The sequence below is a fragment of the Engystomops pustulosus genome, chromosome 2, assembly GCF_040894005.1.
Source record: "Engystomops pustulosus chromosome 2, aEngPut4.maternal, whole genome shotgun sequence".
Lineage (NCBI taxonomy): Eukaryota > Metazoa > Chordata > Amphibia > Anura > Leptodactylidae > Engystomops > Engystomops pustulosus.
Window position 1 is genome coordinate 118600011 of NC_092412.1, and position 265019 is coordinate 118865029.

The 265019-nt window shown below is 41.4% G+C and overlaps 4 protein-coding genes and 1 long non-coding RNA gene across 10 annotated transcripts; 3 read left to right on the top strand and 2 right to left on the bottom strand.

The window, feature by feature from the left end:
- Positions 1–4995: 4995 nt before the first annotated feature.
- Positions 4996–84247, bottom strand: CLIP2 (CAP-Gly domain containing linker protein 2). 4 transcript variants are annotated; one of them, XM_072136167.1, is made up of 17 exons: positions 83784–84247; positions 63346–63561; positions 57255–57793; positions 40883–41007; positions 33009–33222; positions 30529–30726; positions 28863–28966; positions 28561–28621; positions 25776–25880; positions 18156–19097; positions 16141–16198; positions 14244–14327; positions 13086–13242; positions 11810–11969; positions 11496–11681; positions 7695–7757; positions 4996–5894 (listed from the first exon to the last, which is right to left on the bottom strand). In XM_072136167.1, the coding sequence occupies exons 2-17, from the start codon at positions 63455–63457 to the stop codon at positions 5883–5885; spliced, it is 3120 nt and encodes a 1039-aa protein (XP_071992268.1). In that variant the 5' UTR covers positions 63458–63561; positions 83784–84247; the 3' UTR covers positions 4996–5882. The 4 variants fall into 4 exon arrangements, with proteins under 4 accessions (XP_071992268.1, XP_071992267.1, XP_071992266.1 ...); XM_072136166.1 differs by having other exon boundaries at positions 4997–5894; positions 18156–19100; positions 83985–84246; XM_072136165.1 differs by having other exon boundaries at positions 4997–5894; positions 18156–19100; positions 83784–84246.
- Positions 84248–89163: 4916 nt separating this feature from the next.
- Positions 89164–113783, top strand: RFC2 (replication factor C subunit 2). Of its 2 annotated transcripts, none has more exons than XM_072136170.1 (11): positions 89164–89394; positions 93653–93722; positions 96897–96938; positions 97020–97126; positions 97324–97425; positions 100727–100827; positions 100916–101073; positions 101357–101422; positions 111077–111157; positions 111475–111588; positions 113564–113783. In XM_072136170.1, exons 1-11 carry the CDS (start codon positions 89300–89302, stop codon positions 113672–113674), a joined length of 1047 nt encoding a protein of 348 aa, XP_071992271.1. In that variant the 5' UTR covers positions 89164–89299; the 3' UTR covers positions 113675–113783. The 2 variants fall into 2 exon arrangements, with proteins under 2 accessions (XP_071992271.1, XP_071992272.1); XM_072136171.1 differs by lacking the exon at positions 89164–89394 and adding an exon at positions 89513–89638.
- A 62580-nt stretch (positions 113784–176363) lies between these two features.
- LOC140118351 (uncharacterized) lies at positions 176364–198597 on the bottom strand. The gene is made up of 4 exons (XR_011853180.1): positions 198516–198597; positions 184630–184673; positions 177239–177345; positions 176364–176586 (listed from the first exon to the last, which is right to left on the bottom strand). It is a non-coding gene; the product is annotated as an uncharacterized lncRNA (long non-coding RNA).
- On the top strand, positions 181226–209837 carry NCF1 (neutrophil cytosolic factor 1). Its single transcript, XM_072136172.1, has 11 exons — positions 181226–181374; positions 182807–182887; positions 186384–186459; positions 187346–187511; positions 198570–198628; positions 200166–200288; positions 201222–201329; positions 204764–204881; positions 205263–205364; positions 207535–207671; positions 209309–209837. Exons 1-11 carry the CDS (start codon positions 181303–181305, stop codon positions 209425–209427), a joined length of 1161 nt encoding a protein of 386 aa, XP_071992273.1. The 5' UTR covers positions 181226–181302; the 3' UTR covers positions 209428–209837.
- An 8483-nt stretch (positions 209838–218320) lies between these two features.
- Positions 218321–240217, top strand: RCC1L (RCC1 like). Of its 2 annotated transcripts, XM_072136173.1 has the most exons (12): positions 218321–218731; positions 219577–219870; positions 221684–221813; positions 223552–223680; positions 224751–224817; positions 228711–228762; positions 231296–231380; positions 233349–233530; positions 233905–233992; positions 238320–238493; positions 238761–238846; positions 239949–240217. In XM_072136173.1, the coding sequence occupies exons 1-12, from the start codon at positions 218705–218707 to the stop codon at positions 240024–240026; spliced, it is 1392 nt and encodes a 463-aa protein (XP_071992274.1). In that variant the 5' UTR covers positions 218321–218704; the 3' UTR covers positions 240027–240217. The 2 variants fall into 2 exon arrangements, with proteins under 2 accessions (XP_071992274.1, XP_071992275.1); XM_072136174.1 differs by lacking the exon at positions 219577–219870 and having other exon boundaries at positions 218324–218731.
- Positions 240218–265019: the final 24802 nt, after the last annotated feature.

Consider the following 265019-nt stretch of genomic DNA (forward strand, 5'->3'; position numbering starts at 1 on the left):
CCACCCTAGGTCAGATCCTACTTGACAAAGGTCGTGATGACCGAAACGTCGTACTAAATATTTATGATCTGTGAAAAATTACTCTTTAAATTGCTTTATACTATGGTGAAGGCTCTGCTATGTGATAGAATCACTGAAATAAAAATCATTTGAAAAATTCAGAATTGGTGTGTGCCATGTTCTCCATATAAGATTGAACGTGGATTGAGAATCCTACATTGAGCACCACCCTCCTCAAGTGTGCGGTCACTATTGTTCTACCCGGTTCTGTTTCTGACTTCGTTCCTTTGCGGTCTGCCCTGACCTGTTGCTACTTGTCCGACTTTGATCCTGAGCTGCCTGTTCTGACCTCCTCCCTGTCCCTGACCTCGAGATTGCCTGCCGTTCCTGTACCTTGGCTGCCACTGTGGACAAGTTACGTCTGTGGAATGACCTGGTGGTACCATGCCACAGCAAGTCCAACCCGCTTTGCGGCGGGCTCTGGTGAAAACCAGTTGCCACTTAGGCTCCAGTCCCAGGTAGTGGCTTGTGTCATCATCCGCAGTGGTTCAGAGGATCCACTGCCATTCATCCTTTTTAATTACTCACTTACTTACTCACCTTCTCCACCACTCTGACCCCAACAACCCCAGCAATTCACAAGCCTATACACCCATGTAGGAATCTCAAATATCTATAAATCTGCAAACTCTCCTATGTCTCTCTTCCATGCAAAAAGGTAGAAACTGCTGCCCTTCATGTCAGCCCTGGACTCGATAGCTCCCCTTATTCTCACTACAACTAAATAACCGGGCAACCCTGGTACATGGGCAACATTGGTACACCAACCTCACAAAACATCTGAGGCAAAGTACTGCTTAATGTAGCTGTAATAAATCATTCTCTAAGGAAGACCTACTGTTATACAAGCAGACAGTCTTCACCTACAAATCTGCACTTATGTCCGCTAAACAGGACCACTTCTTAAATCTTATATCTTCTCTATCTCACAACCCCAATTATTTTCTACCATTATTTCCCTTCAGCGCCCTACAGCACCTCTACCAACCTCTCTCATCTCTGCTGAGTAGTTTGCCTCATACTTCAAAAACCAAACAGACAGTATCAGGGAAAGTTTCAGTCTTCAATCCCTGCAACCCACCAGGAATATCCAATCCCCCCAACTTAACCAACTTTTCTACCCTCACTGACGAGAAAGTTTCCTCCATGCTTTCAAGCTTTCATCTCACTATTTGTACGCTTAACCCAATTCTGTTGCATGTTATCCCCAACCTCACCACTGTGCTTATCCCAGCTCTAACTCATCTCTTTAACCGTTCACTATCTACTTGTATTGTTCCATCTTTCTTTTAACATGCAACTGTCACACCCATCCTAAAGAGACCATCTCCCTGCCCATCTTCTCTGCTGAACTATTGCCCTATGCTACTACTTCCATTTGCTTCAAAACTTCTGGAACATCTTGTCCATCTGCAACTATCCTCCTACCTTTCCTCCAACCCGTTCTTTGACAAACTACCATAAACAAACTGTCGTAACCAAAGTAAAACACCACTACTCTCTTCTCCTCCTTCTTGATTTGTTCTCTGCCATTGACCATTGATACTGTTGACTATTCTCTCCTGCTGCAAATGCTTTCTTCCCTCTGTATCACTGACCTGGCCCTTTCATGGATCTCCTCATATATCTCCCACCAGATATTCAGTGTTTACCATATATTTACCCCATGCCTTCTTTGTTGGCATCCATCAATGCTTTGCCCTGGGACTACTACTCTTCTCCATTTACACCTCTGGCCTAGGACAGCTCATAAGTCCCACAGCTTTCAATATCACTCCTATCCCATGCAGGTCAACATCTGCAAAGAGTTTGTACGTTCTCTCCGTGTTTGCGTGGGTTTCCTCCAGGTCCTCCGGTTTCCCCACACTCCAAAACATAGTGGTAGGTTGTTTAGATTGTGAGCCTCATTGGGGACAGGGACTGATTTGGCAAGCTCTGTGCAGCGCTGCAGAATCTGTGTGCTATATAAATAAAGGAATTGTTATTATTTATGCACATGACACGCGGATCTATATTTCTGGCCCAGATATCTCCTTATCTCCTCTCTTCTAACCAGAAGATACCAGTGTGTATCAGCCATAACTTCCTTCTTCTCTTTCCATTCTCTAATACTCAATATGGACAAAACAGAATAATATTTTCTCCAACGCATCTCTCCCACCAAACCTTACAGTCATAATCACTCTCTCCAGTTCACAAAGTCCGCTGCCTTGGAGCCATCTTTTACTCTGCATTATCATTTAAGCCACATCCAGTCCCTTACTACAACATGATGCCTCCATCTCAAGAACAGCTCTCATATCCAATCTTTCTACATCCCAGAGTCTACAGTATTGCTAAACCATTCATCACCCGCTAGTACTATAATATTCTTCTCTGTGATCTCCCAGCTAACTCTCTAACGTTCCTCCAGTGTATCCTTAACTCTGCTGCCCGGCTAATCCATCTGTCTCCTCGATTCTCTTCTCCTCTCTTCCGCTCTTTGCACTGCTTACAACAGATTCAGTTTAAAATATTAATAATGACTTAAAAGTTGTTCACAATCTGTGCCCTCCACATATCTCTGAATTAATCAGCCAATACTGTCCTACGCATAGGGGGATATTTATCATAGGCTGGCCCTCATGCTTGATGTATCGGGGTGGGAGGCTGCAAAGCATTTATCCTACGGCGTAGGAAAAAATACAGCCGGCGACTTTTCATCCCACTGGCGTGAAGTTGGCGGATCGGGGCAAATAATCACAAAAGCTAGCAATAAGCTTTCCAGGTACTAATAAGTATGCCCCATAATCTCCGTTCCTCACAGAACCTTCACTCTATCACTCTATTACCATCTCCTCTTCTCACAACCATCTCTTCTGCTTCTTCTGTGCATCACCCATCAGACACAAGTAGAAGTGGCATAAAGTAAATTACAGGTGACATGCTCCTTTGGGTACGGAACTTCATGGTGACTTTTCCTAGCTATGACTTATTGTGGCTGTATTCAACTCAAGATATTCTTCAGCTCTGTGCAGCACATCCCCCACACTGCCACTCTAAAGATACCACAGTCACTTGCAGTGTATAGTCACCTGGTTAACAATACTAAGCCTCTAAATAATGCAACTAAACCACAACTGACCAAACTGTGCCCCCTTGCAAATAAATTTCGATACACCCAAATTAATTATATATTGAACCTCATAACTTTTATTTTGACCTGATCCGCCATAGCAAGAGAAATTGTTAATTCCAAGTCTGTGATTTCTAGAATATTGAATCATTACAACATCACAAACTCATTCAAGTCGTTGCTTGCCATTTCAGCGCTGAACAGGGCAAGGATCTGTCTAGTCATACAGTATCTCAACATTTGTATTGAAAGCCCACTTGGCAGTGATGAAACCTCTCACTACTCTCACAGAATCAAAAGGTCAGACTTACCTTTGCTGAGGAGCATGTTGTGTGGACAGAGGAGAAGTGGTACCCAGTTAATTTTATTGATGAAAACAAGTTTCATTTAGGTCTGCTGAGAAACATTGGGTTCAGTCTTTCCCAAGTTTCTGGATAACATAAAGTGAGTAAAAAGTCAGCGAAAGGTGGTGGAGGAAGTGGTTTGGAGAATGTTTTCTGCAGCAGGAGTTGGACCACTCAAACAGCCACAAGGGCAGAATGATGGAAGTGTTGAACCTTCTTCAACAACATGCGGTTCCTTACTCAACCAGCCAGTAATTTTCATGCAGGACAATGCCCCATGTCGCACGACAGTTCCTTGAAACAGAAAACATTGAAACATGGAAATGGCCAGCCAAGAGTCCTGGAAAACCTTGGTGACTGTTGTAACCTTCAGAAAATGTATGTGTTGTAGGTAGATGGTTAGCATTTCTTGATGTCGAGTGTGCCACAGTCTCAGGCTCCAACTCCTCAGACTAGTGGACAATAGTACAATAAACTCTATACTGCATTTGAAAACAAGTTGTGCACAGTCTTTAATTTTCACTTCAGAAAATGTAGATATAATCTTTCTCTATGTTACAGTCATTGCTGTTGCCCTTAGGACTCATTCAGACCGACGTATCCATCGCACATCCACAAAAAATGTGGACGTATGATGTCTGTGTTCTGTATTGATCTGCATCTGGTTTTTTTTCCCACCTATTTGTCTGCCCTTTTGTTTCATATTCTCAAAAAAAACCTGATGGGTTTCTAATCTACTTTTTGCCCTGCCCAGTTAGTTGCCTAGCAACATTTGAGAAAAATGTATGTGCAGTTTTTTTTGGGATCTTTTGACTTCTATTGAGGTCTGTGGTCCACATGTGACAAAAAAATATGCTGCAAATTTTTTCTCACTGTTTGCATATCCCTAAAAAAATGGGGGCATGTGAAAAGACTCATAGGAATCAATGGGTCAGTATGCCATCCAAAAAAAAAGATACATCAAAAACACCCATCTGAATGAGCCCTTACAAAAAATACATCAAATGTTGATCGATGTAGATTACATTATTTCTGAAAAAAAAAGTTATAATACATTGTTCTCGAATTTTGATCTCTAGTGTATGTAAAGAATTGTGGAAGAGGGCATTGGTGAATCTATTGATGGAATCTATGATGAAATAAAACCTGAGGTGAGGTGTAAATTGAGGAAAGACTCCAAAAAGGTGGATCTAAACCCTATGTTATCCATCATAGCAGGCAACCGTATACAGCGCTTAGTATCAACAGTTTTCTAAGGGTCTATCTATTGTTAATATGGCTGTCTAGTTGTTTCCTGTGGTTTTATGTCGGGTTGGAAAGTAGTTGGGGACAGAGGGAGGTTGTGGGACTTCTGTCCTGTATTGACAGGGGCATTAGTATCTTTCTAAAGGACTTAATTTAGCTTTCTTAGTTTTGTAATGGCCCAATATCCCATGTACAAAGTAAGGTAATACAGTCAATTCCTGTGTTAAGATAAATAAGGAATTACATTTATTTAAAAAGGCATATCTTACATTTTCATGTATTGACTCTGGCATTTATCTAACATAAAATAATCTTGGTCAAAATTCTATATGTAACATAAAATCAGTAAGACTTAAACTTAAAGACATAATTTAACACAAAGTACCTTTAAACTGTCTATGATTAATCAGCAATATATTCCATAACAATTGGCATAAATCCATATCCATTAGACTAGAACCAAGTTCACTAATTGTATTTGTCTAGTTATTTATGAATAGGCTTGATTATAACATACATAGGGGATGCATTCTGTAGAATATGGTTAGGCAGTGGTCATTATAACAATAAAATAGGATATTTACAATAAAAAAGAAATATATGTACCTCTTTGATTAAACATTGGTCTGCTCTAATAAACCATATGCATGATGAATTAAAGCCCAGGGTCCTGGAGGTCCTGGAATTAAGAGTGGGCACAGTAGTGTGTTCCTGGATTTAATAAGTATATCTTATTGTTTTATGACATTTATCGTTTGCAATCCTTTATTTGTCATAAATAAACCAGTGAATATGTATGGTTGCCCCACTCCAGAAATTAGAAAATAATTGTGGTGGGGACATCTAGAAGTTTCCAGTCCGCTTTACTGTCCAGCTTGTAGCAGTCATAGTAGTGCTTATCTAGGTAAGGATATAATGGTTCTTGGTCTTCCAGCCTACAGCGCTTTCAGAACACAGCAGTGACCATCAGATGATTGTCCAGAGAGAATCTATTAATACAAATCAACACTGTTCACACATGAATACTGCACAAAACTTCCCGATATGTCAGTCCCACTACAGAAAAGATTCTTGAAAAAATTGAAAAAGTATATAGTCAATATTCTTTCTTGTGGACATCAATGGTTTTCCTAAAATAAATAAAACATACAATAATATTAGATATATTGCATACTTTATAATACATCTGTCATATGGTACAATACCTATTTAATATTTAGACCCAAATCCAAGTTAATACTACTGTCCAAATCCATGTTACTAATAATAATTTCACAGGCAGCAATGCTCCATTACATATCTACTTTTCCACATTCAATGCCCTATGTATATTAAAACTGGTGCACTGTCCAATAGTTTTTCTTTACTTTGTTATGGCACAATATTTAATAATTTTTAATAAAATAATAATATTTTAATTAAACAGGTCAGTTTTCATGATGTGCACATAGTTGCACCTTGCACCTATTTTATTTTGGTGCACAAGGCTTAATGTTTGTTGTGAAAGAATTGTGTGAGTTATAATTGTGTCGCAGTCAATAAACTAACACTACATTTAGGTGCTTTGCATTCCGAAGTGTTGGACAAAGTGCAATTGTGTCGCATGCATTTAATAAAAAGATGTGAAAGCACCAAAGACCCTTTTTATATGCAATCCAGGACAAAAAACTGGCACAAATGCAATAATATATCTGCCTTAATAAATTTATACTATCCAGCTCCCTCATTGGCACAGGTCCTGATTCTACCCTGTTTCCCCTAAAATAAGACATCCCCCAAAAGTAAGACCTAGTACAATTTTGCTCCGGCTTAAAAATATAAGGCCTCTCCCGAAAATAAGACCTAGCAGCAGTCATTGCAGCAGCTCCCCCCACGCCATACATTAGTATTAGTAAATGTTTTAGATGCCGCCGAAGATTGTGACATGGGGAAGAATTCATGGAATCACCGGCTGTTGTGCTGCAAATGTGATACCAGCAGCTACCAGGATAAGAAGGGACATTTATGGAAAGTGCTTTTTATGGTTTCCAATGATTCTAATAGGAATGGAGTCACAAGAAATACAGCATGAAATTCAGAGTTTGGAGGGTCATAAGAGGATGTTGGAGAAGTAGATTTTTTGTTCAACGATAAATGTAAATTCTTGTTCATGGAAAAATAAGACATCCCCTGAAAATAAGACCTAGTGCCTCTTTAGGAGCAAAAATTAATATAAGACACTGCCTTATTTTCGGGGAAACAGGGTAGAAGTTAACTTGTATCATTATCTTGTTGCTAGCGACCTTCAATATACAATGGGAGTTTCCAAATCCCAAATAAATCTTGGACTGTATACATATTGGGTCAGATCTATTATTCTGGCTGCGCCAGTTTTCTTTCATTCTTTGCACTGAAAAGAACGTCTTTGGAGCTTGCACGTGTATTTATGAAGTGTCTGTGCCAGTTTTGTGTAGCGGCTGCACTGTGTCGACAGAAATATGTGCACCTAAAGGAGCGTGTTAGTGTTTAGTCTGAGTTTGCGACACATATAATACACAACTCAACAGAATTGAGTAGCATTCTGTATAGTAAAGGTGCACCTTGCAGAGCAGTGCAGGGTGCGCCAGATATTTGAGACTGTGTCCCTGTAAATTATGGCAGCTATAGGCAGACTCCTATACTCCTATGTACCAGGAGTCTAAATGTGATTGGCTAATTCTTATCATAACAACATCCTCTATTAACAATGAGTATTCACCCACTGATTTTATTTTTTTTATTTTTTTCAGTTGGTAATCATTTCAGTTTGTTCACAGATTGGAGGGTCTCAAATTATTGCTGGAAATAAATCTGAAATATTTTCTATTAGAAAAGATTCTAATACATTACAAAAACTTTTATGACCGGGTGTGAGGACCTATATTGTATCGTTATCTTAAAATTTTAAATACCTCTTGTTTATGTGCTTTTTCTTGCTGATGGATTCCATTAGCAGAACCCGAGTTTCCAGTTACCTATCAGATATAAAAGAAATACGATAATACAGTCAACAAAACGATCAGTATAATAATATGCTTGAACCATTACTCATTAGAAAGAACTCTAAGGCATCAACAACTTCTTTTGACTAAGAACAGCAAAAAAATGTTTCTTTCAGAATGCACATTATGCAAGTTGCCTGCTAATATATAAGAATGGGGACAAGACTGGTCACAAACTAGGATCCTGATACACCCCAGTAAATTGTCAATTTACAGTTATTGCAGGAAGGAACAGGAGTGATTATTCTTATTGATTAATGCATGTTTTGGGGGATAAAATATTGTTTACTTATCCATAGGATCAATTTTCAATACTCAATGTCAGGATCAGAGGTAGTGGATCCTCTGTATCACAGCGGACGATGACATGAGCCGACACCTGGGACTAAGTATCACCTGGTTTTCACCAGAGCCCGCCGTAAAGTGACTTTGTCTGCGGTGGCAGCCAAGGCGTAGTACAGAATCTTCAGGTAAACTCGTGGCCGGGGACAGACAGGAGGTTGAGACAGGCAGCACAGGATCAGAGTCGGGGACGTAGCGGTAGGTCAGGACAGGAAGCACGGAATCGGAGTCAAGAACAGAATCGAGGTCAAAACAGGAAATCAGGATAATCACAAAGGGCATGGAACAAAGCTTTCTCTTAGGCATAGAAGCACAAAGATCCAGCAGGGGACACAGGAAGGGGCTAGGAATTTATCTGGGAAGGAGGCAGGCCAACGCCAATTGCTGGACCGCGGAAGCCGCAGAAACCAACGCTGGAGCCAGGAGAGGTGAGTTCCTTCCTGGGGTACACGGAGGTACACGGGTGCGCCTGCGACCCGGTATATGGGTCGCAGGGGAACCCATGACACTTAATAAGTTTCGGTCTGGAAGAAATCTGCATAGTTGGTCAAGTTGGTCAATTAGACTTCCTGGGCTTGTGACATCAAGGTCATTGGCTACATGTCCTGATGGCTGCTCTGTCCCATTTAAGTTAATTGGGCTCTGCCTCAATATCAGGGTGTTATCAGCAGTGGTAATAGGAAACATCAATGCCCCTTAAGCAGAGATTTCAAATACACAAATGCAACTCTTATGGCGTCCGGAGCCACCCAAGCAATACTCATTTTTAACCCTTTGATGCCACAGCCCTTTTACATTTACCTAGAGGTTTAAGGACTAATTTTAATTTTTTCTTTAATCTTTACATATTTTTAGGTCTCTTATGGTGTTTCACTTCTGGATGTCTGTATTACAGTATATTGTAACTTTGCATGTTACCCTCAGGGAGGATGTAAAAGATTCTGTTGACTGTGTGGGGTTTGTTATTTTTACATATTAGTCTAAAAAGCAGGCAGTGTGTGGTAAACACTGAGGAAGGAGCTGGAAGCCCTAAAACCCATATAGCTAATTTTATCCAAGTGGGTGCACAAGTATAGTTAGACACAGACATCTACAGAGTTACATATATTTAGAATATACAGATATTCAAGTTCACCTAATTTTTTTTGGTGTATAATTGAGACTTATTGGTAGGTCTTTTTCGTGCCTTATGTATGATCATGTCTTTTTTCTTTGCAATACATGTTTAGTTTTTCTTGTCCTGGCAGGTCCAATTTTTTTTACACTTTTTGATGCTCATGTGTCAACTCCACATGAACACAAGCCACACCCCAGGGAGATGACGACATATGAGGGTGCAGTCACACGTGGCGTTTGTGATGCTTTTCTAAAAGCATCGCAAAACACTTGTGTTTTACATTTTACCATGCGTTGAGTTCATTTGAAAGCGTTTATGTGTTAAGTGTTTCTGGATGCTTTTAAAAATGCATCTCAAACACCACATGTGCCTACCAATACATTTCAATAAACTGTGAATGGAAAAATTTATAAATTTAAAAAAAAATCTCATATTTTAACATAAACTATTTTTCATATGAAATTAAATATGATTAATATAATATGATTATTCTGATATACAGCTAGAGACAGAAACAACATTTTTCTAATGGAAGGGGGGGTTCTGTCAAGGAAAAGAAATCTTCTGGAAAAGCATTTAAAAATATTAATTACTAATAAAACAATACAGGTGGTCCCTTACTTAAGAACACCTGACTTACAGAGGACCCCTAGTTACAAATGGACCTCTGGATGTTGGTAATTTACTGTACTTTAGCCTTTGGCTACAATAAAAAGCTGTAACAATTATCAAATGTGTCTGCAATTAAGCTTTATTGTTAATCCTGGTTCTTATGACAATGCAACATTTCTAAAATCCAATTGTCACAGAGACAGAGCTGCGGTTACAATTATAGAATATACAGTTCCGAGTTTCATACAAATTCAACTTAAGAACAAACCTACAGAACCTTGTACATAACCCGGGGACTGCCATGTATTTTCCATGATAAAGTTTTTCTTCACTTGCTGTGCTCTTTTTGTAATTAGAGCCAGCAGTATTATACACTCACCGGCCACTTTATTAGGTACACCATGCTAGTAACGGGTTGGACCGCCTTTTGCCTTCAGAACTGCCTCAATTCTTCGTGGCATAGATTCAACAAGGTGCTGGAAGCATTCCTCAGAGATTTTGGTCCATATTGACATGATGGCATCACACAGTTGCCGCAGATTTGTCGGCTGCACATCCATGATGCGAATCTTCCGTTCCACCACATCCCAAAGATGCTCTATTGGATTGAGATCTGGTGACTGTGGAGGCCATTTGAGTACAGTGACCTCATTGTCATGTTCAAGAAACCAGTCTGAGATGATTCCAGCTTTATGACATGGCGCATTATCCTGCTGAAAGTAGCCATCAGATGTTGGGTACATTGTGGTCATAAAGGGATGGACATGGTCAGCAACTATACTCAGGTAGGCTGTGGTGTTGCAACGATGCTCAATTGGTACCAAGGGGCCCAAAGAGTGCCAAGAAAATATTCCCCACACCATGACACCACCACCACCAGCCTGAACCGTTGATACAAGGCAGGATGGATCCATGCTTTCATGTTGTTGACGCCAAATTCTGACCCTACCATCCGAATGTCGCAGCAGAAATCGAGACTCATCAGACCAGGCAACGTTTTTCCAATCTTCTACTGTCCAATTTCGATGAGCTTATGCAAATTGTAGCCTCAGTTTCCTGTTCTTAGCTGAAAGGAGTGGCACCCGGTGTGGTCTTCTGCTGCTGTAGCCCATCTGCCTCAAAGTTCGACGCACTGTGGGTTCAGAGATGCTCTTCTGTCTACCTTGGTTGTAACGGGTGGCGATTTGAGTTACTGTTGCCTTTCTATCAGCTTGAACCAGTCTGCCCATTATCCTCTGACCTCTGGCATCAACAAGGCATTTCCGCCCACAGAACTGCCGCTCACTGGATGTTTTTTCTTTTTCTCTGTAAACCCTAGAGATGGTTGTGCATGAAAATCCCAGTAGATCAGCAGTTTCTGAAATACTCAGACCAGCCCTTCTGGCACCAACAACCATGCCACGTTCAAAGGCACTCAAATCACCTTTCTTCCCCATACTGATGCTCGGTTTGAACTGCAGGAGATTGTCTTGACCATGTCTACATGCCTAAATGCACTGAGTTGCCGCCATTTGATTTTTAACGAGCAGTAGGACAGGTGTACCTAATAAAGTGGCCGGTGAGTGTATAATGGCATCCATTGGAATAACCACCATGTTTCTCAAAATGTAAACTTCTTGGGAAGTGTGTAAAGATTTTACCTGAAACTTTTCTGTACTGCTTCTCATGGCCTCCATTAGCTTCTCCATTTGTTGACCTTGCTCCAGTGCTATTCGAAGAGCGTCTTCAGTGCTGACTAAGCGTTGCTGTAACCTCAGCACCTCTGATTCTGTAGCTGGATCTATTAATGAATATCTCCTCTGATCTACTCCTGATTTCTCTTTATCCTGGAGTATAGAATAAAAACATGATGACATGCAACTGAAATATGTAGATGTAGTTTTATATATTCAGTCATAATATTCCAAATTTCTTTGAAAACAACAACAAAAAAAAATAATTCGTTTTTAGTTACCAAAATTATTAATTTTTCTCGAAGTGCTATGATTTCTTCTTTTAATTTCTGTTCTTTTGATCTCCAGTCTGCCTTATGGACCTCTCTGCTCAGGTCTTTCTCTGGTCCTGGTGAATGCCTATTGGCTTCAAGTAGTAAAGCTCTTAGTTCATTTAGACTCCTGGAAAATCAGTGGCAAACATAAAATACAACATAGTGAAAATAATGAAATTTGGTGCATATTACATATGTTTCATGTGAAAAACAAAAGAATATTTTGTATGCTTCTTAGCCTTAGCCTTCATTGTGCAAGTCAGTATTGGAAAACCCAGATAATTTAAAGGGAACCTGTCACCAGGGACCTCATTTTCACAAAAGACAGGTTGCAGAAGCCCATTACAGCCCTGCATTGCTAATATACCTTTCTTCTCTAAGCATTTGCATTACAACATAATTGTGTGTTATAACTTACCTTGTACCCTGACAGAATCCCCTGTGTAGTCCTAGGGGTTGGGCTTTGGTTTGGATGCATTTCAAAAAACATGCAACTTGTCTGTGCTGCAAACTGCTTGCCTCTTGGCCCCCACCTTTTCACCTTTGTGCTTATGTAAAGCTCCTCCCCCTGGCTCCTTCACAAAGCTCACAGGCTGTGAGATGAAATCATTGGGAGATAGAGGAGCTGTAAGAAGCTCAGAAGCTCAAAGGTGGGGGCCAAGAGTTGAGCAGTCTGCAGCACAGACAATCACATGCTTTTTGAAATGCATCCAACCAAAGCCCAACCCCTAGGACTACACAGATGATTCTGTCAGTGTACAAGGTAAGTTATAACACGCAATTATACAGTTATGCAAATGCTTAAAGAAGGCAGAATTGGACCTGCTCTATAATTCATGGTGTGGTTGCTCGGCACAGTCAGAGTGCGGTAATACACAGTGAATGCACTATACAATACCGCGCCCTGACAGTGCACAATAGAAGTCTATTGGGGCTGTGACCTGGCAGATGTTTGTGCTTATGGACAAAAAATACAGTTGTATGCATGAGGCCTAAGACTGTAAAATCACTGTCCCAGGCCCTTCCAGTTGCTACTTCTAGTTCCCTTTGAAAAGAACATACCTCAGCCGATTACTGACAGAGTTGGCTGTGACTGGTCAAATTGCAATTTCCTGTAGGTCAGAGGGAACCATGACTCTTGGGGAGAGGATCTTAAAACTGTTACATTTTAAACATGTTTTGAGCCTAAATAATTAGTTATATAATCCTTTACATAGTCATAGGCTTTAGTAATACCACTCACCTTTCTTTCTTGAGTAATTCTTGACTAATTATGACCAGTTGACCCGATGCATCGTGGGATTTCCTGGAAAAGGCCTCTAGTTCCACTTCCAATTTTTTATTATCTTTTACTAATAAATCCACCTTTTTATCTCCTGATTTACATTTGCTCTCAAGTGCTGTGGGTCACATAAAAACATTTTGTTAAATTATGATTCAGTGTTTACAGACAGGTAATGTATTTTAACGCTAACTACAGTCCACTGTAAAATGTTATCTATAATTACGATTTTTACAATTAAGGGCTCATTCAGGTGGCTGTTATGGGGATGTGATCTGGTTGCATGATATATGACCAGATCATGGCCATCATAGACTTCTACGACCCCTTGCTCAGGGTGTGGTGAGCCATGTCGGCAGATTTGTGGTGCGGCTGCTCGTCTGCCTTTGGCACCCGACCCAGGATCTGGTCCAGACCTGCACACGGCCGTCTGAATGAGCTCTAACTTGAATAATTTTAAGAGACATTTCACAAATGTCCTTCCCAGTAAGATAGTGCAGAAGTTGGTAGTACAAGGAAAGCTCTGCAAACTTGCAAGCCTAACCAGTTTTACAAAGCTTATACGGACTGAGGCTTTATTTTCTCTAGATTGTACAGGCCACTAATAATTCAGTAAGGCCTGAATGCACACGACCGTATGGTTTCCATGATATGGTCACACAATTACACACAATTACAAGCTACACCGCAAAATATAGGACACATATATATATCATATACAGAGAAAAAAAATCCTCAGCAGCACAGTGTTGTAATGCCCCTGACAAGGCGGGGGGTGGGGGTGGGGGTGCAAAGACTCAAGAGTGAAGACAGGAAGGGTTTAATCCACTCTCTTTTGGAGTGCTGCCTCATTTTTTTGTAGATATCTCATATATAGGACATACGCTTCTAGAGAAGAGCATGTGTGCTATGCCCGATTGCGTTCAAGGTGAGCACACTGTCGTGTACATGAGACCTAATAAGTAAGCAGATGTTATTCTTCTTCTGTTATTTAAATGTGGAGAGGCCCACTTACTAATACAAGATGACAATCATCTCAATTTGAAGGATAGAAAGAATTACCTTTTGCTTAGATGCAGTGAAATTGATTACTAAAATAATAAAATGACAGAAACTTACCATTTATCTGAGCCCTTAAAGATTCAATATGAGCAGACATGGATGAAACCTCTTTGTCTCTTTTACCAAGTTTGAGCTGTAAATCTAAACACAGAAAAATAAAACCACATGTTGTCGTAAATACTTATTAGTACAACTTGACACTTAAAACTGTTACCCTCTGCCAATATTAACTACCTACAAAATATGCCTCTAAAATAAAAGAATTGATATTGTTTGGCTAAATTAATATATCAGACAATACCCACTGACTTCACATCTCCATCAGGCTACCCATCTGCAAGCTCTACCACTTTCTGCCAAGTCTGTCCGGTCCCCGGCTATGTGTCTAGATACAGGTCCAGTGTCACTGAATTCGCTCGTTGCTTTTTGTATGCACTTTTAATTCTACTCAATAACCAATTACTTAATACTCAATAACCAAAAAGGGACTTAACTGTAGCATTCACTTTCCTTATACAATAAAATGATAATTCTGAAAACAAGTGTTCTTTATTTGTAAGCTTCTTTATAATTATATTAGAGAACAAACAACAAAATAATTACTCACAAAGTAGTAAACAAGGAGTGGATCACAGTTTACTGCTAGTATAGAGCTATTATAGGATACCAAGATAAATAGATGATCAGAGTAGACCTAATGGCCCACAGAACTAGTGCAGTCTGTACTATGTGCAGTTTGCAGAGTGTGCCAGATTGCCAGATTCATCAAATTTGGCGTACGGTCGTCATTACTTTGGCATCCCCTGCACTGCTCTGGAATTATTATTTTTTTGGTGCACTTTGTTTATGCTGCAGAATTGTGGCGCAGACAGCAATAGATGTGATGCAAACTCAGACTAAACACTAACATGGCCTTTACGTGCATATTTTTTTCTGTCTTGCCGCGACACAAAACTGGAGCAGACACTTTACAAATACATGTGCAATTAGTTTGCACGTTCTTTTCAGTGTCAAGTCAAACAGAAAACTGGTACAAATGCTTTGATAAATGTGGGCCAATGCCTTTCTACTGGGTATCCATTGCCTGTTTCTGATTTCTGTTGTTATTCTTTCTATGTTGTTTACAGAAACCTGACAGACTCATTATAAAAAGATCAAATTTGTCAATATTAGTTGTGATCTTTTTAAAAATGGATCTGTTGTACTGCACCTGTCATGAATTTTAAAGTCATAGTGGCATTGTGAGTCTTCAGCTATGATTATTTGGGACAGCATGGCTAAGCACTGCATAAGAATACAGAAATATCCAGTACAAAAACGACACACCGTATACAACGTATAAGCCGAGATTTTCAGCACAAAAAAATGTGCTGAAAAACCCTAACTTGGCTTATACTCGAGTCAAGAAAAAAAAATGTACTCACCTACCAACAACCCCCTGGCAGCTCCTCTTCCATACATCGCTGCCCCGGCTTTGACTCCATGTCCCGCCCGTGGGGACAGGCATTATATTGGGGCCAGGGACTGGCAGGGCTATACTACAGGGGCTGGCAGGCTATATACTACAGGGTGCTGGCAAGCTATATACTAGAGGGGGCTGGCAGGCTGTATATTACAGGGGCTGGTAGGATATATACTACAGGGGGCTGGTAGGATATAGACTACAGGGTCTGGCAGGCTATATACTACAGGGGCTGGGTGGCTATATATTACAGAGGCTGGCAGGTTTTATACTACAGGGGCTGGGTGGCTGTATACTACCGTGGCTGGCAAGCTATATACTACAGGGGGCTGGCTGGCTATATACTGGGGCTGTAACCAATGCATTTCCCACCCTCGGCTTATACTTGAGTCAATATGTTTTTCCAGTTTTTTGTGTTAAAATTAGGGGTCTCAGCTTATACTCGGGTGTACACGGTAACATGAAAAGAGAAAATCTGATTAAAAATCATACCTTCCACTGCCTTCTTCATTTTACATTTTTCTTCTAAAATATCATTTGTTTCAATCATCTGCAAAACACAAAAAAACTCTTACTGACAATATAAAATATTATTATTAGTCTTTTTTTTTTCTAAATCCCCTGCTTTCCTTCACACAGTCATAGGGTTAAAGGGGTATTCCAATCTGTAAAATGTATAGCACATCCCCAGATTTAATCAACAGTCCTGGCAGCCCCTACATCCTGCCATCCTGCAAAGCTGTCTTAAAGGGGTATTCTCACCTGGGTTCAATTTAACATATACACATTTCTTCAGTTGGATGTTATTAAAAAAATGTACTTGTGTGAAGATAATTTCTCATAAATGTAGTCATGTTATCTCTTAGGCCACATTAACATGACAGTATGGGGGACATATGTACATACGTCCCCCATAGAAAGCAATGGCCACAAGGGCGATATTCCACTCCGTGCACGGGGAAAAGGTAGGACATGTCCTATCATTCCCCGTGTTACGGGTCGCGTGCAATGGATCGCTATGGAGAGGGGAGGGGTCACCCCTTTTCCTTTCCATCGCAACTGATGTATACCCGCCCGGCCGTAGCCGTGCGAGAATACGTCACTGTAAATGTAGCCTTATACTGGCTTCACATCTCATTTTTTGCATACTACTTTACAGACACTTTTTCACTGAAAAAATTTATCAAAACATGTGCTACAGCGTATCCATTCATTTCCATGGACATGTTGTATGAACAAACATTGTACGTTTGGTGCCCTGCGTCTGCATCCTATTTTTTCTTTTGGTTGAGAAAAATGTGCTGCATTTTTGATGTTCTTTTGGAAAATGTACATGCAAAATGTATACTTTTTTAACATTGGTATGCATCAATCCGTCACATCTGTTAATATGGCAAAATATAAATCTCAAAATTCTTCCAAAAAAATTGTATACACTTTTAAGTGTAAAAATGGATGCAAACGTATGCTAAGGATACAATGGGGCATATTTATCAGGACCTCTGCGCACCGCCAGCGGCGCAGAGGCCCTGAAATAATCGCAAATGCTAGCTTATTGCTAGCTTTTGCGATTATTTGCCCCCATTTGCCACCTTCACGCCAGTAGGGCATGAAGGGGCGTGAAGGGGGGGGCGCTTCCGGCCAAGCGCGGGGCGCGGCCAGACGGGAGTGGGCCGGCGCGGGGCGTTACTGTCCCCGCGCCTGCGCACTCGCTGCTGCCGGCGACTTTTCATACGTGAAAAGTCGCCGGCTGCAGCTTTTTCTACGCCAGGCCCTGTCTGGCGTAGGATAAACGCTGCGCTACTGGCAGCCCGATACATCAAGAGGGAGAAGCCTCTTGATGTATCGGGCTGCGAATTCGCAGCGGCGGGGCGATCATACACTGGCGCACGAGCGCCAGCGTATGATAAATATCCCCCAATGTATGCATCAAAAAAAGTAGACCTATGACAAAAAATACATCTGTTTTTGTCAATTTTAAAACGTATAACAGATGGAAAAAAATGAGACATGAACCCAGCCTTAGAATAAAGTTAGCTGTCCTTATATATTGCCACCACTGCTGGACTGATTGTAACAAATAATTTTAGCATATGAAATGGTTGTGAGTTACTGCATGTCCCAACAGTTGTAATGACCATTGAATCCAGATGGTCAGTCAGCGCGCAATAGAGCATGACTGCCATCGCTGCCAGGGTGATGGAGTGGTCGTATCCAAAGACAGCTATCTCCTTTATAAAGAAAACAGAACTACATTTATTATAAATTATTTTCACACAGGTAAATCTTTTTAATAACATGCAACTGAAGTAATGTACCGTGCGGATATAGCAGTTGAATTAAATAAAATGTGAATGCCCAATTGGGAATAACCCTTTAAGTAATTTGATTATGTCCTATAACCCCAGCTACTTCTGATACACATAGAAGTTTAAATTTGACATACTAATAAAATCACTTAGTTTTACTTATGAATAAAAACTGGAAAAGAATTCATGATATCCTACATTAGGATTTTGTGATGAATTAACCGCTTCCATTGACTGCAATTTGTTTTCCAAAACCAAAATTCTCTCCTGTTGTCTCTGGATCTCCTGTTTGTTTCTTGTGTCTGCTTTCTGGAGCATGTCATAATCCTGCATTTTCTTCTCGGCTGATGAAATCTGTTCTTTTAAGAAGGTTATAGATTGTGTCTGGTCATTGTATTCAGCTTGCAGCTTCTGCAAGTCACACACTCGCTGCTCTGCCTCTCGATACTTGTCTTTAATATCCTGGAGCTCTTTGAGGTGTTGATTAGTTTTTGATTCTAGTTGCGTCTTCCAGTTGTTATTTCCTTCCTCTAGTTCATCCCGAATTTCCTGAAGTTTAGCTTTGAGAGTTTCCCTCTCTTTGATATGAACTGCTATTTCAATCTCATTTTTAGCTTTCAGGTTCTCAATTTCCAATTGATGCTCCATTCTTAGGCTTTCCACACTAGCTTTAAGCTCTACTATTTCTTTGTGTTGAGAGTCAGGGCTGGTAACTAAGGAACCTTTCAAGTCTTCTAGAGATTTCTGGTGGTCAGAAACTAAACTGTCCAGTTTAGACTTCCAACTGTCCATCATTCCTATATTCTCTTTTGTAGCCTGCTCTAGCCTTTTCTTTAGATCTGCAATCTCCTGTACATGTTTCTCGTTTACAGTCTTAAGTTTTTCAATGTCTTGCTGATATCTTTTCATCTGTTCCTCATACTTATCTCTTTGCTGACTGCTCTCTTTCTGATGCTCCTTGCTAGCGGATAGAAGCTGGTCTCGTAAACGCAAGGCCTCAGTTTGAAGCCCAATTTTCTGTTCTGGTAAATCTGACTGACTAGAGTTCATTAAACAATGATGAAGGTCTTCAATTTCATTGCGCCGGAGATTAAGCTCCTCTTCAAGCTGCTGAATCCTTGTCTGTTCTGCTACTGTTGTCTGCTGCAGAAAAACATAGTATTAATTGTTTTGATTTATTTGAAGTATTATAAGAAGTAAAATGTCGATATACAATCTAAACCAGTGGTTAATATTTTACACCAAGGTTTAATGTTTAACAGTGTTTAGTATTACAAAATTTATTGCCATTAAATTTACTTATAATTGTTACGTTAAAAGAGCAGATGATAACAAATTTATGTATTAAAAGAAGAAAACCCCGGTGTAAAAAGAGTTCAAAATGACATTGAGTTTTAGAAAGTGTTTGTTAAAAATTAAGAGTAAAATAAGTGAAGTGAAATGTCTATAACTATTTAGATATACACTATGGGGACATGTATCATAGTTTTGTCTTTTTGTGGTGAATATTTGAGACATTTGGAAGGTCATTTCTGCGCCTTATGTATGATCATGTATTTTTACTTGTGATACATGTTCAGGTTTTCCTATCCTGGCAGGCGCAAATTTTTGATTCTTTTTGAGACGTTTTGTTGCAAATGTCTCAAATCCACATCAACACAAGCCAAGAGAGGGGGTTATATACAGGAGAGGATACAAGCCATGTGAGGGGGCTATATACAGGAGTGGACACTACTGTTAATTTGGGATTTGAGGCTTTGTCCTGCATTTTTAAACACTCTAGTCACACCCCAGGGAGATGACGACAGATAAGACTGCAGTCACACGTGGTGTTAAGGGTGCGGTCACATGTTGTGTTTTGATTGTAACATTGAGAACATTTATCAGTGAATATTCACAGGCTTTAGCGTGTGCGGAGGCAATAGGGAGGAATGCCCTGCACTGGCCCACTCTGTCGGCAGTGGCCAGCCCACTTAAGGCCTCATTCATGGCATGGAGGTGGCGTATTCGCAACAATAATTGCAATTTTTTGCAGTGTGCAATAAATTATGATTATTTCAATACTTCTACACTAGAAAACTGGTGTAGAAGCACTGAGAAATTTCCCCCTATATTTTGAAAGAAAGTGGAAAAATGCAGCACCTGAGGTGCCTTGGGGCTAAGGAAAACTGGGCAATAGCAGAATGTAGAATTAAATAAAGAAATGGCCTATACTCACCTTTAATTACCATATACCTCACTGCCTCCAGTATAATATAATGTATAATATACAATAAAATGACCATTATAGTGGTATAATGGATGCATTATTCAAGTGAAGAATGTATGTGATGATGCTACATGACTGAAGGGGATCACCAAAATAGCCACAAAAACAAAGTAGAATTTGTAAGTCAGTCAATGTCCCCCAATATCAATCATGACTCTTATTAGAATGCTTTGTGATATTAGCCATTAGGAAAGGCCTTTGAGTATACTCATGAATATACTGTATGTTTGTGTTTATCTGTGTAACAGGGCAACTAAAACATAGGATACTGTAAGATCAGTTTTTTTAGGGAAGAGATGGGCAAGAGTTGCCATGGGAGAAGTCAATTGGTGATCTCCAGAGGAATAGTTAAGTGCCTTTATATGACCTATTAGTGCATATGGAAAAGAACTGTCCAAACTAAAAGTTACAATTGTGGAAGTACAACATAGTGAAAAAACAAGGTCAATGACAATAAACCATAGGGAAAATTTAAAATGATAATGCAATTAGTTGGTATGTTTAGTTCCTTGTAAAATATATTCTTAGTATAGACATATCTAATTGTCTAATTGTCTTTAAGGAAATCAACCACTTGCCTTTTGTAGTGTTTAGCCAAAGTCGGGACACATGTAGAATTTTCTTTTCTTTAGGCACAAAACTTTATTATTCCCAATTCCCCTTCCAAGAACTGGCTCTCAGAAAGTCTCACGCAGCACAGACGGCTGCTCACCGTCTTCTGTGAAAGAAGTCGCTTTCTGGGGGGAGGTGATAAGCAGAGGAAGTGGGTGCGAATGCCTTCCTTTAGTGAGCCTGGAGCGCCAGATGCTAATTAGCATAATTTTAAAACTAAGTTTTCTTAAGAAAAATAAAGTTATGTGCTTAAAGAAAAGAAGATTATGCAGATGCATTAAAAGGCCGACATGCCCATGGCTTTGGCTAAACACTACAAAAGGCAAGTGGTTGATTTCCTTTAACCACAAGGCATAGCATTTGGGGCTATCAATAAATAGTACATAATTCCAAACTTCAGATAGTTATACCGTATTTTAGAAACAAAGTCAGGTCACACGAAGGTATACAAAAATATGAAATAAGGTACATTTTTTTAAAGTACATCTACCATCAGGATGAAGGATTGTAAACCAAGCACACTGATATACTGCTGTGTGCCCTTTCTGACAGGATCTGCTTTTCTTTAAGCTTCTTATTCCCTGTTTTTTACAAAAAAAAAAGCTCAAAGAAAAGTGAATCCTTCAATCTGACAGTGGATGCCTTTTAATGATACTATATTTGTATTATTTAATTAAAATTATGGGCCAGCAAACACAAAATGTAATTTGTACCTGAATCTTTACCCAAAGCTAGCTGCTAATTATGGTTAAATTGCTTCCCTAAAAAACTTACGGTAACTGAAATGTTTGTAAAAGATAGCACATTAGGAAATGTTAAACAGGGTTATGCCAATACACATTTTAGTATCTTATTATCTTCAAATGATCTAATATACTTAGAGCTCTTTCACATGGCAGTTTTTCATGTATCAAAGTTTGTGATGGATGGGACTGCCATGTCACATTAACACATTGTAGTCAGTATATTTTTTCTCATGTATTTTATTAGTTTTGTGGTCTGCAGGTCTCTAGTATTAGTAGTTTTATGCTCTATTGCTCTCCAGGATTATTGTCTGCTCTAGGGGTCTCCAGTATTAGTATTTGTCTGTTCTGGAGACCTCCAGTATTGTCAGTCTGCTGTGGGGGTCTCCAGTATCAGTAGTTTTATGCTCTATGATTCTTTAGTATTTTTAGTCTGCTATGGGGTCCCTAGTATTATTATCTGCTATGGGATTTTCAGTATTGTTATCTGCTATTGGGTCTCCAGTATTAGTATCTTTATGCTCTGGGGTTCTGCAGTATTGTTAGTCTGCTATGCATCTTCAGTATTATTTGGCTGCTCTGGGGGACACCAGTATTTAAGTCTGCTCTGAATGTAGTGTTTGGATGATAGGGTGGTATTTATTACTGTATTGTGGTATACTGTTTATAATTACGGTAATCTTTATATCAATAATTGAGACCATCCAAAAAATATTTGAAAAAAAAGTTCATTTGTCTTCATATATACAATAGTAAATGCAATAAAATATGAGTACATCTTCATTTAGTAGAAATGATAGTCCATTGTCCATAGCCACGCTGCATTATCGGCATTACCGAGACCTCGAACACTCAAGTTGAGGAACGGTGTGACATTTCGGAGGTAACTCCTCCTTCAGAGAGCTTGAGCGTTCAAGGAGGATTGGTGATGTACCGATACTTTATTGCATTTACTACATCAGTAAGGGAAAGACAGGGAGGAGAGGGGTGTGTGTCTCACATGTACATTCTCACTCTGTATTCAGCCCAGTGTGGACGGGAAGTCAACACTGATCACTGATAGAGGCTGATAACAGGGAGAAGGGTTCTGAACAGCAGAGAAAGGAGCAAGATTCGGGTAACTAATCCAAATGCAAAAGGGCTTAAAATTGAATGCCCTACAACATATCAAAAGTTTTTTTATATGACGGTTACTCTTTAAAGACCAGTTTTGAAAAAGATCACTCAGTCAGAAACTTTTTTTGCTCTATAGGCATGTTCCCCACAGGTATTGTTCTATTTAAGTAAACTTATTATAATATTTATTAAGGTTTACTATGCTAACCATAGAAGAATAGTGGTTTAATGTAAAGCATATACATTTGTTACAGGTTTCAGACACTTTTTTGTGTGGGTTGGAAATGAACCATGATTATACTTATAGGAGTTGGTAACTTAAAGCACACTTTAACAGTTTAAGTATATGATTTAACAGAGTCGCCTACCGTATGTACCCGAGTATAAGCTAAGGTACCGATTTTTACCACAAAAAAACTGGAAAAACATATTGACTCTAGTATAAGCCTAGGGTGGGAAATGCAGCCTCTATTGTTTAATAAAATGTAATGTAGTCTCCCCTCATGAATGAAATGTCCACAGCAGCCCCTCCAATTAATAAAATGTCCAGCTGAGTGCCCCCCATTGATATAATGTCCAGCAGATTGCCCCGCTTTCATATAATGTCCAGCAGAGTGCCCCTAAAGTTAGTATTCTACACCCCGCTGCACGTCTTCTGTCAGGTGACACTGTTGTGTTTCTGTTCCAGCAGATTGTATAGAAGTGCATCTGCTGGCCTGGCTGGGAACCTGAAGATGTGCTGTGGTGAGAAGAGGATGCCGGGGGTCAACACCGGAGGGTAAGTACTAACTATTTTTATATACTTGAGTATAAGCCAAGTGGGGCTTTTTCAGCACAAAAATTGTGCAGAAAAACTCAACTTCTACTCGAGTATATATGGTATGTTATAATTACCCTGTTAAAGTTTTCTGTTTGCTGCAGAGTGCCGCAGGGTCACATAACACACCAGCAGCAGGACTCAGGACTTCCTGTGTGCTGGATTCCAGCAGATAGAGTGGGTCATGCAGACAGTAATGCAGACAGGGATGTACAGAAGCCAGCCAAGCACAGAGCATTACATGAAGTTCCAAGTTCTGCTGCCAGCGGGTCACATTACCCATGACTCCCAGCTGTGAATACCAACATTTAACATGGTAAATATAGGTTAGCCTTTCAGTGTCTTATACTTGATTCATCACGACCCCAAAATACAGTTGTGTGCATGTAGCCTTAGGGATAATTTACTCTAATGTATGCCCACCAGGCCGTAGCCAGGCGGGTATACATCCGGAGTGATGGAAAGGTGGAGACCCCTCCCCTCTCCATAGAAACGCACAGCGTACTGGCTCTGCACACGTGGAAATATAAGACATTTTTCCCGTGTACAGCACGTATAACTCTGTGCGGCCATTGCCGTCTATGGGAAACGTATGTACGGCCGCAAGCTTGTTGTGTTAATGCGGCCTTACTCTGTTAAAGTTTGCTATAAGAAGCCCTAAGATCCATCAGTATGTACCAAAATGCATAGACATTTGGAGCTAACTTTAGGCACAAAGTACATGATTGGCAGGGTATAAAATTGTCTATAGATTAATTTACTATTTTATTACATATTTTCCAATAAAGAAAATTCATGGTAAAAAATTGTCTACAAATATCTCATCAAGTAAGCAACCCTGGCACACATGTAAACTGCCTTGTATAAGTTCACACTTGGGCCTCATGCACATAAAGATTTTCCATCTCCAAAATGTCTCAAAATTTATCAACTAATTATTTTCTGATGTATGGTACAACATAAAAATTATCGATCAGTATGCATCATCCATAGTAGGCAGCTTACATTATTCATATTTCAGGTTGCTAATTTTTTTCTGGAAGTAGAGCTGAAAGGGTTTTTTATTGCACAATATTGATAGTCTTTTCTTATGATTAACCAATACTTGTCATCTCCAATGACCAAATGTTAGGTGCTATGGTATACAGGTGAGCATAGAATAAATTTCATTGTTTATGTGGGTCTCTCTACTCTACTGTCATATCGTCAACTTAAAAGTTCATATGAATGATGTAAAGCTGCTCCAAAGGAATGCTCCAAATAGCCAAACTGCTCTACCCATGCATAGAGCCCTACACATGTTTTATTAATTGGGGCAGACCATCAGTATTACCTCTTCCATATGTTACAATATTCTATCAAATAAAGAAATGGAAACCTGACCTATAATAAGTTTATGTTTACAATGGCTTTTATTTAAAAATCAGTTGCAAAAATGGTGTCCAAATCCAAGGACAGAAATATTCCCTATATTCAGTGCATTGTCTGCCCTGAATATAGGGCATGTTGTTTCTTTTTTCTTTTTTAGGCAGACACAGAAAGAAGGCACAACGCTCTAGCATTAATCTCAATTGGAGAGCAATTTTGAAAAAGGAGATTCCCAATGGAAAGTGTGTGGTAAAAGATGCTTTGTAAACTAAGCTCCAAGGGCCCAAAAATTCCCACGTTACACCTCATACCATGATGTGAAAATATTTCATTTTGGACTATGCTGGGTTAGATGAAAATATGTTACTGTTGTTACTGTAAATTATGATGCAAATTTCTTACAGATACCAATGTAATTTAATAGTTATCAATGCAGTAATGAAAGACATGTAAAAATGCTGATGCGAAACTCCAATGACTCTATGTGCTTTGCAACAAACTAAAAGCAGTAGTACTATATATAATAGCCTGACAAATATCCTATCTATATAATAGTACCCTTACTGAAACAATATGCAATATTATAGTTTTCATTAAATAGACATATTTGTTCCATTTTGTACTATTTGCTGTAAAATTTCAGAAGTTAAAAATTGAAAAAAAGCACCTAGATAGAAATGTGCAAACTGAAATACTACTGCTTTCAGTCTGAAAAACATTGGCAAATAATAATCTAGTAAGGGTGCTAAAGAGTGGATGCAAAAATAAAATGTTTCAAAGCCAAATGTGGTCAGAAACTATGTGAAGCAAAAAAATCAGGCCAAAGGGGTGTAAATGAAGCTAACAAGCACACAGGACTTCAGGCAGAGTTCACTGATTCCATTTTACTGTACCCTCTTGTCCTCTAATTCTTTGAGAAGCTTTGCAGTTTTTGCCTTCTCAAACAGTAGATTCTGCTCGAGCTCCCGAATTCGGGCATGCTCCAACCGCGTCTGTGTCTGTGCACACGGATAGGAAAGAGAGAGAGCAGGAATGAAAAGTTGAAGCATCATCCAACATCTATAAGGAAAGGATACTGTTGACAAACTGCTGATTTTGACGAATCCCATATGATAAATGATAGTAACCGACAATGGCAGAAGAAGTAGATTATTACTGTTCATTTCCCCGTAAACGGTACCATTTTGTGAAGAGGTTTTGGAAGTCAATTACTCTCCTACTTTGTTTCCTATGCCTCAAGAAGAAGATAGCAATAACTACTTGTGCATGAGCTATTGATAATCCTTGAAGTGATTTTCTGGAATATAAGCCACTGAAGAAAATGGTATGCACAGTTCATTACTTAATTGTAAGTTACTGTGGAACCCCGACAGAACATACAGTGATTGCCTATCACTTGAGAATAGGCCATCAATGTATCTCATAAAACCTGTACTGATACCAGTATACAGGGAGGTAAAAGAAAGCAGGTGGAAAAGGGGCCTACAATAACTATTATAACATTTTCTAATAATAAATAAATGTTGCTGACAACACCAGTTGAGAGTTTTTGTGTCATTTATGTTGTAAACGGTCCATTGGATGTTATGTATTCTTATATTTGCAATAGATGTAAGACTTTGCCACCTGATGATAATGAAGAATACTAATACACGCATGTTTTAAGGTATTGGTGGTGCAGTGTTAGTTGAGAATAAACAGGGTCAGACACAAAAAGGCTTGCTCTACACAACTTCTGCACCAATACCTGGCATGGGGGTAATAGCTTCACTCACTGGAAGTGAGGACAGTGTCCTACACCGTAGATATACGTCCTAATTAGGAAGGCTGAGTCAGTTTGTCCTCAGTTGTCTGCTGTGTATGCTAACTTCAGACCAAGGAGCAGCAGTCCAGGTGCCTGGAATGGGGTTGTTTACAGCCTGGATGTAGAAAACCTACCATCTTTATCATCATCTTAAGTGATAATAGTGAGCTATATAATTTAAAGCTCACAGCTTTGAACCAAACATTAAAGGAGGTATTTCCAGCTTGGGTTTTTATCATATATCCTCAGGATATGTCATACATACATTATTGGTGTAGCTATCTTGAGAATGGGGTTTGCTGCGCATGTGCTGCCACTCTCCATTCAGGTCCTAGGGAATGTCTATATGCTTGGCTATTTAGGCACTCCCATAGACATGAATGGAGAGTGGCCATACATATGAGGCAAGTTCTCCATTTGGTAGGGCTGCAGAAAGGGGTGAGTAAATAAATACCCAAGGTAGTCAAATGCTTTAATGTTTGATTCAGCTTAATATACAGTAATAGTGAGTGACATAAGCCATATTCTTATTGACAATTATAGACCATAGTATAATTTGTGACTACAATATTTATATGCTGGTATCACTATTCTTAATTATGATAACATAATATCGTCTTCCATCTATTGTAAACAAAGATTGCATACCATGCCACATGTTTACAACAAGTAGTGTACACTTGGTTACATTATGTGCAATATTTCATGAAGCATTTTTTTTTGTAATGTACATGATCAAATAAATATGTATAAATATTAAAATATAAAAAATAGTACCTGTTTTGGTTGTCACTTTGAGAAATAAATCAAATAATTTTTTTTTTTAGTGTTTCCTTAACGGTGGGGAATTATTAATAGCTATATATACGTTTTACTGCTGAGTAACCTTTTAATGATCTCCCTTACAGCCCTTAGTCCTAGAATTGTCTTTCTGTTCATCTAAAGCTTTCTCTTCCTACAGAGTTACGTCATGATGGCAAAGTGCAAGAATAACACATTCTCACTGGCATACTATCATCGATCTCTACAAAGGACAGCAGATCAGTGTTGTCACCTTCAAACTCTGCAATGACTATTTTATTTTTGGGTTATCATAAAATAAATATTTGCTTATCTGTCATGCAATGTGGCTGTGATTTATTAATTAACTCTGTAATTGCCAGAATTTTTTTTTATTAAGTATCTTACTACCTCAATTAGAAATATGAGCATACAGCCCGGAAGCTTTCCCCAGAAAGACTCTTGAATGTCATTCCACAATGTGTTTCTATTCAAGTGAATGTCAATGGAAGGGGCCATCGGGGAGGATGAACTACAAAGAATGGAGACATTGTGACTAAGAGCCAATGTGCAGGAATTTTATGGCTGAAAGTACATGGTTTTAATTCCATAAAATCTACAAGATAGAATAGTTACCAAGTACAAGATTGTCTTTGGCTTCAAAATGTCAGTATAGTGGACTTCTTAATGTAGTAATACATTTAAAACATCAACAGAAATAATTCAGTGAAATTATACATTGTGATTTACAGAGTTACAATGTAGAACAAAAATAAACTGTCCAAAATTATATAAAATATTATCACATCCATTTAATATTTAGTGAGTCAATGTAACCTAATAGAATGGGAAAATGATCTCCCAAGCATGATGTTTATATTTTAAAAGAAATACTGTTATCTGACACCTCAAGCACTGAAAAGAGCACAGAATAGTCAATCATCTTTGTACTTACTTTAACTAATATTTTGCCATACATTTCAAAGAATAACCATAAACATTCTTAAATCTGATATTAGCCTTGTAACATATCACTGGCATTATTCTTTCAATACCTCAACCACAGAAACTAAAATAAAAGATACAAACAGTACCTCGAGATCTCCTTTTGTGATAGACTCCTCCTCCACTCTGAACTGAAGATCTTCAACTTTCCTAAATTGTTAAAAATATACTGTTATCTCACCTTATAAGAAATAAACACAGGCAACATCAAATTCAAGTTGATTTTTGTATTTAACTTGATTAACCATTGTTTATTTACTATTGTTTTTTCTCTTAATGTCATGCAACAATGTATGAAACATTGTAGAAGTTCAAATTATTAAGATGAGATGCAAATAGTTTCCATCATAAACAACTATTGAACTCCTGTCCTACCATAAATTTGTATTACCTTTTTTCCTCTTCTAGCTGGTTCAGTAGCTCAACTTTTTCTTTCTGTGTACTTTCCACCATAGTACGAGCCCTCTGAAGATTGCCCTCTGCCTCTGCAACATACTAGAAAATAATATGAGCATTAAACATAAAGCTTCTTATATTAGAAAAATATCAGCTGAACAGAAATATGTAATAACTATAGAGATCATTGTACTGTTCAATGTGTATGGCTAGCTTTAAAGCTTTATTCTTTACAAAACGGCTATACTCTTAACATGTAACTTGCTAATTTTTAGCACAACAGGCTAACCAACCTATGTATAGAGACTTTATGGCAGAAGATGACAGAATATAAGAGCTAAGTAGTCTAACTTGGGTATGAACACATTTGAGGGGTTTGAGAGAAATAGATGACAGCTAAACAGTCATTCTTATTTGTATGGTCAGCTTTCAGTTCAAAAAACTATTACACTCATAAAAAGAACACACAAGACAAGTGAACAATTAAAAAAATAAAGTGCACAAATGTATCTCTGATTTACTGATTCAACACTTAAAGACCTAATAAACTACAAGAGTAATATTTTCTGGTGACATGGACTAAATTGATCTAAAACAGCTGTCGCCATGGCCTTAAAAATAAGTCACCAAGATTTACAAAAAGAACATCTGGCGTGGGATATATATATCACAAGCTTATAAGATGTTATGGGGTCATTTATAGCAGCTTTTGCATTGCAAAAACTTAGCAGATGTAGCTGATCTACAAAATGCGTCCTTGTAGTGAATGCATTTCATAAAATTGTTAGAGCTTTCATGTGTTAAAGTGTCGTCAAGTGTTTCCTTTTTTTTGGACAAATCTCTTTTTATTGAACTTGGTAAATACAGTTGCATATAATAAAGTCATGTGTTTTCCTGAGTGATGAGGGTGTGCAGGCCCCATTGTGCAGAGATAATAAAAATTAAGCAAAATATTGGATAGCATAATTATACATGACATAAAACATTAGAACTTCATACTTATACCTTATATGTACATATATATACTTATACTTTACTATATGCTGTGCAAAAAGATGGTAAGAGGATAATCTGTAGTGATCATTTAGGCCCAAACTGTCAGCAAAGTTGACTGGTGGGGGAAGGGTTTATACGGATTGTGGAATTATGCAGATAACTCTGGAATAGGGCCGCTTTAGTGCCATAGAACTTGTTGGTATCTGGAATCCCATCCAGGAGGCCAATTTTTTAGCAAGTAAGGAGTGTGAATGAAGTTCCCAACTGAGGAGCTCCTCCATGTGGAATATTGTATATAAGTTGGCTGACAAAGTGTTTCCTTTTTTTGACATACGGTATATTACCTCTGTGGTTTTCTTGAAGACATTGCAAGAGATCCTTCTCAGTCCACCAAAAAAACTGTAAAATGTGGAGGATGGGCAGAGAAAATGATGTGTCTGATTCTTAACTAAACTTGGCAACCTATTTCTATTTTGGGAAATGTCACCATAAAAATAGCACCAGAAATATTTCCACTGCTACAAATATATTATACTTATTCAAGTAGATCTAGTTTCTATCCTGCATTAAGAGCTGTGGTATTATACTGTTAGTACTGCTTCTAACTACCTGTATGCATTGTCACAGTAGAGTGATTGACATGATGACAAGAGATTTTGACATACCTTCTCATGCTGGGTTTTCAAGTGTGTCAGTTCTTTTTCCACTTCGCAGATATGACTGGTGGCTTTTGCCACCTCGGCTCGCTCCAGATCTCTCTCAGCCAACAGCTGCTCGATATGTTGCTGCTTCTCTTTTAGAGCTTCTTGCAGGGCAGTTGTACCGGAGATTTTCCGTGCGTAACGTGATGATGTTTCTGTAAGCTAAAGCAAAGCATAAAAATATATATTTTTTTTTTGTACTTTAAGGTAAAGACCAACCTGCTTCCATCGTACAATAAAATAAGGCTAATTCTGCATTTCCCCAAACCACAATTTTAAAGAAAGCAGAAAAATTACAATTGATATTTAAAAAGAAAATTACAACTATTTTTAGTTATAAAAGTACTAGTACCACTTCTACTACTACAACTGCTACTTCTAGATCTATCAGCAGCAGTTAGCCTGTTTACTTACTACTACCTGATAAAGTTATGAGAACCAGTCATCAGGATTTGCCATTTTCACCTAATGACATGTTCTCATAGGCTTTTAGACAGAACCTGTCACCACATTTTAACAAATACAGCTAGTGACAGGTTCCCAGAAAGCCCAGTTACCTGGCATCAGAGGGGGCGTGACCTGCTTGGCCCACAACTCCCATCTACTCCTCCCTATGTCCCATGTGACCATGGTGATGTCATCTAAGGTCCTGTTACATTTGCAATATCTACTCCATATATGTATCTGATCACATGAAATCACAGCCTATCTCCATGCATTTATTCTCCTCCTCATCCTTCATGGCTGCTGTGATTTCTTGTGATCAGATATCATATATAAACATGGGGTAGACATTTCAGATGTGGAAAGACCCTGGATGACATCAGTCTGGCCACATGAAATGCCCAATGATGTAACAGAGCTCTCTCTCAATGTGCCACATATCAGTGAGACCTGTCAATCAGGAACAAGGAGGCAGGGCAATGCAAGTAACCACTGAATATGCAGGGCCTTATTGGATTCACCCACCTGTATCATTGGACTAAATTCAAGTTGCGCATTAGTTTACAAACGGATTTTTTAATATTGCAGCCATGGACAGGAACCATTTAGGGATAAGGGCAATGATTTATATTCATAGTTTTTAATGAAGTATTTATTTTGGCTGGGTTAATTTGCATGACAGATTCTCTTTAAATACTAATTACCATATATACTTGAGTATAAGCTGAGTTTTTCAGCACAAAAAATGTGCTAAATAAAACCAAACTCAGCCTATAATCGAGTCTATGTTAAAAAACCTCTGCCCTCACCTTTCCGAAGACCCCCGCCTCCCTCTTCTGCTCTTTTGAAGCTCCAGCTTCATCTTCGTGTCTTTGCGTGCTGCATCGTATACACGATGATGTCAGCTGCTTGCCGACATCATAGTGTGTTTGCCGCCATCGGCACACACTGTAATTTCAGCAAAAGGCTGATGTCATGGTATTTGCGATGTTACAGCATGAGGACCCGAAGACGGAGCCGGGGCTGAAGAAAGAAGAGGACCATTTTTTTATGCTGGTCATGGGGCTGCTGGGCAAGGGAATGGCTATAGACTAGGGGGCTGCTGGCTGTATACTGGGGGAAGGGGGCTACTGGCTATATACTAGGGGCAGGAGGCTGGCTATATACTAGGGGGCTGGCTATGTACTAGAGGGCAGGCACTGACTATATACTAGGTGGCAGGGGGCTGGTGATGTACTAGGGGGCTGCTGGCTATATACTGTGGGCAGGGGGTAGTGGCTTTATACTAGGGGGCATGCGCTGGCTATATACTAGGGGTCAGGGGTTGACTATTTAATGTGGAGCTGCTGGATATATACTAGGGGGCATGTGCTTAAAGGCTATATATTGGGGAGTCTGTGACCAATGCATTTCTTACCCTAGGCTTATACTCGAGTCAATAGGTTTTCCCAGTTTTTTGTGTTAAAATCAGGTACCTCATTATAATTAACATTCTTATTTCCATTCAGTTTTTCATAGGTATATAAAAAGGTGTATTATAGGTATATAAAAGTATACCTGGCTCCCTGCCACCAAAAAGGATTAAGTCATGGAGGTGTTATAATCCTGCGTCATCACAGCTCTGACAGCTCTCCTCCTCCTCCCTCTCCCTCATTCAGAAATGAGATTACACAGTGCTGGTAGCAGTCAAGTCAGCTTGGGTCTGTTTGAAGGAGGAGAACTGGCAGAGCTGTGGCGACACAGGATTATAACAGACACCACCATGACTTTATCCTCTTTGGTGGCAGCAATATACTTTTAAAACTGAATGGAACTAAGAATGTAATGTATCTAATTATAAAATAGAATTGGTAATCAGTATTAAAAAGCCCATGGGAACCTATCCTAAGGTCAAAATATGAATTCCAGATGACAGGTTCCTTTAAAAAATATATACTGAAAGCAGGGTAGATAAATTAAAAGGAAATAACATTCTAGGACCTTAGAGCCCACGTTCTTACCAAGCCGCTCCTGCTGGGTCTTCCTCCCACAGAAGATGCAACTGAGCTCACAGAACTGATAGAAGAGCTGCTAGGGCTGTGAGTTAGTGCTGACACTCCCATGGCCATTCTTTTACTTTTTTTAGCTTTGGCAGGACTGGTAGATGGAAAACCAATGCGGATCACCTTATGAATTGGAGCAAAAAGACCAAATTTCGGTGGGCACTGGAAATATCTAAAAATGAATGTAGACACAAGTTATACGTTTGATAATCTTACAAGGTGGCCTTAATTGGCAGCCTACTTAATGACTCTTACTTTCCGACCCTTGTCAAAAGCCTCTTACTCAGCCAAACTAGTTCCTTATGCTGTCCTGAAGACACCCAACCAGCTGGAAACAGTGCTATCTACGGTTGGGAATATGTTCCTTCTGGAATAGATATACTATTTGGTCTTAATCCTGCATCAGGTCATTAGGCTTCCTGAAGGTCATGCTTGATGTCAAAGGAGCTGCCTTACAAGGTAGCTAAAAGACACGTGGCTTTCCTTATCCCATCCTGGAAAACCTATTTGCATTTTTTCCCTTAATCCATAAAATACATTCATGTTGTATGTAAAAGTCAGGGAAATTACTTACAGTATACATTACTCAAGTAGTACCATAACATTTTATAGTATTAGGCTGCATTTACACAAACATATGCCCACCCGGCACACATCCGGCGCCATGGAGAAGAGGATGAGTGACCCCTCCCCCCTCCATAGAAATGCATTGTGTACGGGCCACAACACGGGGAAAGATGGGACATGTCCTATTTTTTCCCTGTGTACAGAGCTGTACACATCCGGCGCCATATCATTCATTGCAGCCATTGCAGTCTATACAGTACTGTGAACACAGCCTTACAAGAAGAAAGCTTTAACTATAGCAAATAAATACAGGAACAGTTCCAAGAAATGGTCACCCAAATATCCATCAATTGTGAACTCTACTGTAACAAAACGTAGCTGCACGGGTAAGTCTGCTGGTCATCGGGAATTAACATTCTTACTTCCATTCAGTTTTAAAGGTATATAAAAGTATACCGGGCTCCCTGCCACCAAAAAGGATTGAGTCATGGAGGTGTCTGTTATAATCCTGTATCATAGCAGCTCTGCCAGTGCTCCCTCTCCCATGTAGACATGATTTTACACAGTGCTGCAAGCAAATCTCAGTCAGCTCAAGTCTGCTTTGCTCAGGTCTGCAAAGTCAAAAAGTGACATACACTATGGGGCAGATTTACTCGGTCCATTCGCGATCCAGCGTCGTGTTCTCTGCGGAGGATTCGGGTTCTGCCGGGATGCACTAAGGCAGTTCCTCCGAGGTCCACCAGGTGTCGCTGCTGCACTGAAGTTCCTCGGAATGCACTGAACTTCACCAAGCCGGGCCGAGTGCAGGTAAGCGCGTGTCCAGTGACACTTTTTTTTTTAAATGCAGCGTTTTTTCCGAATCCGTCGGGTTTTCGTACGGCCATGCCCCCCGACTTCCGTCGTGTGCAATCCAATGGCGTGTTGCAAAATCCTGGTGCAATCCAATGGCGTGTGGCAAAATCCTGGGGCAAAACAGGGAAAATCGGCACAAAGCAGAAAAATTTGCGTAACCTGTCGGAAAACGGCCCTTAGTAAATGATGATGTCTTGATAATGCTTATTGGCACATGTGGAAGTACAGTCATATGGCCAAAAGTTTTTAGACACAAATATTATATTTTCACATGATCTGTTGCCCTCTGGTCTTTATGTGTGTTTGTCAGATGTTTTTATCACATACAGAAATACAAGTTCAATCATATTATGAGTAACAAAAGCTTTTATTGACAGTAAAAATGAGTTAATGTAGAAAGTCAATATTTGCAGTGTTGACCCTTCTTCTTCAGGACCTCTGCAATTCTCCCTGGCAGCTCTCAATGAACTTCTGGACCAAATCCTGACTGCTAGCAGTCCATTCTTGCACAGTCAATGCTTGCATTTTGTCACAATTGGTTTATGTTTGTCCACCCATCTCTTGACCACAAGTTCTCAATGGCATTAAGATCTGGGGAGTTTCCAGGCCATGGACCCAAAATCTCTGGTTCCCTGAGCCATTTAGTTATCACCTTTGCTTTATGCATCATGCTGGAGAAGGCATTGCTGATCACGAACTGTTTTGGACGGTTGGGAGAAGTTGCTCTCGGAGGATATTCTGGTACCATTCTTTATTCATGGATGTGTTTTTAGGCAAGACTGAGAGAGCCAATTCCCTTGGCTGAGAAGCAAACCCACACATGAGTGGTTGCAGGATACTTTACAGTTGGCATGAGACAAGACTGGTGGTATCGCTCACCTTGTCTTCTCCCAACAAGCTGTTTTCCAGATGTTCCAAACAATCGGAAAGGGGATTCATCAGAGAAAATGACTTTACCACAGTCCTCAGCAGTCCACTCCCTTTTGCAGAATATCAGTCTGTCCCTGATGTTTTTTTTGGAGAGAAGTGGCTTCTTTGCTGCCTTGACACCAGGCCTTGCTCCAAGAGTCTCCACCTCACAGTGCGTGGAGATGCACTCACACCTGCCTACTGCCACTCCTGAGCAAGCTCTACACTGCTGGTAGCCCGATCCCGAAGCTGAAAAACTTTTATGAGACGGTCCTGGCGCTTGCTGGTCCTTCTTGGGTGCCCTGGAGCCTTTTTGGCAACAATGGAAGCTCTCTCCTTGATGATGCGATAGATTGTTGACTGAGGTGCAATCTTTCTAGCTGCGATACTCTTCCCTGTTAGGCAAGTTTTGTGCAGTGCAATGATGACTGCACGTGTTTCTTTAGAGATAACCATGGTTAACAGAAGAGAATCAATGATGTCAAACACCAGTCTCCTTTTAAAGTGTCCAGTGGTGTGATTTTTACTTACTCATGACAGATTGATCTCCAGCCCTGTCCTCATCAACACCCACACCTGTGTTAATGGAGTAATGACTGAAATGATGTTAGCTGCTCTTTTTAAGGCAGGCCTGCAATGAAGTTGAAATGTGCTTTGGGGGAAAAAGTTCATTTTCTAGGCAAATATTGACTTTGCAATTAATTGCTATTAAGCTGATTACTCTTTATAACATTCTGGAGTATATGCAAATTGCCATTATAAAACCTGATGCACTAGACTTTGTAAAAATTAGCAGTTGCTAATAATTTAGTGATTGATATGGTAATCAAGGGGGTGATACTAACAGAGTTATTCCCTGAATTATAGTTATCTATTAGACGCCCATTTGAAAAAGTCCCCTTAGACAGCAAAACCTAAACGGGAGAGTGATCTGGGTACTATTTCAGATGGCCAGTGGTCAGCGTTACTGCCTAAAGTTTTTGTGAGTGAAGCACAATGGGGTACATTTACTAAGCACTTTTGTCAGACTTTGCACATTCTTATAGGGGATACCGCTTGCACAGGTATTTAAGAAGTGTCTGCGCTGCTATAGTGTCGCATGACACCCTTTTGTGGCAAAGCTGCACTAGCACGGTCCAACTGAGCACCGTATTTAACATGCAAACATGCCCTATGCTAAAGGTGCACCACAAACAAGTTGGTGAACTCTGTCGGGCCAGTATGGGGAAGTGACAGATTCATGATTTCTGGCACACGTACTTTTAGTGAAGTTTCCGATTTTCTAAGTAAATGTGCTAAGTAATATGTTTCTAACTTATATTTCCTCCACAGATTGTATATTACCCCATATAGGTTGTTTAATATGGCATATAGAACTGATTATACACTCACCGGCCACTTTATTAGGTACACCATGCTTGGACCCCCTTTTGCCTTCAGAACTGCCTCAGTTCTTCGTGGCATAGATTCAACAAGGTGCTGGAAGCATTCCTCAGAGATTTTGGTCCATATTGACATGATGGCATCACACAGTTGCCGCAGATTTGTTGGCTGCACATCCATGATGCGAATCTCCCGTTCCACCACATCCCAAAGATGCTCTATTGGATTGAGATCTGGTGACTGTGGAGGCCATTTGAGTACAGTGAAATCATTGTCATGTTCAAGAAACCAGTCTGAGATGATTCCAGCTTTATGACATGGCGCATTATACTGCTGAAAGTAGCCATCAGATGTTGGGTACATTGTGGTCATAAAGGGATGGACATGGTCAGCAACAATACTCAGGTAGGCTGTGGCGTTGCAACGATGCTCAATTGGTACCAAGGGGCCCAAAGAGTGCCAAGAAAATATTCCCCACACCATGACACCACCACTAGCAGCCTAAACCGTTGATACAAGGCAGGATGGATCCATGCTTTCATGTTGTTGATGCCAAATTCTGACCCTACCATCCGAATGTCACAGCAGAAATAGAGACTCATCAGACCAGGCAACGTTTTTCCAATCTTCTACTGTCCAATTTCGATGAGCTTGTGCAAATTGTAGCCTTAGTTTCCTGTTCTTAGCTGAAAGGAGTGGCACCCGGTGTGGTCTTCTGCTGCTGTAGCCCATCTGTCTCAACGTTCGACGTAATGTGCGTTCAGAGATGCTCTTCTGCCTACCTTGGTTGTAACGGGTGGCGATTTGAGTCACTGTTGCCTTTCTATCAGCTCGAACCAGTCTGCCCATTCTCCTCTGACTTCTGGCATCAACAAGGCATTTCCGCCCACAGAACTGCCGCTCACTGGATGTTTTTTCTTTTTCGGCCCATTCTCTGTAAACCCTAGAGATGGTTATGCGTGAAAATCCCAGTAGATCAGCAGTTTCTGAAATACTCAGACCAGCCCTTCTGGCACCAACAACCATGCCACGTTCAAAGGAACTCAAAACACCTTTCTTCCCTATACTGATGCTCGGTTTGAACTGCAGGAGATTGTCTTGACCATGTCTACATGCCTAAATGCACTGAGTTGCTGCCATGTGATTGGCTGAATAGAAATTAAGTGTTAACCAGCAGTTGGACAGGTGTACCTAATAAAGTGGCCGGTGAGTATATATATATATATATATATATATATATATATATATATATATATATATATAATTCTCAAATTGCATGTTATTAAAAAATGTACCTGTGGGAAAATTATTTATTTAGCCATGTTGTCTCTTAGAAACAAGATTGTTGGATACGACCACCGCTATGGTGGTCATGCATATACCATTGAGGTGCCACGCAACCGGTATTTAGAGGTCATTACATGAGACATGCAGTGACTTCCGGCCATTTTATGTGCAAAAACAATTTTTTTCTTTGCATCACTCCAACAGGGGTGGTTGTATCCAAGGACGAATATCTAGTTTATAATGGACCATGTAACTACATTTAGGTGAATTTATGTTCTTTCAGGTACAATGAAATGAAGAAATCTATGCGTATGTCAGATGAATTAAATGAAATGTGAATATCAAGATGGGAATACCCCTTAAACGTTGACTTTAACCATTTACACTAGATTCTTTTACCGTACCTCTTCCGGAGCACATAGGATCCGAAATACAACCTGATTTATCACTGCTGTTAATTTTGATAAGTGCCCACATTCTGTTTATTAATGCAGACCTGGGACTCTTGATATGTATGTTCAATTTGGTTATAATATACATGTACACTTTGTAAATATTACTGATATTATATTTTTCTGGCACAATGTTTAATAAAGACTTTACAAGTAAAAATGTAACACTTTGTCAAAGACTGCTATAAACGTGTTCACGTTTGATTAAGCAGAAAAAAATGAGTTTTTGGATTTAATTCTGTGCTATTATAAGGGCTTGGATCTGTTCCATGACACCCGAAAGATAACAGCACATACTTTTTATGCATTCAGTCATTATTACATTACCTTTTAAAGACCTTCAACAGATTGGCCCAGATTTACTAAAAACAGTGCAAACTGGACTATGTGCAATTTGCATGTGTAGTGTGTAGCGCCAGATTCATAAATTGTAGTGTTTGTTCTTCATGAATCTGGCACTCCCTGTACAATGCTGATTTCAATCTACGAACTGGCCAGAATAAACTTCATCACATGCGGAAATCTCAGCCAAGTCTTCTAGGCAGCTGTATCACCCAACATCTGAACATTACAGCCTTCACTTTCCAGTCACCCTGACCATGCTTGTCCTGCCAAATCTATGAGAAGGATTGTATATGTTTTGGTAAAAGAACATAATGTTTAACAACAAAAGCACAATTCTATTAATCAGTATTTAGTTTAGTTGCATCTGCATTGGCTTTTCCCCAGATGCAACTATATTTGGTCTTTTTATACTAGCTTTATCTAATACTACGAGGATGAGCCAAATACTGTAGCTTAGCAAAAATGTTCCATTCCTTGTTCTGTTTCCAGATTTCAGGGAAGGAATGTAAGCTGGACAAGTGGAATAAGTCAGGAAAGTCTTGGATGAGTGCACCATAGGAAGCAGGTGTCTGACCACAAAATCTTATACGCTGCATCCAGAAAATATATACATAGAAATCATAATATTTAAAGGAAAGCAACCACAGCAGAAACTCACCCCCACTCCTCTTCATCCCAAGACTTTGGCAACCAGGAGCGAGGGGACAAGATGTCCGATGCTCCAGGCTGCAAACTATGCACCCCCCCCCCTCTCCCATGCTGAGAGCTTGAGAGAGGAGGCATCTGTCATGTAGGAGGCATGAATTCACGCCTCTTGCCTGACATCACCTCCCTCTCCCAGCATGGGAACGATCCTAGCTGTTAATTATAAGCCTTTTTTTCTAGGTGATTCCTGAGTGTCAACATTAAAAAAGACCATATCAAGCACCTAATCTAAGGGGTGCTGCCATGCTTCCTGTCATCTTAAAATCAAATAAAACAATTTACTACTCCTCCGAAATAAGGGCCACATTTTTCTAATTTTTTTCACATTTTTTACTTTTTTATTTTTTAATTAAAAAAAATCTTTAATATACATTTAAGTTTGTGACTGTAACACTTACTAGTATTACGATTTACAATTGGCTATATGTAAAGATATACAAAGAAAATGTAAAGGACAATTTAAATGATGTATGACCTATAAATATGAAGAAAGCAGGAAGCATACTGTAACAATATCATTTTTGTCCACATTTGACATTCATGATTATTTTATGAGATTAGATTCATTTTTGATGAAGGTTGCCTCTTACATTTTAAGTTATTTCAGCTACAAATCCATATCCTTATTAAGATGGATACACACTCTCTGTAACATCATATCTGTGTATGTTTATGTGTGCCAAAAAACCCTACTTTTTAGGAAACTCTGTACAAATCTATAGTGCAGTGTGTGTACAGAGGGCATAAGAGCAGAGAATTTATCATTTACAAAAATACAGCATTTCACAGATATAATTCCAACCTGTCTTTATCATTTCTGGTGTTTACAATTTTTGTTGCCCCTGGATTTGACTGTAAATCTTCTGACTATAGTTGAATTCTTCTCATGAATAGCTTCTCTTATCTGCACACTGCAGTGCTCTCTGCCTCCAGCCCTTCCCTTGCATTTCAAGACCAGCTCAGACACAGGCACTTCCTGCCAGCAAGCAGCAGTGTGCAGAGACTTACTCTACCAGCTACAGGCAAGATACGATCTTTATATGGGGGAGGCATATGGATAGTGCAATGTATGGCTATGGAGAGGGGAGGGGTCACCCCTCCTCCTCTCCATCACGGCTGACGTATGCCCGCCCGGCTGTAGCCGTGTGGGCATAGGTCAGTGTAAATGTGGTCTTAAAGGCGATGTCTTCATGAGTCTTTCAATTGTATAATAGACAATTGTTTATGATAACCTGGATGGCTGCTACTTCCTAGCACTGAAATCTACATATCTCATTGTCATGCAGTTCTTATAATTCTACTGGTTTATATAAGTATGTAAGTTATTCAAACCTGGTACCAGCCACAGCTCCATCATTTTTCCCCAGTGGTTCATCCAGTTCCACTCCACACCACTCTCCTTTAGCAAAATCTGTCTCTCCAACATAACGAACTACACCTGTTTTTGTGCCACCCACCTAGAAGGCAACACACAGAAAATATCAGTATTGCTAGAAGGAAATAGATAATATCACAGAAAACCGACCACTATGGTTTAGAACAAAGCTAAAATGCAACATGTTCGAAAATGTAAGTTTCTTCTCTTTAATGACATGAAAAGAATGGTGCTAGGTACAAAAGAAACCAAAGATAAGGGTGTCCGAGGTGACCGTTCCCATTCAGCTTCTAAACCTGAATCTCAGGCAAATTATGACTCTTCTCTGCTCATTTTCACATTGGAAGCTATTTTTTTTATAGGTAAACAGACAACATTTCACATAAAATAGGGAATTTGATACCACATCTGAGAGTGTTAGTAGCTTAATGGGGCAAATCTGGTGACCCTCGAGCCCTTTAACTAGCTTTACATCTAAAATGAGTCACAATTTTACATAAATTTCACAAAATTATAGCGTGCAGACCTAATGATTTATTTTGCTTACATTGTTCTCATATCTTTATGAGAATCCACATTCTACTTCACGGCATATGAATGTCTAGTTATGCAACACACTGAATACTGCTGATAGTGTTAACACAAACATCACATAAGCGCAAGCATCATATCTGTAGTTTTATCTACTGTGAAATATGTCTGAGGATAAAATGCTAGGTGCTTCATTGAAGCTATCCAGGGCCAAGATGATAGGTATTCAGTAAGCGATGGCCTAGGGCGCCACCTCTACTCTGGTTGTGGGGGAGGGGGTGGGTTCAAGTATGATCTCCACTGCTTGGCTGGTAGCTAGAACTATGGATTCTCCTCTGCTCAATCCTGTGTTGCAAGTACTGCCCCTCTCTTCATGTGGCAGCCTCTTGGTATAGCGCTAGAGAAGTGACCAGCTACAAGAGACCCTGTTCTCACAGCATGTGCTGCTTACCTGGAGAAACATGTAATATTCCTCCCCTAAAAATTGGCTCAATTATAGGCACCCATAGACTCAAAAATTTATCTGGATCAAGATATGGTAGAACTTGTGGAAGAGCATCCACAGATCACTTACAGGAGTGGACTAAATCTCTGTGATAAGTTGGACCTAAACCCCCCCAAGGTACCAACAAATGTGGGGGATGTAAGGCATGCACCTCAATTACCCCAAGCAGATCGGTGACAAGTACGGTCACCAAACAGACTTTTAAGACCAGGCAATTTATTAACTGTAAACGCAAAGAGGTAATTTATCTGGTGACATGCCAATGTTGCTATATGACACTGGTACAAATGATCACTTTCCGGCTTTTGTAGTTTTCTGTCTCTATGCTGCAATCGTCGGGAGCGCAGCATAGAGGCAGAATCCAAAACTCACCTGTCCTGGTTCCCCCGAAGCGCCGCTCCACATGGTATACGATGGCTCTGAAGCCGGCACACATGGTGACGTCATCAGATCACCAGGGCCAGCACGTACGGGAAGCCCAGGCTGAAGAAAGATGGAGGCTGTTAGTGCACTGCTCCGGGGGAACCAGGAAAGGTGAGATATTTTTTCTTTCCCAGAGGGGGAGGGGGGGTCAGTGTATTCCACAGGGGGTCAGTGTGTCCACAGGGGGAGGGGGGTCAGTGTATTCCGCAGGGTGAGGGTGGGGTCAGTCTGTCCGCAGGGGGAGGGGGGGGTCAGTCTGTCCGCAGGGGGAGGGGGGGTCAGTGTATTCCACAAGGGGAGGGGGGTTCAATGTATTCTGCAGGGGGGATCAGTGTATTCCGCAGGGGGCGGGGGAGGTCAGTGTGTCCGCAGAGGGGGGGGGGCAGCGTGTCTGCAGGGGGAAGGGGGACAGTGTGGCCTGGAGCCAGCCCTGGATGGAGTAACTAATTCGGACATTACAGTAAGAAAAGGTCCAAGCAGCACTATCAAAACAGAAAATGGGTAAACAAAAATAGAAAGCGGGTGCACGCCTAAGAGGGCCGGGCATCAGGTCCTTCAATTATAAAGACAAAGGAAAAAAAAGGCAGCACACCAGATTGTGGTGAAAAAATACCTTAGTGGATTTATTCCATGTGAAAGAGCAACGTTTCGGCTCCAAACAGTGAGCCTTTCTCAAGCCATTCGGACATTATCCGGACAATATATGCTTTTAGCTCTTCTCTCCAAAAGGGTATGATAAAGGAACTCTGACTCTTGAGTTGATTAGAACCTACTTATGTGATGAACAACCTTACGAATTCCATGTTCGGGTGCTAAATAAATGATAGCCGTGATACAATCCCTGTAATATTATCTATATGTCATATAGACACCCTCCTTAGGGAGATGGTACCTGTTGGGGCTGTTCAGTGAGCCTTGATTGGCATAGGCTGCTTGCAGGAGTTTGGAGGAGTTTCTCTGAGTCTTGGCTCTCCATGATTGGAGATGGAGGCAGCTGTATCATTGGCTGGCGCTGGGAAAGCCTCTGGACCAGAGCCTCCCCTGATGTTTCCTTATTGGTCCTCCCGGTTCGGAACCATACCCCAGTGGGTGGGATCTTTGTTTTAAATACTGAGCATGTGCACGCCACGTGTGCAGCAGATGCACCTTAGAAATGTGACTGAATTTCTGGTGCATCTGCACTATCTATCCCTGTTCATGACGCACTGTTGATGTTATGCAGCATAGAAACGCGTCAGGCAGGGACCTAGTGGATAGAGCGGTGTATGACAGAGAACCTATACCAACACCCAAGATGCAATGTGGTAATATGCTGTATGTGTGGAACTAATTGAACTTAAGGTCCCACAGATGAGTGATGAGATGTATGTCTGAGGGGTGCAGAGCAAATGTGAATATCACACCGGCATGCTCGGTACCTACAGTGCACACAATATATGCACCTTATCTAGGTGAAAAAAGACCTCACATGTAGAAATTAGAGTTCCCTGAGAGAAATATATATTTTTCCAGTAACACCACAATATAATAAAAAGAAGGAGTGAGTGTGACAAAACAATATTTATACCCACCCCTGAGTGTTTCTACTGGAAGCCTGAACTTTTTAGTCTATAGGTGCCTATGAGTGTCCCAATTTTTAAGGAAGAAATAATAAATTATATTTTAAGCGTTTTTATTTCAGGCACAATCATGTGAACACATGAATGTAAATCTTACTACAGTTTTTAGAGTTTAATAGAATTACCTGGAGAAATAGCATGGAGAGGAACAGGAAACAGTAAGTAAGCATAAGGAAGGGGGATATGAGGGTCAGCTTTTTCAGTGAGGGGAAGTTTGGATGTTGCCAGTGGTGGAGGGGTGTGTGTTGCCCATGAGCGGGAGCTTCTGTGGTATCAATGGGAGAGGGTGTGTGTGTTGTCGGTGAGGGAGAGGTTGCTTATGTGTTGTCATTGGGGATAGTTTTGTCTGTTGTCATTGAGGAGGAGCTTGGATGTTGTCAGTGGGGGAGGGGTGTGTGTTAGTGATTAGTGAGGGAGATCTTGTGTGTTGTCAGTGGAGGAGGGAGAGCTTGGATATTGTCAGTGCAGGGGTGTGTGTGTTGTCAGAAGATAATGTAGTTAAAATGTATTTTTTCCCTACAAACTTTGTCATATTTCTTAACCCCTTAACAACATAACCCCTTTTTTGTGTTTACATTTTTCCCTTCCCACTTGGAGCTTAATATTATTTTCTTTTGACAAAAATTATGGATGTTTCTTAAAATATGTATTATGCTTGTTTCACCTCAGTGATGTAGCTTCATATGCTGTTACAATGAGCAGAGCAGGTCTCCCCCTCCCACTTCCTGCTGCTGCTTGATTACACATTCATGGGCAGAGGGTAAAGATCAGGGGATTGTGTGAGACATGTTCTACTCATGTAACAGGCTGTGAAGCTACATCTCTGAGGGTCTATTAGCTAATTAGCATAATTTTAAACGTTGATTTTAGAAAGAACGAGCCCATGGATAACTAATATAATAACAATGCCACAGTCAAAGTGCCTGGATCTATGTGTAAGTTTCCCTGGTTTATCATGGTTGATATTGATGGTAGATCTTCTTTAACCCCTTAACGCTCTGCGCCGTAGCTCTACGGCGCAGAGGTATAAGGGATGTATGAAGAGGGCTCACGGGCTGAGTCCTCTTCATACAAAGGTGGGGGTTTTTGCATTTTGCACAAAACCCCCACCGCTAATAACCGCGGTCGGTGCTTGCACCGATCGCGGCTATTAACCCCCTAAACGCCGCCGGCAAAGTCGCCGGCGGCGTTTAAAAGACGGCGGCGCGTGGGCGCCGCCATCTTTTTTTCGATCGCCACGCCCCCGAACGTCATCGGGGGGCGGCGATCAGTTGCTATGGTAGCCTCGTGTCTTCTTTTGACACGAGGCTATCTGGCAGCTGCATATTCGTTACAATGAGCCAGTGGCTCATTGTAATGAATGTGCTGCAAAAATGCCATATATTGCAATACAGAAGTATTGCAGTATATGGTAGCAGCGATCTGACTATCTAGGGTTAATGTACCCTAGATGGTCTAAAAGATAGTGAAAAAAAAAAGAAAAAAAAAAGTTTAAAAAATAAAAAAAATTAATAAAATATTAAAAGTTCAAATCACCCCCCTTTCCCTAGAACGGATATAAAACATAACAAACAGTAAAAATCACAGACATATTAGGTATCGCCGCGTCCCAAAATGCCCGATCTATCAAAATATAAAAACGGTTACGGCCGGCGGTGACCTCCGAGGCGGGAAATGGCGCCCAAATGTCCGAAATGCGACTTTTACACCTTTTTACATAACATAAAAAATGAAATAAAAAATGATCAAAATGTCGCACAGACCTCAAAATGGTAGCAATGAAAACGTCGCCTCATTTCGCAAAAAATGACCCCTCACACATCTCCGTGCGCCAAAGTATGAAAAAGTTATTAGCGTCAGAAGATGGCAAAAAAATTTTTTTCTTTTTTGTACACATTCGTTTAATTTTTGAAAATGTATTAAAACACAATAAAACCTGTATAAATTTGGTATCACCGCGATCGCACCGAACCAAAGAATAAAGTAGGCGTGTTATTTGGAGCGAAGAGTGAAAGTCGTAAAAACTGAGCCCACAAGAACGTGACGCACGTGCGGTTTTTTTTCAATTTTTCCACATTTGGAATTTTTTTTCAGCTTTGCAGTACATGGCATGTTAAAATAAATATCATTACGGGAAAGTAAAATTTGTTACGCACAAAATAAGCCCTCACACAGGTCTGTACACGGAAAAATGAAAAAGTTATGGATTTTTGAAGTTGGAGAGCGAGAAATGAGGCGAAAAACCCTCCGTCCTTAAGGGGTTAAACCCCTTCACGCTCTGTGACGGATATATCCGCCACAGAGCTATGAAGGGTGTATGAAGAGGGCTCACAGGCTGAGCCCTCTCCATACAGAAATGGGCTCTTCTGCATATCACAGCAAAGACCCATCGCTAACACCCGCGGTCTCTGCTTGCACCGTTCTTGGGTGTTAACCTTTTCTTTGCCGCCGGGCGCCGCCATCTAACCGAGGCTGAATGGCTTCTGCCTATTCATTGCAATAAGCCTGCGAAACAGCAGTATTTCAGTATATGGTAGGAACGATCTGACCACCTAGGGTTAATGTACCCTAGAGGGTCTAAGAAATAGTGAAAAAAAAAAAGAAAAAAAAAGTTTAAAAAATTTTAAAAATTTCCCTCCGAGACGGGAAATGGCGCCCAAATGTCTGAAATGCGACTTTTACACCTTTTTACATGACATAAAAAATGTAATGAAAAGTGATCAAAATGAAAAACGTCGGCTAATTTCGTAAAAAATTACACCTCCCCCAGCTCCGTACACCAGAGTATGAAAAAGTTATTAGCGTCAGACGATGGCGAAATTTCTTTTTTCCTTTTTCGCACACATTCGTTTAATTTATGAAAATGTATTAAAACAATAAAACCTGTATAAATTTGGTATCACTGCGATCGTACCGAACCAAAGAATAAAGTAGAGGTGTTATTTGGAGCTCAGAGTGAAAGTCGTAAAAACTGAGCCCACAAGAACGTGACGCACATTTTTTCCACATTTGGAATTTGTTTCCTGCTTCCCAGTATATGGCATAAATAACATCATGCTCTGTACACGGAAAAATGAAAAAGTTATGGATTTTTGAAGGTGGAGAGCGAGAAATGAGCGAAAAAACCCTGCGTCCTTAATGGGTTAAGGATTTTGCATCAAATTCAAAATTTAAAAGTTAAGTAAGGGCAGCTTTGTGACATGTTAAACATTGCATATGTACTAGAAGTGTGTAATGTTTAATAGAAAAAAGCATTTGTTCTTTTAAATCAGATAATATATTGTTAAAAATACCATAAATCTAGCAGCTGCAGGAATTAGGTAGCACTGGCAGGTGAGGGGCAGCTGTTATCCCACATTGTAAACCCAACCAGCTCTGAAGACAAAGAACACAATAAAGCTGAAGCTATAAGAGAATACAGTGTAAAGTACACAAATCAGAGCCATTTACAGGTTTAAAGTAAGACCCTGCTATGACTTACTTAAGACTTATATTCTTCGAAGAAAAGACTGTCTATGAGAAGATAGCAGCTTTTAGCGTTAAATCTCATATACTCAGTCTAGTACTGTAGATTCTAAATGCTTATTTTATCCATTTAATAAGGCTACACAAAGAACATTTATACAATGTTAGAAATAGGATGTATTGGATATACATTGCTCATGGCATATTACTTAAATTACAGGGACAATTAACCTTGAAAGGAACAACATTACAGCAAGAAAGTAAATATGTAAATACTAAGATGCCAGAGCCACATAGTAGATCCGGGTAGTGGAGCATCAGCAGGGGGAATTTTAAGATGCCGATCTTAATTAGTTCCCCCCTGTTGTGTTACATCATGGTATATGTATATACTAGGGATTCGCTGAACATATAGTCATGAAAAAAAGAAAATATCCCCTCTTTGAATTAAGGGATAACTATAAAATACCTTGTCCTTAAAAGTAGCTTACACTACCAGCACATGATTTGACATCAGATGTGAAGTGGTTTTATAAAGTCAAGGAAGTAGAGAGTGCAGCACTGAAGTCCAGTTCTCCTTACTTAAAGAGAACCTACCACCACGAATCTACCTATAAAGGTAGATCGGGTGGTAGGTGGATGTAAGGGACGTGAGGAGAGCTCTTTTTACTAGGGATTCGCTGAACATATAGTCATGAAAAAAAGAAAATATCCCCTCTTTGAATTAAGGGATAACTATAAAATACCTTGTCCTTAAAAGTAGCTTACACTACCAGCACATGATTTGACATCAGATGTGAAGTGGTTTTATAAAGTCAAGGAAGTAGAGAGTGCAGCACTGAAGTCCAGTTCTCCTTACTTAAAGAGAACCTACCACCACGAATCTACCTATAAAGGTAGATCGGGTGGTAGGTGGATGTAAGGGACGTGAGGAGGGTAGGAGGAGGGTAGGAGGAGTAATGTGGCTACCGGGGCGTGGAGTAGCCGCGCTGTGTAGCCTCGTGCCGGCTACTCCACGCCCCAGTAGCCGCATAACTAAATTTACATATTAGGTTAATAAAGTTTCCCAAAAGTTAGCGGGGACATGAGGATTAGCTCTAAAAAGAGCTCTCCTCACATCCCTTACATCCACCTACCACCCGATCTACCTTTATAGGTAGATTCGTGGTGGTAGGTTCCCTTTAAGAGTGCAGACTTTGCTGTCATTGATGATTTTGCACCCAGGGACGTCAATAACCATACCTCATGATGTTAAAGGGGTTTTCCCACAAAAAGAAAATTCTTAAATTTCAATCCCCTGGTGATGTTTACACAATAAAGATCATTTTTAACCCTTTACTTTACAATTTTACTAAGTGTTTTTTCTGTTTTAGCTCCTATCACTCAGTGCTGGACAGTGTAAGATTCCAGTGTGTGGGTGGGGACTCTCTATGCAGATACATTATTATCCATCTAGTTCTGTGGGGTTACATTATCAGGGTACAAGGTGTATATACACTTTCATTTGGCTTCTGACATTTTACTAACACACTGACACATACAGAGAGAGGGAGGAGACAGTTAAGAGATGATGAGATGCCTATAACACAGAGGCATGACAGACAGAGGTTGACACACTTTTACACTGTCAGCTCTGCTACAAATATGTTCTCACAGATATGTGCCTGCCTCCCCCTTCCCCCGGATCAATTAACTGAATGGAGTTTGTAGCTGGAAGCTTCTCTTTCCTCATGTTATGTTTGCTGGTAGGAAGTGAATGAGTGAGTGTCTTTTAACTCTGTTCTAGACTTCAGGGAGGCATGGCTACAGGCACAGAGCAGAGAGAGAGAAACTCAGCAGCAGGGAATCACACAGGAATCCCAGATAACTAAGTCAGAAGATACAGGGTCGTGTCTAGGGGCAACTGAAATTGTGTACATCAGGACTGATAGAGACAGGTTGGACTTATATCTATGAAATGCTGCATTTTTGTTAATAACAGTGAATTAGAGAATGTATTATGTATCCTGAGTATATATAAGGAATACCACTTTAAGGGAATGAGATTTATCACAACGGGGGGGGGGGGGGGGGTTCTAAGATGGGGAAAGTTTCACTTCACTTTCTAAACTGTCCGCCTCTGTGACTTTATATAACCAATTTACAACTCACTTCAAAGTACATTTTCCGACAGCACCCTTTGATAGCACTGCTGGGCAGGTAAGTAACGTATTTAGTTATGCATTGTAACTCATTAAGATGCCATGGTTACTATAATCCCAGCATCTATGATATTAAAGGGAACCTGTCACCAGGAGACCCATTTTTAGCACTCCCCCAGTCCCCACAGAGCATGGCAGTTCCCCCCACCCTTGGGGAACAGCTACTCCATGTGACCTTTTCAAATATATGAAAACATCCATCACTTGGCTTAGCGACGCCCCCTGCTCCTCTACAGCCAATCCCAAGTGTGGGGAGTTATTCATATATTTGAAAAGGTCACATGTTTCCCAAGGGTGGGGGGGAACTGTTCCTTTCCAGCCCCTCCTATTGGGCAACTGCCTAGTCACACAGCAGATGCTAATGAAAGGTACAATATAACATATCTTTTTTTCTGTAAAACCAATTTTTTATACAAAAACACTTTGGCAGTGTATGTACTATGCTCTGTGGGGACTGGGGGAGTGCTAAAAATGGGTCTCCTGGTTCCCTTTAATATAATATTAGCAGGAGGTAGAAGAGGGTTTACCCAGGATTGTGCGCTTTTCTCACGTTCTAATAGGTTTTCGGCAATCGAATTAAGACATGCATAGACAGAAGCAGAGGTTGTAAGTAGTAAGGCGAGACCTTCAGAGCTAGGTGTCACATGATAGGCAACAAACCTCAATGAAATGAAGATATGTTTTTTTAAAAAAAGGGAGGACTCAAATTCTTTATGAACAATGTGAAAATAATAAAGACAAACTTCAAGTTAGTACTGCTTAAGAAGTTTCTACAAGTTTTTAATTTATGGGGTCACGTAGGTTAAATAAGTAAAACTTGTGTTGTATTTATAAGACAGTGGGAAAGTATTCAGATCCTTTTAAAACTTTCACTCTGTTTCATTGCAGCCATTTTGTAAGATAAAAAAGGTTTTTGCACACCAGCTTGACACACAAAACAGAAATGTAGATATTTTTACTAATTTATTAAACAGGAAAAACTGAAATATCACATAAGACACCTTGTGTCTTATGCGTTAGGGCAGATATCAGAGGTTCAGTCTTATCTTGGTTTCTGTAGATGGGGTCTGCTGCCTCTTCCTGGGATCCGGTACTGGTTTGTGCCAGATAAGGAAATCACAAACGAAAAAAAAATGGGTTGTTGTAAGACGTGCTGCCCGATATATAGTTGATTCGACACAAATTTCTTTTAGTTAGAAATTTTATTTGTATGGAAAGTGAACTACGCATTTCGGGGGTGGCCTATCCCCTTCGGAGAGCTGTCTTTAGATCTCCCAAAAAGATTGGTCCGGAGTGGAGTGGCGTGCTGTGTGTGGTACCAGGAAGCTACTCCACTCCGGACCAATCTTTTTGGGAGATCTAAAGACAGCTCTCTGATGGCACTTTGCTGACTCTGAACCATCACGCCTCCGGAGTACTTTTTTCGAACCTGATGAAGGGGGTAGATCACCCCCGAAACGCGTAGTCCACTATCCATACGAATAAAATTTCTAACTAAAAGAAATTTGTGTCGAATCAACTATATATCGGGCAGTGCATTTTACAACAACCCGTTTTTCGTTACCATGTTTATATGCATTTGAATAGGAAAGACACCTGTCTTTATAAGACCTTACAGCTCATAGTGCATGTTAGAGCACATAAGAATGAGGAGTTATAAGGAACTGCCCAAGGAAGTAAGAAATTGTGTCAAGGCACAGATGTGGCTTCCAATTACAAAACTATTTCTACAGCAATCGATATTACTAATAGCACAGTGGCCTTTATAATCCTTAAATGGGAGAAGTTTGGGAAGAACACAACTGTTCCTTGGACTGGTAATCCGGCCAAACAAAGCACATGTGGGAGAAGAACCTTGGTGAGAAAGGTAAAAAAGAACTCCAAGATCACTGTGGCTGAGCTCCATAGATACAGTTAAAGGAGAAAGTTTCACAAAGTCAACTATCACTGCAGCCCTTCACCAGTCGGGGCTTTATGGCAGACCGTGCCGATGGAAGCCTCTTCTCAGTGAAAGACGTATGAAAGCCTGCATACAGTTTGCAAAAAAAACACACAAAGGACTCCAAGACTATGAGAAATAAGATTCTCTGGTCTGATGAGACAAAAATTTTACTTAATGGTCTTAATTATAAGCGGTATGTGTGGAGGAAACCAGGCAGTTAAACATGGTGGTGGCAGCATCAAGCTATGGGGTTTTTCAGCCAATGACCCTAAGCCTACAGCTAAACTAACAAAGCAGTGAACATTCTTGACTGGCCCAGCCATAGCCTTGACCTAAACCCAATAGAGCTTCTCTAGAGATACTTGAAAATGTCTGTCCACCAACGTTCACCATGCAACTGGGAACTGCATGACGGTCTTCAAGGAAGAATGGCAGAGCATCCCTAAATTCGGGTGTGAAAAACTTGTTGCATAATTCCCAAGAAGACTCATGGCTGTACTAACCCAAAAGGTTCTTCTACTAAATACTGAGCAAAGGGTTCTGAAAATGTGACAGTTTTTCTTCTTTAATAAATTAGCAAAATATCTATCTTTCTGGGGGGGGGGGGGGGTTGTCATGATGGGATGTAGAGTGTACATTAATTAAAAAAAAAAAACTATTTTGATCTTACCAATTGGCAGCAATGAAACAAAGAGTGAAAAATTTAAGGGAGTCTGAATACTTTCCATACCCATTGGGGCAGATTTACTTACCCGGTCCATTCGCGATCCAGCGGGGCGTTCTCTGTGCTGGATTCGGGTCCGGCCGGGATTTATTAAGGTAGTTCCTCTGCCGTCCACCAGGTGGCGCTGCTGCGCTGAAAAGCATCGGAACGCGCTGGAGTTCACCGTCTCGGACTGAGTGAAGGTAAGTGCAAGCTCCGCAACAGATTTTTTGTTTTAAATGCGGCGGTTTTTCCGAATCCGTCAGGTTTTCGTTCGGCCACGCCCCCGATTTCCGTCGCGTACATGCCAGCGCCGATGCGCCACAATCCGATCGCGTGCGCCAAAATCCCGGGGCAATTCAGGGGAAATCGGTGCAAATCGGAAATATTCGGGTAACACGTCGGGAAAACGCGAATCGGGCCCTTAGTAAATGACCCCCATTATGTGTGTCGGTATATAACCTGGCTTATCATTTTTCTTTATTGGAAAATGTATACTTATAGTTATAAGCCTCTTATGTAGTAAATGGTGTATTACCAAGTTGTCAACTACTTCCTTTAGCATCCAACATCGCTTTTTCTACTAAGCTGTTTGTTAGAGGATTTTGGTGACTACCATAGAATTGTTACTGAAACTGCAATAAATGAGAGTGAAGAAGTGAAGTAGGGAACCAGCTTTATTTTTATCATGACTTTTTATACATAGACTATTTATATTTTTTTTCACCATACTGTTCAGATGTTACAATATATAACAATTAAAATACATGAAAACTGTAACAAATGATGTAGCCATCAAAAGACTGTTTGGTATTTCCTTAGACAAACTATTCAGCACAGTTTAGTTCGGAACAGGAAGCATTCAATAAATTCTATTCTAAGTAAACAGCTCAGTTCCGACAAAGTAAGGATGCACTTCCCTTCCTGTATTATAGAAAATGTCTAAATGGAATATATAGAGCTTATGGTTATCATTTACTGAAAAAATGTAAAATCAGTTTACAAATATTCAAAGAAATTTATCCCTAAACTTAACTGATGTGGAATTTTATCAAGCTATTTTTTAGATTATTGGATGATCTGCATCATTTCCTCTCAATGACTGTTCTCCCCCATTTCAGTATTCGATTGCCACATTGCAGTACAGTACGGAGTAGAAACATCTGCAGTCCACGACAACATCTCAAGAGTTTTAAGGCTGCAAATACTTCCCAAATCATCTAGAAGCAACCTATGTACAACTAATTAAAAGAGTTCAATGATATTTTTTTATTTCACCACAAATTTACCTTATATTCATGGAAAAAAATTAACTCCTTGTGCCTTCTAAAGTTAAAGGTACATTTACATCATATATGAATTTAACCGAGAAATAAGAACAAGGAGTCATGGCGATTATGACATTGGCACAGATTTATCAATAGGTAGGATCTTGCTTTTTTTGAACTTAAGATTTATGACAGTGAATCAGACAGCTAAGTTATGCCACATGAGGTGTTAATTAGAAAATGGATTCGAACCTTCAGTTTGGGTCAAGAGTACAGGTGCGTCCCATGCAATCTGTATGCACTGCTGGATTGGCAGGCATGCAGCCAATCCAGAAAATTGATGCTGCAGACTTCAAGCCATAAATGTGATTGGCCGGGGGAGCATGGGAGAGGGAGGTGGCCAGGGCATACATAATTAGCAGCCAGGAATGTCGGAGATCTCGTCAATGCGCTTCGTGCTGTTAAATATAAGTTTGCTTTCTAGGTGATCCCATGATTCCGACTAGTGACGGACAGCACTGGGATCAAAATGAAGAGGAGGGGAAGTGAGTATTTGTAGATTTTTTTCATGTTTTCAGCCTGGTTGATTTCCTTTAATAGTCGGCCCTGCATACACCTATTCAAATAGTGTATCCCCCTCTGTTCCCATCTCTAGCTATCCTCCAACATATATATACCAACCCCAGGAAAGGGTAACCCCATATCGGAGTGAATTTGGTCCAGAGTCCCAGTATTTGCTTGTACGTCCTTCACACTGTCTGCATCAGGGACGGATACCGCTTCCCCCCAAGCCGCTACCTTCCAGCCTCCAGTGTCATGACCAAATTCAATGCCTCCCCAAAGTGCCTAATGGACACCACATCTCCTCTCCTTCCAGAGCCCAACCCCCAAAATACTGACATTGTACAGCTATATAACAAGCCCATGCATCTGGGATGGCCAACCCCCTTCCTATGCCCCCCCCCAATTTGTACTTAAAACCAACTATACCAGTATGCTGTCTGACCATGCAAGCCAAAGGCTCAATGGCCAGTGCGAGCAGAAGGGGTGACATAGGGCAACCCTGCCTTGTTCCCCGCTGAAGGTGGAACTGTTCCGATATGTCCCCATTCTCCCTTACACTAGCCATCGTCGCCCAATACAGGATATGGACCCACCTAATGAAGTTAGGTACAAATCACAGTTTACAATAATCCCATTCAATGCTACTGAAAGCTTTGGCAGCATCTACAGGAAGGCTTTATTTGCCTATAGATTTCAAAAAAAGTTGGTGAAGATTTAGAAGGTATAAAACCAGATTGGTCCCTGTGTACCACTGACCCCACAACAGTTCCCAACCAATTAGCCATAACTTTAGCCAATACTTTAATATCACTAGTCTATAAGATTCAGTCAACTAAACATCTTTGAAGACACTGATACTACTGAAAAAAGGATTAATTTTTTTACAGTCCCAGTAACCCAGAATGTCTGACTTTAAAATTACGCTAAGCACGTCCTGAACTGCAGGAGGATGCCTTCAGCCTTGAATGGCAAACTCTGCAGTGAGCAAATCAAATAGCATTTTCCTTCATGCCAAGAGATACCATACAGCTGATCTACCAAAGGTGTGACATCTTATCCGCTCCATCTTAAGCAGTAGTTTAACAGAATATACAATGCAGCATCACATCATCATGTGGCTATTAAGTGAAAAGACAGGTAAGGTAAAGGTGCCTCTCGAAATATTTAAAGGTACATTTTTTTACAATGCTCCTTACAGACAGAAAAAGATTGGTATTACAGACACTGAGACCATTTGCAGTGAGCTTTACAAATGACTTTTACAGAAATTATTCTCACAAGAAAATGATCTTAAACGCCCATTAAACAGATGCATTCCAGAAGACCGCATGCTACACTTTTCATAATGTGTTTTTAGCATATAACGCTCCCACCATTAAGGGAAGTCAACTAATTCCCCCACAAGTAAAATACGTATTTTGTATAGCAACTTATTAGCTTTACAGACATAACTTTTCTGTTTGCCAGTGATCATCTTAGAGAAAATGCTGTTAATTTCCTTACACAAATGAGCTTCTAAATCAACCAGGAACACACCATATCTAAGCACACATGTCAGCTAAACTTATGATTCCAACTCAACTTCCCTAACTTTGACTCCGACTCCAGTGCCACCACAATGACCTCTGACTCGGACTTCCCAGTCCTATTTTCCTGGTCATGGTACAGTGCTGAGATGAATACTTGCATTCTTTACGAGTGACTTAATCCTCTGATCTGTAGCGGAGGAGCTTCACTACTGAGCATGTACTTAAAGTGCAGCAAACATTCATCTCAACTAGAAGCCTGCTACAAGGCTCCTCAACCCGTGGCCAACAGCCTACATGCCGCCTGTGAAATCTCAAGTTGGATCCACATGAGTCCAATGAGCACTTCCATAACTGAAGGAAGCATTCATTGGTGCAGTACGCAAGGTAGTGGAAAGAGCAGCTAGAAGTGTTGACTGCTCCCAGGATTCTCTCCTGTCACTCCACTCTTTGTCCTGACTCCTTATGCTAGCTGTCAAGGACCCAGAGCAGAGAGGCCCCAGGAGCAGGAGAGGATCCAGGACTGGTAAGTACTTGTAATCTGTACTGTACTGTTCCATGGTCCTCTACCTTTCCTGGGGCAGCTCTGCTCTTTTAGCTGGGAGTGGATTTTTTTGTCTGTTCTAGGGTCTCCAGTATTATTGTATGCTCTGGGGTCTCCAATATTATTATCTGCTCTGGGGTCTCCAATATTATTATCTGCTCTGGGGTCCCCAGTATATTATCTGCTCTGGGGGTCTCCAGTATTGGTAGTTTTATGCTCTGGGGGTCTCCAGTATTATTATCTGCTACTGGGTTACCAGTATTTGTCTTCTCTGAGGTTTTCTGGTGTTAATAATAATAATAAATAATTAATAATAATGGTGTTAGTAGTTTTAAGCTATGGGGGTCTGTAGTATTAGAAGTTGTATGCTATGGGGGTCTCCAGTATTATTATCTGCTTTGGGGTCTCCAATATTAGTAGTTTTATGCTCTGGGGAATCCCAGTATTGTTAGTGTGCTATGAAGTCTCTAGTATTAATACCTGCTCTGGGGGGTCTTAAATATTATTATTGTCTACTCTTGGGATCTCTACATATATCTCTACATTATTATCGTTGTCTGCTTTAGGGTCTTCAGTACTTTTATTATCTTTTGGGGGTTTTTTTGCCATCTTTCCAGTATGATGCACAGAAAATTAAATGGAATTTTCCATGAAAGTAAAATTTCTTCTGCGGATTTAAAGAACTCATACAGACTCAGTCTTATATTGAAATATTAAAAAATACCCTTAACCTTTTTGGCTACCTAAAGTGGGGCACTGCTTATTATTAGAATTATTTTTATTTATTTAAACATTTTTTTTACCAAAAAAAGAAAAAAAGAAGAAGAAATGTATGCCTTTTGGAATGTAGGAATAAAATTGACTGATCCTAAAGGGTCTAAAATCCTATAATCTTATAATCTACCAATGCCAAGGATAGTTATGTTATGCCATATTAATATGTAGATACTTAATGCACCTGTGATACACAGTCAGTTATTTTTAAATTGCAAGTGTAACTTAAACTTTATACATAAAATAATTCAGAAAGTAACTAACCAGAACACGGTCTCCAAGGCGTAGATCCTTGTCTCCTTTCTTCACTGACCCACTGTCTGAAAGGTTAGATCCCGATTCATTTCCTGTTTTTTTTGTGCTATTTAAAACACTCTCTCGCAGTGGCACAATTCGAGTGGTCAGAGGTGGTGTGGCAGTTCCAGAATGCAAAGACAAGTTCTGAGTTGTCAACGACTCCACTGAATGTGAATCACTTCCTGTACCATCTGCCACAGGTTGTCGGGTTAGTTTAGAAGGCCTTGTAAATATTCCCTGTAGTGGTTGACATTCAAAATAACGGACTCCACCTACAGATCCATCGTTTTTTCCAACAGGATCGTCCAAAACAACACCTGCCCATTGACCTGGAGCAAATTGGGTTTCTCCAAGATACTGCACCACACCAGATTTTACTCCATTGACCCACACATGTTCACCAACTACAAAGTCTCCCAGAAATTCATCCCCCACTTCAATGATCTTGGAACTTGACTTTTCAGCATTAACTGATGATGTTGAACCCTGCTTGTGCAAAGGTGAGCCTGAAAAAAAGACAGTAACAGGTGAAAATTGAAATTACATAGTATTTTGTACAAAGCAAATTTAGCAAATAGTTAAATTGGAATTAGCAAGAGCTTCACACAAAATATATTATTGTTTTATATACCAATTGTAAGGCCCCTTCCATCTCTATGCATAAAATATTACATGGTTGTAAGAAGAAATATAGAGAAAGGTGAACAGTCAGCTGACTAACCCGTATCAATGCTCATTCTAACAGAGAAAGCAATTATTGTAGTTGGGCTGGGTCTCTGTTAAGATGATGGCTTGTCATCATGTGACACATGGAACGCAACACAAAACGAAAATGTCAATGCTATGTCCCAGAGGCGTTTTCAAACAAAGGAACCCCCCCCCCCCCCAATCTACAATTGGCAAATTTACTATTTTTATTGTGCCAGAATTCGGCACAAAAGAAAAAAACTAGATGTTTCTGCCTTGCTAAAAACTTCAAAAGTGAGTGCAACTGAATCAATGTGGCAAACCAATCAAACAGCCTGCACTACTGTATAAAACATGACACTGTTTATTATCTCTAAATGTTATTCAATGTGGTAATACATCTGCCCTAATGTGTCTTTAAATTATCTATTAACATGCTAGGTGACCAACTGAGGTGCCAGTAATAGCTCTTATTGTAATTTAACACGTCAGAAGGGTCACAGCATGGCGTCCACACACTGATCAAAACGTCAATCTTTATGACTGACTTCTAATTAATTGAAAAACTTCTATACAAAATTCGATGCCCTAACAAAAAGTATGATTTATTTGGTTTGTTAAAAGGTCTAGATTTTCGGATGCATTTTATTATTAATTGTATTAGTTCTTTTTACTGAAGCTGAATCACTGATCATTTGGTTACAACCTAAGAGGCTAAACGGGAAGTAAAATCTGCTGATAAAATCCAATGAAAATGCACAGAATCTGAGCTACATTAATACTAAAGATTGACTGGCTTCCCTACGACGTGTGTTATTAATAGTTCTGTCTAGCCAAACAGAAGTGGATCCTTAACATAGTACAAATCTTTTCATTTTACTTTTTGTCTACGAATTTTAAAGTTTTAAAGTGGATAGCAACTCGATGACCCCTCTTAGAGAAGTTCATACATCCCAACAGGAGGTCAATAAATGTAGAGATATCTGGTAAATTATAACTCTTTCCTATAATACTTAAAGCATAACTGTAAAGTAACTGACAGAAAATTTGTTCTAGCCCAGCTGGAGAGAGCTATACAATTCCAACTATAACTGTATCATACTGCTGGCTTCTTCCATGCCTTACATACAGCCTGGCATATTTCATCCATTCTTATAAAATCATATTCATCTATTCCTACAGTGGGCGGAACTTCCTAGTTATGACATCGGATAAGGACACTGAGGCCAGAGCACTGAGGGCATTCATTTGCATCAGGACAGCATGTTTGTCATTGGCCAACCTGAAGCATGTGATGAGTCACATGCTTGGGACATCACTGAAGTTTTTTTCTAGAATAAGCACAGCATGTTTGTAATTGGATGACTTGAAGAATGTGATGAGTCACATGCTTGTGCCATCACTCAAGGATGATAACAAAAATTAAATGGGAAACAGTGGGAGGAATTTTTTTGGAACTTTCATTAAGTTTAATGGTGAAAACCTGATGACAGGTTCCCTTTAACAACCACTTACAAATTAGCATTACTATGACTACAATAATTGATATTAGCTTACATAGTTCAGTATACTACAAGGACATCTATTGTAACATCTAAGGACATCTAAGCGTTTCTGTAAATGGTACCATGACAACTAAAAGAATTTAATCCAAGATCTAAAGCAAAAAAGGTAAACAACACTTCCCTTGTCAAAGACTAGAGAATATGAAAGGGTTCACTGTGTAGGAATTGGATAAATTTCAATAAAAATGTGTATGCTAATAAGGCTTGAATTTGAAAGAATATCATGTCATCTGACACAGATGAATTCTTCTTCAAATTAGCAATAATAAAATGCATCAGCTGTTTTATTTCTTATTTATATGCAACACAATGGTGAATACTACTTTAACACAACTTTACATGATATTGAATAAAAATAGTACATCTATAACACAGTCCTTAGTTGTCAAGGAAACTGCTCCTGCCTGGGACTCCCATGATGAAACATGAAATAACTCACATCATGAAAAACTAGCAAAAGCCAGAAAAAAGCTGGTTTACATTTTAATTTCTTTCTTTACATTATTGTGCGAAGATTGAAAAGAGGCAGGAAATACCCATCCCTTACCAAAGGACAGGGTTGTCTACTATGATTTTAAATAGGAATTTCAAATACTAGCACATAATCGAATATAAAATACTTCCTCTTTTACTGAAGCTTTATAAGGATCAGTAATAATAAAGCCAAACAAAGAAGGTAGTTGGTAAACTGTAAAATACAATAAAGAACCACTTTACCTGCTGTCCTGTTCCTAAAGAGAATCACCCAAGAGTAGTCAAATGTTGCAAGTATCCCAGTGACTCTCTACATTTACTCTCTTGTTCAAATACCCTGACCTAATAATTTAATAATAATAATGATAATTCCTTTATTTATATAGCGCACACAGATTATTCAGCGCTGCACAGAGCTTGCCAAATTGGTCCCTGTCCCCAATGGGGCTCACAATCTAATTAACCTACCAGTGTGTTTTTTGGAGTGTGGGAGGAAACCAGAGTACCCAGAGGAAACCCACGCAAACACGGAGTGAATATACAAACTCTTTGCAGATGTTGACCTTTTCTGGACGACAATTCACAACCGATCTTTGGTTGTACCTTAAGACAACAAGCTCCATTTACAGTTTAAGGGTGCATTCACACACCAGTCTGTGGGGATGTATATGAGGCCGTATACGTCCCCATAGACAGCAATGGCGGCCTGGCGGAGGTACAGTGCCACACATGTGTGGCACCAATCCGCCGTACACCGGGAAAAGATCTTTTCCCTTGTGTGGGGCCGTGACCGGCTGTTTTCTATGGAGGGGGGAGTGGTCACCTCCTCCTCCTCTCCAGCACATGGTGGTATGCCCGCCCAGCGGGAATGCTGTCGTGTGAATGTGCCCTAATGCTAAAACTGACGGACAGGTACTGGAACCTTATTCTGAATTTGGACTTTACTAAGTTTACAGTTGCCAGGGGACCGTAACCTGCAACTACGAGTTTCTGTGTCTTTAATAGATAAAACAACCTCAGAGGTGCCCCCAACCAAATGGTCTAATGGTCTGTATGGGTCTTGGAAATGAGAATACAGATATAATAATAAGGATACACATGGGATGCAGGCAAACTGTTAGTTTTTATTTGCCTGTGCTTTTTAGGTAAATTGTCACTTTAGCATTTACTTTCTAAAGAAAATAGCAGTAACTGTGTAATGAACTACTTTCATTATAGTTGCTGTACAGACCTAATGTCTTATTCTATTTTGTCTCATTTAGCAACATAAAGTATTTCTAAAGCAAAACCAGTATGAAGCAAGGAAAGGGCTGCACCTGCCATGGGACGGGTTGAAAATTCTGCCTCAGGCGGCAGATTGTGGAGCCTCAATGGGGGTGGCGGAACGCCAATAGTATGGACTATCCAAACGCTGGCAATTCTGTACTAACAAACAAATCAATTAAATTGAGAATTATATATGTATACAATTGACAGGCTGAGTGGCACAGCACAACCCTTTGTGTCAGCACCAAACTGTATGACACAGGCTGGTGTGACATCATCACATACACCAGTTGGGAGAGGATGCTATAAAGCAGTATGCTTTGAAGCAGAGTACATCAGGATTATGTTGTATCTTACGTCAATAAAATGTAGCATTTGATCCTCTCTTTAGTCAAAACTTCAATGCCAAATTGTTCAAGCTTTTTTAACTCCTTGTTGCCACAGCTTTTTTTTCATGTATCTATTTCAGTTTTTTGCTGTCCTCTACCCATAAAACATGAACTTTTTATTTTTCAGTTTACAGAGCGATTACTTTCTGCTAAGAAAATAGCACTTCCTAGTGGCAGCATGCAAAAAATAAATAAAATATTAATACCATGGACTATACAAACTTTTGATCACTATATGGGATAATCATTATTATACTTTGATAGAGGCATTTTGGGATGCCCTTGTACAGACCAACTACATCTTGACCTGGGGATTCCATCTGAGAAAGTTCTCAGCCCTTGCTGCAGTATGTCTGCATTCACACAAATGTGTGATATTCTCCAGTCCCGTATTTCCATGCAGCACGAGCCCATATATACGTGACATTTTTCCTCCGTATGCAGCACGGATATAATCTGTACTTATATAATCCGTCCCCATAGACTTCTAAGGCATACGGATCTGAAATACGGGGGAAATAGGACAGACTCTATATTTTCATATGGCTAGTATATGGTACGGTTGGACGTATTGGGGCAGATTTATCGAGTTGTCTAAAAGTCAGAATATTCTTAGTTGCCCATGGCAACCAATCACAGCTCCCCTTTAAAATATTCATGAGCACTGGTAGGAAAATGAAAGCTGAGCTGTAATTGGTTGCAATGGGCAACTATGAATATTCTGACAGCTTGATAATTCTTCCCCATTGACCATTGAAATGAATGTGGCTGTATGTAACTCGTAAAAATACAGTATGGTACGGGTGGCATACAGCCATTTTCATACTGTCGTGTGAATGTAGCCTAAGGCTGCGTTCACATGCTGCATTGGATTTGCCTTTTGAAACGGACCACACTGAGCCAGCAAGTCTGATTTACTCATTTTGGATGTTTAATTTCATTTTAAAGGCAGGTTTAGTTTGCCGTGCTATTGCAACTTTTTGTGCAACTTTTCGAAAATGTCTCAAAACATAAATTACACTTAAGGCAGCACAGCACTCAGACCTGGGCAACAAAACACATAAAAATGAAAAAAATAACGCCAAATTCGCAGAGTTTTCAGAAAGGCGCAGAACAAACAGAAATATCATACACCAAAAAGCTGGGGCGTAACTATTAGAGGCAGTGCCCACTAGGAGACTTCTAAATGGGGACCCCCAATACCCTCAGAAAATATATATATTTGTACACTTATGTGCCAACATTTATGTACTGATATATTCTATACATTTACACAGATCTGTCCAAGTAGCTGCTAACCACATGGGGGAAGTACAAGACAGGAATCATACACCACCAGATTAGATAAGAATATACATAGTCATGTTCTGCTGTCCCCTCTCTCCCTCAGACATTTCATGCTGTGTACTGTGGAAGATACTGTTCAGTGTTATATACATATTATGCCGTATAATGTGCAGTATAACATGTATATAATGGTGCACATCCTCCATACCTAGGTTGGATGACAGGGTCCCCTGACATTGCAGGCCCCATTGCAGCCCCTACGGCTGCTACTGCTGTAGATACGCCCCTGCCAGAATTGAAATCTCAAAAAAAAAATCAATAAAACATACCAGAAACTTTAGAAAGTAATGGAAAAGTTCATGTAATGAATCCACAAATAGATATATGTACCTTCTTTAGAGCTGGTGCTGCCAGTAACACCAGATCCAGCTGATGATCTTCCCACGGGGCTGGAGTGTTTTGCTCCCCTGCCTGGGATTTTTAGTCCACTTGGTTTCAGCATATTTGTAGCAATAATTTCAAAATCTTCTTTTCTTCTGTCAGAATCCTTTCATGCGGAATTGTTACGCTTTGGTGTAAGGGATACTGCTTTCCATGTTTATTTACCTAAAATGTAGAAGGGGAAAATTCTCAGGTCAGGCATAAACAATAACTCATATAATTTGACACTTTGTTTTCATACTCAAAAATTTGAGCCATATACTGAACAGCATTCAGACCAGGTGTTCCAGCCAGCACATCGTGTGAGTGTGGTGCGAGTTGGATGCATGAAACTCACTAGTGAGTAAGGCACCTAATAAAATTTGAAGGGGTTTTATTCACCCTAGTGGCCCTCTGCAAAGTGATTGCAGAGTGCCAATGGCTTGATAGCCAGAGGCCTTTTAGGTTGCTCTTTTATAGTTGAACAGTTTTAAAGACTCCATATCTGTGTATAATATACTTTCAAAGTAAAAGTATCGAAGTGAACTAATGATTGCATAAGAAAGACCCATAGTGGAAATACAAGTGTAGCAGATATATTTCAATATACCAATATTTTATACTTGCCATGAAGGAAAATGCTTTTAGGCTAAAAATATTTTGTGACACACTATGCTGAGACACATTATACAAATTGCCTATATATAGGCATCTAGAAGCAGTGTGAGTGCTAATAGAAGACTGTCCCTATAGTCAGAATGATTTGTCAGTCAACAAAGAGGCTGAAACAGACTTTTTTAAATTACAATTTATGAAAATGCTTTTTATTTGGCATTAAGCAATGATTTGCAAAATACTTTGGTGGCCGAACAGCCTCTTTCAGGCCCAAAAAAGTGAGGTCATTAAAGGAATAAGATGTAGCATTGCCCGTACAAAATCCAAGAGTATGCTCATGAGTGGAAGATTTATTGCAGAAATCTATGTCTTTGCTGCCCAAAGAGCCCTATTCTCATACAACACTGTATACAAAAATTGGGGCTTTGAAAACCACATTCACATAAGATTTGCAGCAGCTATAAATAGTCACTCTGATTGAAAACTACATGCGGCACTGCTTGAACTGCTGTTATTTGCTACATTATAAAATATAAGGCAACCAGCCCAGTGTGTAGTAAAATAACACTTTTGGTAATAATGTATGTATGTATATATATATATATATATATATATATATATATATATATATACACTCACCGGCCACTTTATTAGGTACACCTGTCCAACTGCTCGTTAACACTTAATTTCTAATCAGCCAATCACATGGCGGCAACTCAGTGCATTTAGGCATGTAGACATGGTCAAGACAATCTCCTGCAGTTCAAACCGAGCATCAGTATGGGGAAGAAAGGTGATTTGAGTGCCTTTGAATGTGGCGTGGTTGTTGGTGCCAGAAGGGCTGGTCTGAGTATTTCAGAAACTGCTGATCTACTGGGATTTTCACGCACAACCATCTGTAGGGTTTACAGAGAATGGTCCGAAAAAAGAAAAAACATCCAGTGAGCGACAGTTCTGTGGGCGGAAATGCCTTGTTGATGCCAGAGGTCAGAGGAGAATGGGCAGACTGGTTCGAGCTTATAGAAAGGCAATAGTGACTCAAATCGCCACCCGTTACAACAAAGGTAGGCAGAAGAGCATCTCTGAATGCACAGTACGTCGAACTTTGAGGCAGATGGGCTACAGCAGCAGAAGACCACACCGGGTACCACTCCTTTCAGCTAAGAACAGGAAACTGAGGCTACAATTTGCATAAGCTCATCGAAATTGGACAGTAGAAGATTGGAAAAACGTTGCCTGGTCTGATGAGTCTCGATTTCTGCTGCGACATTCGTGTTAAGGAGGTCGCACTGGTTCCGGACGCCATCTTGACTACTGTCCGCCATCTTAGATACAGCGGCCACCTTGGGGGGGGGGGTATGCTTCCCTCTTAGAAGCTATAGGGTTAAATGTTTTAATTCAGCTATTTTTCTCATTTAAACTGTTGTTTGACTTTTCACAATATCCTTGGCATTTCTTACTGTCCTTCGGGCCTCTGTATTCTTGTTATTTATTTTGGTTATGAAGAAGCTTCTAGGAGCCATTGTGTAGATAAGCATGGCTGTAAACAAGGCCTAGTCATTTTTCTCAGAATGTGCTGGTACAAAAGCATAATGGCCAATAGGATCTAGGTATCTTATCAACACCCCAAATGCTGATCTTCATGTGTTAAAATATAGCTGTATCTGTTTGAAATAAACAGTTTGATTTGAGTGCATTGGAAGACCGACTGTGTTTTTCATTTTACTCTGTCAGCTCGCTGCCGGCAGCTATCTCATCCTCCCACAAAGGGTTAATTAGGACTCACCTTACAAAAGTCAAGAGGGCTGTTGGTGCCCGGCATAAAAATCCCTAACATTCGGATGGTAGGGTCAAAATTTGGCGTCAACAACATGAAAGCATGGATCCATCCTGCCTTGTATCAACGGTTCAGGCTGGTGGTGGTGGTGTCATGGTGTGGGGAATATTTTCTTGGCACTCTTTGGGCCCCTTGGTACCAATTGAGCATCGTTGCAACGCCACAGTCTACCTGAGTATTGTTGCTGACCATGTCCATCCCTTTATGACCACAATGTACCCAACATCTGATGGCTACTTTCAGCAGGATAATGCGCCATGTCATAAAGATGGAATCATCTCAGACTGGTTTCTTGAACATGACAATGAGTTCACTGTACTCAAATGGCCTCCACAGTCACCAGATCTCAATCCAATAGAGCATCTTTGGGATGTGGCGGAACGGGAGATTCGCAACATGGATGTGCAGCCGACAAATCTGCGGCAACTGTGTGATGCCATCATGTCAATATGGACCAAAATCACCTTGTTGAATCTATGCCACAAAGAATTGAGGCAGTTCTGAAGGCAAAAGGGGGTCCAACCCGTTACTAGCATGGTGTACCTAATAAAGCGTTGATTTATCTCCCCCAGAGTGTGAATAGAGTCTTATTTCTTCATTCCATTGTCTAATTCCCTTGTGAGAAAAGTGTAGCATGTAAATGTGTTCTAAGTAACCTCTAAAATGTTCTGGCATCTATAGCAAACTTCCTCAGCTCGGTCAACCTCCCTTCATCGGCAACAGAAATCCTGAAGACCCCAACTACCGATGAAGAAATCACAGAGAAAGTCAAAGCCCTCGAATTAGGAAAGTCCACATGGTCCTGACGGCCTATCCTCCCTTGTTATAAAAAGTTTCTCTCTATTCTCCTCCCACATGCTTATTGTAAAGCCCTTCTACAGCGAGGGCAAATGCCACACAATTTTTACTTGTAACGGTTATACCTAAGCCAAACCAAGATGGTCTTTACCCAGGTATCTATAGACCCATTTCCCTACTAAATTTGGACTTAAAACCATTTAACTCTATATTAGCACAATGCATCAACTCTTTTCTTCCAGCATTGATTCATAGAGACCAAGTTGGTTTTATCCTATCCCGCCAAGCACCAGATAATATCTGTAAAAACCTAAACATTATACATTCAGCATATCATTCCCATACCCCCCCCCCCCCTACTAATATTTTCTCTTAATATAGAAAAAGCTTTCGATAATGTCTTCTGGCCTTATTTGTTTGCAGTGTTAGAGCGATTCGGCTTCCCACCAAATTTTCTTGCCACCTTTAAACTACTTTACGATCAGCGAGTACCTTACCTTAAACTCCCCACACTCAATCCCGCCCCTATTAAGATTGCCAGGGGAACACGTCAGATGTTGTTTCGCTGGAATTATACCCCATTAATACAACTATTCTAAACAGACTTAAATAATTGGTCCAAACCTTCCCTTCGGACCAATTGGTAACCCTACCAAGGTATTTATACCTTTTCAGATCATTGCCCATTCCTATTCCAGTAAAAACTCATCATTCTCACATCTCCAAATTTGTATGGAACAACAAATGCCCAAGCATAGCACTCTCTTCCTTGTTTAGGCACAAAAACGACTAGGTGGCCTGTTCCTAATTTTGCCCTATACTACAAAGCAGCTCAAATTGCTAAATTCGCCACTACAGCTACTCTTAAAAAATGCCCCCAGGTGGATTTGCCTTGAATCCCAGCTGCTCCATCCCGTATCATTGCCAAGTCAGTTCTGGATGACAGGTCCTCTGCCTAACTCTTTGCAGGCCACATCACTTTTCTCATTACTCTCTTTAAAACTCTGGCGCTCCATGCGATTCCAGTAAAAGCTCAAATTCAATTCTCCTCCACGTTAGGCACCTGATGTCTGGGGGAAAACTTTTATCTGGTAAAGAAATAATCACTAAATTTGAAGTCCCCCCCTCAGAACACTTTACGGTTAATCAATTACTATACTTTGTGCGATCCATACCCCAAGGTACCACTGCAGACTCCCGAACAGCATTTGAAAACGTTTGTCTAAATGATCACCTCCCTCTTATATTTCATTTTCAATGCCACTCCACCGGAAATCAAGTCACAATTTATGGATCAGTGGGAATCAGATTTAGGCTATGAACTTTCCCTGGTGAGATGGGGACACTGCTGTACAACACTGGCAAAGGGTAGCCAGCAGGTTTCACTGACGGAGACATCTCCTAGGTTATTACAAAGTGTTTATTACATCCCTACCCGTCTAGCTAATATGTACCCCCCACCTACCCAACAGCTGTTTCAGAGGCTGTAATACCCCAGGTGTTATGGTCCACATATGGTGACACTGCTCCCTGGATGCCTCTCTCTGGAACAACGTTAAGGTAGTTAGGTAATGCATGCAATCCCCGTAATCCAGCCGTACTCCTTCTAGGGGATAAACCAGCGAGGGTCAAGAATAAAGCTCATCTCTTTGTTCAGTTTATAGCTTTGGCAACAGAATCAATTTACTGATACTGTATGAAAGTATAGAGTCAACCAGGACAGACACCTTACCTCTATTTGAAGGCATTTGGAACCCATGGATCACAGCACAAGTTTCACCAACCCTTGAGAGGACCCTAGCTCTATCTCCATAATAATCTTTAGCAATATCATATGGCATATCTGTACATGTAACCATTCCTGCTATCTATACCGACACATATACAGCAATACCGGTCTTGTACAAATCCCAGACAGTGAAATAGTACTCATCCAGCAGGGGATAGGTGTGAACATGTAACACAAAATTAAGATAATCACTTGGTTTTGCCACTGGCAAAAGGACAATTTCTTGAGACCTTGAACTAAAGATCAAGTCCACATACCGGTAGTTGCAGATAAACTATGCCACCACTAGTTTAACTTTCAACACCAGTAATAAAGGAAGTTTGGGGATTTTTTATGCTGTTTTCCATGTTCAGATGTTTGTAGCAGTTTTGGAAGGCAAAAAGCAGAAATGTATTTAAAAAAGAAGTAGCACCTTTCCTTTATATGTTCCCTCCCTTTTATAATCAAAGCCTACAAAACCCTCAATACTGTACCCTTCTATATATCCAATTGCTTACGTAAAATTTTTAAATAAAAACATGACACGTCAAAATGAACTATAAAAAGTCCTGCTTGCTCACACACTGATGATTTTCACATGCTGAACATAACTTGACTTTACACAGCTGTAGTGTTATTTCATGCTTGCAAAAATATGAAAATGGCATTTTATGGGAAGATCCATCTAACCTAATCGGTTCTAAATTTTGTATTGCATATGGCAGACAGTTGACAGTCACATAATGAAAGACTTAGCGGAAGCAGACAGCATGGGAATCAAGCTTCCAGGAAACAAATATCACAACTTGTTAAAAAAAAGAAAAAGTATGGCCAGTAGCAGAATGCCATATACACTAAGAAACTTACATACTTATATAAGTATACAGGAAGTCCCCGGGTTACATACAAGATCTGTAGGTTTGTTCTTAAGTTGAGTTTGTATGTAAGTCGGAACTGTATATTTTATCATTGTAATTCCAGCCAGAACTATTTCGGTCTCTGTGACAATTGGATTTTAAAAATGTTGGGTTGTCATAAGAATCAGATTAACACTACATTAACACTACACTACATTCACACTAACGTATGGGGGACGTATATACGGCCGACGTATATACGGCCGATATACATCCCCCATACACTCCTATGGGCGCACGGCACCCTACGGGAGCGGTACGGTGCAGCACACGTGCGGCACCGTACCGTTCCGTACCCGGGAAAAAGATAGGACCTGTCCTATCTTTTCCCGTAATACGGGGCCGTGCGCCATTAATTCCTATGGAGAGGGGTGGGGGTGAGCTGCGCTCACCTCCTCCTCCTCTCGCCGTACACTGCCGTTGCCCGCTACGGTACGGGCGGGCAACGGCAGTGTGAATATAGCCTAAAGCTTCATTACAGACACATTTGATAACTGTTTCAGCTGTTTATTGTAGCCTACGACTAAAGTACAAGAAATTACCAATATCCAGAGGTCCGTTTGTAACTATGGGTCGTATGTCGAGTGTTCTTAAGTAGGGGACCACCTGTACATCCTCTTACATCATTATAAACTAATCTAATTAACCAGATAAATAGCAAAAAAGTGTTACTAACAAGCTACAACTATTAATCATACTGTTACATTCTACTAGATAAGTCGTCCAAGAAGTTGTGAAAAACTACAACTCCGTCTACAACTGTCAACTATCTAACTGCTTCAGATATACTACCAGCATCCTCAACTTTTTTGATTTACTGTATTGTATTGGTGATGACCTTTGGAACTACATGACCCCTGTGGCCAATCACTGGTCTCGGTGGTCTCAGGTACAAGTGATTGGCTGAAAGGTGTGCTACAGACCGGCAGGGGCCCCCACAACTATCTACTGGTTATTTATTTTGACACATTTGCTTAATTATTTTGTTTTAATTCTTGACAACCTTACTAATTATATTATTAATGTTATCCAATAAAATGGTTTTCATAAATTGAATATATAACAGCCGCAATTTTATTATTTTAACAGTAATGGGAACTAGAAATTAAGAGTGTGTCTTATATTTCTAGCCTGTTGCTGCCACATGTGTTCCATCAATATAGCATGGTAATAAAATGAACATATGGTATGTATTAACAAGCCTCAAGCACCATGTGTATAAAGGTCTTCAATGCGTTTGCTGAGTTTGGAATATGCTGAATAACAAGATGTTCATTCAAGTTACCTTCCAGAGTAAAACATGCACAAGGTCATTTTATCTCTGAAGGATGCAGCTAACTGGTATCTTTAATAAATGGAATATTTGTGTACATTACGTATCCCAAAGTTTTGTTAAAACACAATTTGGCAGTGTAGACTCTCCAAACTTTTCAGAACCTAAGTTTTTCATTCTTAACCAGTCTCAAGGCGGTCCCCTATTTAAGAACACCTGACTTACATACAACCCCTAGTTACAAACGGACTTCTGGATGTTGGTAATTCACTGTACTTTAGCCTTAGGCTACAATAAACAGTTGTAAGAGTTATAAAAGGTGTCTGTAATTAAGATTTATTGTCAATCCTGGTTCTTTTGACAATCCAACATTTTTAAAATCCAATTGTCACAGAGACCAAAAATTTTGACTGGGGTTACAATAATAAAGTATACAGTTCCGACTTACATACAAATTCAACTTAAGAACAAACCTGCAGAATCTTGTACGTAACCCAGGGACTGCCTGTACTTGATAACAGATCAATTTACACATCAATTTTTTTAATGCACCATGGGGGGGATTTATTGTGCCCCAATGTTTGATAGCGGCCACATCCCTCCATGTTCCGGCGGATACATCAAGAGGCATAGACAGTGATAAATTACCCCCCATGTGTCTGGTCCTTTAAAAAAAGAGCTTATCCTAGTCTGGGCTGGTTGCACTGGCTCGTATCTACAATTGAAGTCAATGGGTCAGTGAAAACTGATAAAATGCACTCTTGAGAGACAGGAAATTCACAGCTAAATTTTTCTTGCTTTTTAAACAGTGATGAAAAAAAGGATGCAACTCATCTGTTAAAAATGGACCAACAGCTCCAAAATGGGTGCCAAACAAATGGAAATCAACCATGAAAAACAGGCGTTACATGTTGAACACCACTGTGATAAATTATTAGAATTTTACATAATTGTACAGGACCTTTAGCATTCATGTCCTTCAGTTTAAAGGACAACTACAACCAGGATCAATGATTGTAAACCAAGCACACTTACATACTGCTGTGTCCCCTCTAGCAGGACCCACTCTTCTTTAAGCTTCCTAAGCCCTGGTTTTTAAGAAAAAACGGCTTTACAAATTATACAGATGAGCCTGATGGGCTCCAGGCTCCATTAACATCTACAGAGTCTGGAGCTCATTTACATAATTTTAAACGCTTTAAAAAAAACAGGGCATAAAAAGCTAAAAGCTAAAAGGCACAAACCAGTATGTCATCGGTATGTCCTTGGTTTACAATCATTGATCCTGGTGGTAGATGTCCATTAAGAAGATATGACATGCTGTCCTCAACTCAAATGGCTTTGCCGTTATCCTGTGCTATATATTATAACTATCACAATGAAAATACAGGCGGTCCCCTACTTAAGAACACTCGACTTACATACGACCCATAGTTACAAACGGACCTCTGCATATTGGTAATTTATTTTACTTTAGTCCTAAGCTACAATAAACAGCTATAACAGTTATCAAATGTGTCTGTAATGAAGCTTTAGTGTTAATATTGATTCTTATGACAACCCAACATTTTTAAAATCCAATTGTCACAGAGACCAAAAAAGTTCTGTCTGGGATTACAATGATAAAATATACAGTTCCGACTTACATACAAACTCAACTTAAGAACAAACCTACAGACCCTATCTTGTATGTAACCCGGGGACTGCCTGTAATACCGCTACAGGCGGTCCCCTACTTAAGAACACCTGACTTACAAACAAGGTATATAATGTATACATATTTTTGCTGAAGATTCTGTAAAAGATTTTCAGGTTTTCATACTAATTTATCAAAGATGCTTTGATGTCATAGATAAGTGAAGGAGAACAAGTGTGGGCTCTACAAAAGGGAATGTCATATTTGATTTATTATAATAGTAGTACTGAATGCAGAGCTCAAAGCTATACCAGGTTTTTCACTGTATGAGTCATTTTATCAAGGTAACCCTTCATAGCCACTGGAGTGTACTAATGTTTCTTAAGATAGTTATTGAGTTTGAATATGAACAAAAATAATGGCATATATTGTGCCAGTTTCCTGGCGTACAAGGCATGTTTGCCTGATGCACTACTAGGAAATTGCAATTTATCCCACCTTTTACTACCCCCACACCACTTTTTTTTTTTAAAGTTGTTATGGAGGGAAGCAAGGTGAGCTAAGGGTTCCCTGGCTTATAGCTGAATCCTGCACTGTGTACCTGGTGTAGTGTTCATTCGGACATACCAAGAAGCTGAAACCTCTGATTATACCCAGCACATCATGCGCTAACACTGGTGCCCAATGCGTCAGAGTCTTACTAAATTTCCCCATTAACTTTTTGCAGTAAAACATAATACAGTAATGTGATGAGAAGCAGGCAGTTCATCTGCTGTTTGTGGATACCACTATGTGCTGATCGATTTTATATGATAATTCAATAAAGAAGCAAGAATTTTTTCATAAAAAAAGTGCTGGATCGTTTGAATCTTTTTCACAGTTTATCTGTAAAACTGAACACATAGGGTCACATAATATTATGATCATTCCCTTTATAGGTAGGAGTGATCCAATACAGAGCCAAACTAATGTACGGTAATTCAATTTCCCTAGTCTTCCCTGCCCTGTCGTGAAAACAGATGTTTTCTTCAGTTTTTTTTACAATGTGCAAAAGAGAATTTGCATGGCATCAAAGGGGTATTTCGACTGTAGAGACTTTTTCTCTTCTTTCATTGGAGACAGAAAAAATAGTGTGGTGGCTTTTCCACTCCAATCACTGAAGGAAGTGGTACCAATGGGCACTAATTAAAGTCATTAAAGGGGGTTGCCCATGAAAGAAAACTCTCAAACTTCAATCCCCTAGTAATTTTTACACAATAAAAATCATTTTAACCCCTTAAACACATGACCGTTCTTCTCTATGGAGCTGATGGAGATCACCAGACATGCACGGCCGTCTGCTCCATTAGTCTCAGGAGCGGCAAGGGGTCAGTCATACCCCTCGTTCTTGCGGTCTGTAGGAGTCCCAGCACTGAGAACCCCACTGATCAGCAAGTTAGGAACTATCCCGTAGATAGGGCCTAACTTGCCTTTGTGGGAAAACCCCTTTAACAGTCGGAACTCAGGGCAACCGAAATTGTGTACAGCAGGACTGATAGAGACAGGTTGGAATTCTATGTGTGAAATGCTGTATTTTTGTTAATAACAGTGAATTAGAGAATCTATTATTTTGTTATCCTGAGTATATTTAAGAATCTTGTCTTTGTGGGAATACTCCTTTAAAACCCATAGAAATCTATGGATAGATGCATTGGACTCCCACTATCATTGTTCTAGTAAAGGAAGATCACGATGGAGGTCTAAATGCAAGTGTGAACAAACTCAACTTAAGAACAAACCTACAGACCCTATCTTGTATGTAACCCGGGGACTGCCTGTAGTGCAATACAACCATTACAGATTCTGCAGAATTACATGTCTGGGAGTCTTGGAGAGACAACTGGCTGTCATCACAAAGGATCATTACCCCACGATAATGCCAATGGGATGGGCTGCAAGGATCCAGGCCATGATGGCGTCAAGAATGCGCTACTGCCTTTTAGATGGCTTACACCTGGTGACATTACAGTATACAAACTCTTCACTCACACAGATTGAGAGAAGTGATAGTTAACACAGGAAGAGGAATCACAAACAAAGAATGACTTTCAGCTGTAGTTATTGAACAATGCAACTCTTATAATAAGTCATCATACAATTGTGGTTCAAAGAAAACAAGCTTAAACAAGTCCATATATTGTAAACTATTACATATACATTCAGTATCCAAGTGATGGGAAGTCATAAAAGAGGATGTTTCCTATAGGGCGGTCAACAGAGATGATGAACGCCAGTTTCAGAAACTGTTTACCTCGAACTGCAGTCATGACACAACAAATCGGATCTATCATACATTTATATCATGTCCAATACAGCCAATTCTTAGGGTGTTTCCCTGAAAAGCGCAACATGTTGTCCAAATTGCTGATGACAATTCCCAAAGCAACTATGAAGTATATTCTATAAAGGTGGGGTTAATAAAATGTCAACATTTTTGACTGAATACATACAGTAGGTTCCATATAACAATTAAAGCATGCCTACCACTAATTATTCAGTGTGCCACTGTATATTAACCCTTTCAATTTTTGCATTTCCAATTTTCACTTCCCACATTCTAAAAGCAATACTTTTTATTTTTCCATTTACAAAGCCATATGAGGGCTTGTCATTTGTAGTACCAACTGCACATCCTAGTGTCACCATTTAACATTCCTTCAGGCTCATCAACATAATTTGATTGTAGAAGGAAAGCGGCAATAGATAACAAATATAAGTAGATTACCAGAGTCACAATGTTTGCATCTATGAGAAAGTGGCTCTAGTTTATTGTGGTTGGTTTTGATGATAGATTTCCTTCGATTTTTTTTTTTTACTGTTATTGAATCCCCCTATGTGGTATTTTGCTCATGATCTTTTACAATGTGCCACCAGCACACTAACAGATCTTGGAGACGCAAGCAATTTCCCCTTAAGCTTTTAACTTTACTTTGCAAGTTTCAAAACTTTGGCATAGAATAGTCATTAACAAATTAACATGCAAGTTACATTTCCATGTGTAGTGAGCAGAGAGCGGCAGATTGTGCCTTATGGACTGTGTTTCCCTCTCCTGAGATATATCTGCATGTGAGGGGAATAGCTGTAGGCTTAACAGGTGATTGGTAGTCATGTAATGTGTATGGCTAATGTTAAAGGGAACCTGTCAGCAGAAATTGACGGAATAAACCACTTATGGTATGTTTATCAAACAGGTGATCAAACTCCTGCACTGGAAATAAGTACATGGAGTAACCATTATTTTTTAATGCAGTACTATAAAGTGGATACAAAGACCTTACAGTGCAGTTGTCTGGTTTTGCAAACTAAATTTAGAATAAGTTAAGCCTTCCAGGAAAACATGGCTTTTTTCAACCGGAAATAATAGTTTACATTGCTTCTTGCAATCTCTGCCCTTATGCACAATTATACTCGCCACGTACCATAGACTGTCATGTGGAAAAGGCAGATTAGAAATGAGTGGGAATGTCACCTCTCACTAGGATAAATAGTAAGACACATGCATGTAATTAAAGTAGATGTAACACTAACAGGAAGCTAGAAAACCCAAACTCTACTCAGTTATGGGAATCGTGAGTCACAAATCTGGTGCAATCCTGTGAAAATGCCAGCAGGATGCCACATGTAGTAATTTTCTTTGGCTCTGGATACAAACTCTGAACGAATCTAAGCTATTGAAAGAACATGTTTAGAAGGAAAAGTAGAAAGTGTAGAATGGTTAGTTAGCCTTAAAATATGCATTTTCATAGAAATACACATACAGTTAATTCCATTTATTACAGAAAAGACTCATTCAGTTGAGTTAAACAATAAAACAAGTAACAAACACTAACAATTCAATCATTACTGAGAATGTGGGGCGACTGAGCAACCAAATAGGAGAGGTCTACAGAGAGTATCTGGCAGCTGCAACTATGTAGTGCAGACTGTAGCCACACTGAATACAAATGAGCCCTTACAGAACTGCACTAGTTTTTTATCAAAGCTCATTCACAGGAAAACACATTCTCTCATGGACAAACATCAATGCACGCTGTCTATCAGGGTGGACTCCAGTGAACTATCAGCGGCAGTAACAAAGAGATGTATGTCACATTGCCAGGTGACTACAGAAGACCAATGGCCAACATTTCCTGTAAAATAAGGACGTGTAGCTTTCACGATACTTCACAAAGTCGAAAAAATAAAAAGTACTTAACTGGGCTAGAACTTGGACTTGTTTATAACTGGTGAAGCATGGATAATATGTTTTTCAAAAACCGCACTCCTTCTGTCTATTGGTTGTATGTGAACAGGGCTGAGCTTGTCAATGTCATGTCAATTTTAATTTGTCCTTCATACTACTTTTGGACCCAACACCAAGGGTTTTTCCCATTTTGATTCCTTTTTTTAACTGAATCAAAGTGCACTGGGGCGTCCTGCGTATGATCACATAAGCGTTTGTATGCAAACGCACGCAATCGGCAATCTGCGACCGGTGCCTTGTATTGTGTAAATGCAAGCCACAGGGCGCTGATTGCCGATCGCATGCGTTTGCATACAAACTTGTATGCAATCGTCTGGGGTCGCCCCACCACGCTTTGATTCCATTACAAAATGGAATCAAAGTGCTAACTTGTGACACCGCCCACAGAGTGCATGCACCCTTTTTGTGGGAGCCTAAGGATGATGCCGCACATGGCTTTTTTGGTCCGTTTTTAAGCATGCGTTTTCAATCCTGTAAGAAAGTGAGAGGTGTCATTTGGGAAAACCGCTATCTGTCCTACAGGCAGATGAAGGGTGTGTGGTAAAAGCCCTGGGTTTGTCTGCAGTAACCCAAGGGTTAATGCAGACATGATAAGCAGGAATAGTCTGTTTTGTCTGTGTTGGCCTAGCTAACACAGACACATTTGTAATGTCCGTACTGGGCCTGCTTATTATGGAGTAGGGGTAGGCTGGTAGTGGGACTCCTACTCCACCCGGGCTTCGGTCCTGGGTTTGTGAATTGCCCACAGGTGCGGGTCACAGGCCTCGTTAGGGCCTGATTTAGTCTGCAGGCCAGAAGCAGTAGGAGTGGCACTACCTGGAGAGCTAAAGCGAGATTGCATCCTCACAGCAAAGGTAACTGAGGGTCTCCTGTCTTGCTGCTGGCCAAGAGCGGGTGCCAGGCAGCCTGGTACCCGGATAGCTAGGGACCGTCAAATGTGTTAGACAGCGCCTAGCCAGGCAGGAATTACTTTTGTAGTGTTTTTCTTGCATGTGCCTAAGCCAAGGCTGAAGTTGTGTTCTGTTTTGCAAGTGTGAATAAACACTTAAGATGGATTTTAAACCTGCTTGTGTCCCTGCTTTCTGCACTGCTACCAGTCAACTACCAGAGCAATTCCCCACAATCCTTATAAAAACGCATCCGTTTTTGTCCGTGTTTCCCAATTATCTTTATAGATAAACAGGTTGTAAGCAGCCAAACGTTTGAAAAGCGTTGGCCGATGACATGCATGGATTTTAACGATATGCCTCAATAAAGTTCAAGTTGCCTTTGACATGGCTGGATTTGGAATGCTTTTTTTCCTGCACAGTTTACCAAGCCCACACAGAAGGGTTATCCGCGCCTTGTCGGGCAATCTACACGGGCAGCGGGTGAGCTGGACTTTCAAAACGCATCCATTTTTAAACAGACTGAACACACATGGTTAAAAACGGACTAAAAAACCCATGCATGCCCTCACCCTGAGGCATTGTTTGCATGCAGGGTAACAAGGCAAAACACATGTTGCTAGTTCCCATGTAGACTTTTGTTGTGGGCCAGAAGCATTTTCTTTTACTTTGCCAAGCACATGCGTAGATGATAATTCCTGCTGCAGATAAGAGAAAAAACATTAAAGGAAATGAAGCATGGTAAACCAGGGACACATGGTAGACCCAGGCACTGTGACTGTGGTAACCTTCTTATGTGTGTTATTCATAGCCTCCTTCCGTTTAAAATCAACTTTTAAAATTATGTTAATGAGCCAGAAAAGTTATGGGGGGTGGGGTGTTACCAAAACTACCTCATGCTGCAGTTTCACAGGCTGTTACACTGTGCTGAGCACTTCCCCCTCCCACTGTATGAGATTATATCAGATAGATGGAATGGGGAAGTGTTAATGAAGATGGAGCGAAGGAGAGACATTTTCTGGCACAGTGTAACAGCTTGTAATTCTACTCTTGTAGCTTTACTTTAAAGAATACATTAGGTAGGTAGGAAACTGACCCTGGCATTTTGTGTCTGTGGTAAGTAATTTGCTGGTGATAGACTAAAATTAGATTGTGAGAAGTTTAGAGGTAGGGAGTGTTGTGATTACACAGGATGGCATGTTCAATATTACGGATGCAGTCTCGGTTTCTAAATCCACAGGTAGATCACAACTGTTTGGATATAGACACCGTGGCCCAACATCTGTCATTAGTCAAGCCTTTCAAAGGATAAAAATGACCTGAACTAAAGTGGCCTTAGTTAGAAAACTGTCTTTTTTTTTTTAGAAATCATATACATCTGCTGCTAAGAATACAGTAATTGAATAAAACTTACTGTATGTAAATAAATGGCCGAGCACAGCTGACATCTGCCGTGGTGTGACCATGAATGCCTTTCTTACACACTGACAACAAGATTAAGTGCAAGACTGATAATATCTACTAAAACTATTTTATCAACCAGTAGCTTTAGGTGAAATCAACAACTTACTATGCTGAAAAGACACCTGCCTATGTACATTTATTAATGAAGATGTCAGTAATTTCTACATAGCTAGAGATATAGAAAAAAAGCACAGCTGGCACTATCCGCTTGGGAACAATACTTCCAAGGTAGGCACGGTCAAACAGTCAGGCATCCAACACACGGTAGGCACTTCCAGTGTTGCTCAGTAAGCAATCAAAGCATAGTCCATACACAAACATTAAGGAAAAGTGGCGGCACTCATCAGTAGATGTGCAAAAGTTACTGTTTATTCAGCGTGGTACATGCAGGGAGGGTACAGACTGCGGCACTGGTGCCGTTTTATGGTCACTGGCACTTTCTCAAGCCGATGACCGGCTGCATGTACCACGCTGAATAAACAGTAACTTTGCACATCTACTGGTGAGTGCCGCCACTTTTCCTTCATGTTTGTTTATGGACTAATTTATACATATGGTAATACCAAACATTACACATAAAAGCAAAGTATTTCCCTAAATTATGTATAATAGAGTTTACTTTCCGTTTGTAATTTAAGTTTTACGTAAAACAAAGTCAGGTTGTCAGGATTTTAACAAGGTATTGTTTACTGTAAAGACACATCCATCAGAAAGGTGACATAAATTAAGTTATTTTCGGGTACCATTGTGACTATAGGTTGCCAAGAACTGTTTTCTTTTTCATTGACTGAACTGTACATTGTACACAGCCTAGAGTACTTACTGTCAGAAACAGGTGAGTGACTATGCATGGCCAGGTGTGTTGAAAAGGCAAAAGGTATTTCTACACTGTTTTTTGACTTATGGAAACATGGTTTCATATATGCAAGTATCCACTCCTATTGTCTGCACATTTAAAATCTAGTGTTCTATTCCTGATGACCTAGATGTTCAATATACTGGAGAGTATTATATATTGTCTACATGTATCACTTACACAAATTGATGCTCCCTTTGAATATATGTCAGACAACAATTGTCTCAACCTGTGCATCATAAACACACACACTTGGCTCAGTCAAGGTTAAACTACTACCAAAACCCTGCGTTGTACATTGGTGGCACTCCTGAGGATGTGAGGAATCCTTCCACCAGTAGTATGAGAAATAAATCCTTGCACTCCAAGAGCTAATTGCTTAATCGAGTTCACCGAAAGTGAATTGTCCGATGATAATGCACTGTGCCGCGATTCACTAAGATTGTGTGCCTGATATCCTGTGTCGCTTCCCCGCTCAGGCCCAACAGAGTTCACCATCTTTTCAGTGGTGCATGTAAGTGATTGGGCTTGTAACACAATTTGAAAGTTAAATCCCGCGCTCAGTCCGATGGCACAGCCCCTAATTTGTGTCGCATGGAATCCAGCGCAGCAGCGCCACAAAAGGATTGCTTGCGCCAAAATCCCAGCGCAGACACTTATTAAATACCTGTGCAAGCTGTGTAATCCCTGTAAAAGGTGCACAGTCTGACAAAAGTGAGCAGCACAACCTTAGCAAACGAGCCCCAGTGTGAATAGATTTGCAACAGATATTCTGTTGATATGGATAAAATTTTACCTATTACTTGGATTTCAAAACTTCAGATCTACCATGATGCCTTGTGACATGATCCTATGCATATAAATATAAAAACATGTTCAGATACGGTTTAATATATGTTGACGTTTACCTATTGTAAATATAATTTTTTCTGTTTATTACAGTGTTTGACAAAGACCTAATACAGGTCGCAACGTTACACTTTGTAATAAGCTGCAGAAATAAAAAGCAAGTTGATTAAGCAATTAGCTCTTGGAGTGCCAGGATTTATTTCTCATACTACCAGAACCCATTAGAAAATAATTCTCCAAAAGGGATATCTAACATTCCCAATCCATATCTTCCTTATGTGAAGTTGACAACTACCTTTAGGAAACCAGAGAAAAAAAATTCCTGCATTCACACGTGGCTTTTTGGATGCGTTGAAACACATGTCTCAGGACAAGTGCGTCAGAATGCACGCGTTTTAAAATGTTACAATGCATTTGGCTACTCCGGAAGTGTTTTTCTTCATTGCGGTAAGTGTAAACAACTGTGAAAATGTTTATACAGCTCCGTAACTTACAGCAATGAAGAAAAACACATCCAAAACGCTACATGTAAAGAAGACTCAGGTACTCTTCCAGGTGACTTGGGTCTGTGCATTAAGAGTAAACACAATTTTTGAAGACTCAATAGCTTTTCTCAAAGCAAAGCGCTTTAATGCCAGATTGCATCATCAGGCATCGTTGTTATCAGGCCATCAAAAACTTAGGGGATTGGTGCTATACCGGCAGCATCTGATACAGCCTGATAGCCTTTAGTATTAGGCTGTTTAGAGACAGGAACCTAACAGGTAACACCCAGTTGGCAAAGAAACAGCACAACGTAAATAACATAAGAAAAGATTTTATGTGGAATGCCAGTATTGAAACAGTTTTAGGAGAGATGACAGATCCTCTTTAAAGGAAATCAAACACCTAGAAATACTCATCTCTGCTCTACTCACCTCACCATCTTGATCCCTACATTGTTCTCAGCTATTCTTGACAGGCCAGGACCACCTAGAAAAAAAACTTATAATCAGCAGGCCGGACATCTTGTCCCTGCCTTCCTGGCTGCAAATTATGCATGACAATGCACCTCCATGTCCCATGCTGGAAGAGGGAGGTGATGTCACGAAAGGGCATGAATGGCACACGTGAGGGCCTCTTACGTGTGCCATCACCTCGCTCTGCAATGCCCCCAGATCGGGAAAGGGAGGTGGAGGAGGCGTGCATAATTAGCAGCCCGGAACACCGGACATCTTTTCCCTGAACTACGGGCTGATAATTATAAGTTTCTTTTCTAGGTGGTCCTTGCATGTCAAGACTAGTGAGGACAGTGCTGGGATCAATATAAAGAGGAGCAGAGCTGAGTATTTCTAGGTGTTTTTGTGTTTTTCAACTGGTTGATTTCTTTTAAGCAGAAACTATTTAAAGAACAACAGCAAAACTGAAACATAACAATGATAACATAGGCAGCTATAAGCCTTAATCCTCAGGATCATAAAACACAAAGCCTTCAGTCTTCTCCCCACATGAACTTTTTGGGTCAGCTTTTTATCTCAGCTTATGTGACACAGTATAATAACTCTGTTTAGACTGATTTTACTGAAACATGTTATGGTAATACACCAGATGCTAATAAACGAAAGAATGCAGCATTATGCTAAACAAAAGTTGAATTTCCTTGATTGGATTTGGCACTCCAGAAGCGTAGAGAGACAGGAAGTAATTATACCATTTACTGCAGATTGTGGAGTGTGGCCTGTATTCCAAATTTATGGAATTAGCTGTTTACAAACCTTTACCCTCCTCCACCAGAACTTAATAATAATGAGACCACATTTATATGGTCATTTCCATATTTCTACAACTGTTAACTTTAACCCAGAACCATTCTGACTAACAAAAGTTTGTCTCCATCATAGAAATAGTGGTTAGGGCAAACTGTAAATGTATCAATTCTAGTGCCCTGTCATGCAAAAAATGTTCTATTGTAACCAGAGAAGAATCAAGAAACAGATCAATTCAAATGCATAACCATTGCAGACTATAATTTATGGTATACTCCTATAAAATATACAAAATATTAACTCTTTAAGTGACTCTATTTTTTCAAATGTTACGTTAGGATGTAAAAGCAATACTGCAGTATCATCCTGACATTAGGTCTAGTAAGCCAAGTAATTGGTCCTCCCTAAAGGGATGGCCCGCAGCTTTCAGTCTAGAAGGCTTTCTCATCTAAGTGGCCCAGAATTTTGGCATTCATATTGTATATCCGCTTACTCATGGGACCCCATGTATATAAAATAAACAGGCCAGTGTAGCTATTCCTCCTCCTTATATGTTTGGATAAAAAGTTCAATGTGCTTGGATATACTGTTCAATGTTTTGGATATTAAAAATATTTTGTTGGGTGATTCACAAGTAACATATTGAAATGACTGCATATAGAATAATGAAAATAAAAAGGAAATGATTTCAAAGGGAAACACATGAACTGCTGCAATAAAATTCATGAGAAGTAATGGGCCCCATTTTCCCACTGAGCTTTTAGTAGAAAGATTTATACGGGTCAAATGCCTTTGAGGAAGTGAACAAACACATTTACAATATGTACATTGCAGGCTTTATTTTATATTGCCTAAAATATTATAGAGATGTACCATTCTCATCTAGGATTTCTGGATAAGGCTATATAATACAACTCACTCTGAAAGATAAGATCCCCACATGTGCCATGTTATATATTCTAACAAGGGTAAAGACTTATGTTCTACACAGTTCAACAATGTATACACAACCAATTCTGCATTCCATTGTCCTTTGCATATGGGAGCTGTACTATAAGGACCTTATTGGGCCAGAACTTATTACAAATCTCCCAATCTATACATTTGGACACACAGTCTGTCTAGCAGCTATATTATCTCCTCCCAATCCTGCATGTACATTATCTATTGAACTCCACACTCGCAAATGGCAGTGAAACAGATGCATTGTCTTGGCATCACACAGCACATGTCACATTGTTTCTTCCATAGACAAATGACTACTTATCAGCTGCAGCTCATCTTACAATGTGACTGGATGTCATCATGAACCACTGGGCCGGCCAGCAGTGTGCCCAGTAAATATGCCAGGCAGCATGGAGAGATGCCACGCCGGCTGCATTCTGCCTCCTTTGTTGCAGATCTCTGAGGATGGCTGGTAACTCCCCTACACACCCTTGCCATGCCCACCCTGCTGCCAGAGCGATGCCCGTAGATCTTACCTCCTGACATGTCAGCATCCACTGATGCCGCCTGGGTATCAGATGTTGTGAGTCCCAGCCCAGCCCTGCAGTCAGCCTCTTGCTCTCCCAGCCCAGCCACTCCCTGCAGGCAGAGCACACACCATGGGGGAGGAAGCAGTGGCCAGTGCGGGCACAGCAGTGACAGCAGTGCTCCCTATGGGCACAGGGTGCAGATCGTACCTTGTCCTTCCTGGCACTGATGAAGGGCACATGTAGCAGTCAGGGCTTGTGAGTAGCAGTGCTGTATGGCATCCCATGCATTCTAGTGCTGTGCCTTGTGTCTAGTCACTTGTCCTTACAGCGAATGAGCTGTGCTGGGGATGCACTCCGGCTGCATTACTGAATGGATGAAACAAAAGAGGAAGCAGAGGAGAGATCGCCAGTCACAGGCAGAAGGAGGAGGAGGAGGAGGGGATCCAGCTGTTTTTATGAGGCTGCACAGAATGGAGACTTCTGTTTCCCAGACCGGCGATTTTTTTTTTAAAGGCAGGAGGGAGGGCAGATTTCTGTGAGGCTCAGATTTCCTAGCTACAAGGGAATATCACAGCTCCTCTTATGTGTCATGGATAAGATGCTATGAGAATTCCTAAACACCCTGGCCACAATATTAAGCTTTGCTTTGGTTACAATATTCAGCATCATATCAATATAAACAATCTAACAATATTGTAAAAATACTCCAAGCTGTGGATAATATTAGTAAGAGCTTATTCACACTTGTGTTGTTCATTTTTTTTCATAGACAATGCTACAATAAATATAATATTCTTTTTAATCCCTTCAGTGCTCAGCCCCTTTTCTCTGTGCTTTCACTGTGCAGTCCAAATAACTCCTCTCCTTTATTCTTCGGGTCAGATATACCAAATTTATTTATATAGGTAATATTATGTTTTAGTAGATCTTAAAAAAAATGTAAGTCTTTCTTTCATACTTAGGTGTACAGTGCTGTGAAAGGTGTAATTTTTTGAGGAACACACTGATGTCTTCATTTATATTGATTTGGGACCTGTATGACCGTTTGATCATTTTTGATTTAAATATTAATGGATATTTATGAACATTTGGGCATTCTATTGCATTGTTTACGGCCAGGAAAAATCTTCTTTGTTGACGGAATGGGAATTTTGAGACATGGAGATACCTAACATGTTTAGGTACCACATAGTGGTATAGTAGGCCAATTGCTGATAAAAGGGCCTGATCACTCAATATAGTATACTATATCATACATATATATACTACAATGCTACTGTATTCTTTTATTTTTATATTGCAATTTTATTGCTGACCTCTAAAACCATGCCATTGGCCATCAGTATCCATGTCAGGCCTACATGTCCCTACTAGTGTAGGCTGTCACGGCGACCGATCGTTGACCTCCCATAATATCACGGGGGGGGGGGGGGGGGGATAGCGATTGGCCAACCAAGGTGCCGTGGTCATGTTTGACTGAGGTCGGTTTACCCGTTTACCACACAGCTGTATGCATGTACCCTAAGTTTGTGACTTATTCCGTTCAACTGCTACTAAAATGAGTAGCAAACCACACTAAACAAGTGCACAAGGGGAAGCCAAAGGGAGAAGTGTCCCCCCAGGACCATCACCCACCAGCTTAGTGTCCACCAGGAGTCAAAGTCCTTGTCATATCCCCAGAATAAGAAGCCTGAGTTTACAGGGCTTGGTTGCAAAAAATTAGGACCCACCCTCCAAATTTACCTCCAGATGGGACTTCCAACTGGGACAAACAATGTTACATGTAAATATAGGCAGTCCCCAACTTCCAAACACCTGACTTACAGACAACCCCTAGTTACAAAGGGACCTCTCTGCCTTCTGTGCCCTCTGGTGAAGCTTTCTGAATGCTGTTAATTTAATGAACTTTATATCAAGGCTGCACTGCTCGTCTGCAAGTTTATTTATAATCCTTGTTCCCTTGAGTAAAAATAAATATAGAAATTATACCAGTTTAGGCAAATTCAACTTAAGAACAAACCTACAGAATATAACTTTTATTTAACCCCTGGACTGTCTGTACACAGTGACATGTAAAGGAAAAAGATGTGTGCTGTGTCCAGGTCTTGAAGAGGTATTCCAGGAATCATCATAATTCTTATTCAAATAGGCCATTAACTATAAGTGAATATGTAATTAGTTAAAATTTTGCTTCCTTTAGCAGAAAAAATGTTGTGGACATACACTATAATGGAGAATGTATCAATTATCAATTGGCCCTTTAATCAGTCCTGTGACTTTGTCCCTGTTGAGGGGACACAGGGCAGAAAATGGCCGCTGGTCACATGTCCAAATCGCATGTCCTGCACCTGCCTAGGCAAGTCATGTGACCCTCACTATGGCTGTAGTTGGTTGGTTCCAGTGCATCCAGTATGGTAAGTGTTGTGGTGAGACGTCATCTCAGTGAGGCAATGTGCAGTGATGGCAGTTACACATCATTACTATGGTAGCAGAGCAAGACAGTCTGTTACATAATCACTGGGAGCAGAGCATTAGCATCAGAGCATGTACAAACAATACCACCGCAAAACATCAGAATATATTATCTGGGGGCAAATATACAAAGGGGAATTAAAACTGGGGTAACAATTCCCTGTGCGCATGTGGAAACTGTGTCTTAGACTCCTTGGGGCATATTTATCATAGGCTGGCGCTCGTGCGCTGGCGTATGATAGGCCCACAGCTGATAGCTTTCGCCTCTTGATGTATCCGGGTAGGTGCTGCGCAGCTTTTATTCTATGCCAGGCAGGCCGTGGCAACTTCACGAAATTATGTCTATTTCTCTGCAGGAACGGTTCCAGGGCTTGAAAAAGTTTACATGGTAAACTTGAAATGGCCTCATTCTACCAGTTTGGTGCACTTTATAGTTTACAGGCCCTTTCATATGGGCCTTGCCACTTTGCTATTGTGGGCACCACAATAAGGACTTGAATTCTCTGAGTCTAACATTTTGCAGATGTTCTTTTATAACCAGCATGACTGTCTTATAATACGGTCTTGCATTTGAGCTATATGCTCTACAATACTTATGTATGATTCCCATGTTTCTTTAGTTATAAAAATATTAATAATAATAATCTTTATATTGCGCCATCAAATTCTGTAGCGGTTTGCAAATCAAGCTATATCAAGCTACACCCCTTGGGTGTCTACAAGACCAATTCAAAAGGGGAAAAACTGTATATGCTTGTGGAACTTCTCTAATAGAGAATATCAGATAAGGCAGCAGACAATGGCAATCATGACCATCTTTGTCCACCACTTTTTTAAGCATATGTTTGACAGTATTGTTAAAGCACCCCACTAACCCTTCTGTCCAGGAATGATGCACAGATGTCCGTATGTGGGAAATCTTAAACAGCTTGCACAGCTCTTTCATCACCTCTGACATGAAATGTGTACCCTGGTCACAATAACTTACAGATAATACTCTTTGATGCAGTATTACGCAATGGTATGCGCCAAGATAGTGAATAGCATAATCTAAGACAACCAGGATATATTGGTGACCTCTAATGAAATCATGTCCCATAAATATTTTATTCTTGAAATTTGTCACAATACCCACTTCATAAGAAGCAGATCCTAACATAGTCTCTATTTCAACACTGGCCATGGGGTAGTCCTTGGTATCTCCATGGATCTAAAGTACACTCATCTGCTTGTCCGGTATAAAATCCCCTGCTATGAAGCTGGCATGCACTAAAGTCTCCAGGCTACCAGAATCACCCAAAGCCTGGACACAGTCTCTAGTCCTGAATTTCCATCATCTCATCCATCTGAGCAATCGGGGTGAGATGTACATCCCCTCCAGTACCTTACCAGTCATTGGCTTACAGAAGTCACTTGTGGGCAACCAGCTTAATTTATTATGAAGCATCTACTGCCCCACTGTCAGCTGTCCCAGAGTTATTCGATTGCGGCACTGCCACTACTGTTGTATAGAGTTGCATGTAAGTACAACAACCCCAGCCGGGAACTGCAAGTAGTCTATGCATTTTCTTCTCAATACGAGTTTAATAAATACAGGCGGTCCCCTACTTAAGAACACTCGACTTACGTACGACCCCTAGTTACAAACGGACCACTGGATATTGGTAATTTATTGTACTTTAGTCCTAGGCTACAATAAACAGCTATAACAGTTATCAGAGGAGTCTGTAATGAAGCTTTATTATTAATCCTGATTCTAATGACAACCCAACATTTTTAAAAGCCAATGGTCACAGAGACCAAAAAAGTTCTGGCTGGGATTACAATGATAAAATATACAGTTTCGACTCACATACAAATTCAACTTAAGAACAAACCTACAGACCCTATCTTGTATGTAACCCGGGGACTGCCTGTATTGGTTTGTTCATTATACTATACAGTAATGTTACAAATAATATAAATGTTTGATTAATCAAGTTGGCCTTATCGATACTGCAGGTCAACTAGGTCAGGTGCTGTCAGTAAATATCTGATGCTGAGCATTGTACTAGCCGTTTGACTAAGCAAATTACTATATTGGAAATTAACTATAATGAACATTAGATTGTGCTTACGACTTAAATATCTACCATTACATAGGTTTATGAATACTTATTGAAGATATTTTTACTGTACGAACAAGGACCTCACTCCTTTTGTTCCATATGAATGTTTTGTGCTCTGTCATGTTTTAGTAAATTTGTATTTGTCCCCTATGATTTGTAAAGTTAAAAAGTGAAAATGCAAAAATGAAAAATAATAATAATTCTTTATTTACATAGCACACACAGATTACGCAGCGCTGCACAAAGCATGTCAACTTGGTCCCTGTCCCCATGGGGCTCACAATCTAAACAACCAGTATGTTTTGGAGTTTGGGAAGAAACCAGAGGACCCGGAGGAAACCCATGCAAACATGGAGAGAACATACTAACTCTTTGCCTGGGTGGGAATCAAACCCAAGACCCCAGCGCTGCAAGGCAGAAGCCCACCGGGTCTGGTCATTAAGGGGTTAATGTAGGAGAGTTGTGTCCTGGCTGACCACAGCTGAGATTTTCAGTGGTTGGAAGCCATAATTTGTTACATAAATCCTACTATTGCCTCCAAAACATGAAGGTGTAAAGAGCTCTGAGATGTATCTGTCCATGTCCTGCTTTCACAAGCGCTTTTCCGCGAGCGTCTACAATTTGTGAGGAAAATAAAGGGTCCTGCATCCCGCCTCATGTAATAGGGACTGTACAGCTAGAGGGCGTCCTACACATGCGTGCCTTTACCGGGCGGCATTCACCAAGGCACCGTACTCACAGAATATTATTTATTCACATTTGCATAATTTTGTCACATATTAATATACGAAAACTGGGACCGCGCTGATCCCTCTATGCAGCCCGCGATGATTCACTCCCCACGGTCCCCCCTTCATGACCCCAGTGCGCAGACTCCAAGTAGAAGGCGCGCTCTGTTGACGTACTGATGACAGCACAGGACTTGTGTGGCGGGAAATAAACATGGATATGGAAATGGAGGACGTGCAGCCAAGAAAAGATCCACAGCAGTCTGCATCGAGCAGTAAAGGTCCGGCGGTCACGTATGAGCTGCCCTGGTAAGTGTGGAGGGAGCGGCAATAGATAATCGTGTCCTGCTCAGGGTCTCGGCACGCGGTCTGTAAGTAGTTATCACTCGACTTGGTGCTGAGGAAAGCAATGGACGTCTCCCTGTGAGGCTGTCACCTGCCAGGATGCGCCTACACACGACCCGATCTCATCCTCGTGCTGTGCGATGTGTCCACCCTGTAACTTATGTTGTGGCTGTTTGTGGCTACTCTACACAGATATGCGAAACTGCAGGTACATAAATAGATATTACTGCAGAACTTCCACACATGCATGTTAGATGTATCTGCCTTGTGCGGATAGTTATAGCACCTAATTATCTAGTTAGAGTCGCTAGTACACTTGTATCTGCTGGGACTGTATAGAGTCTCTAAAACAATTCTCCCTGCTATGAGCCACCATTTAGTTTGATGCTAAGCAGGTTTCTGGACCATATTATGTGATCATTATGTTATGACTTGTAATGCTGAAGTCATAATAATATCTTTATTATCTAGTAAACATATTGGGCAGCATCCAGACAATCATATTGGGGACATTGCGGCCTTCTATGTGGCAATGGCCGCTCAGAGCGTTACGGTGCCACACACGTGCGTTACTGTACTGCTCTGTACACGAGAAAAAGATAGGACATGTGCTGTTTTTCCCCGTGTGCATAGCCCATACACCGCGCATTTCTCTAGAGAGGGGAGGGGTCACCCATCCTCCTCTCAATCACGAGGGACGGATGCCTGGCTGGCTACAGTCCTGTGGGCATAGGTTAATTTAAATTTCGCCTTAGGCTACATTCACACAATGTATGCCCGCCGTACCGAATGGCGCCGGGGAGAGGAGTACTGCTCACCCCCGCCCCTCTCCATAAGAAAACACAGCGTGCGGCGCCGTATTCCGTAAAAAGATAGGACATATCCTATCTTTCTACGGGCTACAGAGCTGTACAGTTCTGCAAGTGTGATGCACCATACTTCTCCCGTACGGCGCCATGAGGCCATAGAAGTATATGGGGGATGTATGTATGTCGGCCTTGTATATACGTCCCCCATACGTTCGGCTGAATGTAGCCTTACTCTGCAATGACTTATTTTATTTGTATAACAGTCATATGAAACCATAGGAATGAGGACCCTGCTCGCAAGAACTTACAGTCCACAGTCAGTAGTCACTGCAACGTTATAGAGTCACCACATCTGTATGGAGAGCTTTTTGTGATCTAGATACTATATGGTCTCCTGCATCCTACCTCTTAATTCTGTCAGTATAAGGCCCCATGCACACGATCGTCTAATGCAGTGTTCCCCAACCTTTTTGGATGTAGGGACCGGCTGCACCTAAAAATATTTTTCCTGGGCCAGGTAACCCTCTTACCAAGGTCATTGGAAAAAAATAGTGTGCCCCACAAATACTAGATATCTAACCCTATCCCATATAGTGCCCCTTTTCTGTATCCCTCTTTTAATGTCTTGATAAAAAAAATGGCTACAGAAAAGGGGACTTTATAACAGCCCTTTTTATATAGCAACCGCCATATTGTCTCTTTTTGTCTTGGACTTTTCACTGAAATGTCCCCAGCAGACCCCCCCCCCCCAATTCAATGTCCCCAGCAGAGCCCCCTTGCCCAATGAAATGGACATATTTTAGATACTGCAAGAGTAGACATCGTGATAACGCCTCTACAAGCGTCTATGACGCATGTAGAGGCTGATATACTCCCCCCAAAAAACACCATGCATATAAATACGCTTGGTGATTCTCTTGTTTAACAGTGGGTTACAGGCGCTTGCTGCCATCCCGCAACAGAGAAAAATATCCTTTGCAGGAGTTACAGTGAGTAGCTCTGCCCATCCCCATGGCTGTGTGCAATCATGCACACATAGCCATCAACAAGATTGAGCTGTCAATGAGGCAGCTCAATCCTGTACAGTGATGGGGGCTGATATTATAAGCCCCTGTTATTTACACCTGGCCCTGTATACAGTAAGAGGCATACAGAGAAGATGCTTTATGCATCCTCTCTGCATGTCTCTGTATACAGATCACTGGTAACAGTCATCCAATGGACTGTTACCATTAGATCACTCTTATATGTGAACTATATACAAGATTTGCACGGAACACATGTGTTCATGTAAAAAAAAAAAAAAAAAAAGTAAGTAATTTAAAATAAAAAATGTAAGTGTTATGCCTTCAATCCCCCAAAAATAAATAAAATTTACGCGTGTCAGCCCCGGTCCCAGATTTTACTACAAGTGGCTACTTAAGCACAAACAACGGGGGCTGTAACAAATCTGGTGTAAATAGAAGTCAATAATAATTATAATCTTTATTTATACAATGCTATTATATCCTGTAGCGCTTTACAAATCATAGGGGGCATATACAAGTATATAATATGACATTACAGAATACCAACATGTGCAACAATAGTCTATAAACATTATATACGACTAGAATTACTGAAAATTTCATACACCTCCTCGGTTGAAATTGCTCCTCAAAAATGTTGAGAGGAGTATTATTACCCTTCTGGACAAATGTTAGTGCGACCTCTGTGCAAGAGGTTGTAATGTGGGTGAAGAATTAATGGGATAAAATCACTAACTCTTGCATTGCAAATGCGCTATGAGCAATTACCCAAACAAGAAGGGATCATTAAAGGAAAGTGCTAAACATGAGAGATTGGGGCCAATGATTCTAATAGAAATCAAGTCACAAGAAATTCTGTATGAGTTTGGAGAACTACCGCATATTCCGGCGTATAAGACGACCTGGTGTATAAGAGGACCCCCCTACTTTCCTGTTAAAATATAGAGTTTAAGATATATTCGCCGTATAAGACTACCCCTTTTCCATACATACAGCACATACTGTAAGCAAATACACACATATAGCATACATTCATTAACTATACATACATATATAGGGACTTGCCGCGGGACCGGAGAGCGTGCCGGGAGGCCGCGGGACCGGAGAGCGTGCCGGGAGGCCGCGGGACCGGAGAGCGTGCCGGGAGGCCGCGGGACCGGAGAGCGTGCCGGGAGGCCGCGGGACCGGAGAGCGTGCCGGGAGGCCGCGGGACCGGAGAGCGTGCCGGGAGGCCGCGGGACCGGAGAGCGTGCCGGGAGGCCGCGGGACCAGCTTGGGGGGGGGTCCAAGGTAACGGCCAGGCGGCCACGTTGTATTACAACAGCTTCTCACCTTTCCCGCGATCCACTGAAGCTCCGCTGCTACACTCCGGCCGTCTGTGACAGCTCATTGAGTGCTGGCGGCTCACAGAATATGACGTCATATTCTCTGCGACGCCGGCAGCCGGAGTGTAGCAGCGGAGCTTCGGTAGATCGCGGGAAAGGTTAGAAGAAACATTACCGGCGTATAAGACGACCCCAGACCAGACAGAAGATTTTTCAGTCTTCAAAAGTCGTCTTATACGCCGGTATATACGGTATATAAGATTTTTGTATATAGAAATAGTCTTCAGACCTTCTAATTCAGGGGGTTATGCTGATGTGTGTAATAGAAGGATTACAGTATATTGTTGATTCTCCCCACTCCCACACTCCTAAATTCTTGTTCATGGGGAAATAAGGCATCCCCTGAAAATAAGACCACCTGCATCTTTAGGAGCAAAAATTAATATAAAACTCAGTACTATATGCTGTATCTGTGTATATGCTATATGTATGTGTATATAAGTACATCAATGTGTGTGTTTCTGACTTGCAATTATTTGTAGAGGGGGGTGGCATTTTGAAGTTTGTGCATCAACATGCCTATTCCTAGGGGTGCATTCACACATGGCATTTTAGAATGCATCCCTGAAGTACATGCATTTTTACATGCATTTGGCTGGTTTGAAAACGGTTTTCTTTATTACTTGAAGTGTAATGTTATCACAGCTGCTTACATTTACAGCTATAATGAAAAGCGCCACGTGTGAACAAACCCTCTCTGCCTTTGCATGCTCCGAATGGTTCTTGTCCAACCCATGGATATTATGTCCATGGCATGTCTGGCCCAAGTATATAGAAGAAAGGGGAAGCTGACCCCTGTCTAAATAGGGAGCCAAGGAGCAAGGAAATACTTTTTATCAAAGTCTACCCAGAAAACCATGAACGTGATTGAACTCAAAGCCAGGTGCACCCACTGGTCATATGATTGGTTTGTGATGCTTAATTCTCCTGACATATTAGAAATTTCATACAAGAGGAATTTGCACCCATGTGACATTCCGTTTGTGTTTCCTTTACCTAGGGTTGAGAAATACCGACCATTAAAACTGAATGAAATTGTGGGTAACGAAGAAACAGTTAGCCGACTTGAGGTAAGTCGCTTTTATTTATGTATCTTGCAGGCTTTCTGGGCATAAGTATACCATGTGGTAGTTTTTTTTTCCCTTTAAGCTCTGTAATACACTCAAAAACAAAGTAATAAAAGTAAAAAAAATTACATCTATGCGAGCTAAGCCTTTAGTTGCTGAAATCGCATTCAGCCGTAGCATCTAATGGGTTAATAGCAGATATTGGATGTGAGCGATGGGTGACTTGTATAGTATAATTTTTTTTAATAGCAAACATCTGATCTCTATGGAAAGTAGTTTTCTCTGAAGCTTTCTCTATACCCTAACTTACACTATGACATGATAGCCGGAAAGCAGTCTATCAAAACTGTATAACATATGCCCAGGCAAGGGACCTTATAGCTATTTCGTACCATATTATTCACTACTTGATTCTGCATTTTACAGGGGTTGCGGAGGATTAGAAAAAAATACTTTGCTCCTCTGCTTCTTTTGTGACATCCACAGGAATACAATACAATGGTGAAATTGATGAAAAACCGCAATTTGCAACATTTTCTTGTGCGCTTGGATTTTATGGCTTTCACTGTGCACCACAAATGTCTACTTTATTCTTTGGGTCGTTGTGATTACGGGGATACCAAATTTGTATAGGCTTTATGTTTTCATATGTTTACAAAAATTAAAATCTCCTTTACATATTTTTTTTCTGATTTTGCCATTTTCTGGCACTAATAACTTTTTCATGGAGCTGTGGGTGGTGTCGTTTATTGTGACTTCTGATGAAGTTTTCAATGCTGGCATTTTTAGGGCTCTACGACCACCTGATCACTTTTTATTGAATTTTTTTTATATTTTTCAAAATGGCAAAAAGGTGCCATTTTCAAATTCGGGCGCTATTTTCCGTTACAGGGTTAAACACAGTGAAAAAACGTTATACTTTGATCGGGCATTTTCGGACGCAGCAATACCTGATGTGTTTATGATTTTTACTGTTAAGATTTATATCAGTTCTAGGGAAAGGGGGGAGATTTTAATTTTTAGGGTTTTTTTATTATAATTTTTTTTTTTTTTTTTACTATTTTTGAGACTCCCTAGGGTAATTTAACCCTAGGTTGTCTGACTGATCCTATCATATACTGCCATACTATAGCAATTAGCACATGGTAATGAATGGGTTAAACCCGGGCAGCCCGAGGCTGTCATGGCAACCGATTGACGCTCCCCGATGACTTCACGGGGAGCGACAATCTCAAGCCCGTGAGCCCTCTCCATGCACCCGCAGCCGACTCGTGACATGCTATTACATCACTGATCGTGAAAGGGTTAATCAGCACATTTGTTTGTCTCTCCTTGTTTTTTTTTTTTTTTTTTAACTTTTGGACATGATTGGTTTATCTTGGGGGTTGCTATATCCAGCAGCTGAGCCAAAGGGGGTTTTGCGAGTTTTTGGTTTCGTCTGGTCAGGACTGGAGTTTATTTGCAACTTTTTAACCACGATTTGCGCCAAAATTGCCACTTTTTCATACATTCACATCTGGATTTTAAAGATCGATCAGGTGCAATTCTGAAGAATTCTTGCACAACTTACTTATTTGCAAATTCTGGCGCAAATATATAAATTTTGACAAAAAAAAAAATCTGAAAAAGAGAAGTGATGACTCTCAATGTATGAAGTATATTTCTTATTTTCTGATGCATAACATGTCCATCTCATGTGGAAATACTGTGGACATTGTGAAATCTTCCCCTTGATATGGTGTGAATCTGCTGTTAGTCCACTTGTGTTTAAAAGTGAATTTGGCTGCAGAATTACAGGTTTGTATTGATATACATGGTAGAATTTTTCACACTGATAATCCACAATACCCTTGCAGAATTGTGACTTTCTTGGGCTTTTTTCAAAGAATATGAATGATAACCCTTTCCCGCTCATGATTAGTGGTTGGGTAATGCCATGTATTAACAAACCATTGCTTCTAAACCACCAAACATACCTTCTACAGGCAGTTAACTGTTTTACAGCCATGTCTTTATAAACTGCCAGCGCTGCCTTCATAAGCAAAAATGTTTTATTCTTGTACAGCTACCAATCTGGGTGGGGTGTGGGGAGCTGCAGACAGCCACCCTCAAGGTGCCTAGTTCAGTAACCACCACCTCCTTCCCTCCCATGTAGATGATTTGGGCCCTGTCCCTGATATGCGGCGCCTCCACATCCTCCCGTGGTTACTTTTCAAATATTGCGTGCTAGCGGTATCGGCTACACATACCTGCTAGCCGTCCGCTCTGGTGCCATAACCTGCAAGCGGTGCACGCGTTTTCCATCCAGGTACACGCAATGCTGGAGGAGAGATGAAAAGTGACTGCAGGAGGATGGGGATTCGCCGAATATCAGTGGCAGGGTCCAATACAGGTGGTCTTGAGGCTTTCTACCTGCTTGACTGCAGCTCCCCACACCCCACCCCCCTGAAGAGTAGCTGTACAAGAATAAAACATTATTTTTCCAGATGAAGGCAGCGCTGGCAGTTTATAAAGACATGGCTGTAAAACAGTTAACAGGCCATATAAGGTACTTTTGGTTGTTTAGAAGTAATGGAGCTGGTGACAGGTTCCCTTTAAATCACAATGATAACCAAAACCATCCAAATGACCCTTAAAAAAAGGGCATGAAAGCCAAAATTCTGCAGGGTTGTGTAAACTTAAGACCACAACTGTATATGGTGTTTGGAGCAGATTTTTATCCCGTCTATATACTTTTCTGTCTCTGAGTGAGTGGAAAAAAGTGGGGGGAAAAAGTCGCTACTAAACTGTCTGTGATGTCTATTATTGAAGTTAAGGAAGATCTTTCCCACTAAGACACTACTGCACAACACAGCTGTTTTTTTTGTTTGATGTGAAGTTAATATCCAAATGTTTATCCAAATCCCATCCACATGCATGGCATGGAAATGCATAACCTGCAGCTTTCGTTGCCGAATCCAACCTCTGAATGCAAAAATGTGGTGTAACGTCGCAACAGAGACCCACAAATTTAATCCGGATTTTGTAATTTAAGCAGAATGGCTGTTGTGTAAATCCTGCAACGCATGCAGTTAGACTAAAGGTCTAGCATATTCATTTATAATGCATGTTTATGTGAATGGGCTTTTTATAGAGCTATATTTCTGAGCCATTTTCATATAACATTTTATTTGCTAGGTGTTTGCAAGAGAGGGAAATGTTCCAAATATCATCATCGCTGTAAGTATCAGTTTTCTTTCCCTGTTTTTAATGCTATAGAAACATCTTGGCTTGTGAAGTAATATTCTTTAATTCCTACAGGGTCCTCCAGGAACTGGTAAAACAACAAGCATTTTATGTTTAGCTCGTGCATTATTGGGTCCTGCACTCAAAGATGCTGTTCTTGAGCTGAATGCCTCAAATGATCGGTAAGTCTAAGCAATATTAATTTCAACAGAACTTTATAAACCAATTTAATAGTTTGCTAAAGATTTCAGCTCCATATGTTATGTGATGCTGAAGGAGCTGTGCTCTACATATTTCTTTACTTTGTTTCTTTGTGATATTGCTAGAAAGGCCTGTTCTAGAATAAATGCCAATCACATTGCTATTTTTTTTCTTATAGAGGCATCGATGTGGTGAGAAACAAAATTAAAATGTTTGCACAGCAAAAAGTTACGCTTCCGAAAGGTCGGCATAAAATTATCATACTGGATGAGGCTGACAGGTGTTTGTCTTGCTTTTCTTTCTTTCTTACTAATTTATACATAAGGCTTTGACATAAATAGCAAATAGTTCCCATTTAATATGAAACACTAAATTACTTCTAACTAAACAGAAGAGAACAGTTGATATTATGGAACACAATGTTCCCCCCCCCACAATCTGATATTGAGGAGATATTTTTAGTAAAGGAGTTTTCTAGAGCTAAAACTTCTTTAATCTTTAAGTAAAATAACACATGGCATTCTAGACAAAGGTCTAAAAAAACAAACAAAAAAACAACACATCGACTCAGCACAAAGTTCACCAGACTGGTCTCAAAGAATCTTCATGCGGTCCCAGACAACTCAAGATATGCTGCGCTGATCATTGGCTGCTTGGGACTGCAGAAAGAGTGAGACAAACAAATTCTTTGGCAGTCCTCCTGCTGGTTCCATTTTTTTTTCCTATATTGGGGGACCCTGGAGAGAAGATACAATGATAGTCCAGATTTGCCCTTCTTTCAACTGTATTGGTGTCCCCAAGAGGACGATACAATTGAAAGTTTTGGAAGAACAGGTAGCATTAACTTGCTGCTTAAAATGCTATGTTGTCACTTTGTGATAATTCAGTATTGGTTGTAGTTTATTGCACTCTGTTCACCCTACCTTCAGTGTCTGTAGAATGAAGACGAGACACATATGAAACAGCAATGGAATTAGAGGGGACAACAACTCAAACTTCCACTGGTGTGAAATAGCATGCACGCTGCAACGCCATTCATTCTATGGCATCAACTGGAGATGGCTGAACACTGTGCTTGACTATTTTCATTCCAATACGATTTGAGTGGCGCAGCAGGGCACGCGCTTATCCTGATGCTCCACCCCTTAGCGAGAACATGATCCCTGTTCTCTGTAGAGCTAGGGGTCCCAGTCTTGTGATTGGTGAAGTCCCAACAGGGATTTTAAGGCTTTCTTATGCTGTGCAAGAATAGTAATATTTGTAGTCAATACTTAAAGGAACCTTATAACCTTAACCCCTTACCGACGCGTAACATAATAGTACATCACGTGTTGGCTGCAAGTGATTGGAGAGGGCTGGCAGGCTGCATATATCAGCAAATGCTTACTGGTAACACCCGCGATTGGTGCTAGCCCATTGATTATTTAAGAGCTAGCAGCGTATCGGCGCCGCCGCTTTGGTTTGGGTCATCACTCCCCTTGATGTCATCGAAGAGCGGTTGCGATCCGTTGCTATGACAGCCTTTGGTCACACAAAGACTCTCGAGACAGCCTAAAACAAGACAATCACACATTGCAATAGATGTGCAAAATCCCCATATACTGCCATATTGTAGTATGGTACGATCAATCGGACAACCTAGGGTTAAAGTACCGCAGGGGGTCTGAAAAATTGTAAAGAAAAATAAAGGAAACCTACCAGGATTTCATCATGCGAGCACACCACCCTGTAAGCTATTTAATCCTGATGGTGGCACATACTTTGGTTAGGCACAGCGATCCTTAATTTAGGTTAAAAAAAAAAAATTAACTACCCCCTACGTCATCAGCTGTCTGTCGATGCCTTCGGATTGTTGATTACTGTCTTTCTGTCCGCCCTCCTCCAGGTACTGAGAGCCGTGACTTTGCCAAGCTCTCGGTACTTATTGCCGGCTGTGTGAGAGTTGATGTCCGCGCATGCGCAATAAGTGCTGAAGGGTAGAAGGACGGAGGCATGAATACTTAAAAATCCGAAGGCAATAATAGACTGCTGATGACCTAGGGGTCGCACCAGAGGGCTAATTTACATATGTGAGTTAATAGTGTTTTTTTTTTTTTTTTTCTTTCTTTAAGCTAAACTAAAGATCTTCGTGCCTAACCAAAGTATGTGCCGGCATCAGGATTAAATAGCCTACAGGGTGGTGTGCTCGTATGATTTCATCATGCGAGCAGTGGTAGGTTTCCTTTAAGTTTAAAAAAAAAAAAAAATTGCCTAAAAATTCAAATCGCCTCACTTGGCCTGGAATAAATAGTAAAAATGATAGATGTTGGGTATCTTTGCAACACACACACACACACCTCTCTACACCAAAGTATGAAAGTTATTAGTGCCAGAAGATGGCAAAAATGAAGTTTTTTTTTTTTATTGTACATTTGCTATACCTGTGTTCCCACCAACCCAAAGAATAAAGAAGACATGTCAGTTGGGGCGCACGGTGAAAGTCGTGAAATCTAAGCCCACAAGAAAATGCTGCAAATGCATTTTTTTTTTACCACATTTGGAATTTTTTTTTTTCACTCTTCCTAGTACATATTGAATACTGTGCAATTTGTTACGCAGAAAACAAGCCCTAATACAGCTCCTTACATGGAGAAATAAAAAGTAATGGATTGTTTTTTAAAGCTGAGTGAAAAATAAAAACCAAAAAGGACCTGGTCGTTAAAGGAAACCTATCATTTCAAATGGTCGGTGTAAGCTGTAAACACCGAGCACCAGCTCAGGGTGAGCTGGTGCCGGTGCTTAGTTTCGTTAGTGTTAAAACCGCGGTATCGCGGTTTTAACACTTTTTAAACTTTATAGCAGAAGCTGCTTCGGCGCTGCGCGCGACCGTGCGCGCGCGCAATGCCTGCGGCATTTCCTATGTAGGCGCGCACACGATCGTGCGCAAGCAGCGCCGAAGCAGTTTCTGCTATAAAGTTTAAAAAGTGTTAAAACCGCGATACCGCGGTTTTAACACTAACGAAACTAAGCACCGCCACCAGCTCACCCTGAGCTGGTGCTCGGTGTTTACAGCTTACACCTACCATTTGAAATGGTAGGTTTCCTTTAAGGGGTTAAAGGAAAGAAAAAAGCTAAATTTTTACCTCCTTGCATTAGATGTGTGGCTTAGAAATAAAGTAGCCATGAGCTTCACATCATAAGATCGCTCTATTCATTTATTGTATCGCACACTAAATTGCATTGACTTCTTTGTTAGATTTATTTTTAAATGGTCACAAACTTCAGAAACCGAATAAATCAACAGTACAAATTCAATATATGTAACTTTTATCTATATGCTATCAGAGCAAGGTAGTTAACTGGTATTATATAGCAGGAGGGTATTGGATAGACGATAGAGGATACATTTTTTGTATTTCACCATTGATGAGCTCCTGTTCACTGTCTAAAAGATTGGATATTTTGTACAGCGTGTGTGTTTTTTTTTTTTTTTTTGTGTTTTTATACTGTCTAGTCTACACTTATCCAGCCCTACTAGTAGACCATATTGGTAAATGTGACCTGCTTTATTTTTATGCCTAAATTCCTTTTTCTGGAAATAGTATGACAGATGGCGCACAGCAAGCTTTACGAAGGACGATGGAAATTTACTCCAAAACAACCCGCTTTGCTCTGGCCTGCAATGCCTCTGATAAAATTATAGGTATTCTCATATTTGGTTGTACATACATTGTGATTTTGTCTGGTTTCTTTAATTACTTTTTTTTTTTTTTTTTTTTTATCCGATCCAGAACCAATCCAGTCTCGCTGTGCTGTTCTTCGCTACACAAAACTTACTGATGCACAAGTTCTTGCTAGATTGATGACTGTGGTGGAAAAGGAGAATGTTCAATGTACAGACGATGGCCTAGAGGCCATTGTGTTTACCGCTCAGGGAGACATGAGACAGGTAACATATTGTTTTATATAATATGTGTGTGTTAAAGGGAACCTGTTGCCAGGTTACCTAGCGTGTGTGTGTTGCCTAACCAACAAGGGATGTGTCATTACTTTTTTCCTTTTGTCAATTACTTTGTTTGAATAATGAGCAATGAAATTTAATAGAAAAACTTATTATTATAGTCTTTCAAATCTAATTAACTTTTTATTTGTCTTGTAGTAGTTTTTATAAAAAACCACTTTATTAGGCTCAGCAGATGATTTTTGTGGCATTTTGAATTTTACTCTTCTAGGCCTTGAATAACTTGCAGTCCACCCACGCGGGGTTTGGAGTTGTCAACAGTACAAATGTGTTTAAGGTATGTTTTTCCATAAAATTTAGTGAGAAATTGTGATTTGGCGACATTCTCCTTCCCCCTTTGTTTGAATAAGTCAATACATTTTCTTGTATACAGGGAAATGTTGCTAAAATTTTCAGTACAACCAGGCTTGGGGGTCTTAAAGTGGTATTCCCTTTTCGTCATTCACCTGCCTTATTGAAAAATTTTCTCTAACCGTATGCTATTAGAGGTTGGACTTGATGAAGCTGCGTCTTTTTCCAACCTTGTATATACTAACATAATGTCCCATGAATGTAGCCATGTTGTCCCTTAGAAACAAGATGGGTGTCCTTGGATACACATGTGCTACTGAGGTGCTTGACCCCTGAATTCAACAGTCATCACCACAGGAAGGCTGTAGCACATGTAGTAACTCCCAACCATCTCATATGCAAAAAAAATTTTCTTTGTACCATCCCTCCAGCAGTGGTGGTCATATCCAAGTACATTAATCTCTAAAGAAAAACATAATTTCCCGTAAATATAGCTATCTTCAGGTACATTTTTTTAATAACCTCCAATTAAAGAAATCTATATATGGCAGATGAATTGAATTAAATGTGAATGCCCAGAAAACGGCTTTAAAGGAAACCTACCACTTGGAATGGTAGGTGTAAGCTGTAAGTACCGGGCACCAGCTCAGGGTGAACTGGTGCCGGTACTTACTTTCGTTAGTGTTATAAACCGCGGTATCGCGGTTTAAACACTTTTTAAATAGAGATGAGCGAACACTAAAATGCTCGGGTACTCGTTATTCGAGACGAACTTTTCCCGATGCTCGAGTGCTCGTCTCGAATAACGAACCCCATTGAAGTCAATGGGAGACTCGAGCATTTTTCAAGGGGACCAAGGCTCTGCACAGGGAAGCTTGGCCAAACACCTGGGAACCTCAGAAAAGGATGGAAACACCACGGAAATGGACAGGAAACAGCAGGGGCAGCATGCATGGATGCCTCTGAGGCTGCATAATCGCACCATTATGCCAAAATTATGGGCAACAGCATGGCCATGACAGAGTGACAGAATGAAGCTAGATAGCATCTAAAACATCCAATAATTGACCCTGACACTATAGGGGACGGCATGCAGAGGCAGCGGCAGCAGGCTAGAGAGTGTCATGGCGACATACCCTAAATGGACTCAGGCTTCAAACCAATGGGTGGCAGAGAGGAACCAAAGGAGGTGAGCAAGAAGCGCTCAAATAATATCGGTACATGATAAAAGTTTGCCAGTATATTTTGTGGATTACACAGCAGGGTGGCGACAAAGTTAACATGGAAGCCATGAAAACAACCCAAAATTCTGCCTGACACAGCTCGTTTGATAAGGGGACGATGTATGGAGGCAGTGAACTAGTAGTAGATTAAAGGTGCTGCAGTTAAAACTATGTTAGTTGGATCTTGGCATGGAGCTGGCGCTCCGCTGCCAGGCGAGCTTTCGCCAATCCAAGCCCCTGTCTATAGGCTACTCCCCAAACAGCACTTCTAAGAACCTTTTGTATAAGATCAAGTGTAGTAGCGTTCTTATAAGTTTAGGATATGCCGGGTGAGGGGAATGTAAACAGATGCGCAAGAAGCGCTGAAATAATATCCCTAAATGGTAAAAGTTTGCAAGTATATTTTGGGGATTACACAGCAGGGTGGCGACAAAGTTAACAACTTTGATGTGGAATGCCCTGTAATAGCTCTTGGGCGGTGTGCCTTTTATCGCCTAGGCTCAGCAGTTTCAGCACCGCCTGCTGTCGCTTAGCGACGGCACTGCTGCTGTGCCTAGAGCTACCGACTGATGGCGCCATGCCCACGGATGGTAATTCGGAGGAGGAGGAGGTGGAGGAGGGGTGGGAGGAGGTATAGTAGGCCTTTGAGACCTGGACCGAGGTAGGCCCCGCAATTCTCTGCGTCGGCAGTATATGACCAGCCCCAGGGTCAGACTCGGTCCCAGCCTGCACCAAGTTAAGTGTAGTAGCGTTCTCATAAGTTTGGGATATGGCGGGTGAGGGGAATGTAAACAGATGCGCAAGAAGCGCATGATGCGCATGGAGCTGGCGTTCCGCTGCCAGGCGAGCTTTCGCCAATCCAAGCCCCTGTCTCTAGGCTACTCCCCAAACAGCACTTCTAAGAACCTTTTGTATAAGATCAAGTGTAGTAGCGTTCTTATAAGTTTAGGATATGCCGGGTGAGGGGAATGTAAACAGATGCGCAAGAAGCGCTGAAATAATATCCCTAAATGGTAAAAGTTTGCCAGTATATTTTGTGGATAACACAGCAGGGTGGCGACAAAGTTAACAACTTTGATGTGGAATCCATGAAAACAACCCAAATTTCTGCCTGACACACCTCGTTTGATAAAGGGACGATGTATGGAGGCAGCTATATGGACGACTTTTGGAGGTAGCAATGGAGACAACGTGTGGAGGCTGCTATGGAGACAATTTAATTTGGATAGTGCCTGTATGTGGCAGTCCCAAACATTTTTCAAACCAGAGGAGCAGGTAGGTGGCCCTGCAGTAAAATGGAATAGATTGAGTGCCTGTATGTGGCAGTCCCAAAAATGTTTCAAACCAGAGGAGCAGGTAGGTGGCCCTCCAGTAAAATGGAATAGATTGAGTGCCTGTATGTGGCAGTCCCAAAAATTGTTCAAACCAGAGGAGCAGGTAGGTGGCCCTGCAGTAAAATGGAATAGATTGAGTGCCTGTATGTGGCAGTCCCAAAAATTGTTCAAACCAGAGGAGCAGGTAGGTGGCCCTGCAGTAAAATGGAATAGATTGAGTGCCTGTATGTGGCAGTCCCAAAAATGTTTCAAACCAGAGGAGCAGGTAGGTGGCCCTGCAGTAAAATGGAATAGATTGAGTGCCTGTATGTGGCAGTCCCAAAAATTGTTCAAACCAGAGGAGCAGGTAGGTGGCCCTGCAGTAAAATGGAATAGATTGAGTGCCTGTATGTGGCAGTCCCAAAAATTTTTTAAAACAGAGGACCGGGTAGGTGGCCCTCCAGAAAAATGGAATAGATTGAGTGCCTGTATGTGGCACTCACAAAAATTGTTTCAAACAGAGGACCGGGTAGGTGGCCCTCCAGAAAAATTAAATGCATGAAGTACTATAGCAAGAGCCAGTGGGCCCTGTCAAAAAATAGCCAGTTTCCTCTGCTTTACTGTACAAAGAGGAGGAGAAGGAGGAAAATGAGGAGGAGGAGGAGGAGTGGATCAATTATTCAGGTTGAGCTTCCTTCACCTGGTGGAGATTGGAAATTCTGAGAAATCCAGCCTTTATTCATTTTAATAAGCGTCAGCCTGTCAGCGCTGTCAGTCGACAGGCGTGTACGCTTATCGGTGATGATGCCACCAGCTGCACTGAAAACCCGCTCGGACAAGACGCTAGCGGCAGGGCAGGCAAGAACCTCCAAGGCGTACAGCGCCAGTTCGTGCCACATGTCCAGCTTTGAAACCCAGTAGTTGTAGGGAGCTGTGTGATCATTTAGGACGATGGTATGGTCAGCTACGTACTCCCTCACCATCTTTCTGTAAAGATCAGCCCTACTCTGCCGAGACTGGGGACAGGTGACAGTGTCTTGCTGGGGTGACATAAAGCTGGCAAAAGCCTTGTAAAGCGTACCCTTGCCAGTGCTGGACAAGCTGCCTGCTCGCCTACTCTCCCTCGCTACTTGTCCCGCAGAACTACGCACTCTGCCGCTAGCGCTGTCAGAAGGGAAATACTGTTTCAGCTTGTGCACCAGGGCCTGCTGGTATTCATGCATTCTCACACTCCTTTCCTCTCCAGGGATGAGAGTGGGAAGATTTTGCTTGTACCGTGGGTCCAGGAGAGTGAACACCCAGTAATCGGTGCTGGAATAAATTCTTTGAACGCGAGGGTCACGGGATAGGCAGCCTAGCATGAAATCTGCCATATGCGCCAGAGTACCAACGCGTAAGAATTCACTCCCCTCACTGGCCTGACTGTCCATTTCCAACTCCTCCAACTCCTCTTCTTCTGCCCATACACGCTGAACAGTGAAGGACTCAACAATGGTCCCCTCTTGTGTCTCGCCAACATTCTCCTCCTCTTCCTCCTCATCCTCCTCCACCTCCACCTCCTCCGATATGCGCTGAGAAACAGACCTCAGGGTGCTTTGGCTATCAACAAGGGAATATTCTTCCCCCGTCTCTTGTGACGAGCGCAAAGCTTCCGACTTCATGCTGACCAGAGAGTTTTTCAACAGGCCAAGCAGCGGGATGGTGAGGCTGATGATGGCGGCATCGCCACTGACCATCTGTGTTGACTCCTCAAAGTTACTCAGCACCTGACAGATATCAGACATCCACGTCCACTCCTCATTGTAGACTTGAGGAAGCTGACTGACCTGACTACCAGTTCTGGTGGAAGTTGACATCTGGCAGTCTACAATCGCTCTGCGCTGCTGGTAAACTCTGGATAACATGGTCAGTGTTGAATTCCACCTCGTGGGCACGTCGCACAACAGTCGGTGAGCGGGCAGTTGGAGGCGGCGCTGCGCTGCCCTGAGAGTGGCAGCATCTGGGCTGGACTTCCTGAAATGCGCACAGATGCGGCGCACCTTCGTGAGCAAATCAGACAGATTGGGGTATGTCTTGAGGAAACGCTGCACTATCAGATTTAACACATGGGCCAGGCATGGCACATGTGTCAGTCTGCCGAGTTGCAGAGCCGCCACCAGGTTACGGCCGTTGTCACACACAACCATTCCCGGCTTGAGGTTCAGCGGTGCCAGCCACAGATCAGTCTGCGCCGTGATGCCCTGTAATAGCTCTTGGGCGGTGTGCCTTTTGTCGCCTAGGCTCAGCAGTTTGAGCACCGCCTGCTGTCGCTTAGCGACGGCACTGCTGCTGTGCCTAGAGCTACCGACTGATGGCGCCGTGCCCACGGATGGTAGTTCGGAGGAGGAGGTGGAGGAGGGGTGGGAGGAGGAGGAGGCATAGTAGGCCTGAAACACCTGGACCGAGGTAGGCCCCGCAATCCTCGGCGTCGGCAGTATATGAGCAGCCCCAGGGTCAGACTCGGTCCCAGCCTCCACCAAGTTAACCCAATGTGCCGTCAGCGATATATAGTGGCCCTGCCCGGCAGCACTCGTCCACGTGTCCGTGGTCAGGTGGACCTTGTCAGAAACGGCGTTGGTCAGGGCACGGATGATGTTGTCTGACACGTGCTGGTGCAGGGCTGGGACGGCACATCGGGAAAAGTAGTGGCGGCTGGGGACCGAATACCGAGGGGCGGCCGCCGCCATGAGGTTGCGAAAGGCCTCGGTCTCTACTAGCCTATAGGGCAGCATCTCCAGGCTAAGCAATCTGGAGATGTGCACATTAAGGGCTTGGGCGTGCGGGTGGGTTGCACTATATTTGCGTTTCCGCTCCAGCGTCTGGGGTATGGAGAGCTGAACGCTGGTGGATGCTGTGGAGGATCGTGGAGGCGACGATGGGGTTTTTGTGCCAGGGTCCTGGGCAGGGGGCTGACTAGCAGCTGACACAGGGGAAGGAGCAGTGGTGTGCACGGCCGGAGGTGAACGGGCTTGTTGCCACTGAGTGGGGTGCTTAGCATTCATATGCCTGCGCATACTGGTGGTAGTTAAGCTAGTAGTGGTGGAACCCCTGCTGAGCCTGGTTTGGCAAATGTTGCACACCACAGTCCGTCGGTCATCCAGTGTTTCCTTAAAGAACCTCCACACTTCTGAAGATCTAGCCCTCGCCGCAAGAGCCCTCACCACGGGAGCTTCACTAGTTGACAGTGGCGCTGATGCACCAGCTCTGGCCCTGCCTCTCCGTCTGGCCCCACCACTGCCTCTTCCAACCTGTTCAGGTCGAGGACTCTCCTCCGTCTCAGAAGCACTGTGTTCACCCGGCCTCTCAACCCAGCTTGGGTCTGTCACCTCATCATCCTCCGATCCCTCAGTCTGCTCCCCCCTCGGACTTCCTGCCCTGACAACAACTTCCCCACTGTCTGACAACCGTGTCTCCTCATCGTCGGACACCTCTTTACACACTTCCACTACGTCAAGAAGGTCATCATCACCCACAGACTGTGACTGGTGGAAAACCTGGGCATCGGAAAATTGCTCAGCAGCAACCGGACAAGTGGTTTGTGACTGTGGGAAGGGTCCAGAAAACAGTTCCTCAGAGTATGCCGGTTCAAATGCCAAATTTTCCTGGGAGGGGGCAGACTGGGGGGGAGGAGGCTGAGGTGCAGGAGCTGGAGGAGTGGCGATTTCGGTGACATGGGTGGACTGCGTGGAAGACTGACTGGTGGTGGACAAATTGCTCGAAGCATTGTCAGCAATCCACGACATCACCTGTTCGCACTGTTCTGGCCTCAACAGTGCTCTACCACGAGTCCCAGTAACTTCAGACATGAACCTAGGGAGTGTAGCTCTGCGGCGTTCCCCTGCTCCCTCATCAGCAGGTGGTGTCTCACCCCGCCCAGGACCACGGCCTCTGACCCCTGCAGTAGTTGGACGCCCACGTCCCCGCCCTCGTCCTCTACCCCTAGCCCTCGGGTTAAACATTTTTAAAATGAGAGTTATAACTTTATTTTTTTTTTTACTTTTTTTTGTTTTTTTTTGTGTTTTTTTTTTTTTTTTTGTGTTTTTTTTTTTTTTTTTTGAGTTTTTAAAACCAAACAATGCTATCCTATTGCTATGGCTATTTTCTAGCCAAGTATCAAAGCACACTACTATGCCAGATGAGATGACACTGAGTTATTGCCTAATAGAAATCCAACCCCTACTGAATTTTGCCACTTCGGCCTTTGCTATGGATATGTGCGCCACTAAGCGCAGAACACAGCGGTCGCAAGTCTCACTACAAATTGCTCAGAATTGGCAAGTACATGCACTGCAGAAACTACAGCCACCAGCAGATCAACCAGAAATCAAATATATAGAACGCTACTGTAGGCTTCAAGAAGCTGTTTGTATTCTCCTATGGCTATTTTCTAGCCAAGTATCAAAGGAAGCACACTACTATGCCAGATGAGATGACACTGAGTTATTGCCTAATAGAAATCCAACCCCTACTGAATTTTGCCACTTCGGCCTTTGCTATGGATATGTGCGCCACTAAGCGCAGAACACAGCGGTCGCAAGTCTCACTACAAATTGCTCAGAATTGGCAAGTACATGCACTGCAGAAACTACAGCCACCAGCAGATCAACCAGAAATCAAATATATAGAACGCTACTGTAGGCTTCAAGAAGCTGTTTGTATTCTCCTATGGCTATTTTCTAGCCAAGTATCAAAGGAAGCACAGTACTATGCCAGATGAGATGACACTGAGTTATTGCCTAATAGAAATCCAGCCCCTACTGAATTTTGCCACTTCGGCCTTTGCTATGGATATGTGCGCCACTAAGCGCAGAACACAGCGGTCGCAAGTCTCACTACAAATTGCTCAGAATTGGCAAGTACATGCACTGCAGAAACTACAGCCACCAGCAGATCAACCAGAAATCAAATATATAGAACGCTACTGTAGGCTTCAAGAAGCTGTTTGTATTCTCCTATGGCTATTTTCTAGCCAAGTATCAAAGGAAGCACAGTACTATGCCAGATGAGATGACACTGAGTTATTGCCTAATAGAAATCCAACCCCTACTGAATTTTGCCACTTCGGCCTTTGCTATGGATATGTGCGCCACTAAGCGCAGAACACAGCGGTCGCAAGTCTCACTACAAATTGCTCAGAATTGGCAAGTACATGCACTGCAGAAACTACAGCCACCAGCAGATCAACCAGAAATCAAATATATAGAACGCTACTGTAGGCTTCAAGAAGCTGTTTGTATTCTCCTATGGCTATTTTCTAGCCAAGTATCAAAGGAAGCACAGTACTATGCCAGATGAGATGACACTGAGTTATTGCCTAATAGAAATCCAACCCCTACTGAATTTTCCCACTTCGGTCTTTGCTATGGATATGTGTGCCACTAAGAGCTAAACACAACGGTAGCAAGTCCCCCTGCTAATTCCTCACAAAATGGTAAAAGATGCAAATTAAAATAAAAAAAGTAGAACGTTATTGTAGCCCTAAGAAGGGCTGTTGGGTTCTTTGAGAATCACTCCTGCTTAACAGTAAGCTAATAGAACACCCTAACGCTTTCCCTGACCAGCAGCAGCTCTCTCCCTAGCGGCATCCAGAGACAGAATGATCCGAGCAGCGCGGCCAGCGGCTAGTCTATCCCAGGGTCACCTGATCTGGCCAGCCAACCACTGCTATCGACGTGTAAGGGTACCACGTCATGCTGGGTGGAGTGCAGAGTCTCCTGGCTTGTGATTGGCTCTGTTTCTGGCCGCCAAAAAGCAAAACGGCGGGAGCTGCCATTTTCTCGAGCGGGCGAAGTATTCGTCCGAGTAACGAGCAGTTTCGAGTACCCTAATGCTCGACTGAGCATCAAGCTCGGACGAGCATGTTCGCTCATCTCTATTTTTAAACTTTAGAGCAGAAGACACTTCGGCGCTGCGTGCGCGCGCCTGCATAGGAAATAGCGGAGATGTTGTGCGCTATTCTGCCCTTCTGCTCTAAAGTTTAAAAAGTGTTAAAACCGCGATACCGCGGTTTATAACACTAACGAAAGTAAGTACCGGCACCAGTTCACCCTGAGCTGGTGCTCGGTACTTACAGCTTACCCCTGCCATTCTAAGTGGTAGGTTTCCTTTAAAGAAGATGGGCAGTATGGAACTACTGAAAATTTGCTTAGTAGTTTTTTTTTTTTTTGTTTGTTTGTTTTTGTTTTTTAGTAAAACTGCCTGTACAAACGTCTGTGGTGCTCATTGACTTTGAAATTTTTTATTTATTTTTCTTTCAGAGATTGAGTCAATGAGCACCATTGACATTTTCACAGGCTTTTTTATTTATTTTTTTTTTTTTTTTTTTTTTACTCCTCCAAATTAAAGCTCTATGCATCTAAACACAGACTTTCCCTGTACTTGTAGAGCTAATGAGGTCAACACTGCTGGTACAGCTACTAGTGGGGAGAGCTCTTTGATCCATTCAAGTTACCCTGCCTCCTCACAGTTGCTCTGCCTGGTAAACTCACCACTTGGTCCTGCCTCCAGCTCTGTTGCTACCATCCAGTATCAAATTCCCAAGTGCAGCGGCTGCTCTTCCTCGACAATCTCCACATATGCACCGCTAGCCAGTCCGATGCTGGTCAGCAACGTGCACCTCAGGGTCCAGACGGCCTAACTGAAAAGTGTACACATAGGCAGGGCTTTCATATTGAATGGTTACAATGCGGAGCTGGGGCAGTGCCAAAGGGTGGATTTATAAGTAACAGCGGCTGTGAGGAGGCGGGGAAACTTACTGGCTCCAAGAGCTCTGCCTCCTTGACTGGATCTCTAGAAGAAAAAAAAGTGGATGAATGTCATTTTTGGCCCCAAGCAGATATGTCCAGGAGCCACACAGGAACCATGGAAACCCAATTACACTCTTGTACCAGGTAGTGTTTGGGGTTTGTGGTGACAGATTCTCTTCAAACATGGAGGATTTCTTGTTTACCAACATAGTTGCAGTGAAAGTTTGGTGACTATCTGCCTGGGTGTCAATTTTGCTGCCCTTTATTTAAATAAATAAATAAAAACTAATCACTGATCAAAATACTTAATATCATTTAGGTTTGTGATGAACCTCATCCATTATTGGTAAAAGAAATGTTGCAGCACTGTGTGAACGCAAACATAGATGAAGCATACAAGGTATGTTATACATATTACACCCACTTTTGCGGTTTATTAATGTGACATTTGAGCTTGCCAAGTGCAGTGACTGTAGACCATGGTAAGGATGGAAAAAAAGCAATAATGTATTTTTGTAGGTGCAAAAATGTCTCATATCAGTCAAACCTTTTTATGTAGTTATCTTTTAATTTTAATCGGAGACATGAGACAAAAGTTATGTTTTATCTGCAGATGTTGCATTCCATTTAATATGTTGGTTGAAACCTGAAGTACTGTTGGTGATTGTGCAGCAACTTGTATTACCAGCAATGTGACATTTATTTAATCTTTTAAAGATTGTAGCTCATCTCTGGAAACTTGGTTACTCCCCAGAAGATATTATAGGCAATATTTTCAGAGTTTGTAAAACATTCCAGATGCCAGAGTATCTCAAGCTGGAGTTTATTAAGGTATGTCAACTTATGTTGGATTTCTCGAAATAGCTTTTTACCTAATATTGGCAAATGGTGCGCTACAGTTTTGAGCATGTAATCTCGTACTGCTTTGTGGGGCAGTTTATGGGCTAGCAGACTCCTGAAAATTAACAAAATGGATGCATTTACTAAATTGTCTACACCAGAATTTTGTCTAATTTTGCACCCAAGTTGTACTAAATATAAACCAGATTGTTCATCTGCCATTTGTAACTTGTGGGTGAAATTTATTAAGGAATTGAAGTGGAATTCGATTGCAATCTGTAACAACAAAAATTCTTTAAAATGCCTTCTGATCCATTTTAAACAGAATGTGTCCCCCAGAATAGTGGATTAGTTCCCCCTTTGTGTTCTTTTTGTAATTTTGCTCAGTCTGTCTTTCCTGAAAGTAAGAGACGAGAAGGGAAGCATTTTGTCTGAAAATACTGCTAATAGAATACTAGAGCTAGGGAGAGGGCAGAAAAGGTTAACACTCACTGCTCAGAGTTGTGTAAAGAGCCAAAGGGAGAGCTGAAAGAAACCCATCTTCCTGGAATATGGGATATGTCTTATCTGCACTTTTTCTGCTTGTTTGTTTCCAACCCATTAAGCCCTCATTAGGCCTATAGTTGTATTAACTCCTCGAAAACTGATGAAAGACATCAGTTGGAGGGGGGCGAAAGAGGTTGCTGCATTTTCTTCTGCTCCCGTTCTAATCCTGGAACAGTTTCTGCCTCTACACTATTATTAAAAAAAAACATTGCTATAGTCGCCCGTTTACATGAGATTATACATATTAAATATCAAACCAAACGTCACAAAATAGTGAATTCATTTTGAGTTAATTTGAAAAGTAAAATATATATAATCTACATTCCAAAAAAGCTTTGTAAATTTAACTTTAAAATGAAACAAAAAATTGGCAAAAAAGTCTTTTCAAACTAGCTCTATGAAAAAAAAAAAAAGGCTAAACGCAAAGAGGTTATGGCCCTTCAACCTAAAATTTGCTGGTCATGAGTGCCTTTTCAGGCCTAGTCATTTTATGGAATGTATGGAAATATGAAACATGCTGGCTTGTGGGATATTAAAAACAAAACTTTAAAGGACACCTGTCATCAGGTCTCTGTCGCTATTTCTACATCTCCAAATCCCCAAAAGGGGGACAAAACATTGACCCTTTTAATTGTGAGCACTGGATAGGGCATATATACAACAGAAAATTCAACTGTCACTATTTCTGTCACCTCTACGTGTTGGAGCAGCTCACAAGGATTCAATCACTGCCTTTATCTAGTCGTACATTAATGCACCAGGAAGCACATGGAGGAGCCAATACACCATTATACATCACAACATTATACAGGCTGTCAGTCAAGCACTGGGGGGGTGGCTGTGCCTCCCACTCATGAATAAGCTGGACAGCTTGAATATGTTAATGGATCATTGGACACTTCACAGGTCATTTGCATACAGCTTTAGGACCTCATTGCTTAGGTTTACAGGCATGTAGAGGGACAATGAAGGGATAAAGGCAATGCTCTCTAATGGCAGTTTATGAACATATATTTAGTTTAGGGGGTTATTTTACTGGACTGGTCCTCTTTTAAGTTTTTTTGTTCTGAGAAACTCATCAGGCAGTTCCCATTTGGTCCGGTTTGACACAGCTAACATGCCAGTGAGTAACGGACCTAATGGGTTAGTTTGTTTCATTAGTCTTGGGTTTATCTTATAATCTTATATTAGATTAGCTACCTTATTCAGTACCAGCATATTGATGTGATTTTCCCAAATCTCCTCGACCTGCCTCAGAATTACCCCACACGGCTAGCATTGCTGCCACATTCCATGCAGGGTTTTTTTTGCATCAGCTTGTAGACTTGTTGCTAAATTTCGATCATGAATATTATTGTGTGGATGTATTCATATTTTTGTTACTTTGCCTGTGAAATTTGACAAATGTATCTATTTTCAGGAAATTGGTTACACACACATGAAAATTGCAGAGGGCGTTAATTCGCTTCTACAGATGGCTGGACTCCTTGCACGGCTGTGTCAGAAGACAGCATTGACTACAAGCTCTTAGTTTTTTCCCTTCAGTATACGTCTGTTGATTGATGCCAATATTTTGAGTTGCATTTTATATATAATTTGCTGTATAGTGTATATGTTCATAAATATTTGTATTTTCAAAAGCGTAGTTCAGTTTGTTATCAGGATTTTCTTTTTAGAAATAATCATAGTATTTTCTCTCTAACTGAGCTGACTGAAATTGTAAAAAAAAAAAAAAAAAAATTCTCTCAATAAAGGGAGGCCATGGGGGAGTTGGTTTTAGGACCTGGGAAAGGAGGACATTGAACCACAATAACTAGTCCTAAAAAGATATCATGGTAAACAATCCCTTAACCATGTTAGCTCTGGGTCACAGTTATCAATTTAAGACAGAAATGTATCTTGTAACCAAAAAAAACCCTGTATGATGCCTTGTCCCCAATTTATCAACACTTTCAGGGTAACTGCATGTGTTACAGATTACCTGTGCGTTTGTTGTGCTGTGGATTTGTAGTAAATGGGATTGATGGCAGTCTTATACAGGTGGTCCCCAGATTAAGGAACTTATCTTGGACATAACCGGGAACTCTGCACACAATGCGGAAAATATTGCTTAGCGTTTCAGAATCTGGTTCTGCAAATCAACCTTTGCAAAGGGAAAGTTGAGCTCTGCCCATCAAAGAATGGCAACAATATCTGATTACAGCTGGTTTCTGATGCTCGTGGAATAAGCGAATTCCACAGCCATTACAAAATGGTGTGTATATACCCTTAGGGGTCTCTTACCACTAGTACAAGAGTGGGGGCTAAATTGCACCAGTGTGTGCCAGAATACAACCTAAAACTGAACCAACAAATCGGAGGTGTAAAGACTAGCCATTGACGCATGACCTTGAATCTTGTGCTGGTGGGTTTCAGTTGCCCGATCATGGTGCTGGGAGTCATTACATTATGGTAAAATATGCTTGTCCACAGAAAAGCAGACTGCAATCAAGAGCATGGCTGTGGGTCTTTTAAAGGGGTATTCTCATCTGGGCACTCACATTCAGTTTCATTAATTTGCCATATGTAAACATTTATTCAATTGGATGTTATTTAAAAAAAATGTTCCTGTGTGAAGATAATTTTCCATAAATGCAGCCATGTTGTCCCTTAGAAACGAGAGAGCTTCCTGGATACGACCACCCCTACTGGAGAGATTGCACAAATAAACAAAAGGTTATTGCATATGAAATATCCGGGAGTTACTGCATGTCCCACAGCCTCCTGTGGTAATGATTTCTGAATCCTGGTAGTCCAACAGGACTCTATAGCGCATGTCTGGCCACGGCTGCCAGTGTGAGAGGTGGTCGTATACGAGAAAGCTATCTCGTTTCTAAGGGACAACATGGCTACATTTATGAGAAATTATCTTCACACAGGAACATTTTTTTAATTAACATCCAATTGAAGAAATGTTTACATATGACAGATGAATTAAATTAAGTGTAAATGCCCTGATGGGAATACCCCTTGAACTATTCCAGGTCATGTCGGTGTAATGAACACTTGCTGATGTAACAGTTAAGCCATATGCAACTGTCAAAGGAAACAAAACCCACTTGCATTTTGTCTTGATTGCTACAGATCATATACGAAGTGGCAAAACCCCAAAAAATGGCTCATGTTATTCTTGTTGTTTTTGTGAAATAGAACCTAGAACTACGAAGTGAAGTGTTTTAAATGCATTCAGGGCTCTCCCCTCATTTCCAGTGCACACATTACAGTTTACCACCATAAATCACTTTACAAAGTATTGTCCAACTCCTAAAGAGTCATCGTGACTACAAGGCTGATCAGACACAGGGAGATGTGTCATGTAGTCACCAACAGGGGATGAAATTCTCCTTCAGTTACATAACTCAATAAGTACTTTATGAGTCTAATTATCACAGCATATCTCCACGCTATGAACTGTCACCCACTATGCCCCCTAGTATTATATACCCTGAACACTATTATTTGATACATTTCCACATCATCATCCCCCACATCAGCTCCCTAAAGGTCTGCTTATGACAACTACTGAAAGTGATGATCCTGTAAATGGAGCAAGGTTGAATCGTGGGATGCCGCTGCCTGGCCTACCTTCTAGGGGGATGGACTCCCCATTATGTTGTTAAAATAACATAAAGTGTCTGTATGTTCTGCAGTTGTTTCCACTGCTCCTGCCGCCCCAGTCGTTGATATGGCTGATGAGGTAGACTTGGGTCCCCTCCACCTGCCTGTGACTAAGTGGGTGTTGGGCAGTTCTATATGTACATATACTAATTATGGACCCAAGTTAGTTTTAATCTTTGCCTAGGGAAAGTCAAAGAAGACAAAGCCTGGAAAAACAGAAAAGTAAAACTATATTGGCAAAAAGTATAATATGTGACTCCACCCTACGCCTCATTCATACAAAAAAAAAAACATATGCAAGACATGTATTGATCATTTTATGAAAGACCTCTTTCATGGATTAGGTCAAATCCTTTTATAGAGGAAAAAGTGCAGCAAACACCTATGAAGAGGGCTCAGCCCGCTGTCAACGCGTAATGTACTACTACATCACTTGTTGGTAAGGAGACGTTAAAAAGAGGGACCTCCCTTTTGAGCACCCTGCTTAACTCTGGGATCCTATGGACAGAAAATCAGACTTGCTTCTAAAGAAAGCTTGGAGACTTCTATGCTTCACTGAAGTCCAATTTAACTGCTACATTTGTAGCCAGAGCTTTGCAGAATACCTTTTTTTTTTTTTTTTTTTTTTGTGGCAGAATTTGTCATTGGGCCTGATACCATTGTCAAAAAACCGCAGACAAGAAGAAAGACTTTCCAGAAAAGAAAATGACCTGAAAGTCTTCCTTTCATGGCTTTAATCCCTTACTGATGCGCGCCGTAATGGTGCAGGTACATGGAGAGAGCTTACGGGCTGAGCCCTCTCCATAGACGGCAAGTCTTTGCTGCATATTGCAGCAAAGACTTACCGTTAACACCCGCGATCCCGGGTGTTCCTTCAAAAAGATGGCGGCGCATGGGCCATTGGGCAGTGGTGATCCGTCACCATGACAGCCTCGGGTCTACCCTTTCATTAAAATGTGCGATCAGCACATTGTGGTGACTGATGAGGAAAATCCTCATATACTGCCATGCTGTAGTATGGCAGTATATGTTAGGATCGATCAGACAACCTAGGGTTAAAGTACCCTAGGGAGTCTGAAAAAGAGTAAGAATAAAAATTTTAAAAAAGTTAAGAAAAAAAAATACATAAAAATTCTAATCACCCCCCTTTTCCTTATAACTGATATAAATATAAAAATCACAAACACATTAGGGATCGCCGCATCCAAAAATGCCCAATCTATCAAAATATAAAACCGTTTTTTCACTGCATTTAACCCTGTAATGGAAAATAACACCCAAAGTTGAAAATGCCACTTTTTTGCCATTTAGAAAAATATAAAAAATTCAATAAAAAGTGATCGTTAAAAGGTCGTACGGTCCTAAAATGATAGCAATGAAACGTCATCAAAACTTGCACAAAATTACACCACCCACAGCTTCGTACATAGAAGTATGAAACGCCAGAAGATGGCAATATATATATATATTTTATTGTACAGGTTGTTTTAATGTTTGTATTTATGAAAACATTATAAAACCTATACAAATTTGGTATCCCCGTGATTGTACCGACCCAAATAATAAAGTATACATGTCATTTAGGACGCACAGTGAAAACCGTAAAATCCAAGCCCACAAGAAAACAACTCAAATGCGGTTTTTCACCAATTTCACTGCATTTGGAATTTACTTCCACCTTCCCAGTACACAGCATGGAATATTCAATACCATCAATATGAAGTCAATTTGTTACGCAGAAAACAAGCCATCAAACAGCTCTGTACGTGAAAAAATAAAAAAAGTTATAGATTTTTGAAGGTGGGGAGTGGAAAATGGAAGTGAAAATAACAAAAAAGGGCCAGGTCGTTATGGGGTTAAGAACAGCAAAGACTCCTATAAAGACAAGTGAAAACCTAGCCATTGGACTTACCTGAAAAGAGCTATGGGCAGGGGATTCCTTTTCTGTACCCTCTCTGACCCTAACACAAATAAGAAACGATGCCATGGTCAGGGGGAGACTGTTAAACTTCAGGGAACAATGGTCAAAGATAACTTCAAATCCCTGGGTACTGGATATCATTCATCATGGTTACAGGATTCCATCGTGTTCACCCCACAAGATACATTACTCCATCTTCCTTTTCTGCTACTTCCCACCTTCTCATCTGGCACAAAGTGTTTTCTTTGATTCATTGGGCTTTGATTCCGTTAGACTCCAGTCCTTCCGGCTCAGCAAAAATCAGGCTTCTACTAGAGATGAGCGAACATACTCGTCCGAGCTTGATGCTCGTTCGAGCATTAGCGTACTCGTAACTGCTCGTTGCTCGGACGAATACTCCGCCCGCTCGAGAAAATGGCATCTCCCGCCGTTTTGCTTTTTGGCGGCCAGAAACAGAGCCAATCACAAGCCAGGAGACTCTGCACTCCACCCAGCATGACGTGGTACCCTTACACGTCGATAGCAGTGGTTGGCTGGCCAGATCAGGTGACCCTCGGATAGACTAGCCCCTGCCCGCGCTGCTCGGATCATTCTCTGTCTGGATGCCGCTAGGGAGAGAGCTGCTGCTGGTCAGGGAAAGTGTTAGGTTTTCCACCGGTCGCAGTCTGTGGGTGATGATGACATTATTGACGTAGTGGAAGAAGTGTGCAAAGAGGTGTCGGACGATGAGGAGACACGGTTGTCAGACAGTGGTGAAGTTGTTGTCAGGGCAGGAAGTCCGAGGGGGGAGCAGACTGAGGGATCGGAGGATGATGAGGTGACAGACCCAAGCTGGGTTGATAGGCCGGGTGAACACAGTGCTTCTGAGACGGAGGCGAGTCCTATAGCAGAACAGGTTGGAAGAGGCAGTGGTGGGGCCAGACGGAGAGGCAGGGCCAGAGCTGGTGCATCAGCGCCACTGTCAACTAGTGAAGCTCCCGTGGTGAGGGCTCTTGCGGCGAGGGCTAGATCTTCAGAAGTGTGGAGGTTCTTTAAAGAAACACCAGATGTCGACGGACTGTGGTGTGCAACCTGTGCCAAACCAGGATCAGCAGGGGTTCCACCACTACTAGCTTAACTACCACCAGTATGCGCAGGCATATGAATGCTAAACACCCCACTCAATGGCACCAAGCCCGTTCACCTCCGGCCGGGCACACCACTACTCCTTCCCCTGTGTCATCTCCTAGTCAGCCCCCTGCCCAGGACCACGGCCCAAACACCTCATGTGCGAAAACCCCATCTTCGCCTCCACGATCCTCCACAGCATCCACCAGCGTTCAGCTCTCAATACCCCAGACGCTGGAGCGCAAAAGGAAGTATAGCACAACCCACCCACACGCCCAAGCCCTCAACGTCCACATCTCCAAGTTGCTTAGCCTGGAGATGCTGCCCTATAGGCTGGTAGAGACCGAGGCCTTTCGAAACCTCATGGCGGCGGCCACTCCTCGGTATTTGGTCCCCAGCCGCCACTACTTTTCCCGATGTGCCGTCCGAGCCCTGCACAAGCACGTGTCAGAGAACATCATCCGTGCAGGGCCACTATATATCGCTGACGGCACATTGGGTTAACTTGGTGGAGGCTGGGACCGAGTCTGACCCTGGGGCTGCTCATATACTGCCGACGCCGAGGATTGCGGGGCCTACCTGGGTCCAGGTCTCAAAGGTCTACTATGCCTCCTCCTCCCACCCCTCCTCCACCTCCTCCTCTGAATTACCATCCGTGGGCATGGCGCCATCAGTCGGTAGCTCTAGGCACAGCAGCAGTGCCGTCGCTAAGCGACAGCAGGCGGTGCTCAAACTACTGAGCCTAGGCGATAAAAGGCACACCGCCCAAGAGCTATTACAGGACTGCCACATACAGGCACTCAATTTATTTAATTTTTCTGGAGGACCACCTACCTGCTCCTCTGGTTTGAAAACTTTTTTGGACTGACACATACAGGCACCATCCAAATTAAATTGTCTCCATAGCAGCCTCCACATGTCGTCTTGTTAGCTGGCTCCACACGTTGTCTCCATTGCTACCTCCACACGTCATTGCCATAGCTGACTCCAAAAGTCGTCCATATAGCTGCCTCCATACATGGTCTCCTTATCAAACGAACTGTGTCAGGCAGAATTTTGGGTTGTTTTCATGGATTCCACATCAAACTTGTTAACTTTGTCGCCACCCTGCTGTGTAATCCACAAAATATACTGGCAAACTTTTATCATTTACCGAAATTTTTTCAGCGTTTCTTGCGCATCTGTTTACATTCCCCTCACCCGCCATAACCCAAACTTATAAGAACGCTACTACACTTGATCTTATACAAAAGGTTCTTAAAAGTGCTGTTTGGGGAGTAGCCGAGAGACAGGGGCTTGGATAGGCGAAAGCTCGCCTGGCAGCGGAGCGCCAGCTCCATCCCAAGATCCAACTAACATAGTTTTAACTGCAGCACCTTTAATCTACTACTAGTTCACTGCCTCCATACATCGTCCCCTTATCAAACGAGCTGTGTCAGGCAGAATTTTCAGGTGTTTCACCAGATACATAGTGGAACTCGGCCCATCTGGGCCCATCTGTCGCCGCCATGCAGGAGACCTGAAGTTGCAATCATAGCAGCGCAATATGGATGCCCCATACTGTCGCTCTTAATCAAGGAACCATTTCCGTAAAACAATTAAAAATAGAACCACTATGCTATTCCATTATTCCTAGGTGAAATATTCAAAGAACCGGCCTGCTTTGAAAATTATAATTTTTTCAAAGTAAACCCTTCTGGCCCGCAGGCCCATTTTGGGTGGGGAGGAGCCGAGAGACAGGGGCTTGGACAGGCGAAAGCTCGCCTGGCAGTGGACCGCCAGCTCTATCCCAAGATTAGGCAGCCTCAGAGGCATCCATGCATGCTGCCCCTGCTGTTTCCTGTCCATTTTGCCTCCACGATCCTCCACAGCGTCCACCAATGTCTCATTTCAACTCTCTATACCCCAGACGCTGGAGCACGAGAGGATATGCAGCACATCATCCCCTTATCAAACGAGCTGTGTCAGGCAGAATTTTCAGGTGTTTCACCAGATACATAGTGGAACTCGGTCTATCTGTCGCCGCCATGCTGGAGACCTGAAGTTGCAATCATAGCAGCACAATATGAATGCCCCATACTGTCGCTCTTAATCATGGAAGTCGTCTCCATGGCTGCCTCCACATGTTCTCCCCTTATCAAAAGAGCTGTGTCAGGCTCATTTTTCGGGTGTTTCACCAGATACGTTATGGAACTTGGTCACTATGTCGCCACCATACTGTGTTATCGACTAAATATACCGTCAACCTTTTGTTCACATAGGAAATCATTTCACCTCCTTTGGTGAAACCTGAGTCCATTTAGGGTATGTCGCCATGACACTGTCTAGCCTGCCGCTGCCTCTGCATGCCGTCCCCTATAGTGTCAGGGTCAATTATTGCATGTTTTAGATGCTATCTAGCCTCATTCGGTCACTCTGTCATGGCCATGCTGTTGCCCATAATTTTGGCATAATGGTGCGATTAAGCAGCCTCAGAGGCATCCATGCATGCTGCCCCTGCTGTTTCCTGTCCATTTCCATGGTGCTTCCATCCTTTTCTGAGGTTCCCAGGTGTTTGGCCAAGCTTCCCTGTGCAGAGCCTTGGTCCCCTTGAAAAATGCTCGAGTCTCCCATTGACTTCAATGGGGCTCGTTATTCGAGACGAGCACTCGAGCATCAGGAAAAGTTCGTCTCGAATAACGAGTACCCGAGCATTTTAGTGCTTGCTCATCTCTAGCTTCTACTCATTGTTATTTTTAGTAAAGCCTAATGGTTCCACTCGCCTGATAATAAACCTAAGATTTCTGAACCAATTCATCACTTACAGGAGCTATCGTATGGAGTCTAAGATCTGCCAACCAACTCTTTCACTCAAACTTTTTTAAGTGCACCATAGACCTCAGGGAAGTTTGCTATGATGTCCCCCCATCCACCCTGAACTTAGTCCAATGTTGGAAAAAAAAAGTGGGTTACATAGTACAGTTAAAAAAAGACAAACAAAGTTTTCAATTACACACACAAATAACAGGTGAAATGTACCTGAGCAAAGCTCGGTAATTGTATAAATCCATTGGCGCTGCATTAGAGTTTTACTTAAACAAATTAAATGATTCACATGTGACAGAGAAGTAAGAACTTTTATTATGTACATTTTGAATACATTGGTTTATCAGTATAAAAACAGTGTGAAGAAATGTGATTACCTGGAAAATAATGGATTTGACAGGTAGAATTCATGTCAGTGTATAATTTAAAGAGACACCGTCACCAGCTTTTATACTGCTAACAGCATCTTCAGTTAGGGTATGATATATGCTTTCTAGTATTCCCTCTTTTATATGAAAATTTACAGGTTTACCTTTAAAAAATGCCTTAAAAATAATTTGGAAATGAGCTAAGAATCACTCTGCCTGAAATGAGCCACTTATAGGCTATTTGCACAAGTTGTGGATTTTACCCCTGTGGTCATTCCACGAGCATCAGAGATCAGCCAAAATCTGAGGATATTCCACACTGAAAATGTAATATGCTACTTGTACAGCCTTCTAAGAGGCTAGTGAGGGTATGTTACTGTATCTAGAACCATGATTCTGCTCTAAGTTCTATGTACTATAAATCCAGAGATACAGACAGTTAAAGAAAATTGGGAGCTGCAGATAAAGATCCAATTCCTCACTATGGGGGGTATTTATCAGGATGTGAATACTAGTTTTGTGGCGTGCAAGTCCTAAAATATTTTAAATTACTTGCAAAACACCAGTAATTGCTATTATTTTTCCCTTTGTACCACCTCGACACCAAGGGGGCTTGAAGGTGGTGGGCAGGTGAATGGGGTGTTTCGTCCCATACCTGCGCACTCCCTAAAGCTTGCAAACATTGAATGGGCCTGACGTAGGTAGGCAAGCCTCCTGATGTATCCGCTGTGACAGGGTGGTGCGCCTTCCACCATACACTGGTGCATGATAAATTCTACCCTATGTCTTTAGATTCCTGCAACTCATGTTATATAGCACATGCAACCAGAACAATGAGGTAAATGGTCACGTTTTAACATAAGAGAGGGAATGGTAGAAATGTTATTTCATATCCTACCTGAGGGGGCTGATAATTTTGTGGTATCACAGCCAATTGCAGTGACCCTTTGGCTCTTTTTATAGTATGAGGTCTGCATTTAAGGTAGTGTTTCTGCAAGTTTCTTTGACAATTTAGTTTTCTTCCATCTTGGTTTTCACTGTGGAGCCTTCAAAATAGAAATATGAAAATATTCACTTTACATTCTCAAAATGTATATTTTACATGCTAACACACACAGGTATAAAAGATATACACTAGTTTGGGGATTGTATTTTCTTGTAAGCACTATAAAAGTACCTGTATTAGTGTATGCTGACTGTTCTATTTATTACTTGCCTTGTCTGGGGTTTGTAGCATTGTGTATTGCCTGCTCTTGAATCTGTATTACTTTACACGGCTCACTTTAGTGATCTGTATTATCATAATATCTCTCCTACTCTGGGATCCTTATCAATTCATTTATTGACTCATATAGGGTCTGTTGGGGTTATCATTTCATGGTTAGATTTACATATATTGAGGCTTAATGTCTTGGGTAGCCTGTGCTGTAATTACAGCACTGTTCAGGATGCATTTTTTCTAGTTATTTACAATTATACACAAAAAGACAATGTTAAGACCCCTGGTTGTGGCTTTCAAACTCCAATGCAGAATTCTTCCCTGTGAAACTTGCTTTAAACTGGTATACTAACCAAATAAATAATTCTACAAACCTCAATATCAATACAAGAACTCTCTTGTTAAACATTATACTATAATAGTGTCTGTTAAAATTAAATGTGAAGAAGTTCAACAGGTGTAAATAAGCTAAAATGGGTTGGTCACTTTGTTTTTTGTAATATGTATGTAAATGTGGGAGGGTGGGACATCAATATACGTCTATTAATAGTTCTGCACCACTTTCTTGATATGTAAAGTGAAGCCTCCTGTCTTTTACCTTATTTTTTACCTCAATTCCTGTCCATAAAATGGTCGCAGATGGAGGGTCATGTGATCTGTAAATGTTCATGAGCATTGACCCTGCAGGACTCATGGACAGTTAGAGATCACATGACCGTCCATCTGCGGCACTCAGAGATGTAACTAGAACAGAAAAATAGTAATAATAATCTTAAAATTCCCTAGCGCTTTACAAATCATAGTATGTAAAATCACTCACTATGGGTCTTGCTACCCACTGACACTAGCCTCAAAGTGGTCATGGTATCATTGTATGCACCCTTACATATGAGCATTGCAGAAATCTTCAGATTTTAATGTATGAAATCCGTTTTTTATCAGTTGTCTGTCAGTGAAAAGTGTTTTTGTTGCACTCCCACAGACATGTATACGGTGTTATTCACGCTTGTCACTCAGAAAGGCCATTTAATATAAAACATTTAACAATTGTGTTATACTTGAGTCAAAAGGTTTTCCCAGTTTTTTGTAGTAAAATTAGGGGTCGCGGCTTATACTCGGGTCGGCTTATACTTAATTATATACGATAAGCTGCAAAATACTTACCAGACTTTTTCTTCACTGTACTTCTTACAGCATGGATTTCCTGATCAATTACTTCATACTCTTAGGAAGAAAAGACAAGAAAATAATTTGTTCTGTATCTGACTATGAAGACTAATGTGTCGAATTTATTAAAGAAGCACCTGACCACAACTTGTACCATTAGGATTGGTGCACATGCAGCTGTAATTGCACTGCAGCAGTAACTAGAATAAGGCTCATTTCACACTACCGTTCCGTCTCTCTGTTCCTTAAATCTGTTTTTTGGACTGAAAAATGACAGAGGCTGCAGTACTTTTCCTCCGTTTGAAAAAAACACATGGATCCATGACAAACTGACCATACCGGATGACATAAAAATGTCAATGGGATTTTGAACTGATACGTTAAACTACCATTCTTCACTTTTTTCTAACGGAGAGAATAAACGGTAGTGTGAATTTAGCCTAAATTGTTTTTGATGCAGATTTATGCCACGTTTTGTGTCAGAGAGAGGTGTTCAACCACTGCGTTGCAAAAGGTAAATTCCAAACCAGAATCTGTACCAAAAAATAGATATACTCTAGATTCAAAAACTAGAGCAGGAACAATTTCTTAATGCAGCATGTTAAAAGAATTTATATAATATCCATCCACTACCCTGCTATTCTCAGTATAACTATACTGGTTCTGTGAAGGCCTCAACAAACAGAATCATGAAAACCAAGGAATACACCACACTACTCAGGGATAAAGTTGTGTCAAAGTGAACTGCATTGTTAAAGAGGCCACCTCACCACATGCAGTGAGTACAGCACAGGTAGCTGCTACTGTATGTGTTATACTCTGACAGTGTAGACAGAGAGATTGGTATAACACATGCCTACTCCTTCCGCACCTCCTCTTTGACAGGGGAGAGGATTAGAATGATCAGATACCGGGACTGATATCTCTGCAACCATGAGGGCTATAAAGAAAATTCAACATCTTCTTATGAAGCACTTTTCAGTCGATCATCTGTAAATGGAAGGAGTATGGTACAACTGCTAATCTAACCAGAATAACAAATTATGTCCACCAAAAATTTTTCAATATAATCGGGAGCTGCAGGATTATGCAACAAACACTGAGGACACCACCAAGACCAACACCAGAAGACTTAGTTTCATCTTTATGTTAAGAATTATATGTGAATAGCTATACCTGGTTGTGCACATTGGTTGTCAGAATTGAAGACATTGCCATATAAAGATGTGTTGCAGAAATCTATTCAGGAAATCACATATACAATTAAGAGTGCACTTTTATTTACATTAAAAGGTTCTGTTCAATGTGGTTATATACTTACCAAAATTGTAGTAATCAGATGGAATAGGATAACTGAAGTAAAAAGAAAAATATACCAACACTATTCTTTCACATTATAAACAATAATATGTGTATGTTTAATTTGAGATTATAATTACAGTATGAAATACAATGGAATGTGTCCTGTAAATGAAAAAAAATAAGGAATAACATTTTCACAGCAATAACAACGACTCCTTTGACACTTCCACCATCTAGCACCATCTCTCCTTCTTTCCCTTAAGCTATTTCACTCCTGGGTCCAGTGAGATGTGGTGCTGGGGCCCTGAGGAGCTCTCCCAAAATGCTTCAGTCTAATTTTCATATTTCTAAAGTAAAGGTTTGGAATGAAAGGAGCAGCTGTTAATAAAAACAAAAGTATGGGAAACATGTGTGGGCATAGTCCTACATACCATAGAAGTTAGTTCTGGTTCCTAATTGGAGGAGGAAGCATTTTTCCCTGATAAGATACATTACATTTCCTGTTATTCACTTGTACTATTAATTTATGCAAAGTCTGGGGAAACATTAGTTACAATTAAAGGTCTAAGAAAAACAATGCCCTGCAACCAACAGAAAAAATGTTGCTAAACAAATTATGAACTAATGTTGAATAGACATGCCAGCAGGTGAAACTCATTGAAGCTGGAGCAGTTTGCACATCCTTAGGCTGCATTCACACAGCCGTAAGGGGGAAAGCAATGGATGCTCGTTGCCCTGCAGGAGCGGTACAGTGCAGCACAAGTGCGGAACATGTCCTATCTTTTCTTGGAATATGGCGCCGTGCCCCATTTAGAGGGGCGGGGCTGAGCAGCACTCACCCCCTCCTCCTTTCCCCAGCACTGACGTGTGCCCGCCGTGCTACAGTATGGAGGGCACACGTCAGTGTGAATGTAGCCTTACTTTGCGGTTGCATGGCACTGTGTTTTTCATAGAAACTTAATTGTTACTAATGTTTCCACAATCTTTGCATAAATGAATAGTGCAACCGAATATCAGGAACTGTAATATATTTTATCACAGCAAAGTGCTTCCTTGTCCAATTGGTTTGGCTCGTATAACCCTCCCTCCTTTATTCCTAATCTGCTTTTCATTTTGGAAATTTCCACTGAGCTCCATCTTGCTAGCAAGACAGGCAGATATTTTGGTATCAGATAACATAGAAGCTGATGAGATTCACTAAAATTATATAATGATGTGGAACACTGCTACTGATATCTGCAAAATTTGTTGGAAGTGGAGGTCTGTTTTAATATAGACCTTTATATACCAACACACTACGAGAGAGAGAGAATGCATTTAGATAACGTATAGATATAATTATTATATAGAAATCTAGTTAGAAATAACAATTATTGCATGCAGTTTACTACAACTTACATATATGCTGCATCATTTTCTGTTTCCACCACTAAATAAAAAAAGATTTACAGTATTGTAAAGGTTATATTACTATCAAATACACAAACGCATGTAAATATGTAACAAGTAGCCACTTACATATTTCATTTGCATAATGAGGCTCCATATTTTCTTTAAAAATAAGCACATAGGTTAACATGTATCATGCAGCTGAGGCATACAGATATACTGAAAAAAATTATTGAAAAATATAGATTATAAAAATTTAAAAACAACCCCCATTCTGTAGATTATATACAGAAATAAGCAAAAAAATGTCCTAATTGCAGCTTTTCACCACCTACAAAAATGTCAGAAATTCACTGAATAAGCATAGAAATAAGGGAGTTTCTAAAATGCTATTTTTATCAGACATACATTAAAAAGTAATATAGAATCACAGAACAGCAAGAAGCAATTTACTTTCTGTGGGTATTAAATTAACTGTGTCTATATACTTCCACTGACACAATTGCCCTTATAGAGTGAAAGAAATTCTCAAATTTCAATTCATCTCCTACTGATGTTTACACAATAAAGATCATTTTAACCCCTTTCTTTACAATTTTACTCAGTTTTATTGCTGTTTAGCTCCTATCACTCCCTAGGCTGGTCAGTGCAAAATTCCAGGTTGTGTACTTCTGTGAGGTGACAGTGTGGTTACATTATCAGGGTACAGGTGTATATACACTTAAATCTGGCTTTTTACATTGTGCTAACACATTGACACAGAGATGAGACAGATGAGATGCAGGGATACATATTAGACAGAGGCATGACAGACAGAGGCTGACACACTTTTACACTGTCAGCCCTGTTACATATGTATTCTCACAGATATGTGACTGCCTCCCCCTTCCTCTGGATAACTTAACTGCTTGTAGTTTTCAGTTTGCACCTTTTTTCTGCTCACGATGTGGTGCTGGCAAGAAGTGAATTAGTGAGTGTCAATATGAGCTCCGGGCTAGGAATCAAAGATAGCGGCCACCCAACCATAAGTTACCAGAAGTTACAGGGTCGTGTCCAGGGGCAACTAAAATTGTGTACACCAGGACTGATAGAGACAGGTTGGACTTGCTGTATTTTTGTTAATTACAGTGAATTAGAGAATGTGTTATTTTGTTATCCTGAGTACATTTAAGAAACTTGTCTTCATGGTAATACTGGTGTCCTTGTGTTATATCACTTTTCACCATCAGGTGTCCTCAACTGCTAGTATATCTGCCTGAGGTATGACTATAGCACTACAGGTCCCAGCAAGCGCCTCTATTGCATTATGACCAACCTTGTTTCATCAAAACAATCAGGGATTGGGTGAAAATAAATATATACATTAGACAATCCTTAGTATATTGATAATATGTGAAACCAGCCCTTACTTTAAATCCAGCAACTGGATTTGGTTGCAGGAATTATCTTAAATTTTCTGGAGGATATGACAGCTTCTCCCCAATAGAACTCGTCTCTAAAAATTTTGAAACAAAAAATTTAGGTTCCTCATTTTATCATTATCTCCTCCACCTTCTAATCAAAAATGTAATAGTGTTCTGTTGTTCACAGAGATCACAGAAATGCACCTACAGTGGCAATAGTTACAGCACCTGCCCCTCCTTGGCCAGTACTGCTCCCAGTTGTCACAGCACTGCCCCCGGGTAGTCACAGGGATGCCTCCAGAGGCCACAGTGCTGCCCCCAGAAGTCTATTCTGCCTCCATATAGTCACAGTGCTGCCCCCAAGTGGTCATATTACTACCTCCAAGCCCCAATAGCAAGTGCTACCACCAAGTAGTCACAGTGCTTCCCTTAAAGGACATTTACCACCAGGATGAAGGATTGTAAGGCAAGCACACTGACATACCTGTGTGTGCCCCCCTGGCAGGAAGCGCTCTTCTTTAAGCTTCTTATTTCCTTGTCTTAAAGGGCTCATTTGCTTAATTTTAAAAGCATTTTCCTTTTGTAAAAACCAGAGCATAATAAGCTAAAAGAAGAGAAGATCCTGACAGAGGGGGTAAACACCAGTATATCACTGTGCTTGGTTTACAATTCTTGAACCTGGAGGAAGATGTACTTTAAGTAGTCACAGTGTTGACCACAATTATTCTCAGCGCTGCTCCCATGCCCCAGTAGTCAGTGCTGTCCCCAAGTAGTTAGAGTGCTGTCCCCACGCCCCAGTAATCACAGTGCTTCCCCCACACCCTAGTAGCCAGTGCTGCCCCAAGTTGTCACAATGCTGTCCCCAACAAGTCACCCAGTACCCAGTGCTGCGCCACAGAAGTCATAGAGCTGTGCCCATGCCACAGTAGCCAGTGCTGCCCCTAAGTTGTCACAATGATACATCCAAGAAGTCACATAACTGCCCACATGCCCCAGTAGCAAATGCTGACCCTAGGTAGTCACAGTGCTGTCCCCATGTCCCAGTAGCTAGTACTACCTCACGTAGTCACAGTGCACAGTGGCCAATAAACAAAAGAGAAAAATAAATTTAAAAAAACATACTTAACGGCTCCTACCGGCATCTTCTGCATATCTCTGGTGCAGGTGACAAATGATGACGTCAGTTGGTGCCAGGTTAAAGGTCTATGGCAGTCGCCTGTGCTGCATATACAATCACACATATCATGGGCTCGCAATCTGTGTTATTAGGAAGAAGCAGAACACCGGAGCTGAGAGCTCCTGTGCTCTTCTATGTCAGGTACAGGATGTGAGACCTCCTCCCTGGGCCGCCCTAGGTACCAAGGCCAGTGCCTAGCTGAAAATATGGCCCTGGCCACAATATAAGAGGGAGATGAGAGTCCACAATAAGAGGGGAAGATGGTGGTGGCACAGATTGCTTTTAATAAGAGGTCCTACCCAATGCTGGATCTTAAGGCTGTGTTCACAAGATGCAATTGAATTGCATTTTGAAATGTATATTAAGTACATCTGGAATACCTCCCCGAACATAGATGTGTTTAGAGAAAAACACTTGTGTTCAGTAAATAGCAGCGTGATAAAAAAAAAAAACACTTATTGCTACTTACAAGAGACAAGCATTTAGGTCTACACACAACTGCATTCAGGGTGGAGATACTCAAGATGCACTTGAAATGCAGTTCAAAACACAATTTACTTGCATCTTGTGAAAATGGGCTTATTCAGCGTTCACCCCTTTGGCCCCAATTTATCAAACTGGCTACGCCAGTTAAATGGGGCACGTTGCACATAAACAAATGTGCAAACTGCCTGCACATGTATTTATGAAGCTTTTGCACCAGTTTAGTGTTGCGGCTGGACTGTGTCTATCGCAACACAAAACCTAAAGGAGCGTTCCAGTGCAGATTCACACCGGCCGCCACATTTATATCAGAAGTCCTGACATGATCTCAGAAAGAAATGCAAACACAATGGGAAAAAATGGGAGAAAATGCTACTCAAAACACATCTGGATTGTATACTTTCAAGATCTGGCTCAACTCATCCACAAATTTACTTGTAGGGTTGAATGTCACTTGACAGTAACCATACCTATCATGTAGGATATTTTCACCTATTCCCTCACCCAGTGGTTCATGATGACCAGGTTCTTGCTTTAAAGGGGTTGTCCGAGTTTAAAAAAAAAAAAATATGTGGCCGAGAGTGGGGTTACTAAAACAATAAAGCTGTACTTACCTCCCGGTGCCCTCCCGTATCCAGCGCTGCTGTCGCTCCGGTCCGGGGGCCATGTAAACAAACATGGCCGCCGGAGCAGCGCTGGACTCAGCTTCCGGCCGGCCGTGGCCGGGTACGCCTATCCGTCCCTATACACAGCATTGTGTATGGGGACCGGAAGGTTGTCGCATCCGGCCGGAAGCTGAATGCAGCGCTGCTCCGGCGGCCATGTTTGTTTACATGGCCCCCGGACTGGAGCGACAGCAGCGCTGGATACGGGAGGGCACCGGGAGGTAAGTACAGCTTTATTGTTTTAGTAACCCCGCTCCCGGCCACATATATTTTTTTTTTTAAACTCGGACAACCCCTTTAAGGGAACCTGTCATCTGGATCTCTGTTTCTGGCTTCTTCATGTCCCCATAGAGAATAGTGCGCACATTGCCATAGTGTTTCTATAATAAAACAGTCATTAAGTTGTCCGATAATGGTGGGAACTTTGCCTGCTTCATTTAATGATGCTGTTGTAATCAACTTTCATATCAAATATATAGGGGAACAGGGAGCCAAGCGAGGGAGGTGTATGGGAAGGGGCCAAAACCCCTTCATTCATCCACAGTTATTTATTTGTATCTTCTGTCCTCCATTAATATGTAATGTTGCCCCAATAGTTACCTGGATATGTCTGGTCTGATGCTGTGGTTCAGAGCTGCCTCCTCCCTCCCAAATGGGTGAATGGGCATTCAAGTCTGCTGCTGAGCTGCGCTCTCTCAATATTTTAAGGGTTGTCTAATATGTACATTTATTTTCATCTGACCCCTGATGAGTTAGTTGTTTTGATGAAACGCATTGGGGCATAATGCAAACTGAGGTTCACTGTGACCTGTAGTGCTAAACCTTAGGATAGTCATACTGCAGGCAGACAGACGAGCAGTTGAGGACACTTAGTGGTAAAAAAGTATATTGCATAAGGACACCAGTTTTGAGCAACTGTCTGAGTGTATATATAGGGACAGAGTGCCTTAGGAAATAATACCCACAGGAAATCAATTATCGCTGCTGTGTGATTTTATATTACTTTAATGTGAAAGTTATATTTTAGGAACTCACTTTTTTATCTTTGCTACACAGCAAAATTTTCTAAAAGTGACGGAGAAAAACATGTGAATAAAAATTTGATACAATGTTCACAAGGTAATTCATTACCCAAAATGATGTCAATAAAAACTACCACCCTGTACAAGGAGAAATACAAAGTAATAGGTGTCATTATGTCCTTAGGTAAAATATGTTGATTCTAGATTACATTCTTATTTCTCATGCTTCTACTTGTACATATTCAAAAATGACAAATTATACTCACTGTTCACATATGGCTGTTGATTGTTCCTGTATTAAGGTTTACATTTAGCATCCGATTAGCCATTTAATAAAATAAAAAATAAAAAATATAGAAATCTGTTACTGATAAAAAAAAAAAAAAAAGAAACAACGCACTCTATTTTTTGTGGATGCCTGAGCAAAATCCACTTCAGAAACAGTAGATTTGAACACAGAATATGTAATCCTGTCCTGCTAACACACCATAACAAGAAGGGTGATTAAAACTCACTAAATAGTTTGGATCAGTCCTCATAAATACATAACAGGTTATTCATCATTTGTTTTTCTGGGTTTTTTGGCACAAAAAGTCACATTGAGGTTTTTTTGGGACTTTTCACTGCTAAATAGTCTCACAGGCCTATTTCCACCTCTTCATTAATTTGGTGTAAACATACAACTACTGCTAGTACAACACTGTACAAAGCCAGATTCATGACTTCTGACTTTTGCAAAAAGTCCCATAAAAATTTCCACAGTTACTCCAGTCCCCTGCTGGTGTATGTGCTGGGACTCTTTATGCATTTTGAGACTATTCAAAATAGAATGCAGCCAAGAGCCACTTTAATTTATCTGATGGGCAGCGGAGCTCCGAAAATAGACAAAGAACTGTCCCAAGGAGCATGCCTAATGATAAATTACCCCCATATTTGAGAACTGAAATTTGTGTCCAGCATTAAATAAAACTATGATAAAATCAATCATAAAATTAATAATTCATGTATAAATTGCAGAAGATTTTATACTTATATACTTACTTATATATATACTTGCAGAAGATTTTGTATTTATTTTGTATATAGATATCTACGTATATACTGATGTAATACCGATTTAGCAGAGGTTCTTTTTGCCTTACGTTATTCCATAGTAAATAAGTAGAAAGAACACCCTGTTAAGCAATTTATATATTTCATGTGCTTCATGAAAATCACACACATTCATTACATTTTTAATCTGTTAAATATTAGGAAACTCATGAAGCATAAGAAATGTACGAATGACTTCTTGATGTACTTTCTACTTATTTACTATGAAGATTTTATACTTATACATTAGACTACATCAGCATCATAAAGGAGCACTTCTAGGTACCTCAGCATCCGATATAAAGAACTGGTATCCACTTAAAATAATACCTCCTGCTCTGTACAAATGGACACACCATGAATTACCTGCTTGCAACTAAACTTCATTGGTTTCCGTGGACTTCTTTATATTAACTGTAGTGTTAAGGCAAAGGAAATATGTGCCAGAAATTAACAGTTGAAACATTTGGTCCCTTGGTTTATAGTTTGTGGTTAGCCTCCTTCATTTGAGTTTTAACTACTGAAAAGGAGAATAAGTTATTTCTCTAGATCAGTTGATTTGGTGGATGGGGTACTGTTTGAAATTTAAGAGACACCACTGTGTATGGAGACTTCTTTGGTCATGATTTATTCATACAGGTATGCAAATTATGCTCATAGTGGTTAAACCCGAGGCATCCATCTATAAACAACACTGTTTTAGAATTTTTAAACCTCATGAGTACCTAGTAGGTTGATTGAGATACCCTAAACACAGTGGGGCACATGTACTTACCCAGTCCCTGCCCAATCCACGAGGTGCGTTGTCCGACAAGGATGAAGTCTGCCACGATTCAACAAGATCGTGCGCCCGATATCCTGCATGTGTCGCTCCCTGCTCAGGTCTGCCAGAGTTCACCTTCTTCTCCCCAGTGTATGTGAGTGCTTGCCTTGCGACACAATTTGAATTTAAAATTCCGTGCTTAGTCCGAATCAGTCGGTTGTCCGACGGCCCGCCCCCCGATTTGTGTCACGTGAAAGTTGGCGCCAAAATCCGATCGCGTGCGCCAAAAACCCCTGTTAAATGTGGCGCAAAACGGAAATAGTCGGGAAACCTGACAGAAATGCGGTCCGTTGACCCTTAGTAAATGTGTTTTTCACGCGCAGAAAACGCACTTGAAAAAGACTCAGGACTGAGGTCTATCTTTTCTATGGCAATTGATCAGTGAAAAACGCTTGCATGTGTCTCAGAGTGCGATGCGTTTTGTATGGTGCCCTTTTCATGTACATGACTTCGAAAAGTAGAGCATGCTGAGATTTAAATGTGCATTTAAATAAATGTGCATGTGTGCGTGAAAAAGAATGCAAGTCTGAAAAAGCCCGTTGATTACAATGGGTCAGAGTGCAATGCAAGTTCTGCACGTCAAAAGCATGCGCAAAACAAGTGCGTGAAAAACGCAAGTGTGAAAGGGGCCTTAGTTTGTCTAGTCTAACTCTGCATGCATCTCCTATTAGTTGGTGCAGAAAAAGGTCTATAGAATTCTGTTGCAAACACTTTCATAAAACTGAAATATTTTTACTCAAATTTGTACATATAATAATGTTGAAAAGCTTACATTATTTGCTCTTGATTCTTTATTTCTGTTCTTCTGGCTAAAATTAAAGGAAAATGTAAGGAAAAACTAAAATAAAGGAAAAACTTATATGTTCTTCTTATAACATATTGAAACATATTCACTTAAATGGGTTGTCTAGAATGAATTGAAGTGAACATACCTTATAGTGGTCAATTACAAAAATTGCAACTCAGTTCCCATTCAAATGAATGAGGAAAAAGCAGCATGATGCAGTATAGCCTGCAGAGTATACAGTCATCCACTTCCAGCTCTGTGGACTCTGTTACTAATTAATTAATTTCCTTTTCATTTATTTATCACATGATTGCTTTGTGTGAGTCATACGTCTTTGTTGTATATACAATATTAATGCAATAAAAATGCAGTAAATATACATACAAACATACAGTACAGAACAAAAGTTTGTACACACCTTCTCATTCAAAGAGTTTTCTGTGTTTTCATGACAACATGTGTCAATTTATATTTAACCAAAAAGTGTGAAACAACTGAAAATATGTATTATGTTCTAGGTTCTTCAAAGTAGCCACCTTTTGCTTTGATTACTGCTTTGCAAACTCTTGCATTCCCTTGCTGAGCTTCAAAAGGTAGTCACCTGAAATGATCTTCCAACAGTCTTGAAGGAGTTCCCAAAGATGCTTAGCCCTTGTTGGCCCTTTTGCCTTCACTCTGTGGTCCAGCTCACCCCAAACCATCTCGATTGGGTTCAGGTCTGGTGACTGTGAAGGCCAGGTCATTTAGCGTCACTCTCCTTCTTGGTAAAATAGCCCTTGCACAGCCTGGAGGTCTGTTTGTGGACATTGTCCTGTTGAAAAATAAATGATGGTCCAACTAAACGCAAACCATATGGAATAGCTTGCCGCTGCAAGACGCTGTGGTAACCATAATGGTTCAGTATACCTTCAATTTGGAATAAATCCCCAACACTGTCACCAGCAAAGCACCCCCACACCATCACACCTCCTCCTCCATGCTTCACAGTGGGAACCAGGCATATAGAGTCCATCCATTCACCTTTTCTGTGTCACACAAAGACACTGTGGTGTCTAAATTTGGACTAATCAGACCAAAGCACAGATTTCCACTGGTCTAATGTCCATTCCTTTAGCCCAAACAAGTCTCTTCTGCTTGTTGCCTGTCCTTAGCAGTGGTTTCCTAGCAGCTATTTTACCATGAAGACCTGCTGCATAGAGTCTTCTCTTAACAGTTGTTGTAGAGATATGTCTGCTGTTAGAACTCTGTGTGGTATTGACCTGGGCTCTAATCTAAACTGCTGTTAACGTGCGATTTCTGATGCTAGTGACTCGGATGAACTTATCCTCTGCAGCAGAGGAGACTCTTGGTCTTCCTTTCCTGGGGTCAGTCCTCATGTGAGCCTATTTCTCTGTACTGGTTGATGGTTATTGCACCTGCACTTGGCGACTTTTTCAAAGTTTTCCCAATCTTTCAGACTGACTGACCTTCATTTGTTAAAGTAATGATGGAAACTCATTTTTCTTTATGGTTCAATAAGAGTTTATTGAGTAAAAACACAGTTGTGGAAAAAATGACAGTAGTATGAACGGTAAAAACAAAGTACAGGTACCCAGAGACCTACATAGCGGTCTAAATATTCGGGACGCAGCCCCATAGTGTAGTTGTGAATATTGACAAATAACGCAGGTATAGGCACTTAAGGCACCTTTTTACAAAAACAAGAAGTAAGAACAACTGAAGGAAAGAGAGTTTAGGGGAGGATGTAAGGGGAAGGAAGGGAAGTTGGGGGAGGGGGGGTAAGGAAGCCCCCCTGGCTCTGCGGGGTCTTTGAAAAAGATATACGTGTATCGGGAGAGTGAAGGTATGGAAAATACCTCAATTATCAAGGGTTACCCGTAAGCCATGTGGCAAATAAGTCTGAGTTCCTCCACTGTGTCCATTTTGACCAGGTGGAGAAGTAGGTCTCCATCCGATTGCCGTCTGACGCGCAGAGTTGTTCCATTCGACAGATACGGTCTACTTCCTCGACCCACATCAAGCGGGTAGGGGGGGTTGTAGATTTCCATAGTCTGGGGATCACTAACCTGAAGGCCACCAAGAGATGCCTTAAGATACCTTTCTTAATGTCGCGTAGGCGACCTGGTAGCATTGAGAGTAGCGCCATTGCGGGTGAGAGATCCCCAGAAGCTCCACACATATCCTTATAAAGATCCCAAACGGCAGACCAGATGGAGGCCACATCCTTACAATCCCACCAAACGTGGCGCATAGTTCCCAGGGCAGAGAGGCAGCGCCAGCAGGTCGGCGAGGCTGATGGGAACATGTTATGGAGGCGAACTGGGGTCCAACGGGTAAGGATCTTGTAGTTCGTTTCTTGAATTTTACCAGAAACAGACATTTTGTGGGTGAGAATAAGGGATTTCTCCCATGATTCCTTGGCAAAATTCTCCCCCAGCTCCTTTTCCCAGGCCGACATGTAAGACAGGAGATGGTCCTCGGTATCAGTATCAGATAAAAGCCTATATAGAAAAGACACACCATGGGGAGGTACGATTTGTTTAGAGCATAGGTTCTCGAACGTGGTTAGGTCCTTGACAAAACACTCTGTGGAGTTCAGGGAAGCTAAAAAACTCCTCAATTGGAGGTAATGGAGCCAAGCCCCTGGGTAACTTCCCTTTTCACCTAAAATGTCAGTGAGCGGACGTATTCCTGTATCGGATAGAAGATCAACAATTTTTCGGGGTTTCCCGTCAATAGGTTCCAGGAGTGGGGAGGATAAGAGCACCTGGGGTAGGCCTGGGAATTCCCTGGCAGGAGAGAGTGGGCCAGGGATGCTGGTTATTATAGAAGTAGGTGCGAATTTGCTCCATGCTTTCAATACCCCTGACATTAGGGGAGAAACTTTGAAGATCTCCCAGTTGGTTTTGGGGGGTAGCCAAAATAGGCCAGGTAGGTTGCTAGGTTTGGGGAAAGCACTCTCAATACTAACCCATAGTTTGTCTTTGTTCTGTGAAGCGATGTCAAGGACTACTTTACAGATGGATGCTCTGTAGTAGCGGGTAAAGTCCGGTACTCCTGCCCCCCCGTCCTCTTTATGTCTAGTCAGGAGGCTGTATTTTATTCTGGGGGAAGATTCCTTCCAGATGAATTTAGTGGCAATTTTACGTAAGCTTTGAAGAAAGGATCTCGGGAGGTCTAGTGGGAGCGTCTGAAAGAAGTAGAGGATTTTAGGTAACGAGTCCATTTTAAGAGAGTTTATTCTGCCAAACCAAGAGAGCGAGAGTGAGCTCCAGGATTTGAGGTCTGTCTCTAGAGATCTAAGGAGGGGAGCGTAGTTGAGGTCAAATAGTCGTCCAATATCCGATGGGATCCGGACTCCTAAATATTTTATATGTCCATTAGCCCAAGAGAAGGGAAGGGAAGAGCGTAGTGAAGGGATCATCGATTCAGGTAGGGAGATGTTAAGGATGTCAGATTTTTGTATATTAACCTTAAAGTTACTGACCTTACTATATAGCTCGAATTCTTTCAAAATGTTGGGGAAACTGTTGACAGGGTCTGTGACATACATAAGTAGGTCGTCGGCAAAGAGTGATAGCTTGTGGTTTCTACCTCCTATCCTGACCTTCCCAATCGCCGGGTTTTTCCTCAGAGCGTGCGCCAGAGGTTCCATAACTAGGGTATATAGAAAGGGAGAGAGAGGACAGCCCTGGCGGGTGCCATTACAGATGGGGAAAGGAGCTGACAGGGAGCCATTGACTCTAACCCTAGCAGATGGGCCTCTATATAGAGCCATGATCCTCTCTCTCATGCGACAGCCCAGGCCCACACCTCTGAGCGCGGCCTCTAGAAACCCCCAGTAGACCCTGTCAAAGGCCTTTTCGGCATCTACTGTCAATAAACATAGGGGTATCCCCGAACGCCTCGCCCAGGAGGAAATGGCTAAAGTTTTTATCGTGTTGTCTCTCGCCTCACGTCCCGGGACAAAACTGACTTGGTCTGGGTGTATGAGGTCGGGGATGAGAGGGGAGAGACGAGTTGCTATAATTTTGGCGTACATTTTGACGTCGATATTAATTAACGAAATAGGCCTGTAGTTGCTACACATTTTGTGATCCTTATTGGGTTTTGGAATTACCGAAATATGAGCTCTTAGGGTTTGGGGTGAGAAGGGACAGCCGCGCGAGACAGAGTTGAAGAACTTGGTTAGTGTCGGAGTCAAGACCTCACCAAAAACTTTATAAAACCTGGGGGTGAACCCGTCTGGTCCCGGGCTCTTACCTATTTTAAGGTTTTTAATTGCGGACATAGTCTCATCCTCAGTGAAATCGCTGTCCAATGAGGAAGCCGAGTTCAAGGGGATCTTCTTATGTGGGTGATTGTCTAGGTAAGACGAAATCTCCCTATTTTTCGAGATCTGAGATTCTGGGTCTGAGGTTGGGTTTAAGTTGTAGAGAGATGCGTAGTAGTTCCTAAACTCCTGTAGGATCCCGGCTGGGGAGTTAATGGCTTCACCCTGAGGGGAGTTGAGGGAGATGATTGGGGGTTGGGAGGATCGTGGGTGGAGCGCCCTGGCAAGGAGCTTTCCGCATTTGTCACCATATTCATAATAATCCTTCTTGATTTTGTCCCTGAAGCAGAGACTTTTCTGATCTAGAATCTGGAGAATCTGGTGGCGAATAACGGAAATCTCAGCCCGGGTGACATCCAAAGGGGAGGTCTTGTTCGAGGATTCTTTTGAACATAACTCTGAGAACAGGGAGAGCAGTTTGGCAGAATTATCCCTCTTGAGACGAGCTCCATGTGACATGAAGGTACCCCTAATGTTTCCTTTCAGTGTCTCCCATAAAACTGGTGGAGGCACCGGAGAGGAACTTAGCTACCGTATCTCTAACCTCCGTTGTACAGAGAGCATCGTTTAGGAGATTGTCGTTAAGTCGCCACGAGAATTCTTTCGAACGTCTGCCTATGTTACCCAACCAGCCGTACACAGGGGCATGATCGGACCATAGGATATTGTCAATGGAGCTCTTAGGGCCTCTGTCTAGCAGAGAGTGGGAGACAAATAAGTAGTCCAGTCGACCGTAGCTATTGTGGGCATAGGAGTGGTGGCTGCAGTCCCTAACCCCAGGATGTAATGTCCTCCACAGATCTATCAGTTTTAGTTGGAGCATGGTGTGTCTTAATCTACGAATTGCAGTGTGTGATACCGAGGACCTACCTGTGGATGAGTCGAGCGAGGGTTCAAACGGGATATTGAAGTCGCCACCCAGGATTATTGCTGATCCTTCAGCAAAGTCAGTTAACCTCTTCAGGATTCGTAAGCCAAAGTGGACCTGGCCCTGGTTTGGAAAATAAACATTAGCAAAGGTGAGAACATTACCAAGGAAATCAATTTTGAGGAAAATAAATCTGCCCTCTGGGTCGACCTCTGAACTTAGCACCTTGGGCTGGAAGGACTTGTGAAAAGCTATAGAAACTCCACATATTTTTTGTGAAGGATGGGGGCCATGATACCAAGATGGATAAAATCTGCTAACACATCTCGGAATTTTGTCAGCTTCAAAGTGGGTCTCTTGGAACATGGCCACCATGATTCTCTTCTTGTGGAGTCTATAGAGAATCTGGCTTCTCTTCTTGGGTTTGTTAAGACCTCTAGTGTTGTATGTACAAAACGTTAGGACTGTCATGAGGAATCAAGTGTGAAGCAAGGTTTGAATAGTGACCCATAAACCTGAGAGAGCCAGGAGTGGAAGGGAGGCATGGGAAGGAAAGGAAAGAAGGGGGGGAGGGGGGAGGAGAAGGGGGGGGGAAAGGTGTGCAAGATATAACATAAGCAAAAACATAAACATACATATATACATATACAACCCGGGTGCCATATGGTACCCGGTCAGACTAAGTTGTGGCTATATGAGCCTTCTGTGGCGACTAGCACCACCGCCCTAGTTGGGGGAAACGTGGTAGGTGGGAGGACAGAGCCCCCGGCCTTGCTAACAACATGGTGACCTGTAATAGGTCTCAATTGTAGGGCATCCAACATGTAAAGATTTAGCTAGAAGATAGCTAACATTTGTAAAACAAAGAACAGTGCGACATATTACGAGATACTTATAGTAGACATGGCAGTCCATCTAGTGGTCCGGCAGTCAGGTTTTGGAGGACCGGTCAGCAGGCTTGTTAGGACTTTTCCTGGTGGGTGTCACCCATTTCTCTCTTGGAGGGGGTACTGGAGCCGAGTTGACTGTTGGCCAGTCCGGAAGTGAAATTAGTGGGAGCTCAAAGGTACCCAGGAATTTGGGCAGGTCGCCCAGAGATCTGAATACGGCAGATTTACCGTTTTTCTTAGCTATGACCTGGAAGGGGTAACCCCAACGATAAGGAATGTCCTTTGCTTTCAGTTCAGCCAAGAGAGGACGTAGAGCCTTACGGAGTTGGAGAGTTCTTCTGGCCAGATCTGGAAGTACAATCACCTTGGAGCCCCGGAAAGAAATCTCGTTTAGGTCCCTTGCTCTGCGAAGGATAGTTTCTTTCTCCTTGTAGAAGTGGATTCGGCAGATGATATCACGGAAACGACTCGGGTCGGATGGTTTGGGCCCAAGGGTACGGTGAATGCGGTCAATTTCTAGTGGAGATGAGGACGGGTTGCCTGTTAGCTCTGAGAAGAACGCTTGAGCCCACTCTTCCAATTGAGAAGGTTCGACCGATTCGCTTACTCCTCTTATTCTCAGATTGTTTCGGCGGTGCCGGTTCTCAATATCTTCTAAGTGAGATAGAATGTCAGTAATATGAGCAGCGTGTTCTTGTAGAACTTGTGAGTGAGAATCTAGCTGTTCCAGAATTTTCTCCTGGACTGTTTCAGATTCTGCCACCCTGTGGCCAATATGTAGAATTTCTTGCTTTAAGCCAGCAATGTCCCTCTTATGTGATTCTTCCAGCCTCAGTAAAAGCCCATCCATTTCAAGCTTGGTGGGAATAGCTCTGATATGAGCTTTCCAGTCCCAGTCATCGTCTGGTGCAGCATCCATGGGAGTAGGGGCGTCTCTGGAGGCTTGTGGGGAGCTAGATGGAGCTCTGTATGTGGAGGGAGGCCACGAGGTGGGGGAGCACGTGGAGGAAGAGTCAGGGCCTATATCGGAGCCCCTAGAAGGTAAGGGGGGGAATGGCTCCGAAATATCAGTTAACGGGGGCCCCCCTGATGATTTGGGGGGACTTACTGCTGGAGCCCGTTCCTGCTCTGCGCCTGCGGCAGCCGCTGCGGGGGATGAGGTGGCCGGCGCCATCTTGGACGCCATGCGGTCCGGAGTGTCTGGGCCCTCAGCGGAGCGGAGGAAGCGCTGTATACCTCCCGGAGGCTGCTCGGGGATTGCAGGGGCTTTCCTGGCTCTCCTCTTGCTGACCATGCCAGGAGGGGATGGATGTGGATGCCCGCGGGTGATGTTATAACGCGGTCAGCTGGGAGCTCTGGAGATGTGCGTCCTACTCCTCCATCGGCTGGCCACGCCCCCTCATTTTTCTTTACTTAGTTGTTTTTTTTAGCTATAATGCAAATTCTAACATTCTATTCAGCAGGAATACTGGCTGTGTATCCACCTGACTTCTGCACAACACAACTGATTGATAAGGCAAGAAATCCCACTTATTAAACCTTACAGGGCACATCTGTGATGTTAAAGGGGTTATGCCGCAAAACAAATTACTCCAAAAAGCTCTCAAAGAAGTTAAAATATTTCAAAAATCTATATGTAATGGTTACATGGAATTAAAGATACCTTTCTATTTGTTATTATGATGCTTGTTCAGCCTCTATTCTGCTCCACACAGAAGCAGATGTGGGAGGGGCCTAGCCAGGCACATGCACAGCACTGACAGAGGCAGTTATTCCACAACTCATTGGCCTTACCTTTGTGAATCATGGCAGATGTGTATTGTAGTCGGACAATGCACTTTTGGGGATCTCCAGCTATTTGGTTGCACTAACCTTGCTCTACTTGTATAAATTTATTGTACCATTGAGTCAGAGATCTTTCTGATTTCATGTATTTCTCATACCATTTATTCTGAAGGTCCAGTATCATGTTTGATTATATTTGACACTTGGCAGGAGTAAGGGGTGTTTTCAGGGAAACTGTTTTGTACTTCTCTGTCCCTGAAATGAGGTGCATTAACATGGTTTTTATCATTTTTATTAATAAACATTTGCATTTTCGTATGTTAATTTGGGGCCGTTAATTGCTTCTCTTGTGTATTTTGTAAGGAACTGTGATTAAATCACAGCTTGTATGCCTGCTTTTTGGCGCACAAGCTGTAATAAATGTATCCCTATCTATTGTGAAAAGATTGCTAGATAGAAGCTAGAAAGAAAAGGTGATAGATATGATATAGATAAATAGATAGAAAGACATATATGAGACAGATAGATGATATATAAATAGGTAAGAGATGGATAGATAGAAGATAGATAGTAAATAGATGACAGATGATAGATAATAGGACTTAGATAGGACCTACTTCCCTGCTAGTCAGGCCCCTTTGCAGGACAGCAGTGTAACATGCAGGGACAGTGAATGGAGGAGAGTACAGGAGGAGGACTGCATCAGGAGAGGTCAGAGCTCAGCCTGTTACTTGTGTTATCTCTGCAGCCTCCTGTGTGACCTGACTAATGGTGGAGGGAGGAGAGGGCTGCTACATTGCTATGATCCATATTAGAAGGGCTCTGTCCTCTGTGTATCAGATACGCAGGTCTGGCTGCATTTACCAGGCATGTGATGCAGGAAGCCCTGGTGAAGCATAGGCTTGAAATAAGCAGTGGAGATCACAGGCATCACTGGTATCACTATACAGCTAAGCTCTCTGCCCCTCCTCCTCTCTCACCTCCTATTGGCTGGACTGTGTCAGCTGATCTCTCAGTGTGGAGAGGAGCTGCGTGAAGTGATCTGTAGTGCAGAGCAGCTGGGGGAATGTTTGTGCGCAGACTCGGCCAGATCAGCTGTAGCTCAGGACGGGACACAGCTACCACTAGAGGGCGCCAGCAACCAGAACAAAAGGAGTTATCTCAGTAAGGCTGCAGATTTTGTAATAAGTGTAAATGGTGAAAGTACTTGTCACAATGCATTGGACCCAATTACAGCCATTTGCTATGGTGACACAACCCCTTTAAAACTTTTTCTGGTTACTACCTCTTTCAGCTTATCAAGAGAGTTCCAAGAGTGTACAAAGCAGCAATCAAAGCAAAACCTGCATCAAAAATAAACCAGACCGATCTAATTTCCAGATTTAAAAAAAATTATCTTAATTTAAAATGATGATTATTTGTTCTGTAAACAAAACCATAAACCATAAATGGAGCCTATTTACTTCATGGTTATTTATAGAACGATTGTGACAACAGGATAGTACTTGTGGCATGTAATAAACCTACTGTGCTTCTTCGACAAAAAAAAAACTTACTTGAATATTTAATTTCTTGGTCCTTAATACTGCAAATAAAAGGAGTGTAATAAAGTATTAAAGTTTGAATGTATCAGTAAAAGGTGCTTATAATTATTTGCAATGATTAATATTTAATTATGATATGTACAGAAAGAGAATAGTGAATACCCTTTGCACAGAAGATGATTGATTGACCACTGATTGACTAAGTGTGTCTGGCTAGCTAGGTTGTCTGGCACAAAAAACGGTCTTGAATAGTCTCCAAATGTAAGTAACCTCTCAATTTACATAGTCTTAGTCCTATAAACCGAGTTCCCATTGCTAAACTGTAATGAACCCCCTCTTTGTGTTGATAGCAACTCTACTTATAGCGGGGGTTTTTTTCTAACAGTCCAGCTGCTCTTTAAAAAGTAAAAGTTATAGTTCAAAATAATTTGCCGGTGCACATCTATGAGACATGCCCTAATCTTTAAAAAAGGTTGTAATTTAACTTTTTTTGCTTTTTAAATTGTTTTCATGTCCTTCTTTCCATATGTTACTTCTAAGGCTTCTTTCACACAAACCCAGGTCAGCGCACGTTTGGCTGAAGAGGTGAAGGATGATGGCATGGTATGGTGATACGTGTGCACACTGTAGGGGCAAGAGCTCAACTTAACATTAATTTTACCTTTGTTTTTTTCAGCATAGCCTGAAAAGATCTAGAGAGAAGAAGATACCTTATATACTTGAGTATAAGCCTAGTTTTTCAGCACAAAAAATGTGCTGAAAACCCAAACTCGGCTTATACTCGAGTAAAAAATATATAGGTTTTACAAGGTTTTTGTGGTAAAATTAGGGGCCTCGGCTTATACTTGGGTCGGCTTTTACTCGAGTATATACGGTACATATTTTGGAGCTGCTAAGCCTGGATACAAATATAAACCAGGCCCCCTGAACTAGAAAGTGTCACATTCTTAGTCTTCTGGGAACCCACTGCACACCCACAAGTTATGCCTCTGATACGGTGTAATAATAAATAACACTGGATAGAAATAGAACTTACTTTTTTGAATGTTTGCAATTCTTGTGGGGCCTGCGATCTGTGAAAATGTTTATAGTATCCACATTAAAGTTACTGTAAAGTTTTACAGGAAAAATACATCAACCTTTGTATATCTGAATGTCAAAACAGTAGCTCAGAAAATATATGGCAAGCAGCCCCTTTCACCTACCCATGCATTCTCCTATCACTTTATAGTAAGGGTATACAAAGGCTTAGCTTTGATATTGCATCAACTGTATGCACCCACTACAACCTAATATCAGGCCTCAGCTCGAGGCTTTAGTGTGTGTGCGTTTTTGGGGCAATGCCAACCCTAAGCCCTTGTATACCAACCTTTTAGAAACAGAGTGCCCAAACTACAACCATAACCCACCTAGAAGTGCTGATATGCCAATTTAAGCAATTATTTATTGATTCCTGCTGTATCACAGGTTTCAATTGTATTGGCATCCCGAGGACACCAATACAATAGAAAGAAGATTGAGAAATTTGGATTGTAGCTTACCTTCAGGGTCCCCTGAAGAGGAAGAAACAGGAGACCCAGAGCAGGAATTCAATCAATCTATCCACACCTTCTTGCTCCTCCTGTAGTCCTGGCAGCCAAGGATGTTGCTTTAAAATAGCGCTGAGCATTGCACGTCCTGAGCTGTCTTGGACTGCAGGAGGAAACCTTGAGTCCTGTCTGGCAAACTCTATGCTGGGTTGAAGGCCTGGGTGCCCACAGAAAAGGCTCTGAGTGCCACCTCTGGCACCAGTGCTATAAAACTTTACAAAAATGTACAACCACTTAAAGTTTCTATCTACATGTATCATCATTTGTTTTAACTTCATGTCAGCATGACTGATGGAATAACTGATGGCAACTGATACAGATGAACAGTCCCTAAAGGTGATTTGTGAAAATATCTAAATGGAAAAGCAGTCACAACAAAGCTATCAGTTGGTATGGGCAACAAATACAGCATTTCTTTTAGTTTTGATAAGTCTGTTCCATCATAAAATACAAAGTGTTATTTACCTGGAAATATTGAACAAAATACTTGAAATCAATATAAACAAAATATTTACTTTTTTTGTTAATTATAAGGCATGTGCAGAAAGCCACTAGAAGTGTGGTGAATATTACGATGATAAGGATAAACACCAACAGATATCTGGTCATTTTTTTAAATGATTCCTGAAAAAGAAAAAAATGTAAAAATAATAATAAATAATAGTAAAATATATAGCAGCAGATAGTAAGCGACAGTTAACATGGTTTTATAATATTCTATAACAGTGATGGCGCACCTTTTAGAGAACGAGTGCCCAAAATGAGACCCAAAAACCACTAGCTTTTCCCAAAGTGCCAACACGGCACCTTTTCACTCTTCGGACAGGACCAAGCAGCACAGGATGGGTCACTTTAAAATAGCAGGGCACTATTTGGACTGCCTGAGACTGCAGGAAGATGCCAGGTCTAGCAGACTGTGCCTGGGAGACAGCCCGTGTGCCCACAGAGAGGTCTCCCTGTGCCATCTCTGGCACCAGTGCCGTAGGTTCGCCACCACTGTTCTATAATAACTAAATATATGTAGCTCTTAAGAATACTGAACCAAAGTGCATAGATTTCATAATGTTTACATTTTAACTACTGTATAAATGTAATTTTCAAATTGGTCTTAAGATAGGGGAAGCTTTCTTTGGGACCTCCATTAACTAGCTAGTGTGTAATACAAATACATTTTCCAGGGTGGGATAAGAAAAACTTTGCCTCACAGCTGCTTTTTTGCAGATTACAGCCGATCTTTTGGTAGTTAACCTAACAAAATGATTGTGGAAAGTAGCTAGCTCCTTACATTTATTCTTAAGTTCAAAGTTTTCAGTAAATTCACATGGTCTCCCTAGCTGTGGCTGTAGACAGGATATTTAATGTTTTTAACTATATCATGGGATCTGTGGAAGGTCTGACTCTTTGGAAGGGTGATGCTATGGTGTAAAAGGATCACAACCCAATTAGGTTGGTTTAATAAATTGAACAAAATGTAATCACGTCTATAAGTAACAAGTTTTTATGCATACACAAATTCAACACTGTGTTGTGTTTTTCGGTTGAATGATAGGAGTCGTCTCCTGGCTAAGGGCCGATGACTCACATAAGGAAACCACAGGTCTATCATGTAAAAAGAAAAGTGGAAAAGGAACCCATGACACTGAGCTTAAAGCTTAAGCTTAAAGGAGTTGTCCAGGAATAAAATGTATTTTTTATACACAGCTGCATGATTTTCCGGTAGTAGCAGGTGCCAGGTCCATATTTATCATTTATGCTGCCCTTGGCACTCTTAGTCCATGCGCCCCCTATGGGAGCCGTCAAGCTAACTCCGCCTATGTTACTAGAACTCCCACCACTCCTAGCAAGTTACTAGAAGAGATAAGCGCAGGACCCAGGAGAAGTCTCTCCAATGATCCACTGTAAGCCTTAGAGTCAAAAACTGCTTCAGGCACTGTTCACACAATGGGGCAGATTAACTTACCCGGTCCATTCGCGATCCAGCGTCACATTCTCTGCAGTGGATTCGCGTCCGGCCAAGATTCACTAAGGCAGTTCCTCCAACGTCCACTAGGTGGCGCTGCTGCGCTGAAGTTCCCCGGAATGCACTGATCTTCACCAAGCCGGACTGAGTGAAGGTAAGCGCGAGTCTCGCGACACTGGACAAAATATATAATCACATGTAAATAAATTTTCTTAGTAGCAGCATGTGTGTAACATTGTTAATCATCACAATTAAAGGGGTTATCCCATCTAGCAAGTTCGGCACTCGGTTATCTCCGTCAGCTCCAGAAAGATAAACGGGGCAGCCCAGACGTGCACGATCAGCTACTTGTATAATCTCGGGCATGTTCTCATGTTCCATGGGGGCCCCATCACTGAGATCCCCACATTCTCCCCCCCCCCTGCACTCCCACATTACATCCATGTTACCTTGCACCCCACATTAGATCCATGTCACACTGCACCCCACATTCTCCCCCCTGCACCTCTACTTTACATCCAAGTCACACTGCACCGCACATTCCCCCTTGCACGCCCGCATTATATCCATGCCACACTGCACCCCGCATTACATCCAAGTCACACTACACCCCACATTCTCCCTCTTGCACCCAATCCATGTCATGTTGTACTCCCTACGGGGCCGCCCCCTGACCCAACTGCCCTAGGCACCGTGTTTCTGATGCCTAGGCATAAGTACTGCCGTGGAGGGAGCACGGCAGTGGTTAGGGCTGCATTTGCATGTTTTGTAATTTTTATGCAACTTTTGGTGATGTATTTAATGCTACCATTTTTTAGGATCGTACGGCCTTTTGATCCCTTTATATTGAATGGCAAAAAAGTAAAATTTATGATTTTTACTGTTTATTTATATTTATATTTATTTAGTTCTATGGAAAGGGGTGTGATTTGAATTTTTAGTTTTTTTTTTTTTAAAAATTTACATTTAAAAAAAGGGTTTAACTATATGTGATTTATTAGTATTAGATTTATTCGCCTCCCCCTTCCTTCCCCCTCCTTGGATTCCCCGCTCCTTAGTTGAGCTCTTACTCCCCCAGCAAAAAGTGATTTATTAGTTCTATTCAAACCCTGGTCTCAGATTTGCCTGGAATATAGACACAAATGTACTGTATCAGCAACTTTTTACACCAGGGCGATCCTCCTGCCACCAAAAGCCCATATTGTAAGTTTAAGTTAATGGTATTATACTGATGCATAACACTAGGATTCTTTTGCTAGTTGACTATTGTATTAAGTGAAAACAATTGATCCCTACTTGTACCCCCGCCCCTGCGTGCGCTAGGGACTGTTTGCATTTTGAAAACCGTATATGTGTCAGGTTCGCAGGGGAGAACGCTGGGACATCTGGTCCTTCCTCTGATGCTTCTGGTGGTGCTAGCAGCATTTTCCGACCTCCTGCGCGTCTCTTCCGCTATCAGTGGTCTCTGGCGCGCGTTCTGGGCAGTGGCTGCTAAGACCTCGCGCTGTTTAGGGTTTGTGTTCTGGACTGCTGGGAGTTGTGGTACCTCTGCATGATGTCTGCGATTGTTCTGGAGGTGGGGTTCTGAGTGCATAAATTGCAGCTTCACTAGTCCCCTGTGCCACAGTTTGAAATCCCTTTCATCGTTTGCTCCTTGCTATTGGTTTGACTTGCTCTGTGTTCTGAATTGTTGTGATCTCGACTAGTTTTTGACGTTCACCCTTTTACTGATTTTTCTCTTGACGTACCCTCTCATTGTGTTTTATGTTTGTCAGTCTGTTTGTGTTGCTCCCTTCCCTCACTTATCTAGTGTATTCCGAGTCTTCAAGTAGTCGCCCCACGGTTTAGCGTGGGGGGGGGGGCTATAGGAAGGGACAGAGGTTGGGGCAAGCTCAAGGCACACTATCCTATGTCTTCTGTGTTACACAACCCTAACAATATGTCTGAGCTCTGTATTTGCTTTCTGACATTCTTTTTGCGAATGATGCAAAAAAAAGGTTGTACCGTCCCAAACATGTTAGAAATTAAAACATCAGCTCATCCTGCAAATATATGGTCCGTACACTGAAGTATGAAAAAGCTATTGTTATCAAAATATGGTGAAATAAAGAATTTTTTTTTCGTACAAAAGGTTTTAACTTTTTATAATCTATTAAAACCTAATAAAACCTATATAAATTGATTATTCCCATGATTCCAATTTCCAATTGACACTGGAAATTATGAGCATTCTTGTAGGTGGTAGTAATATGGTTTTTAATGGATACCCTGGAGCCTTATCTGGTTATCTGGTATGTTCATGTGCTTTATCATGCACTGCCTAAATATTTTGTTATTTAATTGTATATGATGTACTATCCATTTCATATAATTGTTCATAATGCTCTAATATCTAAGACCTATACTATTATACTCTAATTGTCGTATTATTACTTTTAAGTGTTTCTGTTGCATTAAACTCAACCAATTTTTGACATTTTCATTGTTAAACGAATCTATTCTACATTTGGTACAGCTTTTGACCAATACACTGGATGATGCTATATAAATAGATTTATCATTATTATTACTGTTATTTATATGTAGCCCAAAATAAAACTAATCAATACATCCACTCATTCCACAAGAATAAGGATAGAAAGTGAAAACAATAAAGCAGATGTGTTAAAAAAAGATATTTGCAAAGATGATAGTAGCCATTGTAAAACAGAAACAAACAACTATGCATTGGATATTGACATAATTCTACTGACACACACAAAGTCCCATAGTAAGCGCACTACATTTATACCCTCAAAAAATGAAGAAATGCATTTGTTCCAATTCCCCAGAGAAATAATTATTTAAAACATTCAACATACAACAAAGTGGCAATGTCCCCATGTCTATCTAGATGACTTTTAGATGATTTTTACATTATACTATGAGAATGTAAGAATTACAATACAGGCGGTCCCCTACTCAAGGACACCTTACTTACAGACGACCCCTTGTTACAGATGGACCCCTCTGCCTCCTGTGACCTCTGGTGAAGTCTCTGGATGCTTTACTTTAGTTCCAGGCTGCATTGATCAGCTGTAAGGTGTCTGAAATTAGTCTGAAACTAATTAGCCTAATTAGGCCAAATTAGCCTGAAAGTTAGGCGCTATCCATGGGATCGTTGGATAGGGTATCGGTGAACTTGGAGCTCGGCAATTTACGTCAGCTCCATAGAGATTAATGGAGCACAATGGTCATGCGAGTCTGAGGAGCGATGTTTTGAAAATCCAATTGTCCCTTGGACAATTTTTTTTTGTCTGGAATTATAAAATATACCGTTCCCACTTACATACAAATTCTACTTAAGAACAAAACTAAAGAACCTATCCTGTACATAACCTGGGGACTGCCTGTACGTTGCATTTACAAATTGAAACATGAAAAAGTCTCCAAGGACATTCAAAATCTTGATAAAAAAGAAAATCGTGATATGCTTTTCGGCTTAGAATGGAAGAAAATAACAAAATAAAGATTATAGCTAAAAGTACTTTTTTTATTTAAATTTTCCCTTCTAACATTATCAATTTAGGCACTTTTTATTTAGTAGTAGGTAGATGTAATATGGACAGGATGGTATACACACAAATCAGTAAGGTATATTCACTCTCATGTCTGTGTGAGACCCAAAAGTTGTGAGAAAATATATTTTTCACAGATTAGAGGCTCAATCGGTGAAAAATAATGTATTATACAGCCAATTCCTTGGCTGTGAAATGGGAGTATAACCCTATTAGGTTGTACATTATGTTATGATATAATTTTACATTCTACCATAATGGAAGCTTTTAATGAAGAATAATTGACTACGGCATGTAGGACAAATGGACAAAACAGTTGCACAAATCTTCTTTTTGATGATTGCACATATAGCGTCTTTAAGGGAAAGAATTGCCACTGCAGTTATTTGCATTTTTTTGAGCCAAAGGTTAAAGGACATCTACCACCAGGATAAAAGATTGTATGCAAATGAGACTGAGGGGCTTCTGGCTTTATTAACACCTATGGGACCTGGAGCCCCTCAGACTCATTTGCATACAGTCCTTCATCTTGGTGGTAGATTCCCTTTAAAGTGAATCCAGCAGGAAGGAGGAAGCCTACTATTTTTATATTATATTCCTGTTGAATTCATTTTTGACCCTCATACTTGTAAGGCAATTGTAATCACACAGGCATAGCAGAAGTGTATTCACCATGACTGACTTCAATGGACAGCTGGGCCCCGCTATAATGGACAGATCTGAAATAAACTCCAACTGCCAATTAAGATACCCCTGTAAAAGGTGGCAGCATAATTTAAGGGATTAGAAAGGTATCACATATCCATATATCAACTCCCCCTAATGCCTTGTAATTGCAAACTGGATGGGTTGCAGGAGAATAACAATGAAAAATCACACACATCCTTTTCCCTATTAACCTCTTAACGCTCAGCGTCCGATATATCGGACGCTGAGCTCAGTGACTTAGCGCTCAGCGTCCGATATATCGGACGCTGAGCTGATGCCGGTTTGGCTCAAGAACTGAGCCGAACCGGCATCGGGAAAGACGGGGTGCCGGCTGTGACTGATAGCCGGCACCCCAGTGTAACATCCGCGATCGGAGTGGTCTCCGATCGCGGGTGCTTAACCCGTTAAATGCCGCGGTCAGCGCGACCGCGGCATCTAACATGTATCTGCGGGGTCTTTCCCCCACGATCGGCCCCCCCGAACCGTTTTCGGGGTGCGCCGATCGTTGCTATAGTAACTCTGGGGTCCGATCTGGACCCCAGAGTTACCTGCAAGAATTGCCAGTAAGATGGCGTCTGTGACGTCATCTTACTGGCACAGTGCCAGCCTATGCAAGTGTATAGGCTGACACTGATAATACTCTGCAATACATGAGTATTGCAGAATATTATCATGAACAAGCAATCAGAGGATTTCTTGTTCATGTACCATGGTATACAAGTGAAAAAGTAAAAAAAAAATGTTATTCAATAAAAAAATAAAGTAATAAATCACTAAAAATGCCCAAAACCCCCAAAACATATAAAGAGACATATAACTAAAAAAAAAGTCTAAATCATAACACAAACCCCACATATATAGTATCACCGCGTCCGTAACAACCCGTAGAATAAAAGTAAATCATTATTGAACCCCCACGATAAACGCCGTAAAAAAAAACTGCTATAAACCTTCCAAAAATTATGATTTTTAGCTATTCAATCCCACAAAAAATGCTATAAAATGCGATCAAAAAACCATGTGTACTCCGACATGATACTGGTGCAAAGTACAACATGTCCCGCAAAAAACAAGCCATCAACCAGCTCCGTAGCCAAAAAAGTAACAATGTTATGCCACTTGGAAGACGGCAATACATAAATGATAGATTTTTCCCCACATTAGGGTTTTGTTTGACAAATTTAGTAAAACGTAAGAAAATATATTCAAGTCTGGTATCCCCGTAATCGTATCAACCCATAGAATAAAGATAACATGATTATTAGTCTATACGGTGAACACCAAAAAAAAAAGAGTAAAAAATCCAGTACAGAATTGATGCTTTTCTACTCCTGCCCTCAAAAAAAGTTCCTAAATTTTCAACAATAGGTGATACCAACCCCAAAATGGTAACAATGGAAAAAGCATCTCATCGCGCAAAAAAAATGGCATCACATGGCCCCAATAACGCAAAAGCGAAAATTTTATAGCCTTCAAAAGGGGCCAATGAGGAAACTAAAATCCTGGCAGCTGCAGGGCGCTCCTTCCCTTCTGCGTCTCGCTGTGCGCCCATAAAACAAGTAACGGCCACATGTGGGGGGTCTCTGCACTCAGGAGAAATTGCAGAACAAATTGTATGGTGGGTTTTCTCTTTTTATATTTTGGAAATGTGTAAATTTTAGTGCTAAATGAACGTATAAGGGAACAATTTGACCATTCTAAATTTCACCTCCATTTTGATTCAATTACTATGAAGATCTCAAGGGGTTAACAATCTTCATAAAAGCTGTTTCTGATAGCTTGAGGGGTGCAGATTTGAAAATGTTGGTTATATACGGGGGTTTTGATGCTAAATATGTAAAATTTCATTCCAAACTGTATTTATCCCCAAAATAGTCAATTCTGAAAATCCGGAAAAGCAATATTCTTTTTGTAAGCCGCGTGACATCAAAATAAATTATCCAGACATATCAAAATTATGAAAATGTAAAGTAGACAAATGGGAAATGTTATTCAGCAACTTATTTAGGTGGTAAATCTATCTGCCTGGAAACGCAATGATTTTGAATTTCGAAAATGGCAAATTTTTCAAAAAATTTATCATATTTTCTTTTTTTTTGTAAATAAACGCAAAACTTATCAGCCAAAATTTACCACTAAAATGAAGTACAACATGTGGGGAAAAAACAATCTCAGAATCGTTTTGATAAGTAACAGTGTTCAAAAGTTATAACCATATAAAGCGACGCAGGTCAGTATCCAAAAAATCGGGCTGAGCCTTAACCTGCAAAATGGCTGCGTCCTTAAGGGGTTAAAAATGTTTTCTTGTGTCAACAAAAGAAAACCTTATAAATAATCTCGTCTAACATGCATGGTAAAAAATTGCTTATTATATTTATTCTTCCTAAAAAGAGCGTCAAAAGGAATTAAATTGTATGAATTAAAAAGTCAACGGGTCCTGTAAATGCAAGCCCTCACATAGCTCTGTTGATCAAAAAAACAAAATATGGGAAAAACATAACAATGCCAATCCATATTTCATATTACTGGAATTGCATTGACCTGCTCAATCAAGGTGACATATTTATGATGAATGGAGAGTGAGGCACAAATTAGAATGCCAAAAACAATGGTATAGCTCTGGGAACGATAAAATGAAAAAAAAAAAAAACCATAGTCCATACAGATAAAAAAAAAACTATTTATGGGGAATAAATAATACACATATTCAACCAGGATTAGATTATATATGAACTTTTCTGTTAAAATATGATATAAAAGCCTACAGAAGCTTTCTAAAACCAATATAAAAATATACCTAACATGTAATGCTCAAACTTTTGTTACAGGCTGTATTTGCACCGGCTATTGTAGTTTTAAAAATAACAGAAAAATGTGTGTATATAACATCAGATGTATAGAGGCTATTAAAACGTTGCATGAAAATCAGTTACATTAAAAAGCAACAAGTTAAATTAGTGAACTAAGTAAACTAAAAATTAAATGTAATAAAGCTGCCATTGTTTAGAGTGAAAGTCTGGTTCGTACTTACGTGTTAATGACATTCACATACTAATGTTCCACTCTAAACAATGCCTCTAAGGGTCTAGTGCAAAGACATAGATATTGGTTTCCTGCCTTATTCTTCTGAAACCACATCCTCTCAATAAGTGGACAATACAACAGTGACTCAAATGCACCTACACCAACATGCTATAGTCACATAATTTTAAAAAAAAATTATAATAATAATAATAATAATAATTTTTATTTACATAGCGCCATCAAATGCATAAAAGTCATTTCAAATTCACTTTAGTAAAAAAAAAAAACTGTGTACCAAACATATAAATTAACAGCATATCTTAACCCTTATGATATTTTAAAGGGAATCTCCAGCAGTTGAGTGTGTTGTTAGTAGCTGAAGGACTTTGAAAAGTAAATTTATGTTCCAGCATTGTAGCTAGACTTGTTGCAGAGTCTCTGCGAATTGCTTTGTTCTTTGCTGCTACTGCTCTTAATCATAATATAAGCTCAAAAAAGAAATAATAGATTTCATAACAATATACTCAACAATGCCTAAGCTTGTCACCTTTGCAAATTGAAAATATTGTCCGGAAGACACGCAGATCGGGGAAAGTCTAGGCACCCAGCACATCCTCCCATCCCTATCATGCTCTTGAACCCCTGTACTGTATGTAAGCACTTTTTCTTCATTAAATAAAGAAAGACGATACACTGAAGATTGGTGCGTGCTATCCAGAGGGTGATGATTATCTTCACCGGGTGCACAGGAAAAGCCCAAGGCCGCTACAGGCTGCTACAGCAACTTCAAATGGATGAAGGATCCGGCACTCACAATTTAGGTGAAGAAATCCTTTTCTCTATTGGCTAAAATCCATAGTGATGCCAAATTCAGATACACTGTAATGTTAGCGATCGCCTCATTTCGGCATATAGCCTTAGTCATGATCTAAATTTTTGTGACCAAAACCAGTTTAAAAAGACCTCCTCACATAGACCTCATGTCCGGTGGGAGGATAATTATGTGATAGCTACTTTGTAATATTTACTAGCATGTTCACCAAACTTGTGTAATAATCATTGTATCTTTGCAAAGAAGCATGCTATGTATGGAGTTACTGTTTCCTTTATATAAGAACACTTTGCATCACATTGTATTTTATTGGAATGGTTTCTTGGATTGAGCTGGATTGATGGCTTACAGGACCTTCCAGATGTTACACTTTGGTTAGACCTTTGCTAACTTCCTGACACTCTTATTGGTATATTGTATATCCTGTCCCTTGCTTTCTTTTCAGATGTGATAACATCATTACTTTATGTCTGCTTGCCTCGGCCGCATAAAGCAGCTAATGGTGCAGAGGGCAGCCCACAGCTTTCTGCTACACCATCTGGAGGATGCAAATGGAGTTGAGACTAGAGATGAGCGAACATACTCGTCCGAGCTTGATGCTCGATCGAGCATTAGTGTACTCGTAACTGCTCGTTGCTCGGACGAGTATTTCGCCCGCTCGAGAAAATGGCAGCTCCCGCCGTTTTGCTTTTTGGCGGCCAGAAACAGAGCCAATCACAAGCCAGGAGACTCTGCACTCCACCCAGCATGACGTGGTACCCTTACACGTAGATAGCAGTGGTTGGCTGGCCAGATCAGGTGACCCTGGGATAGACTAGCCGCTGCCCGCGCTGCTCGGATCATTCTCTGTCTGGATGCCGCTAGGGAGAGAGCTGCTGCTGGTCAGGGAAAGCGTTAGGGTGTTCTATTAGCTTACTGTTAGGCAGGAGTGATTCTAAAAGAACCCAACAGCCCTTCTTAGGGCTACAATAACGTTATAATTTTTTTTTTTTTTTATTTGCAGCTAGTACCATATTGTGAGGAATTAGCAGGGGGACTTGCTACCGTTGTGTTTAGCTCTTAGTGACACACATATCCACCTCAAACACCAAAGTGGGAAAATTTATTAGGGGTTTGAGTAGAATTAGGCACAGTCTGCCACTTTCTTTTTATTTTACGTTTATTGTTATAATAACTCAGTGTCATCTCATCTGGCATAGTAGTGTGCTGTAATACTTGGCTAGAAAATAGCCATAGGAGAATACAAACGGCTTAATTACGCCTACAGTAGCGTTATATATATTTGATTTCTGGTTGATCTGCTGGTGGCTGTAGTTGTTGCAGTGCATCTACTAGTAAATTGTGAGCAATTTGGAGTCAGACTTGCAACCACTGTGTTTTAGTGACGCACATATCCATCGCAAAGACCGAAGTGGGAAAATTTATTAGGGCCCGGGGTTGTATTTCAATTAGGCACAGTCTGCCATTTCCTTTTTTATTTTACGTTTATTTTTTTCATAACTCAGCGTCATCTCATCTGGCATAGTAGTGTGCTGTAATACTTGGCTAGAAAATAGCCATAGGAGAATACAAGCGGCTTAATTACGCCTACAGTAGCGTTATATATATTTGATTTCTGGTTGATCTGCTGGTGGCTGTAGTTGTTGCAGTGCATCTACTAGTAAATTGTGAGCAATTTGGAGTCAGACTTGCGACCACTGTGTTTTAGTGACGCACATATCCATCGCAAAGACCGAAGTGGGAAAATTTATTAGGGCCCGGGGTTGTATTTCAATTAGGCACAGTCTGCCATTTCCTTTTTTATTTTACGTTTATTTTTTTCATAACTCAGCGTCATCTCATCTGGCATAGTAGTGTGCTGTAATACTTGGCTAGAAAATAGCCATAGGAGAATACAAACGGCTTAATTACGCCTACAGTAGCGTTATATATATTTGATTTCTGGTTGATCTGCTGGTGGCTGTAGTTGTTGCAGTGCATCTACTAGTAAATTGTGAGCAATTTGGAGTCAGACTTGCGACCACTGTGTTTTAGTGACGCACATATCCATCGCAAAGACCGAAGTGGGAAAATTTATTAGGGCCCGGGGTTGTATTTCAATTAGGCACAGTCTGCCATTTCCTTTTTTATTTTACGTTTATTTTTTTCATAACTCAGCGTCATCTCATCTGGCATAGTAGTGTGCTGTAATACTTGGCTAGAAAATAGCCATAGGAGAATACAAACGGCTTAATTACGCCTACAGTAGCGTTATATATATTTGATTTCTGGTTGATCTGCTGGTGGCTGTAGTTGTTGCAGTGCATCTACTAGTAAATTGTGAGCAATTTGGAGTCAGACTTGCGACCACTGTGTTTTAGTGACGCACATATCCATCGCAAAGACCGAAGTGGGAAAATTTATTAGGGCCCGGGGTTGTATTTCAATTAGGCACAGTCTGCCATTTCCTTTTTTATTTTACGTTTATTTTTTTCATAACTCAGCGTCATCTCATCTGGCATAGTAGTGTGCTGTAATACTTGGCTAGAAAATAGCCATAGGAGAATACAAGCGGCTTAATTACGCCTACAGTAGCGTTATATATATTTGATTTCTGGTTGATCTGCTGGTGGCTGTAGTTGTTGCAGTGCATCTACTAGTAAATTGTGAGCAATTTGGAGTCAGACTTGCGACCACTGTGTTTTAGTGACGCACATATCCATCGCAAAGACCGAAGTGGGAAAATTTATTAGGGCCCGGGGTTGTATTTCAATTAGGCACAGTCTGCCATTTCCTTTTTTATTTTACGTTTATTTTTTTCATAACTCAGCGTCATCTCATCTGGCATAGTAGTGTGCTGTAATACTTGGCTAGAAAATAGCCATAGGAGAATACAAACGGCTTAATTACGCCTACAGTAGCGTTATATATATTTGATTTCTGGTTGATCTGCTGGTGGCTGTAGTTGTTGCAGTGCATCTACTAGTAAATTGTGAGCAATTTGGAGTCAGACTTGCGACCACTGTGTTTTAGTGACGCACATATCCATCGCAAAGACCGAAGTGGGAAAATTTATTAGGGCCCGGGGTTGTATTTCAATTAGGCACAGTCTGCCATTTCCTTTTTTATTTTACGTTTATTTTTTTCATAACTCAGCGTCATCTCATCTGGCATAGTAGTGTGCTGTAATACTTGGCTAGAAAATAGCCATAGGAGAATACAAACGGCTTAATTACGCCTACAGTAGCGTTATATATATTTGATTTCTGGTTGATCTGCTGGTGGCTGTAGTTGTTGCAGTGCATCTACTAGTAAATTGTGAGCAATTTGGAGTCAGACTTGCGACCACTGTGTTTTAGTGACGCACATATCCATCGCAAAGACCGAAGTGGGAAAATTTATTAGGGCCCGGGGTTGTATTTCAATTAGGCACAGTCTGCCATTTCCTTTTTTATTTTACGTTTATTTTTTTCATAACTCAGCGTCATCTCATCTGGCATAGTAGTGTGCTGTAATACTTGGCTAGAAAATAGCCATAGGAGAATACAAGCGGCTTAATTACGCCTACAGTAGCGTTATATATATTTGATTTCTGGTTGATCTGCTGGTGGCTGTAGTTGTTGCAGTGCATCTACTAGCAAATTGTGAGCAATTTGGAGTCAGACTTGCGACCACTGTGTTTTGCGCTTAGTGACGCACATATCCATCGCAAAGACCGAAGTGGGAAAATTTATTAGGGCCCGGGGTTGTATTTCAATTAGGCACAGTCTGCCATTTCCTTTTTTATTTTACGTTTATTTTTTTCATAACTCAGCGTCATCTCATCTGGCATAGTAGTGTGCTGTAATACTTGGCTAGAAAATAGCCATAGGAGAATACAAACGGCTTAATTACGCCTACAGTACCGTTATATATATTTGATTTCTGATTGATCTGCTGGTGGCTGTAGTTGTTGCAGTGCATCTACTAGCAAATTGTGAGCAATTTGGAGTCAGACTTGCGACCACTGTGTTTTGCGCTTAGTGACGCACATATCCATCGCAAAGACCGAAGTGGGAAAATTTATTAGGGCCCGGGGTTGTATTTCAATTAGGCACAGTCTGCCATTTCCTTTTTTATTTTACGTTTATTTTTTTCATAACTCAGCGTCATCTCATCTGGCATAGTAGTGTGCTGTAATACTTGGCTAGAAAATAGCCATAGGAGAATACAAACGGCTTAATTACGCCTACAGTACCGTTATATATATTTGATTTCTGGTTGATCTGCTGGTGGCTGTAGTTGTTGCAGTGCATCTACTAGCAAATTGTGAGCAATTTGGAGTCAGACTTGCGACCACTGTGTTTTGCGCTTAGTGACGCACATATCCATCGCAAAGACCGAAGTGGGAAAATTTATTAGGGGCCGGGGTTGTATTTCAATTAGGCACAGTCTGCCATTTCCTTTTTTATTTTACGTTTATTTTTTTCATAACTCAGCGTCATCTCATCTGGCATAGCAGTGTGCTTTCATACTTGGCTATAAAATAGCCATAGCAATAGGATAGCATCGTTTGGTTTAAAAACTAAAAAACACAAAAAAAACCAAAAAAAAAAAAAAAAAGTTAAAAAAAAAATTCAAGTTATAACTCTCATTTTCAAAATGTTTAACCCGAGGGCTAGGGGTAGAGGACGAGGGCGGGGACGTGGGCGTCCAACTACTGCAGGGGTCAGAGGCCGTGGTCCTGGGCGGGGTGAGACACCACCTGCTTATGAGGGAGCAGGGGAACGCCGCAGAGCTACACTCCCTAGGTTCATGTCTGAAGTTACTGGGACTCGTGGTAGAGCACGGTTGAGGCCAGAACAGTGCGAACAGGTGATGTCGTGGATTGCCGACAATGCTTCGAGCAATTTGTCCACCAGTCAGTCTTCCACGCAGTCCACCCATGTCACCGAAATCGGCACTCCTCCAGCTCCTGCACCTCAGCCTCCTCCCCCCCAGTCTGCCCCCTCCCAGCAAAATTTGCCATTTGAACCGGCATACTCTGAGGAACTGTTTTCTGGACCATTCCCACAGTCACAAACCACTTGTCCGGTTGCTGATGAGCAATTTTCCGATGCCCAGGTTTTCCACCAGTCGCAGTCTGTGGGTGATGATGACCTTGTTGACGTACTGGAAGAAGTGTGTAAAGAGGTGTCCGACGATGAGGAGACACGGTTGTCAGACAGTGGGGAAGTTGTTGTCAGGGCAGGAAGTCCGAGGGGGGAGCAGACTGAGGGATCGGAGGATGATGAGGTGACAGACCCAAGCTGGGTTGAGAGGCCGGGTGAACACAGTGCTTCTGAGACGGAGGAGAGTCCTCGACCAGAACAGGTTGGAAGAGGCAGTGGTGGGGCTAGACGGAGAGGCAGGGCCAGAGCTGGTGCATCAGCGCCAAATGTGTCAACTAGTGAAGCTCCCGTGGCGAGGGCTCCTGCGGCGAGGGCTAGATTTTCAGAAGTCTGGAGGTTCTTTAAGGAAACACCGGATGACCGACGGACTGTGGTGTGCCACATTTGCCAAACCAGGATCAGCAGGGGTTCCACCACTACTAGCTTAACTACCACCAGTATGCGCAGGCATATGAATGCTAAACACCCCACTCAGTGGCAACAAGCGCGTTCACCTCCGGCCGTGCACACCACTGCTCCTTCCCCTGTGTCAGCTGATAGTCAGCCCCCTGCCCAGGACCCTGCCACAAAAACCCCATCGTCGCCTCCACGATCCTCCACAGCATCCACCAGTGTTCAGCTCTCCATACCCCAGACGCTGGAGCGGAAACGCAAATATAGTGCAACCCACCCGCACGCCCAAGCCCTTAATGTGCACATCTCCAGATTGCTAAGCCTGGAGATGCTGCCCTATAGGCTAGTAGAGACCGAGGCCTTTCGCAGCCTCATGGCGGCGGCCGCCCCTCGGTATTCGGTCCCCAGCCGCCACTACTTTTCCCGATGTGCCGTCCCAGCCCTGCACCAGCACGTGTCAGACAACATAATCCGTGCCCTGACCAACGCCGTTTCTGACAAGGTCCACCTGACCACGGACACGTGGACGAGTGCTGCCGGGCAGGGCCACTATATATCGCTGACGGCACATTGGGTTAACTTGGTGGAGGCTGGGACCGAGTGTGACCCTGCGGCTGGTCATATACTGCCGACGCCGAGGATTGCGGGGCCTACCTCGGTCCAGGTGTTTCAGGCCTACTATGCCTCCTCCTCCTCCCACCCCTCCTCCACCTCCTCCTCCGAACGACCATCCGTGGGCATGGCGCCATCAGTCGGTAGCTCTAGGCACAGCAGCAGTGCCGTCGCTAAGCGACAGCAGGCGGTGCTGAAACTGCTGAGCCTAGGCGATAAAAGGCACACCGCCCAAGAACTATTACAGGGCATCACGGCGCAGACTGATCTGTGGCTGGCACCGCTGAACCTGAAGCCAGGCATGGTTGTGTGTGACAACGGCCGTAACCTGGTGGCGGCTCTGCAACTCGGCAGACTGACACATGTGCCATGCCTGGCCCATGTGTTAAATCTGATAGTTCAGCGTTTCCTCAAGACATACCCCAATCTGTCTGATTTGCTCACGAAGGTGCGCCGCATCTGTGCGCATTTCAGGAAGTCCAGCACAGATGCTGCCACTCTCAGGGCAGTGCAGCGCCGCCTCCAACTGCCCGCTCACCGACGTTGTTGTGCGACGTGCCCACGAGGTGGAATTCAACACTGACCATGTTATCCAGAGTTTACCAGCAGCGCCGAGCGATTGTAGACTGCCAGATGTCAACTTCCACCAGAACTGGTAGTCAGGTCAGTCAGCTTCCTCAAGTCTACAATGAGGAGTGGACGTGGATGTCTGATATCTGTCAGGTGCTGAGTAACTTTGAGGAGTCAACACAGATGGTCAGTGGCGATGCCGCCATCATCAGCCTCACCATCCCGCTGCTTGGCCTGTTGAAAAACTCTCTGGTCAGCATGAAGTCGGAAGCTTTGCGCTCCTCACAAGAGACGGGGGAAGAAGATTCCCTTGTTGATAGCCAAAGCACCCTTAGGTCTGTTTCTCAGCGCATATCGGAGGAGGTGGAGGTGGAGGAGGATGAGGAGGAAGAGGAGGAGAATGTTGGCGAGACACAAGAGGGGACCATTGTTGAGTCCTTCACTGTTGAGCGTGTATGGGCAGAAGAAGAGGAATTGGAGGAGTTGGAGGAGGAGGAAATGGACAGTCAGGCCAGTGAGGGGAGCGAATTCTTACGCGTTGGTACTCTGGCGCATATGGCAGATTTCATGCTAGGCTGCCTATCCCGTGACCCTCGCGTTCAAAGAATTTATTCCAGCACCGATTACTGGGTGTTCACTCTCCTGGACCCACGGTACAAGCAAAATCTTTCCACTCTCATCCCTGGAGAGGAAAGGAGTGTGAGAATGCATGAATACCAGCAGGCCCTGGTGCACAAGCTGAAACAGTATTTCCCTTCTGACAGCGCTAGCGGCAGAGTGCGTAGTTCTGCGGGACAAGTAGCGAGGGAGAGTAGGCGAGCAGGCAGCTTGTCCAGCACTGGCAAGGGTACGCTTTACAAGGCTTTTGCCAGCTTTATGTCACCCCAGCAAGACACTGTCACCTGTCCCCAGTCTCGGCAGAGTAGGGCTAATCTTTACAGAAAGATGGTGAGGGAGTACGTAGCTGACCATACCATCGTCCTAAATGATCACACAGCTCCCTACAACTACTGGGTTTCAAAGCTGGACATGTGGCACGAACTGGCGCTGTACGCCTTGGAGGTTCTTGCCTGCCCTGCCGCTAGCGTCTTGTCCGAGCGGGTTTTCAGTGCAGCTGGTGGCATCATCACCGATAAGCGTACACGCCTGTCGACTGACAGCGCTGACAGGCTGACGCTTATCAAGATGAATAAAGCATGGATTTCTCCTAATTTCCAATCTCCAGCAGGTGAAGGAAGCTCAACCTGAATAATTTATCCACTCCTCCTCCTCCTCCTCATTTTCCTCCTTCTCCTGCTCTTTGTACAGTAAAGCAGAGGAAACTGGCTATTTTTTGACAGGGCCCACTGGCTCTACCTATAGTACTTTATGCATTTAATTTTTCTGGAGGGCCACCGACCCGGTCCTCTGTTTTAAACAATTTTTGGGAGTGCCACATACAGGCACTCAATCTATTCAATTTTTCTGGAGCTCCACCTACCTGCTCCTCTGGTTTGAAAAATTTTTTGGACTGCCACATACAGGCACTCAATCTATTCCATTTTTCTGGAGGGCCACCTACCTGCTCCTCTGGTTTGAAAACTTTTTTGGACTGCCACATACAGGCACTCAATCTATTCATTTTTTCTGGAGGGCCACCTACCTGCTCCTCTGGTTTAAAAACTTTTTTGGACTGCCACATACAGGCACTCAATCTATTCAATTTTTCTGGAGGGCCACCTACCTGCTCCTCTGGTTTAAAAACTTTTTTGGACTGCCACATACAGGCACTCAATCTATTCCATTTTTCTGGAGGGCCACCTACCTGCTCCTCTGGTTTAAAAACTTTTTTGGACTGCCACATACAGGCACTCAATCTATTCCATTTTTCTGGAGGGCCACCTACCTGCTCCTCTGGTTTGAAAACTTTTTTGGACTGCCACATACAGGCACTCAATCTATTCCATTTTTCTGGAGGGCCACCTACCTGCTCCTCTGGTTTGAAAAATTTTTTGGACTGCCACATACAGGCACTATCCAAATTGAATTGTCTCCATAGCAGCCTCCACACGTTGTCTCCATTGCTACCTCCAAAAGTCGTCCATATAGCTGCCTCCATACATCGTCCCTTTATCAAACGAGGTTTGTCAGGCCGAAATTTGGGTTGTTTTCATGGATTCCACATCAAAGTTGTTAACTTTGTCGCCACCCTGCTGTGTTATCCACAAAATACACTGGCAAACTTTTACCATTTACGGATATTATTTCAGCGCTTCTTGCGCATCTGTTTACATTCCCCTCACCCGCCATATCCCAAACTTATAAGAACGCTACTACACTTGATCTTATACAAAAGGTTCTTAGAAGTGCTGTTTGGGGAGTAGCCTAGAGACAGGGGCTTGGATTGGCGAAAGCTCGCCTGGCAGCGGAGCGGCAGCTCCATGCCAAGAACCAACTAACATAGTTTTAACTGCAGCACCTTTAATCTACTACTAGTTCACTGCCTCCATACATGCCCGCCTTATCAAACGTGCTGTGTCAGGCAGAATTTTGGGTTGTTTTCATGGCTTCCACAACAAACTTGTTAACTTTGTCGCCACCCTGCTGTGTAATCCACAAAATATACTGGCAAACTTTTACCATTTACGGATATTATTTCAGCGCTTCTTGCGCATCTGTTTACATTCCCCTCACCCGCCATATCCCAAACTTATAAGAACGCTACTACACTTAACTTGGTGCAGGCTGGGACCGAGTCTGACCCTGGGGCTGGTCATATACTGCCGACGCAGAGGATTGCGGGGCCTACCTCGGTCCAGGTCTCAAAGGCCTACTATACCTCCAAATCCTCCCACCCCTCCTCCACCTCCTCCTCCTCCGAATTACCATCCGTGGGCATGGCGCCATCAGTCGGTAGCTCTAGGCACAGCAGCAGTGCCGTCGCTAAGCGACAGCAGGCGGTGCTCAAACTGCTGAGCCTAGGTGATAAAAGGCACACCGCCCAAGAGCTATTGCAGGGCATTCCACATCAAACTTGTTAACTTTGTCGCCACCCTGCTGTGTAAGCCACAAAATATACTGGAAAACTTTTTTCATTTACGGATATTATTTCAGCGCTTCTTGCGCAGATGTTTACATTCCCCTCACCCGCCATATCCCAAACTTATAAGAACGCTACTACACTTGATCTTATCCGAAAGGTTCTTAGAAGTGCTGTTTGGGGAGTAGCCTAGAGACAGGGGCTTGGATTGGCGAAAGCTCGCCTGGCAGCGGAGCGCCAGCTCCATGCCAAGAAACAACTAACATAGTTTTAACTGCAGCACCTTTAATCTACTACTAGTTCACTGCCTCCATACATCGTCCCCTTATCAAACGAGCTGTGTCAGGCTGAATTTTGGATTGTTTTCATGGCTTCCATGTTAACTTTGTCGCCACCCTGCTGTGTAATCCACAAAATATACTGGCAAACTTTTATCATGTACCGATATTATTTGAGCGCTTCTTGCTCACCTCCTTTGGTTCCTCTCTGCTACCCATTGGTTTGAAGCCTGAGTCCATTTAGGGTATGTCGCCATGCCACTCTCTAGCCTTCCGCTGCTGCCGCTGCCTCTGCATGCCGTCCCCTATAGTGTCAGGGTCAATTATTGGATGTTTTAGATGCTATCTAGCTTCATTCTGTCACTCTGTCATGGCCATGCTGTTGCCCATAATTTTGGCATAATGGTGCATTTAAGCAGCCTCAGAGGCATCCATGCATGCTGCCCCTGCTGTTTCCTGTCCATTTCCGTGGTGTTTCCATCCTTTTCTGAGGTTCCCAGGTGTTTGGCCAAGCTTCCCTGTGCAGAGCCTTGGTCCCCTTGAAAAATGCTCGAGTCTCCCATTGACTTCAATGGGGCTCGTTACTCGAAACGAGCACTCGAGCATCGGGAAAAGTTCGTCTCGAATAACGAGTACCCGAGCATTTTAGTGCTCGCTCATCTCTAGTTGAGACCTAGGACATACTTCTATGACGTCTCGTTGAACCTGAAATCTGTGGTTGGGGCACAGACAGCACTGGTTCCTGAGAGTTGAGAAACCACTAAACACCAGGTACTGAACTAAAAAAATATGCCCATTAATGCATCACCTTCACAAACCACCAGTGGTGTTTACATTTAACCACTTTATGATATGTGACCTAACAGTGCCATTAAGGGGGTATGGAGATGGCTTACGGGCTGAGCCACCTCCATACAGACCTGGTGTTTGCTCCATATTGCATTGATGGCATGTGTTAATTAATTCTGGCAAAGCGGTTAACCCTGTAATGGAAAATAGTGCCTAAATTTTTGTCATTTTGCACCTCATAAAAAGTGATAAAAAGGTTGTGCAGTCCCTAAAATGGTAGCAATGAAAAAGTCTTCTCACCCCACAAAAAAAATTACACCTTACACTGTACCTTACCTTACAATGTCTGTACACTGAAGCACGACCAAGTTTTTGGCACGAATATATGTCAAAAAGAAGAAATGTTTTTGTACATTTTCATTTTTATAAATCTTTTAAAACCTTTTAAAACAGGGAGAGGGGGACAGGGATCGATTATGATCAGTCCATGACCTGGCACCAGACTCATGAGTCACTTGCGCAGAATCTTTGGAGACAGTGAAAAAATGAGGGGTAAGGTAAGTTTTTCTTTTTTTTTTACTAATTACTACTGGGGGAACCTTACTAAAGTCTACTGTTGGGGATCATACTAATGAATACTGTAGTGGGGAAATATTACTAACGGCTACTGTAAGGGGGAAATATTACTAATGGCTACTGTGGAGGGGGTCTTACTAATGGCTACTCTGGGGGGTCTTATTAATGTCTACTGTGGGGTGCAATACCCCACTGGCTACTGTATTGGCTCCCTGTGACTATATTGCTACTGTGGGTACACTCTTATTATATTGCCTACTGTGAGGCCCTTGTTACTACATAGGATATTGTGGGGACACCATTCCTATATTGAGTACTGTAAGCAGAACAGTCAAGTTAGTGTTAGTGTTATGAAGTTGGTAAAAGTTTTGTGTTGCTAAATCTGTAGAGATGAGTAATGGCTGAAAGAAGCTGACAAGGTGGTCAAGGAAAAGTTATTTCCAAGAGTGCCCACAAGCAAATAACGCAAATGCATTTTTGTCTATTTCACCACATTTGGCAAAATTTTCCAGCTTTCCATTTAACAATGTGGAATAATAAATAACTACTAGGAAGTACAATTAGGCAGGACATCGATGGGAAGAGGTTAAGGTAATGGGTAAGCTGTTCCCTATATGTATATAAACAGTAAACTGCACGACAAAACATTGTTAAAGGGGTTGTCCACAGCATAAGGTGCTGGATGTCTGTTTTTGCACCAATGACAATAACAGGCTGTTAGAGTAAGGGTCATGCATGTGCTTCTGCCCCAATCCTAATCTTTGGGAGTGATAAAGATAAGTGCTGTACTGAGGGTAAATGGCTGGACCATTATACAAGCTCTTATACCTCTTTTGTCACCCTCTCATCCTCATAGACTTTAAGCTCTTATGAGCAGGGTCCTCTCTCCTATTGTTCCATATGACTGTATTCTGTAATGTCTTATTTTACTTGTATATATCCCCTATGATTTTTAAAGTGCTACAGAATATGATGGTGCTATATAAATAAAGATTCATATTATTATTATTAGGGAAGGACTATAAGAAGAACTATCAATCATGCTAGATGAACCCTGGCTCTTCTCTTAGTGCCTGACTGTTCTCAAACAATTTTTTTCTCTAAAAATCATTAATTTTTGTTCACTTTTTTATACATGTATAAATGTATACATTTTTCATTTTTTGTGTACAGAGCTGTGTGAGGGCTTATTTTCTGTGTAACAAATTTTATTTATTAATAATAATTCTTTTATTTATATAGCGCACAGATTACTCAGTGCTGCACAGAGCTTGCTTTACCATGCCATGTACTGGGAAACTGGAAAAAAATTCAAATTAGGTGAAATTGGCTAAAAAACACATTTGCGTCACTTACTTGTGGGCTCAATTTTTACGACTTTTACTGTGTGCTCCAAATGATATGTCTACTTTATTCATTAGTACGATCACGGTGATACCAAATTCATACAGGTTTCATTGTGTTTTAATACATTTTCAAAAATGAAAACAATGTATGCAAAAAATTTTTTCCATTTCTCAATCTTCTGATGCTAGAAAACTATCATACTTCAGTGCATGGGGCTGTGTAAAATGTCTATTTTTTGCAGGATGAGATGACGGTTTCATTGCTACCATTTTAAGCACTGTGCGACCTTTTGATCACTTTATTTTTATGTGATGTAATATGGTAAAAGTGGTGTTTCGGACATTTGGGGGCTATTTTCGTTATGGGGTTCAACGCCGGCAATAACTATTTTTATATTTTGATAAATTGGGCATGTGGCAATACCTAACATGTTTGTTATTTTTACTGTTTATTTAGTTTTACGGTATATTAGTTCCAGCAAAAGGAGTGATTTGAATTTTTAGGCCTTTATTTTTATTTATTTTTGTTTTAACTTTTTTTATTTTTATTTTTTACTATTTTTGAGACTTCTAGGATACTTTAACCCACGATGGTCTGATCATTCCTACCATATACTACAATACTACTGTATTGTAGTATATGTATTTACATAGGATTCGTTACAATGGGCCGCTGGCACATTGGAAAAAGTCTGCAAACGTCATACAGCCTTGGATCTTACAAAGATCTGAGGCTGTCATGGCAACTGATCGCTGCTCTCTGATGATGTCATGGGAAGTGACGACCCAAGAAGATGGTGGCGCCCACGCTGAAAGTTGTCAGTCAAGGAGTTAATACCCACAATATGCACCCCGTGAGCTATCCTCATGCAGCCTTATTATGATCCAGGAAACATGACTGTCGTAATCTTCTTGTATTTTTATACATGGCCTCCTTCCTTCTAAAATCAACTTTTAAATGTCTGCTAATAAGACAGAAGGGCCATGGGAAACATTAATGGGGCCCTTCTGTACTGGACTTTCCAAGCCTTTACACTGTATAGCCACTTGTCCCTTCTCCCTGTGTGAGATTACAGCAGGCAGAGAAAGGGGGGAAGGGCTGAGGAAGCAGGGGGAGGGGACACTTGGTCCTGCACAGTGTAACAGCCTATGAAGCAAGACTATAGAGGACCCTGGTAATGCCCCCAGAGCCCTTCTTGCTCATTAGCATAACATTAAAAGTTGATTTTAGAAGGAAGAGCTAATGAAAAATAAAGATACGAAGATTATCACAGTCACTGTGCTTGTATCTATGAGTAAGTGTCCATAGTTTATCATGCTTGATTTTAATGGTAGATTTCCTGTAAACATGTTTATTTGTAGGCCGCATGCCTTAGATCTACCACTAGATGGAAGTGGGGAGTTGGAACTTCAAGACCAAGCTGTCGCGATTAGCCATGTTGTACAACACATTTAGAAAATCTCAAGTTCTATGCAAACGCATTGATTGTTCAAGAAACCTTGTAGTTTCCTCAATCAAAACAGCTAAAAACCAATATATAGCCAATATATAATCAATACTATATGAACATCTCTGCCAAGTATTGTGATTAGATTTTGAAGTTGTATTTATAGCAAATAGGTGCATGGACAAGAACCCAGTCACAGTATCTCAATAGATTAACATATGATCAATTGAAAACCTGACTTTGACAAATTATTTGGGTGTGGAGGCTAATAAGATTAAAGAAATTAATCTGCGAAAAAAACAGTATGTTAAAATGTAATTTCATTGGATCAATAATGTGCTCCCTTACTCAATTTATTGTCCATTTTCTCTATATTTTTCTAACTGTTTTCAACTATTTATGTCATTAGAGTCACAAATAGGAATTTTAGGGGCCACTGACTGGCAAATGTTGTGCCCAATCCCTTTCCTCACCCACAATAGTTTCCCATCCTCTGCTTGCAATGTTTTGTATTAGTAGTACACGTTGAAATGGAACCTGTCACCAAGGACCTAATTTTCACTAAAGACCGATTACAGAAGCCCATTACAGCTGCATTGCAAACATGTCTTTCTCTACGCATTTGTATTACAATATAATTGTGTGTTATAACTTACCTTGCAACCTGACAGAATCCTCTATGTAGTCCCAGGGGTTGGGCTTTGGTTTGGATACATTAAAAAAAAACATGTGACTTGTCTGTGCTGCAGATTCTTGGCCCCCACCTTTGTGCTCCTGTACAGCAGCTCCCTAATATCATTTTTAAGTGATTTTTTTTTTGCTTTTCTTTTATGTATCACTGGACTATATAAACTTTTGCTAAACTTTTTTACCCTTTACCAGTCTGGACTAAGTAGATATTTTTTTTCCTTCTTCTTCTCTACATATCTACCTTGCATCCAGAACAAGTGGTTTCCCTCCAGCTTTATGTCCAGCACCGTGTCATAGTCGATATTCAACTTTGTGAGTGAGCATTAGCACTCTTTTTTCCTTTTTTTATATTTATTGGGATTTATGACACAATAACATATTTTTAAATTGGAAAATAGTGTATGTAATTTTTCCTTTTTTTTTTTTTTGCTTAATTTTTTCCCCCATATTAGTAATTTACTACAGTGTACACTGGTTGTCCGCATGGTTCAGGAAGACAATTACCGTATTTTTCGGACTATAAGGCACACAAAAAATCCTTTGATTTTCTCAGAAATCAAAGGTGCATCTTATAGTTCAGTGCGCCTTACATATGAACCTTACTTACAGACAACATCTGCCTTGAACTGTGCACAGGTCTGCCACCTGCTGGTCATTCATCCTTATAATCAGGTGCGCCTTATAGTCCAGTGCGCCTTATATATGAACCTAGACATTTTAACAGGCATTTATTGATGGTGCGCCTTATACTCAGGTGCGCCTTATAGTCCGAAAAATACTGTACTCGTTTTTAGCTTCCTAGGTTTTATTGGAAAAACTTTTAAAAAGCTATTATGTTATATAGCACTATAACACTATATTATGTTTTTCTTATAGAAACTCCAATTCTGAATTATGGAAAACTCTTTCTGTGTTAGAAATTTGAAGAATTTTAGAAAGGATATGTGCGGTCTGCAGTTATGGGCCTACGTGCTGTTTGCCCTTCCAAGCTCTAGTTATGATCACATATTATTATGATATGCCTGTTGAGCAAATCATATGAGGAAACGCATTAGTCAATGATGGACATGTACTTCTTGTTTCTAAACATGTAAAGAGGAAGTCTTCAGAAACAGATGGGTTCAGAACTAAAGGTAAAACCATTAGCTGGAGTCTCATACTCAATCTATGATATTTTATGGGCAGCTGTAATGCTGGTGCTTTATATTTAGAGTATATTTATATAGATACATAATAAACACAGTGAACTAATTAAAAAAAAGTTTTTTTGTGTAACAAATTGCACTTCATAGTTAAGGTATTTTATATTCTATGCCGTTTCCTGGGAAGCAGGAAATAAAAATCCAAATGCAGTGAAATTGGTGAAAAAATGCATTTGTGCCATTTTCTTGTGGGCTTGGATTTGACAGCTTTCACTGTGTGCCCCAAATGATATGTCTATTTTGTTCTTTGGGTCGGTGTTATCACAGGGATAACAAATTTATATAAGTTTTATAATGTTTTCATGTGTAGAAAAATTAAAACCCCCTGTACAAAAAATAAATTCTTCATTTTGCCATGTTCTGGCACCAATAACTTTTTAATACTTGGTGTAATTTTTTTTGCGATTTTGGATGACGTTTGCAATGCAACCACTTTGGGGACTGTACAGCTTTCTGATCACTTTTAATTGAATTTCTTATTTTTGCAAAATGTGATAAAAAGTGGTATTTTCAACTTTGGGCTCTAATTTCCATTATGGGGTGTTAAAATAAGACATGCTCGGGTCTTTGTGTGATCCGAGGTTGTCATAGCATCGTAATGCCACTCCCTGATGAAGTCATGGGGAGCACCGATCTAAGCCAATAAGGTGGCGCCCACGTGCTGTCGTTTTTTTTCATGTCGAATGTGACCAGTGAGTATTTGCTGCAATATGCCTTCTCCAAACACCTGCAGCTGAAGCATGACATATTACAAGTTACGTATTACTATTTTTAAGGGGGCTAAAAAAAAATTGCCCAAAGTTCAAGTGATTCATAGCTGGAAATCAATACTTAGAAAAGGCTTAACATAATGTCCAGTAGAGTGCCCCGATTAATAAATTGTCCATTAGAGTGCCACCTTTAATATTATGTCCTGCAGAGTGCCCCAATGATAAAAGGCCCAGCAGAGTGCCTTCAATAATATATTGCCACCATTAATAAAATGTCCAGCATAGAGCCCCCTTAAAAATATAAAGTTAATATTCACCCTCTGGCACTGATCCCCAGCATCCTCCTCAACCTGCAGCACTTCTTCGGGTTCCCTGATGCACATCTATGCGATCTGCCAGCACACAAACTATGATGTCAGCAGGCAGCAACACTGCTGGATCACAGTTTCTGTGCTGTCAGATTGCATAGATGTGCTTCTGCCGGCGCGGCCAGTAACCTGAAGAGGTGCTGTGGGGACAAGGACGGCGGGGTTGTGAGGATGGCGGGGTTGAGCCATGGATGGTGAGTACTAACTTTATTTTTTATATTCCTATTATAAGCCAAGTGGGAATTTTTCACCACAAAAATTTTGCTGAAAATATTGGCTTATACTCAAGTATTTACGGTAATAGTCTGTACTTTGTAAGGGACCTACATACGTGATCAAATCAATTTCATGGTGAGATTCAGATGACACATGCCCTTTATTCATGCAGATAGAACATTTATATTGTTTTATTTTATTACCTTAAAAATGTATAAACTTTTGGGAAAAAATTGCTGTATTGCCATTTTCTTACACTTAGTAAGGATTTTTTTTTTTGTGGGACCAGCTGACATTTTCATTCTCATTTTCAGGTTGTGCACGTGACCAACAGGATACCTTTATCTCATTCCCAACTGACTGGGTAGCCACTGATGCCTCCATAAGGATATGCTAGATGCAATGTGCCCGTCCTTCAATGATGACATAGCTATACTCCTCCATCCTCTCAAAGTCAAGTTGCAAGCTATAGGGGTCAGAGTCCACCATGTTGAATCACAAATTGGCGGATTTGCAAACTCTCATAGTTCTCTCATAGATGCTCATTAGGACGGGCTTCCCAGCACCTTCTGTATTCATTTTAAATTAATTGCACTCATCCAATGCAGCACCTCTCTGCCATCATCTCAGTCTATCGACCAGCCCATGCTATTTGCTCCTATTTGTGATCTACTTTCCTCCTTAATTTGAACCTAACACTCACATCTATAGGACTTCTCCCGAGTTGCACCTATTCTCTGGAATGCACCGACTTCATTCATTCCCGACTTTGCTTGTATAATATACCACTACTATTACACCATTATATCTGCAGTCCTGTGACATAATTTACCTTTTCTATGTTTTATAATGTCTTTGTTCCAAGACTTTGCTTTGTTTACCATGCCTTTATTTGTGTATGCTGATGGAAACAGTGTATGTGTTTCAGCTTAATGACCTGTCTCAACTTTTAGAATCTGCTGTGTCACTATAATTGGTTATAACTATGGAATGCTTTAACATATCCAGGTGATTTTGAGATTGTTTTCTTGTGACATATTGTACTTCATTTTAATTGAACAATTTAAGTGGTAAGTTTTGTGTTTCATTCTGAAAAAATTATAATTTGGAAAAATGTTTCTGCTTTCAAGCTCGATAACTAACATTTCTGTTGTTTTGCGCCTGTTCATATTGTCGCACTGTTTTTTCGTCAGTTTTGCGACTAAACACCAAGCTATCCGCGCAGCAAAAATTACCATGTTTCCCTTATTTATCCTACCAATACAGATGTTTTGCTGCGTGCAAAAACACTCCAGCCCGAAGGTGCCGTAAACTGGAAAACAACACTGAGCTCTTGTGCAGAACAGCTTATTCCCAGCAGCAGAGCTCAGCCAGACAATAGTACAGACTATACCTGCAGCCGTTGTTTACAGTTCATGACCTTCTATTTACAAAACATTCTGAAAAAGCAGCAGCTCAGAGCAGGAGAGAAGAGAAGCTTGTAGGATTTTGCAGATCGTACAGAGAAGTGTGCCGTGTAGCAGGATGACCACACTGGTGTCTGAAGGAGGATACTGACCAGAATTACAGGGGGCAGCATAAGATCAGCAGTGGGGGATCCCCTCCAGGAGAAGCCCCTGCTGAGGAGATCACTGTGTGCAGTTTGTCACACTCCTGGGCTCTGCTGTGAGGGTCATTCTCATGCTGGGGTGTGGGAGTGGAGCAAAGAAGAGTTTGCTGGACTATCACATATAAGTGCCCGAATCTAACATTGCGCCTAAACTGCACCTAAATTGTTCCTAAAGTAAAATGATTTATAAGAGGCAGGAACTCAACTCATCAAAGATGGTTGTATCTTGTGATAATTCTGGTGCAACAATGTGCCAGAATTAAGCCGCAACTACTACACTTAAGCGCAAAAAAGTGATACATCTGGCCCATGTTTTTTTAGGTGTCTTCTTATTTTTCTATAATGGTGTTAGGCTTAGAAATTTAGGTGCGATTTTTCTTATTTTCGTGAAGACTCACTATAGAAACTACACCCCTTAACATACAACATCTCTTACAAAGTCTGTTAACCCTTAAAGTATTTCACAGGGGTTAAAATATAGACGTGTGATTTACAAATTTTATAATGTTTTGCAAATTTAATTCATTTAGGCCAAAAATTACACTTTCACAAAGAATGAAATGATTTCTCATTTGTCCCGAGTGTACCGATAGCCCCCATATGGTGGTGAACTGGTGTATCAGCACATGGCTGGGCATGGAATGAAAACAACCCCATTCAGAGCAGTTTTGCATTATCACGTTGTATAGGCATATCATTTTTTTTTCCGAATGCAAACATATGAGGGCTTACTATTTGTGGGATAACAGGAAACTATGCAAAATTTAAAACATTTAAGCATGTGAAATAATTCCAATTTACAGGTTAAAACAGGGCCCATGAAAAAAATCCTTACTTTGCTCCTGCCCTGGAACAGATGCAGATTTGCTCCTAAAAAGTGATACATGAGTGAAAAGTTGCACTGATAAAAATAAAGATACATAAGGCACACTGCACAAGGTGCAGACCAAGGCGTACTAGAAAACGACAAAAAAAGTCACAGTGAAAAATGCAAAAATGACAAAAGTTGATAAAATTAGACAATTTGACTAGGAGAAATAAAGATACACGTCCCGCACTATATAGTGAATTAGTTTTTGGGTGTCCTTCGCTTATTCATGAAATTTTATTAACTATTTCAAGGTGGACACAAAGAAAATCATATAGTTTTTGTTTAGGGTTTTTAGGTCTTTTTTTCGTCCACTCAACATAACATAAAAATAATATTTTATCTCTGGTTCACTAGGATTACAGTGATACTTCATTTATAGTTTTTCTTATCTTTGCTCAATTTTACTAAGCAAAATCTATATTGCAGAAAATCGCATTTGTTTTAGTATCAACAACTTTGAGGCATAACCTCTAATTTTTGTTTAACAGGGCTGATTTAGGGCTTGTGTTATATTTTTGCGAAAAGGGTTGTTCTTTTCAGTGGTACCATTTTGGGACACGTAATATTTTTTGATCGCTTTTTAGAAAATTCTTTGGGGTATATGATGAAAAATGATATATAACAGGAAGATAGTCGTGATTTTTCTTTACGCCGTTCACGTGCAGGTTTAATATTGCTTTAGAATTATTGCACAGATCAATACGGATGCTGTGAATCAAATATGTATGTTTATTTGTGTTTTATATATTTATTCAATTTATATATGTAACTGGGGTGATTAGGGGACTTTTATTTTATTTATTTTTATTATAAAAATATTTTGACTTTTTTATTTTAACTCAGCCAAAGAATGGTAAAGAAAATGAAAAATGCACACTGGGTGCAAAACAACGAAAAAGTTGCAAATCAGGGTATAAATAATGCATATTGGGCCACAAAGATATGGAAAATGGGCCAAAAAAGTGGTACAAGAACAAAATGGGCCCATTATTTTTTATTTTAATAGTCTCTATATCTTTATATAGAAGTTTTAAAAATTGTAAATTACAAACTAAATGGGTGCTTGGATAGCAGAAGTGTTTTCACGCTGCCATTTGAAGCTTTGTAAGTAGTCTTGGCAAATCCTAGGATAGCACATTTCTGTAAAAATGAAGGAAACCACAACATTACCTGACGGATCTCAATAGGAAACATAATTCACCAGTAGTATCTGCTGTATAAACTTTTTTTCTACTTAAGTCACCAGTAGTATCTGCTGTATAAACTTTTTTTCTACTTAAACATGTTGCAACAGCTTATGCAGGAATAGAACATAAAAAGATTAACAATTTGGTTACACAAATATAGCCATCTAAAAATAGCCTTAGAGGGATTCAGAGATTTTTTTACATCCTAACACTTTAAATGTATCTTCAAACTGTATGATACAATGGCTATGCCAGCTACTAATAGTTACTTTATAGGAGGATATCACAAATGAATGTGTAGCAATCTTCTGTAATGTAAGTTCATGAATATCACAAGTCAAAGGGGATTTCCTTGATTGTATTGTGATTCTGAGACATTGTAACTTTCCCAGATTACATAATTTGACCTTAAAATGTAAACACAGAAAGCTTTGTAAACTGCCCCACTGCACAACTTTCACAATCCTTAAACTAACAAACTAAGTTCTAAAGGAGGACATTTTTTATGTTAAGAAATATTAAAGCGTAACTGTAAAGTTATGATTTTACCAAATTATTATGTGATTTAAAAACAAATAGAGCAATGCCTACTTTGTGCTGCTCACCTTTTTCTTTCCAAAGTTCTGTCATGTTCTGTTCTGAAAGTGTTTGACAAAAATCTTTCCTACCAGACGTGTAGCTTGCCCACAGATCCCATGATGCTTTGCGTTCTCTGTCAAAGTAATTTAGCAGTAAATACATTTAGTTTCCCACAAGTAAATCAACTGAACCCTGTGTAGTCCACATAAACGATGTACAGGGTGACTAGCATGGCAACTTCTATCACATGGAGGAGCATGGAACATGCAATAAGCTAAAGAAATCCTAAGTAAACCAGTTACATGATGTCTATAGCCTCTGCTGTGTGAGCACTAAGGGTTAATAGCTTATTTGCACAGTGTACAAAGGGAGCAGCATGAGGAGCAGAGAGAGACAGAGAATCAGACTGCAATGGAGGAACTGATGGGGAACAGATGAGATCTTGTACATCATTATTCTGTGCAGGAGACATCTGTATCCACAGTCTTGAACACATCCAGCTGTGCTTCATACACAGAAAGAGTTCTGTAACATGACCTCCTCCTCTGTGAGCAAGGAACAGCAGCCTCTCTCCTCACATGAAATTGTCAGATAAACTATAAACAAAGGTAAGGACTCTAGGTCTTATAAACACAGGCAGAGGAAGCAGCCATTGCAGCACTGAGGTAATCTGAGGAGTATATAGCAAAGAAACTGCCGTATATAGGTAACAAAGATAATAGGCAAAGTTGTTTTACATCCCAAGAGCTATTGATTTGTGGAAAACAAAACTTTGCAGTTATTCTTTGATACGTTTACTAGCATGTTTAATAGGCATGGCTATCCATGAATAACAAGGCATGCTGCATTCGGAATTAGTTGGTTAGATAATCTGTACTGTGCCTGCAATTATTTTCATGGATTGACAGAATCTCCCAATGAAGTATGACTACAAGTTTTTATTGAGCACATAATGTCTGGTGCTTGATCATCATGTCTTCTGGTTTTTGCATTGCTCCATTCAGTCCGAGGGGAGATCTACAGCACATGGCATGTTTTCTACCTTGATATGAGCTAGATATTATATTCTTTCATTTCAATTGCTAAAAGCACAGTCTCTAGTGAAAAACAGGAAGAAGCAGGACATAGCCTAGCTTTTGATTGTGAATAAAAAAACTAATTTGCCTTTGGCCAATCTGGTTTTGAAAAAAACCCATAAAATCATTGGAAGTCTTCTGACATGTCAACTTTATCACAATTTTTGGCAGCATTATGTTAAATGAAAAAAAATCAAGTTTTCAAGTTTTCCATATGACTGAGTGATGATTGACCTAGATGTTTTTGCCTTCTGCACAAAAGTTTTGTAGAGCTCAGCCAACAAGACCATAGGGTTCTCAATGTTTTCTTTTGCCAAAACTTTCCCCCAGTTACTTAGTTTGGTACCTGCTGCTTTAGCAAGAGCTATGCTTGTTCCAACTCAGAATTATGCATACCAAAATGCTTACCCTTTTTCACATATTATAATTTTGTGGCCTAATGCTAAAATAAAAAAAAATCACTTTCTTCTCTATCACTTTGCAGTATATTTCATTATCAGTATGGTGGTATTGTTCCAGCATTATTTGGTGGTAATGGTAGTGGTTATTGTATGGCGAGACTAAAAATAAGCAGCGTGGTAATATTATGCAGTCACCGTGCAGTGGTAATGGTAGTACAGTAATTATAGTTTGGTGGTAAAATTCAGTATTAGTTTGTTGGTATTATTTATTTTGTGTGTGTGTGATAATCATAGTAGTTATATGGCCTGTGATAAAGAAGCAGTATGGTAATTTTATGCAGTAATTTATGAAAGTGGTCATGGTTTGCCAGTATTACACAGAAGTATGGTGGTATTATTATTCAGTTCTTATGTGATAATAATGGTGGTATTTATGGTATGGCTTGTACCACTGTATTATTATTCCTTGCATTACAATTGTTAGTAAAAGTAGGGTGGTAACATAAATCACTGTAAAGCATTACTTACTAAAGTAAGCAGCTAGTGCTATGACAGATGCAGCAGCGTTACACTGCTAACGTTATCAGAAGCCTCCGATAACGATAGCATACACTGCTGCGCTGTATAATAGAAACACCAGACCGTGCTGTAAGTGGTCTGGTGTATTTATGAGAGGGCGGTCCGAGGCACTAGAGTTATTGGAGGTTTTAGATAAAGCTAGCAGTGTAACACTGCTACCAGTGCCATAACAACAGCCACAGGGGCCCAGGATGAACGGTCGAACCAAAATGTATGCATGATGTTCTCCCGGGGCAATCCCTCCCTGCTGACATGAACGGTTAAGGGCCCCGGCTTAGCAATAGGCACCCGCCTCCATCTCATCTGTGGCCACCTGTCCAGCCAATCTGTGGTAACCCTGCCCCCCTCACACCTCCCTCTCTAATCTGTATGTGTGCTTATGATGTGCATGTGTGCAACTGTTGTATCTGTGTGTATATGCCGTCTATACTGTATGTACCGTATGTGTATTTGCTTTGTGTGTTTGTATATACTGGAAGTATACTTGTCCTGCATACACAGTATGGGGCACATTTATCACAGCTTGTGCTCCTGGAAACAGGTGTACAAGCATTGATTTAGTCATAATTCCCGGTACAGAGGCCGGAAATTGCGACTTCTCCCCCCAAGTCTCCCCCCGTGCGCCAGTTGGACAGGGAGGTGTAGTTGCGCATCGTGCAATGGGCCAGCGTCGGGTATCCCTTCCCTGCTGCATCTGAGCATTGCCATAGCAGGCTATTGCTCAATTCTACATCTGGCTAGACCTGGCAGCGCATTAGCCTCCTCCTAGATCAGGTTACTGCCTAGGGGGCAGGGACAGCATCATACACTGACACATTTAGCGCCAGCCTATGATCAATGTGTCCCTATGAGTGTATATGGTGTGTTTATGTGGTATGTCTAAGTACATGATGTATATATGTATATAATGTGTGTACGTACTATACAGTGAGCCAGATTTATTAACGCGCCTGCACCAGTTTTTTTTTATGACTTTGCACATTTTTTTCAGTGTAAATTACAGAACTTGTACATGTATTTATAAAGTGTCTGCACCAGTATTGTGTTCCAGCTGCTCTGTGTCCGACACAACAGAAAATTCTGAACATAAAGGGGCGTTCCGGTGCACCACATTTATTACTGAAACTCAACAACTTTTTTTTGGTATACTTTTAACATAAAGTGTCCAACACAGTTCGAATCAATACCAGAAAGTCCATTTATGTGCAGAATTTTGTGGCTCATTGGACACAGTGCAGGCATGATACAATTGCGCAGACATTATATAAATACATGTGCAAGCAGTTTGCACATACTTTTCAGGGCTAAGTCATTAAAAAAACTGCCGCAAATACTTTAATAAATGTGGACCACTGTGTGTATATACTGTATGAGATTATATATACTTTATGTATATATGTGTGTAAAAGTGTATATGAGTGTAGAACTTTATATCTGTGCATTTAAGTATATAAATGTGTGTGCAAAAATGTATATATTTTTTAAGGGGAGGGGCTATGTGTCAGTCTTCAATAATCTGGCCCACTCAGCACATTATCACTATTGATAAATGTGGGCCATTGTCTCAAAATGTATGATTACATGGCTGGCATTTAGTTATTCTTTCCATTCAGGCTGGTAGAAGCACTAGTGTTCATTTGTAAAACAAAATAAATATATATATATATGCCATTATAGTAATATTTAGACACAACAAGGCATTATTCAGAAATATAAAAAGAAGCAAGTCTTTTTTTTTTTTTTTGAAGAAGTGATTCTGAAAGGTAATTGTCTTAGTAATGTGGATGTGCAACTTTACATCCCTTTGATCCTACTTTGAATATTTCTCAGATTTTTACTACCAAGAACTTACTTACGGTACTTTGTAATGGGATGATATAACTTTTTTTCTAACCAATGACAGCTGATGCAGGCTATGTGTTGTCACCACCTTCCTGTATATAGAGGAACTTTGTATTCATTGTCTTCTACTTTAGTTAAGCCTGTGACTAGCAAAGCTGTGAAGGAACTTAACTCTACTGAACGCATTCTACAATGGCAGAGCCTTACATTAGGCATGTTCAACTTCTTGGATTTGAGAAGAGATTTTCACCCAGCCAGCATTATGTAAGTAGAGGCCAAACTTCAAACCTGATGCTTGCTATATTTCTTACTTGGAATATTTTTATAGCAGAATGTAACTTTACATACTAAATTCATGTACTACTCAACTTGTATGCGTTTCTTTCTGTAATTAATGAGGAAATCAAAATGGTTTCTGATAAGGTTAACCCCTTCTCTCTGCACATGTTTTCCATGTTTTTTAAATCAACTCCTTCTACAAGCTCTAAAGTTTATATATTTTTCTGTCACTTTAGTTGTATGGGGTCTTGTTTTTTCAGGACAATATGTAGTATTGAATAGCACAATTTTGGGGTTCATATCTCAGACTGGTGAACTTTTAGTATCCCTTAATGTGCAGTATAATTAAAAAAAGAATGCAAATTTGATGTTTTTTCTAATCAGACTTTTTTTTAATTTTCGAACCTAAATAAAACAATAACTATTTTATTTGGGTAAATATGCATACAACGATAACAAATTTATAGTTTTTTAAAATGACCCACCTTCCTTGCATTAATAAAATACTTTTGGGTGAAAAAAAAACTTTTTCCCACTCCACCTTCTAAACGCCAATGTGGCTTATTTTTTGTGAAAAGACTCTGGCCTGGCCTAATACATACTTAGCACAAACAGCCCTAAAGTCTTTCACTGGACCCTGGTCTGGATTAAACAACATAGATCAGTGATTACCTGATCCTGGGTGTAAGCGCTTGGCTTGGAAAGCGTTTAAATTAAATTTGTTATAGGGTGACAGATGACTAGGCTATCATCTTCTTTGAGAGTTATCAAGCTTAAGTGTATGCTAAAAAATGGCCTTATCTCTCAGGTTAAAATGAGGTTTAACTGGTATATGGTCTATGAAAAGCTGACATGAATGATAAATTTTTGGCAACCTGGTCTCTGTGGTGAGATTACGCTCACTCTTCCCGCAGTGCTGCTTCTTTGCTTTACTCATAGGCCCAGTTACCATTTACGAACCCACCCTCGGAGGCTGAAAGGATTCCAATCCTTTTCGTTCTCTTCCTCCTTAGCTCTTTTCCTCCTTTCTCTCTCTTTGTGATTGTTTCTTACTTGTTAACTGCATTTTGCATGGGCTCCTCAGCCGCATATGTACATCATGATTACCATGTACCGCTCTTACTTAAGAACCTTTTGCCATCCTCACTACTGAACTATACCTTAGTAACAGTTTTGTTTGATACCCACCCACCCCACCATGGGTAACAAAATGTTTTATTTAGTTAGATTAATAGAATTGCCCAATTTTAAGAATTTATATAAGCCATACATGTCTACATTATAATGTACCATAATTATATATACCGGAATATAAAATATTATAGTACGGTAACTAAAGTATTATCATAGTATTAATATGTTCTGCTCTTTTGTGGAATTGCTCTGTAGTAATAATTGTCTTGTTTTGCTTTACTAGGTGTACATGTTCATGGTTAAATGGCAGGATCTTACAGAGAAGCTTGTGTACAGAAAATATACAGAAATTTATGAATTTCATGTAAGTGCAATTTACTTATTTTTATGAATGGTATAGAGAGGACAGATTTCTATGAGCCCCTAATGCATATCTCTACTTTCAATGGTAGAGAAAGGAGTCTATTGTTTCCTGTAACTTTATCCTTTAGGACACCAATGTGGGGCTCCCCTCTCACTTCTCTCCAGGGCCCCAATCAATTGCTTCAGTTTTTTCGATCACATAACAGATGGTGAAGAGTCCAATGTATTTATTCTGATTTATAATTGGTTTATCAGTTCCCTTATTAAACTGAGTGTTAAATGCAGAACAATATGTTCTGCTTATTAGTTATAATGGGTTTTCTTTGTAACACAGTGGGGCAGATTTATCAAGCAGTCTGAAAGTCAGAATATTTCCAGTTGCCCATGGCAACCAATCACAGCTCAGCTTTCATTTCACCAGTGATCATGAATATTTTAAAGGGGAGCTGTGATTGGTTGCCATGGGCAATTGGAAATATTCTGACTTTCAGACTGCTTGATAAATCTGCCCCAGTATGTAGTATTTATCTTGTGGACTGATAGAACACGTAACAAAAATTTGCTCAGTGCACAGAAAGTAAGTCAAAATTACTTGGTGTTCTTCAGACTGGTTTAGCGAACAAAAGCACATATGCCTATGGAAAGCATATATTTCTGGTGGTCATGTATATTTAGTAACCATAATTGTTGCTGGCATGACCATACATGTTGAACATTACAAAGCTGAGGATAATGAAAAACAGTTACAAAGGTCCAATAAAAAGTTCATTTACAGTGGCATAAATAAAGGGGTCCAACAGTAGCAGTTGTGAGAGAGCTCCTAAGCAAGGTGGACCCACACACACAACAATTTGATCTCCTTAGTCATCTTGCAATTTAAACATTATGAAACCTTCAACCTTACTTTGCACACAAAGACACAAGTTGCAAGACATGTTCCCTTAGTCCCTTTGAAGATGGGGATGGGGTTCGGGGTAGAGCAGTCAAGCGCTCACCCACCCTCCAGGCCTCTGCGTAATAAAAACCTCACCTACGGCTCTCCCTTGAGCTGATACCTGCCCTGCCTCCCGGGCCTTCCCCGCTCTGGCGCCGCGTATCTCTTCGGCAGCACATAAGAAGGGCACTTTACTCCCTCCAGATATGTGCAGGGCTGGAGAGGAGATAATAAGTGCACTGCACATGTCCAAGATTTGAAACAAGAGTGCAGTAGGATGGAGTGGCACGGGAGTAGGTGGGGTTTACACGATGAGCAGCCTGTAGGGTAAGTGAGCGCTTGATTGCTCTACCCTGAACCACACCACCCTGTCGGCTACCTGTCCATAATTATAAGTTGATATTTCAGCATGAGGCTGGCTCAGAATCATTATAAGGACATGCCTGGACAACAATTAATACACCTTTTTTTGAGGGTTTAACAGACGTATGGCTGGTCAGTTTCCCTTTAATTCTCACTACATTCAAAGAAGAGGTCACTGGATATAACTGGAGTATAATCACTTCTCAATATGCCAACTGCTATATACAGTATACAATAGTAGTTGTCTACCATACCTTCAATTGAGTTGCTATATGTAAGCTTTTATTATAGTAGTACCTACCATACCCAGAGCTGAGCTGCTATATCTAAGATGCTATCAAAGAAGAACCTGTCATACCTAAAACTAAGGCATCCGTGCTGCCATTATGAAGATCCCAAGCTTAAAGGAAATCAACAACTAAAAAAAACAAAAAGGTTACAAATACCTCCGCTCCTATTCATCTTGATCCCATTGCTGTCCATTGCTAGTCTTGACACACCGGGATCACATAGAAAAGAAAGTTATAATTAAAAGCACAGAGCAAGAAGACAAGATGTCTGACCCTCCAGGCTGCTGATTATGCAAGCCCTCCACCTCCCTCTCCCAGGCTGGGGAACACGGGAGAGCGAATTGACATCATGCTAGATGCGCGAATTCACGTCTCTTGCGTGACGTCAACTCCTTCACCCAACATGGGAAAGGCATAAGTGCAAATTCACATATATGAAGGAAACCAGCATTTGCTCGAAAAATCATTCCATCTGTATTTCTTTGTATCTGTAATAAAATTACAGACTACTATTCCATTGTAGTACCACGATGAAGTATGTGCGCACACTTGAAACATGTTACTGGTGGTATTATGGAAAACATCACTTGGTAATTTTAATCTAATGAAGAATTAAAGATGGAATTATTTCTAAAAAACAATGCTATCTTCCTTCATCTATGTGAATTGCTTTATACATTAACCTGTACCGTATAAGGCCTTGCATGGCGCCCGTATGCTGGTTGTACGAACGACAACTAGCATAAGACCATAATTACAGTGCATTGTGTTAAAATAGTAATCTAGTAAACATATGGTTCAATATATAAGAACATAATAATTTATAATATTTATCTGAGAACATTTAACAGTTTCACATATACTGCATTGAGGGAGACACTGATTCACCATCTGTTTGATCCACTGTCATTTATGTATCTCTATCCATGTATTAAGATTTAACATCTACAGTTTGACTACAAAAATGTGCAGATAAGCAGGAAAATATCAAAACTGCTGCAGTTTTATCCTTGTGCAGTGCTTTAGGCTTCCTTATCCTGGGGCAAAGGTCCCGTAGGTGCCCATTCCCTTACTGGGAGTAAACAACACATTTACCAATTTCCCAATACCTTCAACCCCAGCAAATCCATGACCATATAAGTCTCTGCACAGATGAGGATGCTTCCACTTATTGTTATTAAAGGGAACCTGTCACCAGGAGACCCATTTTTAGCACTCCCCCAGTCCCCACAGAGCATAGTACATACACTCCCAAAGTGTTTTTGTATAAAAAATAGGTTTTACAGAAAAAAGGATATGTTATATTGTACCTTTCATTAGCATCTGCTGTGTGACTTGGCAGTTGCCTTTTGGGAGGAGCTGGAAAGGAGCAGTCCCCCCCCCCTTGGGAAACATGTGACCTTTTCAAATATATGAATAACTCCCCACACTCGGGATTGGCTGTAGAGGATCAGGGGGCGTCGCTAAGCCCAGTGATGGGTGTTTTCATATATTTGAAAAGGTCACATGGAGAAGCTGTTCCCCAAAGGTGGGGGGGAACTGCTCCTTTCCAGACCCTCCCATTTGGCAACTGCCTAGTCACACAGCACATGCTAATGAAAGGTACAATATAACATATCTTTTTTTCTGTAAAACCAATTTTTAATACAAAAACACTTTGGCAGTGCATGTACTATGCTCTGTGGGGACTGGGGGAGTGCTAAAAATGGGTCTCCTGGTGACAGGTTCCCTTTAAAGTTGCTTCACCTACGCAGCAGCTAAGAACTTGCACTTGCAGAGACTATGTTCTGTCTACAGCAAGAGTTAAGACACACACATACAAATCACTCTGCAAGAATCTGTGTCACCATTAAATCACTTCTACCACCAGTGTTTATGCATTTATTTAATTGTATATTTATCATTTCTAGAAAGCACTTAAGGAAATGTTTCCCATTGAATCTGGAGAGATAAGTAAAGAACACAGAACAATCCCTCACTTACCAGGTATTTCTATTGTACTGTACATCTTGCAGGGATTACGTATGTAATGTTTATGCTGATGTTTAATGACATAATCACACTTACAAACAGCTCAATGAATGTAGGTGAATGCAGGATGGTGTAAAGGGGAAAATAGGCGAATTTGTGGTATATGGCCACGTCAGGGCTTGTACGCGAGTAAACTGGCATACAAAACCTGACAAATTCCCCCCGAAGTTTGTGTGCATGTAGCCGTACACTGTGTAAAGACATCCCAGCACTGGTGAGATTATTAAGCTATTAATAATCTTTATCTGGGAAACCCTTTTAGGTACTTCCCCAGAACTGCTATGAGTGTAGCACAAACATATGTCAAACCTGCACTGTGTGGTCCTGAGCACTTACTGTGCAAAGAACTAGGGCATGGCCCATGAGAATGGGGCCAGCTGCAGTTTCCTGCCTACACAAATAGGTTTAAGGAGTCCCCATAGTCAGGGAAGTAGATGCTATTTCCCCTTGATTCTCAGGATTAGTGAAACCCACTATTAGTCATATAGTGATGGCAGAGAACACCAATAAGCCATTACTTTATACAATGACAAAATACTGTTATCCTACTGTACAGAACACTTTTTATATTACAGTTTCTGATTTATGTATTCGCCGTAACCTTACAGTCTAACTCTAGACACATTTACATAATGAGCATGAAAAAGAGAAGTGAAACACTAACTGAACCATCTGTCATATCTTTATCTTTGAAACTATAGTTGTCTAAGTGACGTATTGTGTTTCCAAAGTCAACAAGTGACAGTTTCTACTATTAAAGTACAAAAGATAAAACTGCAACCTGCAATGCCTTTTTTATGTACGATAAGATCTAACTGTAGATAACAATGTTGATTGTCAGCACCAAAATGGTTTGATGGCCTGAGGTCCACAGAGAATCGGCAAGTCACATTGGCGGATTATTGCTCATCTCTACTTAATCTACCAACTAAGATATCTCGATGCCCTCATGTTCTTAACTTTTTCAAGGTCAGACCTGATGATGTGAACCCCACAGCAAACACCAAGTAAGTATCATTTTTCATTTATCCAAATATAAGCACACAGGTTAACATTAGAGATGAGCGAACACTAAAATGCTCGGGTACTCGTTATTCGAGACGAACTTTTCCCGATGCTCGAGTGCTCGTCTCGAATAACGAACCCCATTGAAGTCAATGGGAGACTCGAGCATTTTTCAAGGGGACCAAGGCTCTGCACAGGGAAGCTTGGCCAAACACCTGGGAACCTCAGAAAAGGATGGAAACACCACGGAAATGGACAGGAAACAGCAGGGGCAGCATGCATGGATGCCTCTGAGGCTGCATAATCGCACCATTATGCCAAAATTATGGGCAACAGCATGGCCATGACAGAGTGACAGAATGAAGCTAGATAGCATCTAAAACATCCAATAATTGACCCTGACACTATAGGGGACGGCATGCAGAGGCAGCGGCAGCAGGCTAGAGAGTGTCATGGCGACATACCCTAAATGGACTCAGGCTTCAAACCAATGGGTGGCAGAGAGGAACCAAAGGAGGTGAGCAAGAAGCGCTCAAATAATATCGGTACATGATAAAAGTTTGCCAGTATATTTTGTGGATTACACAGCAGGGTGGCGACAAAGTTAACATGGAAGCCATGAAAACAACCCAAAATTCTGCCTGACACAGCTCGTTTGATAAGGGGACCATGTATGGAGGCAGTGAACTAGTAGTAGATTAAAGGTGCTGCAGTTAAAACTATGTTAGTTGGATCTTGGCATGGAGCTGGCGCTCCGCTGCCAGGCGAGCTTTCGCCAATCCAAGCCCCTGTCTCTAGGCTACTCCCCAAACAGCACTTCTAAGAACCTTTTGTATAAGATCAAGTGTAGTAGCGTTCTTATAAGTTTAGGATATGCCGGGTGAGGGGAATGTAAACAGATGCGCAAGAAGCGCTGAAATAATATCCCTAAATGGTAAAAGTTTGCAAGTATATTTTGGGGATTACACAGCAGGGTGGCGACAAAGTTAACAACTTTGATGTGGAATGCCCTGTAATAGCTCTTGGGCGGTGTGCCTTTTATCGCCTAGGCTCAGCAGTTTCAGCACCGCCTGCTGTCGCTTAGCGACGGCACTGCTGCTGTGCCTAGAGCTACCGACTGATGGCGCCATGCCCACGGATGGTAATTCGGAGGAGGAGGAGGTGGAGGAGGGGTGGGAGGAGGTATAGTAGGCCTTTGAGACCTGGACCGAGGTAGGCCCCGCAATTCTCTGCGTCGGCAGTATATGACCAGCCCCAGGGTCAGACTCGGTCCCAGCCTGCACCAAGTTAAGTGTAGTAGCGTTCTTATAAGTTTGGGATATGGCGGGTGAGGGGAATGTAAACAGATGCGCAAGAAGCGCATGATGCGCATGGAGCTGGCGTTCCGCTGCCAGGCGAGCTTTCGCCAATCCAAGCCCCTGTCTCTAGGCTACTCCCCAAACAGCACTTCTAAGAACCTTTTGTATAAGATCAAGTGTAGTAGCGTTCTTATAAGTTTAGGATATGCCGGGTGAGGGGAATGTAAACAGATGCGCAAGAAGCGCTGAAATAATATCCCTAAATGGTAAAAGTTTGCAAGTATATTTTGGGGATTACACAGCAGGGTGGCGACAAAGTTAACAACTTTGATGTGGAATGCCCTGTAATAGCTCTTGGGCGGTGTGCCTTTTATCGCCTAGGCTCAGCAGTTTCAGCACCGCCTGCTGTCGCTTAGCGACGGCACTGCTGCTGTGCCTAGAGCTACCGACTGATGGCGCCATGCCCACGGATGGTAATTCGGAGGAGGAGGAGGTGGAGGAGGGGTGGGAGGAGGTATAGTAGGCCTTTGAGACCTGGACCGAGGTAGGCCCCGCAATTCTCTGCGTCGGCAGTATATGACCAGCCCCAGGGTCAGACTCGGTCCCAGCCTGCACCAAGTTAAGTGTAGTAGCGTTCTCATAAGTTTGGGATATGGCGGGTGAGGGGAATGTAAACAGATGCGCAAGAAGCGCATGATGCGCATGGAGCTGGCGTTCCGCTGCCAGGCGAGCTTTCGCCAATCCAAGCCCCTGTCTCTAGGCTACTCCCCAAACAGCACTTCTAAGAACCTTTTGTATAAGATCAAGTGTAGTAGCGTTCTTATAAGTTTAGGATATGCCGGGTGAGGGGAATGTAAACAGATGCGCAAGAAGCGCTGAAATAATATCCCTAAATGGTAAAAGTTTGCCAGTATATTTTGTGGATAACACAGCAGGGTGGCGACAAAGTTAACAACTTTGATGTGGAATGCCCTGTAATAGCTCTTGGGCGGTGTGCCTTTTATCGCCTAGGCTCAGCAGTTTCAGCACCGCCTGCTGTCGCTTAGCGACGGCACTGCTGCTGTGCCTAGAGCTACCGACTGATGGCGCCATGCCCACGGATGGTAATTCGGTGGAGGAGGAGGTGGAGGAGGGGTGGGAGGAGGTATAGTAGGCCTTTGAGACCTGGACCGAGGTAGGCCCCGCAATTCTCTGCGTCGGCAGTATATGACCAGCCCCAGGGTCAGACTCGGTCCCAGCCTGCACCAAGTTAAGTGTAGTAGCGTTCTCATAAGTTTGGGATATGGCGGGTGAGGGGAATGTAAACAGATGCGCAAGAAGCGCATGATGCGCATGGAGCTGGCGTTCCGCTGCCAGGCGAGCTTTCGCCAATCCAAGCCCCTGTCTCTAGGCTACTCCCCAAACAGCACTTCTAAGAACCTTTTGTATAAGATCAAGTGTAGTAGCGTTCTTATAAGTTTAGGATATGCCGGGTGAGGGGAATGTAAACAGATGCGCAAGAAGCGCTGAAATAATATCCCTAAATGGTAAAAGTTTGCCAGTATATTTTGTGGATAACACAGCAGGGTGGCGACAAAGTTAACAACTTTGATGTGGAATCCATGAAAACAACCCAAATTTCTGCCTGACACACCTCGTTTGATAAAGGGACGATGTATGGAGGCAGCTATATGGACGACTTTTGGAGGTAGCAATGGAGACAACGTGTGGAGGCTGCTATGGAGACAATTTAATTTGGATAGTGCCTGTATGTGGCAGTCCCAAACATTTTTCAAACCAGAGGAGCAGGTAGGTGGCCCTCCAGTAAAATGGGATAGATTGAGTGCCTGTATGTGGCAGTCCCAAAAATGTTTCAAACCAGAGGAGCAGGTAGGTGGCCCTCCAGTAAAATGGAATAGATTGAGTGCCTGTATGTGGCAGTCCCAAAAATTGTTCAAACCAGAGGAGCAGGTAGGTGGCCCTGCAGTAAAATGGAATAGATTGAGTGCCTGTATGTGGCAGTCCCAAAAATTGTTCAAACCAGAGGAGCAGGTAGGTGGCCCTGCAGTAAAATGGAATAGATTGAGTGCCTGTATGTGGCAGTCCCAAAAATGTTTCAAACCAGAGGAGCAGGTAGGTGGCCCTCCAGTAAAATGGAATAGATTGAGTGCCTGTATGTGGCAGTCCCAAAAATTGTTCAAACCAGAGGAGCAGGTAGGTGGCCCTCCAGTAAAATGGAATAGATTGAGTGCCTGTATGTGGCAGTCCCAAAAATTGTTCAAACCAGAGGAGCAGGTAGGTGGCCCTGCAGTAAAATGGAATAGATTGAGTGCCTGTATGTGGCAGTCCCAAAAATTGTTCAAACCAGAGGAGCAGGTAGGTGGCCCTGCAGTAAAATGGAATAGATTGAGTGCCTGTATGTGGCAGTCCCAAAAATTTTTCAAACCAGAGGAGCAGGTAGGTGGCCCTGCAGTAAAATGGAATAGATTGAGTGCCTGTATGTGGCAGTCCCAAAAATTGTTCAAACCAGAGGAGCAGGTAGGTGGCCCTGCAGTAAAATGGAATAGATTGAGTGCCTGTATGTGGCAGTCCCAAAAATGTTTCAAACCAGAGGAGCAGGTAGGTGGCCCTCCAGTAAAATGGAATAGATTGAGTGCCTGTATGTGGCAGTCCCAAAAATTGTTCAAACCAGAGGAGCAGGTAGGTGGCCCTGCAGTAAAATGGAATAGATTGAGTGCCTGTATGTGGCACTCACAAAAATTGTTTCAAACAGAGGACCGGGTAGGTGGCCCTCCAGAAAAATTAAATGCATGAAGTACTATAGCAAGAGCCAGTGGGCCCTGTCAAAAAATAGCCAGTTTCCTCTGCTTTACTGTACAAAGAGGAGGAGAAGGAGGAAAATGAGGAGGAGGAGGAGGAGTGGATCAATTATTCAGGTTGAGCTTCCTTCACCTGGTGGAGATTGGAAATTCTGAGAAATCCAGCCTTTATTCATTTTAATAAGCGTCAGCCTGTCAGCGCTGTCAGTCGACAGGCGTGTACGCTTATCGGTGATGATGCCACCAGCTGCACTGAAAACCCGCTCGGACAAGACGCTAGCGGCAGGGCAGGCAAGAACCTCCAAGGCGTACAGCGCCAGTTCGTGCCACATGTCCAGCTTTGAAACCCAGTAGTTGTAGGGAGCTGTGTGATCATTTAGGACGATGGTATGGTCAGCTACGTACTCCCTCACCATCTTTCTGTAAAGATCAGCCCTACTCTGCCGAGACTGGGGACAGGTGACAGTGTCTTGCTGGGGTGACATAAAGCTGGCAAAAGCCTTGTAAAGCGTACCCTTGCCAGTGCTGGACAAGCTGCCTGCTCGCCTACTCTCCCTCGCTACTTGTCCCGCAGAACTACGCACTCTGCCGCTAGCGCTGTCAGAAGGGAAATACTGTTTCAGCTTGTGCACCAGGGCCTGCTGGTATTCATGCATTCTCACACTCCTTTCCTCTCCAGGGATGAGAGTGGGAAGATTTTGCTTGTACCGTGGGTCCAGGAGAGTGAACACCCAGTAATCGGTGCTGGAATAAATTCTTTGAACGCGAGGGTCACGGGATAGGCAGCCTAGCATGAAATCTGCCATATGCGCCAGAGTACCAACGCGTAAGAATTCACTCCCCTCACTGGCCTGACTGTCCATTTCCTCCTCCTCCAACTCCTCCAACTCCTCTTCTTCTGCCCATACACGCTGAACAGTGAAGGACTCAACAATGGTCCCCTCTTGTGTCTCGCCAACATTCTCCTCCTCTTCCTCCTCATCCTCCTCCACCTCCACCTCCTCCGATATGCGCTGAGAAACAGACCTCAGGGTGCTTTGGCTATCAACAAGGGAATATTCTTCCCCCGTCTCTTGTGACGAGCGCAAAGCTTCCGACTTCATGCTGACCAGAGAGTTTTTCAACAGGCCAAGCAGCGGGATGGTGAGGCTGATGATGGCGGCATCGCCACTGACCATCTGTGTTGACTCCTCAAAGTTACTCAGCACCTGACAGATATCAGACATCCACGTCCACTCCTCATTGTAGACTTGAGGAAGCTGACTGACCTGACTACCAGTTCTGGTGGAAGTTGACATCTGGCAGTCTACAATCGCTCTGCGCTGCTGGTAAACTCTGGATAACATGGTCAGTGTTGAATTCCACCTCGTGGGCACGTCGCACAACAGTCGGTGAGCGGGCAGTTGGAGGCGGCGCTGCGCTGCCCTGAGAGTGGCAGCATCTGGGCTGGACTTCCTGAAATGCGCACAGATGCGGCGCACCTTCGTGAGCAAATCAGACAGATTGGGGTATGTCTTGAGGAAACGCTGCACTATCAGATTTAACACATGGGCCAGGCATGGCACATGTGTCAGTCTGCCGAGTTGCAGAGCCGCCACCAGGTTACGGCCGTTGTCACACACAACCATTCCCGGCTTGAGGTTCAGCGGTGCCAGCCACAGATCAGTCTGCGCCGTGATGCCCTGTAATAGCTCTTGGGCGGTGTGCCTTTTGTCGCCTAGGCTCAGCAGTTTGAGCACCGCCTGCTGTCGCTTAGCGACGGCACTGCTGCTGTGCCTAGAGCTACCGACTGATGGCGCCGTGCCCACGGATGGTAGTTCGGAGGAGGAGGTGGAGGAGGGGTGGGAGGAGGAGGAGGCATAGTAGGCCTGAAACACCTGGACCGAGGTAGGCCCCGCAATCCTCGGCGTCGGCAGTATATGAGCAGCCCCAGGGTCAGACTCGGTCCCAGCCTCCACCAAGTTAACCCAATGTGCCGTCAGCGATATATAGTGGCCCTGCCCGGCAGCACTCGTCCACGTGTCCGTGGTCAGGTGGACCTTGTCAGAAACGGCGTTGGTCAGGGCACGGATGATGTTGTCTGACACGTGCTGGTGCAGGGCTGGGACGGCACATCGGGAAAAGTAGTGGCGGCTGGGGACCGAATACCGAGGGGCGGCCGCCGCCATGAGGTTGCGAAAGGCCTCGGTCTCTACTAGCCTATAGGGCAGCATCTCCAGGCTAAGCAATCTGGAGATGTGCACATTAAGGGCTTGGGCGTGCGGGTGGGTTGCACTATATTTGCGTTTCCGCTCCAGCGTCTGGGGTATGGAGAGCTGAACGCTGGTGGATGCTGTGGAGGATCGTGGAGGCGACGATGGGGTTTTTGTGGCAGGGTCCTGGGCAGGGGGCTGACTAGCAGCTGACACAGGGGAAGGAGCAGTGGTGTGCACGGCCGGAGGTGAACGGGCTTGTTGCCACTGAGTGGGGTGCTTAGCATTCATATGCCTGCGCATACTGGTGGTAGTTAAGCTAGTAGTGGTGGAACCCCTGCTGAGCCTGGTTTGGCAAATGTTGCACACCACAGTCCGTCGGTCATCCGGTGTTTCCTTAAAGAACCTCCACACTTCTGAAGATCTAGCCCTCGCCGCAAGAGCCCTCACCACGGGAGCTTCACTAGTTGACAGTGGCGCTGATGCACCAGCTCTGGCCCTGCCTCTCCGTCTGGCCCCACCACTGCCTCTTCCAACCTGTTCAGGTCGAGGACTCTCCTCCGTCTCAGAAGCACTGTGTTCACCCGGCCTCTCAACCCAGCTTGGGTCTGTCACCTCATCATCCTCCGATCCCTCAGTCTGCTCCCCCCTCGGACTTCCTGCCCTGACAACAACTTCCCCACTGTCTGACAACCGTGTCTCCTCATCGTCGGACACCTCTTTACACACTTCCACTACGTCAAGAAGGTCATCATCACCCACAGACTGTGACTGGTGGAAAACCTGGGCATCGGAAAATTGCTCAGCAGCAACCGGACAAGTGGTTTGTGACTGTGGGAAGGGTCCAGAAAACAGTTCCTCAGAGTATGCCGGTTCAAATGCCAAATTTTCCTGGGAGGGGGCAGACTGGGGGGGAGGAGGCTGAGGTGCAGGAGCTGGAGGAGTGGCGATTTCGGTGACATGGGTGGACTGCGTGGAAGACTGACTGGTGGTGGACAAATTGCTCGAAGCATTGTCAGCAATCCACGACATCACCTGTTCGCACTGTTCTGGCCTCAACAGTGCTCTACCACGAGTCCCAGTAACTTCAGACATGAACCTAGGGAGTGTAGCTCTGCGGCGTTCCCCTGCTCCCTCATCAGCAGGTGGTGTCTCACCCCGCCCAGGACCACGGCCTCTGACCCCTGCAGTAGTTGGACGCCCACGTCCCCGCCCTCGTCCTCTACCCCTAGCCCTCGGGTTAAACATTTTTAAAATGAGAGTTATAACTTTATTTTTTTTTTTACTTTTTTTTGTTTTTTTTTGTGTTTTTTTTTTTTTTTTTGTGTTTTTTGTTTTTTTTTGAGTTTTTAAAACCAAACAATGCTATCCTATTGCTATGGCTATTTTCTAGCCAAGTATCAAAGGAAGCACAGTACTATGCCAGATGAGATGACACTGAGTTATTGCCTAATAGAAATCCAACCCCTACTGAATTTTGCCACTTCGGCCTTTGCTATGGATATGTGCGCCACTAAGCGCAGAACACAGCGGTCGCAAGTCCCACTACAAATTGCTCAGAATTGGCAAGTACATGCACTGCAGAAACTACAGCCACCAGCAGATCAACCAGAAATCAAATATATAGAACGCTACTGTAGGCTTCAAGATCAAGAAGCTGTTTGTATTCTCCTATGGCTATTTTCTAGCCAAGTATCAAAGGAAGCACAGTACTATGCCGGATGAGATGACACTGAGTTATTGCCTAATAGAAATCCAACCCCTACTGAATTTTGCCACTTCGGCCTTTGCTATGGATATGTGCGCCACTAAGCGCAGAACACAGCGGTCGCAAGTCTCACTACAAATTGCTCAGAATTGGCAAGTACATGCACTGCAGAAACTACAGCCACCAGCAGATCAACCAGAAATCAAATATATAGAACGCTACTGTAGGCTTCAAGATCAAGAAGCTGTTTGTATTCTCCTATGGCTATTTTCTAGCCAAGTATCAAAGGAAGCACAGTACTATGCCGGATGAGATGACACTGAGTTATTGCCTAATAGAAATCCAACCCCTACTGAATTTTGCCACTTCGGCCTTTGCTATGGATATGTGCGCCACTAAGCGCAGAACACAGCGGTCGCAAGTTCCACTACAAATTGCTCAGAATTGGCAAGTACATGCACTGCAGAAACTACAGCCACCAGCAGATCAACCAGAAATCAAATATATAGAACGCTACTGTAGGCTTCAAGATCAAGAAGCTGTTTGTATTCTCCTATGGCTATTTTCTAGCCAAGTATCAAAGGAAGCACAGTACTATGCCGGATGAGATGACACTGAGTTATTGCCTAATAGAAATCCAACCCCTACTGAATTTTGCCACTTCGGCCTTTGCTATGGATATGTGCGCCACTAAGCGCAGAACACAGCGGTCGCAAGTCCCACTACAAATTGCTCAGAATTGGCAAGTACATGCACTGCAGAAACTACAGCCACCAGCAGATCAACCAGAAATCAAATATATAGAACGCTACTGTAGGCTTCAAGAAGCTGTTTGTATTCTCCTATGGCTATTTTCTAGCCAAGTATCAAAGGAAGCACAGTACTATGCCAGATGAGATGACACTGAGTTATTGCCTAATAGAAATCCAACCCCTACTGAATTTTGCCACTTCGGCCTTTGCTATGGATATGTGCGCCACTAAGCGCAGAACACAGCGGTCGCAAGTCTCACTACAAATTGCTCAGAATTGGCAAGTACATGCACTGCAGAAACTACAGCCACCAGCAGATCAACCAGAAATCAAATATATAGAACGCTACTGTAGGCTTCAAGAAGCTGTTTGTATTCTCCTATGGCTATTTTCTAGCCAAGTATCAAAGGAAGCACAGTACTATGCCAGATGAGATGACACTGAGTTATTGCCTAATAGAAATCCAACCCCTACTGAATTTTGCCACTTCAGCCTTTGCTATGGATATGTGCGCCACTAAGCGCAGAACACAGCGGTCGCAAGTCTCACTACAAATTGCTCAGAATTGGCAAGTACATGCACTGCAGAAACTACAGCCACCAGCAGATCAACCAGAAATCAAATATATAGAACGCTACTGTAGGCTTCAAGAAGCTGTTTGTATTCTCCTATGGCTATTTTCTAGCCAAGTATCAAAGGAAGCACAGTACTATGCCAGATGAGATGACACTGAGTTATTGCCTAATAGAAATCCAACCCCTACTGAATTTTGCCACTTCAGCCTTTGCTATGGATATGTGCGCCACTAAGCGCAGAACACAGCGGTCGCAAGTCTCACTACAAATTGCTCAGAATTGGCAAGTACATGCACTGCAGAAACTACAGCCACCAGCAGATCAACCAGAAATCAAATATATAGAACGCTACTGTAGGCTTCAAGAAGCTGTTTGTATTCTCCTATGGCTATTTTCTAGCCAAGTATCAAAGGAAGCACAGTACTATGCCAGATGAGATGACACTGAGTTATTGCCTAATAGAAATCCAACCCCTACTGAATTTTGCCACTTCAGCCTTTGCTATGGATATGTGCGCCACTAAGCGCAGAACACAGCGGTCGCAAGTCTCACTACAAATTGCTCAGAATTGGCAAGTACATGCACTGCAGAAACTACAGCCACCAGCAGATCAACCAGAAATCAAATATATAGAACGCTACTGTAGGCTTCAAGAAGCTGTTTGTATTCTCCTATGGCTATTTTCTAGCCAAGTATCAAAGGAAGCACACTACTATGCCAGATGAGATGACACTGAGTTATTGCCTAATAGAAATCCAACCCCTACTGAATTTTCCCACTTCGGTCTTTGCTATGGATATGTGTGCCACTAAGAGCTAAACACAACGGTAGCAAGTCCCCCTGCTAATTCCTCACAAAATGGTAAAAGATGCAAATTAAAATAAAAAAAGTAGAACGTTATTGTAGCCCTAAGAAGGGCTGTTGGGTTCTTTGAGAATCACTCCTGCCTAACAGTAAGCTAATAGAACACCCTAACGCTTTCCCTGAGCAGCAGCAGCTCTCTCCCTAGCGGCATCCAGAGACAGAATGATCCGAGCAGCGCGGCCAGCGGCTAGTCTATCCCAGGGTCACCTGATCTGGCCAGCCAACCACTGCTATCGACGTGTAAGGGTACCACGTCATGCTGGGTGGAGTGCAGAGTCTCCTGGCTTGTGATTGGCTCTGTTTCTGGCCGCCAAAAAGCAAAACGGCGGGAGCTGCCATTTTCTCGAGCGGGCGAAGTATTCGTCCGAGTAACGAGCAGTTTCGAGTACCCTAATGCTCGACCGAGCATCAAGCTCGGACGAGCATGTTCGCTCATCTCTAGTTAACATCTTTATTATTTGTAACTATTAATATTTGTAACAGTGATCACAAGCAAATTGTTATATAGTTTTAAAGGTAATTAGAGCTTTCTCTTTATGATTGTGTATACAAGTAGGTTCACTCAATGTATACTTCTAGAGGTATAAATTACAATTCTAACTCTACATCAATCCATTCAGGTCCTCCTGCTTCTTAACATGCTTTTTCACAGATAGAACTAGCATTGTGAATGCATCCTATTTATTTTTCACAAATACAAAGATTGCTGTCATCTATGGTATACTGTGCACATTCACACCTAGAAATTATTCCTAAATTCACTGTATTATCCACATTATTTAACATGCAACAATATTCTTCTAATCATAGTTGGTTTACCTGTACAGCTTTTATCTGTTTTCAGTATAAATATATTTTGGTTTTTTTTATCAGCGGTCGTAAGCCTGAAACTTTCTTGTTGAAGTCTGAAAATGCCAAGAAAAATGTGTCTGGTAGGAAAAACGCTGTTTTTTAAACATTATATAAAAGCAGTGTCGCATAAAGTGTCCCATGGGCCTTGAGCTGTTCACACGACTAAGACCCCCTGCCCCAGCATCAAAACCAAGGCCTAATCTCCTCTGCCCGACGACACCACCACAGCCCGTAATGGCCCCCCTTTAGAGAAATGTCCACAACAGAACCCCCCTTTACAGAAAAACCCACAACAGAGTCCCCCTTTACAGAAATGTCCACAATAGAGCCCCCTTTAATGAAATGGCCACTGCAATGCCTCCTTATAATGAAATGTCCACAGCAGAACCCCCTGTAATGAAATGGCAACTGCAAAGCCCCCCTTTAAAGAAATGTCCCAAACAGAGCCCCCCTTTACAGAAATGGCCACAGCAGAGCCCCCCTTTAATGAAATGGCCACCGCAGAGCCCCTTTTAATAAAATGTCCATAGTAGACCTCCCATTTAATGAAATGTCTACTGCAGGGCCCCCCTTAAATGAAATGTCCACTGCAGGAAACCATCTTTTCACAGAAATGTTCTCATAGAGCCCCTTGAAAAATATAAAACTCTATACTCACCTCCAGCTTCTTCTCAACACGGCTCCTTCATCTCCTCTTCTGGCCCGTATGCACCACTACGACGTGACATGGCCATTACCCTGCCGCATCATAGTCATAGTTCGCCCAAGCCGGAAGTGGAGAAGACGGAGTCACGGGGCTGGGAAGAAGAAGACGGGGCGTCCGACCATGTCACCTATATGAAGATCCGCCATTGTATAAAATACACACTTTTCAATATGTTTACTGCATAACCTCTATTTTTCACTGCTATTTTTTGTATAGTGTTACATAAAACCCACAAATTATGAATATAAAGATCTATCACTGTGCAACTTAGAAGGTGTTTTCCATAGCCATAAAATTATTAAACAGCACGGCTATACAATTTTATAAATGTACTATATCCATTCTTTCCTTTTCTTTGCCAATGATCCTCTGCCCCCATCCCTACCCCTTACAGCGTTTTAACACTAACCTTGATGAGCAAGTGATCACAGACCATGCAAAGTCCTGCTTCCCTGCTGAACAGCAGAGCTGTACTCAATTATAGTGTTTGTTTAGCCGTGAAGCTAAACAAACAAACGTGATGTATTATATATCTGTATGATGCAAGGAATCCTGTCCCTGCTTTGTGGTCACCCCAGGACACCAAACTTTGCACGGTACGTGATCATTTGCTTTATGTGACAGTCTGAGAGCGCCCTTATCTCTGTACCCAAATGATGACCCCTTCAGTAGCTCTACTTTAAAATGTCAACATTTTAAAGTGGAACCATTACCATGGAAACATCTGGATGTGACTGGCAGTAGACTGGTACACGTGTAGTTTTTTTCTACAACTATATAAATTGTTAGACTACCTTTTTAAAGTTTTCCTCCATTGTTGCTGTAGTTCCATCTCCGGGTGCCAACATAAATTATTTTGTGTATTTTGTGTATTACAGACTAATAGTTAATCTGCATTATTATATCCACAGACATAACTGGCCCTATTATTCTGCAATCATATCGTGCCATTGCAGACTATGAGAAAAATACCAAGAGTGAGCTGTCTGTTAAAGCTAGTGATGTTGTTGAAGTGGTGGAAAAAACAGAAAATGGTAATAGAATTCATTTATTAGTACAACTTTCCTCATAGGATACCTAACCTTTAAGCAAACGTCATAAATCAATTGTAGAGTATTTATGCATGACAAGTAACAGTATAACTGACCAATATGAATAATAATAGTAATAATAATAATTAATATAGGACATTATAGAGAAGTGCATAACTATATTGAGGTGAATAAAGCACTTGGAGTGAGAGACAACTTACTGGGGCACATTTACTTAGGGCTTTGTGCACGTTCTTCAAGGCTAAAACCGCTTGCATAGCCTGATTCAGACCAAGCGCCGTATTTAACTTGCAAATTGTGTCGCACACCCTATGCTAAAGGTGCACCACAAAAAAAATGGTGCACTCTGTCCGGGAAGCGACAGATTCATGATTTCTGGTGCAAGATCTTAGTGAATCGATGCATGCAGCATTATACATGGAAATAACCCCTTTATTGCATTTTTTTAATTTCTAAGTAAATGTGTCCCACTGTGTATTTGTCTTTTCCTCCTCCATACTTTTTGATTGTAAGCTTTTATTTCACATGCTCATGACCTTCAATACTTCTCACCCAAGCATAACACAATTTAAAAAAGTAAACGTCTGTTTAGCAGAAAGCACAAAAATCTGAAGTGCTGAAGGCACATTTTTCTTATTATAGGTTACAGTTGTAGAGACCCACTATACAGAGGTTGCTGTGAAGTGGCTGGTGGCTTATATAGTTTATACATCATTAATGTACACTATGCTCATAGCATAGATTAATGTATAATACAAGTTTTCTGAAAAGTTAGTGACCATTTAAATCATAAGTAGATGCAAATATAGAAAACTCTGATATATACTGTATAGACTACGCCATACATTACAACAACATGTAGTATTGTGTATTTACCAAACATTAAACATTTCTATGCTATGTTTTTTCTTAAAGGTTGGTGGTTCTGTCAAATGAAGAACAAGCGGGGATGGGTTCCAGCTGCTTATCTTGAACCACTTGATAGCCCTGAGGAGTCTGAAGAACAAGATCCAAACTATGAAGGTGATACAGAACATTGATAACAATTACATTAGAACCAAATGATCAATGCAATTTTTTTGTTATTTAGCCTAAAGATTAACCCCTTAAGGACGCAGGGTATTTTCGCTAATTTCTCACTCTCCATCTTCAAAAATCCATAACTTTTTCATTTTTCCATGTATAGAGCTGTGTGAGGGCTTATTTTGTGCGTAACAAATTTTACTTTCCCATGATGTTATTTATTATTCCATGCCATGTAGTGGGAAGCCGCAAAAAAATTCCAAATGTGGAAAAATTGAAAAAAACTGCATGTGCGTCATGTTCTTGTGGGCTCAGTTTTTACGACTTTCACTCTGCGCTCCAAATAACACCTCTACTTTATTCTTTGGTTCGGTATGATCGCGGTGATACCAAATTTATACAGGTTTTTTTGCGTTTTAATACATTTTCAAAAATTAAACGAATGTGTACAAAAAAGAAAAAAAAATTTTGCCATCTTCTGACGCGAATAACTTTTTCATACTTTGGCACATGGAGCTGTGTGAGGGGTCATTTTTTGCAAAATGAGCCGACATTCTCATTGCTACTGTTTTGAGGACTGTGCAACATTTTGATCATTTTTTATTACATTTTTTATGTCATCTAAAAAGGTGTAAAAGTCGCGTTTTGGACATTTGGGCGCCATTTGCCGTTCCGGAGGTCACCGCCGTCAATAACCGTTTTTATATTTTGATAGATCGGGCATTTTGGGACGCGGCGATACCTAATGTGTCTGTGATTTTTACTATTTATTATATTTTATATCAGTTCTAGGGAAAGGGGGGTGATTTGAACTTTTAATATTTTATTATTTTTTTACATTTTTTAAACTTTTTTTTTCTTTTTTCCCCCACTATTTCTTAGACCCTGTAGGGTACATTAACCCTAGATGGTCTGATCGCTCCTGCCATATACTGCAATACTACTGTATCGCAGTATATGGCATTTCTGCTCACTATACATTACAATGAGCCACAGGCTCATTGTAATGCATGTGCAGAAGCCATGTATCCTCGGGTCAAACGAAGACCTGAGGCTACCATGGCAACCGATCGCCGCCCCCCGATGACGTTCGGGGGAGCAGCGACCGGAGGTAAGATGGCGGCGCCCATGGGTCGCCAAATTTAATGTGCCGCCGGCGACTTTGCCAACAGCAAAGAAAAGGTTAACACCCGCGATCGGTGCAAGCACCGACCGCCGGTTATAGCGATGGGTCTTTGCTGCGATATGCAGCAAAGCCCATCTCTGTATGAAGAAGGCTCAGCCCGTGAGCCTTCTTCATACAACCTTCACACCTCCATGGCGGATATATCCGCCACGGAGCGTGAAGGGGTTAAAGTAATTTTTAAAAGGGATGAGCAAGCTATTATCTATGATAAAGGTACATGACAGCATTCACCATTTTAATCCCAAAAAAGTGCAGATGGTGCTTTGTAGAGGTTAAATTAAGTTATAGATTTCCTTTAAGCAGTTACCGTATTTACTCAAGTATAAGCCGAGGTACCTATTTTTGCCACAAAAAAACGTATCGACTTGAGTATAAGTCTAGGGTGGGAAATGCAGCAACTACACTTTAATAAAATGTCCAGTAGCAGCCCCATCAATAAAATGTCTAGTAGCAGCCCCCCTTTACAGAAATGGCAAGTAGCAGCCCCCTTTTACAGAAATTTCCAGTAGCCCCCTTTAAAAATAATGACCAGCACTGCCCCTTTAAAATACTCAACCCCCTTGTCTTCTCTGCTCAGCTCCAGCTTCCCGGCAGAGGCACGTCTATGCTCTCTAGTGGCCGCACACACATACTGTGACGCTGGTGTCACGCCATGTGTGCGTGCATATCGGCAGAGAACATGGATGTGTCTCTGCCCACAATGCTTGGTAGTTGGGAGATGCAGGGAGAAGCCGAATTGGGTAAGAAGAGGACACCGGGGGTGGGGGCCCGGAGGTGAGTACTAATTTTTTTTTATATACCCGAGTATAAGCTGAATTGGGGCTTCCACTCGAGTATACACAGTAGATCAAATAACTATTGTCCAAGAGAATTCAATCAATATTTATGGTACTGTTTCTGTAGTAAAATAAGAAAATCTCATTGAAAAAAAAGACAAAAGACAAGTATCGTTTTTGCCCTCAGTTGTAAGGGAACACTGGGCAACAAAGTTATACCTAGCCTTTAACTTGATCCTGACTGCCCACTGTCTTTCGCCGTCACTGCAGTTTCTCTTGCTCCTGCTCAGAGGCAGCCAGAGAGCTTGGAAAGAAGGTAGAAGTGGTTTATTACTGGTAATACCTTCTGATTTCTTCACTACATTGCGCTGAAATACTGTTATTTAGCAAATACAGAAAGCAGCACTGCCATTGGCAGTCATGTGATCACAGGGTATGTCACAGATAGTCAGAGCTCTTGAGTCAGATCAGACCCAGTTCAGCTCTGATCAGACATTTGCCCCAGCAGGGAAAAACTTGTAAGAAACAAAAAAAAATTAAATTATAAAATTATGACCTACTGCAGGACATATTAAGTAAAAGAAAAAATATGCTAAAAAATGCCTGGTAAGTAAATCCTCCTCAGGCCTCATTATTAACTCCTTGATGACCACCGTTTTGGGAATCTATGGCTGTCATTAAGGACACTTAGTCTGATGTGCTGCCTTCTTACAGCAATATGTCAGAAGAAGATTGCAGAATATTGTGCCCTGCAAGTGCTGGTGCCATGTTATCACAGCCCAGCCCTGGCACTGACACCCGGGATCAGAACTTTTCCTGGGTGCACTTTAAACACTGCGGTCTGTGGTGTCCAAGTGGCTACAGAGGAAGCGTGCTCCATTTTCCACCCATTGGCACCTTGCAACTGTAATTGCAGGGCAGCCCGGGTCCAGTAAAGGACCCCAGGGCTGCCTGTAACATGTACTGTATCTATTAGGCCCGGCCTAATAGATGGGAGAGCTATAAAGCACTGCACTACATAAGAATGCACTATGTAAGTGTTCCCTTGTGGGACAATGTAGTATAAAAAAAAGTAAAAACACATTTTGTACCTCCACATATGTACCAGTCCAGACTACAAAACTAAACTAGTATTTATCCTGTATGCCACAAAACATTAAAAAAAAAGGAAAAACAATGCCAAAATTGACATTTTCTAGTCATCCATCACACAAAAAATGATATTCATTGCAATCAAAAAATTTTATCAACCGCAAATGTGTACAATAAAAACAAAGGTGAGTGAGAAGACTTGTGGTATCAGTGCCCATGTAATGTTATTTCAGGGTTACAGGGTTATGTAGGGTTACCATGAAAGCTAGGGGCCAGTCAAATTATTCCAGGTGCCCAGCCTAATGCCCACCTGAGTGTAAAGCCTGAAGACAATAATGTAACTATTCTTAACCTCTTTATTGCACCTTGGGTACCTACAGGTGAACTGCATGTCACAACAAAGGGTTACTCAGGAGATTTAGAGGATGAATTGAATGTGGAAGAAGGGGAAACAGTTGAGGTCATTCACAAGCTTCTTGATGGCTGGTGGGTTGTAAGGTACGTGTGAAGCTCTAGTAAAATATATTCATGTAAGTGTTCTACAACATCTTACTTTATTTAGCAAATAATTTTATTAACCTAATTTTATGCAGCAAATAATATAATAAGATGTGAAATGTCTTTTAAGATAATTTGTAATTATCAAGTGATGAAATGTTGCTGGAAGATGCTATCTCTATAACATCAGAGAGGGTTTGAGTTTTGTAGCCCTCAGCGATCTGGATAATGAAAGAGATGAAAAGCTGCTTTAGTGATCCATCTCCTTTAGTTTTAGTTTTTTGCCATGATAGTTTCTTAGTCCCAAATGAATGTTAACTACTATATGATTTACTGTACTATGGATATTGGCAAAATAAATTTTGTATTCTGTTTGGCTAGGAGAGGCAGCAAAACTGGCTACTTCCCTGCAATGTACCTCCAAAAGTCAGGAGATGCACCATCAGCAGATGTGAATCAGAAAAAGAGCTTGCCACCCCGGAGGTGAGAATAAGACATATTTATGCTGCATATTCAAATATTGGCATTAAAAAGATTCACATAATATATGCAATACTATATCTTTTTCAAGGCTGTAGAAAAAGTAGCCCGAATTCCAGTGTCGTTCAACCATATCCTCCTTCTTCTCTTTCTGTTTACTAAAACCTAACATGGACAAAACAGAACTTGTAATCATTCCTCCACCTAACAAATCCCTCCCACCAGACCTAACCATCACAATTTATGGATCCACACTCTCCCTGGTCCCTAAAGTCCGCTGCCATCTTTAAGCCTCACCTACCTATACCTTAAGCCTCACATATAGACTTACTACAATGTGCCGCCTCCATCTCATTAACATCTCTCGCATCTGACCCTTTCTCAAAATAACCAGTCCATGTACTCATGCCCACGACCCTCCAATCTATCCTTAACTTTGCAGAGTGGCAAATCCATCTGTCTCCTCACTTTTCCTCTGCCTCTCCTCTCTGGCAATCTCTCCACTGGTTACCCATTGCACATCGAATTGATTTAAAAAAAACTAACCATAACTTATAAAGCCGTCCACAACCTGTCTCCCCCATATATCTCTGAACTCATCACCCATTACTGCCCCACACATAATCTCTGTTCCTCACAGGACCTTCAGCATCACTCTATTTCCATCCGCTCTACTCACAACCGTATCCAGGACTTCTCTCTTGCATCTCCCATACTCTGGAACTCTCTGCCAAAATGTGTCAGACTGTCCCCCACTTTACAAACCTTCAAAAGTATTCTGAAAACCCACCTGTTCAGGATCACCTACAATACACAATAACTGCTCTACTCTGCTCCCTCACCTTGTGTCTCCATCTACCCTCCCACATAGATTGTAAGCCCTTATGGGCAGGGTCCTCCTCCCACTTGTCTCCTGATCACTGTAGTCTAGTCTTTGTACTTGCCTTTGTTTTTGGCTGAATGCAATGTATGTGAAACCCTTACTGATTGTACAGTAAATTGTACAATGAATGAACTATTTAAATGATCTTTAAAAAGTCATGGGAGTGGAGAAGCATTACACAGGGGTGTACATCAACTAGTACATCATAGTAAGGGACAATACTAGCCATTTTTCTGCCTGAGGTTAAAATTAAAATGGTTTTCCCCCACAAATGGTTTTTCAGCCTACCCCTGATCCTCTTCATCCTACTGATTTAAAGACAAATTTTAAAAAGAACCTACATTCTACTGAAACTATACATGCTGATGTTTGATTTACTATTTTGTTATACAGTGGTATACACAGCCCCTGCCCAGACTTATATATAGCCCGCTCACTAGGAATATATATACAGCCCCCTCTCTAGTTTGGTATCCTGCATCCATAAAGAGCCTTCTGTAAGGTTAGATTTATGTAAAGAATGAGGTGGTTAGGAAAAGTATAATAATATACTCAGCTCCAGTTCCTGTGCTCCCATGCCTCTACAGCTTCCCTCCCCTGCCTCTTCTCCTATTTCTTCTGTCCAGCGGCAGCTTCTATTCAGGGGTGTAGGTGGCATGTGATGATGTCATCAAACGCCACTCGTGTCCTGCACAGCATATGGAGTAGCGAAGGCAAAATGGTCTATGCTGCGCAGCTCTATCAATTGCATCTGTGTCTTAAATACGCATTACGATGTAATTAATTCAACTTATGTGTACTGGAATATGGTCATTTGACCTACAAAGTATTTTTCAACCAAATCTGGCTAGGGACTGTTAATGTGAGTTTGGTTAACCATAAGTACCATGCCCAAGTTATGCTTAACAGTAATTTAATTATATGGCACATGATACCCAGTTCAAAATTAGAAATTAGAATTTTAATTAAAGAAAAATTAGAAGTTTAGAAAATTAGAAAACAAGAAATTTCTTTTAAACATCTATCAAATGCTGGTCTTATGAGCCTTATTGACTGGGCAGAGGATTGTTCAAGCCACAAAACACATTTGTAGTCATTGCAAAGATGTGTATTGCTAAACAAGTTTGCTGCAACTGTTTCTAATTCTGTTTTGCTTACTACACACATTTACTTAAACATATTTATGTGAAGTGCATTTTGTGTAGATTTAAGTGGGTTTTTTTTTTCTTATTTTAGTTTTGATTCAGAAATATAATAAATGATATGAAAACTATGTAATTTCTCTTGCAGGAGAACGATTTCAAATGCAAATAGTATCCACACGAAAAAACGTACAGAAATCAGCCAAGAAACATACAGAAGGAACAGCAAGAAGTACCTGAAACAGCGTCAATCTACTTTTGATAATATGAAGTCTATGTCCATTGGTAAGTACAGAAATCTTAAAGGGGTATTCCCACGAAGACATGTTTCTTAAATATAGTCAGGATAACAAAATAACACATTCTCTAATTCACCGTTAGTAACAAAAATACAGCATTTCACAGATATGATTCCAACCTGTCTCTATCAGTCCTGGTGTACACAATTTCAGTTTCCCCTGGTTTCTGACCCTGTATATTCTGAATTTAGGGTCGGCAGCAAGATGCTTTTCTGTCTGACTCTGTGGAGCTGAACTCTTCTCTGCTCTCTGCGTCTAGCCCCTAGGAAGGAGGCACATCAGATCTGATAGTGTGTGTGTGTAGCTGAGATGTAGAAAGGCTGGAGAGTGTCATTGTGTGTAATATGCATCTCATGGAACTCATCATCTCTCATCTCTGATCTGTCTCATCTCTCTTTCTATGTGTCAGATACTAGTACAATGTTCACATAAACCCTGCACCCTGATAATCTAACCCCATTTTCAGCTCACAGAACTAGGTAGATCATAATGTGTCTTCTTAGGGAGCCCCACCCACACCCTGGAATTTTACACTGACCATTACATACATACAGGACTAGATCCCTGCTCAGTACATAAATACTAAATACAACACCAGAACCAAGCTTAGTATATAAATGCAAAATCAGAACTAAGTTTAGAGCATAAATTAATATGCTAAACTAAGCTAAGTACATAAACACAGAACCAAAACTGAACTCAATAGCCCACATTTATTGATAGTGAGGCAAAAGGCAGTTCATAGTGCAGCCACGACACATTACTGGCGGAAATACTACATGTGTTTATGTGCAGTCTACACCAGAATTCTGGCGCAGACTGCTTAGTAAATGTGGGCCAATGCGTACATACATAACTCGACCCGGCTCATTGAATAAATACAGCTTTGGGACTGGATTTAGTGTATAAAATCAGGACCAGAATCAAGCTCAGTGCATAAATAAATAATCAGAATTATGCCCATGCATTATATACAGCACCAGAACCAAACACAATTTTAAATACAGCACCATAATAAGTAAATAATAAATACAAATGCAGGACCTGTTTCTATGGATCCATGATTGAAATTTAAGGTGAATATGAAAAAGACAAATTACAGCTAAATTGCAGCATGAGAACTAAGCATATTTCAATTTGTGCTAAGTTGCCCTAAACATAATAGAACTGAAATTATGTTGTGTTCTTTTACACTGCTAAACATTAATTTCAATAGACTCATGGACATGACAGTTTATTCTTACAAATCCATGTAGAGGCTGTAGAAAACTCAGAGTAGGTCCTATTCCTGTGTGTGTTGTGTCTTGTGCCTCCTCATAAGATGTCTGGCTTTTGAGCATAAATTGAGCTAGCCGCAAAAATGGCAGCTCATTCAAGGCCCCCATTGACTTCTATTGCGCAAGGTCATGATACAGGCTTCCTCACCAATGTCCACTGACTGCAACAAGACTCAAACAAGGCATCACTTTCCCCTGTTTGTGTGCTGTAATCCGTTCACAGTTGTGTATGTGGCCGTAGGGCAGGACACATTTGTGTGCGGGAAGTCTCATTCCCAAAATGCATTCTTCTGCACTACTGCTAAAGTTCATGTAATAATGTATTATTGTTTTCTTCTATCCATAGTGGAACAAAACGAAATGGAAAATAAAGCTCAACCAGCAATCCCGCCAAGGCCAAGCAAAAAGCTCATCCTGGACAAATGTTCAGAACATACGAAAAACAAGATCCAAACAGTCAATTAATAGAACTGTATAGTCTACAGGAGTTGTCAGGCATCAGCAATAATAATGATTAAAGACAATAAACCACCACAATAATAGTAGACATCAGTGAACTTTAATGTGGTTAATAATTTTCTTTTTATTATAAGATCTTTCATTTAGAGTTTCTTGTTTGCAAATGCTACACACCATAAAGGGAACCTTACCGCCGGCTTATGTGGCCCTAACAGTAGAAAGGATGATATACTTCCTGGCTCCATTATTACAAGGGTAATTGCAATAATTTTAGAATGAAGAGCTGTAGCATTTCAGAGACAACGTCTCCCAGTGTTTAGCATTTTTAAACTATTTACTAAATTTACTGATGTAAGGTTGTAACGAGTATAATTTTTGTTTTTACATAGCAATATAATAAACATTTTTTGTAGCAATTAATGTCACTCCTCATTTAATTTGCTTACAGGTGAGAGGTTATACAATACAGTTTCTGTAAACATAAAGGACCAAATTTATCAAAAGTAGTGCCGTTTCCCTGTGGAGTGTAATTAATCTGGCGCCCCTGTACTGCTCTGAAAGTGTGCATTATTAGGCACTAACACGCTCCTTTTGGTGCACATTTTTTATGTTTTGTCGGACACAGTGCCTTCGTGACACAAAACTGGCGCAGACACTTTATAAACACGTACAAGCAGTTTTCATGTTCTTTTCTTTGCAAAGTCAGACAAAAAAACTAGAAAAAAACCTCCTTTAATAAATGTGGTCCAAAATGTTTTATGAATCAAAATAAAAAATGTATACATGTTTAGCCTTTACTGTTAACGTGGAGAGAGCAGGGATAAGGCAAACTGTCTGCCATCCTGGGGGTATCCTGTGTTTATTTGCCACATTCTAATTTCATACCTCCCATCTTTCACATTGGAGAACAAGGGACAAAAAAAGTTGTGCATGCAGTGAGCTACAACATTTTTTAGTGTGATAAGCCCCAACCTTATCACACCGCAGTATTCCCACATAGTATAATATGCAGATTAATGGCCCTTAAGCTCCTTACACAAACGTATACAATAGTCGTGGACCCCTTCTCTTCTTCCCATATTTATTGTGGTCCTCTTCTCTGCTCCACCTCTCATTGTTACAGAAATACACTCACCGGCCACTTTATTAGGTACACCATGCTAGTAACGTGTTGGACCCCCTTTTGCCTTCAGAACTGCCTCAATTCTTCGTGGCATAGATTCAACAAGGTGCTGGAAGCATTCCTCAGAGATTTTGGTCCATATTGACATGATGGCATCACACAGTTGCCGCAGATTTGTCGGCTGCACATCCATGATGCGAATCCCCCGTTCCACCACATCCCAAAGATGCTCTATTGGATTGAGATCTGGTGACTGTGGAGGCCATTTGAGTACAGTGAACTCATTGTCATGTTCAAGAAACCAGTCTGAGATGATTCCAGCTTTATGACATGGTGCATTATCCTGCTGAAAGTAGCCATCAGATGTTGGGTACATTGTGGTCATAAAGGGATGGACATGGTCAGCAACAATACTCAGGTAGGCTGTGGCATTGCAACGATGCTCAATTGGTACCAAGGGGCCCAAAGAGTGCCAAGAAAATATTCCCCACACCATGACACCACCACCACCAGCCTGAACCGTTGATACAAGGCAGGATGGATCCATGCTGTCATGTTGTTGACGGCAAATTCTGACCATACCATCCGAATGTCGCAGCAGAAATCGAGACTCATCAGACCAGGCAACGTTTTTCCAATCTTCTACTGTCCAATTTCGATGAGCTTGTGCAAATTGTAGCCTCAGTTTCCTGTTCTTAGCTGAAAGTAGTGGCACCCGGTGTGGTCTTCTGCTGCTGTAGCCCATCTGCCTCAAAGTTTGACGTACTGTGCGTTCAGAGATGCTCTTCTGCCTACCTTGGTTGTAACGGGAGGCGATTTAAGTCACTGTTGCCTTTCTATCAGCTGGAACCAGTCTTCCCATTCTCCTCTGACCTCTGGCATCAACAAGGCATTTCCGCCCACAGAACTGCCGCTCACTGGATGTTTTTTCTTTTTTGGACCATTCTCTGTAAACCCTAGAGATGGTTGTGCGTGAAAATCCCAGTAGATCAGCAGTTTCTGAAATACTCAGACCAGCCCTTCTGGCACCAACAACCATGCCACGTTCAAAGGCACTCAAATCACCTTTCTTCCCCATACTGATGCTCGGTTTGAACTGCAGGTGATTGTCTTGACCATGTCTACATGCCTAAATGCACTGAGTTGCCGCCATGTGATTGGCTGATTAGAAATTAAGTGTTAACGAGCAGTTGGACAGGTGTACCTAATAAAGTGGCCGGTGACTGTATATAACAAGCACTAGTTACTTACCTCTCCTAAATCCCCATGCACAAGCTGTGCCTTCTCCTCTGCCATGTCTGTTTGCAGTAGAGCTCGGCAGACGAGATGTGATGATGTAATTGCGCCTAACAGCTCCTATGTACACAGACACTGCAGAGACTCAGTGGTTATGCACAGAGCTGACGTCTCTCTGTATCACCACTGCATTGCATCCAACTCTATCTGTGTCCAGAGTATTGATGTCCTGGGATATACCTCTGACTGCCTATATTCGAGTTGGGAGGTATGTATTTTAATCAATGCAGTGTATTTCTTGTTACCAGTCTAAAATGTATAGCCCTTTCCTCCTCCATCATGTTGGGTTATACACAATCATGTGTTAAATCAATGTAGAACAAATCGGGAATGCTATACATATTGGAGCTGATTTTGTCTAATTTGTTTATGTACAGTATGTACGTCATGATCAGTAAAGCTCTGTGGGTTATGATGGCACTATACAAGTTAAGATTTATTCATTGTCTCAACATTCCATCATAACCTGCCCAAATGACTAATGTAGCCCCTTGTCCCACTTACTGTATATAGTCAATGAGTGCGCCTCACTCATGATATCAAAGTGGCCAAGGGTCATCCTCCACTACTCTCGCAAAGGCTATAAGTCCCTCTCTTGACCCTTTCCTTTTTAGTAAACGTCGTTTCACCGATTAAAGGTGAAGTTGCCTTTTTCTCTTTTTGTGCTGTTGGACATCCTGTGCAGAAATCAAATGAAGCGATGTTACTGTGCAGATCTTATCTGCTTCAACAAGACCTGTAGGGATTTTCTTCCCTATGTTAAGTGCTGAAGATAAGTACTATGAAGCAAACATATTACAGTTAAGTTTCCTGGTGCAGATTTTGCAATAGTGTTATGCAGTTTCAATTTACGCCTCCACTTTCCAAACAATTCTTTCTTAAAAGTTGTGTCATTTGTTTCCTTCTGCTATTATCTTTGATACATTGGTCAACAGACCACTACTCACAATTACCCATGGTAATTCCTTTGAGACAGCTGATTGCAGGGAAGCAAATACAGAATAAATGGTTTTGCCATAGGTACAGATATTTGTTATCCATGGCTTCCTTTCTTCAATTATACTAATGCATTAGAAGGGCTCTGAGGATGTTACCAGCGCCCCTCTGTGCAGCTTAAAGGTTACACTGTGCATGAACACATTCCCCCTCCCACTGTGTGAGATCTCAGAATAAAGAGGGGAAGGCATGCTCCTGCACAGTGTAACAGCATGTGAATCTATAGAGCGGGGGGGCCTCTGGTAACACATTCATTAGCATAACTTTAAAAGTTGATTTTAGAAGGAAGGAGGCCGTGGATAAAAAAAATATAAGAATATTTACACAGTCTCAGTGCCTGGATCTATGTCAGTGTCCCTGGTTTATCATTCTTGATTTTGCAAATATTATGGAATTATAAAGAACTACACTACATGTTGCAGCTTCGAAGGCTTACAGTAACTTCATCATGACTGTATATCTGATGAAGTCCACTATAAAAAGGCCATTTGAAATGCTCCCCTTTCCTTACTCATATAATAATGACACTGACTGATAAATTATGGTGGGACACCGTGAACCCTATACTGTCTAATATCACTGTTTAGTTGTTAAAGGGGTATTCCCACGAAGACAAGTTTCTTATATGTACTCAGGATAACGGAATAGTACATTCTCTAATTCACTGTTATTAACCCCTTAAAGACCTGGCCCTATTTGTTTTTTCAATTTCCATTTAAAAAATCTATAACTTTAGACATAAAGATCTCTGTGATGGCTTGTTTTCTGCGTAACAAATTGCACTTCATAGTGGTGGTATTTAATATTCCAAATGCAGTAGAATTGGCGCCGTTTTCTTGTGGGCTTGGATTTTATGGATTTCACTGTATGCCCCAAATGACATGTTTACTTTATTACTTGGGTCAGTGCGATCACGGAGATACAATATTTGTATAGGTTTTATAATGTTTTCATACATTCACAAAAATTAAAACCTAAAAGTTCAGATCACCCCCCTTTCCCTAGAAAAAGTAAAAAACACAAACACAATAGGTATCCCCGCATCCCAAAATGTCCGATCTATCAAAATATAAAAACTGTTTTTGCCGGCGGAGAGCGGAAAATAGCGCCCAAATGTCTGAAATGCGACTTTTACACCATTTTACATCACATAAAAAATGGAAATAAAAGTGACCAAAATGTCGCACAGACCTCAAAATGATAGCAATAAATACAATGGCTCATTTTGTAAAAAATTACACCTAACACAGCTCTGTACACCGAAGTATGAAAAAGTTATTAGCGTCAGAAGATGGCAACCTTTTTTTTCTTTTTCATACACAATTGTTTAATTTTATAAATTTGGTATCCCCGCGATCATACTGAACCAAAGAATAAAGTAGAGGTGTTATTTGGAGCGCAAGGTGAAAGTCGTAAAAACTGAGCCCACAAGAACGTGATGCAAGCATGTTTTTTTTTTTTTTTGCAATTTTTCCACATTTGGATTTTTTTCCAGCTTCACAGTACACAGCATGGAATAATAAATAATGTGACAGAGAAATAAAATTTTTACACACAAAATAAGCCCTCACACAGCTCTGTACATGGAAAAATTAACGTTTTGGATTTTTGAAGGTGGGGAGCAAGTAATGAGCGAAAAAACCCTGCGTCCTTAAGGGGTTAGTAATAGAGGAGCTCACATACAAAGGATTCATTGTGCACATGAAAAAATGAAAAATAAAGTTCTATGAGGCGATCTTATTTTCCCTTTTATATTACAATTATGCAGTGAGGGTTGTGTATATTTCATGTAACAGAAAAAATAAAAAGTATGGACTATAAATTCTATCTGATTTGATTTTAGGTCTCTAAGCTGTGCAGTAGGTCTAAAAATTATTTAGATAATATTTTAGTCACACTTGATATAAATGCCATGATATGAATGTCAGGTATAAATGATTAAGAACATACTACCAATGACATATTTTAAATGTTTAAGTGCAATTGCACTTATAAGTGCCCTTCAAAGGGGAGAATGGTATTTGTTGGAGGTCTGGGGTAATACATGGATTAAAGTGTATTTATATCTGCAATTTCCAGGGCTTCCTGGAACCTGAAATGAAGTAAGATAACATTAATATGAAGATAGATGCTTTTGGACTTCCTCGTTGTTTGAAACCTGTATTACTCAATATTCCATGTACTGCAAATTAAACGGAAGGCATTCAATTTGAGGCATGTTGGAGGCATGTTTTTCATGCTGGCAAAGCTACGGAAGGCATCACAACAAACTGGAACCAAATGTAACAAGCCACTTGTCTCCCTTTTTTGAAATTTGGCAAGAGTGGTGAGAAACCTGCATTTATGCAAAACTGTTTGCCAAAAAAGGCAATTATAGATGTCCCCTATTATGTAGAAAAAAGGCTCACGATCTCCGGTGACACCGGCACATGGACGCGACTCTGCCGGCTAGAGAAGAAAGAAGAGAGAAGAAAGAAGAGATAAGAGGAGCCATCAAGAGCCTTGCTCCGAAGATCGGGAGCCGCCCAACGATCTGGACACCGGAGGGTTTGTATTAAGTTTTTTATTTTTTATGCGCTTGGCAGGGGGCTGGCTGTATACTACATGGGGGCTGGCTGTATACTATATGGGCTCTGGCTGTATACTATATGGGGGCTGGCTGTATGCTATATGGGGAAGGCTGTATACTATATGGGCGCTGGCTGTATACTACATGGGGGCTGGCTGTATACTACATGGGGGATGGCTGTATACTATATGGGACTGACTGTATACTACATGGGGACTGTCTGTATACTATATAGGGGTTGGCTGTATACTACATGGGGGATGGCTGTATACTATATGGGACTGGCTGTATACTACATGGGGACTGTCTGTATACTATATGGGGGCTGGCTGTATACTATATTGGGGTTGGCTGTATACTATATGGGGGTTGGCTGTATACTAAATGGGGGCTGGCTGTATACTATATGGGGGCTGGCTGTATACTATATGGGGGCTGGCTGTATACTACATGGGGCTTGCTTTATACTACTTGGGGCTGGCTGAATACTACATGGGGCTGGCTGTATACTACAGGGATTGGCTGTATACTACAGGGGTCTGGCTGGCTGTATACTACATGGGGGCTGGCTAGCTGTATACAACACCCTCGACTTACACTCGAGTCAATAGGTTCTCAGTTTTTGGTGGTAATATTAGGGTCTCGGCTTATACTCAGGTCGGCTTATACTCGAGTATATACGGTAATAGATCAAATAGGGTGAACTGAGTGACTCTCACAGAAAGTACAGAAAGTTACCTTCTTGTAGTGCATTTCCTATTGGACTACAGAGTTTAGCAACTGGACAGTTAAAACAACCGATAAAAACACTCAAATGCCCCTTTTGAGTATTATTTCCTGCTATATGGCATCAGTATCAGAGGCAGATTACAACTGTCATTGGCCTTGGGCTGTATTAATATTATAGTCTGGAATTCACTTCACTTCCTATATAGGGTACTAGAATCAGGCTTCTTTGGGAACGGAGGATGTGTCTCTACTTTCTGCTTTCAATTTGTGTCATCAGAACCTTTGGATGAATTTCAAAGGTCCTGAAATGGTTCTTATGCACTTGTGTTTTGAAAGAAGAAACAGATGTAGGAGGATTTCATGGGTAAAGGTCATTCTAAGTAAAAAATTTGGTGGATGGTTTCAGTGGTCATGTGCCCCCTGGAAGACTTGGGCCCCAGGCTACTGCCCAAACCACCTATATTATAATCCGCTACTGATCAGTATTCGTAATCTGAAAACAGTCTACTATACTAAAGGGGTGTAAATCTTACCATTGAACATTCTCTCCATGTTCATTTCTCATGGTTTTGTATTAAAAATACTGATACTAAATATGTGCCAAAATACTGATGTGTCAGAATACTGCTGTGTCCAGATGGCAGCATTTGCAAATAAGTGAGTGTGATCCAACAAATTCAAGTTCATCAATTCTAGGTTCTGGTTCATAAATCCGGCAGACAGGGGTGTAACTTGAGCTAGTGCAAAGGGTGTGGTCACATGCGGGTCCAAGAAGCTTGTGGGGCCCATAAAGTGTCAGTTTCCCATGTGAGAAGACTAGTACTATAAACAAAACATTATAGTCGCAGGCCTGACAGATAATCTGCACTGGGGCCACCAGCTACAAATAAGACCATTTCCAGCAGATACAAATTGCAAGTTTAATAGAACAAAGCCATTAGTGTGCAACTGTCCTCAATCACAAAATTATTTGGTCAGTGTTTACCATCAGTAATAGTCAGCCCAAACCAGGAGACTACAAAGAGATAAGGTATAATGGAAATATTTTCTGTTTGGGTTTTCAGGTCATTACTGCTTTTGGCTCACAATCACTGATTCAAATCAAAGAATGAGGCCTTTGAAATAAGTCCCAGTGCTGTAACATGAAGCTGATGGGCCCCAGCGCAAAGTCTGTGCCAGAACCCCTGACTTCTCATATGGGAAGTGACACCTAAGGCCCCCTAAGCCCCTTGGGCCCAGATGTGACTGCACCCTTGTCACCCCCTTAAGTTACAACTCTGGCCAATACCCACACAATGTGAGCAGTGTAATCCTATACAAGACTGCTAAATGAATATATCTCTAAGGATCACCTGCAGACTTCAACCTTTGTAGTGCAATAACTGGTTTAAAGGATATCTACCATCACACATGATAAACCAGGGGAACTCACTCAACAATCCAGGCACTGTGACTGTGATCGTCTTATATGTGTTATCCATGGCCTCCTTCCTTCAAAAAAATCAACTTGTAAAAGTATGCAAATGAGCCTGAAGAGCTATGGGTGTGTTACTAAAGGCTTCTGTGCTCTGGTTTCACAGTCTGTTGTTACCCTGCAGCAGCAGGTCTCAGTCTTACCCTTCCTCGTCTCAGGGTGATGTCACACATGGCGTTTTTGGTCCGTTTTTGGTAGTTTATCGATTAAGATAATTGGGAAGAACAGACTAAAAATGGACCAAAAACGCCATGGCGATGTGTTTGAACTGGGTTTTGAAACATATTTCAAATGCAACAGGGAAGGTTTTGGCCGCACTGAAACGGCAATGAGCACTGGTACATACAAACCACAAACTGGCATATTAATAGATATGCCATAGAGCCAAGCACCTCCCCATTGAGTTCCAAAATGAAATTGAAAAGCAACATGTGAATGCGGCTTAGACCAGGGACACACCGTCTACCGGTAATCCGCAGTGATTTACAGCAACAGCATAGTGGAGGTGGTGGGTACAAATGTCACCCACCTGCTGCGAAAAAAACTTTTTTCTGCAGAAAGAGGTTGTGTTTACACATTGTAATTGTGAACAATTGCTGAGAAACTATGAAAAACAAAAGTGCAGTAATTGCATCTGTATTTGGACAATGTTAAAATGAAGTGCCTTGTAATTGCCCATAGTAACTAGAATTCACGTCACCTTCTACAGCCTGAATGTTACCCGTTTTCATACATATTTTCCAAGATTTTTACATTTTTAGCTGAAATGGTCACAGGGAACTAAAGTGGAAAGGCAGTTGTTTTCTCTTAATAGTTAAATAAATTGCAGTTTCCATTGTAGACGCAAATGATAAGGAAAGTCCCCCCGTCTATGGAGTGGTACAGTCCGCGAGTAACAGCAGTCACTGCTACATTCTCTCACTCCACATACACCGGTTCTTCGCATTACACTGGCCCCGCCTCCTGGCGAGCCTCCTGCATGTCGGGAATTGTAGTTTCTGGAGGTCACCAATATGTCTGCGCACATGACGGTGTAGCATGGAGTGACAGGATAGAGTGCAGCCAGGGCGATCGCGGGCTGTAGAAAGTACAGCATATGTCCTGCAGGCTGCGAGACCAAGTGGTGAGTGGTGCTGCCCCTGTCTGACACTTATACAATAGTCCTGTACAGTGATTAGTCTTCAGGTTATGGTAATTGTGTTATTAGGACCTGGATTCTGGATCAGTTGTGTTATATGTAACGAGTTATTGAGGGTTAAATCCAGTCATTCTCCTGAGCCTCCTGCACATTGATTTCAGACTGATGTCCTATGTGCAATGCCATAGCCACAACCTATGACTAACTGCTACAGGACGACACGTCTAATGATGGTTTCCATTGTTTGTGGTCCTCAATAATATTTATGGAGCTGATGAGATGCCAGGGTGCCACTGTGTCTAAATACTACCAGATGAGCAGGTTCCCCCAGGCTGGCAGGCGCCCCGTGACGAGGGGCGCCCCCAGGTGGGCAGGTGCCCGGTGGTGAGGGGTGCCCCCAGATGGGCAGGTGCCCGGTGGTGAGGGGTGCCATCAGATGGGCAGGTGCCCGGTGGTGAGGGGTGCCCCCAGATGGGCAGGTGCCCGGTGGTGAGGGGTGCACCCAGATGGGCAGGTGCCCGGTGGTGAGGGGTGTCCCCAGATGGGCAGGTGTTCCGTGGTGAGGGGCGCCCCCAGGTGCGCAGGTTCCCCGTGGTGAGGGGTGCCCCCAGAAGGGCAGGTGCCCGTGGATGGAAGATGATTTTGTGAATGAGAATACATGCCTGGGTCTACCCTCACTAAGGGCTAAAAGCGCCCCGACCCTCTTATGGAAGGCTTATGTAGGTTCTGTTCACACTAACAACATGGCATGGTGGTGTAATATTACTGAGCAGGTATTAATAAAATAGCTTTGTCTTTGTAGATTTTGTAATACCCTGTGTGTTTTTCAGCTCTGTGGTACAATGCAGCGGGCTTCATACTTAGTTTTGAGCTTCAACATTTGGAACACAAAGTTTATGCCTGTGCGACACCTGGCAACGGCTGTGGGTAAAACCAAACAAGGAGATGACCTTCCGACCTTCCAGTATGTGGGGCGCAAGCCTAGAAGAAAGGACCGAGTTTTTGTTTGGGGGTATTCATACACAGGAGCGTTGGGGATCCCAAGCTTTGTAGTACCTGACACGGGGAGGAAAAAGCCAAAACAATATCAGCTAACGCCTTATAGGCTCGATATGGATGAGAAGGTATATATAATGTGTTACATCAAAACAAATCCTGTATTGTATAACTCACTATGTATCTTATCAGTTTAGATTTGTTCTTGACACTATATTGATGCCATCTGCCAAAATATGTATAAATGAGATATAGAAAAAGTTATGTTTTAATTTAGCTGGATGTAGGGGCACTTTGTGGCATATTCATTGGAACATGCCAGGACTTTTTGTTATTAGTATCTGACCCCACATTCGTTTGGGTCTTAGGAATTACCCCAAATGTGCTACTGAGATTCAGAGGAGCAGCAATCTAACATGTGGGATATAGGCTGGTCGCCCATAAGTAAGTTCAGTCTGAGAAACTTGCTCTGTGCCGTGGCAGGATTTACTGGAGTGACCCACATATGATTGGGCTGAAGTCATCCTGACAGTTCTGTTCAGTCAGTCAAGCTGTGGTTCAGGAAATCCATACAATGCATGGAGCAAGTTTTGTGGACCAAACTTGGTTTGGGACAACCGATCTTAAGCCCAATTGTAAGAATCTTCTACATTTACAGCCTCAGAGGTTTTATCTGTGCAGTTTTTGTTCATTTGCAGTTCAGTGCAATGTTTGTTTTGTGATTTCACTACAGAAATCAACCCAACTATGATACACTATGATTGTTTAAAGGACATCTACCATCAGATTACCTGATGGTAAATGGCTATAACATACCTCACTGTCCCGTTCCCGTGTGTCCCAAGCTTAGTTTCTTGTATGTTTGCATGACCATATTTCTGCTGAAAATTGGTTTCTAAGATATGCAAATTAGCCTGTGGTGCTCTGCAGAGCACCATCAGACTCCACTGTAATATAACGAGAGCTGCGTTCTGAGAGCCGGTGATGTCATTGGCTCTCTTTTGAATCTCTCTGGCTCTCAGAATGTGGCTGGCATGGCCCCGCTGCGTGTATAAGTTAGAGTTGGAATCTGATGGCGCTCTATAGGGCACCGCTGGCTAATTTACATATCTTACAAGATTATCGGCCTTGCAAAGATATAAGAAATGAAGCTTGTGACACACAGGGACAGGGCAGGGAGGTTCATAATGTTCATCTGATGGTAGATGTCCTTTGACAGTATTGATTACCTCACCAGACCCTTATCCAAAAAATCTGTGTTAGCATACCCTAGGTCAATGATGGTGAACCTTTTAGAGGTTGAGTGCCCAAAATAAGACCCAAAACACACTAGCTTTTCCCAAAGTGCCAACACAGCAATTTAGGCAGTAACAAACTTATTGCTACCAGAATCTTTGAGCTCCAATCCGACCCTGTCAACACCTTCTCACTCTTTGTGCAGGACCAAGCAGCACAGGATGGGTCACTTTAAAATAGCAGGGCACTACTTGGACTGCCTGAGAGTGCAGGAAGGTGCCATGTTTGGCAAACTCTGTGCCTGGAAGCCTTCCAGCGTGTCGAGAGAAAGGTCTATGAGTGCCATCTCTGGCACCAGTGCCATAGGTTCGCCACCACTGCCCTAGGTACTACACGTTTTACGGCAAAATACTAGTAGAATGTTCAGATGCTAAATAAAAGTGTAGATGTACCCTGTACCATGATACTCTAAGCACATTGTCAACACACATCATCTCATAGTACAGAGGAATCGTGAAAGGTCTGCTTATAGAGTCCCTGCCCACACTGGCCAACCCCTTTAAATAAGATTATAGTTAAGAACTTAATCAAGTTTTAGGGGGTAAAGTAACTTTTTTGAAGAATGTGTCATAATGTTAAAAGTTGTCTAAGCTTTAGATGTTATGTTACATTAAACTTTGTATTTCCCATTGTATCATTTATCAGATCTCCTCTGCAGCCTGTGGCTATGGCTTCACACTGTTATCATCCAAGACTAGTGATGTGACAAAGGTGTGGGGAATGGGACTAAATAAGGATTCACAAATAGGATTCCATAGAAGCCGAAGGGATCGAAGTAAGCATTTTCCATTTTTGACTATTCTCATACAGTCCAGGAACAAGGCTGAGGGCTTCTCACAGACATGATAAAAAAAAAAATCTGATCAATAATACTATTATATAGATGGCACTGTACACCCATATAGAACAAAATATTATTATTTTTTTTTTTAAATAATTTCGTTTATTGATGACAAACAGTAGGTCAAGGTACAGGAAAGCAAGTAATTACAAAACATCTTTCGTGACTTTACATACAATGAAGGTCAAGTTCTTTGAGTGTTACAACATAATTATTTAATTTATTTTAGTAATATGCAAATTAAGCGCAGAGGCTACTGGGGCGTGTACTGGCCTGACCAGGCACTGGGAACTAAGGCTACTCCACGCCCCTTTAGCCTCTGCAGTTAATTTACATATTACTAAAATAAAGTTTTTTAACAACTTAGGTTAGGTTCCAGCATTATTAAATTACAGATTAGGGCAGAGGCAGGCAGGAGAAATCTACCATCAGATCTACTTCTGATGGTAGACTCCTCATAGTAGGTTTCCTATAAATTACATAAACCTAGTACTCACCACCTGGGGGTGCACATAGAGTTGACGTCTGGACATACATCCCGCTGCCCAGAACTGTGGTATAGACCCCAATATCTGGGACTAGAAGGAATGGGTAAGCCAAAGTCCTGTCTTCATAAGAGAGCAGAGCACTTTTACTAGCTGTAGCTCCCGGCGTTGCCTGAGATAGTAAATAACTGCTCTTAGCTACAACAAAATAGAATAGGTTAAAAATTTTATATGTATCTATATACTGTGTTAGACTGTCACTGACCTTCCCTTTTTTATAAACTTTTTTGACTTCCAGTGACTGTCTCTGTTGCCGGCACTCTCAGGCCAGCCACTGTCTCTGTCGCTGACTGTCACTTTGTCTATGGGGAGATTTATCAGAAGTGTCTGAGAGCAGAACTGCTCTAGATGCACATGTCAACCAATCAGAGTTCAAGTTTAATTTTTGCACAGCTATTTATAAAATTACAGCTGGTCTCTCAATGCTTTCAATGGGCAACTGAAACAGTTTTACCTCAGACATTTCGATAAATCTCCATCTATGTCTGTATCTCCAGCCATCTTACCTCACACATAAGCGTCTTATACTCATTGCCTGTAGTAACCAGTCACAGCTTAGAGCTCATATTATAGACCTGTGGCAGAATAGCAACCGATCACGGCTAAGATTCCAAAAAAAACAAAATACAAAATTTGGTGATTGTAAACACGACAGTACAGATTGCTTTAGCAGACACACATACACATACACACTCACATTCAGATTTATAGAATATTTACAGTAGATCATGCTTACACAATGCAGATTCTAGAAGAAAGATAAGTTCAATGCAGGAAATGATATAAGGCATTGTTCAGATAACTATGCATATGTCACAAAATTATAATGGTAGTTCACAGTTTACCCTAAGATTTTGTCTAGTCTGTAAGTAGTCTGACCACCATCTTTACCATCATTGCATGTTTTTTTTTTTTTTTTTAAAGTAAAGTTTTGGGGAAAACTAACAATCGCAACAATAAAATCCTACCTCCTTTTACAAACTCAAAGTATCATGTGCTGGAAAAAATCTTCTTGCTCACTTTATAAAACAGTAACATTAGTTTGCAGTTAAATTACACTTTTGTAATGTATATATGCATTTGTCTAATAAACCTCTCTGTGATTTATCACTTGTCCTCTTTTAAAGCTAAAGGTTATGAATATATCCTGGAGCCATCACCTGTCCCTTTACCATTGGACAAACCACAGAGTACACGAGTTTTGCAGGTGTCTTGTGGCAGAGCGCATTCTCTTATTTTAACGGATAATGAAGGAGGTAATTAATGTGAGCGAAGTAACAATATTATGGTAGTACGGTTTTTCTGTATGGTATATGTAACAGAGATGGATGTAAAGGAGGACCCCATAGAACAGCCAGTGTTCTTCATAAAGGATAAAGATGTAAACTTACAGAGTTTTGATGGTCAAATTGTTTTTTTTTTTTTTTTGGACTGTGAAGATGCTATGCGTACCGTATATACTCGAGTATAAGCCGAGGTTTTCAGCACAAAAAAAATGTGCTGAAAACCCCTGGCTTGGCTTATACTTGAGTCTATGAAAAAAAGATTCTGTACTTGCCTTTCCAACACTCCCCTTAAGTCCTTTTCTATTATCAGCTCCCCGCGCAGTCCCGTCGCACACACCATGACGTCAACAACTTGCCGACATCCTAGTGTGTGCGCCGCCATCTGGACAGTTCGTGGAGCTGAAGACGGAGCCAGAGCTGAAGACAGAAGAGCGCCTGCGGGGGGCGTTGGTAAGATGAGTACAGAGCTTTTTGTTTTTAGCCTGGGAAGGGGGCTACTGGCTGTATACTGGGTGGCCATGTGCGCGCTGGCTGTATACTGGGTGGCCATGTGCGCGCTGGCTGTATACTGGGTGGCCATGTGCGCGCTGGCTGTATACTGGGTGGCCATGTGCGCGCTGGCTGTATACTGGGTGGCCATGTGCGCGCTGGCTGTATACTGGGTGGCCATGTGCGCGCTGGCTGTATACTGGGTGGCCATGTGCGCGCTGGCTGTATACTGGGTGGCCATGTGCGCGCTGGCTGTATACTGGGTGGCCATGTGCGCGCTGGCTGTATACTGGGGAGGCTGTGACCAATGCATTTCCCACCCTAGGCTTATACGCTAGTATATACGGTAACTTTCTATGAAATAGTTTACAGTATTTTTCTCATTAGTCTGAGGATCATATGGTATTCAGTGATACTTGCCTCCATAAATAACCTTCAATTTAATTTAAATATTCAATTTGATACTGCAGAAATTAGACACTAGTTTAGTTTACTTTACAGAACATTTCTAAATCTAATTTTATAACTCGGCATACTGTCTGTTGTTTCAGTTTTCAGTATTGGGAATAATTCATATGGACAGTGTGCAAGAAAAATTGTGGAAGGGGAAATTTACAGGTAAGAAACATCAATGATATATTTAAAGAAATGTATACAGCCAATAACATCATCACCTTTGTTGCTCTGTTATGATTTACTTAATATCAGTGAACAGTCAGGTCTTATAGTTGATGTCCAATATTAAAGGGGTTGTTCCAACGAAGACAAGATTCTTAAATGTACTCAGGATAACAAAATAACACATTCTCTAATTCAATGTTATTAACAAAAATGCAGCATTTCACAGTTATAATTCCTGTCTCTATCAGTCCTGGTGTACACAATTTTCGTTGCCCTTGGACCCGACCCTGGATCTTTTGACTTAAGGGTTGGCAGACATTTTTTTTCTTCCATATGACGCCTCCCTGAGCTGCTCTCTGCCTCTGGCCCACACTTACTGACTTCCTGCCAGTGTGTGAGGAGAGTAAAGCTACAAGCTATGGCCAGATAAGATTTTTATCCAGGGGAAAGGTAGGGAGATTTATAGCAGAGCTGACAGTATGTAATAGCTGTGGTGGCAGAGAGGAGAATGTCATGTTTAGTATGGTTCTCATCTCTCTAAGTGTCAGATATTAGTAAAATGTTCAGAGCAAGTAAGAGGTTAAAAATTTATTAAGAATTTTCTTTCATGGGCGAACCCCTTTAATGTGTTGCACATAAGGCCTGTGCAGAGTACATCTAGATAGTTCTCCGCTGCAGCAGATTTCTCTTTTTCTGCCTGATGCTGGATGATGGATCTGTATAGTAAGTATAAGAGTTTTACTTTGCATCATCTATTAGATGGTCTAGTTTAATGCACTAAATTCATTACATTTTTGGCGTGCTGACTTTTTTTTCTGTGAAGCCAACCAGTTTTCTCAAGGACAAACCCCTTTTTTGTACAAATTGGAAAAGTGTTAAAAAATGGGCTAAACTCCTTAATAAAGGAAGTGAATGGCATTTCTGACAGTTCTTTGGTTACTCCAGAATTTGGGAGCAGACAGCTTGATGAATCTTCTAGTGTCTCCCATATGGGATCATAGGATGTAGAATTGTGCAAAGGGCCTCCCTGTACTTGTGGGAGCTAAGCGTAACCTGGGTAATAGCACACAGGAGTGGTGGTGTAGTAGAAATAAAAGAAGTAGTCAATTCTGGATAGGATGGGTGTCATCCCAGCATTCTGCGTAGACGCAGACAAGTGAGAGAAACAATGCTGCCCCCTGTCGACCACCAAGGGAGCCCACACGATTGTTTATACGTGGACTATGGAGCGTTGGAAGAAGGGGCATGGTGTAATGAATGATGTGGAAGGGTGTGTGTTTGTATTGCGTACCTATGGGATAGATGGCATCACAATGCACTATGGGAAGAAAGCAAACTAAGGGAGAAGATAAGCAAAATGTAAAATTGTACAAAATGCTGTGCAAGAAAACCTTAGCTGAGGGCATTTGTATGGAGATTACCTGGATATATACCAACCTAAACATTGTTACAGGGTGAGACTGGTTAACATAAGCAAGATACAAGCCGTATAAAACTTAACGTTTACTAATATAATAATAGAATTCACTTACTAAACCTGTACAAAAACATTATGTGCAGTCAAAACAAAGTTTAAAATGCAGCGATCTTACCAGGATGGATGTCGGGCTTCACGATATGTATCCTTGTCGGAGACCTTACAGGGGGATACCTGAATAGAATCACCCTAACACTGTGGGTTCCCTGCAGCCCCATTTACACCCGCCCTGACAAGGACAGTACCCATGTCGTCCCTAGACGTTGCCCTGTTGGTATATAACGTACGTGCTCCCCGTCCATCTCTTCCCTATGCGTTTCATCACCTGTTCAGGTGAATCATCAGGGGACTAGTTAGGACTATAAACAGCAAAAAGTGGGGGGGGGGAGACCTATGGGAACTTAGCTCACTATCCAGGTATATCACTCAGGGAACGAGAGTCTATCCACCTATGGGGAAACAACCAATCTTGCTTTTGTGAATCTGAAGATGAGCCGGACACCATTACTGTATAGTTTGCTACTGTAAATATTTGGCTGGTTTGGTTTGACAGGCTGAAGCTGGGTCCACACTTTTAGCATTTGCGCCAGGAAAGCTCCCGATGTTTCAGCCGAAGTGTCCATAGACTCCTATGGTTGTGTATACTTTTGTCCTTAATCTCTTCAGTGTAAGTCGGCATACAGCTTGAAACGCAGGGTGGAATAATGTTGAAGATTGCGCTTTTTTTTTTCATACTGGTCGCTGTAGGCGAACTGTCCTTTAATGATGGTCATAATAGCATATGGGACATAGATGCATCTGTATGACATCTGTCTCCAGTCTGTAGACAGATGTCATGCATATTGCCATATGGACATAGATGATATGGCATCACAATTTGTAGCCGTGTTATGACCCCCCATAGAGGTCTACGGTGCACAAGCACATAGTGTGTCACAACACCATGACCTTGTCTGTTGCCCCTATTTGTCCTCCGTATGTGTCTACCTTTACCTCTGTTTCTCCCCCGTATGACCAATGTATTTACAGTTCGTGTAAAATACGTAAGGCTTGCAAATGATGTAATTGTCTAGTTCCAGTATCTTGATTTTGTGTTACCTAGCAACCAATCTGCAAATACAGTTGAGATATGGATGAGTCCTGTGTAGCATAAATATTTTTCGTGTCAGATAATAGTGGCCATAAAAGGCATTGACACTTGGGGTCAACACACAATTTTATCATAAAAGAATGAAAGCTATAAAGGATATTTTATAATCTACCTAAAGAGAATGTGAGATTAGTGGTGAAACTTTTGGTTTGCTTTAAAGGAAACCTACCATTTGATTTGATGCATTATGAAGCAAATATACCTTGAGAATGCTGTAGCTACACTGATGCAGGATCATATCTTGTTTAATCCCTGAGCTGAGTGGTTTTGCTGATTAAAACAGATAACATTATGATAATGAAGCTGACTCGCTTCTATGGCTCCTTCAGCTCTTGTCCTAGCACATGAGTTATTCTCTGCAGGAGCGGATGATGTAATCCCTGGAGGCAGAATAATCAATTGCTGCACCATGCGCCAGCTGCTGTGTATGAGTGATGCAGATCAGGTTGATTAGTCATGTCTTGACTAACCTCCATTTGTAATTACTAGCTCCCTTGTGTAATGTGTTTATGTAGGCAGCCAGCTTTCCCAAGGTCCTGAATGTTATAATTGTTTTTTCATCAAAACCACTCAGCTCAGGGATTAACCAAGATTTGATCCTGCATCAGTGTAGCTACAGCATTCTCAATGTATGTTTGCTTCATGATGCATCAAATCAAATGGTAGGTTTCCTTTAAGTACCTATTTTCAATATTTGAGTGTAGAGGTGTTAAAAAATACATGTGATGTAGCTCATCAATTCATCATCTTCCATGCAATCTTGTCCACACTTCCTAGATAGGGAGCGGCTGGGCTGCAGGAGGGTCATGTGAGGATGGTCCCTGCACCAAAGATAAATACTGTACTGTATTTCAGTTCTTTAAAAACTCAGTAATTGTGACTGCAGGATCATTTTAGAAGTTCCTCATTTTCAGAATAATATTTTTAAATTTGTGGTTGTGTTTTATGTTTAACCTTATCACTTGTGACAGGCTGGGTTTTCAATTTTAAGGAAATGTATAATCTGAACATTTTAAACAAATCCTAAAAATCCTGCAGTTTTTACATTTTCCTACAGTATGTGGTTATCAAGTGGTTATATTCTAATATACTGCACTCTTCATAACAAAATATGCTCGGTTTTGAATTTTTATCTTTTTTTGTGGGACCTCTTTATAGTATGTATATTACGTTTTAATACTGAGATGTTGACTTTGTTTCTTTTTTTAATCAAAATAAATGCATCAGAAAGTTCAACTATTAATGTCTTTATTTTCTTGCTAGTGAAAGCCAACTAATTCACAGGGTCAATCGCTTTGAAAGCAGAGTTGTTCAGGTAAAGTATATTGCAATACCTACATTTATGTCACATAACATTATCATAATGTTAAAAGTTGATTTTGAAAGGAAGGAAGCCATGGATAACTACCGTAATACAAAACTAAGAAAAGACGATTGCCATATTTTTCGGACTGTGAGACGCTTCTTACTATAGGACACACCCCAGATTTAGGCTTCCAAAAAAAGGAAAAATATATTTTACACCAATTAAAATATCCCTGTTGGTCACACTAAAGCACAGCACACACAGACATACATTTACACACACAGCTCTGCATCGTCCATCCACGTACACACTCAGCTCTGCATCGTCCATCCACGTACACACTCAGCTCTGCATCGTCCATCCACGTACACACTCAGCTCTGCATCGTCCATCCACGTACACACTCAGCTCTGCATCGTCCATCCACGTACACACTCAGCTCTGCATCGTCCATCCACGTACACACTCAGCTCTGCATCGTCCATCCACGTACACACTCAGCTCTGCATCGTCCATCCACGTACACACTCAGCTCTGCATCGTCCATCCACGTACACACTTATACTTTCCCCATTCCTCTTCTTCTTACCCTGTCCCAGGGCAGCATGGCAGTATGGGACCTGTGGTGATGTAACAAGCATATGATCAGTCACATGATTCTGACATCTCCGCAGGTCCTGGACCTGTAGGACATCAGGGAGAGGGGAGAGCAGTATGGAGGCTCCTCTCCGGGAGATCAGGTGCAGCTCTATATCAGGGCATCACCCGATCTCCGTTACAGCGGTCAGGACAGCCTGGCAGTGCTGGATCCTCCTGATCCTCCAGGCACTTTTTAGCAAGATTTTGTCTTGCTAAAAAGTGTGTCTTATAGTCCAGAAAATACGGTAACTAAATCACAGTGGCTGGATCTATTAGTAAGTGTCCCTGGTGGATTTTCATGGTAGAATTCTCTTAAGGTGTGATCATATAGCTGACACATTTTCATCCCTTAAATAAATCTTATAGGAACACATTGTTAAAAAAAATGTGCATATTTCTTTTTACTATTTTGTCCAATTTTATGAAAAGTTCTGTGACTTTTGTACAAGATGTATAAATCTGTACATACACATTTTACAGAAATGATTTGCTTACTTGTACACAATCTTTTAATCTGTAGCTGTTTTCAGTTATTTTAAACAATTAAACATTGAAAGCACAAATCAAATTAGAATCTTATAATTGCAGATTTGAATTCCCAGGGAAAAATTACATTGATTCCTGCTACAATCATTTTCATTGACTGATGGAGCTGTAATCACCGCAAATCAACATGGGTGAAAAATTTTCACAATTGGGGATATCTCGAGAAATACACAGTGGCTTGAAAAAAAGTGATTTCTTAAAAATCTAATGGTACTAAAGTTGAGAGGTGTGTTTTTTGGGCTTTTTTTTTTCTCCATTCAGCATATACTATCTGTATGAATTACTCACCTTTTTCTCGATCTCTGCTTGCTTTGCTTCTATATAAAGCTACTCAGTTTATTTCCAGTGGATAGAATCTGTCCATGTGATGTGATACACACGCAGGAGCCTTTATTATCACACAGCTCCTATTACTCTCCGTGATGATAACGGCCCATGCACCTGCGTGTCTATCACATCACCATGGACAGATTCTACCCACTGGATGTAAATACAGAAACTTATCTATAGAAATACAGCAAGCAGAGATCTAGAAAACCATGAGGAATTGATACAAAAAGTATATTTAAAAATTGTATAACTTTTCATTACACAAATATCAATTATTTACTGAAAGTGGCCAACCCCTTTAAGTTTGCTCTTCTTTAAAGATGGGGATTGTTCAAGTTACCTACAAAGTTTTCAAATATCGAATGCTCTCCATTAAGTCCAGGACTTTAGAAAAATATTGCATGCATCTATTTTCAGATTTTTAGATCTGATGTGTATTTATCGAAATACCCCCATTTTGAACACATTTCAATTTTTGGCGATTAAAGTGCCATCTGTCACCAAAATTGAAAAAGACCTAGGTCAAATGTAATTTTTCCTGGGGTATCCGAACCTACAATTTAAAAAATGGTGTCTTCATTTAAAATTTTAAAGTTGCACAAACCCAGATTTAAAGAGTATTACAAGAAACCCACCATCAGAAGTCTACCTATTAAAGTAGATCTAATGGTAGGTGGCTAGTAACGTGCTAAACCTATCTATTTTTTACCTAATCCTAAAATACTTCCTAAGCTAAAATACACTTTATTTATTTAGCTAATATGCAAATTATCTGCAGAGGCTACTGGGGCGTGGATTAGCCTTTGCTTTCACTGCCCGTAAAGACCAATCCACTCCCCAGAAGCCTCTGCCGATTGTTAGCATATTAGGTAAAGTGTATTGTATTTTAGGATTGGGTAAAATTGGGTTGATTTCTAGTGGTAAGTTTCCTTTAAGGAAAAAATACCCCATTTCTAAAAAGACTGTAAGATTTCCAATTTGTTTTGCTTTTCATGGCATTTTAACAACTTTGTCTTTGTGTTTGCAGGTTGAATGTGGGCAAGATCATTCTCTGTTTAGGACAGAGCAAGGAGAAGTTTATTCCTGTGGCTGGGGAGCTGATGGACAAACAGGTCATTTACATTGGCTTTAGACCTTTGTTTAGATTCATTTTGTGTCTAATAAACTGTCATACAAGATAAACTGAGATATTAAGGGGCAACTCCAGAGTCTTCCACTGTCCTATCTCATTACAAATGTCCTTAGGAGATCATCCTGATGAAGTTTACATACACTATATAAAAAGACACACATGCATGTTTTAAGGCATTTTTATGACTTTCTTCAAAGTCAAAAGTTTACATTCACTAAGATTACTATGCCTTTAAAGCATAACTGTAAAGCTATAGTGATTTACCAAATATGTGCTTCCCCCTTTGAAAACAAACAGAATGATGCCTATGTTGTGCTGCCTGTCCTTTTCTTTCCAAAGTTATGGCATTTTCTGTTCTGGCAAAGTGTTTGACAAAAATCTTTCTCGCCAGCGGTGAAGTGGGCGGAGACTAATGTCTGTCAGTCTATGCCCTCAGGCTTAGGCCAGTTAACTTGCCAACAGATCCCATGATGCCTTATGTTCTCTCTCAAAGTAATGTAGCATTAAATTAATTTAGTTTCACTAGTAAATCCAATGAACACTGCACAGTGCACATACAGGATTTATATGGTGACAGCCTGGCAGCTTCCATCACATGGAGGAGCAGGGAACATGCAAAAATGGTAGAAATGTTAAGTACACCAGTTACATGCAGTCTATAGCCTGTGCTGTGTGACCACTAAGGGTTAATAGCTTATCTGCACAGAACTGATGCTGTGGATGACAAGGTGGAGGAAGGGAGCAGCGTAATGAGGAGAGAGACAAAGTTCTGTAGAATCACAGACTGAGATGGAGGAACTGATGGGGAACTGGGATATCTTGTACCTCACTATTCTGTGCAGGAGACATCTGCATTCACACATCCAGCTTTGCTTCATGCACTGTCACATGATCGCCTCTTCTGTGAGCAGGGAGCAGCAGCTCCTCCGCTCCCATGAAACCGACTCAGAAACAAAGTACTGCTTCACAGGGATTATCAGCACATTGAGAGAAAGCAGCCATTGCAGCAATTAGGTTATCTGTGGGGGATAGCAAAGAAACTACAGGATATAGGTAACAAAGATAATAGGCAAAGATGTTTTACATCCCAATAGCTATTGATTTGTGGAAAAAAAACCTTTACAGTTACTCTTTTAACAATTTGGGACAGCCCATATGATGATGTCATAGCTTTGGAAGCTTTTGAAAGGTTTATTGGTGTTAATTGGAGACAGACCGGTGGGTGTATTTGAAGGCAAGGCTGAAACGCGTAGTTTCCTTGTGTAACAACACGAGAAAGTCAAGATATCTGGAAGAGAATTGTGGACTGCTTCATCCTTGTGTGCAATTTCCAAATACCCAAAGGTGCCTTGTTCATCTGTACAAACAATTATATTCAAGTTCAAGCAAGATGGGAATGTCCAGCTGCTCATGAAGGAGATGGGTCCTGAGGCCCAGACATGAATGTGTTTGGTCATAAATGTGCATATCAACCCAAGAACAAAAGGAAATGTGAATATGCTGTGGTCTGACAAAACTAAAATTGAATTGTTTGGCAATAATGACCATTGTTGTGTTTGGAGAGGAAATGGAGAACAATAGAAAGATGATGGAGAAATTTGGATTGAAGCTTCCCTCCTGGATCCCCTGAAGAAGAAGAATCAGGGGATCCAGGACAGGAGCTCCAATGACAAACCATCTTTATCCACACCTTATCGCTCCTCCTGTAGACCAGGCAGCCAAGGGTGTCGCTTTTAAATAGGGCTGAGCATGCAGACCTATCTGGCAAACTGGGGTGAAGGCCTGGGTGCCCACAGAAAGGGCTCCGAGTGCCACCTGTGGCACCCGTGCCATAGGTTCGCCACCACTGACATAGGTAATAAATGAGATCTGATATAGCCTAACCCTGCAATAAAATATTGTCTATCTGCACCTATTATAAACCTATTTATTTCTCCTATGTTTACAGGTCTGGGACATTACAACGTCAGTAGTAAACCAATGAAACTTTCTGGTGATTTAGCCGGTGTGAATGTGGTGCAGGTAGCTACTTATGGAGACAGTTGTCTGGCGGTGTCGAGTGAAGGAAACGTTTATGGCTGGGGAAATTCTGAATACTTGCAGTTTGCATCTATAACAGATCTCGCACAAGTAAGATAATCACTTGCAAACGTATAATGAAGGGTTACCATAAACTTGTTTATTTTCCTGATAAGGCGGCTTGTTGAGTTATGTTGTCTTTGTAGTCATAACCATAATTTAATAGATAGGATTCTCACCTCTCTGTTGAAAGCTTAGTTTAGCAGACAGAAAAAAAAAATTGCATTTAGGCCTGATTGTCAGGTAAAATGGACACCCAATGGGCCCCAATTAAGTCAAGTGGTCTTTTGTCTGGAATAAAATGAGAGCCTCAATCCTAGCCTAATCTACAGTTCTCTTCTATGTTCTGTTCTGTAATGCGATATGACTTTATATACTCTCTTACAGTTTGTACAGTTATTTTTACTTATTTGTTTTTTCCTAAGGTCAATGTCCCTCGGCTCTTACCATTCCAGAATGTTGGGAAGGTGAAGCAGGTGGTATGTGGAGGGACTAGCTGTGCCCTTTTAAATGGTTAGTTTAAGCTTTGTTCCTGGATTATATTTTGGTTTAAGAAGTTACAAACTACAAAGTTCAAACGGCAATAAATGCCACCCCAGAAACCAAATACTACACTCAGAACAGGGCAGATGAATGCTGCCCCCCCCACTTCCCCCACATCCCCAAGGGCATAAAACTATCACTTGCTGAAGAACCTGCCCCCTCCCCCAGGGCATAAAACTGTCCCTTGCTGGAGAACCTGAGGCCATATATACACTCACTGGCCACTTTATTAGGTACACCTGTCTAACTGCTCGTTAACACTTAATTTCTAATCAGCCAATCACATGGTGGCAACTCAGTGCATTTAGGCATGTAGACATGGTCAAGACAATCTCCTGCAGTTCAAACCGAGCATCAGTATGTGGAAGAAAGGTGATTTGAGTGCCTTTGAATGTGGCATGGTTGTTGGTGCCAGAAGGGCTGGTCTGACTATTTCAGAAACTGCTGATCTACTGGGATTTTCACGCACAACCATCTCTAGGGTTTACAGAGAATGGTCCGAAAAAGAAAAAACATCCAGTGAGCGGCAGTTCTGTGGGCGGAAATGCCTTGTTGATGCCAGAGGTCAGAGGAGAATGGGCAGACTGGTTCGAGCTGATAGAAAGGCAACAGTGACTCAAATCGCCACCCGTTACAACCAAGGTAGGCAGAAGAGCATCTCTGAGCGCACAGTACGTCGAACTTTGAGGCAGATGGGCTACAGCAGCAGAAGACCACACCGGGTGCCACTCCTTTCAGCTAAGAACAGGAAAATGAGGCTACAATTTGCACAAGCTCATCGAATTTGGACAGTAGAAGATTGGAAAAACGTTGCCTGTTCTGATGAGTCTCGATTTCTGCTGCGACATTCGGATGGTAGGGTCAGAATTTGGCGTCAACAACATGAAAGCATGGATCCATCCTGCCTTGTATCAACGGTTCAGGCTGGTGGTGGTGGTGTCATGGTGTGGGGAATATTTTCTTGGCACTCTTTGGGCCCCTTGGTACCAATTGAGCATCGTTGCAACGCCACAGCCTACCTGAGTATTGTTGCTGACCATGTCCATCCCTTTATGACCACAATGTACCCAACATCTGATGGCTACTTTCAGCAGGATAATTTGCCATGTCATAAAGCTGGAATCATCTCAGACTGGTTTCTTGAACATGACAATGAGTTCACTGTACTCAAATGGCCTCCACAGTCACCAGATCTCAATCAATAGAGCTCAATAGAGCATCTTTGGGATGTGGTGGAACGGGAGATTCGCATCATGGATGTGCAGCCGACAAATCTGCGGCAACTGTGTGATGCCATCATGTCAATATGGACCAAAATCTCTGAGGAATGCTTCCAGCACCTTGTTGAATCTATGCCACGAAGAATATAGGCAGTTCTGAAGGCAAAAGGGGGTCCAACCTGTTACTAGCATGGTGTACCTAATAAAGTGGCCGGTGAGTGTATATGTATGTACCCTGTTTCCCCTAAAATAGGATATCCCCCGAAAATAAGACCTAGTACAATTTTGTTCAGGCTTAGAAATATAAGGCCTCCCCTGAAAATAAGACCTAGCGGCAATCATTGCAGCAGCTTCCCCCATGCCATACATTAATATTAGGAAATCTTTTAGATGCTGCAGAAGGTTGTGACATGGGGAAGAATTCATGGCATTAAATCACTAGATGTTGTGCTGCAAATGTCATACCAGCAGCCACCAGGATAAGGAAGGGTCATTTATGGAAAGTGCTTTTACCAAACATGAGAGATAGGGGCCAATGATTCCAATAGAAATGGATCATAAGATATACAACATGAAATTCAGAGTTTGGAGAGTCATAAGGATGTTGGAGAAGTAGATTTTTTTTGTTCAATAATAAATGTAAATTCTTGTTCATGAAAAAATAAGACATCCCCTGAAAATAAGACCTAGTGCCTCTTTAGGAGCAAAAATTAATATAAGATACTGTCTTATTTTTTTCGGGGAAACTGGGTATATACATTTTGCTGGTGGGAGGTTTATGTGTTATACCTTCTTCACATGTAGACATTCACCTCTGCAATGTAAATATACAGGCGGTCCCCTACTTAAGAACACTCGACTTACATACGACCCCTAGTTACAAACAGACCTCTGGATATTGGTAATTTATTGTGCTTTAGTCCTAGGCTACAATAAACAGCTGTAACCGTTATCACAGGTGTCTGTAATGAAGCTTTAGTGTTAAGCCTGGTTCTTATGAACCCCCCAACATTTTTAAAATCCAATTGTCACAGAGACCAAAAAAGTTCTGGCTGGAGCTACAATAATAAAATATACAGTTCCGACTTACATACAAATTCAACTTAAGAACTAACCTACAGACCCTATCTTGTATGTAACCCGGGGACTGCCTGTATATAATATATACCGTATATACTAGAGTATAAGCCGAGACCCCTAATTTTACCACCAAAAACTGGGAAAACCTATTGACTCGAGTATAAGCCGAGGGTGGGAAATGCATTGGTCACAGCCTCCGAGTATATAGCCAGCCAGCCCCCAGTAGTATATAGCCTGCCCAGCCTGCCCCCAGTAGTATACGGCCTGCCCCCAGTAGTATACAGCCTGCCCCCTTAAGTATACAGCCTGCCCAGCACTAACAAAAAAAAAATATAAACTTATATACTCACCCTCCGGTGGCCCCGATGTCCGCGCTGCTCCCCCGATGTCCGCGCGGGTCCTCTTCTGTCTTCTATCTTCCTCTGTCTTCTGCAGGGCGCCGCCATGTTCTTCCCGCCCAGCGGGCGCATAGTATGGCGCGGCCTCTGCTGACGTCATACTATGCGACGGCCGGAGAAGAACATGGCGGCGCCCTGCAGAAGACAGAGGAAGATAGAAGACAGAAGAGGACCCGCGCGGACTTCGGGGGAGCAGCGCTGTGTATCGGGGCCACGGGAGGGTGAGTATATAAGTTTTTTTTTTTTTAAAGTGCTGGGCTGCCTATTGACTCGTGTATACATGAGTATATACGGTATATATATTATACTTAAAGAAATATAGAAGTATATATTATACTTAAAGAAAGTCCAGAGCAGCACAAAAATAATGCAAGGCGGGCGCAAGCCTACTTGGACCGGGCAGCAGGTCCTCAGCAATATGTAAGCAGAGAAAAGGCTGCACTCCCAAGATTTCAGTAAAACGTGACGGTCGTCTTTATTTCAAATCCCAATACAGCAACGTTTCGCATCGGTGTGAGCCTTTTTCAAAATATATCTATCACACAAACATATATAAATATAGATAGATATAGATATATAGATATATCTCAATATCACAAAGAAACACACACTTCAGAAGCGGACAAGATGTGTACATTTATACACTATTATGTATTAGGTAGGGTACGGCTAATACCTGCTACACTCAGCAGTATAGTGTGTGTGTGTATATGTGTGTGTGTATATATATTTATATTACATTTAGTGATATTGCCATGCATTCATATTTTCGACAGGATGCAGGGATCCAATGATGAGATCTTTCTTCTGCTTTGTTTTACAGTAGATGTCTATACAGCAGCAACCTTGAGTGGCTTTAGGAGTAGATTATGGGGCACATTTACTTACCTGGTCCCTGCGCGATCCCCGAGGTGCGTTGTCTGCCGGAATGCCCATCTGCCGCGATTCATGCATGTGTCGCTTCCCCGATCAGCTCCACCCGAGTTCACAATCTTCCTCCCGGTGTATGTAAGTGCATTGGATGCGACAAAAATGGATTTGTTAAATCCTGCGCGTTGTCCGAATCCATCGGATCGCCCGACGGCCTGCCCCCAATTTGTGTCGCATGAAAGCTGATGCGTTTGCAACACAATCCGATCGCGTGCGACGCAGTCCCCTGCATGATCCCCGAAAACGACAGAAAACCTGACGGAAATGCAGCCGTGGGACCTTAGTAAATAATGATTATCTGTATATGTGTAGAGTGCTCAGAATTATGGGAAGTGAAGGAAACTGCTCTGGCCTGAGTGCCCTTACCTGATGTAACATGCCTGCCTACTTCACCAAAAGCTCAAGAGTATTTTACAGATAGGACTGATAGATATATCTGGCTGGATCTCTGGGTAGGAGGAAGCAAGTCTCAGGTATTGTTGGAAAAGGCTCTATTCAGCAATGCTAAAACTATTTTTGCCCAGGTAACTTCAGAGTTCTGTTTTAATAAATAAATATGTAACATCTAAATTCAATATAATGAACACCTCCACATGGAAAATTGCCATATAAGCACATTTTATTCCATAACCTATATATTAGCAATATTTTCTTTTGTTTACACTATAGAAGATGGAAATGTCTTTGTTTGGGGCTACGGTATCCTTGGAAAAGGACCAAATTTTATGGAGTCTTCTACCCCTGAAATAATTCCTCCAACGTTGTTTGGACTAAGTGACTTTAACCCAAATGTCAAGGTATCCTTGATCTCCTCAGGCCTTGGGCACTTTGCTGCAATAACAAGTAAGTTTATTTACTTTTTTTTTTATTTTTTTTAGTTTACATCTAAAAACATGATTCAATTGTAAAATGTGTTTGCTAACGTATTATTTGGGAAGTGGGTTATCATCAGGGTTCTACCTCAGAAGACATTTATCCACAGGAAGAATCCTGTGGATAAATGTCTCCAAGCCCTCAAGTCTCCTGTTTTAGAGGAGTTTGAATGTAGCAGTGGTCAAATATGTAGAGCTCATGACATTGAGAGTTTTTTTGGGTTTTTTTCCCATGCAGATCTTGGTGAGCTCTTTGCTTGGGGTAAGAATCTGAGAGGCTGCTTGGGAACTGGAAAGTGTGATGATCAGTATTTTCCATGGCGGGTAAGAGATCTTTCAGTGCATCAACAATCCCTAAATCTCTGTTAGGTTTGTTATATCAAATTTATTTTGGGGCTCTAAAATTTCAATGGAACAGGCATATGTATTCTGGAATCTTTATACAGGCAGTCCCCGGGTTACATACAAGATAGGGTCTGTAGGTTTGTTCATAAGTTGAATATGTATGCAAGTCAGAACTGTATATTTTGTAATTGTAATCCCAGCCAGAACTTTTTTGGTCTCTGTGACAATTGCATTTTAAAAATGTTGGGTTCTCATAAGAATCAGGATTAACAATAAAGCTTCATTACAGACACCTAAATTACCAATATCCAGAAGTCCATTTGTAACTAGGGGTCGTATGTAAGTCGAGTGTTCTTAAGTAGGGGACTGCCTGTACATTAAACCCTTCACGACCGATGGTCATTGGTGCCGGAACATTGAGGTAAATTTTTGTTCTTGTGCATGTAATGAAAAGTGAAAGTGTTACCTGCAGCTCCTTTTACATTCTACCTTCATTTGACCGGCTGTAGGGGGAAACACTTCAAACGCCTAGATCTCCTGAACCAACCCGAGTGATGTTGGTCCCCCCACCTTGTTCAAATCAAACAAAACTGGTGTCAAAACTTTGTGCAGCAAAAATTTCGGTTTGTGCCGCTTTTGTTTTGAAGATATTAATAAAGGTTTCGACAAGTCATCAAAGGTCAACCAGCCTACCCACATTACCCAAATCAAACAACACTGAGCAGCACACGTGTAGCACAATTGAATGGCACCAGTTTTGTTTGTGCTGCTTTTGTTTTGAAGATGATAACAAAATTGTAAAGGACAAAGGTCAGCCAGCCCGATTTTACACACACACACACACACAAACTCAAACAAAACTTGTGTCAAATGTTTGTGCTGGTTTGTTTTGTGTAGCAGTCATAAAGAGGTTAGCTGACAATTTGGTAACTTGGTTTCTTCTATGTCCATGTATTTGGTGATTTTCATAACATAAAACCGTTTTTTTATATTATGAATATGATCCAGTTACATGAAATTACATTCTGTGATATTTATCTTTTATTTACCTTTTTATTGTTTTTTTTTTCCTTCTATGCAGATTACTGTACCTGGAGAAGTAGTAGATGTTGCATGTGGTGTCGACCACATGGTAGCACTTGTAAAATCACTTACCTAATGAAGAAGGAAGAAGGCTTGGTTTATGGTTACATATGTTATGTGCTGTTCATCTGCTTGAACATGCTAAATACCCTTGTATCACTTGTATCATAGTGTAAAAACAGATGGATCACGCTTTGCCAAGAGTATTCTGTGAGCTGCAATATAATGTATATCTTAAGCATTTTATAATAAACAACTCAGATCTTAGAATAATCTAAGCAAAACTTGTTTTATTGCTGATTTGTCAACTTTCTTCGGAGATACTATAAAAAAAACTAATTGGGACGTAACCTAATTAGCTACTACAGTTACTATACATTTACTTTACATTTTGGAGTCATACCAAAGTTTTTATTATTTAAATTTTTGTCGCAAAAATGTAAAAAGTAATTTTTTTAAATATATCCTTGGCCTCCTTCCTTCTAAAATGAACTTTTTAAAATTATGCTCATGAGCCTGAAAGGCTACTGGGGTGGTTCCCAGAGCCCCTCTATTATGTACCTTCATAGTCTATTATCCTATATCACTTTCCCCCATGCTCTCACAGCACTTCCCCCTCCTTGCACACAGTGACAGCTTCTGAATCTCCAGCACAGAGGGGCTTCGGTAACAACTGCAGTAGGCTTTCAGGCTCATTAGCATAATCGAAAGGAATCAGGCTAGTTGATTTAAGAAGGAATCAGGCTAGGGATAACCATAGTCACTTTGCCTAGATCTATGAGTAAATGCCCCTGGTTTATAATGCTTGATTTTGATGGCGGATTTCCTTCAATCTCTGGTGGGATTGTACTAGCTCTTGCAGTTTGCCTTCGGCTCTTGTCACATGATGTGCTATTCATGGCCCGTTACGCACAACACATTAGTCAGTCAGATGAACTCCGATATATATCGGATGCCGAGCGTGAAATTACTGGACGCAGAGCTGATGCTGGCTGAGCTCAAGATCAGTGCTGGACCAGCATCGGAATTCACTGGGTGTCTGCTTTAACTAACAGTGACCGTGGAATGTAACTTTGCTGAAAGGGGTCTCTCCCCCATGATTGTCCAGCCCCTCATCTCCTCAAACCATGTTTGAGGCGTGAGGATCAATGTTATGGCAGCCCTGAGGTCTGATCAGAACCCCAGGGCTGCCCGCAGGCAGTGCCTGTAAGCATCTTGAGGGCACAGTGTTGGCCTAAGTATGGTATCGTATCGTATTGACCCATAGAATAAAGATTACATGATTATTAGTCTATACGTTGAACACCAAAAAAAAAAAAAGGAAAAAATCCAGTACAGAATTAATGCTGTTCTACTTTGGGGTACGGAGCTGTGTGATATGTCATTTTTTGCGAAATGAGCCAACGTTTTGAGGACTGTGCGACCTTTTGATAAATTTTTTATTACATTTTTTATGTCATGTAAAAAGGTGTAAAAGTCCCGTTTCGGACATTTGGGTGCCATTTGCCATTCCGGAGGTCACCGCTGTCAATAACCGTTTTTATATTTTGATAGATCAGGCATTTTGGGATGCAGCGATACCTAATGTGTCTGTGATTTTTACTATTTATTATATTTTATATCAGTTCTAGGGAAAGGGGGGTGATTTCTTTTTTTCTTCACTATTTCTTAGACCATCTAGGGTACATTAACCCTAAATGGTCCGATCGTTCCTACCATATACTGCAATACAACTGTATCGCAGTATATGGCATTTCTGCACACTATACATTACAATGAGCCACAGGCTCATTGTAATGGATATGCAGAAGCCATTCAGCCTCGGGTCAGATGTAGACCCGAGGCTACCGTGGCAACCCCCCATGACTTTCGGGGGAGCGACGAGCCCGTGAGCCCTCTTCATACACCCTTCACAGCTCCGTGGCGGAAGGGGTTGACCATTTAAATGTCATTAATTTATTCTAAACATATGTACATGATCTGTACATATGTGCATGTGTGCGGCATCTTCTCAGTAATCCACATATCTTCATAAAGCCTGACACGCCATGTATCTTTAAAAAAACTTTTAAAAATATGCTAATTAGCCTGGGACCCTCTGTGTATGTCACACAGGCACTCCAGGCTAATAATTATGCACACCTCTGGCACGATACTAACCTCCTCTCCCCTGCTGGATCCTGGTGACGTCATGCAGGGGGTGCTCATAATTATGAGCATAGATTGACTTCACATGTAGATGACACCGAGCACCCCTCGGTCCATAATTATGCATGCCTCCCATGTGGCGTCACTGGGAACCAGCAGGGGAAAGGTGAGTATTGCACCGGAATTATGCATAATTATTACGTACACAGAGCACCCGGTTAATTGGCATATTTCTTAAATTGGTACCTGGCGCGTCAAGCTTTATGAAGATACGTGCTGGGATTGGTGCAGGCAGGTACATATGTTTAGTTGAAATTAGTAAACTTTAAATGGTTGATTTCCTTTAAAGTTAAAAAACCAGATGGCTTTCTCAGAACTTTTATTAACTTGAAACCCTTGAATAAGTTTCTATTGGTTGAAAAATTTAAGATGGAGGCATTAAAATCCACAATAAGTTACATTCTTCCAGACTGTTACATGGCGTCTATTGATTTGTCTGACGTGCATTAACATGTCCCCATAAATCCTTCTGAGAGAAGCAGGACTTTAACACAACTACAAGGTATTTCTTAAGGTATTTACTAAAATAATATCTGAAATGGCTTCCTTTTGTACGGATGTTAGGGTAGGATTTAAGATATCCTCTTTTAGTGTGCATTGGCTGTGTTTCTAATCAATAAGCATGCAAAGAATGGCTCAGACAAATTGCTGATGCAAGATCTGCTAATGCTGTTGCCCAGGGCAAAAATCTGCACTGCGCAAGCTTTATTTGGTTTCACAAATCTCTATAGAAAAATATGAAAAAAAGCAGAAGGGGAGGAGAGTTCCCAGCTTATGAAGTCTCTGTGCTGTCGCACATTGACATCAGGTCCGCATTCCTTAGCTTCAAAACTTTGAGGTGGGGTCTAAGATCTTGCTGCCATCTTGAGTTCATTGTTTCTATTACAGTACTTTTTAGGAAAATAAGACAAATAGAAATGACAGTATTTGATCTATCAGCTAGGTTTAACTTAACACGGATACACCATAGTATTTTTGTTCCCTGTCTGCATGATTTTCTGTTGATAGGGAAGTCTCAGGAAGCAGTGTCATTCCAACTACTTAGAGTTCAGAAGATTTTGGGTCAATTGGATATGTTAATAAATGTAAAAAGTCATCCTTTAAAGGAAACCTTCCATTTGATTTGATGCATTATGAAGCAAACATTCATTGAGAATGCTGTAGCTACACTCATGCAGGATCCTATCTTGGATAATCCCTGAGCTGAGTGGTTTTGCTGAAAAAACTATTATAACATTCAGGACCTTGGGAAAGCTGGGTCAGGCTGGGTGCCTAGACAAATACATTAGACACAAGCTTCTAATTACAAATTAGTTAGTCAAGACATGACTAATCGACCTGAGCTGAATCACTCATACACAACAGCTGGTGGGATGGTGCAGCAATTGAGTATTCTGCCTCCAGGGATTACATCATCCTCTCCTGCAGTCACGTGCTAGGACAAGCGCTAAACCAGCCACAGTAGCAAGACTGCTTCATTATCATAATGTTATATGATGATGTTATCATGATGTTTTATCAGCAGAACCCGCTAAGCTCTTATATTAACCAAGATATGCCTCTGCATCAGTGTAGCTACAGCATTCTCAAGGTATGTTTGCTTCATAAGGCCTGAAATCAAATGGTAGGTTTCCTTCGCGTCTAAAGTTGTTTTGGGAATCTGCGTGTAAAATATCTTTCCTTCCTTCCTCCAGAAAATTCAGAGAGCTGTACAGAAATGATTAAATAATAATTTACCTTCAATTAGGAAGGTTATATCAATATTAGGTCTTTTGACTTCAGGTATTACAGCAGTTCTATGGGCTAAATTACATTCTCGTCACCTCCAGTTTCATATGTTAAGATGTTGGGATGAGAGTGAGTTTGGATTGTAAAATTTCTTTACCTGCAGAAGTATTTCAGTCCTCTGATTGGTGGTTGGTAGCCACAATTCTTAATTGTGGCCTTGTATGGAAGCCGGAGAGCCCTATAGTATTAACCACAGATGCTAGTACCTGGGGCTGGGGTGCTCATCTAAAAAATCAGATCTTTCATTCATAGATAACTGAATTGGACATCATATTGACATTCGCGCAAATTGTTGAACATACAATGCAACATGTATGTAGATGTATCTCGGTGCAATATCTGTGTCACTGTTTATTCTCAACATGTCATATGTGCAATGCTCAATACAATGTATTGAACCATAAAAAATTTGCTCTTTCAGGGAGCCTTGGCTAACTCTAAAATTTGAATATGTTCCGATCGTAGAGACTTGAAGCAGGGATAATGGTGCCTCAAAAGAGATGTTTTCCTAAAGACCACCAGACTCTGAGGAATTCCAGATTCCTGAAAAAACAGACAAGTGCCGAAATTATGTTTCTAAACCTTCAAGAATTGGCCTTGGGGCCTGGATGCTCTGTCAGTGAAGTGTCATCAGTCAGTGGAGTTCATACTAGCAAATGTCTTCCTTCCTCTAGAATATCTACTGAAAAAGGGTACTGAAAAAGATCAGGCAGGGTCAAGTCACAGTAATTTAATTGCTCCTTTCCCACCTTCTGTCTCAGGGCACAATCTTTCATCCCAAGAGCAACAGACTTCACTTGATGGCCTGGATCTCAGGGTCATTTCCACTTTACAAAAGAGCATTACTTCTAAAATATATTTAGAATATTTCCTTCTGTCAGGATCCTGATCTTGATTTAGAACACCCAAATATTGCCACAGTGTAAGACAAAGGACTGAAACCAGCCACTCTAAAAGTGCAAGTCTCTGCCCTGGCGTCTCTATTTAATAGTTCCCTGGCCTCTCACCCTTGGATTATTAGATTTTTCTGGGCAGTGTCTCGTATATTTCCTACTTCAAAATATAGAATACAGGCGGTCCCCTACTTAAGGACACCCGACTTACAGACAACCCATAGTTACAGACAGCCCCTCTGACCTCTGGTGAAGCTTTCTGAATGCTTTGCTATAGTTCCAGATTGCAATAATCAGCTGTAAAGTGTCTGTAATGAAGCTTTATTGATAATCCTTGGTCCCATTACAGCAAAAAATGTTTAAACTCCAATTGTCATTTGGGGCCAAATTTTTTTTTCTCTAGATCTACAATTATTAAATATAGAGTTTCGACTTACATACAAATTCAACTTAAGAACAAACCTCCAGACCCTATCTTGTACGTAACCCAGGGACTGCCTGTATCCCCTTAGAATTTGTCAGTTATATTAAATTCTTTTGCCCGACATCCGTTAGAAACCCATTAACAACATACAGTATTTGTAATAAAGAAAGAATTGCACAAAGAAACACAAGGTTTTTGTATATGAATTGTCTGGGAGTTACTGCAGGTCTTACAGCCATCCCGTGGTAGTGATTGCTGAAGCCAGGTGGTCAGGCAGGACTCAATAGTGCATGATGATTATTTTTATTACAGAAACTTCATTAAGTGTTTTAAACTTTTATTTCTTAACAGGTTGGCTTGAACAAGCGAGGTCTCAATTCACATTGAGATGCCCTTTACACACTGCTGTCAAGTGTAACCGCGGCGTGTAAGGAATCTCTGATTGCGGGTGTTAGAGGTGGGTTTCGGCTATATTATACATTCAGGAGCCAGCGCCAGAAGCTTGACGTAATAGTACTGTAAAATGCGAGAATGCACCTCCCGTCATGCAGTAGTAATACGTCAAATGTCGGGAAGGGGTTGAGTTCCCTTCCCCCTTATGTTGAGAGAAGTGGGTCACTAGACACTAGGCTTTCACAATGCTAATATTGTAAACTAGTATTTGTACTGAAGGATCCCTGCAGTGATCATACTCATTTGCAACCACAAACATGACACTTAAAACACACACTCTAGCTCCCCCCCCGACATGTTTCGCCGGTTAAACCAGCGTCATCAGGGGATCGTAGACCCAATCCCCTGATGACGCTGGTTTAACCGGCGAAACATGTCGGGGGGCAAGAGTGTGTGTTTTAAGTGTCATGTTTGTGGTTGCAAATGAGTATGATCACTGCAGGGATCTTAAAATGAAAAGTATACCTTTAGTAGATACTCATCTTTCAGACGATATAGTGTTACAATAGCAGCCCAAACAGTTTTAACCGGTTAAGGACCGGGCCCTTGCACATTTTTTTCATGTCCATTTTTCACTCCCCACCTTCAAAAATCTTTAACTTTTTTATTTTTACATGTAAAGAGCTGTGTGATGGCTTGTTTTCTGCATAACAAATTGCACTTCATAGTGATGGTATTAAATATTCCATGCCATGTACTCGGAAGCGGGAAAAAAATTCCAAATGCAGTGAAAATGGTGAAAAAACACATTTGCGCCGTTTTCTTGTGGGCTTGGATATTACATCTTTCACTGAGCGCCCCAAATGACATGTCTACTTTATTCTTTGGGTTGGTCCGATTAAGGGGATACCAAATTTCTATAGGTTTTACCCTATATACTCGTGTATAAGCCGAGTTTTTCAGCACAAAAAATGTGCTAAAAAACGTCCCCTCGGCTTATACACGAGTCAATACTTAATATATATACTTAAAAAATAATAAACTTATATACTCACCCTCCGGTGGCCCCGACGTGCAGCGCTGCTCCCCCGATGTCCGCGCGGGTCCTCTTCTGGCTTCCGCGGCCGTCTTCTTGCTTCTCTAACTTCGTGCCGGGCGCCGCCATTGTTTTTCTTCCAGGCGGCGCCTAGTATGACATCAGCAGCGGCGCGTCATACTAGGCGCCGTCCGCGGGAGAGCAATGGCGGCGCCTGGCACGAAGTTAGAGAAGCAAGAAGACGGCCGCGGAAGCCAGAAGAGGACCCGCGCGGACATCGGGGGAGCAGCGCTGCACGTCAGGGCCACCGGAGGGTGAATATATAAGTTTTTTTTTTTTTTTTTAACGCTGGGCAAGCTGTATACTACTGGGGGCTGTGCTGTATACTACTGCGGGCTGTGCTGTATACTACTGGGGGCTGTGCTGTATACTACTGGGGGCAGGCTGGCTACATACTGGGGGGGTCTGTGACCAATGCATTTCCCTACCTTGGCTTATACTCGAGTCAATAGGTTTTCCCAGTTTTTTGATGGTAAAATTAGGGGTCTCGGCTTATACTCGGGTCGGCTTATACTCGAGTATATACGGTATATTGTTTTCATACATTTACAAAAATTAAAACCTCCTGTACAAAAATTATTTTTTTGATTTTGCCATCTTCTGGCGCTAATAACTTTTTTATACTTTGGTGTACGGAGCTGTGGGTGGTGTCAATTTTTGCGACCTTTTGATCACATTTCATAGATTTTTTTATATTTTTTTACAAATGGCAAAAAAAGTGCCATTTTCGAATTTGGGCGCTATTTTCTGTTACGGGGTAAAACGCATTGAAAAACTGTTAATATATTTGGATTGGGCATTTTCGGACGCGTTGATACCTAATGTGTTTATGATTTTTACTGTTTATTTATATTTATGTCAGTTCTAGGAAAAGGGGGGTGATTTGAATTTTTAGGTTTTTTTATTATACTTTTTTTTTTTTTCACTTTTTTTTATTTTTCTTTTTACTATTTTTCAGACTTCCTAAGGTACTTTAACCCTAGGTTGTCTGAGCGATCCTATCATATACTGCCATACTACAGTATGGCAGTATATGGGGATTTTCCTCCTCATTCATTACAATGTGCTATCAGCACATTGTAATGAAGGGGTTAAAACAAAATAGCCTTGGGTCTTCGGAAGACCCGAGGCTACCATGGAGACGGATCGCCGCAAGATGGCGGCGCCCATGCGCCGCTATATTTTTCTGAGGCTGCCGGTCGCTAACCAGTTAAAATGTGTGTGAACAAAGTCAGCTTATATATTTTACTTTGGATTTATTAAAAGTTGTGACTGAGAAGGCATCATTCTGTCTCAGGACAGACTTGTAATTTAAGGTGTTAAATTACCTTGGCAGTCCTAAAAGGGCTAACTATTGTGTATAATTGCTAGTATTTGTACTGTTAAAGATACTTTATACAAAGAACACCTTGAATCATTTGTAAGTTGAAGGTCTGTCACCAAATTATGTCTTTAAAGAGAATCCATCAGGCACATTAACCCCCTTAACAAAATATATTTTTATAAACTGCCATTAGAAAGCATTGCCATTATTCCTTCATTGTCCCTCTACAATGCTGTACACTCAAACTATCAGGTACTAAAGCTGTATGCAAATGACCTGTGCGATGTCCAGTGAATCAATATCATATTCAGCTGTCCAGCTTATTCATGAGTGGGAGGCATAGCCACACCCCCAGTGATTGACTGACAGCCTGTATAATAATGTGACACTCCTGGTGCTGGCTCCTCTATGTGCATCCTGGTGCTGATGACCACTCCACCTGCAGCCTGTGTGTGTATGAGATACTCCTATACACACGACTGACAGCTTGTATAATGATGTGACACTCCTGGTGCTGATGGCCACTCTCCCTGCAGCCTGTGTGTGTATGAGATACTCCTATACACATGACTGACAGCCTGTATAATGATGTGACACTCCTGGTGCTGGCTCCTCTATGTGCTTCCTGGTTCTGGAAGCCATGCCATCTGCAGCCTGTGTATGAGATGCTCCTATACACATGACTGATAGCCTGTATAATGGTTTAAGGTGCTTCCTGGTTCTGGTGGCCATGCCCCCTGCAGCCTGTGTGTGTGCATGAGGGTTACAGCAGCTACAGAATGCAGTCATTTTATAGCAGAACATCTCAGATTTATGTGTATCATAGGGGAGGGATTAGCAATGTTTGGTTTTGTTTTTTATCATTATTGTTATGTTTTCTACTTTAAATTTTGATGAAATATCTACATATGATACACTAATATTGCACACACATGCAATACATATGATACACTAATACTGCAAATACACACACACACTCATGCAATACATATGATACACTAATTCTACACACACATACGCATGCAAATCGTATGCTACACGTATGCAGGTATGCAATCCATATGCTACACTGATACCACAGACACGCACGCAGTATGTATGCCACACTAACTGCAGACTGATACCGCAAGCAACACACACAGGCATGCAATCCGTATGCTACACTAATACCAGAGATGTGCAGGCATACAATCAGTATGCTACTCTAATACCGCATACGTGCAGGTATGCAATCCGTATACTACACTATTACCGCAGACACACACGCATGCAGGCAGCATGCAATCCGTATGCTACACTGATACCGGAGACGTTCAGGCAGGCATGCAGTATGTATGCCACACTAATACCACAGACACACGCAGGCATTGCAGTTCGTATGCTACACTAATACCGCAGACACACGCAGGCATGCAGTTCGTATGCTACACTAATACCGCAGACACACGCAGGCATGCAGTTCGTATGCTACACTAATACCGCAGATGCGCCCGCAGGTATGCAGTCCTTACGCTACACTAATATCGCAGATGTGCATGCACATTGGCATGTGATACGTATGCTACACTAATATCGCAGATGTGCATGCACATTGGCATGTGATACGTATGCTACACTAATACTGCAGAAAGGCACACACACATGCAGACAATAGATATAATACTTTAAAGCAGCACCCAATTGCATTCACTCCTTGTAGTGGAGGGAGAAGTCTTTTCTCTATGGACCCAAACTTATTCAGGTCAATGACGGTTGTCTGGACATCAAAGTAGGTGACATGCAGGGAGGATGCGCAGTCATGTATGCCACACTAATACCACAGACACACACGCAGGCATGAAGTCCGTATCCTACTCTAACACTGCAGACATGCATAAAGGCATGCAATCTGTATGCTACACTAGTACCGCAGACACACAGGCATGCAGTCCATATGCTACACTAATACTGCAGACCCGCACGCAGGCGTGCAATACAAACACAGGTCATCTTCAGTATATAGTGTCCTTGACTTGAGCCTTAATAAAAACAATTAAATACATATTTTTTCAGAAAATATCTACTTTCTAGAAGTCAGTAATTTATTAGCACATTCTGGTAATTTTGGTTTAAAGTAGACCTATTTTTTTTCTTTGTTTGTAATGAAACTTTAATGAAAAAAAAAACAGATGGTGGTAGATTATTGCACAAAGGAAACCCTCCATTACCACACCACAGGATGATGAATCCTCACAGGTAATAGGGACAGGACACGTATGAGAGGTTACATAGCCCTTCCCCAGGGGAAGCCCTGAGCTTAAGAGATGTGTACCATCAGTTTAAAGAAGGTAGATATGTCTTTATAAGAAGTTCCTTAGGACCTCTTTTATTGTACTCCTATGTGCCACAATAGTGAAAATATAGAGTTCTAACTTATTAGATAGGTAGTCACAGCAAAAATTAAAAAAAGGGAATGCTCACCTACCTGCTCTCCCTTCAGCGGCTTCTCATTACTCCTGCTCTCTTTTCTATAACCCAGGTGCCACTGCCAACGTTGCTTAGTCAATGGAGCCTGGGTCATAAAGAGGAGTGGATGCCGCTCTACTCTATGACACAGGCGCTGTCACCTGGGTCACACAGTGATTGGCGCTGTGTGTGTCTTAAAGGGGTTATCCGGGTTTAAATTTTTTTTTATGTCCGGGCTGGGGAGGGCTAGTTAAACATAATAAACATGTACTTACCTCCTCCGGTGCTGCCGATGTCCCGCGCCGCGGCCCGTCTTCTCTGTGCGCCGGTTTCATTACACCGGCGCACAGGGAGCTTCCGGCCGGCCGGAAGCTCCCATGCTCACCATCTCTCAGTGCTTACAACGCTGAGAGATAGGGACGCATGGGAGGAGCCGTCCACATCGTGGACCGGAAGCTCCCTGTGCGCGGCTTCCGTGCCCCTGTAAACAAACAGGGGCACGGATCTAAGGGACCGCGGCGTGGGACATCGGCGGCGCCGGAGGGGGTAAGTACATGTTTATTATGTTTAACTAGCCCTCCCCAGCCCGGCCATAAAAAAAAAAATTAAACCCGGATAACCCCTTTAATTAATCAGTGATTTGTCTGCAAGCCAGATGCAGCCATCAAAAGAGCCACATCTGGCTCCTGAGCCATAGATTCCCTACCCCTGATCTAAAGTCTACAATGTGCATTTACATTTCCCAGTGTATGGGTAGACTCCTCATTAAGTGAGTAAGTCTTATATGTTGCTGTGGATCAGAGAATACATACCATAGTACCAATAATAAGTAATAATTATTCTTTATATATAGCGCCTGCAGATTACGCAGCGCTGCACAAAGCTTCCCAAATCGGTCCCAATCTAATCAACCTACTAGTATGTTTTTGGAGTGTGGGAGAAAACCGGAGGACCTTCATGCAAGCACAGAGAGAACATACAAACTCTTTGCAGAGGTGGACAAGGTGGGACTTGAACCCAGGACCCCATTGCTGCAAGGCAGTAGTGCTACCCACTAAGCCACTGTGCTGCCAACAACATCTGACCTCGTAGAGAAGAGTCTCCAGGGCAGCTCCCCTGTGGCTTATTCCTGTCTGGCCCAACAGGGTTTGTAGGTTTATCATAATACACAAATGGGAAGAGACCTGTCAATCTTTTCCTTTAAAAAAATAGGAGGAAATCTTTTCACAGGCTCCCCTTTAATGTGAACATCGCTAGTGGTGTTTAAAATTGCGTTATTAGTACCTTGTGTCCGGTACCACCTCCTGAAGGTCCAGCGCTGTCTGTCCCTTGAGAATATCCCAGGCTCTGCCAAGAAGGATATAGAAAATGTATTTCTGTATGGATATATATTTGCTATATGATCATGGTTTGCCAGGGGGCAGTTGGACCAGCAGGAAAACTCCCTCTGGGTTTCTGTACATTCAAAACCTACACAAAACGGAGGTGATCTTAATAGTAGAAAACATGCAGATTTTGGATACTCTGCTATACAGGACAGTCTTTTATATGGCATCTGTGATACTGAGCACAGTACCATAATTGTGTGCATTTAGAATTCTCCTTTATTACCTGTTGACCAACACATTTCCATTCCAGGAGGCGAAACCGCCGTAGAAGTTTTGAGAATTGTTATGGAGAATAAGCCTATCTAATCATACTACGTTACTAAAGATATCCTAGTTAAGTTCTCCTGAAAGAAGAAGAAGATGCAGAGATGTGCAGGGAAACCACTTTACGGGAAATCAAATGGGAGAAGTGCAAAACCAGATCATCGAACCTCTCTTCCTGGTATTGGTTTGAAAAGAACATTGAGGATTTCTTGAGCTGTTTCTTGTTCCAGTCCTTACAAGTCCTAGAAGGTTATATGTGTCCAACTGTTCATCTCATATTTCTCATTTGATCTCCCTGTGTGGTTTAGGACCATAATCGCTATCCTATGACACATGGAGATCCTTTCAGCAAGAGGGTGCAGGGGAGTTTATAACAGAAACTCTTCTAAGGTGCCCAACATAGATACTGATGTGCACCACTTCTATTTTACGAATAAAGATGCAATTATCTGACATTTCTCCTTAGTGAAGGGCCGGCACGAGACATTTTGGTGTCGTAGGCAGACGATGAAAATTTTGCCCCCCCCCCAACTCGGCTGAATTAGGGGCGATCCTAAAGAGAAAAATAAAATGCCCCCCAATTAAAAATAATAAGAAAGAAATCTAAGTGGTCTAAGTGTAACAAACACATAAATATATTCCAGCAATGAATATACTAAACACATATATACCAGTGACTAGGACGCACATATAAATTTTTAACAGCACATAATAATATCCTGCACTTATAAGTATAGACCAAAAACTTTACATCAATATATACGAGCATTAAATATACTGCACTCAAGCACAGACATCACTTATTGTTAGGCTACATGCACACATAAGTATACCCGCATGGATACGGCCGGGTCGGCAGGAGTGACCCCTCCCCTCTCCATAGAGATCCATTGCTCACAGCCCGTAACACAGGGAAAGATAGAACATGTTCTATCTTTTTCCTATGTACATAGCGGTACGGTGCCGCACATGTGGCAATTGCTTTCTATGGGGGACGTACATACGGCCACCATACTGTCCTGTGAATGTAGTCTAGGCTGTAGCTGTTTCCTTCTATGTCTGTGTTGGTCTCGTCCATCCCGCCCTTCTTCCTTTAGTCTCCTCATTGTTGCCAATCCTTCTCCATCAGGTAGAGAACGTCAGGTAGAGGTAGAAAAAACTTCTCCCAGCCGTGACTTATCTCTGCAGGATTTTCCACCCGGCTGACTGTGGCCTCTGTAGAACATCTCCATCCCTAAAAAAAATCACACTCAATATAATGTTCCCTAGATAACAGCTAAGTGCCCCCTGCATATACAGATAATACACTGCGACCCATCAATATACTATAATATATACTATAGTATAATTTCCCTCTTATTAATCTATATACTTCCCCGGTATATAGCCAGCCAATATATATCCAGCCAGCCCCACAGTATATAGTCAGCCTGTATTATATAGCCATGCAAAAAATGAAAAAAAATAATACTTACCTACCTGCACTCCCTGCAACCGCATGCTGCGTACCCCGTCACCAATGTTCTCTCATTCTATGACCCAGGCGGCTCCGGCGCCTAAACAATGACATCGGCCTTTGTGTTCCTGGGTCAAAGAGGGCTGTGTACAGCAACCAGCAATATGTGTATCTTAGAGATACACTTATCGCTGATCGCTACTGGGGACCAGGGCGGTGTCCCAGGATGGGAGGCGAGGGTAGGGGCATAGGCGATCACCAACCCCTCCTCCCGGCCCTGACTCAAAGACAGAATAATAAAATTGAACAGAAACATACGGCATCAATTAAGAGGAAGCTTTAATAATTACGGTATAAATATTTTTTGATCTTACTTGAAAAAACCACTGATGTCACATGCTCGGTTTTCCATTATTGTTCAATAGTATAAATAGGATCAGATAGTAATATTGCTGTACTGTGCTGTGTTTTTTTATACAGGATAAGTGTAGGACTACTGAGAAGAGCCTATATATGCAGCATAAAAGTAATAGCACTGTGCAGTTCCCATATATCCAGAATAAGAGTAGTTGTACTATACAGTGCTCATATATATATATTGGGAACAATAGTACTGTACTGTGCCACATAGGCACTTTAATAGTAGTAGTTCTGTTTAGTGCCCATATATGCAGTAGTACTGTGCAATGCTCATGTATACAGGATAATAGAAGAAGTGCTGTTGTCATATTAGCAGAAACATATTATTCATATTATTAAACAGTTTGCACACAGCAAATTACTAACAATACAGGAAGTGTAGATGAATAAGTGTGCCTTGCCCAGTCTGGATTTGATTCATTAACCTTCCCTGTGGTTAGAAAGTAGGATTACCTAAGTACTGCAATGAGAGGACTAGAAATCCTTGACTTCTCCCTCCTCATTTTCTTTTGAATTTAACTGGGTTCAACTGGGAATTGTACAGACTTGCAGTGGTAAGAGAAGTACTCACAGTACCCTTAACTCCTAAAAGCATAACTCCGACGTTACCTGGTTTTTCAAAATGGCCCAAAAGTATCAATTTGGACATTTGAGCACTATTTTCTGTTACAGGATTTAAGACTGGGCCTAACAGTTTTTATATTTTGATAGATCTGGACTTTTGGGATGCAGCAATATCCAACATGTTTATGATTTTCCTTTATTTTTAGATCATTTCTAGTGAAAGGAGATAGCGTGTTGAACTTTTATCTTTTTTTATTGCAATTTGTTAGACCCTAAGGGTACATGCACACGTGGTATGCCCGCTGTGCGGGCATACCGCCGTGTGCTGGGGAGGAGGAGGAGGGGACCCCTCCTCCCTCCATAGGAAATAGCGGCACACAGCCGCACACTCGCAGAAAGATAGAGCATGCTCTATCTTTTTTGCGGTGTGTGTCCTGAATCGATGCCACACGTGTGGCACGGTATCCCCGCCTTGACGCAATTGCCATCTATGGGGACGTACATGCGGCCACAAATTTGCGGGCACATGTACGGCCCCGCAGACAGCAGTGTGAATGAGCCCTTTGTGTACTTTAACTCAAGTTGTTGAAAGGTCAAAAGATAAAAAACATTTGGAGAGAAATAAAATTCTTTGTGTCCCAAGTCTAACACCTATTGCTGTGTACAAAGGTTTTTAAGGTGTCTTTTTTTAATTTTGTGGGACCAGCTGACATTTGCATAGATACGTTTGTTTAATTGCTTAATAACATAGGATGAGAATTTTTGTCATTATTAGCAGCCCGTTGCCACCTTAGGACCAAGATTTTCGTCTTGGTGAACGGGCTGGCACTGTAAAAGTATCATCCAGATCAGCATCAGAAGACCTCCTGTTACACACTGCCTGGTCCTCGCATCCTCTGCACTGAATGGAGATTGTCCAAGACTGGATCTAGGGTAATACTGACCTACAATACATTGCAGTACAGTAGTTGTGCAAGGTGTTGTATGACGGATCACGGTATACCAAGTTTAGGTCCCCTAGTGGGACTGTTAAAAAAAAAAAAAAAAAAAAAGTTAAAATTAAGTTTTTAAAAATAAAAAATTTAAACTCCAAGGATTGCCCCATTTTTTAAAAAAAATATCTGATAATGGGTTTTGTGTCCATGGTATCCTTAACTCAGCAGATATTACGAAAATTGCAATTTAAGTGCTTCCTAACTACCAAAAAGGTATAAAAAGTGATCAAAAAGTTGGATGTACCCAAAATAGTACCTAACCATTAGTAATAGTAATATTAATCTAACCATTATCTTATCTCACAAAAAACAAACCCTAATAATGCTCTTTTAATTGAGGAATAAAAAAGTTGAAGCTTTTATAACATGGTGACACATAATCAAATTAGTTTTTATTCGAGAAGGTGTTTTTTTTTTTTGCTAAAGTAGTAAAATATAAAATCTAACCTACAGAATAATTGTTTCATGTTTTTTTATATTGTATGGTGAACTGAGTAAACGATTTAATTAAACCCAGTGGCAGAATAGTTTTTTTCTGATCCCCCACAGGAAAGAGTTTAGCATTAGGTTATTTTTTTTACCTTAAACATGAACCCATTGGAACATATACCACAAAAAAAACAAGCCCTCACACGCCAGTGTCAGATAAATAAAAAGTCATGTCTGTTGGAAGTTAAGTATGGAAAAACTAAAAATTCTATGTCCTAGAGGCAATTTTAGCCTTTGTGTTAAAAGATAAAATATTATATGTGGTTAACAGTGACAACAAGGTGCTTTGGTCCTGCTGCTGGAAAACAAACTCAAATCAACAACCCTCCAAAGCTATCCTTGACAGTTGGCACTAAGTATATGTGCTAATATGCTGTGTTTTGGGTGTTCAAAGAAAACAATTGGAAGACCATTTGCTTCTTCAAAAACTTGGATGCACACGGAATGTCCAGTTTTTCTAACAGTTAATATAATTCCAGTTATGGTGCTCTACACGTGTGTTAAAAAATGCACATCCAACAAGGAAAATGCCTCCTTCCATTTATAAAGATAAGTGGCATGTCTGTTGCTGTAAATTTCAAGCTATCTTTAGGGTCAGACCTTTTTCACTGAGTTGGTGCTGTGTGTGGCCGAGCATCTCCCTTTGGGTCTTGTCTGTACAAAGGATATTGTTCCAGAGTTTTGTAGTTTGTTTAGATGTAACTTTTCAAACTTAAAGGGAAGCTGTCACCAGCTTGTGCACCTCTAACCTACCCGCACCCTCAGGTAGTGTATGAAATGTCAAATCTAGAATTCCCTCCCAATTTGAAACAGTCTCCTAATGCAGAGCTGAGAAGAGCCACAAAAGTACCACGATCCAGCTGAATGAGGAACAGGCTGTAGTCTCGATAAAATCTTGTTTATTCCATGAGGTTAAAAGGAAAATACACCTCATTTGGAAAGACTTGAGAAATGGCCCGTCGCCTGTCACGGCTGTATATTTGTCTGTGTTGTCACTCTGCTTGAATAAAGGATTGAACACGTCCCGGTGAGTGTCGCTTTGGGTCCATTTGGGAGGAGCTGATTTGGATGGGGATCATTCACTGCATTAGTGCCAGTAGCTATTTGTCTTTGTTTGCTTGGATATTTTGATCAGTTCAATGTGCAGCGAGCTTCTGCACAATTTGGGGTTGCCAACAAATTTGTCAGGCATAAAAAATTTGGGTCTAGACTCTTCTGCCGGGAAACATGGCGGCGTGACTGGAGCAGCAGCCGTCGCAAGAGGCTGCTGCTGGGAGTCAATCATCTGTTGCGGAATGGCAGCGAGTTTGTCTAGAAGTACTCCTCGGGCAGCAATCACTTGAGACTGCTGGGCAAATTAGCCAGCAGCTGATGTGGATCATTGACACAGTCCATGGCTCTAGTAGAATTAATGACCTTGGCAGAGTCCATGGCTGGATCTCACAGTTCGTACGGACGAACCATCAAAGAGTTTCTTAGGGAAGAGTCTGTGGACCCTCTGGACCACCATGAGGATTGGTAGTATGCTCACGGTGGCAGCCAAAGTAGCAAGCAGGAACCGCCCGAGCCTGGGATGACAGCAGGAGGGCTTTCACTTCAGGGATAATGACTTGAAGATCATGCAGATGATGCTGGAAGCGGGCGGATTATATAGCAGAGCCAGAAATGCCAGCGCCAATCAAAAGGACGCTGGTCCTTTAAATCCATAAGAGCCGTCTCGTGTGCGCACTAGAGACTGGGCATGCACGCAGCCAGAAGCACCAGGAAGCAGGCTCGTGGACAGGTGAGTCCGTGAATGGGATAGCCGAGCCGCCACATAGAGGGGCACGGGTGTACCCGTCCAGGCCGGGGGAACCGCGCGACAGAGCGGAACACGGGTGTTCCCGGCATCTAAGACATGGATCGCAGGGTCACCCGTGACACTGTTCCCCATGAGCTTGATCGTGGTACTTTTGGAATCGAACTCTGGAGGACTTAAAGGGGTATTCTCGCCTGGGCATTCACATTCAGTTTGATAAATCTGCCATATATAAACATTTCTTCAATTAGAAAAAATGTTCCTGTGTGAAGATAATTTCTCATAAATGTAGTCATTTTGTCCCTTAGAAACGAGATGGCTTCCTCAGATACGGCCACCTCTGCTGGAGGGATTACATAAAGAAACAAATTGTTTTTGTATATGAAATGTCCGGGAGTTACTGCATGTCCCTCAGCCATCCTGTGGTAATGATTGCTGAATCCTGGTGGTCAGGCAGGACTCAATAGCGCATGTTTGGCCACCACTGCCAGAGTGTGACGTGGTCGTATCCGAGGAAGCTATCTGGTTTCTAAGGGACAACATGACTACATTTATGAGAAATTGTCTTCACACAGGAACATTTTTTAAAATAACATCCAATTGAAGAAATGTTTATATATGGAAGATTAGTAAAACTGAATGTGAGTGCCCAGATGAGAATACCCCTTTAAGGTTCATGCTGGCGGTCCGTGCTCAGGTGTGAGCTGGGGAAAAAACCATGTTGAGCTGAGAAGAGTCACTTTTAATGGCTTGAGGAAGAGCATCACTTCAGATTCCCCTATCTTAGGCTTTCTAGTACCTAGAACCATGCGTTTTGGTGTCATATTAAAGATAAGCATTTCATCTTTCAGCACATAAGGCTTGTGGTACTGTAAACCACAAGCAGTTAAAGACATAGGGGGACATCCATCATATGCCTATGTGCATGCTTTAAAGGGAACCAGTACCTCCATGCAATTATTTTTGTGGCGGCATCACCCAGTTTGTGTGCTTAATGTGCTGTGTGCATGGATTTCCCTGGTACCTGAGTGGCTGTGGTGAGGCCTATGACTTGTGATGGACGCTTTGTCCAGATGGAGTAAGCCTATTCCACAGAGGAGAGGAGCTTCTTCAAGGGAGGCAAGAAGAAATGGAGGCCGCAGTATGATGGAAGTTTCCCCCTGGGGCACTCTCAATGAAGATGTAAAAAGCCTAGAGGGCCAAAAAATACAGTTAAAAAAACCCTAAAAATCTAATCACTCTTTTTTGCACATAACAATAGATAAGCCAAATAAAAGTATAAATGTTTTAGGTATTCCCATGCCCCAAATGCCAGATCTATCAAAATGTGAAAAGTTGGAATGTTGTAATGTAAAAGAGCATCTGAACTGCTGCTTTTTGCCATTAATAAAAATGTATTTAAAAAGAGATCAAAAGATTGTAAAGGTTCCAAAACGTTATGAATTAAAATATCAGATGAACTTGCAAAATATGATATGTGAAGCAGCTCCAAAAACTGAAGTATAAAAAAAATGTGTCAGTATTTGCCAATATGGAGAATTCCTTTTTTAAAAGATGTCATTTTTTTAAAGTATTAAAGCATAACAAAGTGGTAGCCTTAAAAATTAAAGGGGTTGTCCCATTTCGGAAAATAAATGTTGTTTGTGTGATGAAAAGTTATACAATTTTCCAATATACTTTCTGTATCAATTCCTCACGGTTTTCTAGATCTCTGCTTGTTGTCCTCCCATAGAAAGCTTCTATTTTAACTTCCACTGGACAGAAGAGAGTAATCAGAGTTGTGTGATATACGAGCCGTGCACCTGTGTGACCATTTCTGTCCATTGGGAATAAACAATGAAGCTTTCTATAGAATGAAGCAAGCAGAGATCTAGAAAACCATGAGGAATTCATACAGAAAGTATATTGGAAAATTGTATCATTTTTTCACACAAACAATAACATAGATTTGCTGAAATGGGAATACCCCTTTAAGCCTTAAGAAAATGGCATTTATTTTTTAAAACTTCCCAGTTTAGTAGCACAAGATATCGTGGTAACAAGCCACCATACATCTCTGAGGGAAAAAAATTAAAAAAACATAGGTAGGGAGTAAAAAACAGAAAGGGTGTCAGCTTTAAGGGGTTAAAGTGAAAAGAAGGGGGAACCTAAATACCGTAATATTTATTGCTGTTTCCATGGGTTGAGTTTTATTCTAATCTTCTCTGATGAAGGCTTTACTTTTGAAATGCAGAAGGGAAAAAATTGAATTATAATTCTGAAAGCATAATTGCATTTTCTTATTATTCCCAACAGTTCACACCAGAGAGCAGCCATTGTTATTTCCACAGACTCTGAGATTAAATGCAGTAGCTAAGGCAAGTTAATGATATTCATATTTACAGCTGTTTAGAAAGTAAATGGTGCAGTAATTGTTACCGTATTCTCTCGCTAAGGATAGTTATGCCTATGTACTGCCCAATCTTCATAGCTTTGTCTTCTGCCAGTCGGTGTTATTCAGAAACTGACTATAGATTTATACAGAAAATGCACATAGAAATGAAGACTATGTGCCGCTCCCTGTGGTCCCACCAAAGTTAGATTTAACCTTTAGGCTGCTGAATATAATAAGACAGACCACTAAGCAGCATAATGTTCTTCTTTGGTGATTTGATTGCATTATTCCAGCAGTTTCTAAGGTGGATGCCTTGAATCCATGCAGTGCATGGCTGTGCTGTGCTCACTATTGATGGGCTTCATTTTTATTCATGGTGTGATCGTACTGCCAGCTGCGCTTTGTTACCGGGTAGTCTGTCTTTGCCGGATTCAGTTACCGTAAGGCAGGCAAGAAAACAAGTCATTTACATAGGCTAATGAATAATAATTAGTGTCAGGATGAAACAGATCCTGAAAACACCTTCACCGGTCTGGTGATGTCCTTGAGATGAAAGAAGCTATTGTAATTTCTGGGTCACGGCTAGTTTCTAATTCAAATTAGATAGCGAGACTCCACAAGGTCTTGGGAAGAAATATCTTGCCATTTCATTGTGTGAGAGTGACTCAGATACCAGCAGGAGGGAGCTCTTGTTTTCTCTGTTACAGTCTGCAGGTGCTGATGTCATTATCCGTCTTATGATTTATCATTAAATGCAGCTCTGTGCACCAAAGAGGAAAGAACCAGGCATTCAGCTGTAAGACTGTACTCATCAGGAAGGAAATGCATCAGCAGACACAAGTCATTGGAAGTAGATAAGCATTTCTTTGTATATTGCCAGTAGTTTTAGGTTGTCATGTCAGTGCGTTTGATGAGTATTTTACGACCTAAATACAATTTAAAATGTTATTGCTTTATTATCTGCTATCAGGATACTGGAGTAGCTGCCTTGGGCACGCTGGAGTCATGTTGCTTGGTATGGGGACCGGAGGGCTGACCTACAGCCTGGCAGGTCTCTAGCACTGTGATTGTACTTGTAGTACTCCAGCCTCATAACTATAGTATTTCTCATTTTACATCGCTGCGCATTGCCGGGAAACAAAACATAGGGGGCACCATAGTTTGGGGAACTTTCCCCGCGGCACACCCGACCATGTGTCGCGGCACACTAGTGTGCCACGGCACACAGGTTGAAAATCACTGCTCTAGCAGGTGGTGTGTGCAAGAAATATGGAGGGAGAGGCTGATACAATGGTTCCTTCCTGGGGCAACCCCTGAGGTGTCTGTAGGATGAATCCCTGGGTAAAGGATGGGGAAGCCTGTGGTGGTAAGCAGCCGTATCCAGGGATCAGACACAGGTTGATTTGCACAACTCTCCCTAAGTTCTTTATTGAACAGCAGGCAACGATCAAACAATTAACAGCAGATTCTAAAGCTGGAAGACTTATGGAGAGCCGGTCCACAGGAAGGTTACACGCAGCCAGGTAGTAGGTTCAGTTTGGGCTGGCGCAGATGGAACTGAGTCTGGGTGGTGAATCTCAGTTCTGGGCTTAAGTGGGCTTTGGACTTGCTCTGGGTGCTAGGCAGTAGGCCTGGGACACCTGGAATTAGGACAGTGGCTGCGGCAGACAGACCCTGAGGTCTGGTTCTGTTTGCAGACTCTAGAAAGACTAGACTGACCATGTGCTTCCGCCAGCAGGGGTTTATATACTTCATGTCAGGTGGTAGCACTTACGTAAACTGAGCGAAACAATGAACATTCGATCCTCTTCTCCTAATGTGGCTACATATTAGCACCGCAAACCAGAACATGTCCAAAAAGTTATATATAAACACGAAAAACACGCACACATTCCTGAATAAAGTTTTTATTTCACACCATCCTTTATTATGTATACTTATGTTATGCTGTTCTTACTCAAATTCTTCTTCGCGGAAGGTTCTTTTATTGCGCAGCTAATACAGTGGCGCACATCTAAAAGTGACCTTTGTTATCTCATTAACTTGGTTTATGGATATATACTGTAGTTATTTATTTGGGTCACCATTGCGTAAGGGAGCATACAATGATAGATCTGTGTGAAACCAAGTGCAATTTTCTGTTTGGCGCCCCCTGTGGATTTAACGTTCCCTTTCTTGCATATTTTGGTGAAAATACACATATGGGGTATGTATGATCTCCTCACATCTTACCATTTTTAGGAAAGTACATTTTCTTTATACAAGGAGTCTGGATTTGTACTTATTTTTGTGGAAATTTTGAACTTTCATGTACTTTTTGCATTTTATCACAGTTTGCTGCAAATTTGCAAGAAGGGGGTTGTGTGCATGATTTAAAAAGTTACTTTTGTATATATGGTAGACTGTGATTTCTGAAAAAATATGATTTTGACAGAATAGGAGCCTTTTGCTTTGTGTGTTTTTGTGTATATTTTTTTTTACTTGGATTGCAACCAAGTATTGAATAGTTTTTGTTTTAGCATTTTGGGAGCATAAATTCTTGTTGATGTTGTTTATTTTGGTACATATAAATCTGCTCACTTTGTGCTATTATTTTTACATCCTTTATATGCGTAAACCACTGCTTTGATGTGAGTTTTATGTAAAAATGTATCTCATTTTCAATGCATTTTAAAAAATTATATGTTTGCCACAAAGTTGCATGATGGTTGTATAGGCCATCAACTATTAATCAACACAAATACAATCGCCTGGTTTTCTATTATCAAAAAATATATAGGTTTTAGAGGTCCCTTTAGATTTCAGATGTTAGGTTATTTCCGTGTTAGTGATATTATGATGATTTATTCATGTGGACATATGACTATGAGTTATCTGTGAACTCTACACATGTGAAGCTAAATATTTTCTGTATGCAGCACATTTTTTGGTCTGAGACAGACTGTAATATAGAAGCAGTATATCTACAATATACTGCAATACGATTGTATTGCAGTATATTGTATGAGTGATCAGACCCCCAGGATTCTAGTACAGGCAGTTACGTACAAGGTTACATACAAGATAGGTTCCATAGGTTTGTTCTTAACTTGAATTTGTATGTAAGTCAAAACTGTATATTTTATAATTGTAGTTCCTGACAAAAAAATTTCTTGCCCCAGTGAGAATTGGAGTTCAACATTTTTTTGCTGCAATGGGACCAAGAATTAGCAATAAAGCTTCTTTGTAGACACCTTACATTTGATCATTACAGCCTGGGACTATACTAAAGCATTCAGAGAGCTTCACCAGAGGTCACAGTGGGCAGAGGGGTCCGCATTTAACTAGGGGTCGTCTGTAAGTCGGGTGTTCTTAAGTAGGTGACCTGTACCCTAGGGGCTGAAATAATAGTATAAAAATGAAAAAAAAGTTTTAAAAAATATGAAAATGTTTTAAATCATCCATTTCCCTAGAACACACATAAAAATAAACAAGTAAAATAATAAACATATTAGCTATCATCCCAAAATGTCTGATCTTTTTAAAAAAAAAAAATGTTATATATATTTGTGCTGAATAACCCTGTAAAATAGCAACTTAATATTCCACTTTTTTGCCATTTTGCTTCCAATAAAATTTTTTAATAAAAGTGATCAAAAAAGTCTTACAGGTTTTAAAATTTCATCAATGAAAACATCATCCCATCCTGCAAACAATGATGCCTTGCATAGCTCTCCACACTGATGTGTACACTGGTGTCAGAATATGGTGATGCAAGGTATTTCTTTTTTAATGCAAGGTTTTTGAATTTTTTTTAAAGGTATTGCAACATTACTTTATATAAATTTGGTATAACTGCATTCGTACTGATCCAAAGAATAACATAGAGGTGTCTCCTCGACCCCAAATTGAAAGGCGTAAAAATAAAGCCCATCAGAATATGGTGTGACTGTTGTTTTGCCTATTCTACCACCTTCCCAGTACATAGCACAAAATATTAAATAGTGCCATTACAAAATAAAACTTGTCTTACGTATAACAAGACAAAATATTGCTTTGTAAATAGATACGGCTTGAGGAAAGAGAGGAGTGAAAATGGAAACACCAAAACCAAAAACCTGGTCTTGAAGGGGTTCATGTGTTTGAAAACTCAACTTTTCATCCTCCTAACAGTACAACCGATATACAGTATAATTATGGTTTATGGGATTACACTAAATCCCATAGACCACACTTGCCATATTGTAATATCATGTGAGTTTTTATGTTATGAGTTAAGTTTGTGGCAGGATCTCTAAACGTGGGGTCGCAAAGGAGCATGTTCTGCATCTAGTGGAGCCACATCTATAGAAACCAGTATCTTAACCTGGTTAAGATACCCAACAGGTATTGACTTCAAATTATGATTAGGATATTGACTACGGTCATGTGTTTGCGTGGGTTTCCTCCCACACTCCAAAACCAGGTCCTCTATTGGGAAAGGAATATAAAAACATGACATAAACTAAAAGCACAAGCAAATAAATATGAATATAGACTGATCTGAAAGCATTGTTAAAGTTCTTGACTGCATGTGTAAAGACTGTTCCAAATTGTGATTTTATCTATTTTCTTCTTGTGTAACATCACTAAATACCACTAGAGGCTGCTCTGACAACCTGAAAAGAAATTGCTATTGAACTTCAAATATGTCATTACAAAAATATAAAGTGGTAAATGGAACACACTGGAAAAACATTGGGGGTAATTTTTTTTACTTCTCTTTTTCTGT

Bases quoted from the DNA above. Each gene is read 5' to 3' on its own strand.
- RCC1L (XM_072136173.1), top strand. From the start codon at position 218,705: ATGTCCTGCAGGCTGCGAGACCAAGTG. The intron at 223,681-224,750 runs GTAATTAATGTG...CTGTTGTTTCAG, and splicing joins TTTAACGGATAATGAAGGAG to TTTTCAGTATTGGGAATAAT. The intron at 233,993-238,319 runs GTTAGTTTAAGC...TTTACACTATAG, and splicing joins TAGCTGTGCCCTTTTAAATG to AAGATGGAAATGTCTTTGTT.
- CLIP2 (XM_072136166.1), bottom strand. From the start codon at position 63,457: ATGCTGAAACCAAGTGGACTAAAAATCCCAGGCAGGGGAGCAAAACAC. The intron at 57,794-63,345 runs GTACATATATCT...TCTTTTTTTCAG, and splicing joins CAGCACCAGCTCTAAAGAAG to GCTCACCTTTGCACAAGCAG. The intron at 7,758-11,495 runs GTAAAATCTTTA...TATATCTGATAG, and splicing joins GCAGTACAGAAAAGTTTCAG to GTAACTGGAAACTCGGGTTC.
- RFC2 (XM_072136170.1), top strand. From the start codon at position 89,300: ATGGATATGGAAATGGAGGACGTGCAGCCAAGAAAAGATCCACAGCAG. The intron at 96,939-97,019 runs GTAAGTATCAGT...TAATTCCTACAG, and splicing joins TTCCAAATATCATCATCGCT to GGTCCTCCAGGAACTGGTAA. The intron at 111,158-111,474 runs GTATGTTATACA...AATCTTTTAAAG, and splicing joins ACATAGATGAAGCATACAAG to ATTGTAGCTCATCTCTGGAA.
- NCF1 (XM_072136172.1), top strand. From the start codon at position 181,303: ATGGCAGAGCCTTACATTAGGCATGTTCAACTTCTTGGATTTGAGAAG. The intron at 186,460-187,345 runs GTATTTCTATTG...GTTGATTGTCAG, and splicing joins AACAATCCCTCACTTACCAG to CACCAAAATGGTTTGATGGC. The intron at 205,365-207,534 runs GTGAGAATAAGA...TTTCTCTTGCAG, and splicing joins AAGAGCTTGCCACCCCGGAG to GAGAACGATTTCAAATGCAA.